The 279,814-nt window shown below is 49.8% G+C and overlaps 10 protein-coding genes across 27 annotated transcripts in view; 4 read left to right on the top strand and 6 right to left on the bottom strand.

Annotated features, from left to right (window-relative positions):
* FAM171A2 (family with sequence similarity 171 member A2) overlaps window positions 1–4,390 on the bottom strand; it is a 6,605-nt gene extending 2,215 nt beyond the window's left edge. For both annotated transcript variants that reach the window (XM_061343198.1, XM_061343199.1), the window contains exons 1-6: window positions 4,234–4,390; window positions 1,699–1,926; window positions 790–882; window positions 555–713; window positions 298–474; window positions 57–173 (exon numbers count right to left, since the gene is read on the bottom strand). In XM_061343198.1, the coding sequence (XP_061199182.1) occupies window positions 57–173; window positions 298–474; window positions 555–713; window positions 790–882; window positions 1,699–1,926; window positions 4,234–4,333 (874 nt within the window). In that variant the 5' untranslated portion in view covers window positions 4,334–4,390. The remainder of the gene's footprint in view (window positions 1–56; window positions 174–297; window positions 475–554; window positions 714–789; window positions 883–1,698; window positions 1,927–4,233) is intronic.
* Window positions 4,391–5,460: 1,070 nt separating this feature from the next.
* ITGA2B (integrin subunit alpha 2b) lies at window positions 5,461–12,780 on the bottom strand. Of its 2 annotated transcripts, none has more exons than XM_061343190.1 (30): window positions 12,590–12,780; window positions 12,383–12,513; window positions 12,210–12,307; window positions 11,971–12,136; window positions 11,847–11,896; window positions 11,579–11,624; window positions 11,304–11,432; window positions 11,179–11,226; window positions 11,017–11,060; window positions 10,662–10,721; window positions 10,345–10,397; window positions 10,009–10,217; window positions 9,694–9,876; window positions 9,572–9,617; window positions 9,374–9,478; window positions 9,217–9,272; window positions 8,982–9,133; window positions 8,612–8,725; window positions 8,062–8,132; window positions 7,836–7,983; window positions 7,560–7,652; window positions 7,382–7,461; window positions 7,160–7,240; window positions 6,989–7,091; window positions 6,768–6,920; window positions 6,560–6,670; window positions 6,348–6,461; window positions 6,052–6,159; window positions 5,854–5,976; window positions 5,461–5,645 (listed from the first exon to the last, which is right to left on the bottom strand). In XM_061343190.1, exons 1-30 carry the CDS (start codon window positions 12,754–12,756, stop codon window positions 5,553–5,555), a joined length of 3,135 nt encoding a protein of 1,044 aa, XP_061199174.1. In that variant the 5' UTR covers window positions 12,757–12,780; the 3' UTR covers window positions 5,461–5,552. The 2 variants fall into 2 exon arrangements, with proteins under 2 accessions (XP_061199174.1, XP_061199175.1); XM_061343191.1 differs by having other exon boundaries at window positions 6,052–6,126.
* Window positions 12,781–14,851: 2,071 nt separating this feature from the next.
* Window positions 14,852–64,354, bottom strand: GPATCH8 (G-patch domain containing 8). Of its 8 annotated transcripts, XM_061343187.1 has the most exons (11): window positions 64,213–64,273; window positions 50,169–50,243; window positions 49,149–49,183; window positions 44,581–44,598; window positions 42,388–42,460; window positions 34,416–34,460; window positions 32,303–32,370; window positions 31,767–31,853; window positions 29,623–29,766; window positions 20,504–20,634; window positions 14,852–19,961 (listed from the first exon to the last, which is right to left on the bottom strand). In XM_061343187.1, the coding sequence occupies exons 7-11, from the start codon at window positions 32,327–32,329 to the stop codon at window positions 16,103–16,105; spliced, it is 4,248 nt and encodes a 1,415-aa protein (XP_061199171.1). In that variant the 5' UTR covers window positions 32,330–32,370; window positions 34,416–34,460; window positions 42,388–42,460; window positions 44,581–44,598; window positions 49,149–49,183; window positions 50,169–50,243; window positions 64,213–64,273; the 3' UTR covers window positions 14,852–16,102. The 8 variants fall into 8 exon arrangements, with proteins under 8 accessions (XP_061199171.1, XP_061199167.1, XP_061199173.1 ...); XM_061343183.1 differs by lacking the exon at window positions 34,416–34,460; XM_061343189.1 differs by lacking the exon at window positions 44,581–44,598.
* A 7,416-nt stretch (window positions 64,355–71,770) lies between these two features.
* FZD2 (frizzled class receptor 2) lies at window positions 71,771–73,919 on the top strand. Its single transcript, XM_061343200.1, has one exon. It carries the CDS (start codon window positions 72,080–72,082, stop codon window positions 73,751–73,753), a length of 1,674 nt encoding a protein of 557 aa, XP_061199184.1. The 5' UTR covers window positions 71,771–72,079; the 3' UTR covers window positions 73,754–73,919.
* Window positions 73,920–80,088: 6,169 nt separating this feature from the next.
* PSMD11 (proteasome 26S subunit, non-ATPase 11) lies at window positions 80,089–98,028 on the top strand. The gene is made up of 14 exons (XM_061343204.1): window positions 80,089–80,246; window positions 82,181–82,282; window positions 86,719–86,843; window positions 88,946–89,017; window positions 89,486–89,543; window positions 90,571–90,765; window positions 91,260–91,404; window positions 91,617–91,677; window positions 93,310–93,372; window positions 93,968–94,093; window positions 94,592–94,627; window positions 95,727–95,778; window positions 96,464–96,606; window positions 96,685–98,028. The coding sequence occupies exons 1-13, from the start codon at window positions 80,156–80,158 to the stop codon at window positions 96,604–96,606; spliced, it is 1,269 nt and encodes a 422-aa protein (XP_061199188.1). The 5' UTR covers window positions 80,089–80,155; the 3' UTR covers window positions 96,685–98,028.
* Window positions 98,029–99,470: 1,442 nt separating this feature from the next.
* Window positions 99,471–101,744, top strand: CDK5R1 (cyclin dependent kinase 5 regulatory subunit 1). 2 transcript variants are annotated; one of them, XR_009723896.1, is made up of 3 exons: window positions 99,471–100,420; window positions 100,856–101,010; window positions 101,111–101,744. XR_009723896.1 is itself a non-coding variant. In XM_061343208.1 (2 exons), exons 1-2 carry the CDS (start codon window positions 99,531–99,533, stop codon window positions 100,917–100,919), a joined length of 954 nt encoding a protein of 317 aa, XP_061199192.1. In that variant the 5' UTR covers window positions 99,471–99,530; the 3' UTR covers window positions 100,920–101,744. The 2 variants fall into 2 exon arrangements, 1 of the variants encoding a protein (XP_061199192.1); XM_061343208.1 differs by having other exon boundaries at window positions 100,856–101,744.
* Window positions 101,745–102,827: 1,083 nt separating this feature from the next.
* MYO1D (myosin ID) lies at window positions 102,828–212,910 on the bottom strand. Of its 3 annotated transcripts, XM_061343195.1 has the most exons (22): window positions 212,782–212,910; window positions 185,988–186,196; window positions 185,037–185,130; window positions 184,161–184,326; window positions 182,575–182,628; window positions 181,531–181,626; window positions 181,071–181,187; window positions 179,698–179,901; window positions 178,472–178,617; window positions 178,275–178,389; window positions 177,412–177,582; window positions 174,330–174,400; window positions 173,586–173,660; window positions 171,948–172,080; window positions 166,224–166,390; window positions 162,627–162,834; window positions 153,441–153,664; window positions 152,169–152,313; window positions 151,343–151,447; window positions 145,562–145,675; window positions 140,530–140,684; window positions 102,828–104,653 (listed from the first exon to the last, which is right to left on the bottom strand). In XM_061343195.1, the coding sequence occupies exons 1-22, from the start codon at window positions 212,874–212,876 to the stop codon at window positions 104,497–104,499; spliced, it is 3,021 nt and encodes a 1,006-aa protein (XP_061199179.1). In that variant the 5' UTR covers window positions 212,877–212,910; the 3' UTR covers window positions 102,828–104,496. The 3 variants fall into 3 exon arrangements, with proteins under 3 accessions (XP_061199179.1, XP_061199180.1, XP_061199181.1); XM_061343196.1 differs by lacking the exon at window positions 182,575–182,628; XM_061343197.1 differs by lacking the exons at window positions 152,169–152,313; window positions 153,441–153,664.
* Window positions 212,911–233,601: 20,691 nt separating this feature from the next.
* Window positions 233,602–250,116, top strand: MAP3K14 (mitogen-activated protein kinase kinase kinase 14). Of its 3 annotated transcripts, none has more exons than XM_061343156.1 (15): window positions 233,602–234,707; window positions 235,270–235,339; window positions 236,217–236,427; window positions 236,555–237,166; window positions 238,203–238,340; window positions 240,301–240,430; window positions 241,163–241,294; window positions 241,698–241,802; window positions 242,477–242,640; window positions 243,021–243,171; window positions 243,786–244,127; window positions 245,276–245,382; window positions 246,733–246,877; window positions 247,370–247,470; window positions 248,311–250,116. In XM_061343156.1, exons 1-15 carry the CDS (start codon window positions 234,455–234,457, stop codon window positions 248,473–248,475), a joined length of 2,826 nt encoding a protein of 941 aa, XP_061199140.1. In that variant the 5' UTR covers window positions 233,602–234,454; the 3' UTR covers window positions 248,476–250,116. The 3 variants fall into 3 exon arrangements, with proteins under 3 accessions (XP_061199140.1, XP_061199139.1, XP_061199141.1); XM_061343155.1 differs by having other exon boundaries at window positions 234,062–234,707; window positions 236,214–236,427; XM_061343157.1 differs by lacking the exon at window positions 233,602–234,707 and having other exon boundaries at window positions 236,182–236,427.
* Window positions 250,117–252,961: 2,845 nt separating this feature from the next.
* FMNL1 (formin like 1) lies at window positions 252,962–269,744 on the bottom strand. Of its 3 annotated transcripts, XM_061343153.1 has the most exons (28): window positions 269,516–269,744; window positions 263,724–263,807; window positions 263,416–263,499; window positions 263,262–263,335; window positions 262,642–262,725; window positions 262,291–262,431; window positions 261,385–261,510; window positions 261,050–261,158; window positions 260,769–260,845; window positions 260,590–260,683; window positions 260,246–260,320; window positions 259,437–259,547; window positions 259,181–259,330; window positions 258,986–259,087; window positions 258,661–258,883; window positions 258,126–258,449; window positions 257,893–258,014; window positions 257,241–257,443; window positions 256,770–257,004; window positions 256,606–256,674; window positions 256,384–256,464; window positions 255,751–255,880; window positions 255,495–255,658; window positions 255,178–255,279; window positions 254,905–254,997; window positions 254,590–254,713; window positions 254,248–254,339; window positions 252,962–253,869 (listed from the first exon to the last, which is right to left on the bottom strand). In XM_061343153.1, the coding sequence occupies exons 1-27, from the start codon at window positions 269,669–269,671 to the stop codon at window positions 254,248–254,250; spliced, it is 3,429 nt and encodes a 1,142-aa protein (XP_061199137.1). In that variant the 5' UTR covers window positions 269,672–269,744; the 3' UTR covers window positions 252,962–253,869. The 3 variants fall into 3 exon arrangements, with proteins under 3 accessions (XP_061199137.1, XP_061199135.1, XP_061199138.1); XM_061343151.1 differs by lacking the exon at window positions 254,248–254,339; XM_061343154.1 differs by lacking the exons at window positions 254,248–254,339; window positions 261,385–261,510.
* A 4,265-nt stretch (window positions 269,745–274,009) lies between these two features.
* LOC133206827 (myosin light chain kinase, smooth muscle-like) lies at window positions 274,010–279,346 on the bottom strand. Of its 2 annotated transcripts, XM_061343085.1 has the most exons (9): window positions 278,686–279,346; window positions 276,692–277,778; window positions 276,366–276,569; window positions 275,945–276,162; window positions 275,435–275,558; window positions 275,204–275,356; window positions 274,926–275,046; window positions 274,756–274,846; window positions 274,010–274,401 (listed from the first exon to the last, which is right to left on the bottom strand). In XM_061343085.1, the coding sequence occupies exons 2-9, from the start codon at window positions 276,820–276,822 to the stop codon at window positions 274,235–274,237; spliced, it is 1,209 nt and encodes a 402-aa protein (XP_061199069.1). In that variant the 5' UTR covers window positions 276,823–277,778; window positions 278,686–279,346; the 3' UTR covers window positions 274,010–274,234. The 2 variants fall into 2 exon arrangements, with proteins under 2 accessions (XP_061199069.1, XP_061199070.1); XM_061343086.1 differs by lacking the exon at window positions 278,686–279,346 and having other exon boundaries at window positions 274,303–274,383; window positions 274,741–274,846; window positions 276,692–278,098.
* Window positions 279,347–279,814: the final 468 nt, after the last annotated feature.

Raw genomic sequence — 279,814 nt, 5'->3', positions numbered from 1 at the left:
CACGGACAGCCCATCCCCAGCACCACAGCTGGGGGCACCCATGGGTGCCACCCTACCTGTGCTGGGAGAGGGCAGAGCTGCTGCCCAGTATCCTAACTGGGAGGAGACGAAAGTCCAGTAGAGCTGCCGGCCTTCCTTACGGATCAGCCCCGTCCCATTCCGGACCCACAGCCCTGCAGGGACACCCCCCCCCACAGCGGGCTGAGACACCCAAACTTATCACAGCCCCCCCATCCCCATCCCCATCCCCATCCAGCGCCGGGTCACCCCCTGCCACCCCCTTCAAGCAGCACTCACCGCTCTTGGGGTCGAACCTCCAGGCTGGCACGCTGGTGGCCACCGCGGGGGCAGCGTCGGCAGCCAAGGGGACACAGAGCTCTATGGGGCCGGCCAGCGGCACCTCGGTCCCGTTGCCAGTGTAGAGGTGCACGCTGAGGGCCACCACGGGCGCCAGCTCCAGCCAGGTGGCATTGGCTGAGGGGATGAAGGATGCTCACACGGGTGGACCTCAAGGTCCTGCCCCCCCCCAACCCCCTGGTGCCCCCCCCCCGTACCGGTGCTGTCCTGCTCGGCCCCCAGGAAGGCCGGGAAGGCGCGGGCCAGGCCGGGGCCAGAGGCTGCGGTGAGGGACGCGCCGAGCTGGCTGTAGGTGGAGCTGCGGGGCAGGCGCGCTGCCCGGCGGGGGAACTGCGCCCACGGCTGCCCACGGCCACCTTGGGGACACACAAGGTGGTGGCAGCACCCAGGGGTGAGGGGTGACATCCCCGTCCCTCCAGCGCCAGCGCTCACCTGGGGAGCCCAGGAGGATCTGCACCAGGTCCTCGTACAGGATGAGGGTGGCCGGGCGCTCCGGGAGCAGGTAGAGGCTGATGGAGGCATAGACTGCAAGCAGGAGGGTGATGGGGACCCCAAAATCATCCCGCATATACCCCCATCCCTGTACCTCCATCCCTGTACCTTCATCCTTGTGCACCCCCATCCCTGTGCACCCCGTCACTGCACCCCACATCCCTGCACCCCAGTTCCTGTGCACCCCCATCCCTGTGCACCCCGTCACTGCACCCCCCCTCCCTGCACCCCCCATCCTTGCACCCCATCCCTCTAACTCCATCTCTGTACAGCACCACCCCAGCTCCCCCATGAGCGCTCCCACGTGTCCCCCCCCCCAGCAAGGTGACCCCATCGATGTCATCCCGCGCTTCCCCCCGCCTCACTGGCCCTGGGGACAAGGGCTGGAGCCCAGCCCAGCCTCAGCATGAGGATGCTCTGGGGGCACCAGGACACGGCCACCCTCTTCCAAAGGGGCCAGACCCCCCCCAACACCTTTCCATGAGGGACCCCTTATCCCAAAATCCCTTTGGGGTCCCCATTAAGGAACCAGGAAAGACTGAGATCCCACTAAGGAACTAGGGCTTCTCCATATAAGCCACCCAGTGAGGCATTGGGGTCCCCCAGTAAAGCATTGGGGTCCCCAAAGCGTGTCCAGAGCCTGCTCCAATACAGGCTGGTACCCCCTGACAAAGCCCCCAGTAAAGAGCTGGCCCCCAAAACCCACACCCCCAAACCCCCACACCCCCAAAAACGGTCCCCCATGAGTGTTCTCAGCCCCCCAGTAAAGAGCTGGGGTCCCCATGAATGTTCTCAGCCCCCCAGTAAAGAGCTGGGGTCCCCGTCACCCCCGAGGCCGTGGGCACTCACGTGGCAGCTTGTGGACGCGCCAGGGCACGGAGGCGGTGACGTGGCCGCGGCGGGCGGCGGTGACCAGCAGCCAGGAGCCCAGGCGGTAGGAGACGGGCAGCGCGGCGCAGCCCTCGTGGTCGGTGGCACCGGCTGCCAGCGAGCTGCGGTTGCTCAGCACCTCCAGCGCGGCCTGAGCCAGCGGCACCAGCGTCCCGCTCTCGTACACCTGCACCCGCAGCACCACCTCTGCGGACACAGGCACGTGTGGGCACGGGGCCCCCCCAGCACCCCTCCTGCTCCGCCACGGGCATCGTCCCAGCCCCTGGGAGGACCCATTCCCAGCGCAGGGGTGGGACCCATCCCCGTGGGCCATGGTCACCACCCTGGTTTGTGGGGTGGGCACCGCTCCAGCAGCAGGGTAGGGCTCAGAATGGTGGCACCCATCTTCATGGGGCATAGGCACCATCCCAGCAGGGGGTGGGACCTGTTCCCAGCAGAATGGTGGACTCATCCCAACAAGTCACAGCCACCACCTTTGCGGGTCATGGGCACCATCCTGGAAGGGAGCTGGGACCTATCTCCCCAGAGACGGGTCCCACTGTGCTGCTGCTATGGGTCCCACCACCCTCCTGGGGTGATGGCCGTGACCCAGCAGGGTGGCGGGACCCGTATCAGCGGAATGGTGGGATTCATCCTGGTGGGTCATGGCCACCATGCTGTTGTGGCCCGGGCTCTACGCCCCTGAGGTCACCGGTGCCACCCCAGCAGGCAGCAGGCCCCTTGCTGGCAGGTTTGTGTCACCATCCTTGTGGGCATCACCTCTGAGCCTCTCTCTGGGCCCACCCTGTGCCCCCCTCGAAGCGGGTGGACGGGGGTCACTGCTGTGCCCACAAGTGGGTGCACCCGGTCATGTCCCCCCCACCAGAGCCCACCCAGGCCCATTGACCCCCAACTCAGGGTGCAACTCACACGTCACAAGCTTGGGGGGGTCTCTACCCCCCTGGGCCCCAGGGCCAGGTCCCTCAGGGCAGTTCTGGGTGCAGGGCGGGGGGGGAACACTGCTGGGGGGGGGACCCCGCACCCCCCCGTGGCCCCGGCCCCCCCCCGTGCTGGCACCACCCTGCGCATGATTCCAGCACATCCCTGGCATCTGGCCCGGCTCCGGCGCCATCACCCTGGCAACGACCTCCTTCATCCCATGGCCCCGGGCGCTTCCAGGACCCCGTGTGCCCCCCAGCAGCACCCTGCACCCCCAAACCCCTCCACATCGCTGGGCAACCCCATCCCTATCCTGCCCCCCTGCCCAGATGTTGCCCAGATGTGGTGGCGGGTGAGGGGTGGAATTTGCAGCAGCTGCTTTGGTGATGCGCTGGGGGGGGTGGACATGGGGGTGTCCCCACACAGCAGGGACAGCCGGGGGGCAGGAATGTCCCCATGACCACACGCGGCCACCCACAGCTGCCCAGGGACAGCCGGCACCAGCGGCCACCCCACTGATGCTCCCTAGAGCATGTGGGGCACGGGCACAGCCTCCCCCCTCCCTACTCTCTGTCCCCCCCATTGCCAGGGGGACCCCAGAGGGTGGCACAGCCACCACAGGGCACGCTGCCCCCCCCAGCACCTCCCAGTATGACCCCATGGTGCCATGATGGGGGGGAAGGGAGCCCTGCACCCTGTCACTGAGACCACCCCATAGGGACGGGTGACGCCACTGGAGAGCTGAGCCAGCACCGGCAGGATGGGGCCAGGGCCGTGCGGGTCACGGAGCTCCCGACCCCACTGACACCACCTCGCCCCCCAGCACAGCTCGAGGAGGGTCTGGGGTGCAGCCGGGGGTGAGGGGGAGCCACAGGGACCCCAAAGAGCGATGCTGCACCCCCGGCCCACCCTGCAATAGGGGAACACCCACACCCTGCCCCCCAGCCCTGCACCCCCAGCTGCTGCCGAGGATCCCCCCCCCTCCCATCATCCTGCACTCGCAAGCCCTGTCCACCCCCCCCATCATGCACCCCATCACCCGGACCCCCACCCAATCTCCTGCACCCCCAAGCTCTGCCCAGGGCTCCCACATGCACCACGTTACACCCCTGGCATTGCACAAGGACCCCCCCCACCCTCCTGCACCCCTAATCTCTACCCATGCCCCCCCAGCCACCATCATGCACCCCATGGCCTAAGACCCCCCCAAACCTCCTGCACCTCCAATCTCTGCCCACGACCCCCCCACCATCATGCACCCCATCACCAGGCCTCCCCCATGCACCCCATCACCAGCCCCCCCCCATGCACCCCATCACCAGGGCCCCCCCCACCCTCCTGCACCCCCAATCTCCATCCACGAGCCCCCCTCCCCATCTCTACGCCCGGCACTGCCCAACACCCCCCACCCATCCCCTCCTGCACCCCTGCTCCCCCCCAGCCCCCCCCATGCCGGTGCCGGAACCGGGCGGACGGGGGGGGCAGACAGAGGGACGGAGAGCGGGGCCCGGGGGGGCGGGCGGGGATGGGGATGGGGCCGGGGCCGGGGCCGCCGCACACAAAGGCCGCTCTCACCGTGCGCTCCCGGCTCCGCCGCGCCCCGCGCCCGCCGCCCGCCCGCGGCCAGCAGCAGCAGCAGCACCGGCAGCGGCGGCAGGAGGCGGCGGGGCCGCATGGTCGCTCCGCGCCGTTACCCCGCCATGCCCGGCCCGCCCGGCCCGGCCCGGTCCGCCCGCCGCCGCCGCCGCCGCGGGGACCGGGCTCCACCTGCCGGAGCCGCCGGGCACGGCCGCAGCCCCGGTACCGGCACCGCCCCCGGCACCGCCCCGGACCCCCGCAACGCCCCCGCGACCGGCCCGAGGCATCGGCACCGCGGCACTGACCCCGGTACCGGCACCGAGGCACTGACCTCGGTACTGGCACAGCGGGACTGACCCCGGTACCGGCACCGAGGCACTGACCTCGGTACTGGCACAGCGGGACTGACCCCGGTACAGGCACTGCGGCACTGACCCCGGTACCGGCACAGCGGGACTGACCCCGGTATCGGCACCGGGGCACTGACCCCGGTACCGGCACAGCGGGACTGACCCCGGTACCGGCACTGCGGGACTGACCCCGGTACCGGCACAGCGGCACTGACCCCGGGAGAGGCACTTCGGGACTGACCCCGGTACCGGCACTGCGGGACTGACCCCGGTACCGGCACTGCGGGACTGACCCCGGTACCGGCACTGCGGGACTGACCCCGGTACCGGCACAGCGGGACTGACCCCGGTATCGGCACAGCGGCACTGACCCCGGTACCGGCACAGCGGCACTGACCCCGGTACCGGCACTGCGGGACTGACCCCGGGAGAGGCACTGGCACTGCGGGACTGACCCCGGTACCGGCACTGCGGGACTGACCCCGGAAGAGGCACCGGCACCGCGGCACTGACGCCGGCACCAGCACAGCGGGACTGACCCCGGTACCGGCATCGCAGGACTGACCTCAGTACCGGCACCAGCATCTCGAGACTGTCCCCGGTACTGGCACCGGCACAGCGGCACTGACCCCGGTGCCAGCACCAGCACCATGGGACTGACCCGGGCACCGTCCTGCACCCCGGGATCGGGACTCGGTACCGCCATGGCCCCACCGAGGTTGTCCCCACCACCGGCCCTCACCCCCCAACTTCCCCTCCACCCCAGCCCCAGCAGCCCCCCGGTACCAGCCCCTCGCACCCCATCGCACCCCCCGCCAGGGCTGTGCAGGCTCCCAGGAGCACCCCACGGGAAGCCCCACGGTGCCAAGCAGAGATTTATTGTCCGGGGGCAGTGGGGGGGTGCTGGGCCCTAGGGGCACCTCGGGGTGAGGGGAGAGGGAGGAAAGGGGGTCCCGGGGTACTCCATTAGTCCTGGGCACCCCCTGGCTCCTCAGCCTTGCCGGGCGCCAGCTCCTGCGTGTCCTCGGCAGGCGGCCGTGTCCTCTTGAAGAAACCCATCTGGAAGAGGGGCACGGTGCCAGGCACGGTGCCACCCCAGGGACCCCAGTGTCACCCCCGGGGAGCCCCACATCATCACCTCAGGGGGCACCCAGGGTCACCCTCGGGGACCCCAGCCTCACACCCAGGATCCCTCCAGCGCCATTGGGACCCCACCACCACGGGGGGGGTGTCACCAGTGTTGGCAGCATCCCCGCTGCCCACTCACCTTCCACATGAGGAGGATGAGGAGGGTGAGGAGCAGGAGCCCGGCGAGCACCCCCAGCACCACCCATGACACCGGCACCGTCCCCTCGCCACCGGGGCTGGTGCGCATCACCTTGGTGACAGCCTGCAGAGGGACGGGGGTGACACCGCTGCCACCCCCGCCTGGCCCTGTGTCCCCCTGTGCCTGTGCCAGCCCTACCATGGCCTCCCCGGCGGGCAGGGCGCGGGGCTGGACTCGGTAGGGCATGGCCGAGGTGTTGAACCAAGCCTGTGACTGGATGAGGAACTGCTTCAGGAGGTGCTCCCGCTGCGGACAGACACGGAACACATGGGGACACACGGGGACACAGCACAGGGGTGATGGCACCCAACAACCCTGCACCCGACATCCCCAGGGCTGCTCTCTGCAGGTCCCCGGGGACCACGGTGCAGAAGGGGACATGGTGGGAGCACCCCAGGGGCACAGTGCCCCCCGTCCCCTGCTGGGGACAATACCTGCTGCAGGGTGTCCATCCAGAGCAGCGCATGGACGCTCACCAGCGCCCGCTGGTCTTTGGCCAGGCCGGGCACCCGGCAGGTGATGTCCACACACGTGGCGTTGCCGCAGTCCTATGGGACACGGCGGGTGTCACCCTGACCCCCACCCCAGCGCCACCCCCCCAGCACCCATCCGGGCCGCAGCCCCCGGCCCGGCAGCGCCCGCTCACCACCAGGATGGGCTTCTCCAGCCCCGCTCCCGGCGGCTGCTCCAGGTCCCGGCGCTCCCTCCGGTGTGAGCCATCCCGGGCCGCTGCACCCGTGGGATGCGGGATCTCCAGCTGGGAGGAGATAGAGGGGACACAGACACCCCCCCACACCTTCACACCCAGCCAGCCCCCAGTGGGAGACACTGCTCCTTACCCCGGGCCATCCTACCTGCTTGGCATTGAGGCCGGGGGGGCTGGTGCAGTTCATGCCCCCCTCAGTGCCCAGCTCCAGCAGGTACAGCAGGATGCGGCCCCCCAGCCGGATGGGGATGGCGAGGTGCAGGGTGACCCCACTGACGGTGCTGGGACCCTTGTTGTGGAGCTGTGGGGGACCGTGAGGTGGCAGCGGGGAGGGGGCAAGCCCCAGGGGCCCATGGGTGCAGCACCTACCTGGTAGACGTGCTCCACCTTGATGCCGTGGTCCTCGAGCCGCCGGCTGCCCTCGGCCCGGTGCCAGCTCGCGGGCAGCACCGTGGTGGCCGGTAGGGAGTTGCTGGCAGGGGAAGGGGGTCAGTGTCCTTCAGTGTGACCCCCAGCCTCCTGTGCCCCCCCAGCCCTCACCCTCTCAGCTCCATCTCTGCCTGCGCCTCCACGGGCACCGTCACTGTCACCGATGTGTTGGTGGTGCTGGGGCTGTTCTTGCTGCAGGGATACAGTGGGGTGAGGGACGGAGCTGAGCTTGGGGATGCACTGAGGCCACCAAGTCCTGGGCGGCCAGGTCCCAGCAGTGGGCAGGGGAGAGGAGGACAAGGGGACGGGGACGGGGCACCCTCCCAGTGTCACCTCCGCAGCTGCAGCTGGAAGGTGATGGCATCCCCCATGTCCTCCAGCCCAGACACGCTCAACTCCATGTCCACAGTGATCTGCAGGCAGCGGGTGGTGGGTTGGTGACCCAGCACCACCGGCTGTGCCCAGCCCCGATGAGGGATGGTCCTGGGGGGGTGACCCCACAGCCCCTTACCCGGGCACCCGCTTTCATGGGGTTGCCCAACTCGCAGAGCACCACATGGGTCCCATTCTCCTTCCTGGGGTTGCAGCTCAGCTTCTCCTGCCCCTGTGGGGTGGGCACATGGAGAGGTGACACTCACGGACCCCCTGCCATGCACCAACCAGGCTGGGGAGATGCACGGCCCAGGCTGCCCACCCTCGGTACCCATCACCACCAGCACCCCCGTGAAGGGTGGTGGCCACCCCCGGCAGGGTGTGAGCCCCATCCCGGGCCCCTCCTGGCACCCACCGGGATGCTGCTCCTGGCAGCCTGGTAGTGGGTGCCGGGGGGCAGCAGCACCCGCAGCTCGGCCTCAAAGGCGCCTTCGCCCCTGTTGCTGGCATTGGCACGAAGCAGCAGCATGGCCTCGGCCCCGATGAGCAGGCGCCGGCTGGGCCTGGGGGGGGACACAGATGGGGACAGGGCTGCACAGCCCGGGGGGGTGCTGCCCCCTCCCACCCGCCCCAGCGCTCACGTCTCGGCGGCCAGGAGGAGGTCAGGGATGCAGAGGTTGTCCTCACCGCAGTCCTCCAGGATGATGTGGGTCTGGGGGGGGGGCAGGGGGGCAAGTGGGGAGTTGCGGGATGGGGACTGAGGAGGGGGCATCCCAGGGAACTGGGACTGTGCTGGGGATGGCAGAGGGTGCTGGGGGACACCCCAAGGAACGGGCAGGGACGGGAGGGATTGGGAATGGTGGAGGGTAGGGAGGGGACAACCTGGGGGGAATGTGTGTGACTGGGGATAGTGGGGAGTGCAAAGGGGACATCCTGAGAGGGCCTGGGGACAGGGGAGGACACTGGGTGATGCCCCAAGGAGGGAGCAGGGGCGGAGGGGACATCCCAGGGAGGGCCTGGGGGCAGCAGGGTGAGCACAGAGGACTGTGTCCCAGGGAGTGGGGGGGGCATGGGGACAGCCCATGGGAGCACTGGGGACAGTGGGGAGGTGAGGGGCTGTGTCCCAGCGAGGGGTTGGGGACAGGCTGGGGGCTGGAGCATGGGGACGCAGCTCAGCTGTGTCCCCCCTACCTGCGCCTGCACCAGGGTGTCCCCATAGAGCACCAGCCCCGGGGCCCCCTCGGGCAGTGCCAGGCTGAGGCTCAGCGCCACTGGGCTCAGCTTGTCCTTGAAGTCGGCCTCATCCTGAGGGCACCCATGGGCACCCCAATGAGCACCCAACACAGCGGGCCCCGGGACCCCCACCTGGTCAGGCTGGGGACACCACTGCCCACATCCCTGTTCCAACCCTGTCCCACCCCTGTCCGCATCCTGCCTGGGGATGCTCCTGTTTCCATCCCTGCCCCAGTCTCAGCTGGGGCCGCCACTGTCCCCATCCCTGACCCTTGTCCTGGAGATGTCCCCATCGCTCCCCCCCCGCCAGCCCGCGCCGTCCCCGTACCCGCAGGTACGCGGTGAGGTTGCGGCACACGGGGGGTGCCCCCGTGTCCAGCTCCAGCTCCTCCTGCCAGGACGCCTGGTGACCCCGCAGCAGCAGCACCCTCCGGGACAGCCGCGGCTTCAGCCGGTCCAGCTGCAGCTCGGCCTCGAGGTCTGGCACAGCGGGCAGGGGGGACCATGGCACCGGTGACACCCGAGCTGTGCCCCTCGCCCCCCCCGCTGGCGGCGGCACTCACGGATGCGCTGCGGGATGCTCTGGCCGCTGACGCTGACACAGAGCACCACGGGGAAGCTGCGAGCGGACAGCACCCAGGGGTGCTCAGGGACCTGCCCCGGGGCAACGTCCCCACAGCGGCCGCGTCCCCACCGCGGTGTCCCCAGGGCTCGGCTCACCAGCTCACACGGGTGCCGAAGCCGGGCAGGGCGCAGGCCAGGAGCTCGGGGTTCAGCCCATCAGGGACACTCAGCTGGGTCCGGGCCACCACCACCGGCTGTCCCCTGGGACACGGGGACAGAGCTGAGGTGCTGGGGACCGGGGCAGCGTCCCCCGTGGGCTGTGGCAGCACCGGAGCCGGCGCCGCGGGCACTCACCGGTACACGGCCACTTGGGCTGCGCCGTAAGCGCCCACCAGCAGATCTGTGGGGACGAGCGGGGGTCGGTGAGGGGGCAGGCGGCAGCGGGGGGCAGCGGGGGCACGGCGCTGGGCACGCACCCGAGTAGCCGTTGCCATCGAGGTCGGTGGCGCCGCGCAGGGCGAAGCCGAAGGCGGCCGGGCCGGGGAAGGGGCTGTCGAGGCGCTGGGTGGGCAGCGGCTCCAGCCCCTCGCTCTGCCCGCGGAAGATGAAGACCTGCCCGCTGCCACCGTCACCGCCGAAGGGGGCACCCACGGCCACGTCTGCGGACACAGGGGCCGTGAAAGCCCGCGGCTGCCCCAGCTCCTGCCGCTGCTCCCCCGCTGCTTTAGAGCGGGCACCGCGGGGGGGCCCTCGCAGCGCCTCCATCCCAGCCCCGTGCCGGGTGCCGGTACCCCCGAAGCCGTCCTTGTCCTGGTCCCCGAGGCTGGCGATGGCGGCGGCGAAGCGGCCGTAGGGGTGGGTGCCCGTCAGGGTCTGGGGGGGCCGGGCGAGGGGCCGCTGCAGCCCCCCCAGGTACAGGTAGAGGCGTCCCAGCTCGCTGCGCTGCCCGTCGGGGCGCCGGGCCATGAAGAGGGGGGCACCCACCAGCACATCGTCCTGCCTGCACCCAGTGCAAGGGTCAGGGGAGGGGGCCCAGGTTTGGGGTCTGGTGGCACTCGGGGGGGTGCCAGGCAGGGGCAGCACCCATGGGTGCCCCTATGGAAGGGGGGGACAGTCCCAGCTCTCACCCATCCCCATTGACGTCGGCCACGGCCACTGCGTGCCCAAAGTACGATGCCACCTAGAAAGGGTCTGGGTGAGGGGAGGCACGGGGCGGGGGGCAGGGGGGGGTTGTGCCATAGGCACCGCGGGGTGTGCTGGGTGATGGGAGGGGGGGATTCGGGTGCTGAGGGTACTGGGGTACCACGGGGTGCCTGGGCAGGGTGGCAGTGGGCAGCAGGGAGCCATGGGGTGCTGGTAGGGAGCAGTGGTGCCAGACTGGGGATCATGGGGACAGGGTGCTGGGGGTGTCTGGGCAGTGGGGTGGGTGCAGGGTGTTGGGTACCTGCTCGCTGGTGATGCCCCGCAGCTGGCGCAGGGTCACTCCCACACTGAAGATCTCCACCTGCCCAGAGCAGTGTCAGGCCCTGGCCCCATTACAGGGGGGCACGTGGGGTGCATGGAACCATAGATGCACAGAGTGGGTTGGGTTGGGTTGGGTTGGGTTGGAAGGGACCTTAAAGCTCCTCCAGTTCCACCCCCTGCCACGGGCAGGGACCCCTTCCACTGGAGCAGCTTGCTCCAAGGCCCTGTGTCCAACCTGGCCTTGAACACTGCCAGGGATGGGGCATTTACCAGTTCCTTGGGCATGGCCTTGGTGGTGTCCCCCTCATTGGGCACCCACACCTGGCCCTACTCACCTCACCCCTCGTGTTGCTCTTGTTGGGGACCCCCACCACGTACTCTGCAGGGACAAGAGCTCTGAGTGCCCCATGGCACTGGGGTGGGCACAGGGACATCCCTGGCACTGGGGTGAGCTCAGAGATTGCCCAGGGCCCATTTGTCCACCCCCCAAGCACTACCTTTGGTTTTGGGATTGCCATCGAACTCGCCCACAGCCACAGAGTACCCTGCAGGGAGATGGGCACCAGTGACCCCCTGTGCCCCAGCTCTGGGGCTGTGGGGCTGCCCCAGGCTCACTGCTCACCCCGGTACCCATCCTCGTAGTCAAAGGACACCGGCTCCTCTGTGGGGCGTCCTGGTTGCTCCGGCCACAGCAGGGACTTGCCGTGGAAGCGGGTGAGGATGGTGTCAATTCCCACTGAGTACAGGAGCCCTGCGGGACATAGGGTGGAACCAGCGCTGATGTGGCACCTGCTGGCACTGGCCCTGGGCTCCCAGTGCTGCTGTGGATGGCACCTATTGGGGTGCCCCATCCTGGGTGCCCTGATCTTGCTGTGCCCACCCAAAGGCAGGACTCACCCATGAAGTAGTACCCGCCGGGGGCACCCAGAACCAGTGTCCCGTCCTACAAGAGGAGCTGCTGTCAGCAGCCACACTGGGGTACCCCACTGCATCACCTCCTGCAGCATCCTTCCCCCCACCCAGCATCCCCAACCCAACATTCCCATCCCAGCATCCCCAGCCCAGCACCCCGACCCAGGTACCATCCCGGCCTCACCCCCTGCATCCTCCTGAGTATCCCTTGATCATCCCCAGGGTTACCCCGAGACCCTCACACCCATCTCACCCGGGTGACGGCCGCGCTGAAGCCGATCTCGCAGTACCGCTTGTCATAGACTGCGGGCACGGGGCAGGGTCAGAGCGGCCATGGGCGGGGGGCGCGCACCGCCCGCACCCGCGGCCCCACGCACCGTAGTTGCTGTCCCGGTAGGCGCCGGCCATGAGGTGGTCGCGGCAGGGCGAGTACCAGGCGACGCGCAGCGGGTCGGGAGCACCCACGAAGCAGGCGCCGGTCGGGGTGCGGAACGCCTCGTGCTGCCCGTCCAGCGCGTTCCAGTGCTGCAGCGGGGCGCAGGCCTGGCCCAGGGACGGGATGCGCTGGGTGCCCGCCCCGCCCCGCCGCCGCCCGCCGCCCGCCGCCGGTACCCACCACGAGCCTGCCCCGCCAGCTGGTGACGGACGCGCCCAGCCACTGGTGCGATTTGTAGGTGCGCAGCTCCAGGCTGCCCCGCGCCTCGCGCTCGTCTCCTGCGGGAGCCGGGAGGGGAGCGGGGGGGTGCTGGTGCCCCCCCCAGGCGCCGTCACCCCGCGGCCCCCACTCACCGGTGGTGTCGATGGGGACCGGGTCGCAGGGGGCCCCGCTGGGGGGCCAGGGGCAGAGGAAGACGGCTCCGGGCTGCTCCACGCCGGGCTGGGAGGTGTTGGCGCGGGGGGCCCCCACCACAACGCTGGGACTGCGGGGGGCAGGAGGCGGGGGTCGGGGGGGGTCGGGAGCTGTGCCCGGCCCCAGCACCCCGGGCTCCCCCCTACCTGCCCCGGGCCGTGTGGAAATCCAGGGAGAAGCCGAAGTAGCTGCCGGGGGGCCCCTTGTACGTGGCGGGGGGGTCCCGCAGGAGGCTGAGGGCAGGGCCCGAGCGCAGCGCCCCGAGCAGCAGCAGGGCCCGCAGGAGCGCGGCAGCACCCGCAGCAGCGGCCATCGCCTCCCCAAGTGCAGCCCCAGCCCCAGCCCCGGCGCGGCGCAGCCCGGCCCGGCCCGGCCCTGCCTTATCGGGGGAACGCAGCCGGGGCCGGGACAGGAAGGGAGCCCCCGCACACGGAACCACACGGGGAGGGGTGGGGGCGCACGGCCACGGTGGCAGCAGCACAAACCCGCACCCAGCACCCGCTGAGCCCCCCGCCCCGCCCGCGCGGCGGGACCCGTATCCCGGGGTGCAGGCCCGGCCGGAGGAAATGCGGTGGGGGGGGGGGGGGTACGGGGCGCAGGGGCCCCATCCGCTGTCCCCAAGGTCCCCTCCAGAGCAGAGGGAGCAGGGAGGGGCTCCCCCCTGCAGCAGCACCAGCACCAGCACTGGGCATCGCCACCAAACTGCCCGGGCAGAGGCACCCCAAAAGGGGAAGAAGAGCGGGGCCGAGCAGCGCAGGGGCTCTGGGAAAAGAGCGGGTGAGAGGATGAGTTCCAGGGCTGGGACAGCCACAGCCAGGCCTGCAGGAGGGCTCCTTGTCCTGCATGCAGGGAAAGGTGCCCAGAGACCAAGTGAGGCCTGGGCAGCACTGGAGCGATGCCAGAGCAGGGCACAGAGCTGCTGCGAGGGCTGGAGCAGCTCTGCCCTGGAGCCAGGCTGAGAGAGCTGGGCTGGGGCAGCCTGGAGAAGAGAAGGCTCCTGAAGGGGAGACCTGAGAGCAGCTCCAGTGCCTAAAGGGGCTGCAGGGAACCTGGAGAGGGGCTTGGGACAAGGGCCTGTAGGGCCAGGCCAAGGGGAATGGCTTGAACCTGCCCGAGGGGAGCCTGAGCTGAGCTCTTAGGCAGAAGCTCTTCCCTGTGAGGGTGCTGAGGCGCTGGCACAGGGTGCCCAGAGAAGCTGTGGCTGCCCCATCCCTGGCAGTGCTCAAGGCCAGGTTGGACACAGGGGCTTGGAGCAAGCTGCTCCAGTGGAAGGGGTCCCTGCCTGTGGCAGGGGTTGGAACTGGAGGTGCTTTAAGATCCCTTCAACCCAAACCAGGCTGGGATTCCTGTGCCCCTTGCCTGGTTCCATTCTGGTTCCAGGCTCACCAGGCAGGGTGGTTTTGCCACTCGCTGTGCTGAGGGCTCCTTGCTCAAACACAACCCTTTAACACCCCCTGAATGACACAAACTAAAAGTACATTTTCTCTGCGGCTGCGGAGCACAGTCCCAGTTCAGAGCTGTTTTAGTTGATGAACCAAGCATCCAATGCTGTTATTTTAGGAAGAAGCCCTGGGCTCTATCCCCATCAGCTGCAGCAGCTCCCATTCACGTCATGCAACAACCACACACATTTTTCCACAAATCATTGGTTTATTAGAAACCTTTTTTCCCCCTCATTTTACAGCATATATATATATATATATATATATAATCTTATGTGACAAAGTTAAATACAGTCTGTTTATGCCTGGTAAGTAATGACAGGTTAATTATTTTTAGCACTATTCTGGAAGTCAAACCCCCCCTCCGGGCTGCAGCGTGAAGAGTGCCAGAACGTGGATGTGGGATCTAGAAGCTAAGGAAGCCCAGCACTGAGACATTAATACTGAATCTCTTCATTATTTACAGAGAAATCGAGTCCCTTTTAGTGAGTGCTGGGGTTCAGACCTGCCCACACTCAACATCTCTCATTCAAGAGTGAGGAAGCTCCAGAGGTTTTGATCCTTTCAGTCTGTGCCTGCCCAGGAGGATGGGGAAGGGGATCCCCCGCTGCCAGCTCCCAAACCGGGCTGAGCCAAGGACCTGAATCCCAAAATCCCAGTGCCATGGGAGAGCTCGTGGCTGGAAGCGCCTCCCCGCGGTATCAGCTGGAAGAACGGAGCAATCCCTTAGGGAACACCAGGGTTAGGCCTAAACCACCTCTCCTGGCGGAGGATGGGCTGGGCTCTAAGGCTCTTCCCTCACCAGAAGGCTGCTGGCACCTGCAGTCACCCGCTGGAGCCCAGGGGGAAGAAGCAGAGACAAAGCCGGGTGTTTTACACTCTGCCCCTCCCAAGGCTGCCTCCAGGGTCCAATTCCTAGCGCAGGGACACGGAGCCGCCCCTGCTCCCTGCCTTCGTGGTATGCTGTAAAACGCTAAATGAAGATTCAATTGTCTTTTTATTTATTTTGGGTTGTTTTTTTTTTACATTTTATGGTACATAAAAACTTCAAAAATATGTGAGCTCAATAAACTATACATGCTGAAGTCGTCCTGCAGCTAGCTGCAACTCCAAAGTGGAACCTCTCCAAGTGTCTTATTTCACCTACAGCAAACCTATTTACACAAAAGCCACCAGAACAAAGTACCACTAAAAGAACTGGCTGTAAAAAATATTATTGCAATATACTACAAATGTAACCTTTTTATAGGAGCTACAAAAAGCAGCATCTTTGTTTACAGAGTTCAGTGCAATTCTTTACATTGAAAAGAAAAATCCTATAAATTAATAAGGAAACCATCAGTATTACAGAGGAAAGAGGAATTCACTTCACACACCCCGGCCACTCTCCCCAAGCCTCAGTATTGCTTTAATTCCCAAAGGGACTTTCTCCTCTCTCCCAACACCACAGGAGCTGGAAGTCAGGGAGATGTTTTCCCTCCTCTCAGGAGAAGAGTGGTCAAACCCAGACTGGAATCACTACCCCCGAGCCTCTCTGCAGCCCAGGACATGGGGCTCTGGGTCCTCGTGTAGCTCCTCTCTTCCTCTTTACAGTAAGATCTTAATTCCACCTTTGCTGCCCACCCCGAGGACAACCCCCCCAAAATCGGCAGCCAGGAACCTCCTGTGATGCCTGAAGGCTGGTGCTGGCCCAGCCAAAACCAGCGTGGCCCTGTCCTTCCCTTCACCTCCTCACCAGCATCCACAGCCGCCAGTTCCTCAGTCTTTTCTCACCCATTCCAAGCTGGATTCAATCATGCTCTTTCAATTCGATGACCTCATTAAAAGGGTTTTTAGAGATCTGTAAGCATGTATGGGATCTCCTTCATCATGTACAAGGTGGCAGAAGGGAGATGGTCAAGTGTGAGAATTAGGGAAAAGAAAACAAATACAGCCTTTCCAAGCATCCTGCTGGTCTACACGTGAAATGATTCTCCTAAGAGTGCTGCCACGTGCGCAGAGGTGTTGGGGATGTGACACGGTCCCTGGTAGTGGATATACACAAGGCTTACGGCTGACCCACCGCCTGCTGCTCCCCAGCCCTCGAGCCTCTGGCTTCTTTGGCTGCTAACGAGTGAAAAGAAATTCTCAGGCTTCACCTCCCAGCTGGATCAACTCCAAACCCCGTCCCAAAATGCACAAGATTCTCCTTCCTCCGAGGTTACTTCATTTTGTCCTTCATGTGCCGTGACTGGGTGGATGCTGCAAGTCCTGTCCTGAGAAGATGGGGTGCAGCAGAGGGTGAAGGTGTAAGGCTGTGGCAGCTGCAGCTGCAGCGGGTCTCGGGGCAAGAAGGGTTGGATAAAGAGCATGAGGAACAGGATGGAAAGTGAAGGGGCCGGGATGAATGGCTGACGCCGGAATGATGTGGATGGGGTGGCTGGCTAGAAATGTAGCAGGGTGCCCTGGAATAATGGAGTGGGTCAAGTGGGATAAGGAAATCGGTGTCAAGTGGGGCTGGGGTATGTGGTGAACCTGAGCGAGGGGCTGGGGATGGGGGTGTGGGTGGATGCCGATGGCGGCGGCGGCAGCAGCAGCGTGGTGCTGCAGGATGGCATGCTGCACCGTGGTGATGGACGTGGCTGAGGCCGCTGGCGGCTGCTGGATGTGGATGGGCTGCAGGGCAGGCGCTGCCGGAGCCAGGGCTGCTGAGGCTGGGAAGGCCTTGACCTGCTTTGCCATGAGCTGCTGCTGGATGTGCTGCTGCGCAGCTTGCTGCAGCTTACTGTACTTCTCCATCTCCTCAGGTGTAAAAGTGATGGGCTGGCTCTCGAGTGGTGCTAGAGAGGAATCTTCTCCTTCCCGGTCCCCTTCGATGCTTGGCTCGCCACCCTGAGGCACGTAGCCAGGAAAGTGCTCGACATCTGGAACTAAGGGCATCATACTGGTTTCCACTGGGACTGGCTGGTTGCCCCCATCCATAGGTTCTAGCCCATCACCATCGCCCGGCTCCGAGAGGAAGCTGTGTGGCATAACCAGATCTCCAGACCTGAAGCACTCGGGGAGCGCCGGTGCCTCGAGGGGAATGGACCGCATTTCCATAGCAGATTCGTCCCGTTTCTGCTCATCCAGAGGCTTGTCCTGAATCACCATCACCACTTCTTCCAGGAGAGACTGGCCACCCAGCTGAGCCTCCTCAATGCCCTGGGAAACCTCCTCAACATCCGACAGCTCTTGCTCCTCGCCCCTCTCCAGCCCAGACTCCTCGTACCGTTTGGTGTTTGGCTTCCGAACGGTTGGCAGTTTCCCAATTAAGGGGAGAACTGGTTTGCTGCCCAAGGAAGGAGGAAGTTTGGGGCCAAAGTAGCCCTGGGGAGGATCCTTGAGCTTTATTCCCACCTTGTTTGCCCCTGGGAGCATCTCATCAGGGATGCAGGGCTTCTTCTCAACCTTCTTGGACTGAATCTTTTCCAGGAGCAGCTTTGCAGTGACAGAGTTTCTCTCCTCATGGCTGCCATCCCCTTCCGAGGCCCTGCCTGTGCCAGAGCCGCTGCTGGTTTGGGAGAGTGAGCCAGACCCTTTCAGATCCTCTCCTTTGCCATCCTCTTTCTTCAGCGAGCATCCTTCACCTCGGCCTGTACGGAAATAGTGTGGAGACTGTGAGCGGTAGATTTTGGACCTGATGAAGTCTCTCCTCCCAGGTCTCCTCTCCTCGGGACTCTCATGGCCTCGAGAGCCCTTCCGTGACAGGGACCTCTGGGAGTGGCTCCTGGCGCTGCGGCTGCGGTCCCTGCTGTAGCTGCGGCTCCGTTTCCAGCTGCGCTCCGTTGCACTGCGGCTCCTCCTCTTGCTCCGGCTGCGGCTGCAGCTGCTGCTGCGTGTCCTGCCCCGGCTCCTCGTGCGTGACCTGCCTCGAGGGTGCGTTGTGCTCCTGCTCCGGCTCCTCGACCTGCTCCGGCTGGAGCTGTAGTCGTCGTCTGAGGAGGAGTACTTGTGCCGCTTGGATCTGTGACTCGAGCTGTTGTAGTCAGAGTCATCCTCCGAGTCATTGGACCGCTCTGAGTGGCACCTTGACCGCTCGCTGTAATCGCTGTAGCTGTCCTCTGAGTAGCTCCGCCGCCGGCTGTGGCGGCTGTAGCGGCTGTGGTCTGAGGAGCCCTCGGAGCTGGAGGAGTAGGACCCGCGGGAGGAGCGCCTGCGCTCGGAGCGGGAGCGGCTCCGGGACCGCTCGCTGCCGGAGTCATCCTCATCGCTGTAGTGCGAGGGGGACTCCTGCCGGCAGCGCTTCCCGGGGGAGCCCTCCTCGCTGTCGTAGTCCCCGCTGCTCTGCCGGCTCCTGCGGGCGGCCCTGCCCGGAGCAGGGCCTGAACAGCGCTGTCTTGGAGCGGGGAACTGCTGCGGGCCAGCCCTGTGCCTCCTGCTGCAGTGCTCCGGACAGGAGTTACCTCCATCCTCTTTCTTACCGCTGCTTCCCTCTTCCGCAGACAGAGACTTCCTCTGGGACTCCTGGGAGCACCGCTTTCTCCTCGGGCAGTGCCCACACTCCTCGGCCAGTTCCGTTTTCAGGGCCCGCTCCGATTCAGTTGAAAGACAGGACTTGCCTTTTTTGTGCCGGTGTCTTCTCCGTTTCTTGGGTTTCTCTTCCCCCAGGTCAGTTTTCCGGCCCTTCTCATCAGCCTCCTCCTTGTGTTTCCGTCTGTGTTTGCTGGACTTTTTGTGCTTCTTTTTCTTTTTGTGTTTATGGGACCTGCCAGATTTGCTCTTCCCCATTATGCTTTTACCACCCTCTTCTCCCTGTCCCTTACTAACACTCACCAAGCTGCACTCCTGCTTGTTCTGGGAGCCACAGTGGGACAGAGAGTTGGTTTCCATTCTCAGAGCAGAACTGTTGGCTACGCTTTCTGCCTCCTTGGCTTTGCTCATCTCACCAGGTTCTGTGCTCTGACCACTTTCCTTACAAAGTCCCCCTGGCTCCTTGGGTTTCTCTGCCCCTTTGCCTTTACCATCTTTATTGCGAGAGAGCTTGAAATCAAAATACAGGGGGTTACAACTGTACGAAACCGACGGTTCTGCTTTGGTAAATATGAGAAGCTCTGAAGGCCACTGGAGGGTCGTACTCTCATCTTTACTCAGAACAGGGAAAAAAGGTCCTGTGGGATGCTTTGGTCCTTCAGAGACATTCTTACAGCCCGAGGCAGGCTGTGGGGCTTCTTTAGCAGCGTCTGGCTCAGGGGGGTCGCTCTCTGGCAGATGTTTGCTCTCCTGCACACTCGCATTTTCCAGGACTTCTTTTAGCTCAGTTTTGCTCTGCTGAGCTGTGCTTTCAGTAGTGCTCTGCTCCTTCTGCTGCCCCGTGCTCTCAGCAGCCTTCTCCAAGTGCTTGCTGGGTTTGGGCTTTGGAGAACCACCCTTTTTCACTTCATGGGTGTCTTTTTTGTTCACATTTTCAGCTTCCATTTGCTCAGTAGACTTCATGAAAAGCAGGAATTGAAAGTTAGGCTTCACTTTACAATGGGCTGGGGGAATATAGTGGTAGTATTCTGGTTCAATTGCCATTGGTCCATCTTCTCGTCTCATCTTTTTTAGTTTTGACAAAGTAGTGGCTAGAGACCCACTGTCTTTGTCATGTTGGTCATCTTCCTCTGCCTTGCCATCAGAGTTATTTGTGCTTTCACCCTCACCAGATTTCTGCAGGCTCCCTGCCTCTGAGGACCCTTTCTCATCAGCTTTTCCTCCATCTGCAGCATTCGATTCTTCCACATGGTCCTTGAAAACAGAAGCTATGGTCTCAAGCTTTACTGGAGTCTTCTTTGCAAAGGAAAAAGACACACCTATCTTCTGCAGGGGAGTTCCCGAAGTACTCTTGATGCCAAAGCTGATTGCTTGTGCTCCCTGGATGGGCATCTGGCTTGGTGTAACAGTGCCAGCAACTTGTCCAGTGTTTAAGAAACCTCTGTCCATACTCATCTCTGTAGCTTGGCCAGAAGTTGACTGGATGAAAGAGCTGCTGTTGGCTGCAGAATCATCACCATCATCTCCACCTTCCTCATCCACAGCCACCGTGGTGGTTCTGAACATGGGGCCACTTCCAGGAGCACTGTATGAACAAGTTAAAACAGAGGAAACAGCTGACTGCCACCTGTATATCCCTGCAGATGGATCCACGCCTCATTTTAAAAGTCTTCTACACAGAGCTGTGGCTGCCCCATCCCTGGCAGTGTTCAAGGCCACGTTGGACAGAGGGGCTTGGAGCAACCTGCTCTATAGAAGGTGTCCCTGCCTGTGGCAGGGGCTGGAACTGGAAAAGCTTTAAGATCCCTTCAACCCAAACCAGTCTGGGATTCTAGGATTTCAAGTACTCTGGTATCCAAAAATACACATTAAAATAGCATCACACAGCCATTTGTTAATAAAAATAACTAACTGAAGAAAACATACTGCTGGATAAAGGCATTTGGGGACGCTCTGGACTATGGCTTCAGGGAACTCACTCCCACCAAAACCACAGCATGGGGTGTGGCTTGCCCTCCAAACCTGTGTGCTATTACAGGAGCCAGAATGGCAGCACAGCCCAGGCTGCAGCCCCAGGCAGGGCTCACACACAGGAGCCCTGAGGGTGCTCAGGATCACCCCACTCACCACTCAGGCTGCCTCCTCTGCTCAGCCAGCTCGTGGAGGCGCCGCAGGGCCTTCTCCTGCTTCCTTTCATCTTTACGTGACCTTGAAGAGACGTTGCGAGCGAACTCCCTCTGCTTGAGATCCTTCAACCTCTGAGGCAAAAGAAAGCAGGAACGGATTAGGTCAAAGTGGGCTTGTGGTAAAGTGTCCAAAAGCAGCTCTGCTGTCGCACTGGAAGTGCACTGTCAAGCCCCTCCCCAGGAACATTTATTGAGCTAGGATGGAGCAACAGCATCATAGCTCAACAAACCACATGGAGCACATTGCCATCCTCCCAGTAGCTAAATGAAAAGACAACTGTTGATCACTTTCCCTTATTTCAAGTCTGTGTATCTGCAAATCCAATCAACACCACTGGTTTTCTTTAGCATGTACAATAAAGCTGATTTCAAAGCAACAAGCAAATTCTGGAAGGAAAAGGGGAAAAATAAAGGAATGGTTCTGCTGCTCTTGCAGGGTGCAGATGTACTTGACAAAGAGCACACGACAGACGTCTGAGTAGCATGGACAGAGAGGGATTAGCTGGTGCAAGAGTTATCCAAGTATTACATCTTCCAAAAGCAATGTACAAATTACATTGGAGAAGGTGCCCAAAATCCCATGCAGATGACTCCAGCAAGCAAAGAAACAATACAACATACACCACAAACAGTTACTTGCTTTCCTGACAGTAGTTCTGAGATGGGCTCTCAAGAAACAAAACACTCTAAAATGCTCTTTTGGGTTTGGATACTTGAGAGAGCAGAACCACCAGATGCCCAGGAATCCTGGCACAGGAGGAAGTCAACCAAGCCCAAGGGATTCCAAATGTCATAATGTCAGAGGAAATCTAGAGCTCCAGGTCTAATAGGAATGGAACATCCAAGACTATAGGAAATGTTTGAAAGCCTTTGTCTCAAAGCACTAGGAAAGAGGCTGCTCTTTCTCCTCTGCATACATGGCAAAATTCATGAGGCTTTTTTAGAGCACTGTGCAGAAGTTCAAGTGACAGAAAGCAGCAAGGAAAGACTTTCCCACCCAAACAGATTTTTCTTTTTTGGTGCACTATGTGAAACCCTTCCAAAAGGCCCAATTCCAGGAAGGATCATGGAGCCAGCTTCTGAGGAAGTTTCACGTTTTCAGGCACTTCATGGAAGGCCTGAAACACTAAAGGGATCAAAGCAGTAGTCACTTGAGAAAGCTTCTTGTACAAGTTGGACAAATCATCGGTGATTTGTAAATACACCTGTGGCTGCTGACTGCCTCTTGGATGGAGCAAAGTCAGCACAGAATGGTTTGTGTTGGAAGGAACCTTAAAGCTCACCCAGTTCCAACCCCCTGCCCAGGCAGGGACACCTTCCACTAGACCAGATTGCTCCCAGCCCCATCCAAGTCAGGCTGGACCACAGACAAACAGTGGATCTGAAAACTAACCCAAAACTCAAATGAGAGGCATTAAGTTGTCCCAATGTAAAGAGAACATTGCTTTGTGAAAAAGGGGAAAGATTTGACAAGACAGGATTTTCTTACCTAATGGTATTTACTAAATATGGTTGAGTGCTGCCAAATTCAGAGGGGAAGACACACAGAAAAAGCTACAGCTATAGACACTTGCAGAAAGAAACTCACTCTTGTGATCTGGCCTCCAAAATTAGAAGGGTTTGCTTTCAATACATCGGCTGAAAACGTCCCATCACAAAGAAGAAAAGAAAGTAAAAATGTAACAAGAGTGGAAGAGAGGAAAAAATACAACAAGCAAGGGTTAGGGCCCAGGCTGCTGCTGGGGTGTGAGCTACTCTACCGAGCAGGAATGAGCCAGTGAAGCTACAGGACGGAGCTCAGGGAGTCTGGAGCAGGAGCGGGGACACATACACACATACACGCTCAGACACAGCAATGATCCCACCTGGAACAACAGAGCTACTTTCACCAGGACAAGTAAAGGGCTCCAGGGTTTTGTGGTGTATGTTCAGTGCTGAGGAGTGATTTTTTTTCCGAGAAGGAGGAAAAAAAAAAAAGACAAAAAAGAAGTGGGCTAAGCAATGCCATCAGCTTCTTCATGCTGATTCAAAGAGCAGCTCTAAATGCTTCAGGAAGTTAAAGTTACCAACAGCTGACAGAACTACTGCACTGGGGTTTGATGCCAAGTCTCTCAACCACTCATCCCTTTGCAAAGCACATGGCCTGGCTATTTACCACAGAACGAACTGTGACCTTTTCCTTTGGAGAGGAAGGTACAGTAGTGCACTGGGAAACCCAACCCCAGCCATGGCTGTAAATATCTCCCAGGAAAGCAAACAGGCTCCAAGCCTGTTGGTAATGCTGTAGCTGCTCATGATGCCTTCATTACAACAGACAGCTTTAATGGAAACAGAATTAAATGCCCATTTCCTTCGATGCTGATCTTTGTGCGTCTCTGCTCCCCAGACCTCCCACTCTCTGCATGTATCAACTAGAGGTGATGCAGCAAATCACTGTCCTGGTGCCCTGTGACTCCAGCACAGGCCATACAGCAACACCCAGCCACACCAGTACCAGAGCCCTTCTAGGTGACACACCATCAACCCTGCTTTCAAGGCTGCCAAGAGTTTACTACTCCCCAAACGAGGGAGAAGTTGGTCTGATTTTGGGAAGCTGACTTTGCAAAGGACTAAGATCTCAAGGCCGAGTTTCTTTTTGTTGCACACCAGAAGGAAGAAGGGTCTTGCTGGCGATAGAAAAGCTCCACAACTGCACTGGGCCATTCCCCTGGGAATGTAAAATCATAGAATCCCAGAATGGTTTGGGTTGAAGGGACTTAAAGCTCATCCAGTTCCAACCCCCTGCCACAGACCAACACTGAACTTACAAAATAGCCAGAACTTTTCAAGATACCCTGTCAATGACTGTCACCTCACTCACTGTGCATCACTGAGTCCAGTCATTTACCCATGCAGAGAACGGTGGATAACCAGGTAAGCACAGCTATGCCCACCCTACACCCCAAACCTAACTGGGGTGAAGCAATTAAAAGCCTCAAGTACAGTTTCACAGCAGTAAAAGCGACGTGTGGAAGCACTGAAATGCTTTTTGCTCTACTCCAGGGCTCAGCCTTCCCACAAAGCTGTTGCAAGAGAATCGATATTTAAGCTTGGCTTACACTAAAGAAACTTCCATCTAATCCTTAGGCAAAGGTTCATGATTTTAATCCTCCAAAATCTCTAAATTACTTTCTGGACCACACCACATGTGTGGGTGCTCCTCCTCCCCCCCCCCCCCAGCAAAGACATTTAGTCAAGGATTTCATGTAGCCGCTGTATCGTCCTCAGAGGGCTTCTCACTAACTCAGGAACAGGAGCCCTGGGAGCCCATCTCCAGGTGAAAGCAGCCTCTTCAGGTCTTTGCACAGTGCTCAGCAAAGCTATCATTCCTGCAAGAGGATTAAAGCCACCAGCCTGCATTACATCAAACACACAGCCCTGGTGTTACTAGAGGACTTCCACATTAGCAAGCTTTTTTTCTTCATCGGCAGTGTGTTTTCTGAGGAAGCAGCAACCCACTTCCACACTGTACGATGAGAGTGACCATGAAGCCAAGAAATCCTATTCTGCTGGGTTGTTATTTCAGCTCGAAGGGCCACATCAGTGCCCACAAACAAGGACACAGATCACCAGCACTTCAATAGGCTGCCCAAATTCCTGCCTGCTAGCAGCAGCACTTCAGTGCCTCAAGCCTTTCTTCAGCTTGGAATTGTGTTTCCAATTAATAGCTGCCACCCACCTCAGCTGTGTAACAAAGCATAGCATTTTAAGTTTTCAGCCTTGTTTCTAACAAAATTACTCAGAAGTCTCCAAACGTCCATGGGAATGCAAACTGAGCTTCTCAAGAACAGGTTTTCTGTAAGATCTGCTGCTACCTCAGTGCTCCAGCACAAAGGGGTCCTCGACCATCTCCCAGTGACCGCATAGCTCAGCAGTGGCCAAACTGGCAAACACCACCATCACCTTATGGTTCCCTTCAAGCTGGCCTCAATGAGCTGCACTCGGGCATCAGTGAAAAGCTCCAGAGAGAGCCCATCAAGGACACGTGAAAGGGGTGAAAGGAAAAGGGAACAATGAGGATCCAGGAGCTGTTGTAACAGCGAACCCCTCAGCACATGCTGTGGCGACCATGCCAGAGGTTTTGCTGGTGGGATGGTGTGGAGGGAAGACCTGTCCGGTACCCAGCTGGAGGGTATGGCTTTCCAGGTTCTGATAAAGGGATTTCCCATGTTTTAAGTTGACAAAGCCACGCAGTTTCACTGAACTGAGGCCCATTCAAGAGGCATTCTTTGCCTAAAACTGCAGAACAGAAAGTGTTATTCTCAGAATAAAGCCCTCTGCTACACTGCTTTGCTAGACCTGCAGATCCTAGCCTTCCATGAGAAGCCTTCATTCAAGAGAGCAGGACAGACTTTATGGGAACCATGCACCATGAGATTTCAGAGTTGGTTTGAGACAGGAGACAGCTTGTGGAACAGCACACAAGGGTGGCAGAGCCTGATCCTCCCCTGCTATTGCTGCCAAGTCTCTCTGCCAATCCCTATTAAAGGATAATGCACTTTCCATTGCATGCCAGCACATCGCTGCCTTCCTGAACTTTTGACATGTGCTTGATTCTCTGCCACAAAAGCTTATAGGAGCAAACTACACCATTAGCTAAGTAAGAGCTCAAAGGATGGCAACCTTTACAGTTTCACAGGAGTGAGAACACAAGCCCTGCTTATTTCTGGTAATCAACATTCTCTGCATGCTCAGAAATGAAGTGGAAAGAGCAGAGGGGAAATGGCACAAAACTGCAGCTTCATTTCATCTTAATTTCTTCCCCGACACCTTGGTTTCAACTTAGGAAAACATATCCTGTGTTAATGGCACACGGATACCCCAACGCCAGTGGTCAGTGCCCAGGCCCCACACAGTCATAGAACGGTTTGAGTTGGAAGGGACCTTAAAGATCATCCAGTTCCAACCTGGAAACCAGCTTCCCAGAGAAGCATCTGGAGGTCTTGGTGGACAGCAAACCACCATGAGCCCTTGCAGCAAAGAAGGCCACCAGTTCTACCACCAGAGCACTGCCAGCAGGTCAAGAGAGGTAACCTTTCCTTTACTCACTGCTGGTGAGGGGTATTGGTGCTGAATACTGATTTTATGGAGCATTCTCCCTGCAGCAGGGCTCTTCTCCAAATCCATTTACCATCAGCAAGCAAGCAGCTCGACAACTAAAACTGGGCTGAGAAAAACACTACGAGGTTTTCTGAGGGTAGAAAAGCCTCCCATGTAGCACCCACTGCCTTGGAGATTCTCTCTCCAGTTTCCTACATCCAAGCTGTGCTTGAAGATATTTAGTACTGGAAAGCACAAGTGCAAATCTCCCCAGATCAGGGAGTTCAGGGTTTGGATTTAGACGACTCATCAGCCACAGCAGGGACTGCGCGGGTAATTTTATTGTGCTTTAATAGATTTCTCCAAATAAATGAGGGCATGAAGAGAACTGCAGAGCTATAGTCTCAGTTCTTGGGTTCCATCCTTTTTCCCAAAGAACTTCTTTATGGAAATACATTCCCTTTGTCCTTTTATAAAGAGAATCTATGGAGAATTCAGCTACATAAAAGCCTGCATTTCAGTCCTGGTCAGAGCTCTCACAGTGCACATGGCAGAGGCTTATAAAGGACCACATTTGGTGTTCACAGGGAGTGTGGAAGGAGAATGTTTTTATTCTGTTGGGTCAGTGACTGAGGGAACAGCTCAACCCTTCACTGGGATGTGAGCAGGGAAGAGGTGAAGCTCTGTGAGACTGTATATAAATTCTTGATGAAGTAAACTAAGAGTAAGAGCTGGCTGCAAACACCACATTACTTACATGTGAGGTGATTCCAACTCTAAGGATTTCTGCAACATCCCAGGCAGGGGTCCTTCATAACCTACCAGTCCTTCTACTTGGCAGGGACCCCTTCCACTGGAGCAGCTTGCTCCAAGCCCCTGTGTCCAACCTGGCCTTGGGCACTGCAAGGGATGAGGCAGCCACAGCTTCTCTGGGCACCCTGTGCCAGCGCCTCAGCACCCTCACAGGGAAGAGGTGAGTTCATTTTCTCTCTTGCAGGGACACCTCCATGAACTCAAGTCACTTTAATTCCCCTGGCCTCCCCGAGGAAGGACTGACCATTTGGTGACTAGAGAGGGTCACTGCTCTTTCAACCATCTGTACTTCTCATTCCAAGAAATAACCTCATTTAAGAAAATCTAGGGCACAACGCTGCACGCCTCCAGCAGGACATTTCCAATGACTTCAACAGCCAATGATTTGTGATGAGAAACTGAACATGATTTTCCCTGTTAAAACAATCAAGAAATACTGCCTTTTGGACAGAAAGGTGTTGAGGTCGATTCAAATAAACCCAAATGCTACATGAAACCAATGTAGTCAGGAAATGATAATAATAAAACCTCCCCTTTAATTGTTTGGTGTTAACAAGTTGGTCCAGAATTTATCCGGTAGGGATCAAGCCACTTACCTATCATCCCTGTTTCGCAATAATCAGGAGTTCCTTCCTGGAATACAAGACAGTGTCTTTATAACTGGAGAGTGGAAAGGGATCTGAGGACGGAACAGCTATTTCCAGGGACAGCCTAATGCTCACTGAGCCGCAGAAGGAACAGGCAAACACTTCCATGGCATGTTGATGCATAGTTCAAAATACTTAAAAGCAAAAATGATCCTGTGGAAATCTTTCCAACAAGCTTAGGAAAAGGCAAAAGGAAGCACTGATGCCTCAAGAATTACCACTGAGAAGACGAAACACTGCAGATAATATACACCAAGCTGGTTTCCTGCGGTCAGCTAGTGCAACATCTTTCTAAGAGCCCCCTCATCAGCCCACTTTGAAGAGAAGTTGATGGTTTTCCTCAAAACATTTATGGAACATTGCCTTCTTCTCTAAAGAGGCAAAAATCTGAAACTTCATGTGCCACATCTTATTAAAAAGAATTTTTTCTTTAAACTACCTTAGCATTTAGAGTAGACTGTAGGAAATGAGCCTTCCTTGAGCAGCAGCGGTCAGCAGCAGAGGGCTGGTGTTACTGACTGAATTCACCTTCACCATTTCAGGTAAGTTTCGAGCCCACTCACTGAACACTGACCCAAGAGGGTGACACACATTTCATGGCATAAAGCTGGACCAGCAGTTTTTTTCCCTAAGCAAAGAATGACTGCTGCTTTGTATAAATCCCTGTGTGTCTAGAAATTAACGCTGGGTGACAGAGTGAGTTTGAGGGTTCATTTTCTCCAAAGCCTGCTTGAAGTTACTGCAATGGATCAATATTATCCAAGAACATCAGTTCCTTTAAAATAACTACCACCCTGTGTGTTCCCATTACATTTTCTTGCAGGTCACTCTTCTTGTGCTCCTGCTGATGACTCCTTTCATACCAATGACGGCTGGTTGTCTTTCACAGGTTTATTGTTTCTCCCTCCACAGCATCTCTAGATGCTAGAAAAACTCTGGACCTTGCCAACCTTATGAAATCCCAGCCTGGTTTGGTTTGGAAGGGACCTTAAAGCTCATCCAGTTCCAACCCCTGCCACAGGCAGGGACCCCTTCCACTGGAGCAGCTTGCTCCAAGCCCCTGTGTCCAACCTGGCCTTGAGCACTGCCAGGGATGGGGCAGCCACAGCTTCTCTGGGCACCCTGTGCCAGCGCCTCAGCACCCTCACAGGGAAGAGCTTCTGCCTAAGAGCTCAGCTCAGGCTCCCCTCGGGCAGGTTCAAGCCATTCCCCTTGGCCTGTCCCTCCATCCCTTGTCCAAAGCCCCTCTCCAGGCTTCCTGCAGCCTCTTTAGGCACTGGAGCTGCTCTAAGGTCTTCCCTTAAGAAGCCTTCTCTTCTCCAGGCTGAACCAGCCTCACACCAGTCCCCCTATTAATCACCCAAGGGATTTAAACAGGAGCTAACACAGTCGTACTGCATCACCACCTGGTAAGAATGTGACACAAACAAGTCCTTCAGCCTCCTAAATAGATGCATGTCACTGCACTCAAGTTTCAATCCAGTTGATGGAAAGCTGCAGGTGAAGTTCACTGCTATCGGGTAGCACAACTGTGCCCCCAGCTCTGCCAAAGCAGCCCCCTTTCACAGCACAAAGTAAAGGACTGACTTTCTGCTCTTAATTCTAACAAACCACAGTTCATCACAGTACTCAAACAGGAACTGCCCAGCCAGGAGCATTCCTGTTAACACTCTGAGTTATCACATTCTATACTAAATAAATGGGGGGAAAAAAACCCAACTCATACTCTGTAATGCCATAATCTTAGTCTTAATCTGTTGCTTCACTGCTATTTCGCAAGATCTAGTACTCGACAGCACATCCTCCTGAAGTTATCAGCATATGAATGATTGTATCCTTGGAATTTATCAGTAGCAACATTCAAAAACCTCCTCTTGAGTTTTCATCCCGAGAGGAGCACAACACTGCTACCTGCTGTATAGCTGCCTCAAACAGTTAGATGAGGCTAACACATGAACTTGCAGTGTTTACTGTGCAGTCTGAAGTACCATGTAGATACCATGGTACATCCCTACCTTGGGAGCAAAGTCAGTTCCACAGGGATTCTGAATCATCCTTCTCCCAAAGGTTAAAGAATTTGGGAAGTGCTCCTTTTTTACAGTTCCTTTGCCACAGCCCATGATTTCCCAGTCTGCTTCCAGCAGCTTGACAGAACACAGACTGAAGTAATGAACAGGTACATGTGGCACATAAGCAGCAGCTGCCAAAGCTGCACTACGTTAAAAGCTGATGCAAACTGGAAGCCCTCCCTCCCCACAGGTCCGCTCCCCAGTTTAACAGCAGCCAATTTGCTGGGTCATTCAAGATCAGGCTCCTCCATGCCAACCATGGGCTGGCTTTTGTGTTTGCTGGGTTTTTAAATACACGATGGCATAAGAATCTGAACCAGTGACATAAACCACCTATTTCTGGGGCTGTAAGGAAAACAAATACACTGGGGAAATTCAAAGTGTTAACCACAAACAAGACCACTGCAGTGAATATCAAACTGATGAACTGTGCTATCAACGCTTGTTTTTACCTGCTTGTGAGCGTGATCATAAGAGTTGATGTGGTTGTCAAACTCTTGATGCTTTTGGTACTGCTTGTCACAGAGTTCACAGTAGAAGTTTGCTCTGAGGTCTTCCAGTGCCTTGGCAATTGCCTTTTCTTTATCAACATAATCCTGCAAAATTCAGACACACAAACAAAGCTTCTGTTAAACTTCCTGGAGAACAAATGGGAAGATGATCTTCTCCTGAGATACCAGCACGTGTGGTGCTGATGGCAGTTTTGTGGCTGCAGGAGGAGAGCTGCTCAATTGTCAGAGATGAAAAGTGAGGTTCAAAGCCTCAAGCTCCCACACAAACAAACTGGCAGCTGCCGGCTCACAGAAGATGTGCAAAATACTCATCAAACCAAGCAAGAGCGTGGCTTTTGGTACAAAATCTTTGAATTTCAATGCTGATACCTCCTCCATTTTGAGTGCTAACAGATGTCTGCTTCATCTCAGTTTGTCTGCAGTTCAACAGGGAGGAACAGGGAGCTGGGGCTGGCAAAGCATGGCACAGAAACCGTGGAGATTAACTCACTCCAGCGTAGTTTTACAGTCAGAGCAATCCTCCCAGGAGCAATGCTGTCCATTAAGCTGAGCTCCAACACAGTGGTTACACTGGGAGGAGGTACAGGGAGTTGCCAGTTAGTAAAAGAGGGGGAGACCACCTTAGAGGTTGCTGACAGTACTTTGTTTCCTTGTATAATTCACCATTAGGTGCAAACCGAAGCTCCAAGCACAGGAGGTCTCAGCTGGCAGTGGTCACATCCTCCCTTCTTCAATTACAGTCCCATCAGCAAAGTTAATATAACACCACCCAAACCCCAAGCCAGGGCAGGTTTATCTGAGGCACACAAAACCAAAGCTACAAATGCTGCATTAAAGTGTGCTGTGCTACCATCAGCATAGCCCATATGGCCAGTTAGAAAAGGGACTTCAGCTGGGATAGGGAGAAATTCTAGAATTCAAAATAGCCTAAGATGTGAGAAAAAGCACTGAAGAGTTTAAGAGATCCCATCTTCAACACAAACTTCTTATGAGGAGTTTCCTCACGTGAGCAAGAGCCGGTAGCAAATATTTAAGAATGAACTACTATGAAAGCTCTTGTCCTTTCCAAGATCTTGTTCAAGGCAGCATGATTGCTGCCTCAGCAAAGTGACATTCAAGTACTGCCGAGCATGTTTTCTATCATGCAAAACTCATGTAAAAAGTTTCAACGGGGGAAAAGATCTGAAAAATTCTAGTGCTAAAAAGCTGTTCACCTTCTAACTAATAAAACCTATTTCAGGTTCCTGCCTCTATCTATCGCCAGAGCCCCTTGTTGAGACATCATCAACGCAGCTTCACAGAGGCTTGAGCCTGAGGCTGGTCCCTAGGAAGACAAGGGAAACAGAGCAGCGTGAGCTCCCCAGAACAATGACATGTAAAGTCCCTCCGAAACGCTGACCAAGCTTCCTGCGCCATGTGCCGGGGTTTTGTCAGGAAGCATCCTGTGGCTCAACAATGCAAACACAGCCAGCTGAAAGCTCAGGAGCACTACAAAAGGAGGGAATTAAAGAGCATTTCTTGCTTGCTTCTTGGTTGTAGAGTTCTCTGAGTTTCCTTTGAGACTCACTGAATGGCTCATCAGGATGCGGCCGCAGTTGGCAGTTGCATAATGGACTCCTGCAGAGCAGTGGAAAAATGAGGCTGGCAGAGATTTTCCGCAGATGAAACCAGACAGGCAAGAGCCTGAAGTTAAAGCCCACTGATGATACACAGCAGAGCTGGGAGAGGCTGCCACCAAGCTCCTGAGGGGAAAAAAGCCTGGGCTGAATAGCAGCAGGGAGACAAAACAGTCTTGGAGAGCAACATACCTTCAAGTGCGTTAGAAAGACAACTGCAAAACTCAGGGACTTCCCCATAAATCACACTGCAGACCCGAGCTAAAGCATCGTGCTATGCAGCTCACACACCAACCAACCACTCTGAAACCAAGGAATGCTTCCCACCTTACAGCTGCTGCGTGACGGGAGCAGGGGGGTGCTGCAGGAGGGAAGCAGGCTTTGGGCCACTTGCTGATGAGAAGGGTCCAAACCTTCCCTCTGCAGCCTGCCCATGGGAACTCCAACATTAATGCCCTGGGTCAGTACCTTGTATTTCTGCCTCAGCTCCTCAGTGTCCTCCTTCTCCACCTCAAGCACTCGCCTCCGCTCGGTGGCGTCTTCGGCGTAATCAAGCTAAAAAACAAATGAGAAGCTGTGATTTGTCCCAGGAGCACTCTGCAGAGCTGACACTGCCTGGGTGGGCAATTTCAACATGATGAGGTTTGAAACAGGATCCTTGCCTGTGCTGCTTCACTTTCCCTGTCGTGTCATCCCACAGTGGAACCTGCATGGGAAGCAGTTCATCCACCTGTGGGGTGGATGCTCCTGGCAGCCCATGCACTGCCAGAAGCAGCCTCAGCTTTACAGAGGGGAATTCCAAAGCACAGGAGTGCCAGACACAGAACCTGGATACCCACAAGTAAACACAGGATGCGTTTTAGGAGAAGGGTTTGCTACTGTGTTGATTTAAGAGTGAGTTTTGCTTTACCGGTGATGCACAAATCCTCACTTTTAGATTTCTCCCCTATCCCTGAGAGCCAGGCAAGGAAGCTGGGTGACATGGCAGGAGCTGGGTGACTTACCTCCATTTCCATCCGCCCCATGCCCATGACATCATACTTGACAACGATAGGGATGGGATCCGTCCTCCCTGGAAAAGGAACACACAGAGAGGTGGTCAGTGGCTGCTCTGTCACTGCAGCTTGCTTTAGACATTGGGTTTGGGTGGTTAGAGATCTTGCCTTGGAGTGCAGAGACCAGAAAGCTACAGTGAACCAAACACAAGCCATTCTCACAGCTTACAGCCAAACTGCTTCTTAGCTCCAAACCAGTTAGAGTGAGATGCACCCCGAGTACTGATCAATGGTATTTTTTGAACATTAACTGCTCATATAAATTACTGGTGTGGTCAATGTTCAGCTGTGACAAGTCCTAGGGCAGGACTTGAGAAATGCACCTTCCCCTCAATGCTCCCACACCAGGCAATGAGTACTCATCTGCCGATATGAGCAAAACAAGCTATTAAACACCTTTCCCTGCTCTCCCACATTCATAACTGACCAGGACTTTCCCGTCCAGGATGTGGAAGCCTCTCTCCCTCCCCACAAGCCAGGGAAGCTGACTTGAGAAGCGTGGCTCGGAAGCCAAACTTCCTCCAGCCCCAAGGCCCACCAGCCATGTAGGCCAGGCTCTGCTTGCCCTGCTCTGCAGAGCTGCTCCCATGCCCACTGCTCCCTTGTAAGCTGTGAAAAGGACGAGTTGCGAAGAAAATTGACTTTGAACTAATCAAACTATGCTGGAGATTTCTTTTTGGTTTTTTAAATAAAACATATCTTTAATCCACTCATAACCAGCCAAACAAAGCAAAATGGGGCAGACAAGCACTTTACTACCACAGCTTTAGGGGTCTGTTTTGGTTTCAATTCTTATTCTCTTTCTTTTTACATCACAACTGGCGCTGGGTTGTGATGTAAGCCCACAGAACAAGTACTTACCTTCTCCGGAGCATACCTTGAGTGAGAAAACAGAACGTTTACTGCCCTTATCATTGCTCTTGGTTTGGTGTAAACAACTGGTTTGTTATACACACATACACAGATATTATACCTTTGGGCTAAAAAGATTAACAGGTTTTAATTGTGCCAAAAATAGTCCCTAGAGCCACATGCACAGCAGGTTCAAGTCTTTGAGACTGCTCTGAGAAGCCAGAGAGGCATCAAACATCAACTTCCCTCTTCTCCAATATATCTCTAGCTCCAGTATGGCTCTGGCTCCTCCAAAGAGTAAAGACCCCAGAGGGAACCTGCTCAGATTTGGGTCTTTTGAACTCTTCAAGTCCAGAGACTTGTGGTTTTCTATCAGAAACAAGTCAATTTAATCAACTGCTTTAAGCTTTTGTTGGTACAACCAGGAATGTGACTGGCAGAGCCACCAGGGCCACAACCTGATCCAAGATGAGAGTCTGACTGGAGCTTTCGCTCAGCTCTTTGCCATGTTTTCGGATTCAGGAGGTTTCTCTTCTGCCCAATGGTATAATAAATCAAGCAGTGACTGCAATTTTTAGCAAAAGGACCAAATTAAAGACAGGTTATAAAAATGACTTCCTAAGTGCAATATCACTTTCATAACGTCTCAGCCAGGGATTTACTGGGAAGTGGGAACCCAAATGGAAGGGCTGGCGCAAGCACCAGCAACACAGTCAGGTTCTTATCCAAGATTTTGTCTTTTTGGTTTGGGTCTTTTTTTTGGTTGTTTCTCCAGCAACTGAGACATTTGGAAGCAGCCTCATTGCCCTGGTAAACCCCTGTGCACAAGCAATGCATCAGTACTTTTGCCTTCTAAGGCAGTCAAAGTTTTCTTTTTGGGTTGTTTTGGTTTGATTTTACAAATCTCGTTGGAAATTGCAGTAGCAAGTGCTAGTGCCCATCATGGTTGGGGGGGGGGGCAAATCACGTTTGGACAGTATTAGAAATTTATGTTTAAACTGATTTTGGCAGTTCTAACACAAACAGAAACATCCCTTCTTAGCAATACCCTTTTAATGAACAAGGATCAGACAAGTGTGCATAAAGAAAGGAAAGGAAAGGAAAATGAAAGACCAAGCAGAAGGATGATGGCTACAACAGAGAAAGTAAGCCTAACATATTGGTGCACTGATGACAAAAGGAGTAATTCAGTCTGAAAATAAAAAATTACCACTGCTAAGTTTACCATCACCACAACAAGTCCAGGATCATAACGCTGTAAAAAAGAAACACCATTTGTTAGGCAGAAACCATCAGGGGCAGAAACAGGCCGTTTGCAGGTAGGATGGGTTAAAAAGATAATCAATAACAACACAAGGCTTCTTCCTCACCCTCCACCCCATCACCGTGCTTCGCCCTGTGGAACCAGGGAGCGATTTTGAGCCATGGTGACTTGATTCCAGAGCTGCAACCTGGAAGCTTTGGGTGTTGGAGGAGGTTGAGCTGCTGGCGACGGCTCGATTTCAGGGGCACATTTAAGCAGGCAGTTTAAAAAGGAGACAAAACAGAATCTTAAGGCAATTACAAACACTTTGGGTCAAAAGGAGCTGTGTTTTGAGGCAGGAGGAGAATATTCAACGGAAAAAGCAATGGGTTTTTTCAACTTAACCATCATTCTGTTACGAATGAACCACCTCAGAGCACGGAACATGGCTCCCAGCAGCAGCACTGGTCCCACCACCAAAACCAACTCCCTCCATGTCCCAGGAAAGCCACTGCAGGAAGGGAATGGGCTCTGTGCTGCCCCACTGGCTGCCAGGGAGATGGACAACAACCAAAGGGGAAAAGAGGATTTTTCAAGTTAAGCTTTTTACGTGCTCAGTTAAAGGACCTCCCCAGATTTACTCCAGAGCTACTGCGTGGGACAGGGGGATCTTCACCAGCATGGAAACACGGGGCTCGGGTGCTGGGGGACTCCCAGCTCTAGGGCTCTGCTGACTTTTTCAGGTACACCACCATGCTCTGAAGGGAAGAAGAGCTTCCAAGGCAAGGCAAGAATTCCTGTATCTCACACCGCTGCGCAGGGATGCAAGTGCTGCCCCATAGACAATTTTACCCCACGGTAAAGCACACAGACCACATAAAGCTGTGTCCGTCACCCCATGCCCCACACAACTTCTTTTAGAGCAAAAAAGCAGGTTACAGCTCTTGTTCAGAGACCCACAGAGGCTACAAACCCCAGAACAGAAAGGGCTGTTGTATAAAGACAGTTCTACACAAGGGGAAAAACCTCTGTGGAGAGGACAAAGCACAAACCTCCAATGGTTGGGTTGTTGGAAAACCAACAGCTTACACAGGAGTCACAGCTTAGAAAATCCAGTATCTTCAAGTAAATTCAGTTTAACTTAATTCAGACATGGAATGAGAGTTCAAAACTGAGCAGTTATCTTTTGTTGCTTTCCTCTTCCCAAAGAGTTGGGGAAACTTGTTCCCAGCTTGTGAAAAAGCACTTATCCCCAAAATATGCCCCAACAGCCACCCCATTCCTAGAGCCCATTCCAGAGGGCAGCTGGGCAGGGAGGAAGCTTCTCCACTCCTTTCTACCTGCAAAAAGTGAAAGGATCTGAGCAAATCCTTTGCCAAAGGTGCTATAAATTAATAGATATTGGGAAAAGAGTTAATTCCAATGCTTCGGGGTGTCAGTCCCAGCCCCTGGGGCGTGCTGTGCAGGAGCATTATCACTGTTCAGCTGCAGGATGCGTGCTCCTGCTCTGGACACAGGGATGCTGCTGCTCTGCTCTTCCAAAGGGAATGAAGCACCAGATGGAGCTGCCATCTGAGCCCCTCCAGGAACACTGGTGCTCTCAGCACGAGAGCAGAGGTTTTGTTTTAAACAGTCAAAGCAGAAAACAGTTCTCATGGCAATGTGCAGATTGAGAAGAGCTGCTCCCTCCCTCAATATTAGGTACAAGCTGCTTTTGAAGGGCTGGCTAATGACAAAGAACAGGATGCTCCCACTGAAGGAAGATGTACCCCCAATATGAGTTAATGTAATTCAATTAACTATATTTCAGTGTTATCATTCAGGTACAGCATGTGAGCGCCAGAGAGGGGAAAGAACAGCCCAAGTCCTGCTAGGCTGACATCTTCATAGAAATTCCGCTCAGGTACAAGCTTTGTGGGATATAATCCTTTAGGATGACTGATACGACACTCTTCATTGGAGGAGAACTGAGAGTCTTGGGACACAATCACACTGAGCTCTGAGGATTTTTACTCACTATCTTTCTGCTACAACCAAGAACAAAACCACAAGAGGAAACAGCCTCACGTTGTGCCAGCGGAGGTTTAGGGTTGTCAAGCATTGGAATAAGCTGCCCAGGGACATGGTGGAGTCACCGCTCCTGAAGGCGTTTAGAAGATGTGGAGATGTGCTTGGGAACATGGGTTAGTGGTGGCCTTGGCAGTGCCAGGTTGGACTTCATGAGCTTAAGGTTTTTTTCGCCCTTGTTGATTCTATGACAGCCCAAGAGGCATCACAGTGAAAACTCAAACTCCTCATTCAGCACAGCAAAAGGCAGGAGATGAGGAAATCACTGATTTTCACTGGTGACAAGCCCTGGCACGCTCTGTGGTGCTCCTTGCTGTCTAAATCCCACACTACGTTTTGAGCTCATTCCGACTGCTGCAAGCAGCAAACAAACAAGGGCAACCTTTTATCCCGGTCTCCTTTAGGAATGAGACTTGTGAGCTCATCCTGTCCATGTCAGGCTTCTGGAAGGGGTCACAAACAATCAGGAGATTCAAAGGAAGCCTGAAGTGTCTGTCGCCCGCAGCAGTGAACAAAGCCCCAGTGAGCAGAAGCTCTTTTTCAAGTACACAAGGGACTTCAGCCTTACTAAGCAGGAGAGAAAAGACAACTGAGCAACAAACTGCAAACACCCCAATCACATGGAAAACTCCGGAGAGGAGCTCGAAGCTTCCTGGACAGACAAGCCCAGGGTGAGAGTATTCGCTCTCTGGGTAAGTGGAGGGCTGAAGAGCCCTGTCTGACCTAGGGCCCCGCTGCAAGGGTGCGGACAGGCTGTGCATGGCCGGGACTAACTCACCTCTCACACACTCAGCCTTCAGTTTAACAAGGCTACTTTAACACCATGTGAACACACAGGGCAATAAAGCCCAGTACTCTGTCACAGAGAGAATAATGATTTCACTGGCTACATGCACTCAAGTAACCCACAGCATAACACCCACAGTGAAAGGAAGGTTCTTGCACACTGAAAAGCAAATCTTCCTCTATGTCTGTGGTCTTGACACGGCAGTGAAGATTCGGGTGATGATAGCAGGCTTTCAAAGCCACATTACCCCACCTTCTCAAAGCTAGCTTCACATGAAAATACTGGGCTTAAAACTATTGCAATGACTTATGTTGCAAACAAGTGTGGATAAGTTAAGAACTCAGGTTCCCATGAGGACATGTTAAGATACAAGATTACATTTATGTGATCTATGGCCTGCGTAAGGCTGGCAAATCATCTACATGTAATGAATAAAGGCGTTGTTACACATTTTTATCTTTCTCTTCCATATTTTCTTGTATTTATCACAAAGCTTCGAAGCCCAGAAAGCACTGTGACATTCCTCATCTCCTTCTGGTGTTTCTCTCAGATGCTCATTGTTCATGTTCTCAAGGCCTGACAAACATCTACTCTGTCTGCTTTTGTGAGATCAGAGTGTTCAACAGATGGAAAAATATATTAATATATTAGTTATGAACCATTTGGTGAACTGGTGACAGAGCCAGGATTCCAGCCCTCTGCAATTCAAGCCCTGAGCTTATTACTCTGAGCCGCAGCTGCCAAGTGATCACATTTGTGCCTGTCTCAGTTGCTGGAGTGCTCAAAGCTCAGCCTATGGCTCCCCACCCATGCAACAAACCCAGCATCCAGGAAACACAGCCTGGACAGCCACAGCCCCTGACACAGCCTTGGAGCAGGGACTCCCGCTGCACTGGAGCTCCCACAGAGGCCGCCAGGGAAGGGCTGGTTCCTGCCTTCACCACAGGCTCTCTCTGCACATCCTCCAGTGCTTCCTTCAGACAGATCTGTCCTTTCCCCCTCCTCATCCTTTGTGTGTCAGGAAAGCAAGAGCTTGTCTGAACAGATTTAGTGAAGAAGGTGCCAAGTGAGAACCGTGCTGTGGTGTAACCGAGGGGGGCAGTGGTAACTCCATTTACCACCACAGCATTTGCAAGGCAGAGCAGAACCCACTTGTGTTTTTTTTTTAACTAAAGCCACACAATAAAAACTACAGTTAGATAGAGGAAGTGAATCCAAGCATTTTCTATCAGATTTGACAGACCTTACCTGCTATACCTTGCTAGATCATTTCAGTGCTTCTGAAAGGATAAAATAACCCCAAGGTTCTGTTCCACTGCTGTTCTGTGTCACCAGTACCACTTACATCATGAGCCTGCCACACACCTTGGTCAATAGGAACAACAGCCTTAGTCCCCTACAGGCAGCCGAGGAGCAACTTTACACATGAAGTTCCAAGGCTCAGTTCCAGTTCTACACTAAACCCTGTTATTACCTAAACTACTTGGTTCAACAACATAAATACTTAAGAGTAGCTATGATGTGACAAAACCATGTCATCTGTTGCCACAGCAAAATACTACATTTTGATTCACCTCTCAGGGCTACCACAAAAGACCAGGATAATCCCAGCCTTGGGAATACTGTAGGAACATGAATTAAATCAATGCTTTTAAACCCATCTGCTTAATCACACAATACACACAGTTTGTGGTATAGGGAAACCCAACACAACTGCTTTCTGGGTGGGGTTGGAACAATGTTTCGAGCTTCAAGGTTGCAGTCAGGCACATTTCCTTAAGAGAATGTTAAAAAGGCAAATCTAGAAGAGAGTGGGTTTAACCACTCCTTTTGCTGGGTTGTTTTGTTGGTTTGTTTTTCAGTAGACCACAGAATCCTGGATTCCCACTTCGAGGTGCTCCCCCCTACAACCACCCTCTTCTCATTTGGCAGAGCACAACCATCACTCAGTTTCTATTGAGAAGCAGATTATAAGAGATCCCTGTCAACTGGCCACCCCCTCTCCTGCTCCTTCATGCTCACTGGCTGTGAGCAAGCTGAAGCATCAGCTCCAAATATAACACACGTTGTTTGTGGGAAAAAATGTGAAAACCATCAGAAGAGATGAGCAGACGAAGGACTCTGCTGAATTCATGGTGAGCTGCTCTGACCCCCTATTCTAGCCCTTGCATGGTCAGACAACAGCACTATCCCTGTCTGATCCTCTGCTCAATACACAGCAGAACCAAAACAGAAGATGCCCCTGTGTTAAGAGTACAGCTGTGTCATTACAGACATGGATTATGGGCTTCCTGCTCCAACTGGCTCAGCTCTTCCACCAGCTCGATGGCCTAATCAGGAGTTACAGCACAAGGCAGCTTCCAAATGACTCTGCTGCTGTGGTTCTGCAAAGAAGGAGCCAGCCTGTGGTAAATCTGCACCACAATTGCAGATTTTTACCACCAGGGATTAGGAAGTGTGAATTTGAGGCTATTCCAGCTCCAGAGAAACAGTTCAGCATTCTCACCACTGGTTTACACCCACAGTGGGCAGTTAACATGAAGAAAGCCACAAGTTCTTCTTGAACAACATAATGGCCTTCCTAGAAGAAATAAGCATTTCTGACCAGCAAGGGTAATGTAAAGTAACTCTGAGATTCACCAAAACTGAATAGGGAGCCCCAGTTCAGATGAACATCTAGAATGAAAAGCTACAGCACAGAACAAGCACACTGAACTCATCAACTTCCTTTGATATTAAAGCCAACTGCATGGAACAAAGATGACTGCAGTATCAATTCCACACATGTAACCCAAAATCTAGTTTAAGGGCCTCCTGCAGGAGGTCAGATTCCATATCCAAAGACTACCTGAAGTGATTCTACTTCATGTAGAAGCTGCACATCTAAACCGGAACCTCCTGAACATCTTAGGCTCAAGCACAGCACGAAGCAAGTTAAAAACTGAGACACTCCTCATCTGCTCTTCTTACAGCTCTTTAGGAAGCTCTCCTTGTCCTTCCTGAGCAAGAAGAGGGCATGGAAGAGGGGAAGAAACTTTGCTTTGCTCTTCCATTCTCGGAGCACATCAAGTGACTTGAACTCTTCAAACTCCTAGGATAAGAAGAAAATTGGATGCAAACATTTCCTTCCTGGCAGTTTGTATTGAGATTTTGGGATGATCCAAAAGTCATCTAAAAGGTCACTGGATAATGAATTAAAAATTCCCAACATGATCATCATTGGTGCCACAAGCTCTAAATGCTCATAACTAACTTGACAGCTTTATGTGGAGCAGAACTCCACATCCTCTGCCAGAGAGGCTGGTTGTCTGTCTGTTGGATGGGTTAAACTAGACAGGTTATTTTGACTCCTGCACTTCCACTGTGGTGCAGGAGGTGCAGAAAAACCCTCACAGCCCATACCCACGATTTGCCTGGAGCTTCCAGGCAGTTCAAATCACCAGAGTGTCAATAATACAGAAGAGATATGGTACAAAAATGCACAGTGGGAAGATCTAAATCTGGACAAGTACCAAATCCAAATGCCTGACTAAGCCCATGGGCAGCCCTGGCTCTCATCCCCATGACACAGTGATGCCACCCCAAGTTCCAGACTGCACAGTAATGGGCTGTTTGCTTCATCACATTGTGCCTGCCACACCACACAGCACAGGGCCCCATGGGGCTGTGCTTTTGAGTCCATCTGGGGCTGGGAGAAGGCTTGAGCTTCTTTCAAACTCTCCGTGTTTCCACATTGGTGATGTACAGTGCAATACGGGGCACCCAAAAGAGAAAGCAGACCAAGTTACACATCTAGTGAATGCCATGCCAAAGCAGAAGCCCAAGAGATGACAGCTACAACCACATCCTGAGCTTTGGCACCAGCATGGGACACAAGAAGACTGCAAGAGTGCCATGCATTCACCAGAGGATTTCACATGAAACCGTGTTAGAGGAAGCAGGAAGCATTAACCACCAAGGCAGTCCTGTCTGAGGAGTTAGAGTGCCGTAGTCCAAGGGATTAATCAGCATTCCCAGAGTCCAGAGGACTCGTTACCTCCCGACAGGCCTCCAGAGCACAGAAATACTTATCTCTAATGGCTCACTGTAGGGGCATGGAAGTCCAATTACGAGCTCCCAGGTCTTCAGACTAAGGGTATGGGAACATGAGTAAGTTACTCTGAGGAACTCAGGGTGCTCTTGAGTTTCAACCACTGTAAGAGGTTTCTACTGAAACCACCTGGGCAGACCCTTGTGCCAGTGTAAGTGCTGAGCACCTTACAGCAGAACAGGCTCTATACACTGGCAGTTCTGAAGGAGCAACTGACAGGAAGCACTACCATCAGTTTTTCCTCAACACAACATGGTTGCATGCTTCCATCCTGGCTAGGACCACTGCAGAGCAGGAGCCACTGGCCAGGGGAACAGCTGGAGCCACCCACAGGAGCTGTGAGCAGCACTGGCTCAAATTAATTCCTGGGATTTGTGGCATGGGAAGACTTGAGGCTCAAGACAGGAGAACTCGGTGCAATGGCTCAACCAGCACTGCAGCGCCTCAAGGAGATCTGCTAAATCCCCAACAGAAATAAATCAAACCATGAAAGCCTCTGGAGAAGAAGCTAGGAATGAGCCTCTCCCATCCAGGAAAGCTCTGCCACCACCTTCAGTCTTCTGTGGCCCTTTCACTCACCTTCCAATGGCTTCTGACACCGCGGTGAAACATGCAGAGAGGCCACTGTAACTAGATTGTATTCTTAATTCTTTTAATATCAAAGCATCCAGCCAGCAGAGCATCATTACAGTTTTAGAAGCTGCACCACTACCTGTTAGTGAGCAGGCAGTTAATCCAGCTCCCCCCAGAAAGGCCAAACACAGTGATTCTCACACGTACAAAACACACACATCATGTCTAACCTGTGCCAGTAAGTGAGGCAGCAGCTTCCACTTGCACACTGCTAAATACGAGACTCAACAGTGCACTTGTTTGGATATATTAATAATGGAGGGGGGGGAGGGGGGAATCTAATGTAGGAACAAAAAGCAGAAATCATTTTGTTAAAGACTGGAGCTGGTGTTGAACGTTTCAGACACAAGCGACTGACTTACCCTGCAGCGACTTCCCCAATCCCTGGCCCAGCTTCCAGCCATGTTTCTGGAGCAAGCGGTGTCCAATATTATCCTGACAGACAGAACAGAGAAAACAAACCAAAAATATTCCAATAATAAATTCTTCCCTTCCCACTGACATTTAAACATGTAATGAGCAAGAGATTTTTCTACATATATATGCATGCAAAAAAATGCTACTGAAAAGGTGCTAAATGCCCAAGAAAAGGGAAAGACAAATGTCAAAAACTGCTGGCTAGAATTGTTCCAGGGGCTGGGGTTGGGAGGGTCACTTTCTGATGGTGTGCTGGGCAACTTTTGTGCATCACGTTTAACATAAAGGGGAAAATCAACTGAAATAAAAAAGCAATGTGGGAGGAAATCAAGTGTACCAATAAAAATTGACAGGAAAAGGCAGAAAATCCAGCTATTTATACAATCAGCTCCATCACCTAGACAGCACCACTTAAAGATTTGTTTTCTTTTGTAAAGAAAATCTACAATGTGTTTAGTCATTTTGTTTGTGTCAGGCTTTGAGAATACTGAGTAAGTTGTAAGTGCAAGACTGCCCCACCACTAGAAACCAAAACACAATCAGAGCAAAATCCAGGCTAGACTTGATTGGGTTTTTATATATGTGTATATATATATATATATATATATATAAACTAGCATGCAGCCAATATTAAACTGAAAAAACAGTGAGGTTAGTAAAACAAAAAAAGAAAAGAAAATCCATCAAATAAAATGAGCTCAAGCACAGACTGGGTGATGCATTTCACATGTAAACTAACAAAAATACTAAGATGTTAGAATGAAACAGGCCTAGCAATAAGTTAACAGCAAGGAACCATTAGTGCATGTAGGGGAAACAATAAGCATAATGTCTCATCTTCCTAAAAAAAAAAAAAAAAAAAGGAAAAAAAAAGGAAAAGGACTATATTTGGACGCAGCAATTCAGTGTCAGCTTTGGAACCGGGGCTGAGCAGGGGTCTGAGGGGAACTGGTGTGTGATAGGGCAATGTTTCCTCCCTCAAAGAGGCCACCAGTGCTATCAGCATGCTTGTTACCATCCACAGCTGATGTCCTCAGCCATCAGTTTAGCAGCAGTGACCAACTGCCAGCTCCAAAAGAAGGACTCTGGGTTGGGACCGTGTCCAACTTCTCATGATAAGAATCAGATATGGATTTGTTGGTTCTTAAGTGTTCAAAGGAACCACAACTCAAGATATCCCTGGTTTAGAGCGAGGTGTCCCTGTCCATGGCAGGGGGGTTGGAACTTGATGATCTTAAGGTCCTTTCCCACCCTAACTATTCTATGATTCTATATCCTGAGTTCTAGTGTGCTGCAAGTCCATCACATTGAGTGGGACATGGGATCTTAAATCAAAATGAATTAATAGATTAGATGTTGCAGGTTTCTTTAACTAAATAATCAAGTTTTCCACAGCAATGGAACAGCACTGGAGTTTGCACTCCCTCCACATGGAAGAAATTTGGTCCATCAGCTTGACAGACACAGTCTTCCCAAAGATATTGGCTGTATGGACATGTTTTGCCTCAGAAAGATTGGATCAAGTATAAGTTTCATTTTGTTTAATGCTATGCCAGAAAAGTAAGCCATTGTGTCTCACTGTTTGTCAAGTATACATCTCTCCCACACTACCAGTCCTCCCCCAGGACAGAGTTAGGGCTACATGGAAAGAAAAATTAAAAGAGAAGTAAGGAAATGTCTGGGTCTAAAAGTTTAAATCAGTATATTCAAAAAAGGGAAAATGAGCAAATATGGATTCTAACCACAAACACCATGGAGCTCTTTGGAAGTGGAGGAAAACTTACCTGGGAGCAGATGTGCTGCAGACTGTCCCCACCAGCCACAGCGGCTGCAGGGTCAGGCAAAAGGGCTGAGGATGAAGGGGTTGTGGGTGACACTGCTTGTGCTACCATTACTCAGCTCTGCCTGACACAGGTTATTGGCTCCGGTTTGGAAAGCTGGTGCTGACAAAAATGGCTGCGCTTTCCCCAAGGAAAACCAAAAACTAGGCCAAGGAGGACTTTGCAATCTTTTGCTAAGTGGAGATGAGACATTGTGCTGACTGTGTTGTGTTATGAATGCACTAAAATAAAGACAGATGAAGCAGTATGCTATTTCCAAAAGCAGTGCAAGTGGAGTGAAAGCATTTCCATACGAACCTGGCTTTAAAAACTGGGCTGTCAAAAGAACAGTTAAATGTAACACAAAGTAAGAAACTGTCCAATCACTAATGGTAGGTTTTTTTCTTTTGCTTTGTTTTCAATTCACTGCTTGCAAGTAATGTATTTATTAAAGAAGAGTGAAAAGCATAAAAGAAACTCAACAAGTCAAGACCAGCTGGGAGATTCAAGAGCGGCGTGTTGTGACTGACACAGTGACGGGGAAAACAAATGTTAAAAGGGAAAAAAAAAGGAAAATTTAGAAGGGTTATACACATTAGCACCACTTTTACAAACCCACTCAAGAGGATGGCCGCAAGTTGCTTGACAGGAATTGGAATTGCACCTGATGATCCTGGCTCAGTTCCCAGAAGGGTTTTTTTTCCCCTGCCTCCCCAGTTGATTCCATTTGTTTGTCTAAGCAGTGACTTTTCCTAAATTCAGGAAACTTCCTAATTTGAAATAGGACTGGACTGAAATGGAGCATCTTCTGGTTCACTGAATAATGAGAACAGCCCCAAAAGTTTAATGTCAACACGCGAGTTGAGACCTAGTCATTACCCCGCTCATTTCTAGTGGTGCTCAACCTTCTTCCTCCACTCCAAACGCCTAGCACAGACCTTGCAGCCAGGCAGAGCCTCAGGACTGCTCTGCAGTGTAAATGCTGCCCTAAAAAAGGAGTGATGGAAGGCCAGGCTTGCTGGGCTCCCACATGAGAGCCACTCCACAAGCCATGGGGCAGCAAGTATTGCTTTAGTAAGTGAACTTTCTGTAAAAGTGTGGCCTCTTTCACATAGGAAAGGTCTTTTTTCTGCACCAACTTTCCCGTCCATGTCAAGAATGGTCACTGTTTTTGACTAAACTATCCCCACTTCATACCAGTCTGCTTATGGGCAGAGTTGTAGCTATCTACAAAGATGCCAACAGCCCCACAAGGAAATCCTTTGTTTCACAGACTGGTGCCAGGCTCCTTGCTTCCTTACACTGTTTTGGAGCTCCTGGCGCTACAGCCATCATCAGACTTACTGAGGCAGCCAAAATAAGTCCTCCAGTAGGTGGAGTGAGCAGGTGAGCTAACATTTACCATCCAAAGTACTCAATCTGGCCTTGAACACTGCCAGGGATGGGGCCGCCACAGCTTCCCTGGGCACCCTGTGCCAGCGCCTCAGCACCCTCACAGGGAAGAGCTTCTGCCTAAGAGCTCAGCTCAGTCTTCCCTCGGGCAGGTTAAAGCCATTCCCCTTGGCCTGTCCCTACAGGCCCTTGTCCCAAGCCCCTCTCCAGGTTTCCTGGAGCCCCTTTAGGCACTGGAACCGCTCTAAGCTATTCCCTTCAGGAGCCTTCTCTTCTCCAGGCTGAACCTGCCCAGTGCTCTGACAAAGAAAAAAACTGCCTACAATGAAAAGATGTGTGCAAGAACTGGAAGGTTCTGATGATGTTGCAGAGTGGGACAGAACCCCCAGTCAATGGACGGAGCTGTGTTACAGATAAACCAAAACACCAGTTTTGCCTGATCCATGTTTTCCGTGGGATTCCCATGTCACCCACATGTTGTGTTCACACTGTTCATCTCAACACTGCAGGGCCATGCATCTCTTGAGTGGATTGTAAGCTGTGCTGACTGTGTATTGAGGAATCTATAAGCAAGGATCAGATGCTACTGGGTGAACCCATGCAAACAAGAGGTTGAAAAGATTCCCAAAACAAAACCTATAGCTCACTACAGATGACACAATGAAGACTAGAGAGAAAAGCCAAATAGTAATGCTACACCATTCAGCTTCAAGAAGCACATTATTTATAGCGCTGTCCACATATGGCTACTGCTAACTGTCAAATCAGCAGCCTCATCAAATGACACTTTGGAACTAGTGGAGTCCACAGATCTGTACAGATATACAGTGCAACAAACCCAGCTTCAGCTCATACAGTCATCTACAACAGCCTGTGAGCATCAAACTAACACAGCCTGAAACCTCAAGCAGCTCAAGCTCCTCCCTGTGTAACTGAGCAGGATGGGGGGAGGTTGGTTGTTAGTTATGACAAGAACAAACTAACAAGCTCCAGAGTAAGTGGGTGATTCGCAATCTGGCCTCCAACCTGCACTGGTGACAGCTTGGGTCGCCCCCTGCCACTGCACACTGCCTGCATGGGGATGGGGCTGCTCTAAGGGAGAGCTGTTCTCTCCTGCTTGAACTGTACTGGTGGGCAGAGAGAACCAGGAACTCACAGCAACAAGGTTCAATAACAAGTATAAATCAGGAATTAACATGAAGAAAATCTGGTTTCCCTTAAAGCTGCAATAGTTTGTGACTTCCCACTCAGGCTCAGTGCACTTCAAATACTTTAAAACAGATGCATGAAGCTTCTTGAATTGAAAAAGGGTTCAGTGCGCTGATGTGCCCAGGCCACCTGTGGCTCCGCTGATGTGAAAAGCCAGTGGGAGCGCAGCATCTTCAAGCCAGAACAAAAAACAGTTATTGGGAGTGGGGGGAAGATCAGTATTTGCAGCTGTGAAGAGCCCATTGTTAGGAAATGTTCTTCAATTTAGTACTGGCAAATAGCTTCCACTACCTCCTGTCAGCTCTGTTTTCCGTAAGTGTACTTTGGTTCTATCACATGTTTCAGTCCAGCCATCTTTGGCCTAAACAAGCTGTCCAAAGCAGGATTTCCACAGGAACACCACCACTAGAACACTAACTGAGGACATCTTTCAACATTGTAATGATCTGTAGACTCCCAAAACTATTTTTCCAGCCACCTTTGAGTTGCATGCTGTAGCAGTACAGTCAGCACCTCTCAATAGATAATGCTGCAGAGATGGATCTCACTTCAGTGGTGATTGTCAAGTGTAGGCTCCGAGTGACATCCTCTGCCCCCGAGATTCCCAGATGCAAGCTACCTTTAGTCTTGAAAGCATTTCCATGTGACTAAGATGTGAGAAGCTGCAAGAAGCACATTTAGAATATGCTTAATCCACTCTCAGCCTGCAGGATAACCAAACTTTAAACTTTTAACTGGGAAGCACTTTCATCTGCCATTGTTATAAACACCCTTCCTCACACAAAGACATCTGTCATCCAAACTATTTCCATAATGTGAAGCACAGGCTCTTACTCATTCCTCTGAGTAGATTCCTTTTTAAAGGTCAGCTGAATTGCTAACAGAGAACTGGGTAAGGATTATAAAACAATTTGTTAATATTGCAAATATTTAGATGTGTGGTATTTGCAAATTACAGACTTGCCCTTACTCCTTCCCTCTCTTTGCAGAACAAGGATGTCACCCACTTGGGGGGGAGCAAACAGCAAAAAATACAAAGCAGAAAAAGCAGCATGAACACTGTTTTCCTGGTGCAAAAACTTGCAGGAGGGGTGCACCCCTGAGCTCTGACAGGAAACCCCTTCTGCTAACGTGTGCCATTTGTCCATTCTAAAAGCATGTCAGTCATGAACAGTGTGGAAGCAAAATCGTTTTCTCAGTGTTAGGAAACGTGACAAAGTAATTTGTGCTTCCAGCTACAGAAACAAAAGTCTATTTAGTGAAGACCACATGAAGATTAAACTTCGAAGTGATCAGGTTGTGTCTGCCTGCAGTTTGACACTGGGCTGTTCATGAGACCAAAAACCTCGTTGTGCAGCAGTCACAGCTTTTCAGTTGTGGGACTAGCACACAAAGCCAGCACAAGTGTGCTCCAACATGGAGCACAGCTGCTGTGATAAGGCAGAACATACATTTACTCAGTTCTGCAGCTCTTTCCTAGAGCTTCATGTCCCAGGCTGGGGGCTTCCCCCTGAAACACTTGCTTCAGACATAAGAAGAGTGGAAAAAAAACGGATTTACAGTAAGACCAATTTAAGGCTTTAACTCTTTCTCCTGGCAAGCCTTTTCATTTGCTTGTCCTCCGCACCCAACCATTCTCACACAGAACCCTTAAGCTGAACTATACATGTTAAACCTACCAAAAACTTGTAAAGATTAATAATATCCTGACAGTTGAATGGTGATATATATATTAATAAAATAATAAAGCCTTCATTTAATTTAATTTTTGAGCTGCAGTTCAACATTAATCAAGCTGCAACCAGTGCCAAACCTGCAGATTCTGTGTGGGTAATGTTTTACATACAGTTGTGGGCATCTTGCTCTTCACATCACCAGAGGGATGGAACCTAGGACATCTTCTACTCCTCTGAGAAAACACTGTTAGAAATCATTCAGTCTGGACATTTTTGAATGACTTTGAAATGCTCATTCCAGGGAGTGGGCTCCAAACAAGTGTTTCCCATTATCTTTACGCAAGGAAACAAGCTTGGCATTTTAATGAAAATCCCCATATCACAAGGTAAGATTGAAGTATTCAGGAGAACACTGAATACAAATTCCCATCTCTGCAGCATTATCTCATGCGTCATCAATTACTGCCATGCCTAGATCTAGCATCATGCCAGCACATTTAGACAGTAGGTACTATATGCAGTGTTCACTGGACCAGAAGAACAGAAATAAGAAGGGGGGAAAGGAAACCCTAGAGAAGAAATTAAAAAGGCAGACCGTGCAATACAAACCAGATCATGGCTGCTTAGCTAATATGGGCCAACTGCTGCGGAAGAAAAACGTCGAACACCCCAAGTTGTGTAAGTTTTTTTTTTGGTAAACATCTAACACGCACACAAACACACACAACACCAACCTACACACGAATGAAAAGCATCTATCCACCTTTAGCTAAGGCTAAGTTTCTTCTAAGTGCGGGCTAATGTGAAGAAACTTAAACAGAGAACTTCAATTATTAACAGGGAAAAGAAACACTTCATACTTTCTTAACATAAATCAAGTCTTAAGCAGGACACCACTAAGCGACCCTCGAGTATTCACTGTGAGTTCTCTTGCTCTCATATTGAAACTGCAACTGAAATTTGGCTTGAGCTAAGTGCCAAACTTGGGTCCAGTTTAGGCTGAACAAGCTACTGTGCCTAAGACTGCAGAGGGTGCTTTGCAAGGAGAGAAATTAAAAAGCTTTAAAAGGTAAAACTAAAGAGAACTTTGCTTTTCCCCATCTTATGGCTGTGCTCTCCACACCTCCAAGTGGTACTTTACAGAAACTCTGGAGCAGTTTCAGACTCATGGGGAAGGACCACTACAGCTCCACTGCTGTGCACCCGTGCTTCCATCCTGCAGGTGACATTCTAACACTTGAACACACCAGTTTCCCAAACATAGAAACTAAAAGGGGATCAAACTACATCTTGCTACACTGCTCTACCAGGTTCACTTACGAACTGAAATGATCCTTCAAAGCAAAGTATAAAAACTTAAAAGAAATCTCTATGAATGAATGTGTCATTTTAAATAACTTCCAAAATACTGTGTTGAACTAAAATTTAGTCACCTATAGTTTTATGAGAACTACTTAAAGATTAAATCCCAGGCCCACTGCAGCTCTGCATGCAATTTACCACACACAGTTAGCCCTGTACTGCCAGACAGATGCCCATGCCTATCCCATTTCACTGCATTCACATCAAGTACCATCCGATCACGGCCTAACTGCTGGTGGTTGCTGATGCTGTAAGTCTGTGTCTTACCGATTCGATCGGCTTGTCCAGGGATGCCTGCTCTATCTCCAGGTGCCCTTCTTCATACTGGTCAAAGTGGTTGCCCTGAAACAGAACAGGAGGGTTAGTTCTACGGTAGAGAACACACTTCCAACAGTCTTGTGTCAAGATTCATGTTTGCGTACAGTCAGATTTATATAACACTATATACATATCATTTTGCTAATGACTGAACATGTTAAATACAGCCCAATCCAGCATACAGGCTATAAGAAAAAGAAATATTCTAAAAACTAAGCCAATTTGATGATAATCATAACATGGAAATCAGCAAAATATCAAGTACTTACAATGACAATCCTTTTTGGCTTTTTTAGTCTAAGTCGTCTATGCAAACACTGACCATAAGCACCAGTGCCAACCTTAAAAGCACACAGGACAAGAAGCAGAAGGAATTGACCCCACCACCACTACAAAGAAGTTTCTTGTTGTCTTTTCTCCTCTAAAGAGGACCAAGGCTATTCTTGCAGCCTCAAATGCAAACTGCTTGAGGCATACCTGTAATTTCACATACCTTAAACCAACAAAACCCTATAGTGGTACCTAACAAAACCTCTGCCAATGCCCACAGCACTTGTTTATGGTCTGGAACAGCCCCTTCCTTGATTCTAGAAAGCAAACCATTTCTGGAATTGCAATGGTGGTGAACCATTTCTGGCCATTTGGTAGGTCTGTGATGCAGCTCTAACATCCACCACAGACCTGGAAAGCTGTGAACTCAAGAGCAAGCAGGGGAGCTGCTGCAGCTCCACAAGCCCTTTCAAGGGGTGACCTCGTGGGCTCTCCTGTGTCCCGTGGGCACTGCTCAGTGTCACAGCCCTACAGAACCCTGGGAAGTGCCATGGCCTTGCCTGCTGTCCCCCATTCCTTTCCTTCTGGCTGCTTCATATGCACCAAGCACCTGGCAGGTTTCCTTTGCATCCCGGCTCCGCAAGCACTTAGAGCAGGAACATACAGCACTACTGCCAACAGAAACATGTTGTCACCCTCCTCACTTCTACCAACACCAACTCCTTCTACAAGAATTTTAATGAAAGCCAGCATGTGAAAGAGCAAATTCCAGCTGTGAGGCACTGCCTGTTGGAACTCTACAGGCCAGGCACCAGCGTCCAAAAATCTTCTGGAACGAGTGTTTGTATCCAATGATGCGAATCTGCAAGAGCCCATCCTGACAAAAACCTGTTACCAAGAGAACGTGCTTCACTGCTGCTGCCCCAGCACCAGCCTGTCCATCACCCACAGCAGTAAATCCACCCAGGCCACGCTCTTCTCCCAGAGGTGTCTTTCCCACGGCCTTTTCAGAGCAAGCTTGGGGCTTAATCCGCAGGCAGCAATCCACTCCCATCCGTTGTTTTTGGACAGCCTTCAAGGAGCAAGCTGAAGGCAAACTCGCCATGCACATGCAACTGAGCTGCTCAAAAAAAGGCAGCGATTCTTGGAGCCAGGGAGAGTGCTGATGGACAGGCTGGACATGTGTGTGCTGGACGTCAGGGAGCACAGCAGGGAGAAGACAAGGGAAAACCTGCCCCAAAGGCAGGAGGACACTGCCCAGCCTCCCAAAATGCAGTGCTCAAGAGAACAAAAGCAGTCAAGAGCACACATGCTGCTGAATGCAGGTGAAGACATCTCAATAAAACTTCATATATATTAAAAAATGATAAATAAACCCACATGAAACCTTCCAGTTCCTAAAGGGACCAACAAGAAAGCTGGAGAGGGACTCTTCGTCAGGGCCTGTAGGGACAGGCCAAGGGGAATGGCTTTAACCTGCCAGAGGGGAGACTGAGCTGAGCTCTTAGGCAGAAGCTCTTCCCTGTGAGGGTGCTGAGGCGCTGGCACAGGGTGCCCAGGGAAGCTGTGGCTGCCCCATCCCTGGCAGTGCTCAAGGCTATATTGGATGGAGCTTGGAGCAACCTGCTCTAATGGAAGGTGTCCCTGCTCATGGCAGGAGGCTGGAACTGGATGAGCTTTAAGGTCCCTTCCAACCCAAACCAGTCTGTGGTTCTATGATAACATTTAGTTAACACACACTGGAAACACTCTCAGCAAAACTAAAGCTATACTTCCTCCCCCCCCCCCAGTTTCACAACACGATTTGCTGCCTGCAGATAGCTCCGAATATGCCAACTGAGTTACCTGGAACTGGCAAAATACTTCTGCCTCCTCACTGTCTCCTCCAGCACACTGCCTGCCAAGGCATTTGAAACTGTTTTTACAAAAGCCAGGGTCAGTTCCAGTTTGAAAGCTGGAATTTGCTTTGCTTTGCTTAGCTGAGGCTTTACAGCTCCATTTTGCTGTGCTTAAAACCAACTCCCCCTCCCAGAAATTACAAAGGGATTCTGAGCACTCACTGTGCCAGAGTCAGGAAGTGAATCAAGCCACCTACCCGGGTTCCAGTGATCCCACTGTTATCCACCTTACATATTCTGGGGGTTACTTTATATATGGATATATTTTGGGGGTTATTATCTACTTTATATCTACTTTGGGGGTTTGCTGTTGGTAAGGGGAGTGGGGATGGGTTACTGGTTTTTACAAACAGCAGCAATACTAGAGGTTTTAGGAGAGGCAGAGTGCTCCCCATTACCCTGAACCCCAGGATACACCAAAGCAGTGGGATGTCCATGAGCTCACTCACTGTACAGGGACTGACTGTTCCAGGCTTGGTCATTTCAGGCAGAATAACAAAGTGTAAACGGAACTGAAATCAATACTCACCACCCAGACTGCTCTTCAGTTATCAATACTTAAATGCTAAAGGAAAAAGTGCCCTTCCACCATCAAGGAGCTGCCATGGAAAGGAGCCAGAGGACTGTTCAGCAGCACGCTGAGGTCAGGTTTATGAGCCTGTTCAGCATGATGGCACCTAAAGCAGGGGAAAATGGTTCTCACTTCTAGGGCCATGGCAAACAGCTTAAGATGATGCTGCCTGTAACCACAGGGCTCCCAGAAGTGGGACTTAAGGCAGCCCAGCCTGTCCCTTTGCTTCCTCACCCCTGGAGCTTGCCAAGGAGTGAGTTGGGGGGAATTTCATCTGGCTTCCTTCTTTTCCAGTCCTTCAACCTGGCCCATCAAAGGGATCCATTTCTGTTTTGCTGAATCTTAAGCCAATGGATCAGAGGAAGACAAAGTACTGAATGTAACATTTAAATGTAACAATTCATTAAATCCTAGATGTTGAATCTGTTGAGAATAAATTACACTTCTGGGGAACTCGAGCCATAAGCACAGACCACATTTTAATGGGATTTTAATCTGCATCTTCTGCAGACTCCGAGTGATGCTTTGCTCTTCAGAGGAACCTCTGGGTAAAAAAAAAGAACTCAATCCCTACAAAATGGATACCAAGCCATAAAATAACAGCTACATTAAACCCAGCACTAACAAAAACCTATTTCAAAACCTTCTTCCCCATGACTATTACAGAGACACAGTAAAACCCTGGCCCTGCTAGCTAATGACAGAGTTTCCTCCTACTGCCATGGGCAGGATTTCAGGATTGAACAAAGCACCTTTCTCCCAGCCATCCTCTGCCCCTCCATTTCCAAGCTGCCTGCATCAGGCTCACTTCCGCTTTGTAAAACAAGAAGTGTTGCACTACCTGTATCACTTTCTTACAGATGTCACCTCCATCCTAGAATAATAAAACAAATAAGATGAGAGGCTTCCTTCCACTTGAGCATCATGTACTGCCATCATTCAGTGCGACAGCAAGTGCTCCAGCGCTGGGTGCTTCATGACAAAGGTCAATATATTTTACTACTCAGATGAGAAGGACAAGCCTTCACCGTCCAAACACTCCCTATGCACCGTTTCCTTGCTGCATTCACCACCAGGAGCCAACTGTCTGCATCCTGTAATTGTTTTTATGTAAAATCAGCTGAGCTTTGGCTGGGTACCCATTCTGGTTACTCACAGTCACATGCCCTCTCCTCCACTTTCCCAGTGCTTGATCTCTGCATGAAGCTCTTTGCCAAACCTTAAGTCTTGGAGCCCTCACACGTTTAACCGGGGAGTTCTAAACACAGCATGTGAAAACTAACAAAAGCTGCGTCCATGCAGGGCTTCAGACCTTGTTCTCCCTCACTTGGGTTGTAAATGCTTCAGAGCTCTGGCCCAACGAATGCCATTTGGTCCAAGATTAAAACATTGTGGAATCACTGCATTTTCTGAAGTAATTCATATTAAATAGGCAAGGGGGAAGGGAACTGCTGCTGCTGTCTTACTTGCAAGGTCCCAAACACTGCAGCAGTGAGACCCAGTCAGTATAATTTAATATAAAAAGAACTTCATCATTATTTCATCCCAAAATCTTTAGTGGAAAGACCTGTTGCCAATAAATGACTCCCTGCAACTAAAATGAATTGTTAATTTCAGCCCATTTATCATCAGAGTAAGTTTATTACCACAAAATTAATCCTCTCCTCTACAGGAGGCACCTTTTCATGAAGGTGAGCAAAGACAAAGCATCTAATGACACAGATATTACAGGGGGGTGGGAGGAAATAACACCCCTTAAAAGCACCTTCACATCCCTGGCAGTGTTCAAGGCCAGGCTGGACCGGGCTTGGAACAACCTGCTCTAGCAGAAGGTGTCCCTGCCCATGGCAGTGGTTTGGAACTGGATGGCCTCTAAGGTCCACTCCAACCAAAACCAGTCATGGTTCTACAATGATTCTATAAACTGCAAGGCAGAAGGAAAATGTGCCCTCTCCTTCCCTTCCGCTCCCCAGAAGGGTGCATCCAAACCCAGGCCTGAGCAGTGCAGTTTCTAAGTCACCTACAGCATCATCAACACAAGGAGGGAAGAACCATGAGCCTCTTCAACTGCTTCAAGGCCATTAGACCTCCCTGGGTATTAATTACCAGACTGCTCTTTGCAGTCTCTCCAAGCACAGAGCATATTAAGATGTCAGCATGCAGAATACATGACATATAGTGCACATTCCTGATGGGAATTAGTGGTTTCTTTTATGAACAGCCCAAAGATATGAGTGTATTGTTTCACAAGAACAGTCAGGCTGCATTTCAGGAGCCAGACCAAACCCTGAAACACAGCTCTCATGTGGAGATGGGAGAAAACTACAACAAAGCAGTAGCATAATGGAGATGTGAAAGCAACGGTTTCCTTTCAGAATGCCTTCATTCAGCTGTCCTTTCAGCTACTGCTCAACAAGAGAGCTCAGTTACACCAACAGGATTATTAATATGAAAGAAGATGATGTTAAGTTACAAAACCCAACAGAAGGCAGATGTGAAGAGCCAGAATGAGGATACATGCGGAAATGCTGCCTGCTCCACAAGTCACAGGGATGGACGACACTTTCACTGGTGTGAATGAAGTAAAATAGACAAAGCCTCTGGCATAAACCCCTGTGCCTCACAGCACAAACACCAGTGATGACTGGGAAGGATCATGCAGAATGCAGCTGGTGAGATACCAAAGCAGAAACAATCTGGTTATGTCCACAATGAGGTTCAGGCCCAGCTTAGGAAGGTGCACAGCAACACTGGCTCCTGTGGCCACACAGAAAGTCATTCTGTAGAACAGCCTCACTGTGCTCCCCAATTCCTTAACTGCATTGGAAAAGAGCGCAGCGTGCTCATGACTGCTTAACTGCACTTGAGAAGAACATTGCATGCTCCCTAGATATTAAAAAAATTAGTTTTACACTGACAGAAGATCAGGAAGACTCAAAGAAAAAAATAATCATATTGCATTTACTTTAGAAAACGGAATTTTAAACCCCTAAAGCAAATCAGCACTCTTGTGCATCTTCTATTTATCCATCAATGCAATCAATAAATCTTAAACTCCCCAAAAGATTAAGTCAAGCCATAAAATCTGGGGTTGTTACCCACAAGTGCCACTTTAAAACGTTTAACCAAACCCACTCCCAGCCCGGAAGGCTCTGAAGGCATTTGGCTGCACACCAGCAGCTGAGACACTCGCAACATCTACAAAGAGGAATGAGCACCCACCAGAAAGGCCATTTTCTGGTGCAGATGAAGCCAGGGAAGATGCGTTGGCTACAATGCACGGCCTGTTTCCCAGTGTCTGCTCTGACATTCCCTGCAGCTAGCCCAGGATGGATGAGCAGATCCAAGGTCTCACCAGTCCAGCATAGGAAACCAAAGCAGCACCTGAACCCAAGTGAGCAGATGCTCCTCTCCAAACTCCTCATGCCTGCACACATATGGCAGGATCAAGGGAAAAAACCCTCAGTGATTCCAGAAATAAATATCACACTAAATGTGACATTTTCTTTTCTAAAGGAGACTGTGCAGTTGCAAGACCTCTGGGAGGACCAGGCACATCAGCATCCATCAGCTTTTTCTGAACATGGCTCCTAGGACAACTCCGCAAGTGCCCTGCACCCAGGAACCTGTGCGAGTGCTGCTAGGCCAGCACCAGTGCAGTGGCCCAGGCAGACAGACACAGGAATCCACAAGGATCTGACAGAGCACCAGGCTCTTGCCTAACCCAGAGGTTAGGAATTTCAACAAACCACAATCAGTATTCATCTCATGTTGCATTTTGCACCTAGATCTTTTTAAAAACTTCCTGGCTCAGTCAGCAATTACCAGAGCTGCCAGTTTTGCACAGCCCTAAGCTTGACTGCTGCAGGCCCCCATGCACCACCCGACGGTGATACAGGCCACCAAGCGCAGCTATAGTTACACATGGGTCAGAGGCAGGAGAAGAAAAGCCTCACCAGGCAAAGATCAAGTATGAAAGGTCTAAGTGATGAGGTCTGATAGAACTTACTTTATTTGTGGGGCTCAATCAATGACATCCTCACTAACACCACCTCTAAACTCCAGCCAGAGATGGGATAGGGAAGGGGTTAACCCCAAATGCAGCTCACCATCACTAATCAACTGTTTGTTACACACAATCAAAACATAAGGGGTTTATCATTTCTCTGCAGGATCCACACTGTGCTGTGTGCGCTGACTGCAAATCTCCAGCAGTAATTTTATGCTGCCCTTTTCAGCTAAGCAGGACCTGATGACTCCATAGGATGGAAGATCTCCAAAGCGTAACTGATGCAGCCAACCATGCTGATGGTTAGAAATCCATCCAGAGAATTCAAAAACAACTCCAGGAGAGTGTAGCTTGGGAGTGTTTCCCAAATATTCATTATGCACCCAGAAGAAAACACATTTTTAAGACCAAGCTGTACTTTAAAATGCCTCCATCCAACCCTGCTCAAACTGGAAGCACTCTTGGGTCAGTTTAAAGGATGTGTGGTTTCTCAAAACTATAAAAAGCAGCTTTGTACTAGTACCTGAAAGCCTTTGTTAATGCTTCCCAGAATAAAGTCATCCCTTTTCCTGTTGTTCCCTGTAGTGACTATAAAGATGAAACAAAAACCCCAGTTATCCTTTCCTAGGAATGCAGAGGTAAAGCACTCAAACCAGGGGGAGCTCACAGCCTGCCGTCTGCTCTAAATCCCCATCCCAGCGCCTTCTCATAAATAAGCCATGCAGGTGGAGGAGCAGGGACACTGCACTTCTGCACCCCCTCCAAAACAGCTTCATGTTTACAGTCAACACCTCAGGAAAGCTGCCACAAAACCTCATTGCAGGCTAACACACAGTAATTATTCTGAGAACACTTAACCTGGAAATCCTCTCCAGTCAACACAACAGAAGCAATCACTCACCTTTGAGTCTGAATTTAACCTGGCACTTTTGAAAGCAGCACCTTGTAATTACCCCTTGAGAAGTTGATGGCATCTTTGGTTTACCAAACTGAAAGTTAATTTTGATGGCAAAATTCTACTGTCAAGCCCAAAAACACTGAAAAACACTATGCCAGACCCCATGCAAAACTACTCGTCAGGAGCTTGAAACTAGGAAAATGTGCACAGAAATACCCAGAGCTGTCCAACTAAAACCATGTTCTCCAGTTGAGAGATAAACAGCTCGTACAAAGCAGTGGAAGCCAGAGGCAGGGCCCTCCTTCGCTGTGCTTTGCATACTTTGGCACCAAATGAGAACAATTTAAATGTCTTTCAGATTCCTTCTGCTGTTACCAGCGCCAGCAAGAAACTGTTCCAGCACACAAGGGACTGCTCAGTTCTCCAGCACTTCCAGCAGCCCCACTGAAGAGCACCAGCATCGCTCTCACGCTCCCAGTTTTCTCTCAGCCATTTCTTAACATACCTATAAGGAGGAAATTCTCCTGTTAGGGTGGTGAGGCACTGCAATGGGTTGCCCAGGGAGGTTGTGAATACTCCACCCCTGGCAGTGTTCAAGGCCAGGCTGGATGAAGCCTTGGGCATGATGGTTTAGTGTGAGGTGTCCGTTCCCATGGCAGGGGGGTTGGAACTAGATGATCTTAGTCCTTTCCAACCCTAACTATTCTATGATTCTGTAATTCTATACCTCACTAGGGAAGATGCTGCAGCTTCCCGCACATGTATCCTCATGACTAACAAGGACTTTCAACCTCAGAATCACAGACTGGGCACAGTCCTTCTCCTCAGGGCTGCTCCATCAGTCTCCACCAGCCTGTGTTTGTCCCGGGGACTGCCACGACCCAAGCGCAGGCCCTTGCATTTGGCCTTGTTAAACCCCATGAGTTTCACATGGTCCCACCTCTCCAGCCTGTCCAGGCCCCTCTAGATCCCACCCCTTCCCTCCAGTGCATCAACCACACACAGGAGATACAGAGAAAACAACCTGCTGGGACATCAATCATTTTATATCCTTGATATTATTTACATACCACCACAAACTTCCAAGCTTTCATTGTCCAGTCTTCCTTTTTTTTTTTTTCTTTAATCTGGCATTTACTTGATAAAGGACTGTTTCTAAGCCAAAATGTCACAGAAAACCTCCCTCAGGAGCACACTGACTGATCCAAACTAACTCATTTCACCAGCCTTGGTACCACTCAACATTTTTGTCAATGACCAGAAGGGAAATAGAGCAACTGCTGACTCTGCAGATCATGAAGCCCAACAAACAGTAAGCAACAACGTGGGCAATGTGTTTGTACAGAGCAACCTGACCCTGCCAGGTAGCCTGAACTCACTAGTACAGTCTGTTTTCCTCTCAGAGCCCATACAAACAGCCCAGCAGCACAGACTGCACCCAAGCAAGCAGGAGGAATCCCAGTTAAAAGCTCTTCCAGCAATACAGTAGCAAAAAGGATAAAAACCAGCAGTCCAAGGGCATCTAACGAAGGAAGAGCAAGTAAGAATAAAGCAGTAAAACAGATCTTTATCTCTGTACATTATACAGGCTATTCCAGACTCCTCTATGCAAGTCTTCCAGTCACAAATATCATTTGAAATGACCCTATGCAGTCTCTGGCAGCACAGAGGAAAGCCACCAACTTCCTTTGCTGCATACCCCATGAGCAGGCCCAGCCTGCTAAAGGATATAAAAATCAAACACATATGCTTTAGGCAGCACCTAAGAAACAAAGTGAAGCTGAAGCCACCAACAATACACACCACTGAAAAAACAGATGTGGAAGCTCCAGATGCCCGGTATGCTAAGCTGCTTGGGAACAAACCTGAGCCCTGCCATTCTGCCAGTTAAAAGCATCAAATCTCCATGCCAGCAGCAGTAAGCTCAACCTGCTGGCAGCAGCTGGCCTGTGCTGGAAGCATAGACCAGCCAGGACCAGCAACCTGGTCGCTGTGCTCTTCAAATTCTTTGGGGAGTTAAGAAACAATCACCTATCTTCTTGGCATAAGCAAAACCCCCAAAAACTGAGTGGTTTTTCAACCCAGTTTAGAAACCCCAGCATTGCGCTTGATGGAAGTGTTCTTGTATTATAGAGACTATACAACAAACTAGAAAACCAAGAGAAAAGTTTGTGTTACGTATGGCTAATGATGCAATGAAGCACATTCATGTAGGAGGAGGAAACTATTGTGCACATATGGCTGGTAATATTTCTGCTTCAGCAATGAAAAGGAGAAAGCTAGAGCAAGAAAACATGCTCTTAACATCTGCGAGTAGCTGGGAGCTCCACTGGATTTCTGTGCGATGGAGACACCCACAGTGTTCATTCTTGGAGTTCAGTACAGTTAATCTAGAGACTAAAATCACTGCAATTACAAAAATAACACTAAAAAGTAGTATTACTTATTGCAGCAGTCTCATGTATTCACACAGCTTTCAGTAACGCTTCTAAAACACTGTGAACACAGTCGACAGCTTTCGTTCATCCCTACTGGATGTTACAGTGGTTCCCAAGTCTGTACCATGGGGAAGCCAGTCAGTCAATCACGGAGACAGCAGAAGCACCCAGTGACAGACACCCGTGACAGTAAGCACTACACTCCTGTAACTGAAGGATGAAGCTTGTCAGCAGCCCACTCCAAGATAACCCCTCTTTGCAATGGAAAATGGAAGAAGATTGGGATATATCTGGTAAGGCATCCAGCAGACTTAATTTGCCATTTCAGAGCCTACAGAGACGAAAAAAAAGGAAGGTCACCAATACCTTCCTCCTTTGGTAACTCATCTCAGTGCCTGAAGCCTCCCAGGTAAACTGCTGTGCTACCTGGGTCAGGGAAGATAAAGTATTAATGGACAGAGCAAAGCAAAACACTGAAAACACTGAACGTGCCCTCAAGTTCAGCACATGCAAAATGCAGTCAAAACCAGGGGCTTGCCCTTGAGTTCCTCTAAGATTTGAGAGCATGCAGCGAAAAGAGGATCTTCAACCTCTGTGCAGCTTCTAAAGCTACACAGCAAGAACAAGACACTCCTATAAAAAACCCCAAAAGCTGCTTGACCACCTCATTGCAGTGATATCCTCCAATGCCATTTCCTGCTCCTCTAGCACTTCCAACTTTCAAACCATCCGTAGCTCTGAGGCTCCTTCCACCCTACCAGAGAGGACTTGGAATCATTTCAGAGTACATAATCCTCCTCTCCCTCCACAGCATGATCTTTAAATCCTCCAGATAAATGATCTTCTTACCCTTGCACTAGCTGCTCTTTTCCATAGGGTTACTTGCAACCCCCTGAGCGTGTCTCCATTCCCTCTGCTGCTTTCATTACACCCAGAACATCACTTTGGCTGCAGCCCAAGGTCCCCCACTCCCCCTTATTCCACCAATCCTCAGCTGATCCCTCTGCTCAACAACCTTTCTCCCCCATCGCCATTTTATGCACTTCAGACCATTCACACCTCCTTTTTTCTTGGCTGGTTTAGGTCCCTTCCTTCCTTCCCTCCAGTGCTGTACAGTTTCCACTCCTGCCTTCACCAATCACCCCGAGCTTCCTTTAGTCCATCATAGGGGAGGAGAGAAAAGCCCTCAGCAGCTCTCTTGCCTTTAACCCCTTTCTCTCCAGCATTTCAGAAGCTCAGAAACCTGACTATCACCTCTGCTAACCCTGCCCTGCTAACCTCACCTCTGCCCTGCCCACACCAACGCTCCACTCACGCTTCTGCCAAACTAATCCTCCCAAACACAGAATCTTTCCCATTTCTTTCCAAAAAGAAGGCTGACAACAATACAGAGCACTCTAAACCACTGTATTTTCATCCAGTGACTCTTCCATTAAACACATCACCAATCCCCAGGCATCTGCCTTTCTTCCAAACAGCTAAAAGGTTCCTGACCTTTTGTTTCTCTTCCTCTCACACATTCTTTTATTCCATCAAGAAGATCACAAGGAGGAAAGAATCCAAGAAGGAAATCTGAGGGATCTCTGCAGCCTCCCTCACCACATCCATCCCTGCTTTGAGCAGTGTAATTTCAAATCTCCCTTTTGCCATGCCTACCTGGGGCTCATCAGACCAGCAGCAGCACAGGAGCATGTTCAGTCATACTCTGTCAAAGGATGGAAATTTCACCTGCTGAAGCTTACATTTCAACTGTTAGGAACTGCATGAGGAAAGTGCCTTAACACCAACAGAAACACTCCCACAAAGGGAGCCTGCATTTAAATTTGTGACTTCACACTAACACAGTGTCTTATTTTTGCTGTAATTTTGAGGGCAGGATTTCAGAGGGATGAGCAAAAGCTGCATGCTGAAGGCATATTTTTACCTACACTTAGCAACTGTCAGAGCACAGCTTTTACAGCGGACCTGCACGCACTGGCCATATCCAACCAGTTCCTTTACTCCACACCAGTGTTCTATCTCAAGTGACCTCCACCTCAGTATAGAGAAAAAAAAAAAGGGCAAAAATCCTCTCTGAAAGTGACTTTGATGAAGAGGGAAAGAAAAGGTTGAAAAAGCCTTCCTCCAGCAACATACTTCAGAAAAAACTGCCAGCCTAACCAATTGCCAGGGATACGTGCACAGGCTCTTGAGCTCCCACCAGTTCACTGCAACCTTGGCCAAGACACCTGGGCCCAGTCTCCCTTTAATTGGTTCTTTCCTAACTCATGATTTGACATTCAGTCCTCTGCAACCCTTAAGCAACTCCAAGCTGTTCTTCCCAGAGGACAGGTTCCATTTGTCCTTCAAACAAAGCTTTAACATACAAAATAAAAGGCCTTCAGGGAGGAGAGAAAGGAGAAGTTACCCTGCTGCAAAAACAAACCCTACCTTTTCCTTTCGTACTCTACTCTGTGGGAAAGCCAATGAAACCCTGGTATGGGGCACAAAGTCCCAATTAAAAACAGTGCCCTTTCTTAGAGTCAAGGGAAAACAGGGTTGGGACAGGGTTGTTGTTTTAGAGCATGCTCGACAGCTTTTAAGATTGGAGCCCTGTTTCCTCTCTGACATCACTACACATTCTCCCTGCATGACCAATGCAGTGACACAGTAACAGGTTTTGCTGCTACAATCATTTATTTTCTTGCAAAGAGATTGCCCCACAAAGGGAGAAGGACAAGGAGCAAAAGGGGAAGGAGCTGTGCAATGCACAGAGCTCACTGGTTGTTTGGCTATACCCTGCAGTACCTGACCTGGTTTGGGTTCTTCATTCTCTCGCCTCCTCTCTCAAAGCAAAGTATTACGAGCAACATACTTTCAAACCCAGGACCTGGCTCCACTTCCTGAAACAGGAACTTCGAAAGCAAATCAGACCAGTTCCATAGTAATTACGACTCATTTCTTCATTTAAGAAAAAGCACAATGCAAACCAGCCCCAGTGGTTAGGGCTGCTTTAGGAAGCTGTGCCTAGATAAGGTAATGCAAACAGGGCAGCCAACCACAGATACCTGTGTCCTCATTCTAACACAGTTGAATGACGACTTACGAAGCTTACACTCCCAGACATCCACAAAGAACAACGTAAGTGAAGACTACTGGATGTCCTGGCTGCTTACGAGATCACAACTTAATGCCACATTAAGTATAATTACGCAAGCGCTGCAACTATTAGGAACTCTCCCGTATCTCTGGATGGAAAAACAGAGTTGGAGTGCAAAGCACTGTTCCAACTTCGGGCTCCTGAAACAAGGACGACACAGAAAAGCTCATCAATAGCTCTTCTCGAGCTGCGGCTGTTCTTTTGTTTTTCTTTCTGACCTCGAGACTCTCTCGGCTGAAGTCGGAAAACAAAATGTCATTGTTCAGCCTTAATGAGACAACGTTCACTTTCCCGTTGTTTATTTAAATCCCCTGTAAAACACCACAGCGGCGCTAATTACGGCGAAACACTAGTGTTTTCTTCCGGGGGGGGGGCGGAGAAGGGTTTAGAAGGAAACCGCGTTTCCCATTACGAAGCAGCCGCTGGCACCAGCGGGGACAGCCCTGGTGGGGCGCGGGCTCAGCGAACTCCGCCGTTCCCGCACAGCCCCCGGCCTAAGGCACCGCAAAGCCCCCAGACTCGCGATCCCGCGGTGAGGGTCACCTCGGCGGGGACACCTCCCGCGGGTCACCTTGACAGCCGGTACCAGCCCCCTCGCTCGCCCCTTTGTGCCGCTACCCGCTGCGGCGGAGCGCCGGGCCCGCGCACAAAGCCCCGGAGAGGGGAACGGGGGGGCCGTGTGCGTGGATGGAACCGGCGCGCTCCGGCCTGAAGGCACCGCAGCCAAGGCGGGAGGCGCGGGGTCCCACCCGCCGCGGCGCGGCCGTTACCTGGAAGTCCCTGTCCTCGTTGAAGCGGGAGAACCTGTCCGCCATTTTGCGCCGCCGCCTCGCCTCAGCCCGGGCCGGCCCCGCGCCTCCGGCCGCCTCCCCTCAGCACCGCCCCCGCCGCGCCGGGCGGCCGCACGCATGCGCCGGGCTGCAGAGGAGCCTGGCGGAGAGGGGGCTGGCTGGTCGGGGCTCGGCGGGGCGGCCGCCGGGGGAGCGGAGGCGGAGCAGGACGGCCCGGGCCACACCGGACCGGATCAGCTCACGCACCGCCGTCCGCACCGTTAAACCTCCGCCACGACCCCCGCTGCGGTTCGGTGCACGCCAAGCACTGCGCAGGCGTTAACCCCCCTTGCCTGCGCGCGCATCGTGGCTGCGCATGAGCAGAGGCACCAAGCGGTGAGGGAGGGGAAGCTCGACCCGGGGGACGGGAGGGTGCGAACCCCGCTTCAGTCTTCCCGCCCTCCCCGCACGAACCAATAGGATTGCCCGGCTTCTTGAGTGATGGCGATACCAACCAATAGGAGCACGGGCGGAGCTGGTGCCGATTGACGGCTGGACTGGAGCCAGCGTGTGCGCGGGCAGTCGGGCGTTCAGCCGCGTCTTGGTGCCAGCACCAGTGCGGCAGCAGAGGCAGGGCAGTGACTGTGCCCCTGGTGACTCCCGTGCTCAGCTCTAGGCCCCTCGCTACAAGAGAGACATTGAGGGGCTGGAGCAGGGCCAGAGAAAGGAATGGGGCTGGTGCAGGGCCTGGAGCACAACTGTGATAGGGAAGGGCTGAGGGACCTGGGGGGCTCAGTCTGGAGAAGAGAAGGCTCAGGGGGGACCTGATCGCTCCCTACAACTGCCTGACAGGAGGATGGAGCCGGGAGAGGCTGGGCTCTGCTCCCAAGGAACAAGGGATGGGACCAGAGGAACCGGCCTCAAGCTGCACCAGGGCAGGTTTAGATGGAGCTGAGGAACAATTCCTGCCCCAGAGGGTGCTCAGGCATTGGAACAGGCTGCCCAGGGCAGGGCTGCAGTCGCCATCCCTGCAAGTGCTCACACACCGGAGACAAGGCCTTTGTGCCATGGGTTAGTGGTGGCCTTGGCAGTGCTGGGGAATGGTTGGACTTGATGAGCTTAAAAGTGTTTCCCAACCTGGTTGCCTGCATGGTTCTCTGGCCCTTGACCCTGCGCAGGAGCCGTGTGCCCGCTGGCACAGGCATGGCCATGTCCCAGTGCGTGGAGCAGAGGAGCAGCAGGCAGCATCTCACAGCAGCCCTTCGAGCACAGGGGCTGGGCAGGCGAGCTCTTTCCCACCCACCGCCGCAGCTGTCACCACCTGTCTCGGAGCCTGCCGGTCTCTATTCCCGTCTCCCCGCATCCCTGACAGCAGGAAAGCCGGCTTCCATCTGCCGCTCCATTCATTCCTTCGCTTTCCCCTGCCGGGAGCCTCACTGCCCGGATCCCTCTTGCGTGCTGCCCTCTGCCGCCTCACCGAGGCAGGATGAGGAGAAAGATGCTGGCGACGGGCCTGTCTGAAGCGTCTTCGCAGATCGAGCTCCGTGTCCCCATAAACCTGTCCCTAGGACAGCGAGCGCTGCGCTGCGGGTCGGTGCAGGGGGAGCGAAGCCGTGGCTGTGCTCTGCGGCCCGCAGCAGAGCTCACTCGATGTATCCCTGCAGTGTTCCAGGCTGGGCTGCACCTCTGGAACTCCTTCACGGACCTCCTTTGAGCACCGTCTAACTTGCTGGGACGGATGCTGCTTCCATCCTTCCCCCCCTCACCTCAGCATCCCTGTGAAATCCCCCTAATCCTGGCTCTGTCCCAGGACCAGTCAGCCCTGTGTACTGAGGAGGACCTCATGGTTGAAAGCTGGGACCTGCATCACACGGTGGCTCTGAGAGCTTTTACTGGGTGGAAGAATGCTCGAATTTGCTCCTCATTGCCCTAAGAAAACCCTCAAGTGCCTGCCTGTGCTCTGCTCTGCTCCCCACAAAAACCTCAGCACTGGGGTCACCCACCTTGTCCTGCATCAGGTCTGTGGATCAACCGGGTGAGGAGCAGCTGCCACAACCTCTCCCCTTTATGGGTTGTGGTCTCTCTCCTGCTGCCATCCCTGTGGCTCCTCATACCTTAAGCACTTGGCCCCATGGGCGGTTGAGGAGCTGAGACGCTGAGGGAGCAGCCTTCCTGCTCCTGGGAGTTACCTCTGTGCTGTCCGAGGGGACTGTCCGCTCCCAAAGCACCCAGGCAGGTCCGGGCGGGGCAGGTTGGAGCCGGGATCCCTGCCCAGGGCACCCAGCACACGGGAGCAGCAGTCGAGGGGACGCCCCAGTCCTGCAGCCCCCAGACGTGGGGTGTCAGCGCCGGGGCTGTGCCCACGAGAGGGAGCTCCTGCTCCACCGGGTGGGCAGTGGGACCTCCAACCACCCACGGGCCCCCGCCCTCCATGGGGCAGCCCGCAGGGAGCCGGAGCCCTTCTGAGCTGGGTGGGGTGAGCGGCGCCTGTACCCCCCTGCTCCTCTGAAGCAGTTTTGTGAGGGGGCTGCGGGAGGGAGCTGGGGGGGCTCAGAATGAATGTGCCCCCCTCGGCTTCTCCTCATGCTGAGGGCTGGTCCCAGTGGGGACGCGTGGCTGCCAGGGACAAACCTGCCCCACTCTGCCCCCTCCGTGCCCCCTACCCTGGAGGGACTGGGCACGGGGACAGCTCAGTGTCCTTGCTGGGCACAGCTTCCTGCCACCATCAGGTACAGTGACAGATCAATGCCACCCTTGGGCACGGGGCTCAGTCCAGTCCTCTGCTGGGCTTGGGGACAGCTCAGTGTCCCCATCGGGCACAGTTCTGTGCCCTCCCTGGGCACAGGGGTGGCTCAGTGTCCCCACTGGATGTGGGGACAGCTCAGTGTCCCCATCAGGCACGGCTCAGTGTCCCTGCTGGGCACAGGGACAGCTCAGTGTCCTTGCTGGGCACAACTTCATGCACTGTCAGGGACAAGCACAGTTCAGTGACACCCCCAAGGGTGGCACAGGGATCAGTCCACGCCTGTGATGGACACGGGGACAGTTTGAGGTCCCCATCAGGCACAGCTCTGTGTCCCCACTGGGCACAGGGGTGTCACAGTGTCCCCGGTGGGCTGGGGACATCTGAAGTGGTTGTGAGACACCGTGGAGGCTGGAACAAGCCTCATGGCCCCACTGCAGCCCCGCTACAGGGGCAGCTGGGTGATGCTGGGGGACAGGCGGGGGACCCTGAGGCCCACTCTGGCTCCATGGCATGGGCTCACCCGTGCCCCCTCACTCAGCCCTGACAGGGGCCGGGTATAAATAGCAGCCAGCTCTGTCACCTCCTGTCACATGCCCGGTGCTGGCAGGGCCCCCCCACCCGTGGGGACACAGCTGTTCCCAGGACAGGGAGGGGTGGCCATGGGGGCACCCCCACCGTGGGGACCCCCTCCCCAGACACGGGGAGCAGTGCTGGGGGGCACGGAGCAACCAGGCTGCTCACACAGGGCATCACTGCCACTCAGGAATGCAGAGCCCAGCCAGGGGTGCTGGCACAGACCCCCAGCACCCATTGCCAGGAACAGGGGCGTTTCCAACCCCAAACCAGAGGAGAAAGGGGGAGCCTCGCCCCTCCCGCCTCCCCCATGGGCACAAACTGCCCCCGCTCGACCTGCAGCTCTAAAAATACCCCAAGCTCCTGACAGCGACAGCTGGGTGCGGGGGGACCCGTGGGGGGACGGGGACACCGGTGCAGCCAGCCCCGGGTGCCCTGGCCCTGCACCCAGCCCCTCTGAGCCCAGAACTCCATAAGGGGACTCCCTGCACCCCTCAGCTGGGCCTGCCCCCTTCTGCCAGTGGGGTGCAGCACGATGGTAGAATCCCAGCCTGGTTTGGGTTGGAAGGGACCTTAAAGCTCCTCCAGCTCCAACCCCTGCCACGGGCAGGGACCCCTTCCATTGGAGCAGCTTGCTCCAAGCCCCTGTGTCCAACCTGGGCTTGAGCACTGCCAGGGGTGGGGCAGCCACAGCTTCTCTGGGCACCCTGTGCCAGCGCCTCAGCACCCTCACAGGGAAGAGCTTCTGCCTACGATCTAACCTGAACTTCCCCTGTTTCGGTGTGAACCCATCACCCCTTGTGCTATCGCTGCAGTCCAGATGAAGAGCCCCTCTCCGCATCCCATCCCGGCAGCCACCACCGTGCCCGGCCTTGCCCCCTGTGGCCAAGCAGCTACCGGCACGGAGCCTGCCCTGCTTGCCGCGGCGGCTGCGCCTCTCGCTTGTCCCCGGCCCTCCCCGCAGCCCCTAATCCATCTCTCGCAGCAGGAGATGCCTAAGCTGCCTTTTCATGCCGGCTCCTCCGCGCGCGAGCTGCCGCGCTCTCAATGCCGGCCCTGGCAGGAGATGTGTCGGACAAGCTGAGGGGCTCCGTCCCCCGCCAGCAAGGTCAAGGTGTGCTTAAGCCAACTTCCCCCTCCCTGCACCCGCCCGGCCCAGCGAGGGGTTTGTCCGGGCCGCGCCATGGCACCGGGTGTCACCGCGCCGGGGCCCCGCAGCCGGACCCACACCTCAGTGGGGCTCGTACCCAGGGCTCAGCTCACCTGACTGGGGCAGCCTACGCACCCGTCCGCCCGCCCGCCCCCCAGGCGCGCTGCAGACCATCAGCCCGGTTTAGACCAGTACAAACCAGTCCTGAGGACAGCAGGCACTGGTCCCTGCCCTCCCCAGCCCATAGGACAGTGGGTGTGCAGCAGGAGCACCCCGACCCGCTCCCATGTCACACTGCTGCAGGCTCTGTGTGTGCATGCACACGTATGTGCATGTGCACACGTGTGCCCACTCACAGACGGGGGGGTACCCATCCCTCTCTGTTCCCGTGGTGACAGCCCCCGTCCTCCACTGGCACCTTGAGCCAGCGCTTTTGTGGCTGGTTTTAATTAGAGGACCTTAAGTGTGAAACAAAGGCAGGGGCTGGGGCTGGGGGGGCCTGGGGCCTTCCCCTGAGCTCCTGGGGGACGTCCGGGGGTCCCCATCCTGCCTGGCATTGCCAGGCACAACCGCTCTGTCCCGATTCAGCCTCCTGCCCAGCCCCAAGGGATGGGGTGTCAGGAGCTGGTGCTGTCAGGAGCCCCCCTCAAAATATTGCCCTCCGGGTGGTGCTGGCTCCCAGCCCAGGAGTGGGGCCATGAGTGGGGCTGGTGCCAGCGGCTGTGCCAGCCCCAGTCTCACCCCGGGGGTGCATCGGGGCTCCTGGCCCCAGAGAGGGGGCTCAGAGAGAGGCCAGGCCTGCGCTTTGTGACCATGGCTGGGCTGGGGGTGCTGGGCCAGGACCTGGGGGGTTCCAGAGGTGCCCCCATCCCTGGTCCTCCCATGGACCCCACAGCACTGGAGGAGTCCTGGGGACTGGGACCATGTCCTGCTCCACCAAGAACATGGAAGCCAGCAACCTCTCTGGAGGTGGTGGCACCCACGGGCCACCTGGGGACCCCAGGGTGCTGCGGGCAGGAGACTGGCAGCATCGGGTGCCCACCAGTGTTCCCCAGTGCTGTCCTGGGATGCAGAGACAGTGGAGCAGAGGGGGATCAGGACTCCTGCGTGTCTCTCCCACTGTGCAGCTCCTGGGGGGGGGGCTGCAAGGGGGAGCTGGGCTGGTCCCATACTCCCAGTCATGCCCAGCCTGGCCTGCGGGGAACACCCACCCTCTCTTCCTGGGAGCCAGGATGGGTCCTTGTCCTTTGCCCAGGCCCCTGCAGGGAAGCCTTTGGAGAGGGGGCAGGACCCTGCACTCCTGGATGATGGGACCAAAGGGATTCCCCGGCCATTCTGCATGTCCCTGCAAGGTGACACCCTTGGGCAGCACCCCCAGCCCACCCTGGGGTCCCTCCTGGGGCTCGCTGACACCTCTGCTGCCATTTCCCCCTCCCCCAGAAGCCCCAGCACCTGCTCCGGATGGGACCATGTCCCTGTGTGTCCCTGGTGCCCAGAGGTCCTGGGCACCCCTTGTCCACCAGCACCCCACAGCACCCAGGAGGATGGATGAGGAGTGTGGAGCCAGCCCCTGCCACCCCCTCTGGAGGTGACATCCCCCCTCCCCGGGAAGAAGCCAAAACCAAAAGCTTTTAGGAAGCCAAGATCCACGTGGCTGCACAGACACCCCCGGTCCCCCTCCATCCCCAGGATGGGATGAAAGCCACTGAGGTTGGGGACACCGGGGGGGGGGGGTGAGGGGGCGAGGGGTGTGTGTCACAAGAGCCAGACCGTGCACCCATGGGCCGGAGGGGAGCTGGGGTTGGTGCCCGTGGGATGGGTGGCACCCATCCCACCCCGCTTCACCCACAGCCCCCCCATTCCTGCCTCATCCAGGGCCATGGGGACCCCCCCATTCCATCCCGGCCCCCCATGTCCTGCCAAGCGCTGCGGTGACGGGAGGGGGGGGGAGCGGGGGGTGATGGGGGCCGGGAGTGGGTGCGCATCGTGTGTCCCGTCCTCCCCCCCCCCGGCTTTGATTCCTGAGCCCCCCCTGCCCTTCCCCCTCGGCCCGGAGCCGCGCAATGGTTTCAATTACGCTCTGAAAGGCGGTGGGGCCTCTTTTCACGGCAGCCCGGGCTTCTCCCGCTCACAACAAAAGCTTAAGTTACAGGAAAGGCAGAGAAAGGGAGGGCGGGCGGGGGGCAGGGAGGCAGCACAAGGGCCCCAGCCACCCCCCCGGACCGAGCGGGCCCCGCCGGGCCGCCCCCCAAGGCCCCTTCCCTGGGATGGTGCTCGGGGAAGGGGTGGGCCCCCCCCCCCCCCCGACCGCTGCCAAAGCTGCCCCAACGTGGGTGAGTGCCCGCGGGTGCTTCCCCAGATGGGGGTCTCTGGGTGTCCCAGTTACCCCCAGTGTGTCCCAGTCCCCCCCCCCAGTGTATCCTGATTCCCCCCAGTGTGTCCCACATCTTCCCCGTCTGTCCCAGTACCCCCTCCGCTGTGTCGATCACTCCCCGTGTGTCCCAGTTCCCCCTCCTCGGTGTGTATTGGCCCACGCCCGTGTGCCCCGGCTCCCCCCAAATGTGCCCCAGATCCCTCCAGTGTGTCCCAGTCCCTCCAGTACATTTTGGCCTCAGCCCCCTTGTGTCCCCCCTCCGGCAGCACCCCGGGGTGGCCTCGGGAACCCTATGGGGCCAGGGCCTGGGAGGGGGGAACGACCGGACCTGAGTGGGTGCCGGGGCGCCCTCGGGGGCGAATCCCCCCCGGTGCACCCTAAAGCAGGGTCGAGGGGGGTCAGCCCGGGGGGTTCCGGCCTGGCCCCGTCCCGACCCCGCGCCGCGGGGGAAGTTTTCACGGCAAGGAAAAAGTTGTTGGGGGGGGTCCGATGGCGGGGGGGGGCAGAGGGGGGGCAGCTGAGGGCGGGGCCTGGGGCTGCGGGGGGGCGGGGCTGCCTAGCCGTTTGAATGTGATTGGCGGAGCCGGGGGGGCGGGGCGCGGGGGGGCGGCTGCGCCCGGTGGGGACGCGGCGCTGCCCCGCACAAAGGCGGCGGGAGTGTCCGGTGCGGCCGCTGCGCTGCCCCGGCATCCCGCACCCCCCGGACCCCCCCTCCGTACCCCCCCCGCCCACACCGCCCGCACGGGTCTCCGCCACCGGGCACCGCAGCGGGGCAGCGGGACACCGGGACCGCCACGTCCGAGCACCGGGAGCCGTCCCGCCGCGCACGGTAGAGGGACACCGGGAGCCATCCAGGCGGGACCGGAGCGTATCCAGTCACCGGGAACCGTCCAGGCAGCAGGGGACCAGCAGCTCCGGACCCGAGGAGCCGTCGAGGCAGCACCGGGCACGGCAGAGCCGGGCAGGAGGAGCAGCCGGCTGGGCACCGGGCACGGTAAACCCGGGCGCAGCAGCTCGGGGCACCATGGGCCGCCCCAGCGCGCTGCCTGCCCTGGCCTGGCTGCTGGTGGGGCTGAGCGTGCCGGCGCCGTGCTGCAGCCAGCTGCACGGTGAGAAGGGCATCTCCATCCCCGACCATGGCTTCTGCCAACCCATCTCCATCCCACTCTGCACCGACATCGCATACAACCAGACCATCATGCCCAACCTGCTGGGTCACACCAACCAGGAGGACGCGGGGCTGGAGGTCCACCAGTTCTACCCCTTGGTGAAGGTGCAGTGCTCGTTGGAGCTCAAGTTCTTCCTGTGCTCCATGTATGCGCCGGTGTGCACGGTGCTGGAGCAGGCCATTCCGCCGTGCCGCTCCATCTGCGAGCGCGCGCGCCAGGGCTGCGAGGCCCTCATGAATAAATTTGGGTTCCAATGGCCGGAGCGGTTACGCTGTGAGAACTTTCCCCGGCACGGCGCCGAGCAGATCTGCGTGGGGCAGAACCATTCTGAGGATGGCGGCTCGCCGGCGCTGCTCACCAGTGCCACCCCCTTGGCCGGCCAGGGCACTCCGGGAGCCCCTCGTTACGCCACCCTCGACCACCCCTTCCACTGCCCGCGAGCGCTGAAGGTGCCCAGCTACCTCAACTATAAGTTCTTGGGTGAGAAGGACTGTGCGGCGCCCTGCGAGCCCACCCGTCCCGATGGCCACATGTTCTTCAATGAGGATGAGATCCGTTTTGCCCGTATCTGGATCCTCATCTGGTCCGTCTTGTGTTGTGCCTCCACCTTCTTCACTGTCACCACCTATCTGGTGGACATGCAACGTTTCCGCTACCCCGAGCGACCCATCATCTTCCTCTCAGGGTGTTACACCATGGTGTCGGTGGCCTACATTGCTGGCTTTGTGCTGGAGGAAAGGGTGGTCTGCAATGAGCGTTTCCAGGAGGATGGCTACCGCACGGTGGTACAGGGGACCAAGAAGGAAGGTTGCACCATCCTCTTCATGATGCTCTACTTCTTCAGCATGGCCAGCTCGATCTGGTGGGTCATCCTGTCTCTCACCTGGTTCCTGGCTGCTGGCATGAAGTGGGGCCACGAGGCCATCGAGGCCAACTCCCAGTACTTCCACTTGGCCGCCTGGGCCGTGCCGGCTGTCAAGACCATCACCATCCTGGCCATGGGGCAGATCGATGGGGACTTGCTGAGCGGCGTCTGCTTCGTGGGCCTCAACAACATCGATCCTCTCCGGGGCTTCGTGTTGGCCCCACTCTTTGTCTACCTCTTCATCGGTACCTCCTTCCTCCTGGCCGGCTTTGTCTCCCTCTTCCGCATCCGCACCATCATGAAACATGGAGGGACTAAAACAGAGAAGTTGGAGCGGTTGATGGTTCGCATCGGGGTCTTCAGCGTCCTCTACACGGTCCCGGCCACCATCGTCATTGCATGTTACTTCTACGAGCAGGCTTTCCGTGAGCACTGGGAGCGCAGCTGGATCAGCCAGAACTGCAAGAGCTTGGCCATCCCCTGCCCGCTCCACTTCACCCCCCGCATGACCCCTGACTTCACCGTCTACATGATCAAGTATCTCATGACTCTCATCGTGGGCATCACCTCCGGCTTTTGGATATGGTCGGGTAAAACCCTGCACTCGTGGAGGAAGTTCTACACGCGGCTCACCAACAGCAAGCAGGGCGAGACCACGGTGTGACCCCCCCGTGCCGGCCACCTCCGCTGCCCTTCGGTTTCCATTGGGGTTTTGGGGGGGGTTATTATATATTTTTTATTTTTAGATTATTAACTCTGAGGGGTGTCTCTTTCTCTTTGATTTTTTTTTTTTTTGTAATTAAACCTGTAAATAGCATTTGTAAAATTAATTATATATTTCTATTTAAAACATGGTAAAATAGGAGGGGAAAAAAAAGGAGAAAAACGAGGGGGAAAGAGAAAAGCAAAGGGGGGAAGAGTGAAAGGCGAGGAAAAAGAAAAATGAGAGAAAAAAGGAAGAAGAAAATGAGACCAAAAATTTGATAAAACGAGGGAAAGTATAAAAGGGAGAGAAAAAAGGAGACGAAAAGAAGAAAAAGGAGAGGGGAAGGGGAGAAAAAAAAAAGCAAAGAGGAAAAGGAGAGGAAAAGGGGAGAAAAGGTGAAAATATAAAAAAATAGGAAAAAAAACAGGGAGAGGCAAAAAAGAGAGGAAAAAGAGAAAAAGGAGAGGAAAAAGAGAAAAGGGAGAGAAAAACTGAAGGGGAGGAAAGGGAGGGAGAAAGGAAGAGAAAAAAAGCAAGGGAAAGGGAAAAAATTCCCTTCCGAGCCTGAGCAAGGGTCCTGCCTTCGTCTCCCCTCTCGGTGCTGTCGGGTTCCCCCTCCCCGCGGTGCCGCGATGGCCGAGGAATGGGAAAGGCAACGGGATCGGGAATGGCTCCTGCCCACTGCGGCCCTTCCCTGCCCTGCCAGCCCCCGAAAAAGGGGGAAAAAGACAAAACACCAATGAAATTCCCATTTTTCTTCTTTCGCTTGGAAACTCCCCAAGGAAAGTTGATTTCCACACTCACCCCCGCGCCCGTTTGCTGGCTCCCCCAGGACGGGGCTGTGTTTGTGTGTGTGTCCCTGGCTGGGCTCCCCGCCTGTCCCCTGCTCGGCCACAGACTTCTCCCAGATCCCTTTTGAAGCCGTCCTGCAAATACAAATGAGTAAAACCAACCGGTAACTTCTTCCCGGGGCTGCTTTATTTCCCCCCCAAAAAGTAAGAAATTAAACTGGGGGGGTCCCATGGGCACTGCTGGGCCCCCACTTCCATCGCACTGCGGGGATGAGCCAGCAGCTGGAACAAAGCGCTTTGCAGTGGGAAAAGGATCTCTTTAACCCCAAAGTAAGGAACTTTGGGGTTGTAGAGGAAGGGGGGACCCCTCCTGTGCCCCCCCCCGCCTCCCCCGGAGGAAACAGCTGGCATTTCCTACAGGATCAGGGGATTTGGGCTGTGCGTGGTCCCCTGATCCCGAGTCTCTGGAGGGAAGTGGGTCCCAGCTTCAGCTGGGCTTGTTGGGATCTGGGCGATGCTGGGGCTGGGCTATGGGACGTTTGGAGCTGGAGGGAGCTGAGCGGGGCTCCGGGAAGGGAAGGATGGATTTAATCAGCTGCATTGCATTGAAATCAACCAAAAATACTCTTCCCAAAATGGAGAGGGAGACCCGGGAAGCGTGGACCCAGGACCGCCCCCGGGAAGCCTCAGCTCCTGTCGCCAGCATTTCAGAGTGTTGGATCCTTTGGCAACAAAGGGGCATTGGGGGGGGCGGGGGGTTGAGCCATTCCCTTTTCCCCCGCAAAACCAAGGGATAATTCCAAAACCCAGTTAAAAATCCCAGTTCTCCAGCGAAGGGAAGCAGGAGCCGAAGGGGTTAAGGCAGCGCCTCTCCAGCACATTTTGGAAAGGAAAAACTCTTTGGATCCGGTTTAATTTTCCAGTGATGACTTGGAAAGGGGGAGAGGAGGGGGGAGAACCATATCCAGGGTTTTTCCCCCTTCCCATGGTTTGGAGAAGCCGTTTGAGGGCCGGGACAGGCCCCCCTGGCCCCCAACCCGCCTTCACCTTCCAAACTGGGAATGAAAAGAGGAAAATGGGGGTGATTTTCTCGCTGATGATGTTTTTGCTCCTTCCCGGGGGGAAAACCGCGTTGGTGGGGACATTGGCAGGAAGATGGAGCCAAGGGGACAGGGATCACCCCCCTCGCAGCCCTCAACTCTCTGCACCCAAAGGTGCCATCACATGGGGGGTGTACCCTTGCCATGGGGATTGCTCTGCCCTTGGGCTGGTTCGCGTTATGCGGGTGGAGGATCCCACTCCCCATCAGGCAGATCCCACCCAAGGCTGCTTTGTTTTCCAGAGGCGAAGCGCAGATCGCCGGGGGACGAGGGGGAATGTAAACTCTCCACCCAGGAATGCAGGAGCTGGGAAATGGATTTGCTTTTCAAGGCTTATGTGTCCCAGTTTATGGAAAACAGCTGGGATTACAGCAGCTGAGGCTGGGCGCTGGGAGTGCTGAGCACCCCATGGGTGCTGCTGGCACCCACCTAGGGGGCTGTGTCCATGTCACCCCTTACTGGCCTCATGGACTCCTGTGATGTTCGGCTTTAGAACTGGAGAGTTGGGGGGATCCTGCCCCAGCAGCATCCATGTGGCTCAGCCCAGGGCCTCTTAGAGGTGGTTTTGGTGCGAGTTGGAGGGTTTTGGAGGGTTTTGGCTCTTGGAGTTATTTGCAGCCCAAGTGGGGAAAGAGCTGGAGGGTGTCTGTGAGACACGGTCATTGTGTGTCCTCTCTGTCCCCTGGGCTGTCACCTCAGCCGTGGGTCACCCTGCACCAGGTTAACCCCAGGGACAGGCCACCGCAAAGATGGAGCTCCCTGGGGGACCTCGTGGCTGCACACCAGCCCTCCCAGGCTGCTGGCTCCCATCCTCCTCTTCCTCTCTTAAGCCAAGCAAAGAGGGAGCAAACGCCGGTGGCGGGTCCTGCCGTGTTCCCTGTGCGGCCGTGCTGGGGGTCCTTTGATGTCCCCTGATGAGCACCGCTCTGTTTTCACAGCTGCCCGAGGCAGCAGAACTCAACTGAAGTGCAGACCGGCCCCAGAGCACACGCAACTCATCACACCAGTGCCTGGAAGCTCACAGGGCTTGTCCTGGTGGGGATGGGGACAGGGGGGTCCCCAGGTGGAGCTGTCGTGGGGTGATGGGGCTGGGCTCCACTCCAGCAGGGACACAGCCCCAGGGGTGAAACCAGTGCAAGAAGTGGGTGCTGGAGAGGGGGACTGGTCTCACTGAGGGAAGGATGGGTCATGGGATGCCCCCAGAATTGGCTGTCTCAGTGCCTCTGTCCCTAGGCTGGGATCACTCCTGTCCCCTGGCTGTTCTATCCCCCAAACCATAGGCTCCTGTCCCCACATCCATGGGTTCTCCTGTCCCCCTGGGGGCCCATCCCTTTGGCTGTCCTGTCCCCATGGCCCTCAGGCTCCCCTGTCCCCTGATTTGATCCATCCCTTGTCTCCTGGGGTCCCCCCTCTGTCCATGGGGACTGCCCCACCAGCTCAGCACCGGGTGACAATGCCCTCGGGGCACTGGGGTCCCTCTCCCTTCTTGTCCTGTGTTCCCAGCAGTGATGTGGAGGGATGGCAGCAGGAGGTGACAAGGAGCAGGGATATGACGAGGGACAGCTCACTGCTATTACCCATTAACGGTGTGACACCCCCCAGGGTCCCAGTGAGGACACCGCTGCCTGCGCACTGCTCGGTGCGCCTCAGCCTCCAGGAGGACGAAGCCAGCAGGACTCGAGGCCACGGGGACGGACCCCCCCGGTCCGAGAGCCCCTTGGGGCGCTGCCGGCGAGCCCCGGCCTCGCTGTAACCCCCCCGCTGGGGCGGGATCTGGCCGGGGCCGGCAGCGCCTGGCCCGGCTCCAGCGGGGACAGGCGGCGGCGGCGCTAACTCGGGCTCCCGGCGGCGCCGCTCTTAAAGGAGCCGGAGCGGCCCGAGCGCAGGCCCTGTCCCCCGGCAGCCGGGAGGGCTCCGGCCAGGGGTGAGCTGCCCGCTGCAGAGGGAAGGATCCCGCCTCCCTTCCGACGTCCTGCCCTGGCCATGCCTATGTGGGACCGCATCTCCGTGCCGGGGTCATGCCTGAAGGGGGTGGAGGATGTGGGGCCACTGCCCCATCCCAGCGGCCCCCTGGAGAGCTTGGGACGAAGAGATGAGATGTGCTTTGCCCTTCGTGGAAAACACGGGACACACGGATGTGTTCCCCATATCCATCCCAGCATCCCTCTTGGAGGATGGATGGAGGTGGGATGGGTGGGCATGGGACCCCTCTCCATCTTGGTGTACCTCCTGAAGGACATAGGAAGGATGGACACGGTTCCTCACCTCTGTCCAGCACCCACTCCAGAGAAACGGATGGACAAGGGATCCGTCCCTGTCCTGCTGCACCTCCTGGAGAACAGCCATCTCCCAACATCCCTCCTGAGGATGGTGGATGGATGTAAGGTGGATGGGGTGGGCATGGGACCCCATCTCCTTCCCGGAGAACATGGGACAGATGGACACTGTTCCCCACCTCCCTCCAACAGCTCACCCAGAGGATGGGATGGGGCGGGATGGGGATGGGGATGGGGATGGGGATGGGACGTGCCCGGTCGGGGGCGGCTCCGGAGGCGGTGCCGCCGCTGGATGCGGGAATGTTTTTGCAGCTGGAGCCGATCAGAGGCGGGAGGGGCCCGGCGGGGGGAGGGGAGCGAGGGGGGAGGTGCAAAGGGGAGTGCGCCGCTGTGTGTGGGGGAACGTGTGTAAGGGGGGGGTGCAAGGGAACGGGGCTGTGCGTGCACAAGGGGTGTGCAAGGGGCGGTGTGGAGGAGAAGGGTGCGTGTCACAAGGGAGCTTGTCCTCGAGCAGGGACACTCGGGTCTGTGCACACGTGTGCAAGGAGGGGACACACGGGTGCAAGGAGGGGACACACGGGTGCAAGGAGGGGACACACGTGTGCGAAGAGGGGACACACGTGTTCCCCATGATGGAGCATCCCCCAAAACTCAGGATTCCCCATTGCGGGGATGCTCCGTGCACGCTCACAGCAACATGCCATGGTGCATACATGCACATGGACTGCACGTTCCCCAGCCATGCATGTGCACCCCACACGTATGCACATCTCCCCATGTTGGCGGCACCCCACATACACATGCTCAAACCCCAGGCCCATGCGCAACTTTCCCGTGTGTACGCACACGCGGTGCACAGACCATGGACGGACGGACGGGGGGATGGAGGGATGGGGTGAGGAATGGCTCTCAGGCAACGCCGCAGGGCCGTGCCTTTGCTTGCATCACCCTCTGCTGCCCGCTGTGGTACCCGCCGGCGCCCGCAGGGTTCGGAGGCGAACGGGGATTGTTGGTTTTATCTTCTGCAAACCGTGGTTCAAAACCCATTTAATGCTCTTTGGTCTTGGGGGGTGGGGGTGGGGTGTGGGGGGTGGGTGTGTGTGGATTCATTAAATCCGGTGTCTGGTCTAAGAACCCAAAATGTGTCGTCCCTCCAGTTTTGAGGTGTTTCTTTAGCCGCAGTTGTGGGGACACGGTTCTGGATCCATACCGGTGCTGCGGGATCGGGCTGCCATCGGTGTGATTAGCTGTGCGGTGAGTCCGGTATCAGCATCAGCCCCATGGTTGAGGTGCAACGCCTTGCTCATCGCAGGGATAAGTCCCTGCATCTGTTGCCATCTCCCCACACCGAACACTGCCTGTTCTCGAGCTGTCACCCCCAGGTGGGCGCAGTGGCATGGGGTGGAGGGGGGCTCCCTGAATCCTGGGGGGTTGCTGCTGCTCCCTGTTTGAGGTCAAACTGAACTTCCACGGTGTTAAATCGGCTTTAGCAGTGGTGGGCAGGCGCTGATCCGCGGGGGCACTCACTTCAGCTCGTCTGGGGCAGGGGCAGGGGCAGGGACGGGGGTGGTCACGAGTGGGTTTCGAGGGGAGATTTTTGGGTCTTTCTGGCGAATCGCGGGAATTCCCGCAGCTCCGCTCCCTGCTCCCGCTGTGGGAAGGGGAGGTGCGAACGGCGGGGGTGGGGGAAACGCACCAAGGCCTCTGCCACCGAGTGCCGCTCACCAGGAGCGGTGTCGGGATGGGGGCGCACCCTGCCCCGCCGCGCCGCTGCACTCGAGGGTCCCCGCCTCCATTCCCGGGTTCCCGCAGCGGCGGGGGGGAAGCATTCACTGCAGCCCCTCCGGCGCCGCGTGGGGGAGTTCGGACCCGGGTGCCGGTGTCCTGGTGGGACCCCCCGGCCCCGCGGCTCAGCGGGGCCCCGGTGCCCGGGATCTGCACAAACCCCGCGCAGAGGAACCCGCCCGCCACCAGGGGCTCCCCGGCCACGCCCCCAGCACAGACCACGCCCCCATAACAGATCACGCCCATTCATCGCATGGCTCCGCCCCCAGGGCCTCTCTCCCTGCCTCTCAAGCTCTCCACCGCCGGGACTACGACTCCCGTCATGCCTCGGAACCCTCCCCCGGAAGTGGCTTCCTCTCTCCGTATGCTTCCGGTGTGGCGCCGAGGAGGGAGTGAGGGAGCGGTAAGATGGCGGCAGCGGCGGTGCTGGAGTTCCAGCGCGCCCAGTCCCTGCTCTCCACCGACCGCGAGGCTTCCATCGGCATCCTGCACTCCATAGGTGAGCGCCGCCGCTGCTGCCCCGCCGCCCGCCGCCACCGCCCGCCCGCCGCCGCCTGCTGCCCACCGCCACCGGCGGCTGCTGACTCACCGTGCGAGCCGGACGGGAGCGAGGCCTGGGCCCGGCTCCACCGGCACCGGCCTGGCCCAGCGCGCTCCGCCGACGCGGGGCTACACCCGCACCACGGGGCCGGGCCGCTGCCCGCCGCCGGTGGGGCCCCGCGGGCCGGGAGCTGCCGGGTGAAGCGGGCGGCCAAGCCCGTTGCCTGTCAGCGGAGCCCCGCGGCTCGGGCCGGCTTCTGCTCCCCGTTCAGCGCGGTGTGTCCCCGGCGCAGCGGTGTGTGAGCTTGTGTGCCCTGAGACCGGGGAGCGGCGTGTACCGGGCCTGCGGCGGAGCGGTGCTGGCAAGAGACCGCGGGTGCCGGCTCTTTGCTTCTCGGGTTGCGGTGTTCCAGCGTCTGGGGTTTGCGGCGGGCCCTCAGCGTGCTGGAAGAGGAGGAAGCTCTGCTGGGAGCGATATTCGCTGTGGTAACGCTAAAATCCACCCGGTATTTAAATTACCTTCTCGGCGACCTGCAGGAAGTTTTGGGGAGTTTCTTTTGGGCTGTGTCCGGAGTTTTAACATGTGCTTGTTTCAAGACCGATGCTGTTGGCATCAGTCACCTTGTTGGGCTGTCTCGGACGTTCAGTGGTGCCAAGGTGTTGGTGCTGTCGAGTGGTTTGTAGGCATGGTGTGGACATTATCAGTGTGTACAGGGCAGGGAGAGGGGCTGTGTTCGAAACTGATGTTTGAAAGAGTAATTCTTGCTTCTCCTGACATGTGGTGACTTTGGTGTAAGGGTGCTGTGACCTGCGGACACCCCGCTGCGGCGGACAAATGTGTGTTTCCTAATGTCTCTGCTACGCCTTGTATGGTCCGTGCAAGTTGCTCACCTCTCTCGGTGTTTGGCTGGTTAATTAGTAGCTGGTGTTCTTGAGCCTGTCAACACACCTACAACCGGTCAGGCTCAGGAGTGAATCAGCTTGTGCTGCCGGATGATGTGAGCTGGAGCAGGCCTGAGAACCCCCCAGTGCTGGGGTGCTCCTCTTGAGAGCAAAATTATTTTGCTGTTGACATCTCATGTGTTTGGTTACGGGGGCTGCAAGCTGCAGCCTGCACTGAGGGGCTGCTCAGAGGATCCCAGCGCCCTTTGTAGAGAAGGGCAGTGCAGTTGGGCATTGTTTGTGTCCAGGTTGGATGGTCGAGATGAATTTTTCCATGGTAGTAGGTGGCAGGGAAGGAAGTGGTGTTTTGTGGCTGACTTAGATGAAAATCCTGTTGTGTAAACACAGGTTTGGTGCTGCTGTGTGTCATTTGGGCCTTCTGTGTACTTCAGAGGCAGTTAAGTTGGTTCACTGATCATGCTGATCAGATCGTTGGAGTTCAGTGTGGGAAGGAGTGCTGCCTCCCGCCGCACTTGTAACACGCGATCCGCTCCTGCTCACAGAGCTGATGTTGTTCTTGTGCTGCATTTGCACCACGGGATCACAACTTGGTACACAAAGCAGCAACATCAGGAATGGCCAAACCAGCGCACCCAGCCCTGGAAACCTCAATCTTCCACTGGGTTTTGTGCCTTCAGCAGGGAGGATCTGCTGCGTGGTGATGCTTTTAAAATGAAACTTGAATAGCTGGACAAGCTTAATGAGAATACTTCAAAACCTAAGATTCAAGTTGGAGCTTGCAGCTATATCTGTCAGCTGGATTAAAGCCTTTGTGCATTACAGATGAAGCACTTGGAGTTCCACCTTTAAACTTTCCACATAACGTGCTTTCCAGATCTCACTCTAGCTTGTTGTAAGTTACTTTTGCTGGTGCCTTTCCAGGAGCTGAGGAGTAATGATTGTCCTCTAACTGAAACAGCATTAAAGGTAGCTTCTCAACTCTTTTCCTAGTGAAACGTGACGTCCAGGAGAATGATGAAGAAGCGGTGCAAGTCAAGGAGCAGAGCATCCTGGAGCTGGGCTCTCTTCTGGCCAAGACTGGGCAGGCAGAAGGTGAGCATGAAATAAGTAACTGAGGTAATGGGTGAGAGACACATACATTCAGGTTAATGTAGTCTCCTTATTTGATGAGATGGAAATTAAAGCAGGTTTTGGCAGGGAATGTTCCCTTGGAGACAGGACTAGATAAACAACATAAAATACTAATTGCATGTTACTTTTCCTGGTATTCCAAAAGATTGCTGATGCATTGGGCAGTTCTGATTCTTTGATGTGTGGCCATTTTAGTACAGGTGGATAAAGTTTTGTTAAGTTCTGTTTGAGGTGAGAAGTTTCTCAAGGCCTTGTTTCAGCTTGGAAGGCTTGTCCCAAAACGTCGTTACTCACCAGCAGCTTGCTTCTTGATTGCATTGATGTGAGACCCCCCTGCAGTCCTGATCCAGCTTTGGGGCAACAACACCAGAGGATGTGGAGCTGCTGGAGCAAGTCCAGAGGAGGCCATGGAGATGCTCTGAGGGCTGGAGCAGCTCTGCTCTGGAGCCAGGCTGAGAGAGCTGGGCTGGGTCAGCCTGGAGAAGAGAAGGCTCCTGAAGGGGAGACCTGAGAGCAGCTCCAGGAAACCTGGAGAGGGGCTTTGGACAAGTGCCTGTAGGGACAGGCCAAGGGGAATGGCTTTAATCTGCCAGAGGGGAGACTGAGCTGAGCTCTTAGGCAGAAGCTCTTCCCTGTGAGGGTGCTGAGGCGCTGGCACAGGGTGCCCAGAGAAGCTGTGGCTGCCCCGTCCCTGGCAGTGCTCAAGGCCAGGTTGGACATGGGGATTTGGAGCAAGCTGCTCCAGTGGAAGGGGTCCCTGCCTATGGCAGGGGGTTGTAACTGGAGGAGCTGTAAGGTCCTTTCCAACCCAGACAACTCTGTGATTCTGTGATTTATCTGCTGAAACATTACATCCTTGCCCCGCTGTTCACGGAGCAAGACTCCACAGTCCTGTTTGTGAATGTATGAAAGGACAGAAATGGAGTAGAGTTCCCTATTCCACATTTTTTTTAATTGGAATCTGTTCATGTCTCCTGTTTCCTGGAAGGCTCAGGGCAGTGTGTGTGTTCTCTTGTACTTCTCAGGTTGGTTTTGTTTCTTTTGCTGGGGAATGCTCTGGCCTTTTCTGCAGCACTTTTCACCTCTAGTGCTATAGCAGCTGATACACCACATCTGTACAAAGTGTGTCTGTCCATGGCAGGCAGTTTGCCATAGTATAGCCCTGATGTTTTCTAACCATGACAACAGTGATTCAGAATGTGCAGTGAAGCATGTATGCTTTTAACAGTCTGAAACTGGTTGAGGAAAACAGGTAGCAGAAGGTTAAATCAATCTGAAGTTTAGCTGAGAGATGAGAACTAATGTTGGAGTAGTTCACGGAGAGCAGTGTGAGGTCTCTGATACCCACTGATCAAGATGCTAGTTTTATCTTTCTTCTGAAATGCGCACTTGGTGTCCTGCTGCCTTTGTAAACACCTGTTTTGACTTGGCCATTCATCTGCCCATGTCTGCATATGTTTGAGCATTCTGGACACTGATCTCCTTGTGATTTGCAGTTGAACAGAGCCTGTGACAAAGTAGATTACTTGCACTTAGATTAGTGCTGGAAACAGTGGTGCTATTCATCTCACCTAACTATAGATGTCCACATTTGATTTCCTGCTGTGAGCTGCTTTTATAGTCAGTGGAGAAAAATAAGCCCTTCAAGCACACAGGTCATCTCTTTCTACAGTTAGAATTTGGAGCAAATGAAGCTTGCTGTACAAGTGCCAATTTCTCTAATTGAATATTAATTGACTTGAGGTCCTTTAACTCAGTAATAGGTGTCTGTGCTGTACAGGTGCTCTTTGCACTCTTATGTTTGCTTCTGTAGAGATAACTAAACTTGGCTTTACTCCTGCACCAGGGAAGATGAGTGTGTTTGGGCTGAAAAGGGGAAATCGACAGAAGTATCTCTTCAAGTAAATGTGTGGATGTGCTGCTGGTGTGGAGAAACCCCAGAGAAGAGTTGTTACTATTGCAGAACTTGAAATAGTTTTGAGATTAAGCCAAAGTCTTACATGAGTATAAAGACCTTCAGTGTATTCTCATGGCTAGCTAATAAATTATCTTTTTTTAAGGGAAAGGCTAAGTAATTGAAAATGTCAATGTTAATTCATCAAATCTAGGTTTATGAAGGAGAAAATGTGAAATGTGCTTGAAATCTATTAAAGAAAGCACTAAGCTGCAGATCAACAATATGCTGAAGAAAAGGGATTTGGCAATGCTAAGAAGCCAGTTACGTGTGTGTAGATTGGAGTGGGATGACCAGGTTGTGTTTTCTGGAGACACGTGGTGAGGATGTGGGATAAGAAAGAAGGTACCACAGCTCAGAGATGTGGGGAAGACTGTCTCCTTTCTGTGTGCTTTCTAGGATGAAGCAGGCTATAGGAGTGAGGAGCAGTCAGGGGTAGCAGCATCTTCAGCAGGTACAGCCCTTCCCAAAGATGCTAGCTCCAAACAGACACACAGAGCTCAGATCCAATGGGAGTGAATCCAACCCTGCTCAACCTCACAAGGAAATGACTGAGACTGAGCAGTTTCTGGCCCAAATGAATCAGGTCGCCTCATTGTAGCTCTTGCTGCATGTGGTTTAGTTTTAGTCAGTGGAATTTCTTTGTTGGATTGGAGGTGGTGCAGTGGCTGTTTTCAAGTGATAACTGCTCAGAGATGAAGGGATCTGGGAGAAAATCAGCTGCACTTTGGTGAGGTTTGAAAGTTAAAACTTACTGGCCAAGAGTGGGAAATGAATGTGTAGTTTTTAGAGGACTAACCTCTATTGATCTAGAGGCTTTATTTAACAACAACAGTAATACAATGGCCTCTTTATCATCTGCTTGGTAGAGATAAAGGGTTGAACTTGCAAATTAGTTATGTTTTTTAGGACAGTTCTAGATTTTGATAGCATTGCTTTAAACTATAGGATTGGAAAAACTTGGAGCAGGAATTCGAGTACATGGCTGTGGAAGCACTTTCTCTGAGAGTGAGCAGCAGAGCTGCTGCTCATCACTTCTCCAGAGCTGTCAATCACACCCCTTTACCAAGCAAGTAAAAGAATCCTAAAAATAGTTGACAGTTACATTGGTGGGAAAGAGAAATTTCTATGGGAACTTTGAGCTTGCATGGCTAAATGTGGAACTCGGAGCTTGCATGGCTAAATGTGTATTTTGCAAAATGTACAGATATATTCTAGCTTTTGACATCACATCTGTTTTCCAGTGAATTCTTGGGCAAATGTTGAGCAAGTCAACAGAAAGGGAAGTATTGCAGTATGGGCTTATCGTTTCCTAAAGTTCCTTTCCCGTATGGAAGCGTGTGTTTGGCACTAAAAACATGATGTGATTGATTCTGAGGAGCGGGTGTAGTGCAGCGATGTGCTGTAGGAAGAGTTTGTACTGCGCAGTAGTTGAGAGTTGGTAGATCTCATCGAGAGTCTCTCTGCCTTGATGTCAGACTGAGAACTGGCAAACTCTTAGTTACAGAGCTCAAAGCTATAGGGATATGGTGCTGTGACCTGATAAGAAGCCAACCTGTTACCTGTGCTAAGTGCAGTGTTTTCAAGTGTTTGTGTTACTTGCACCAGGGAAGAGCACAAGAACCGGCTTCTGGGCAACTCCAGCTTTAGGGCTGCTTCTCTTCCAAGCCCAATAAGACTGCAGAGGGGGGTCTCTCCAGAGCGCAGCAGAGGGGGACAGTCCCCTCCCTTGACCTGCTGGAGAAGGAGAAAACTTCTAATTTGTGCTGTGCGATTCCAAGAAGTAACTCCCTTCTGCTCCTGTGGATGTGGAGTCCTGAAACTGCCAAGGCGTTGGCTGCTGCGTCCCTCTGCTCTGTAGGAATGACACTTTAAGTGTATTTCTTCAGAAAGAAAAGCTTTTCCTTTGTGGGCTTGAGTCTAGCTTTGTAACTGTAAGCTACTAACAGGAGTAGGAGAAACAGCAGTCTAGTTAAGTAAGATCTAACAGGATGATGGGGGTAGTTGAAGTGTTAAGAACTATCATTTGCTCAGCAGCAGAGCGCGGGGTGTATCGGACTTTCTAGGGCTGGCTGGTATGGCAGAATGAAACATGCTGTGAGTCAGTAAAAACATACTTAAGCTATAAACTCCATTTTATAGAAAAATCTCAAAGCATTTAACAGATCCCTCCATTTTTAAAGCATGCCTGAGGCAAGTGTAGTTACAAATGGTGTTATAATTGGGTGAAATGAAGTAACGGGAAATGTGTGCTGTGCAGGTGAGACAGGAGCTCAGCACTCACCTCTCAGTTGCTCTTTTCCTGTAAATGTGTTGAGAGACTGCTTATAAACTGTTTGCTGTAATAATCAAACAGTTTAATAAATACTGCTGTGTATAGACATGTCAAGTGGAACTTTTGTCTGTGTGGTTGTGTTTCATGATTTTATTTTGCTGTATGCAGAGCTGGGAGGACTCCTGAAGTATGTTCGACCCTTCTTGAACTCCATCAGCAAAGCAAAGGCTGCCCGCTTAGTCCGATCCCTGCTTGATCTGTTCCTTGATATGGAGGCAGCGACGGGACAGGAGGTGAGATTTAAATTTCATCAGTAGTCTGTCCCTCAAAAGCCTCTAACACCATTATCTGACCCAGTTTGCTCCAACTGAAGAATTATTCATGTCAGGAAACACACATTTAATGCATTTGGATAGATTCTATTAATAAAACATTAGATAATTTAATTCACTCATAATCATGTTTGTCTGCGAGCCTTATCCTGCTGCAGGTTAGGAGTAACTCTTGCCCTGGGCAGTTTGATTTGTGTTGCTTGCTGTTAGGTACACAGCATCAGTAGTAGTTTGTAGTGTGACATTACCATAAATGGTGACAGAATCTTTTGTCCCTCTTTTTTAATGGAAGAGGTTAAGGGAGGTGGGGTAGGATGTGCAGGTGAGAAGGGAACCACTGAAGACATCGGGAGAAAATGACTTCACACTTCTTCTGAAGGTAACTTTATAAAAATTATGGTATTTGGATGCAGTCCCAAAAGGTGGCTTTTTATGGTGGGAGAAGAACTTGGAGTAACAGCGATGGAAATGGGGCCAAGTTAGTAAAATTGTTTGCTTTCAAGCATATTCTGAAGCCAACCCCAAAACCTCAAGTAATTGTGACACCTAACCTGTGAGATTCTTGATGAAGCAGTCCTCAGTAGTTTCCATGCCTGTTCAGAGTGATATTTGCTTCCTCAGTGAGATGTATGTTAAGACAACTCCCAAGAGTCCAGTAAAGCAATAAAATTAGAGTTTTCTCCAGCTCCTAATGCTCCAGCTATCACTGTGCAATAAATTGAGACTTCAATGGCTTTTCATAAAGTGTCCCCATTTAATAAGCTGTGTTGAGCAGCTGACAAGCCTGCAGTGTGGTGCAGCTACAGAGCTGTTCCAGAAAGAGCTGTGATCCAGAGATTTGGGAAAAGGCATTCCTGAGCCTAGCACCTCAGGATGGCTTACTGTATATTACTGGCCAGTACTAAATTGACACCCTCTTCTAATGGAGTGAGAACATGACTGCTTTATTCATCAGGGGAATCACAACAGTCTTAAAAGCATGAGAAGCCACTGGGTGCCTTCACTCTGCTTTGAAGCAGTGGATGAAACATCCAGTGTCACTTGCTGACTGGCTCCTAGCTCCCGACTCTGCTGCAAACAGTGGAGCCCAGCACCTCTGTTGCTTAGTACTGCTAAAGGACACACATGATCTGGCATATTTAAGCCCTAAAACGCATGCACTTTATTTTCTTTTATTTGTAGAGCTATTGAAAATACCATTTTCTCTACAGCTGAGTGAAATGGAGCAACATATGTTGGAAGAGACCTCAAAATCTTCCCGTCCATCCCTTGCTCTAAGGCAGAATCAGTTCTCATGTACCCAGATGGTTTTATTTCCAACAAAAACACAGCTGCCTCAGAAATGCTATTAGGATTTCAGCAGTGATTTTTTACTGGTGAAACTTTGGAAGCCAAATCTTTATTTTCATATTCCAGTGTGGGAGGGTTGTCCCTGGTGGCCAGAAAAAGTTATTGGAAGCCAGATGCATTAGAAGAGGAATTGAAGAAGCTGGTCTGTTGGGTTTTGTGACTGCTAAAGCTTAAATTCAACCTTAGTTTGCTTTCTGAACTTTACTTCCTCTTGCAATATATAAGTGGTATCATACTGTGAATGTTGCTACAAAGTGCAGGAAGTTAATCTAGCAAATGGAATATGAAAATCCATAGCACAATTTAGCTGGTCTGTGTCATTCTGCACAACATTTCTATGAGTTTAAACTCTGGTTTCAGTGTGATGCAGCCTGAGGCTGCAGTGTTCCATGTGTGGTTACCAGTGAGTCTTTGGTGAGAAGCCTGTTAACCTTGCACTGGTGAATTGCAGTTCTCATCAGTGATGAGCTATAAAACCACACTGACCCTGCTGTATTGAAAGAGGTGTTTTGGGTAGGCACAAATGCTGAAGGCTGCCAGCTCGGGCTAGTGCAGTATTTGAGCAAGGAATGTTTTTGCTTCCTTAAACTACATTGTGGAGATTCAGGCTTTGTTGTATATCTGTTGCTTTGTAGGAAATAATTGATGCATACTGCTGTTTTAAAGAGGGGCAGCAGAAGGCTTTACACATTTTTTTTTCTGTTCCCTTTAAGGTTGACCTGTGTTTAGAGTGTATTGAATGGGCCAAATCAGAGAAGAGGACATTCCTTCGTCAGGCTCTGGAGGTATGTTACATGGTGGATCCCAAACCTCTGTAATAGGGTCTTCCCTTTACCACATTTAATACCTGTAAAACTTGTAGTGTGTTGTTCAGGTCTTTGTACATGTAATGGATGGGTTATAAGGCCAGGCTGGATGGGGCCTTGAGCAACCTGTCCAGGGTGAGGTGTCCCTGCCCATGGCAGGGGGTTGGAACTGGTAGATCTTAAGGTCCCTTTGAACCCAAACCATTCTGTTCTATGATAAATGTTAAAGTTAGTGACTCTCCTTGAAGAGGCAGGATTTTACCCATTGTCTTTAGACTGGCTGATCTTGCAAATGGTAGATCCTGCAGAACTGGACTATATAATTTAATGAACACAAACGAAGTTAGTGAAGTCTGTGAGATAAGAATATGAAGTTTCATTTTACAAAATAAATCTGTGCTACCTCTCTTTGGCTTCCCTCACAGCAGTTCCTTTTCTGTTCTCCAGGCGAGGCTGGTCTCTTTGTACTTCGATACCAAGAGGTACCAAGAAGCACTGCAACTAGGTGAGTCTTCCACTAGGTGGTGGTAGTAGATCCTGGCTTTGGGGTTAGTCTTGAGGCTGACAATGGAAATAATGCGTCGTGCCTCTTAAGCTTTGTAGGACTTGGGCATTGATTTTTCAGAACTGTACCTGTTCTGCCATGCTTTGCTATAGCTTGATGATAACAGCTTTTAGACATCTTTTTATTCTCAGCATTTGTTCATTTCCAGTAATTTTGGAAGCAGAGATGAGCTGTATCCTGTTAAAGGCAATCAGGTTTGGCTCCTGCTGGAACATACCATAGTACAATGCTGTGGTCAGAGAGTTTTGCCCAAATACACAGTAAAAGCAGTAGTAATGCCAGGAAATGGCAAACCTTTAAGGATGTAATTAGACAAGCTCTTGTGCAGTAGTGTAAAGGCTTCAAGAATTTGCTTCTGCACCACCTGAGGTGGGGTAATTAACCCTCCTGTTCTGTTGCAGGGCAGAGTGAAGCAGGTCAGCTCTATGTCCCAGCTCCCTTCGGTGTTGTTTAGACGCTCATTTTGCACACGATAGTGGTATTGTAAGATGAGGTTTAAGCTGGCTTGTACAGACTGCTCTGCCAGCTCAGTACATGGGTGAGTGCACTGACATGGACAGAAGTGTTCACCCATCTCACCAGGGACCTGTAACTTCTTAAACACTGTGGTGACAAGAGTGTGTTGTGTCCAGAGGCCTGTGGGTGACTTGGATCTGATCTGAATATCAAGTTATGTGAAGTGCACAGAATTAACTATCAAGTTAGAATTGGTTTGCGTACAGATGTGTCATGAACTCAGGTTTAAACTGATCAGACTCCACTCTCCAAAGCTGTGCTTCAGTAAATTAATCACTTGGATGATGGGAGTACAGCGTAGGGAGCTGTGAAGGCCTGCCATAGGACAGCATCCCTTCCTGAAAGCCTGCCCTGCTGTGGGGGAAGAAGGGTGTCATCTGGAAAGACTTAGTTGTGTAGTTGTTGATACAGAGCAGATTACAAAGGTAATCTTGTTCTTTCCCACTGCTAGGCTCTCAGCTTCTTCGGGAATTGAAAAAGATGGATGACAAGGCATTGCTGGTGGAAGTGCAGCTGTTAGAAAGTAAGACTTACCATGCCCTGAGCAATCTGCCAAAAGCAAGAGCAGCCTTAACCTCTGCACGAACCACAGCCAACGCAATCTACTGTCCACCCAAGCTGCAAGCAGCGTTAGACATGCAGTCAGGTAAAGCCCTTCAGGACGAGGGGAAGTTCTGGGCCTTGTCTGATGCATTGGTTGACTGATACTTGTTCTTTCCTGAGTGAATCATAGAAAATGATGCTAGGTGGGACCTGAATATCCACAAGTCTGCCCAACTGCCTCTGGGCAGGATCAGCTGTAATTACGTTCTTCCTGACAAATGTTTTTTCAGCCTGTTCTTGAAGGAGTCCAGTGACAGAGGGTCCATAATCTCCCTGAGCATTCACAGTACACTGTGTTAGTACAACTGTAACGTTGTTTCTGACCTAATTTGCAGGCACTTACCTGCAGTGCTCTCAACTGTCCCCTTAAGAGAGGGCATAGATGTTCTCCTGGTAGGGATAAGGTAGAGGGAAGCACAGAAGGAAAGATTCCCTCTACTGAAGTACCAGATAAAGCACTGGGCATCCAAATTGTTCTGTCTTTTTCCTCACATTCAGAATTAATTCTGATGCCTGCCTTTTTGTTCTTCTCTACAGGTATTATCCATGCAGCGGAAGAGAAAGACTGGAAAACAGCTTATTCATATTTTTATGAGGCGTTTGAGGGATATGATTCAATTGACAACCCAAAAGCCATCACTGCACTCAAATACATGTTGCTGTGCAAAATCATGCTGAACATGTACGTGGCAAATGGTTCTGTGAAGAATACTTCTTACATTTAAATGGGAAAGGCTTTTTGCTTATGACTCTAATTGTCTTTATGACTTAACCAGTGCTTCTGATACAGTGTTACTTGAATTGTAGTAATTTGCTGTCAGTCGGGAATTCTGGGGACACCCTTAGCTTAAAGCTGTGTTGTTGAATAGGTGCTCTCTTCCCTCCCCTCTCTAGCCCAGAAGATGTGCAAGCATTAGTGAGTGGGAAGCTGGCTCTGCGGTATGCGGGAAGACAGGTATAGAAACTTCATCTCTCTATCTTCCTATTATCTCTGAGAATATGATGTCATGCTGTTTGCCAAAAACATTGGTCTTTTCATACCAGAATACCCTTTGCTTCTGAGTGTCCTGAATGAGATCCAGAACTGATTGAATTACCAGGAGTAATTACCATAAGTCAGTTGCCTTCAAAGGGAATACCGTGATTCTTGCAACCTGGCCTGCTCACTTAGTTTTCTGTTTTTCTCCTCCCTGCTTTCTTCATGAACTACTAAATGCCTAATGCCCTGAGGTACTTGTGTCTCAACCCTCGCCAGCTCTGCAGCCACGGAGCTGATGGATTTAAACCCAAGTTACTCATTGTTTTTACTTGTGTTGTAGCAAGTCCTGAAAACCCATTCATAGCAGCATAGTTGAGCAGCTTGAGACCTAGATGACTTCAAGGTGGAAGCCAAGCAGCTGGGGAGCTGTTAAATCAAATGTTTATTCTAACATGTTAGCTTGCCAGTCTGTGAAGCTGTCTCCTTATTAAATCCAGGGATACTTACGTAAGTACAGGGCCAAAAGTCAAGCGTGCCAGGGTCTGAGCCAGGCTTACCCACTGATGCCCTCAGTGGCTTTGGCCAGCCAGTTATTTACTTGACGCAGGAGCTGATACTCATCTACTTCACAGAGGACCAGGGAAGCTCTTTAGTAGAGGAGGTTGGTGAGCACATGTGCTGGAAAAGAGTCAGGAGTGGGGATATCCCTGCATTTATCCCTGCTAGATCATGTAGGGCAGCTCTGGTCCTGCTTCACCTGCTTCCCTCAGGTGGCAGCTGGGTTGGAGGCATCTTTTCAGAGCACGAGGGCAGTGCTGTACAGGAAATCTCAGCTGGTCCCTGCCCTGGCCTCCTAATTCAGCACTGACAGCAAGTTCCTGCAGCAGCTGTGGAAATGGAGCTGGGGGATCAGGGGCAAAGTGGGCAGCCCTGGGGCAGCTTGCTGGGAGAGGTGGCAGCAGAAGCCTGGGCCTGGTGCACCACAGCCACTGGGCTGGTCCTGCTTGTCTTGTGAGCTTGTGCCTCTCACCACTTGAACACTGTTCTTCCAGAGGTGCTACTGTTCCTTTCAGTATAAATATGGCAGTTTGATTGTGGCTGAGTTTTGCTTTGTTTCAGCAGTTGAGGGGTAGACAAGAAACACTCTGATGCTGTCCATAATAGGGTGTCCAGAGGACTTCTGCCATGCTTCTGCTTCTCAGCGGGGGAAGTGGGACATGCTGAAGGAGACACACAGCCTATGAGTTGAAAACAGCCATGTTCATTAAGCAAGTGCCAAATGTTCACTTTCCTGCAGAACTGGATCAAACTTGCTCCCAACCTGCAACCGGATAGGAACTGCAGCTGGTGTTCCCAAACCTTGCACAGCTTGAGGTCTTTGTTTCTGTGGAGCTGATTTCATGCTGTGTCCTGCAGCTGCTCTGCATGTTCTCCTTACGAGCAGCTGTTCTTACTCAGCCTGTGTGGAAGTCACACTGACATGGCTTTGTAGCAAGAGGAACATTCCCATTTTGCTGCTTAAGCACGTTTCCAGTATACTGCACAGTTGGCATAATAACACTGAGAGGAGAACCCAGGAAAATAACCTCTCATTTTCTTTCTCTGCAGACAGAAGCACTAAAATGTGTGGCACAGGCCAGCAAGAACCGATCGCTGGCTGATTTTGAAAAGGTGAGTCAGGAGACAGAGAGTGGGACCTGCCTGGAAATGCCAGGTTCGGAGAGGGGTAGGAGCCATTACATTCCACAGCAGGAAACCATAAAGGCATTCAAAGAAAGCAACAGTGCATCAACACATGCCCCACCGTAGGTAACTGGGTTGTTTTTTTGCAGCGTGGGGAGTAATAGCTGGCTGTAAACTAGGGGGTTTTCCCCTTTATTTTTTATTAAAAAAAAAAACAAAACAGTTTTTGGTGCTGTTCACTGGGATGTGCATTTTCCTACTTTTTTTTCTTTTTTTTTTTTTCCTGGCTTCAGCAAGAATACCACAGAGATAAGGGAGAGGATTCCCATGCCAGGAAACAATCCTGTCTCCTGAGTAGAAACCAGAGATTCTCTTGCTAAGCTTCAGCAGTGTAAAGATGAAAGATGCTTGAAAGGCTGCCAAGCTGTTGTGACCTCCTGGCCTTTTAGCTAGGTTTTGGGATTGGATTAACCACTGATACTTTGCTGGGCAGGGAGAGAAGACTGTTTTCAGACTTAGAGGAGCTTAGGGACAGGAGACCTGTTGCTATGTCAGTTATTTGATCCCATTGTGTTTTCTGCAGGCTCTGACAGACTATAAGGTGGAGCTCAGGGACGACCCCATCATTAACACTCACTTGGCTAAGCTCTACGATAACTTATTGGAACAGAACCTGATCAGAGTCATCGAACCCTTCTCCAGAGTACAGGTAAATGTTCCAGCAAGCACAGCAACACACTGGCACCTCTGTCCCTTGGTGCTGGTGGGTGAGGGACTTGTTCCCATACAGAACACTTCTTACTTGGGAGTGACTTGGGAGTTCCAGAGCCCCGGGTTCATCATGTTCAGCTTAAAAATGATAAGGAGAGAGCTGAGGGGAGCTTTGGAAACCCACATTTTTGAGTCATTGCCCTTTCTGCCTGTTTCACTTAGTGTCCACCCTCCATGCTGAAGGTGGACAGAGTTTGGCTTTTCAGGGTTCTCACATGGCGTGGGTAAAGCTGCAGTAATCTTGGAGAAAACCTGTTATTTCACGTTTCAGAGTGAAACGGGTTTAAGTGTCGAGTCCATCGTCAGTTAAATTTGGATGTGAAAGCCGAAGAACATTAAGCTGCAAAGCCATTGGAGATGGAAGAACCCCATAGTTGATATTGTGTGTCAAAAATGCAGCTAAAGATTTACTTAACTCTGTTGGTCTCTCTTATAGATTGAACACATATCCAGCCTCATCAAGCTGTCAAAGGTAAGAACATCACTAGAAATCGGTGGCACATCTTAAGAGGGCAGAGGAATTGAGGTCAGATGGCAGTTGCCATAGGGAAATAAATGTGGGCTACTAAGTCTGACAGACCAGCTCCAAAGCATTCACAGGCAAATACCACTCTTGGAAACTGAACTTTAACATAGACAGTCCCCAGCAGGCATCAGACTGGCTTCCTCCACAGTGGACTTGTTGCTAGCTATAACCTGACCTTCCTTCATGTGGGTTTTACTCCTGGTATTAGCACTTGCTTTTTACTGGAGGCAGACTTTCCTCTTCTGTAGTAACAGCTCCTGTTGTGGTCAGCTCAGTTTTCCCTGCTGACCTGCATTTAGTCCTGATGACTGCACCCAGAGGAATCTTTCTTAGACCCCTAAAACACAGGATCCAGCTAATCCCTCTGCAGTTTCATTAGGGACGCCTGTGTCACACTGACTATTGCAATAACTGCTTTACAGATAGTCCCAACCAGATTAAGTTTTAGGAAAAGCCACTGTAGTCCCAGCCAGTTGTATCCCAAAATGCTGTTGTCCCATGTTGGCGTTAAGGCCAAGGTGTGGAAGTATGCCAAGCTTTGCCCTTATGGTTACGTCATCTGTCTTCCTTCTCTCTCTGCAGTCTTTCCCTAGGCTTGCCCTTGGTGTCTAACACAGCTTGAGTAAAAGCTGGACAGCAGTTCACCTGCAGAACCAGCAACCCCTCCTGCAGTGAGGCCTGGGCAGGGGGTCACCCTGCTACTGAGTGGCATAAATGAAGCTTGACCAACACTTGATGCTCCACATCCCCTAGTGAGTGCCTGGATGAGATGGCAGATGCACCCTCTTCTGTGCATCAGGGGGCAAGACATCCTGGTCCTCTTGTGGCTAAAAGCTGCTGCTTAATTTCCTCTGTCATCTAAAGCATATGGTAGTATCAAAGCAATGTGCAAAGAGAGACCTGTCTTGACACCATGTTCAGGGATAAAATAGCTGGTGTTAGGTAGTGCTTATATGCCACCATGGCTGTTGAGTGTGGCGTAGTGAAATTCACATTTATTTTATATAGTTCTGGGAGACTTTTAATGTTTCTGCTTCAATTTCAGGCTGAGGTAGAAAGGAAACTGTCACAAATGATCTTGGACAAGAAGTTTCATGGTGAGTCTCTGCATCCTTCAGTCCTGACTGAAGGCCTCACTGCCCACAGCCAGGCTGTGTGTAAGCCAGCTGAGGTTAGACTCCTCATTATTACTGCACTTCTGAGGCCCATGTGTCCTCCTCAGACAGCTCTGCTCTGCTTCAGATGGGGGACGTGCAAGTTAACAGTGTGGGAAGAGTACTGAGTGGTGGGTTTATCTGTTACTCTGTTATCATGGAGGCTGCTCCTATCACTGTATGGATTTGTTGAGCTCAAGACTTATTAGAAATGCCTCTGCTCATATTTGCACTGTCCCTAGGGTCAGTTTAGTAACCCCTCTGGCTCTGGCTGAGTAAGACCTGTGGCTGAAAGAAGCACATTGGTTAGCAAGCAGCTTGGGAATTGTGGAATGCAGCCGTGGGGCCCATCTGGCACCTGGAAATAGTGTAATTATCAAAGGGTTTTGTCTGAGCCAACCCCAGGGCACAGGTACGGTGGCTATTGGGGAATGTGCAGGCACAAGGCACAGGCAGCTCCTGGGTCTCTTGTCAGGCTCATCTCTGGGATGATTTCATTTCTCTGGGGGAGCTGCAGCTAATGCAGTGCAGCCAAAACCCATCCAGGGCTATTGGCTGGGCAGATCTCTGTGTTCCTGCTGTGTGGAAACTGTGATGCGTTGGGATAACCGCAGCGTTGTGCCCGCAGGCATCCTTGACCAAGGCGAGGGAGTCCTCATCATCTTCGACGAGCCCCCTGTAGACAAAACGTACGAAGCTGCCCTCGAGACTATTCAGAACATGAGTAAAGTAGTGGATTCGCTCTACAACAAAGCCAAGAAGCTAACATAGGTGAGTGGGAGCAGAGCTGCGTCCTCGAGCCTCGCTGCGTGTCCTCTGCATTGACGTGGCTCTGTTTTCTCTTTGCAGAGCTGAATTTGCTGTCATGTGGAGCGTGTGTGTGACAGGAGAGTGAAACCTTTGGGAAATGTTAGGAGACTTGATTTATTTTTTTTCCTTTTTTCTTTTTTTTTTTTTTTTCTTTTTCTCTTTGTTCTACTTTTCGCTCGGAAAGTTTTTAAACTTCCTCATCCAGTGCATCCTGTATCCATACGATGCGTGTTCCAGTTCCCATGTAATCTTTACTGGCCGAACTTTGTATCTGGGGGGGAATATTGTTTAAACAAAGAGGGTATTCTAAATAAAAGGAAAAAGGCTTACACTACCTAAGCATGTGCTTTCCACTTCCTGAGGGATGGCAGAGAGTTAAGCAGGGACAAAGTTTTGTTACCAGTAGGTGCCCAAAACAAGTTTGTTTCATCTCTCCCTCTGCTCTCAAAGTTGAGACTTGCAGTGTGTAACAGCCAAGTTGATTCTATTTGTCCTGAACCAAAAAAGACCCAAAATGTACAGACTGGTGGTTTGTTTTTGAATCCTGAAGGCCTCCGATCCCCTCAAAAGCAGCTCTGCAGGGATGTGCCCCACGGCTTCTGTGCCCAAGGACCGTGCTGCGGTTGCTGCGCCAGCCCCGGCCGTCTCCAGCCGCCAAGGCTGGGTTGTGCTGCAGGAGCCAGCGCTCCTCCCCGAGGCCTGGTTTGCATGCTCCTGTTTAGACTAGACTAGAGTGTCCGTGTTTATCCTTCACCCCACCCGCACTGGTAGGAAGAGCAGGAGCGTAGCCTTCCCAAGGCTTCACCTGCCTCCAGGAGCCAGACCCTGGTACCCATCAGCCTCCCATTGACCTCTGCTGCTGCTGGGGTTCTTTTATGTTCCCAACAGCCGATGGGAGACAGGTTGGAATGTCTCAGAGCAGCACCCATGAGGAGCCAGGGTCGGTAGGTGGGGTGGAGCAGGGCGTGCTGCAGCGTGTGTCACTGTCCAGTGAGGTTCGAGCTGGGTTCAATGCCATTTGGGCAGTGTAAGCTTCCACGGCTCTGTCCTGCTCATCTCCATCTCCCTCCCTCTGTCTCTCTTTCCCTTTCCACGTTTTTCTTACAAGCCCCCTATTTTGTACAAGGGTTCTGTTCTGGCAGGAGCTATTTTGCCTTCACTCTTTTAGACTGGCTGATTCTTTTTATGCTTTTCTGTTCACATTTTAACCTCTCTGCCACCTCATTTTATGATTTTATTCTTTGTTTCATTTCCATCTCATCCTGTCGGTTGCTGTTTGGGTTTTTGGCACCATCAATATCAAATGTACAAACGGTTCTTGCTAACCAGCACCAGGTATATCTGATGTTCAGATGAGTTCCAATAAAATACGTTTTTTTTCAAGTTTCTGTCTCCTGTCTTCAGCGGAGGCAGGAAAAGGGCCCCTTGTGTGCATCCCTCTGCATGTAGGGAAGGGCACGGGAACCAGGCTGGAGCTCACTGGAACAGCGTTTGGGGATGGTGTTTGAGACGTGGAATGTGAGGGACCGTGTTTTAAGCAGCACATTCACGGCTGGGACCTGTGCCTGGCACAGCAAGTAGAGTTATAGGATGAAGGTGTACTATTATAAATGAAGTTATGAATTATTATAGCTTTGTGGTATGGTTGACACAGTGGAGGCAAGGGTGGGATGCAGAGGGACCCAGACAGGCTGGAGTGGTGGGACCGTGTGAACCTCATGGGGTTCAACAAGGCCAAGTGCAAGGTCTGAATTTGGGATGGGAGGAAAAGATGCATTAGGGACTCTCCTGCTTGTCACTGCATGGCTCTGAGTGCCTGGCCTGGCTCAGCTCAGCACCAGCCCTGGTAGAAGCAGCAGCTTCTGCAGAGCTTGTGCCCAAATTGAGGTTTTCTTTACTAAACCCTAAGTCCATGGTGGGCTGGGCCCATCGGTGCCTCTGGGGACACCCCTTACCCCGGGGGGCTGCGGTTGTGGCTGGAGGAAATGGGAGATTTGGGGGTTTTGAAGCCTTTGCTCCGTGGGGAGGAGACCGGCAGCCCTGCGCTTGTGGCGTCAGTGGCTTCCGTGCAGGGAGGGGCACAGACGGGCCCTGTTTCGGCCGAACCCCGATCAGGCGGGGTCCGGGTGAGGTTTTGCCCCGTTCCGTTGCCGTTGCAGCATCATTGACCCTGCTCCTCCCGCCGTGGCGGCTGCACTGCGCCGGGGCCGGAGCTGCCTCGGGGGGTCGCTGCGGGGGCTCCGGTGCTGCCGAGCGGGAGCGGGGCTGAGCTGCGGCCGTCGGGGCCCGGCCTTTGAAAGGCCGCAGCGGAGGCGGCGGTGCGGGCGCTGGGCCCCGGCCCGGGCTGGGGCGGGCACGGGCGGTGCCGCGCGGGGGTTTCAGGTTTTATTTCCGGTTTTATCTGAATTCTTCGTTGTTTTTTCATCGTTTCCCCCGGGCCGGGTCCGCACGGGCGGCACCGGGAGGGCTCCTCCCGGCTGGGACCCGGCACCGGGACAGCGGGGACGCCGGGGGGGGCGTGGCCTGAGTTTCGTGGGTGGGGCCGTTGCCATTTAGGGATGCGCTTGGGGCGTGGTCTGGGCAATAGGGGGCGTGGCCTGGGTGTGTGACTGCAGCCGTTCAGTGCGGCGAGCAGGGAGGGGCGTGGCCTGCGGGGCGTGTGGACGGGACCTGCCCGCCCCTTTCCCGCCGGCGCGGCGGGCGCACGTGGCGGCGCGGGGCGGGACGGCGGGGGCGCGCACTGCGCCGGCGGGAGCGCGCGCGGCGGGGCGGGGCGAGGAGCTGAGCGGCGGCGGCGGAGCGGGCAGCGCGCGCGAGGCCGCGACGGGGCCGGGGCCGGGGCCGGGGCCGGGGCGGGCGGCGGGGCCCGCCGGGCGGCCGGCGCCATGGGCACGGTGCTGTCGCTGTCGCCGAGCTACCGGAAAGCCCCGCTGTTCGAGGAGGGGGCGGCCACGGTGGGGCACTACACGGCGGTGCAGAACAGCAAGAACGCGAAGGAGAAGGGCCTGAAGCGGCATTCGCTGATCTCGGTGCTGCCGTGGAAGCGCATCGCCGCCGTCTCCGCCAAGAAGAAGAGCTCCAAGAAGGTGCAGCCCAACGGCGGCTACCAGAGCAACGTGACCCACCTCAACAACGAGAACCTGAAGAAGTCGCTCTCCTGCGCCAACCTCGCCACCTTCGCCCCCCCGCCGCCCCCCGCCGCCGCCGCCGCCGCCCTCGCCTCGGCGCAAAAGGCTCCGCCAACCGCGCCCGCCGCCGCCGCCGCCACCCCGCGCCGGGTCGTGGTGCAGGCGTCCACCAGCGAGCTGCTGCGCTGCCTCGGGGAGTTCCTCTGCCGCCGCTGCTACCGGCTGAAGCATCTCTCGCCCACCGACCCCGTGCTCTGGCTGCGCTCCGTGGACCGCTCGCTGCTGCTGCAGGGATGGCAGGACCAGGGCTTCATCACGCCGGCCAACGTGGTCTTCCTCTACATGCTCTGCCGGGATGTCATCTCTGCCGAGGTGGGCAGCGACCACGAACTGCAGGCGGTGCTGCTCACCTGCCTGTACCTGTCCTACTCCTACATGGGCAACGAGATCTCCTACCCGCTGAAGCCCTTCCTGGTGGAGAGCTGTAAGGAGGCCTTCTGGGACCGCTGCCTCTCCATCATCGACCTCATGAGCCCCAAGATGCTGCAGGTCAACGCCGACCCGCACTTCTTCACCCAGGTCTTCGCCGACCTCAAGAAGGAGAGCGGCTCCGAGGAGAAGGGCCGGCTCCTCATCGGCCTCGACCGGTGAGCGCCCGCCCGGGCCCCGGCCCCGCTCCCCGGGGCTTGTCCCGGCGGGATGGAGGGGGGGGGCGGGAACTGCCGCCGCTTTATGGGCCCGACCCTGGGTTGGGGGGAGCGGGAGACTCCGCAGCCCCCGCCAAGTGGCGTCCCCTTCTCCATCCCGCTGATTGAGGGGGGAACCCCCCACCGACACCCCCACTTTCCCCCCGGGGCTGGCGGAGCGGAGCGGGGCTCCGGCGGCCGCATCCCCAAGACAAAGACCCGGGAGGGGGAAACGAGGGAAAAAAAGGAGAAAAAAGGAAAACAAAAATAATAATAATAATAAATAAAGAAATTGCTCTAAAGGCTCCGCCGGAGGCTGACGGGGCCGAGCGGGACTCCCGGGAACGGGACAGCGGCGAGCCCGGCCCCCCCTCCCCCTATTTATTTTCTTTGAAGAGACTCGAAATTCCCGAGCAGGGCCGGGGGGAATCACCGCAACTGTTCCGTGAGCTCAATGTGAACCGTCTCGTCCCCATCGTGCACTGATCATGAGTATTGTGCTAAGGATCTACTTGAGTGTGCAAGGAGAGAGCCACATGCTGCTACCCGAGGTACTTTCACAACAAAAAAACCCAACAAACTACTAACCTGCGGGGGGGGACACATGAAAAAACACCCCCCTTCTTTATTCTTTCATTGTTGCTTTGCCAGTGGTCTTGCGCATGCGAACAGGAGCATTTTGTGTCTTCAAAAAAAAAAAAAAAGAAAAAAAACACAAAAAGGAAAAAAAACTACATTAAAAATAATAATAATAATCAGAAGAAAAGCCCTTCCTGAGCGATGGCTGTAACCAACCCCATGCACAAAGCACGGCCCCGTGCTGCTGCTCCCCGATGGGGACTGACAGCTCCTTCTTTTGGGTTTGATTTTCCTTTTCTTCTCCATCTGCACTGGTCTGTTTCCGTTCTGCTCCATGGGGCGCTGCAGTGGCAAGCGAGCAGGAGCAGCACCGTGCCATCTCTGACTCCTCACTCGAAGCTCTCCATCGCTGTACAGTGGGACCCCGCTAATGATACATGTGTACGTCCAGGTTGTTTTTTTATTTTAGTGCAATCTCTTCTGTAGCTCTTTGTTGACCAAATTGGTGGGTTCTTGTTACTTAATTTATATTTGTCTCATTTCGTATGTGTGTGTGTAGTGCGTTTGTACGTATGTGTGGTTTATAACCTGACCGCCTGTGTCATGGGGCTCAGTGTGCCTGTAATTTAATCCCCTCCCCTTATTTTTATTTATTTTTGTACTGTGCTGATTAAATAAAAATGCACTGACCATCCATTACCCGGCAGCGCGTCGTGGCCGAGTCATTCCTTCAGGGCTCAGCTCCAGCGCGCCGCTGCCGGCAGCAGGAATGGGATTTGTGGTGATGGAAGCGGGCTTTAAGGCAGGTTTTAACACGGGTTTTACCGTGCTCTTGGTGCTGGGGTCGCCCCTTGGCTGGGAGCTGCCGGAGGTGCAGGTGAGGAGGCGCCTCCAGCGCACCAGAGGGGAACAGTCAGGTTATGAGGACGCCAAAACTCTACTTGCCATTGTGCAGCCCAGCTGCCGCGACAGCAGCAGCACCAGAGCCGGACGCAGCTCATGGGGCTGCTTTATTTATTACAGTGAATGATGTAAACAGAGCCTCAGGTCCATGAGATTTGGGCTTTTTGTTTGTTTTTGTTTTCTCTTTTACACATTAAAACATCAGCAATTAAAAAAAAGGGTTCATTGCATGATCACCCCCGGCTGCAAATCAAAATTCAATTTAGACATAGTTAATTTATGCAAAACCCCAGGAATATATATATTTTATATATATTTTATATATATTTTTATATATATATAAAACCAGAGCAGGAACAGATACTGTATTTTATAAAGACACATTTCATCACATACAATATTGCCATCTCATAGTCTTAGGAATCTCCTAACCCTGCGATTTCTTGCTATCCATCATGATTCGATGCAACCATTTCTTTAGCAACTAAAAGTGCTGATTAAAACTCCTGCCCCTTCCTTGCCTCGGGTTAGAGTTGCTGGGGGGGGACACGGGGACTGGTAGATGTAAAAAGCAAGAAGTGCAAATAGAAAGGCACAGCAATGGTGAGGGTTTTCCTTCAGATGCTTCTCCAGGGGGATGCAAACAGGAGCTGTGGTGGCCAGATGGGAGCTGGAGTGGCCAAACTGGAGCTGGGGTCACCTGTGGCTTCAGTGTTGGCATTGCTGCTCCTGAAGGGCTGATGGGGTTACACGAGGAGGTGGAGGGACCTCGATGGTGCTTCGTGCTTGTGTGCACAGCGAGGTCTGAGGCTGCCGCATGGGTTTGTTGTCAGCTCCAGGTTCCCGATGGCCCCGCTGGTGGGGGGTGAGCTGTGTTTGCAGCATTTCTCAAGGGCTTTGGGCAGACCCAGTGCGCAGAGCCCTCTGGAGCAGGAGCCATCCCAGAGCTGGGTACTGGTGCCTGGGATGCGGTGCTGGGATACTGTTGGGGGCCTGGTCTAAGGCCAGGGATCCTGTCAACCACAGGGCTCCAGCGTGGGGCCTCCCTGGTGAAGAGCACTGGGAGGCTTTAAGCTTGTCCCACATAAATCCAGAGCTGGAGCATCTCTGCGCTCGAGGTACCCCTTAACCTTGGGTCTGGGTGGTTGTGCTGTGGTACAAATGCTGCAGCGACCTGTCCCTGCACCCCATGTCCATGGCATGGCTTTGGGAAGCCGTCATTAACAGGTCTTTGGGTGAAAAGCCTCTTTCAGCCTCTTTGCAGCTCCCTGTTTGCCTGCTGGGTCACAACGCAGACCCCCTGTGTCCAATGGGCTGGAAATCCTGACCTGACCAGCAGTGCCAGGACTCTGTCCAATCCCAACAGCCCCTCAATGGCACAAGGCCACCTCTGCTCCAAAGCCCCAGAGCAGCAGCAGCCTGAGACGTGGTGGGAATCAAAAGCCCGTCAGAACACACACAAACACCAGGCTCAGGGTTATCTGAGCCAGGCAGACGCGGGCACCATGAGGCAGGGAAATGTGATGCCACCAGACAAGCCAAGGTGATGCACGGACTCCCCAGCATCAACCCCTAAGCTGGGAACACCCAGGGAAACACTTGGAAGGGTCCAGCCTGGGTATCTGTAGCTGGGGTTGTGCTGCTGCCCCTCGCCTGGTGCGGACGGATGTGCCGGAGTTAGTGTTCAGTAGTGCAAAGGAAGGGAGCTGCGGCTTCAGCCCCCCGAGCTCCACGTGTTCCCAGACTAACCCACCTGCAGTGGGTACTTTCAGCCCTCCTTGAACCTCAGCGCTGGGACTAACACGAAGCCACGTGGAGCATCCCAAATTCAGCAAGGCCACTTTGTTCCTAATGGGAATTCACTGGATTTTAGGTCCCTGGAGAGGGCAATTAAGGCAAAATAATGCAGTATTAAAATAAATCAAACCTCTGCACTGTGAATCCCACTCTCCTTTCTGCTGGTGCACCTTGAGCCAAGGGTTAGTGAACTCCAGGCAGGAAAGCAGCAAGCCAAGCAGTGCGTCTCCATGTACTATCCCAACTCCATGCGTGTGGCAGGGCTGGAAGAGTGTGGAGCATCTCCTTGGCATGGGAAGCCAGCCCTCCTTTAAAACCTGGCTCCGGTTCCACTGGGATTTGGTCTCACAGAACCAGACTCCCTGAGCCGGTTTATCTTTGGTTCCTGCAGTGAAAGCTGCATAATATTGCAAAACAGGACACACAAAAGAGAACACAGAAGGGAATATTGGAAGGAAATCAGTGTGGGAAAGGGTGTAAGTACCTATAAATGCTTTTTTTTGGAGTAATTCAGAAGCACTTTCCTGACATTCTGCCCTGTTTTACAAGATGGATAACAGGTCACTGGCTATTTTAAGCCTTTGTTGCATGTGGTAATAAAACCCTCTCCTGACTTTGGGTTTGCAGCTTTAGAGCTCAAGCCACAGCTGAGCATCTCTACGTGAGTCCCCTTGAAAAGCCCAAGGCCAGGGAAGGGCGCTGGAAGCCCCAGCCTGTGTCCCCTGCTCCCGGCTCGCTGCGCCAGGCGGAGGCGGATGCTAATTCCCTGGCACGCAGAGGATGAAGCCGGAACGATGCTTGGTGAAATCCGGTTGGGATTGGTTGATCTTGGTTTCCACAGAGACGGTGCATTTCCGCCCGTGCAGGCTGCACTGCACCGGGTTGGTGACGCTGACTTGCAGAGCGCGCTTCTCACTGCAACGCAAGAGGAGACCGAAGTCAGGGAGGGATGGAGGGGATGTGCCCCGATCCCAGAAGGGAGGGGATGTGCCCAGAGCAAGGCAGGGAGGGGGGTTTTGTGTCAGGGATGCATCCTGCAGCAAGTTGAGAGCGCTGTCTTTAGCCAAGGCTCAGCTCTAAGCCCAGCTTTTGGGCTTGGTTGAGCAGGGGGAAGACTCCCAGGCAGGGAAACGAGCCCCCAGGGCCTTTGCCATCGGGATGGGGCTGATGGGGAATATCACTTCCTGGGAAGAGTAAAGGCCGGGTTGCAAAAGGCCCAGAGTCTGCTGCCAGCTCGGCCACCCACAGTGGAATGACCTAGTGAGCAGTCACTCCTACCTCTCTAGTGACAATAATGACAATGTCATCCCTTGATCTGAGCTGAGAGAATAGAAACACATCATGAAACAGCTGAAAGAATCACAGGAAGGGTTAGTTTGGGTTTTAATTCCCCTCCAGACAGAAGCCTCGTGGGGTCAGAGCAGCATTGAACAGCAGCACTGGGACAAAACTGTGTCACCAGGAGCCATTCCCCATGTTTTTAACCCTTTAACCCAGCTTCAGTAGTACAAATTATTCCCTTTGCAAAATCCCTCCTCACCTGCACTGCCAGTTCCTGGATTTCCAGCATTCCTTAGTAGAATAATGAGTGGTATTTTCACTGCTGAAGCACAAGCCCCTCGTGCAGCTCAGGTTTAGTTTCTATTTCATTAACAGTGTTCAAGACGTGCTGCCTTCCATAAGCCACAGATTTATGCAACTTCAAAGTAATTAAGAAGATGTTCATTGCTTCCATAAAAATGAATGGTTGGCTGGAAGGGTGCTGGCAGGGCATAGCACACAAAGCCCTCGCGTTGTCTCAGGTATTTAAGGCTTATTTACTCTTGCCTCTGTGAGTTGAGGCTCCAATCCCTGCTTAGTTTGCTATTTTTACCTTGTCTTAGCAAGAACGAGCTGCATACGTGGAGGAGCTTCTCTGAGGCTCCTGACAACCTATGCTTGGAGAGCAGGTTTAGCATCAAGTGTCTATAACAAGGATGTGCCAATGGCTTGGCTCCTCCTCTCCCACAGCCCTCACCAAACAACAGGTAAGAAGGTGGAGGATCAGTAGTTAATAGTCAGACTCTGTTGACCCTTTTGCTCAGTGATAAGCAGCCCAAGCCAAGAGAGTGGAACATCATTAACCTGGATTTTGACCACAGGCTGGTGTGGGAAGCAGAAGGTCCTTGATGCATTTTGAGCCCTGTGGCTGTGGGACCTTCAGCAAGAAGCTGAATCTTTCCCAGCTCCTGCTGAGAGAGGAGCCTCAAGCTAACGCTGCCCTGGGATGGTGGCCTCTGGAGAAGATGCTCTGATCTTCGCCCCCTGTAACATTTTCATTCATTAAGGGCTTCACTTCCCCCACTGTTTTCCAGGTCTCAACACAACAGTTCTCATTCACTCCAGGTCATGGGTTGCTTTACTTCATATGAAAAGAGGTTTCAGCCTCAAAACCTTTTGCTGGGGGAGAAGCCCTTGAATGGCATCCAAAGAGCAATCCGTGCAGGGATTTGCACATCCACATGGGGATTACAAATCCCACCCTTGGTCTTCCCTGTGAGGCAATGCAACACTCAGCCCTGCCACCAGCCCCGTGAGTAGCCTGAACTGCTGGGACCATGAGCCTCCTGGGTGCTGCTCCTCTGCTTGGTCAGTCTCCAGCCAGGAAGAGGTTGGAGGAAAGGGTAGCTTGGTTTCCAGTCCACCAATCACATCAGCATCACACCTGATGGTGCAGCAGCAAAAAGGGGAGGTGACAGCTGCTGGCTGCCCTAGAGTGAGATGGTTTATTTATCGACTGAAAGGGAGAAAACAGCTGCCAACGTCAGCCAGTAAAACAGACCAAGAGACATTCCAAATCTCACTGCTACAGGGAGGCTCTGCCAGGGAAGAAACACCAACGCCCAGCATCCAGGAGTGAAATGTGAAGGGAAAAGAGAGCTTTCGTGAGAAGTCAGGATCTACCCCAGCACTGCTCCAGTCCTGCCAGGGAACCACAGGATAATTTCTGCATATAATAAACCACATGATAATTTCTGTGTATAATGAACACCAAGGTGTTGGTGTTTGCTGAAAACACAGTTTTTTTATACAACTTTAAACAATTGGGGTTTTTTTGGTGGAAACAAGAAAACCCATCTCCTTCCATCCCAGCAGTACAGGCACAGCCACTGGGCTCAGCTGCTCCTGTGGGCTGGGGCTGCTCTGTGCTCTTTCAGATTTCGTGGCTCAGTGAACTCTGCAGGATGAGGTGACTTCTCTTCCTTCATCTGCTCCAAGCCATCATAGCATGAAACTGCCTTTACCAGCTCGTATTGCTCATCTAGTGTGTCTAGAGGAGTTAATGGCAAATAGTGGAGGTGATGGCTCCACGTGTGAGCACCTGTGTGTGCAAAGCACCATGAGCATTGTGTGAACAGTGCCTGTGTGCGAGAACCACATCCTGGAGCGAGAGCATCGTTAGATGTGGCTCGAGCTGAGGAGATACCCGGGTAAACGCTGGCAAAAGGGAAACCAGCAGAGAAGAGATGACTCCAAGTGGAAGCTGACTACTGGCCCATGAAATATTACAGTTTTGACTGAGCATTTAATCTAGGACCTCAGGGAAAACACAAGCCAAGTAGCGCATAAATGGCCACAGACAGCCGTCAGCGCTGTTGATAATACAAAAGCATCTATGTCGCCAGTAAGTGGTGGGAAGCAAAATAAGGAAGAGTGGAGAAAGATCAGTAGAAAGCTACATAAATGCGTTGCTAAATGAATGTTAAAACATATGAGATGCTTAAGAGCCACCACTGGTGACCTGGAATGCTTTGCAAGGAGCTGTCATAGGCACGAAAATACACTTGTCGATGAGATATTCCTCATCTGTAGCTGTGAGCTCCACCAGGAAGCACAGCAGGCTGCGGGGAGCCAGGAACATGTGGTGCCTAGGCACAGCAGTACCCAACCGAAGCCCAGCCTGCTCTGGAGATGCAGCCCCATCACTCGCAGGGATGGAGCTTATTCAGATTTTCCAGGGTCTTTAAATGAGGTACTGCCTGCCTATGGATGCAGCTAACGAAGCCAGGGAGCAGGGAATCAGTTGTTTTCAGGAAGCAAAATTTGGGTAGAAGCAAAGCTGAGTACAGGAAGTGCCTGATTTTCATGACAACAAACCAGAGGGATTTAAATGAGGCAGCCTGCCAGGCGGTGTGAAAGGAGGGCTCAGAATGGGATGTATCCCAGAGGGGATTTTCCTAAATGATCAAATCTGTCTAGAGTTTAGATCATAGAATCATAGAACAGTTAGGGTTGGAAAGGACCTTAAGATCATCCAGTTCCAACCCCCCTGCCATGGGCAGGGACACCCCGCTCTAAACCATATTACCCAAGGCCTCGTCCAACCTAGCCTTGAACACTGCCAGGGATGGAGCATTCACAACCTCCCTGGACAACCTATTCCAGGATTCTTTCTGGAAAGGCAGGCATTGCTGTGGACTACTTGGTTAAGACTTCAAGAAAGCATGCAGCTGCAAACAAGATGTTTGGAAGCATTAGGAGCAGGATGGAGAATACAGAGAAAATTATAGCACCTTATGTCTCATCTGGATACCGGCTGCAGCCTCTCGGGGGGTTCAGTGATGGAAAAATAATAGTAAAGTGCCTCAGAGATGAAGGGAGGCTGAAAAAAGAAACCCCCAAATCAGCAGCTATGTTCTGCATGAAGAAAATGCGTAAGAAGCCAGAGAGAACCTAGAGAGGCCTAAGAAAAGGCAGCTCTCAAGGCTCAGCTTCCTAACAACAGCAAAGAGACCAACAGTCACACAGAATCTCCAGGCAGGTTATAATAGCTGCCAGGCAACCCACTGCTGAGGGCCACCCCATGCTGTGGCGCTCAGTGCTGAGTGGCACAGGGGTGAACAAAAATGAACAGGAGCTAAACAGCCATTGGATATAACAGGGGTGATTAACATTTACATATCTGAGTTACAACAGTGTCATTTTTGGAGATGATAAGTGTCTTCTGCATGAGTGTTTCAAGCACACTGGCTGTGCAGGCTGTGTGCTTGGCAAGAGAGGGATGGGGGAGATATATCTTGCCTGACCACTTGTGGTTTTCTGCTACTTGCAGAACAATGATACTGGGGATATTTGGGCTCAAAGGAAAAAGTGAAGAGTTCTCACTGTGAAAATTAACCTCACACTAGCTTAAATGGAGGCAAAAATGGGAATATCTGGTTTCTCAACATATGCAAAACCTTCACTGAAAACCTCGTGTGCATTTTGTGTCACCTTTGCTCCAAATGAGGAGTAAAGTACTGCCGGGCTGTGCAGAGAAGCATCCCCTGCTGTGGGGAGCTGGGGCCAGTGCTGTCCCTGGGGAGCCGTGACATGAAAGGTATCACATGTCAGTAATCCTGGTGGATGGTTCATTCCAGGGAGAGGGATGTCCTGCTGCAAGCACTCAGAGCCACGGCTGCTGCTGCTCCACCTCACCTTCTCAGTGCTCTGGCTGCATGTCGGGGGGGCAGTAACATCTGAAGTGTGAACAGCTTCAAAGCACCGGGTCCCACTTCCAGAAGAGATTTACACCCTTGGAGCGTAAATTTCCCTAAGTAAGATGCAGCTGATTCCGACAGCATCACCCCTGTGACTACTTGATGCACTTGATCCTTCTCTGCTCCGCTGTCAGAGAGAGAAAACACTTTTTCCCATCAGCTCTTATTAAAACACTGTGGCACATGTAGCTACAGGAGGTTAAAAGCGATGATTTACCATCCTGTGTATCCAAGAAAGTAATTTAACGTCCTCTTTGCCTCTTTACACTAGCTACTGGAGTGTATTAGTCCCACCAAAGGAAATCCCCCTCCTTCTAGTGGTCCCTTTTTAGTGCTGCCCTGGAGCTGCAGCTGGCAGCACTCTTCATCCCATGGGTTTGGTTACAAGCACTGAGAAGCCCGGGGTGAGGAGATTAATCAGGATCCCTTTTCGGTGCAGATCATTCCTCCCTGCTCATAACTGTGGAGCAGCTGGGTGAGCAGGAGATTAGCACACATGGCAGGTAGCGTGTGCCTTATTCAGCATGTGCTGCATTACTTAGACGTGCACCAAAGGAACACGACAACATCCTAAACCACAACGGGTTTTCAGAATCTGCCTTGTGAAACCCTCTCTGAGCAGAAGCAAGAGACAAACAGGATGTTTTCCCAAACTGTTACTTGCTTTTTAGAGACATAGCATTGTTGGCGTTGTAGAGCTCTTCAGTATCAGGTGGCCTTGCCAGAGATTAGACATTAAGATGGATCAAAGCTATGGAAAAGAGACACTACAAAGAAGGCAGACGAAGGAAGGAGATCTCAAGCCAGGATCAAAAGGCAAATTTTCATAGTGGAAGGTCAGAACAAGTCCTCCAGGCATGTTAATGCCAGGAAAGGTCAGTTAAACATGGCACTGGCAGGTCCTTTCTCACTGTGTGATTTCATGATCTGCAGTCAAGTGACACTTCAGACTGTGAATTTTTTTCAGCCCTCAAACCCAGGAAATATTTGCAGCTTATTTCTAACACAGTTTTGTACCTTGTGGTCTATGTTCAGGCAAATCACCTCAGCAACTGGGAGAAGTGGCTTTTCAAAAGCAATTTCTTAATCTGCAAGAGAAGGACCAGGCTACAAATTGCAATCCTGCATCGTTCCACCGAAAACTCAACCACTCCACTTAAGAAGTGGCTTTCAATCTTCTCTGGCTCAGACTTGCCCATGTGCCATTTCTCTCTGCAGCTCACACTGACATCTATTTACCAGCACAAACCACAGAGCCGCTTGCCTTTGGTTTGGGAACCACACAGTGCCACGAATTACAACATCGTGCTTGCGACTTGCGTCAGCAGCTCTATTTTTGCCCTTGTAATGAGAAACAAGATTTGTTAATATCTGTATATTCCCAGTGCAAACCATTACACATGTCCAATGGCATATAGCAAGGCAAGAGCAAAGTCAGCTATTAATACCCTGGTCTGCCGCGTCTGGCCAGTGCAACGAGTCGGCTCCTTTTCTTCACATAAAAGCCACTTTCTTGTGACAGAGCTGCCACAACACTGATGTGTTTTTTTCAGGACATGCCTGTGGTAGAACCAACACATCCCTTCCCCTCTCGCTGAGGTGTAAAGCCAGCCCATTAAACGTTTGGCTCTCTCACTCTTAAAATGCATATATTCCAACTTGAAAGCAGGGTCAGATGGTCCCAGAGCAGCGCCGGTGAGCAGCGCTTCCTTATTCTTCTGTTTAGTAACTGAGGCATTTGTGATCCATCCTCAGCAGCCAGAGAGCGCTTTCCGGAACGCCAGCGAGCTGTAAAATATTCCTGTCTCTTCCAGCAAAACTGTTTGGTTCATGTGCTTCAGGGCAAAGGAGGAACCCCAGGGTGATGGGGCAGGGGCTGCTCCTCCCCTGCCCTCTCCAGGGCTGTTTCCCTTCATCGGGAGCTTGGGATAGGAGCCAGATTTCAATAAAATACCCAAGCAGCTAAAAAGCAGGCTTATGCAAAACGTGTAAGTAACATGCTGGGTTGCATCAAAAGGAGCATGGCCAGCACATGGAGGGAGGGGATTGTCCCTGTCTGCTGTGCTCTGGGGAGACCTCCCTGCAGTCTTGATCCAGCTCTGGGGCAACCATTCTGTGATTCTATTATTCTATGATTTACAAACTGGTGATATGCAACAGTGTTATGGAGGAAAGGAAAAGGATGGGGAGAGCCAGGCACAAGAGACGTGGCATCAAATACCAGACGTGGGTATTTGTGGTACCTGCTGCTGAGGTTGCACAGTGGCAGAAGAAAGGTGCCCACATCACTTCCATCCTCTCAAACACCCATGCGGTTTCAGCAATAACCCGAGAAGAAGAACCCTGCAGGGCTAACCCAGCACTTCTGCTTCTGTATAGAGCAAAACAAGCTCGGGAGCCAAAGTATGAAACAAGTAGTCTCACTGGGCTAAGAAATGTTTTCTATGGCTGCGTAACATCCTCACCACCATGGTCTGTCCTGCCCACACGCAGTTCCTGTGTGCTTTGCGGCTCACTTTGCATCTTGCTTATTTTTGGATAAACAGAATTGATGATTCTATGATTTAGTTTATGAGGATGACGGTTACACACATCCAGTGACACATGCCACTTGCCTTCACTCACTGCAACCAACCCAGTTCTCAACAGCTTTCCCGGGGTGCAGTACCAGCACATAAACCAGAGCCCCTGACATCTCCAATCAGTTGTATTTTCTCAGCTATTGAGTCCTGGCAAAGCTTTTGAGAGCCAGCTCTCATCTGGATTCTGCTTTACTGGGAGCAGTTTTGGCCACAAGACACTGGAGTATTCCATATTTTATAAAAAACACTATGCCAAAAATATGATTCAAAGTCCTTGGCTGGAGACGCAGTAAAAGCAGAACATCAGCTCATTCACAGGGTTATGCCAAGAATCCTGCATTAGAAATGTACCAGCACATAAATAAAATAAGACCACTTAGGAAGATGAGAGTGGACTTGCCTCCCATACAGAACATCTCAGACCCTGATTCCTGCTCAGGCTGAGCAGCAAAAGTCCTTCCTTTGTATTTTCTTTTTGGCCCTCAGCATCTCCCAGTCACTGGACTGAATTCACAGGACCCTGGCTGCTGGGCCGTACACAGCCCAATGTTCCTACTGAGAAGATCACAGAATCAAGGAATCATAGAATAGTTTGGGTTAGAAGGGACCTTCAAAGCTTATCTAGTCCAACCCCTCCCTGCAATGGGCAGGGACATCTTCAGCTGGATGCTCTCGGCCTGCTTAGTAGATGCTACTAAAATTCCTGAAGTTTAAGGAAGGAGAAAATAAAAAAGAAAACCTACTTCAAAGGGAACCAGCACCTTTCAGTCACCTGGGATGTATTTATTCAGCTCCTGCAAGAATGTGAGGCACTGGGAGCCAAGCCGGAGGACAATAAATCCGGGATTACTCAACTCTTTACCACTCCAATTTACACGAGGCAAAAATTTTCCAGCATCAGACAGTGGCTGAACCAGCTGATGGGTGCGTTATGTTAGAAAACAATGGCACAGCAAAGTGCTGCTGTCGCTCTATCATCTCCCTTTGATACAGACATAACCCAGCATCATCCTGATGGATAAGCAGCTCTGCTTTTTCCACTGCGCTGTTTAATATTTTTAGAGTCTGGCAGAGGTCTGAAGCCACAAAACAGGGGAAGCTGCCATGGAACTTCAGAGAGATCCCCTAAATTATTATAAAGAAACCAAAAGTGTGCACACTTTGGGGGTTCTTCTCCTCTTGTATTTTTCCCTATTATTCTTTGGAATCGACCTCTGCCAGGAAGCCAGCTTGGAGAAGTGGGAGGGCAACTTACTAAGGTGAAGCCACAAGCCTGGCTTCTGCCTGCACTGGTGGCTGTGATGCTGCTGGAGCTATGGGAAATGAGTGGATCCAGGGGCTGGCAGCCATGAGGAAAACGGCACCAGGGCTCTCCCCAGGCAGAAGGGCTGGGAAGCTGGGCTGTGCCATTGAACCTCACCCGCAGCTCCAACAGCTTTGGTTGGACAATGCCTCCAAGGGGTGGCCGTGCCCAGGACCTGGCTGTCGTTATCCCCAGCTGCCCTGGCTGTGCTCCTGCCCTGCAGCCCGTGATACACAAACAGCTCAACTCCATTATACTGTGCGCACAGTGCTGCTGACCTCATGAAAGCTGGAGCCAGGGATTGAACAGGAGGGCTCTGACATCCTGGGGACATCCACTGGGCACCGCACTGCAGGGGCACAATGCACCCACCTCCCTTGGAGCAGTGTGTGCCAGCTCGTGCATGCATGCAGCGGGGATGGAGGAGGTGATGGAGACCCACTGCTTCCAGCACTACAGCTCTTGGTCACTATAGCAACCTGGATATTCATCATCCCATCTGATGCTTCATTTCTGCCAGCCAACCAGGGCTGATGCAGAGCAACAAGAGATGGGTTCGTTCACTGCCTGCTCTGATTGCTGCACCGTGCACCCTGGGTAACCCCTCTAGAAGCTCATTTTGCATGAATTCCCCTTGCTGAGGGGTTTATAAGTTTACTGGGGATGGTGCTGCTCACACCACTGCAGTAGCAGAAGCACTGGTGCAGAGGACTTTCAGGCAGGGTGTCACCATGACCTACTTAGTGCAGGAAGAGGTGACATCATGTGAAATTGCTGGTGGCTTCCCAGTTCTCTGGACCACTCTGTCGAGTGGCAGTGATGAACTCATCTGACCCCTCAGGCAGGCTCTTGACACTGAGGCACATACCTCTGGCTGTCAGGATAACCTTGCTCTATCAGCACGAGATGTCTCCCCTCCTCAGCATCTCTGACCTGGAACAGCTGTGCTTAATCCTGCCTCTGTTTCCAGATCTGGTCTGAAAACCTAGATTTGTCTCCTTTTCCAATGGAAAAGAGAGCAGTTAGCTAAAGCTTGAGGGGATAGAAAAATGCCATTAAAAAAAGAGGTGTTACTGGGCTGCATTCTCCTGCTGCTTTTGTCTCAGAGAGAAGCAATGCTCCTGTTCACCCTTCCCTGTGTGAAGTAAGATTTTTATCATGTCATGCCTGATAAAAGGTCACATTTTCACCCACAACCAGAGACACACACGAGCCTTTTCCCCACAGATTTAGGCAGTGTCAGAGCCCTCCAGCCCACATTCTCCAGCTCATTCCTGAAAGCTAACCTGTGCAGTTTTATCCAAGGGGAATGCAGAGGGGTGGGGTGTGTGCAGGTTATCACAGTGTTGTGCCAGCCAGGAGGGCTCCTGCTCTCCCAGCATCCACACCACCTGGGCTGAGGAAGCTGAATCATCCTTCAGCTCATGACAGGCTTTTAACCTGATGTTGAGGAGTCTCAGGGGGACAAGAACACCTCTTCCCATGGTGAAAAGAAGAATCACTTGAACACAGTCATTTCTGCCCCCACCCCTGGGGCCATTGATGGGGCAAGACCTGATCTTCCCTGCAAACCCATCGCCCTGCCAGGTGCCTCACACCAAAGGCAGGTTAAAACACAGTACAGGACCCTGAGGAACAAGGCAGGCAAGAATCATGAGGCAAAGGGTGACAGAAGGGAAGGGGAAGAGGAAGCAACAAGTCAGGGTGAGTCAGGGCACAGACCTCTTGGTTGCTCCATCATCACATTCAGGTTTTAGCTAACTAACCAACTACTTCCCTCTTATTTTCTGGGACAAAAAAGCACATCCAGAGTCTTTGGAGGAGCCTGAAGAGGTGGAGTGTGCAGGGCTTAAAAAGTGGGTTTAAATACAAGAGAAAGTCAGAAGAAAGCTGAGGAGCAGGCTGTACCACAGTTGATGCTACTGAAAAAAACAGAGAAAAAGATGAGGACTCAGGAGAAGATCCCAGATCACGGAGCAACTTGGTGCATTTGGTTTTGGCTGCCAACATCCCTATGGGCTACTGAGATTCCCAGAGGTAGATGGCGTTTTAGGGATAATCCTTGCACAGGTTTACAACCAAAATTCCCCAACAAGGTTACTTGGTTTTTAAAGCCTTGAGGAAATTTGGCCTCTGTTTACTGGCACACCATGGCCAGAAGATGGGACTTGTTGGGCATTAAGGAGAATTTGGATTACAGAAATGAGAAGACAAGAAATAACTGCAGCAGGCAATCATGAGGTGGACAAATTAAGGAGGAAGTAAGGGATTTTGGAAACAGAAGGAAGGAAGAGGATGGTTGGATTGTGATGGGTTGTGAGCAGCCTCTGTTCCCATAACAAAGGAAAAAGTTGCTTCTAGTGCCTCAAAAACTCCATTCAGGTGGGCTTTCCCAGGTAGAACCAGCACTGAGATCACCTCTGTATCAGCATTACAGCATCCCAGTGACACATTCTGAGTCTAACCAAATTTCAGGCACGATGAAAGTCATTATGTTCTGTTTGAAAGCACCGGGGTGAATCAGGGCTGAGGACAGGAAGCCTGGCGAGAGCAAGCAACGAGGCAGATGCTGTGAGAAAGATTTTCCTTCCATTACCAAACTTTCAAGCCATGACACAAAGTCCTTCCAGTAGCACACAGCACCACAGAGGTATTTAAAAAGAGGAATTTCATTCTGGACTCCTAATGTCCTCCCCAAGGACCAAGAGCAGTCAGATTAGCCTAAACCAATGTGACAGTGACCTGCCAGGAGCTTGGAATCAGCCACAGGCACTCCCCTAACAAAGAACCAAGCTGAAAAATATAAGCCTATGACTAATGATTAAAGGCAGCCTATTTCTCTGTTTCAATCCAGATGATTCCTAAGAGTACCAAACTTCCACCATGTTTCCTTAATATTACAGATTCATGATGCCCTGCAAGGCATCAGGGACCTGTCGTCTCAAAACTAGGACTTGGGCTATATAGCAGGAAATCAATTGTGTATGTGATTGCAAATGACGGGCAGGATTTTAAGTGGATCTTGTGTATTCAGAGAGGTTGGGCAGCTGATTGGGTGTTTATTATTTCAGGAGCATTTGCTGAGCTGTTCCAGAGTGGTCTCAGTATCACTTCTGCAAAGTAAAGGGCTCTGAAGCTGCAATCCCAGAATAAAAATGCTGGCACTTCTGCTTCCCTTTGTTCTCTTGTCTTTATTCACTGACACATTAGCACGATTCACATAGGCAGGAAAAAAGGCAACTTGCTGTGAAGAGACACAACCAGCTGTTATTGAAATACCTGACCTATTTCTGCTTTTCCTTTGCCTAACTTGCTCAACAAGAAGTTTGGATTTGTGGAACTAGCTGAAATAGCTGCGCTGGATCATGTGGAAAATGCTTATAGAAATGAAAAGTCTGGAAGGGAAATGCACATGCTGATTCCCACTATATTCATCACATTTTCAATGCAATAACATATCATTTTCATGTCAGAGTATTACATGACTGCTGCAGGACACCACCTATGCAAACACAATGTGGACACGTAAATCAAACCTCTCTCATCAGCTACCCAACCTGAAAACACAGCAAATCCCTCCTGCTTGAAATTCAGGCTCTTGCTCGCCAGCAAGGGCGATCCCACGCTGGATCTCACAGTATCCATATCCCTGCCCTCTTAGGTAGGGGTTTAACAGCTCTCATCACACAGCTTTCAGAAAGGTGAGACCCAGGGAAAGTGCAAGCATGGAACCACTGCTCGTGACCAGCCAGCACGGCCATCAGTGCCTCCATCCCTCTGGAATAAAAACGGGTCTGTTCCCGAGCAGGCTTAGGAAGCAAGCTTTAGAGCACAGACACGTTACTAGGCACAGTTCGTATTCTCAGCTGCAGAAGAATCAATCCTTCTTCCTATCTTCCCTTGCAGTGGAGGGTACAGTTTTTACTTAAATGCTATTTCTGTTGATGAGTCTCTTCCCTGCCCACCCCCGACCTGCTGCTTCACGTAGACTGGAACCAGCCAGAGGCTAAAATTCCTAGCAGTCATGGGCAGCACCACTTAGGGGACCGCAACCATGCTGCCATTATAGCCAACAACCCAGGACCCTCTGTGCCTGTGGGTTCATCCCTCTCCTTTGCAAACACCCCATGCCATGATGCACTGCCATGGCTGCAGGAAAATGGAGCTGGTGACCCATAGGGTTTTATGCCCCTTTATAATTTTCTCCAAATACAGGCAAGTTTGGCAAAACAGAGTTGTTATTTCAGTACCTAAAGGGGCTGCAGGAAACCTGGAGAGGGCCTTGGGACAAGGGCCTGTAGGGACAGGCCAAGGGGAATGGCTTTAACCTGCCAGAAGGGAGACTGAGCTGAGCTCTTAGGCAGAAGCTCTTCCCTGTGAGGGTGCTGAGGCGCTGGCACAGGGTGCCCAGAGAAGCTGTGGCTGCCCCATCCCTGGCAGTGCTCAAGGCCAGGTTGGACACAGGGACTTGGAGCAAGCTGCTCCAGTGGAAGGGGTCCCTGCCCGTGGTAGGGGTTGGAACTGGAGGAGCTTTAAGGATCCTCCCAACCAGTCTTGGATTCTAAGAATAAGACACGGCATGATATATCCCCAACTTTCCAGTCTAAAAGGGATACGAATGGCTTCACAGGGCTGTGGTAAGGACGAATAACTACAATCCCCGAGCCATGTCAAATACTATTTGGAGGTACCAAATGGTGGCAGGCTCACCATTATCTCATCCATCTTTTCTTTGGCAGAATTATCAATATTTTATGCTTCTCTATTTCAGAGTCTGTGCTAGGAGAGCTCAGCAGATTTACACTGAGAAATTTGCTACATCAACCAAACGCATGCAAAGGCAGAGCCATTAACAAATCAAATATCTACAGCTCGAGCACTCGCTAGTAATTTATTTTGCTGCAGTCATTCCAGCTGAGCAAAATCTCTCTCCCCCTCCCCAATTTCTAATCAGCTTCCATCCTCCTCTGGGCTTACCAGAGTTAAATCTTTCCCACTGCTCTCTGTGCCAAATCGAAAAATTGAGCTGCAAATGGGGGAAAATGAGTTGCAAAGCAAATGCTTCCACTAGTAACAGATTAACTCTTTGTTCTGAGGCCATCACAGCATTTCGAGAGGTTTTCTGTACATATTCTGAAGAGCCATTGCAGTGATGAGATGATACCACCACTGTGAAATAATCTCTGGGAAAAGAACCATTCCTCTGGTCTCCAAGGGTATGCCAGCCTAGGAGCCAGCTGTAGAGCTCAGTGTAGCACTACCAAAATAGCAAATTAATCCCTCATCCCTTAGAACTTGCACAAGGACTGTCTGCTGCTCATCCTCACGCTTCCAAGTATTTTCCACTAACATCCCAAACCAGGAATACTCTTCAACCTCATTTAAAAACTGAATTTTAGGATCTTGGGTTTTTTGCATGATAAATTTCTGCTTGTGAGTGACAGAGGGAGCTGATGGGTGTGTGTATGTGTGTCAGTAAGTTAAGATAAAACCAATCTTTTTGCAAAAGTCCTCAGTCTCATGACTCTCCCTTCCTTTCTGCAGCAGAACTGCCCTTCTTCCCCTTCACAGTGCCACAGCTTTTTTCTAGCTCCAACAGCTTTATAGACAGAACATCCTAATGGAAAAAGAGCTGACAAGATCCAGGGCACCCGTTAATGCAAGAGCTAGAAAAAGGGCCATGAGGATGACTAAAGGATGACATGGGAGTCAGATCTAATGATACACAAGGTCACTGGACCATAGAGTGTGGAAATGTGTTGTACACAAGACTAAAAACCCAATGTAAAAAGGCAGAGGGTCAAAAGGAGTGAGTGTAGGTGCAACCCTCAGCAGGAAAGTGCTAATGCTTCATCTGCCTTGGCACAGATCCTGCTTTTGTTGAGGTGATGTGCTGAACGATGCCTGTATGATGCCAAGAGTTTGGTATTAAGTGATCTTCGCTAGTGCTGGGTGAGCTCCCACAGCTTGTGCAGTGACAGCGATTAGGCTGGATGATTAGGAAGAGTCTGCCTGACCTTGGCATCAATGAAAGCGCTCCTTAAGTCATGCACGTTTCTCCAGGGCTAAAACCCTGCCGCGGACAGGGAGAGCCAACAGGCTTATGCAGATCACTGAGAGACAGAGGTCACAGCAAACCTCCTGCTGCCAAATGCGTCGCAGCACTGCATGACAGCCAGCATGAGCTGCTTAGTGAGCCCAGCTGCATAAAAACCTACCTGAAAATGACCCAGCAGCTTATAGATCTCCTTTGGTGCCTTCACAAGGCACTGGAACCCTCCTACACAGTGAGGTCAGCTCACGGTGTGTTAGCATGCCCTGGTCCTGATGCTGAAAGGAGGTAGCCTCTTTTTGGACCAGCATTTCCCAAAGGTGATGACACTCACTTGGCTCTCTTCTGGGTGTAGGCATCTTCACATGACACATTCAAGGGAAGAGCTACTTTTAAATTGCTACACACAATTATCTGGAATTCCTGCAGCACAAGAGGGAAACAGCTGGAATTACTGGCTCCACATGTAAACACTTGTGACCAGGAGAAAGCAAGCTGCTGACAGGTAATGAAGTACTCCTCAGCTAGTGTAAACACTTAGGTCACTAATTGGAGATGCTTCTTACTCTTTTGCTCTCTGTGCCACTCCCACAAGGAACTGAGCTGTTGCCAGCAAAACGTCAGCAGAAGGAAGGCTATAAATCTGCAGTTCTATACTCAGAAATAAACCCTGTGCAGTGATTTTTCCTATCCTGTGTCACCTCTGAGCTCACTGAAGCTGTGGCCCATGTGTGCTGTTGCAAGGATGGGAGGTGAGGTTAGTTCTTGGAGAAGATGTGGTGATACAGGAGCAGAAGCAAAGCCTCAGAGAGCATCACCTGGGAATGTTTTGGGTCCTGACAAGTGAGGCTGCAGGCAGCACTTACCAGCCTGCACATACTGCTACACCTTTCAAAGCTGTGGGTTTTAATGTTCCCAAGTTCTGATTTTAACTTTATAGAGGTGGTCTTCACTGTGCACACAGGCAAAACCTCCATGGACTGACAAAAATACAGCACAATCCAGTGCCCTCACTTTTCTGGAGGTACTTCTATCCCCAGGCCGGGGCTGTATCAACTCTCCCAATCAGCACAATGCCCCGTGCCATCAACACAATCCAACTGTAACAAGTACTTCAATATTCTAGTGCCAAGCATACAAGTCATACATCCAAACACAGTTATTAGGATTAAGTGATTGAGAATGGAGGTGTGAAGTGAGAGAATGAAAAGTTTTACCCTGTGGATTCTGCTCTGCTCCTGGGGTGAACCCTGGCTAATTATCACCTTTTCCTTTACACGGGCAAACTGTAGGACTGAACCACTCTAGATCTGCTCCAGAGATAACTTCTACTGGAGATAATGGAGCAAGTGGTAACAGGAGATGATTAACAGCCTAACATGGAAAGTTAACAGACAACAGGCTGCTCCAAGAGTTAGACTACTCTCCGGAGAATGCCACAGTAGGAGCCCAGGAGCCCGGTGCTGGTTACAACAGCTGTTAACAGCAGCGTGAGGAAGTACATTTAAAAGGTGTATTAAATTTCAAAGGCATTCTGGATGAAATTGGCCCAGGCTCCTGTTTCCATCTCTGCCCAAGTCTCCTTCTGCAGTCTCCTCAGAAGCAAGCACACTAGCGCTTGCCTGTGTGAGAGAAGATGTAAGACAGTCAAAGAAATAATCAGAGGAAAGAAGTTAACTTCCGGGTGAACTCAGAGCCTTTCTGCTCCCCAGAGACAAGTCTGATAGCCAGGCACAGCGCTTTCTCCCAGCCCTCCCTAAAAATACCAACAGAAGGCACGACTGGAAAACATAACTTACTCAAAGCCATGAACAAAAAACATCTCTTTGCATACAATGTCAATTTAAGAGCAGGCAGTTGCTTTTTGGAACTGAAAAAGTCCTGAAGCAGACAGGATATTAGAATGAATCCCAGAATCCCAGACTGGTTTGTGTTGGATGGGAACCTGAGGCTCATCCAGTTCCAACCCCTGCCATGAGCAGGGACCCCTTCCACTGGAGCAGCTTGCTCCAAGCCCCTGTGTCCAACCTGGCCTTGAACACTGCCAGGGATGGGGCAGCCACAGCTTCTCTGGGCACCCTGTGCCAGCGCCTCAGCACCAATTTTGGGACCAGGCATAACCAAATCCTGTTACAGCTGATGGCTTGTGAAGGCTGCTCAGGGCCAGCACCTCTGAAGTGCCATGGCCAGCCCTGGCTGAAGGCAGCCACCATGGTGCTCTCCAGAGACAGGGATGTGCCAGTGCTTATTCCTGATGTCCTGAGCATCTCCTGAGCCAAGAATGACACCAAAGGAGGCAGGGGCAGGGTACAGCTATGTACCCCAAAGAGGAACACCCAACTGGTTTTAAACCTGTAGGCAGAACTGAAGGCTCCAAAGGGGGACCAGAGGAAGAGGGATTGCTGGTATGTCCCCTGTGAAACTCCAGCCTCGGGGCTGATCAGAGACTCCTTCCTCTACTTGGTGCCTTTATCTGTTCTCTTCATCTGCAGAATCCAAAGGAGATGAAACACAAAGAGCTGGCTGCTGCCTGCTTGCACGACGACACAGACAAAAGGGAGAAGAGGGTGCTGTGCTATTTAAAGCTGCCTCCTCCTCAATTCCTAGGGGTGGAATTTTACCTCTTGAGTGTTGATTGCTTTGTAGGAAGGATTTAAAGACTACTCATACAAAAATTATCATTAAAACCTAAATTAAACCTAGGCCTAGTCAATACTTTCCATTACAATTGTTCTCATAACCCAGAATAACATATCTGATTTGCTACAGAGATTTACTGCCATTTTCTGCCATTTTACGAAAACAAAATCAAAGTGCTGGTTTTAAACATTGTGTGTTGAAAGCCCCTTTGACAATACGCTTCCAGCAGGATTCCTTAACTGCAGCATCTAAAGTGACTTCAAATTAAAAGAATTTGGAAGTACTGTGATTAGTTTGATTACTAAATCAACAACTTGATTTATTAAAATCACTGGCAGCTCATAAAGTATCAGCAAGAACAATTAACAAGTGGTGGTGGGGTATGAGTTGTACTTACAAACTGAACTGAGGCTGGAATAAATACAGCTGAAGTCCCCACTTCTCTCATCTTTTTAACCTGTCTGGTTTTACTTCAGCAAGCTAGCGAATGGCACAGAATGAGGGGCATATACTCCACAGGTTAATGCTAAGTACCTGTGCCAAAATGCCTTCGATAAATCAAGAGTCAGAAAAGCATTTTCCAACAAGCTTGTATTTTTTTATGTCCAAGATGGCTTCTAACCCCCCCAATAGACTATTCCAGCCCATGTGTCCTTGTGCTATGAGACAGGAGAAATAAAATTATCACTTGGATGCCTAGATTAGAAAACTGGGGGCATCAGCCACAGCAGGGAAACAGCACACTGGGAACAAAGACGCCTTCAAAAAAGCACGTGCTGGTTCAGCACTTGCTCTGGTTAGTTTTAATGAGTTACTGGGTTTTGATCACGTTAAGGCAATACAGTGTGAGCCTCCTTCTATAATATTAAGTGTGAACAGATTTCATGAATATGCATTTTCAAGTCATAAATGGGTTTCTTGTTAATAAAACGTGAAGTGCTAAGTTGCTGTAGCCATGGTGATTGATGGCCAATGCCACCTCTGGAGCAAGAGGATACTGGAGAGAGGGAACCATTTCCTTGACATGCTGTCCTAATGCTGTGGGACTACAGAAAAGGACTCTGCTTTCCCGTCTTTCTGTTTGATGCTGACAATTCATGTTTATCAGATTCAATGCAGAGAACCTCTACGCCACGTTACGCTTCCATTTAAACAACCAGCTCAAATACCAAAAGACAAGGTTGTTCTATCAGTGTCAACCACATTGCCTGCAGCTCCCTTTGGGATTACCCTGAGGACATTAGTGGTCCTCCATGTGAGTTTACATTTCACAAGGGAAGAGGGAAAGAAAACATGATCCATGCCACGTGGCAGAGCTGACACTGCCGAAGCCAACCGGCTGGGGGGATCCTGCACACACTTCTGTGTGCCCATGAAGCATTGGTTTTCTCTTCAGCAGAAATTTAAAAACAACAATATGAACGAATCTCAGTCTTTTCTTCCCGGAGCACTACTTGCTCTGAGCACTTCACTTCCCCAGCTCCTACACAGAACCTGAATGGGTTGGAAAAGACCTTTAAGATCATCGAGCCCAACCTAATGCCAGGTATAAGGATTTTTAGAAGCCTCCAGGTATTCTGGGGAAGGCAGGAGTATGAACAAACTTCCTTTGGGAAGTTCAGGATTCTGTTTTGACCTCCTGTTTGCATCAACAAATAGGCATTCAATCACTTTCACTTATTCATGCAAGACACTGCTAAGCAAATGCCTAAATAACCAAGATAAATAATCTACTGCGTGTTCATAAGTTCTACTCTACTTAAATCAGACCCTAGCAGGCAACCAAATGGAGTTTGACAACTGAACTTTTAATTTTGGGGTTTACTCAAACGTGTTGATGGGAGGAGGCAAACCCCAGAGCCATGTGAGGGAGGATGCTCCAAACAGCTGGAGCAACAGGTACAATCCTACCAAAATCCTTTCTGGAAAAGAAATACAAAATAGAAACTAGGCAAAGCTGGGCCCAGCACTAACAGAGAGATCACTGTGCTGGGCATAACTTCAGCACTGCCTCACAGAGAAGAATAAAGCTAAAGAGAACTTGGCATAACCTCAGTCATCATAGGAAACTTGGCTGGGGAAGCACCTTCCACTCAGAGATGTTCCCTGGCACTGGCCTATCCAAAAGGCTACTGTGGCTATTCATTCAGGCAGCCCAGTCCAACCAGCACTACCTGTACTGTGTGTTACCATCCCAGCATGTGATGTGCTCTGACTTGCATCTGCGAGTGTTTCAGAGAGGAAGGATGATGCATCTGAAGCCATCGCTTCTCTTCTGCCAAACCCGCCACCTGCTTTCATCCCAGCATAGTTTTACTCACAGGTCAAATCAAATGCACTGAGTTAATTGCAGGGACAGGAAAAATCACCAGGGGAAAACACATGATTTCACCAGGCCTGGAAAGCACAGGGGTATCTGTCATCAGATGTGAAAATAATGCAGACAGACATGGTAATGTGAACAGGAGAGAAGAAAAATGACAGGACAATAAAAATGTAGTATGGACTGTATAAAAATAGATTTCAGTTTAAATCTGAGCAGCAGTTTCCCCTTGCCAGATATGTCAGCTGAATGCAAAAGTGGTCGCAAAGCTAAGGTTTGTTTTTTGAGTGAGACCTTCAATGAAGACAGGCTCATAGAATCCCAGCCTGGTTTGGGTCGGAAGGGACCTTAAAGCTCACCCAGTTTCAACCCCTGCCATGGTCAGGGACACCTTCCATAGAGCAGGCTGCTGCAAGCCCCTGTGTCCTACCTAGCCTTGGACACTGCCAGGGATGGGGCAGCCACAGCTTCTCTGGGCACCCTGGCCCAGGTGTACTACGAGGGGAGGCAGAGGATACCCTGCATTTCCACCCCATACAGTTTCTATGAATATCCCACAGAATTCAACCCAAGAGAAGAAGGTTTACAGGAAGTAAAACATTTCCAACTTGAAGCAAAAAAGAGAAATACTCCTGTACTGTAACCTGCTGGTCGCACTGCTACGAGATGCTGCAGCTGTGCCTGATGGCAGGCAGGGCTGGCAAAGACCTCCCCATGGGGACATGCTCCCAGAGCTCCCCGGCATTCAAGAAGCTGCACTTACAATCACACAGAAGGGAAAATTTTGTGCTCTTTACTCTTAGGTCCGAGACTGAATTCTGAAATGAAATAAGTCAATTAAATAGACTTCAAAGTATTTATTCTGTCTTCGCCTAAACCACTGTTCTAATAATAGGTTTGCATGCCAAGAGTTTAATAGCTTCAGCAAAAATATCTAAAATGTACAAGATGCTATAAGCTCTTGTAGGAGCCCTGCACAATCCAACCACGTTCTAATAATAAACTGGTTCAGGCTTTCATTTTCTAAATTGTCTGTGTACTTTGGAGAGAGGGTTTCTTGAACCTGCCACGCAATGAAAGACTTCAATAAATCCTGTCAGACCAGACAAACAGACCAAATTTTCATTTTACTTTTAAATTGCAGCTGCCTGCTCCAGCAGATGTATTTTTTCTGCCATTGCCCCTGAAGTAAGGAGGAGGAGTTGGCTTATTTTGAACAAGACAGTGGCATTGTCTCCATGTGTTATCTCTGAAAAATGAACCTCTATAGATGCAGAACTGGATTTGTCTCCCCTGCTCGAGCTGTGGTCAGTAAGGGAGAGGGAATATTACAGGAGGAGATGGGCGAAAAGTTTTATAATAATTGCAAAGGACACTTTAGCCCCATAGTAAGGCTCAGCATGGAAAACCACTCTACATATTGCATCATGGTTCTTCACAGCCTTACAGCGCAGATAAAGCTTGGCTGTAGTTTAGGAAACAAGATGACTTCTGGTGTTAAATCACACACTGAAAAAGAAACAACCCAGTTCATGATACTTGTGAGAAACAGGCTCATTGGTGCTGTCTCTCCATTTCTGTACAGTCTGAAGAGCCGCCATCAGCTCAACACAGCTGCATCTGATGAGGGGGAGTCTGCAAAGCACTGAGTAATTTCCATGCTAAGGGTTTCTATCCAGCACTGTGCTAAAAATAAGAGAAAATGCCCTCTCTTGCAGCCCACGGGGAAGCAGAAAGGCACCTTTCTCCTCCCCATCACTGCTCGAGCGTGGCTGCCATGTGGAGAAAGGGGCAGCAGTGACCCCACAGCCACAACCCAGGGGCATTATGAGCCCCACCTCTGCCACTGAGCCATCTTCATATTTGTATTGCTCTTATTATTTGTGAGGATTTGCTAATGAACCCATTAAACCACCAGAGCGGTGTGACAGCGAGTGCCTGTGATGCTGCTGCTGTTGCTATGGCAACTGTCCCCTGCTTGGGGACCTCGCTGGCTCCAAAATCACCATCACCCCAGAGCAGCGTGGGCAGCTTGTCCAGTGGTCAGTGTACAAAGGATGATTGTGTTGCCCTCCTCTTCAACCATGGAGCCCCCCTCCACCTCTGTATTCAAAGCCCAGGCTTCCCCCCATCCCCCTTCCCATCCCTCCCCGCTGGCTCTGCTCCAGCTGGTTCCTAGAAAGGCTGAAACAGAAGATGCTCTGCTTGTGTGGCAAGATCCCTGCAAGGCATCGCTCTGCCTAGGCCTCTCTGTGGTGCGGCTGATGCTGGGGGGTTGCTCCCCTCATGGGGTGGGCAGCAGCCGTCGGACCCACCAGGCTACCCAGAGGAAATATTCCTTTCAGAGGTGTACGTGACATGGGCTGAACTCCTGTGCTCACAGAGTTAATAAAGCCAATGGAAATATTCTACAATATTGAGGGCTTAAAAATCCCCAACAGATCCATGGCTTGAATTTGTCTTTACAATTAAAAGTACCTTAATTTCCACCCATCTAAATTAAACTGAGCACATGGAGAAATGCAGTGGAATGTGTTGAACATACCAATACATCCCTGCAGACAGGTACAAAAGGAATGCTTATGCTAAAGAGGAGACTGCAGGTAGGACGGGCAGACTGCAGGCAGGGCAGCAGCTCCTTACCAAGCCCCTGCACAGCCCAGCCTCTCTCTCCATCCTAAGCTGAGTCAAGGCTGCAGAGGATAATTCAATCCAAAATATTAAAAGCCAATTCTGTATGTAAGATCTGACAACTGGCCCATGACAAACATGAGATGTAAGTAATATCATGCCACTTTACAGATAAAGATCCTCCCCAGTTAAGGTTATTAATAGCACTGAAGTAGCCAGCATCTTGTTGATTAGATCAGAAGTTTCTGGTAGTACCACCCCTGGAGCTGGGATCAGTTCAGTTCTGCTGCCATATGAGGAGGAAGTGAAACATTTGCAGAAACTAAAAATTTTCTCCTTTAACATGCAGGGATCTGAAAGTGCAGCACGCCCCCACCGCCACCTTCCTCACTACAGAACATCCTCTCTCTGCTGCATCATTTCTATTTGTGCTCTCCAGCACCGAGCCTGAGTCACGGCAGAACAGAACAGCCTTGCTTTGCAGAAATACATTTTCCTATCACTTGCAGTTCCAGGATGTGCTCCACTCCACAAGCCCCCTGAATATTTTTCATGGTGCTATAAAAGAACAATTAAGCCAGGAGTTACAATTAAGATGCCCTCAAGTGTAATTCTTACTTGCAGTCAGACCTTGACCTCTAATTCCTGCACTCTGGAGCTCAGCTGAGAACATGCAGCAAGACCCAGCTCAGGCTGTGGCCGCTGTGGGCAGCTCCAAGGGAAGCCACCCCATCAGGAGCTCATCAGACATCTCTCTTTAGAAGCCAGTGTTACAGCTTGACATGGCACAGCTTTAACGTGTTGCCTGCCATGGGTTGGTGAAAGCCCTCTCCAAGACAGCCACGGGAGCTGAAAGCCTGTCAGTAAGGGTGGCGTGTCTCATGCTGACAAACAGCCTCAGCTACCCTGGCTTTTCCTGCAGCAGCATTCTTGGCACTCCTTCACTGAACACTCCCAGGGCCAACCTTGCAGCAAAATGTTGTTCACAGCCTGAGCAGCAATTCTGCAGGGCCACTTGCTGGATGCTGCTGCTGCTGCCCTGAACCTCCTGGATCTCTCAGTGCCTCTCTCCCAGTTCCTGGTAGAGGACGCTCTTCAAATGAACATTTAAACAACTTGAAAGGAAATCACTGATTCTTGGGTCAGGTTTGGACTATCACATATGTTATTCCAGCAACAGATGGAGGGAGCGCCCCTTTTCTGTTCCAAAGGCCTATGCCATCATCCACACCATGCAATAGCAGCAGTGCAGAGCTCTTTCCTACCCCTATTTGTTCAGGGCTCTGATGCCACTTCCCTGTTCCGGCTCTTCCAGACAAAAGCAGCAGCTTGTGTGAGCCCCACTGCAGGATCTGGCTCAGCAGCGTGGAAGCTGAAGCCATCAGCTACAATTACCTCTGATGGAGCTGTCCCTGAGCTGCTGCTCCTCTCACAGACCGTGCTGCTGACTCTCTTCCAAGCCTGCTGAAGTACCCGAGGATTTTAGGATGTTACAGCCTCCCCCCACATCCTCAGACAAAAGGTTTTCCACTCATTTTTGGTCTCCTCCCTCACCCAGCTCATCCAGTTTCTAGCTTCATCTGCGGACCATGTTATACAAAAGAGAAAAGACTAAATTTAGCTTGTAAGGTTGCCATGATTTTTCTGTGTTTATCACTGCTGTATTTAATTGCCTGCATCACCGGGATCAAAGACGGATCAAGTGACAAACAAACACCGATATAATTTGATGGGTGACTTTCTGTTCACTGCTTTATGCTCATTCCTTTGAACTCCAGCAGGAGATGCAGTAACATATCTCCCAGGGATGCCAAAAGGGATGAGTCCCAGCTGAGTTGGAAAGAGATGAATTGATGATGGTGGAATCTCCCAGCCTACATGCAGGCAAGTGAGGGAGAACTTGAGGAGTGCTGACTCTCCTCTGCAGAGAGGCCACTGACACAGGGAACCACGCATGGACCCTGAGTCCTGGGCACATTCCTTTGCATCTCCTCCTCTTTCCTTAGAAAAGAGCTTGGGAGTCTGATGAACAGATTTACTGTTGTTCTGCATCATCACCTACAACATAGGGTAAGATCAACAACTTCAGAAATATTTTCTGTATGATTTAAGAAGCGGCCCTACTGCACTGAACCTCAGAGCAATCTCTGCAAGCCACTGCCAGGCACAACACACCCTAATTCTGCGTACAATTCCTCCCTAGAACGTTGTCCTTGTGCCAACGTATAAATCTGGTATGAATTGGGTAACACAGATGAACAGGAACCCAAGCTGATGATAAAACTGTCCTGCGTCTTAAGAACACAAATGGAATCAGAGATTGGTCTTCCAGTCCACAACCAGAAACATTGCTTGGGGTGACTTCTACTGATGAGGAGGATGTGAGCTCAGCAGGATGAGAGCTGGTTGTGGCTCACTCCATCTGATAAATGGCCACAGTGTCAGAGGTGCCAGTGTGATGGGGGAACGCAGGGAGAATGTGGCTGGATAAAGCCTTTTGCTTTCCACCTACTCTGCAGTAAAAACCCTCTTTATTTCCCTTTTTGAAATTCATGACTTGGAAAAACCAGCAGACACAGACTTGTAGCCTAAAAACAACCCCATCTCTTCCTCGTCCCTGCTACCCTACCCAGTGACAACACCCACTGCCACTGGCCAGCAGGTGTTTCAGCTGACAAAGCCAAAGCCATCAAACTCGTTAGCAGTGAGGGTGCCTCTCAGAAGCTGGAGGAAGGGCAGAGCTACACATCAGGGATCTCATTTGCTTCTTTCCTCACCTTCATTTCATCACCTTCACCTCTTCCTTGGTTTGTTACCTTTGTTTAAAAATTTATACAGCTCCTGCTTAACCATTCTCGTGTGCTCTGCTTACGGGAATCTGGGAAGACGTGACCTGGGACTTTATGCATATTTAGGGATATTCCAGCTGAGCAAGTACCTTGAAAAAGCAGCTCTGAGTCTGTTGGAAATGAAACAAGGAGATGACAGAGCTTCAGATAAAACAACAAACCAAAGCCCATTAGCCCTCTTTCAACAGCACCTGGTAAAGCAATGGCACACCTCAAATGAGACGGGGCGAGCGCGTCATCCCCACAGCCACAGCTCAAGATCCTTCACCAAGTGGATACTTAGAGGTATAAAAACCCACCTCCATTCACAACCTGTCTAGACACAAAGGAACTCCATTTTAATTAAACTTCCTTAGCTAATCCAGTGCAAACCCTGTGGAGGCATTCACTTCAGTAAGGCTTAGACTAAATGCAAACCTGCCCAGGAATAGCTGTCAGCAAGGGGTGGGAAGATGCACAAAGAGACTGACATGCTGCTGAAAAATACTTTTTATATAGACACAGCTGTACTGGCACAGCTCTTTGGCATGGGGGAGTGAAATGTGCTGTTCAAGACAGTTGTCCTCATAGACAAAGGGAACAAAGCATTCAGAGAGATAGATGTTGTTCCCTTCACAGCAAGTCTCATCCACTCCAGAGAGCTTCAACCTTTCATCTTCCCTGACATTTATACCTGCAAAGTCATTTGAAATCCAGCCTGGATGCCCACGTCTGGTCAGATCACTGCTCTGAGAAATAAAGATAAGCAGGCTGAGACTGATGATGTATTTGAGGGACAGAGAAAATTATACAGCAACTCAGGAGATGGCTCTGGGAAGACCTCAGAGCAGCTCCCAGTGCCTAAAGGGGACTACAGGAAACCTGGAGAGAGGCTTTGGACAACGGCCTGTAGGGACAGGCCAAGGGGAATGGCTTTAACCTGCCAGAGGGGAAACTGAGCTGAGCTCTTAGGCAGAAGCTCTTCCCTGTGTGGGTGCTGAGGCGCTGGCACAGGGTGCCCAGAGAAGCTGTGGCTGCCCCATCTCTGGTGGTGTTAAAGGCCAGGTTGGACACAGGGGCTTGGAACAACTTCCAGGGATGCACCATAAAACTATACAAACCTGTACATCAATAAAACATCTTATGCTGGCAAAGCAATCCATGCAAACACAAATATAACCTATTTCTGTGAGAAGGAAGAGACTCCTGAGGCCTGAGTGTGCAGCAGTGATTTCTGGAGCAGAGCTCATTGGGTGAGCAGGGCATGTGGGGATGGAGGCAGCTCTGTAAATGTGGCCTTAGCCTGCCTCGTGGGACTGCTTAGCAGATACCCTGCCAGGGCAATGGAGAAGGAAGAACACTTTCACCTTCTCCAATGTCAGCTCATCTTCTGAGCTCATACAAGGAAAAGCAAGAAGGGGCAAAAAAATAAAAATCTCTTGTGCATTTAATTCAGAATCTAATTACTTTGTGTAAATTAGTGAGCTGGCTTCCACCTGAGATTGAACATGTAATAGCCCATGAATCACATCTCTGTTACAGGATATATTATGCCATTTATACGTAAAAAAGCTTTATGCAGGGCACACTGTAGACTAGGGATATTAATTTATACCATGGGCTCTGGAAGATTAAGTGAAATCAAAGAGATAAGGAGATAAGACACAAGTGCTGATCAATGCTTCTTAACAAGGAACATGCTCTATGTGCATTTTAAGGTGACATCAGCTATCAGAATCTACACAGCCATAAGGTTATAGGAAGATGGTACATTAAAACCCCACTGGTTGTAACAAAGAGTCTCTGGTCAACAACACTGGAGCCATTTCCTTCCCCCTGCTTTGCCAGCTGCTGGCTCTGTATGCTTTTAAATACACCATTTAATCTGCCTGGAATAACTCCCATGGACACAGGCCCAGGCAGATTATTCCTCATTGGAATCTTGATTTTCTCCCTTCCAGCAAGCCACGGTTTGTGGCAAAAACTTTTCTGGCAGCTCTTCCAGTCAATCCCTACTTGTCTCCTGCCAGTGTGCGAGTGCCACAGGGAAGCTGGATGAGGACTATCATGCCATGCTCCTTGTGCCTGAAAACAGGAACATGCACCCCAACTTTGCTAATGAGGAAACCTGGTGCAGGGGGGAGCAATGTGGAACATCTTATCCTTCCTCTAAAGGAATCTGTAAAGAATAAAACTAGGAAGAAATTGGAGAGGTACAACATGCACAATGCTGACGATTTTCTGCAAACTCAGTTACAATAACCCTACATAAATATACCAGAGTAGGTATAAAAAGTCTGCTAAATAATCATCTCTGTGGGATCATTTTCACCAGAAAAAAGAAGGATGCTCAGCGGAGGCCCCTGACAGCACAGCTCAGCCTCCCTGGGACAGAGCTGGAAGCCCAATTTTCCTAAAGAAAAAAGAATAAAAAATCCAAAGATGAAGGCATCCTGTGATTTAACAGCAGCCCTTCAAAGAGCAGCTCTGCTGCAATCGGAACCCAACAGCTTCTGAGCAAGGACGGCGAAGAGCAGGAAGATCCATCATGGTGGGGGGGGGGGGGGAGAAGGAAAGTCTTAATGATGCAATAAGAAAAATAAACCACATCTTGTCAGAAAGGGCTGCTAAACAAACGAGGGGCCACAGTCTGCATTCATTAGCATTCTGCTACAATTCCTTGGAGACTGCGAGCCAGACAGCACTTCAGCACACACACTAACTGAGGGTGAGGAAAGAGGATTTTAAGTAGGTCACCAGTAAGTATTACTGGGATGGGGTTTATTTCTTGTTGTTTTTTTCCCTGTCAGTCACTGGAATCCTTATTCGAGAGAAACGTCGGGAAAAAAAGAATTCACACAATTCCCCACCAGTGAGGGCAGCATCTCCAGAGGAAAATGTACGCTACCTTTCTGAATCCAGCCTTATACCTCACCATGTGCCCAGCATCATGACCAGCAGTATGGAACTGGGCATGGAAAGGAATATGAGGAAATGCAGATTTTGATTTTATGCCAAGGGATTTAATGGAATTGGAACATTATACTCTTTCCTTTCTGGTTTCTTTTCCCATCTTTCAGGTTTCTTGTGCTGAACAAATGAACTTCAAAACCTTCCCGCCCCAGTCCCCACCTGCCCAGCTCCACAGCAAGATTTGAGGGAAAAAAATCAAGCTAGAAAGAGAGAAGTGGGAAGAAACCCGAAGTGTTTCAGGAGCTCTGGGGAGCACTGTGTGCTTGCAGAAAGATGGGAAACAGAGGAAAAGGAGGAGGATGCCCATGCAGTAGCTGCCTCTTTTCTGACAACACTCTGTGCTATGAAGGGAAGCCAAGGCCAGGAAGGTGAACAGAGGAACAAGCTGGGGCCAGAAGAAGAGCTTCACCATGTGGATAGAGACCCAAACTGCAGTGGCCACTCAAAGCCCAGAAGGAAGACAACTCACCAAGCCAAGAGGCAGCATCTGCCGTTTTCTGACTCGTCACTGCAGGGCAGTCTGCAGTGCTCTCACAGACATCCAAGTGCAGGACACTGGATCCGAAATACTGCTGTGTCTGGCACAGGATCCCACTGGCTTCAAAGCAAGACCACCACCAAAAGTTGCTCAGCCCCTGTGTTGTGGCTGCTTCCCCTCCAGCATATGAATACCACGCTCTGCCAGCCTGCATGGGCTGACTGGGATGTCAGATGAATGGACATGGTTGATGGATCGAGTCCAGAGGAGGCCATGGAGCTGCTGCGAGGGCTCTGCTCTGGAGCCAGGCTGAGAGAGCTGGGCTGGGGCAGCCTGGAGAAGAGAAGGCTCCTGAAGGGGAGACCTCAGAGCAGCTCCAGTGCCTAAAGGGGCTGCAGGAAACCTGGAGAGGGGCTTGGGACAAGGGCCTGTAGGGACAGGACAAATTCATCTGCATTTACCACACAGCACTACAGCTCCCAAATGAGACCCTTGAGAGAAACTACCTGTAGTGAAAGGGATGCCCTCGCTGCCCCATCACAGCCAGGCTGCAGGGGCAGAAAGGCTCTGCAGACAAACCCTCTTCCCTGGCCTGCACGGTACCAAACCCCACACATGAAGCACTTTCTGTTGGCTGTTGATCAAAGCAGCGAGTGTTGCAGGAAGAAAATGGGTCGTTGTTTTCCTCTGGGCGCAGCCGCGGGCTCAGCACCACAGCAATGCCGCTGGTACTTCTAATTGCAGGAACTCCCATGTGAGCTCCCAAGAAAAGCCAGGTCGTGCCCAAGGGAACCTGTGGAGCTGCCCCAGGGCTGCTGGAATGCTGCCTAGAGCACAATTAGGCTCCAGCTTGGTGGCAAGATAAGTGCTGGAGTCACCAACTGAAGCATTAAAGGACTGTTATAGCAGATCTCCTCGCAACAATTCACACACCACTGTTGAGGTTTGAGCTCATTTAGTCCCTCCAAAGCAAAGCAGCAGTTGTGCTGTGAGTCGTCTGCCACCTCTCCCCACACACACATCCCTGAGTACTTGATGTTCTGCCTCAAAAAACCTGGGTTTTAAGGCAAAGCAGCATGTCACTTTGATCACTTCCAGGCTTTACAGCTCTAAGCATGACCTGCCCCATTAGCCTGTAACCAGCAGCACTTTTTCAGGCCAGGTTGTTTAAGGTGACTATTTCTAATGTGGAATAGTTGTTGTTTTTTTAAGGCATCTTGAATTGATAACACAGCTCATAGCACAGCATGGTGCAGAAATGGGGAACAACACAGTTCCTGTCAGCATTACCCTTTGGAGGGTATACACAAAGGCATAATCCATCCATCACATCTGGCAAGGAGAGCAGTCTGAACTTCAGCTGGCTCCAGGAAGCTCTCTCCAAACAGCTCTTTCTAAAACTGAAGGTGTGTAGTTACAGGGAAAAGCTGTTCATGAGCCTGAATCTGGTGCACAAAGCTGATAGCAGCCAGCAAGAGCCTTAATCAGAACTAATGAGAATCAAGGTAGGAAACCCAGCCTGCAAGTGACTCACTACAGACAAATGGAAACTGCATCAGCTTCTGCTAATGTTTAAGCATCACCTGTGAGACATTTGTAACCTCCAAAGGTTTGTAATCAGTTACACACAGAGGTCTCCTCGGTGCTGAGAACCCCAAGCAGTGCCACTGTCAGCAGCATCCCAAAGTACAGGGAAGGAAACAGGTTATGGCTGAGCTCCAGTGGTCAGTGGGAGAGCAGGCACCAAACACACAAGGATTTGCACAAGTTTGAAGGTGTGTGTTGACAACCAAAAGTGCATCCCTTTTGAGTCCAAATCTCAGGTTTTTAAAAGAAGTTCAGGAAACCATGCTGGTGTAAATATGTCAGACCACAGGCTACAATGGAAACATGAAAGATTTCTTCTCTTGTCACTTGTTTTCTAACAGCATCCCTTCAGTTAAGCACAGGAGGGAGATGGCATGAATTACAACCCCCTCCCCAAATAAAGCCCAAATGTAAAAGTTTGATATGCCTGAGATGTGCAAAGCAGGGAGGTTCCCAGCACACACACTGCTGCATGCCAGGACAGCTGCCTGGGGCAGATGGGTCCTTTGACAGCTTGATAATTCTGACTTGCTGATGAAACTAAACCTGGGTATGGCCAGCCAATGTGGGGCCATCTGTTCACTGGAGAGGAAGGGCTCCTGGAACAGCAGACAGCCAATGCTTTGGTTGAGAACTAAACCAACAGCAAGATCATCACTATCTACAGCTTTGTGCAACCACATACGTGTGGCTGGCAGCGGGATGCTGCCATGTCAGCCAGCTCCTGTGGTGCTATGCTCAGGTTCAAGATGTGGCTTGGGATTTTTGTACTTTGGCTTGTACCACTGAAGGGTCTTCAGCAGACACTTTCTGCTTATGTCAGTTTGTTAACAGTGGGCAAGGTGGTGGCTCATGTCGAACTTTAAGTCTTGCTGGATGAGCTTTAAGGTCCCTTCCACCCCAAACCATTCTAATTCTGTGACGATTCTACGACAACTTCTCATTCCTACCACGATCTCCATCCCAGGAGGACCCTAAACATTTGGATGGAGCTTTAGCCTCTAGCTGCTGCTAACAGATAGAAAGCACAGAAGTTACATGGAGAGATTGGTATAAAGTGACTTGAACGTGTTTCTGCCAAAGCAGAATCCTCCTTTCAGTGGATTTCAGACAGAATTTGTGCTGACAATGGTAGTAGGACATGGGCAGTCCAGGGAAGAAAAACTGACAATAAAACCTCTTCACACTCAAAGGCATAAAAGACAGAAAGTTGCTACTATTCAGGTTATCAGACAAAAGAATTGACTTTTTGACGTAGAGGGCAAGTACCCAAATAAAGAGTTCAAAATTTGCTGCAAAAATTAAACTCAGTTTCTTGAAAGCTCAAGCCCCTCTCTCGAGCTCATTTTGTTCTCAGTATCACAAATCCAGGACTGTAGGAGACAAAGGGGTTTTTCCATGCCAGGAACATATTAAGAAGTGTAACAAAAAGCTACACGAGCTGGGGAAGGGAACCCCGGCCAGGGAGCTCAGGACCCATTTCAGAGACAGCGAATGAGCTCTGCTGCAGCAGCAGCATCACAAAGATGGAGCTTAAGGAAATGACCTTCTACCAGGATCCTTTATGGGTTCCCCTCTAGCAGGCCAAGTGTTTGGAAAGCTCAGCTGTATCGAGAGCTGAAGAAAGGTTTTCCAAAGCAGAAAAGAATTAAAAAGAGAGTGGGTTTCATCAGGGGGCTCTAATTCCACCCCTTAGTACCCAGGAGTCACTGAAAGCAACAAATCTTTACACAACGTATTTTCCAAGGAAAACTCATTTCTTAACCCAAGTTACAACTGAGAGTGACAAAGCTACACAGAAATTACCAGATTCTGAAGACCATAAATTAGACAGAGGCAAATCTCAATGAAATCCTAGGAAGCTTTTCAGGTCACTGAGACAAGCTGAGAGAAGCCAATTTTTCTAGTTTCTGTACTGCAAACAGTTTATTCTGTATAAGGAACCTCTTTTTCCTGTTGCCACTCCCACAGTGTAACTGGTGTGTAAAAGCCAGCAGCTACCTGCAGGTTAGGGCTCCCCCCCAAAACCACCCTGAATTTTACTACAAATCCATTATGAATAGAAATTTGTATAAAACCAGAACTCAAGCACTGAAAGTAATGTTAGGGAAGAGCCTGATATGAATAAAGTCTGGTCCTTTGTCAGCTCCAGCCGCTGCTAACAATGGTGTCAGCCACTGGCACGGCTGAATCAGAGCTAAACACGGGTTAGTTGGCAGCAGTGACAAAGGACAGATCCTATTAAATAGCAGTTTAGAAGCAGTTTCTGCCCAGCCCGCTTTTATGAAGCAGCTCTCAACTCCTTCTGATCCCATTTAGCCTACAAGAACCCACCAGCATCAACAGAAACTTCCAGTTAAGGAGTGCTCATCACTGGCGCTGCTGACACCCACTGTCAGGCCCTGGATAATTTTCCTAACGTTCCCAAAGCTGAAGTGACAGATTAATTTGATAGCAGCGGTGGTAACACCCTCCCTTTGTGCAGAGGCTTCTGCCTGAGGAGATGGTGATTTCCTTGGAGTAGGGTTGCTCTGTGCACAGCACACCACCACACCGGTGTTCTCAAAGATCAGTTTGGGCTCCTCTTTCTTTCTTTGTCCCCAGAGCCCAAGAATATGAATCCCCCACCATCTCCTCCAGATTTCACTGACTACAGACAAGATGCTTTTGTTTTAACTCACATGTAAATCTATTCATGTCAGCAGTTAATCAAGGTTTCTGCAAGAGAAAGGCAAACAGCTTTAAAGGAAAGGAACGATTTTAAACTGATGAAAATCAGCACAGTTTGGATATCAAAGAGCATCTTTATGACAAAGTGAAGGGTTTTAACCTCTTGCATGATACCTGGTTCGTTTCTTTTTATCAGTGGAAGAAATTCAAACACAAAATACTGAATTGATTTTAATCAAACTGGACTCTCCTTTTTAATGATTTGTGCTCCCCTGTGCTCAGCACTGAGCTGAAGAGTTTCTCCTAAACCAGCAAAATCAAAGCAGGTTGAATCTCCTTTGTCATTTTTTTATGGACAGCATAAAAAATATATAAAATCCTTGTCCTCACTGTTCCCAGTGGATTGAAAATGTGTATTTACAGAGCGTTCCTTCCCATCTGGCTGACAAACATCTCTGTGTTCATACTATTAACAAAAATCACCCCGTAGGCAGCGCTCTTGGAGCTCAACCTTAAACACCACTATTTAGATAATGGCAAATTTAACAATCTTTCACTTAAACATGTTTGCAGGAAGCTTTGTTTGCCAGAGCACGAGCTGTTGCAAAGAGCAAAAACCCAGAAAAAGCATTTGAGTTCTTCTCTCTGTACCAAATACGTTTAGTCTCCCCAAATTGCCTGCAATTCTGGTACAGTTTTATTCTGACACCTGATTTATGGAGTTCAGGGGGATTAAGGGAATACTGCACTCATCTGAAGTTTTAAGAAACTCTAGTGAAAACAGTGTTTATGGCTGAAGATGTGAATACCAGGGAAGTAGTCAAAGTGCACTTTTCCCTTCCAAACTAAGGCTTTTCAGGATGCCCCAAAGCAGTCTCCCCTAGGCTGTGTATAACCCCACCTCAAGCTCAGCTTTGGTCTCTCCTAAGTCCAGACCCTGCAGCCTCTGCTCCCTCAGTGCAATGCAGACCCACTGCTCCCCCCCTCCCTCCCGACTCTGAAGTCTTTGGACCAGGATCTGCTTGTTTATAGCATTCAGCATAACAAAGCTTTAAACCCATATAGATCCCCTGTGTGCATCCCCATACACTGCTGAAGGCAGGTAAAGAAAGGTGCTGAGAGTTGTAAGGCTGCACTTCCCTATGCAAATCTTCCTTAGGTACCTTACACCAATCACTAATCAGAGTCATAGAAAGATGTGGGTTGGAAAGGACATAAGATCACGCAATTCCAGCCCCCCTGACATGGGAAGGGACATCTCATGTTACCCAAGGCCCTGTCCAGCCTGGCCTTGAACACTGCCAGGGATGGAGCATTCTTCTATTTCAGTTTGTTTTGGAACTTTTTCTACAATGTGTAAACTGTGTCTTGCTGAAAATGTCCAAATTCCCAATGCAAGATGTGTCAGCACTGAGTTCAAAGAGTCTGGGAAAATAATAGATTCTGGAAACAAACCATCTAAGTGAGAAGCTTTAGGTGCCCTCAGCATAGATGACACCACCAGCCTCTCCCTCATCTTTCCTACTCACTAATACAGAACACCACAGCATTCTATATTGTGTATTCCACAAATAGCTGAAGTATCATTACCTACTATGCTGCACATAACCAAGAGGAGCTGTGCAGCCTTACCCTTGCTAAAACCCCATAATAGGGGCTTCAGGACTGGGATTGAGGTGGCTCGAAATTGCTTTGTATGTTCGGAGGAGCCCTAGTGTAACCCAAGGAAGCAGCTCCCCGTGTCTCTGCGGGAGCAGAGCTCTGAAGTCCCATTACAGGGTCACACAGATTGAACTTTGGGCTCAAGATTTTACTGCTGAATCCATTTTCTTTTCACAGCAACAACTTTCTTACAGGCAGGACAGAGAAACCTGACACTTGCCATGAGGCACACGGTGACTTTCAGCTAATCCCGTTTCATGAGGAATTCCCAAAGTGCCTCTCAAGCAAGGGGTCAGCTAATCCCATTCACTGACAGGAGATTTTACTCTTTGAAAATGGAAAGTGGTTGAAAACCAATAATATTTCCTTTTATTTTGATTTCTAGATACTGCTTTGAAGAGGGGATATTTGATAAACTAATGTGAGCTGTTCCTGTATATTACCATTAAACCAGTAATCTTTATTAGATGTTGGAGAAATATGTCCTTTTAGACCAGCTCTCCTGTTGAATGAGTTGTGCTGAGACTTGTCACTCAAAGCACTAAAAAAATGCTAATATATATATTAATATTCCAACCCTAATTTTCTATGATTCTGATTGTTTAAAGTGAAGATTAAACAGCATACAAGTGTATTTCTTCTTCATTCTTCTACAAATGGTGATTAGATAAAAAATAATTAGTCTTAAAGAGAAAAATGTCCTTGTTAACATCAGTGTAAGAAATTAAAGATCAATAGTTTACATCCTTATAGAAAAGGTGCAATATTTTAGACTGATGGCCACACAACACAGCTCCTTAAAATGAAGAACATGTGCATTCCACTGGGACTAAAAAGATAAGTGCTTTGTAGGAACATCTGACCAAAAGGCACAGAAAATCAGGGCAGTCTGAACACTGAACATACAGGGTCTGGAGTGTTATCAAGGGTTTCACAGCTCTTCCCAACATTACAGATGTGTTATAAAGCACTGAGGAGCTTCAGCTGCCTCAAGATGATGTCACCTGGAATGAAAGACCTCCAGCTACTTCACCGGGTTCCCCAAGAGAAGTGTGTTGCTTTACAATACCCATCATCTCCTGAGCATTCAGTAGCAGCTACCTTTGAAAAATTCAACTACATTTAGGTAAAAGCAAAAGCAAAGAATGTTTTCTGTGGCTTTTCAGTACTGAATTGCCCAAAACAAATACTGGCAATGCAGAGAATTAATTTCTAATGAACTTAGCACCTATCTCCAGTGGGACAGACAGCAGTGAGAAGTGGCTAAACCAGCATGCCCTTGCTTTCATATTGAGAATTACCCAGGGACCTAATATAACCTAAATTCATTCTCTTTGTCCTGCCACTTGTAGCTCAGCGTATTTACCTGTAAAGACTCCTCTTTATGGGTCATAAATGGAACATGACATTGTGAATGGCAAAAGCCGAGGCTGCAGGTGATGCTGATCAACACCAGATCTCATGAGGATCTGTTCTAGGAAGTTTCTGATTTGACATGTTTTACGTGTTTGAGTTTTCAATAAAATCTAATACCAACACTGACCTCTTGAAGTGACTGGCCAGGACTCCCACCAGCTCCCCAATCCTGCTGTCATTAGAGGGCTCTTTACTGAAGAGACAGACAATGAGATCCTTGTTGTCTTTCGTGTGGAAGACCACGAGCTGGTCCTTCCCATTGGAGACACTCAATCCTATCAACTGTGAAGAAAAAGCAAGAACAATGTTATATACATTGATAGATCTTTGATACTAACCAGGTGTTTTTTCCTCTCCAAGACGCCCCCACTCGCTCTCAGCTTCTACTTCCATCCCAGAGCTCAGGGGGCAGCAGCAGGCAGGTCACAGAATCACAGAATCCCAAGGGTTGGAAGGGACCTCAAGAGATCATCTGGTCCAACCCCCCTGCAAGAGCAGGGTAACCTAGAGTACATCGCACAGGAACTTGTCCAGGTGGGCCTTGAATATCTCCAACGTGGGAGACTCCACAACCCCCCTGGGCAACCTGTTCCAGTGCTCTGTCACTCTCACAGTAAAGAAGTTCTTCCTCAGTACTGCTTCCACAGGCTGGTCAAGGTGAAATTGCACCCTACGAAAAAGATGTGTACAGTCTGGAGAGGGTTCAGCTTGCTCTCCCAAGGGAAAACCAACAATAACCATGTATTTGGCCAACAACCACTTTTCACTGCAGCACTGGGAATGCAGTGACATGCAGATAATAGAAGAATGAGATTTACTGAAAGCCCAGACATCTTCAGGAACAACGTCAGCTGCAAACTACACAAAGCTGCGAGGATTCCAGTATTTTGGCATGGACTAAGCTCCTGGTGTTTGGACAAACTAAAAAAGAGTGGGATTTAGGTTTGGGGTTTTTTTTGTGTTTGTTGGTAACTGCTCTTTGGCACATTAAAAGCTTTGTCTTCATCATTTCCCAAAGCCAATGCAGGGAATTTTGAGGACTGGCAATCCAGGTAAACAGGCTACCCACATTCTCCTAAAAGTGAGACACACCAATACACCATTCTGTGGGAATCAAAGTCTTATTATTCCCTTCTTTATGAAAGAAACCTTCTATGTGACCCCGCTGCCTGCACTGGAAAGGATATTAGCACAAATGAAGCTGGAGACTACTCACTACTTTCAGAGGCATGAATCATACTCAAACACAGCCTGGATCCCTGTGTTAGCTTTAGCAGTCACAGCGTATTATGTCCAAGAAACCTGTTCCAGCTCTGGATGTGTAATACACACCAAACAGCAGCATCCTCCCAGAGAAGCACAATAAAACAGTACAGAGCAGTGCAGTGGATGAAACACTACCCAAGAATCACAGAATCCCAGACACGTTTGGGCTAGAAAGGATCTTAAAGCTCAACCAGTTCCAACCCCTGCCAGGGATGGGGCAGCCACAGCTTCTCTGGGCACCCTGTGCCAGTGCCTCAGCACCCTCACAGGGAAGAGCTTCTGCCTAAGACCTCAGCTCAGTCTCCCCTCGGGCAGGTTCAAGCCATTCCCCTTGTCCTGTTGCTGCAGTCCCTGATGAAGAGTCCCTCTCCAGCATCCTTGTAGCCCTTCAGACACTGGAAGCTGCTCTGAGATCTCCACGAAGCTTCTCTTCTCCAGGCTGAGCAGCCCTAATGTTCTCAGCCTGTCTTCATATGGAAGGTGCTCCAGTCCCTGAGTATGCTCATCCTTATCATGTTGGTTTATTATCACAGCACAACAGCCTGTCTGAACTACTGTAACTGCTGGTATCTGCCCTAACTGCAGAGAACTCCTGATACCAGTCGCATGATATCTCCAACACAGGTGGAGTTTATTCTCTACTCTTCATGCTATTTTGAGGTTAGGAAATACTTCAAAACCAAGCTACACTTCATGCTCATATATTAACAGCTCCCTGGGTTTATAGTGTCCCTTAAAATTAATTTGCATGCTTAAATACCATCCTGTGAGCACAATAGCACCACAGGGACTACTGCCATTGACGTTTTAAATGTGCACCAAGTGTGAAAGATGAACAAGTTGAAATGGCTGGAGTTGAAAAGCCTATTTAAACATTAATTATTCAGCAGAACTGTGTGAGGAGCCCAAGAGCCCTTGAAAATATTCCTATTTCACCCCTCATCATCAGACTCTCCGAACAAATAAACAGAACACAAAGGAAATCATTTCAGAGAAGGGGCTTATCTCAGTATTTACAAACACTCTTATTAACTCTGCTTGAAGATCAGGAGAAAACACACAGCAGCCACAGAACGTCCTTTATTGTGCTCAGACCAAGGGAGCTGCAAGATCCTTTCTGCTGCTCAGTCTCCTTTTAATTCCTTTCTGCCATTTTCCATTTTCTCTCCAGGTAAGAACAAAAGTCTGTTGGTACTTCTGAGGCAACTGCCAGAACACTTACACACAGCAAACACCCCAAAGTAGCATTGTGATACAGTGAAATAGGGCTGAGAGGAAACCTATTGCTTTGTCATCATTTGCACAGAATTCCAGATGCCTCAGACAGGACACAAAGCACCACAAGGCAGAGCCAGGGACATGAGCAGCATTCCAGCCTGTGCTTAAACCACGTACATGCCCCCACGGTTAAAGGAGATGGGCACTGTAGTGTGGTTTCTCCAGATGAAAACAAGTTTATGGTCGTAACATACATCAGCTGACTGTCTCCAATGAGATTTCCATGGAAACAACATCCCTAAGGATGCTGCCGTGCTGAGAGGGTGCTTACGGAATGCTGACAGTGAGCAGCACAGTGAACAGGCAGATGAATTTCAGCTGGGTTCACCTTTACATATCGGAAGGGTGATCCATCTTTCTCAGGGAGCACACATCTTTCTAGCAGGACATATTGGACACACTGATAACCATCACAACTGGAGTAATTATAACCCTCTGCTTCTCAAAACTCTTCCTATAAGTTCTAATAATTGTTCTTGCCCTGAAAATGAGGAATCTCCATAACACTAATTGGCTGTCACAGGTCCCTGTACCCTGCAAAAAGACTGCCATGGGGGAAGGGATCAGGCATGCAGGAATATGGGAGTGTACAAGGCAGCTCATGAGGTGAAAGACAAAGTGTATTAAAATCAGTAAGTAACAAAATATAAAAGGTAACTACGAAAAGGAATGAAAAACTGCATAACTTGCTCTAGTTGAAGGTGTCCCTGCCCATGGCAGGGCATTGGAGCTGGAGGAACTTTAAGGTCCATTCCAACCCAAACCAGTCTGGGATTCTATGAAATTTCCACTCTGGAATGTTATTCTAACACCTGTATGAGTCAATGAAAGGTCTTTTGAACCCATCCCTCCCCTGCAAAGAAAGTACTCCAGGACCCCTTCACATTTGCTCATGTGAAGGAAACTGTTCAGTCAAGAAGCCTTGTGGTAGGTTGCTGAAAGGAATAACTGCACATGTACAAATAAAGCTGATTTACACCTATGAAAATGCAAGTGTTCTAAAAGCAAGAAACCTTTCTGTACAGCCCACCAACAGATTTGGTGCCAGAGGAAATGCAAAGCAGACAGCACCATACAGTCTGTGCTACAGCACTCTATATGAACGGATATTCTATATTATATGTATGTGTTTTGAGAAAAACCAACAATTACTAACATTTCTATGCAACAGATATTTTATAGGTAACCTAAAATTGTATCTGACTTACTCATTTCCTTTTACGTTTGAGGCCTTAAGAATTTCAGAGCAATCTGGGCTCATGCTGTCAGGGAAATGTACTCCAAAAATGCTTCCCCTTTAAACCCATCAGACACACAGGTAAAGCTGCGATACATACAGATGTCTCTATAATTACTAATGTAGGAAGTGAATTGCAGTGGCCTGGCCATTTTGGGTAAGAGTGAAGAAACTTAATAGACAGAAATTGCGGTGGACAAAATTCCTCCTTGTCCACCCCAGTTCACTTTGACACTTCATAAACCCCACCCAGTCAGGGAAAGCACTCTGCCCAGAGCCTCTGGAGTCGAAGAAGTCGTTTTGCACAAGTGAGAATCAGCCATTTAGCAGCAGAACCTGCTGACGCTTCCATTTTGCACAATTAAGAGACAATGTCAGTGGAACAGAACATCAAGTGAGGAGGACGACCTGCAGCTGCTGCCTGCCTGGCAGCAATGTCTGTTCAAAACAAGAGATGCTGCCAGGGAGAGAGACGTCGCTTTGCTGCAGGCAGTACTCTTGCTGGGGACCAGCGCGTCACTTCAGCGCGCTGCAGTGGGTGATGGGTGCGTGGCCACCAAGGAGAGGACCTATAAAATCAACACTATGCATGCAGTCAGAGCAAATCCTTCACTCCACATTTCCAGACTGGATTTTAGCATTACCCTAATCCCATCTCTGCTCTTTTAGGAATAGGGGGATGTCACTTTTGTTATTTTTCCAAATGCAAATATCCAAATCTGTGCGCGTTTCCAAGCAACTCGGCCAGGTTCTGCAGGTTTTAGATAACAGTGGCAGTGTTACCTCAGGCTGAGGAAAACAAACAAGGAGTTGAATCCCCACTCCAGGATGCTGAAGAGCTAAGATGGGGTTTTCCCCCATCCCCCTTCCTCCCAGTGACAATCTGATGCGTTGTCACTGGCAGCTAAACTCTGCTACCCCAAAGGGCACATACCTCACTGTAATTCCAAATTTAGCTTTGACAAGATTTACATTAAACATGAACAAATACATTAAAAAAATCCAAACATGCCAGGAAGGATCAAACAAACCCCGAGAGACACAGAAACTGTGTCATGAGCTGCTGTGAAATGCTACCCCCCTTATGGGGTCAGGATCTTGCAGCACACAGCAAATAAAAACCAACAGAAGAATGAGCAGAAAACAGAGTAATAAATAGTTTGGGTTTTAGCTTTTATTTTATGCACTGAATTTAAAAGCTAATATGATGCATTGGTGTTGCAGCTAATTGTACCGTAACCATTCTAAAGACATTAAATATATTAAAAAAAAACAAGGTCTTTTTCTGTTTTATGGGTATGAAAATGGAGCTAAGAAGTAGATGCACCCTCATGACTAAGAGAGCCCAAGGATGAGGTTCCCCACTCCTTGTACTTACATTATAGAGGGGGATGGTCTTCATCACTTTGTACTGCTTCATAGGGTCCATTTTATACAGGTGTCGGTCCGTAATGAAGATTGCTCTGTCCTCCACCTTATTAAAGCGATTGACCTGCAAAGCAGCACATCTTCAGTCCCATTAATCACTGCAGGAACATGCAGAGTAGAGCTCTACAGCAGTAAATATACCAAACTCACACAGCAAATGCACAAAACTCCCAGAGTTCTTCAACACGTTTTCTCCAACCAGTGAAAAGGGAAGAGGGATCCCGTAATTCCATTTTACAACTAGAGAAATACAGTCCTGGAGAAGCAGCATTCCCAGGGTTACCCAGCAGAGCTGTTGGCAACCTGGGAACACCCATGCCTTCAATCAACTGAAGGACATGCTTTTCCCTAGCAGTGTTGAAACTGCATCCCTGTTCACCAGCAGACACCAAGCCCAGGCAGATGGCTGTTGCTCCTACAGTGTGTATGCGCCTTCATAACCCTAAAAGCACAATGCTAATAAACCACTATTCCCACTTTATGGAATTAGTGTGGTTGATTACAAAAACAGAACTGGGAGGAGCATGTTATGGCAGGAAACATGTGGCAGTTTCATACCCTGGGGTCATGCCTTTGCTCATACCTCTTTTCTAACCACTGATCATTCCAATTGCCCCCTTCCCATCTCAACTCATCCCAAATACTCTCTTAGGCTGCTGGTACCACTTGGCTCCAGCAAGTGGGACTCTCACAGAGGAACACCCATCTCACTAACATCCCAATTCATTTGTCCAGGAAATACTACACTGAAGGAGAACTTTTGATGCCATCTAGACTTTGAGCTGCCCTAAGATGTCGGGTACCGAATAGGCACAAGGCAAGATGCAAAGCTGTAACTAGTGAGAAAGTAGGACACAAAGTAGAAATTGTTTTCCACTTCAGGCAAAACTGGAGTAATCGGTTTATCACATTCACAGAGAGTTATTAATCAACTGAGAAAGGTAGACAAGGGTGAGACATGATGAGGTGAGGAACATAAATAGGATTTTCCTAGGTGAAGGCAGGAGACAACTGGAAAACTTAAATATTCTCAGGCAATAGGCAGCAGAGTGACAAAGTTCAGAACTGATAAATGCAAAAAATGCAAACTGAAGAGTTCTATGACAGCTTTAAATTAGCAGCCCAGGAAAGCTAACTGCAGATGATTTTAGACAGCTCTGGATAGATCTTGGCACAAACATGTGAGGCAGCTGAAAACAAGCAAGGCATCAGCATGTGAAATAATGTCCTGGGTGAGATGGTCTCCCTGGGAATAGTGTGTGAAGCACCAGGATGGTGAACATGGAGGAGACTAATGGCTCAGAGAAGGTGAAGAACATGACTGAGGGCCTGGAAAAGCTCACAGTAAGAGATGCTGAATAACTGGAGTTATTTTAGGAAGCTGATGAATGGGAGAAAAAAAAAAAAGAAAGGCTACGGAACACTGAATGGCCCAGAGGAAGAAGGTGAGGAGTGTCTGGTGCCACACATTGAGCTGTTTGAGCAGAGTAGCGCAGGCTCCTCACACTGTAATTGGGGTGAGCAGCTTCCAACACACCATGTTGTGTGTCTTGGGAGTTTAAGAAGAGGCTCCTCCAGTGTGTGGGGCTGTGACCTCAGAGCTGATGCTGTGACCTCAGAGCTGATGCTGTGACCCCAGAGCTGATGCTGTGACCTCAGAGCTGATGCTGTGACCCCAGAGCTGATGCTGTAACCCCAGAGCTGATGCTGTGACCTCAGAGCTGATGCTGTCCCACCATGCTTCCCACACGTGGCTTTTTTTGATTTATTCTGAATATTTAAAGAGCCTGACAACACAACCTGCTCACTGCCGCGATCCTGTTTGTTGCTCCTATCTCCATCACAACATCCTGCCTGTTGTCTCATGTCCAGCACAGATCCCCTGGTGACAGACAGTTGAGATCATGCAACCAGAGCCCCTCCCCAGCACAGGAAGACTCATCCTGGGGCCAGGAAGCGCACACAGCCTTCATAAGACTATGTAATGTTGTAGTAGTTCTATAAGCTTGTTTTAAATTCCACTTCTTGTGGTTATCCATCGTTTTTAGTGTTCACACTCAGCAACAAATTCAGCTGAACAGCTACAGAGAGGTACCAAAGGGGAAGGCCAGCAGCTTACCTCACCTGAGAAGCAAATTCTCACTGCTCTACAACTCATGTCCTTTCCAGCTCTTTCCAAACCATTGCTTCTGGTGCCTCATGCACCTATGGTGTATTTACATACGTTGTGGGTTTAGAAGGAAATTGCCATGTTGGGAAGTGGCACGGAAGAGATTTGGACAAATGCCATCACCATTGCAAATGCCACTACTCCTGATTTCGTAGGAGTGGAGACAGGCCCTATGTCCTCAGATACAGCTTCCACCCTTGTGGAAACCAGCCTGACTGGCACTGTGTGCTCTGCACCTTCTGGGCATTTTTTATTTATATCTTTGTTGATCCAAATGGGAATCAGCCTTATTTTAGCTTCTTAACTAGATGATGGGGGAAAATGAAGCAGAAAAACTTTCAAATGAGCTTCTCAGGTCCCTGCCTGGGTCCTCGAGACACTGCAGGGGACTGGCTTTGGAAGAGATGGTAATCTCAAGGGAGCTGGGTGCCACGAATGACAAGGGAGAAAGCAGGAAGAAAATCTCCCTCCCCTCCAAAAAGAGAAACTGTTGTTTCCCTGGTAATCCAACAAAATCCGGTGCTACACACGAAATACGCATTTGGTTTCCCAAGGCAAAACCCATGAAAATTTCCTTTGAAAACAATGAGGAGCACCACAATGTTCAGGAAAGATGGATTTTTCCACAGGCAGAGATGACCTGCTTCTACTATACCTACCACAAGAAAGCAAGAACACACACCTCCCATCAGTGAGACTTTCAAGTCTCTTCACAGCCCTTCTGCAAGAGCTATATAAGCTTCAGTCCAAACACATTCACCCGTTATTATTCAGCTCAAGCTGTTGAAATGAAGACCCTGTGCTCTCGAGCTAAAGAAAGTCTCACCAGCAGTTCCCAGTACTTCAAGAGTAGCTCCCTGGCTGGCAGGAGGTGGTGTCACCTCCTTGACCTAGAACAATGTCAATCATCAGCTACAAAAAACCTGTCTCAAAAAACTTAATGGTTAACAAATATCTTAGAGGTCATAAGGTATGTTCTAGACATAAACAAGTTTAAATACATGAACTCCAGGCCTAGCTTGTGTCTATCCCAACTGCCCAGTGCTTATCCTTTTAATGCCTTTTCAAAGGAAGAGGTATATTAGACTGCAATTATCTGAAAGATGGAAGATGGAGACTCCCTTTGCACACAATCACATAGAAAAGACAAGGGGTGATGGGCACAAGTTCCTCCTGGGGAGATTCCAACTGGAAACAAGAGGAAAATTGTTCACAATGAGAATGATCAGCCATTGGAATAATCTCCCCAGCAAAGTGGTGGACTTCCCAGTGCTGGACACTGTTGTGATTCCGCTGGACAGGTTGCTGGGCCTTCTACTCTAGGTCATGCTTTGCCTAGGAACGTTGGACCAGATGATCCCTGAGGTCCCTCCCAAACTCCCCAAAAGGGAAGAATTTAGCAATTGGAAGAAAATTCCCCTGTAGCACAGCACCAAAGGCCAGCCCTCAGACTGCTGTTACTTTTGGGGTAAAAGACAGAATACCTTAGGCTTGTATTTTTGACTAGAGAAACACCTTTGCTTCAAAAAGGCAGCTCAAGACAGAAATTGTTTTATGTGAAGAGCAAAAGAAGGTTAACACTGTTCTCAGGGTAAAGACTGTGCTCTTGTAGTCAGAGCACGGAGTCATGCATAGGCTTTGCAACAGTTTTCACTGTTGCTTAGTCTGCAAATCCCATGTTCAAATTTAAGGCATAATAGAATACCTAAAGCATTGGTTGGAAAGTGAAATGCTAATTCCTGAAATGCCAAATCTTTGTCTTGTTAACTTTCAAAGTTCAGGATTGTTTGTCTTCTACCCTTTGCTCACTTCAGGCTTGCCTGGATATTTCTTGTCCATACAAGAAGAAAGGCAAATGGTTCACTCAAACAGATATTATATCCAAGCATGGATTTGAAAGGGATCATTTGCTTTTGAGTTTAAACATGTAAATGGACTGAAATTGCCAGGCTTACACACACTGTTAAAGATCCTATAAAGTTGCAGACTTGTCCTCAACAGCAACGCTGAAATGATTCTATTTGCTGGTGGAGAGGTGCTCCTATTTATTCTTTAAGGCCATCGTTTTCCTAAAGGGGATGTTGTATTTTCCCTAAATGTAGCTCTATTTTTTGGTCCAGAAAACACAGATCATTAAGACCAAAGACTAAGAAAAGTATTAACGACTTGAAAGACTTGGGCACAATCGGGTTGCAGACGAGCAGCAGTTCTCAAGACCAGCTTGGATGGTGCCTGGAGCAAGCTGCTCTAATGAAAGGTGTCCCTGCCCGTGGCAAGGGGTTGGAACTGGATGAGCTTTAAGGTCCCTTCAACCTATAGCAATCTGGGATTCCACTTCCCCCCATACTAACTGACCCATTACCCACCTTTGCTGATGATCTCCAAGGTATCCCTAACTAAGCAGGCAATGGGAGGATTAAGCCTGACCTCTGACAGAAGAAAGTGACCAACAATTTAACTTTTAAAAAGATCAAAAAAGAGACTATAAACTGCACCAGACTGCAAGTCCAGAACCTCAGTCTCTGCAGCATTTTCTGATTTCAGCTGAGCTACACTTTTTAAGCACAATGGGAAGCTGAAGCTTTCTTCCCTGCTGAATGCACTGAAAATACCTCTCAGGCTCAGGAAGAAATCTCATTTATGGTAGGTAACATCTGTTCCATCTCCAAGCCACTTTTATTATGGAAGTGCTTGGACACCAATGCAACAAGTCCCAGCAGAGAATGGATTTTTCCAGCAAAGTAACACAGTACCAGGACAGACAGAACAAGGCCTGTTTGTGTGCTCAAGTATCTTCATATATCACAAGCAATAAAACCCCACTCAGACACTTGCCTAAAGGCAGGAGCTCTGTGCTTGCAGTTACTGACCAGGACAAAGTATGGATCTGTACTTCTGAAACCTGCCTTCCCCTACGCTTGCACAGGAGACGATCCTTCAGAGCTGATTCAGAACCAAGCGAGAGAAATAGACTTAAAAGCATCAAACGTGCATAACAATAAAAATGAAACTCTCACACCAGGTACATGTATATCATACACACAGAGCCTGAGAAATTCCCTTCCCTGGCATTCCAAACCCATGCAAATCAACAACTCCTAGGACGGCATCTTTAGGAAGTGAATACTGTATTTTTCCAATTACTCCAATTTATCTAGAGACAGCAACAACCTGGACCCAGTTCATTCAATGCATTAGAAGAGGAATTATTTTGTTTTCAGCCTGAAGTGAAAAAAGGCAAAAATTTCTCCTGTATCTCCTTGTCCCTAATGGAACAGTAAGAGATTTCTAATTTTATATGCACAAGTGCATTATTCATGCCTCTGACCTGGAGAGGCCACAGAAGCAACCTGAAGCAAGCACCCTTTGGTGCAATAGGTTCCAGGGTACATATCCATCATAAAATCACTGACACTGCTCCTTGATTCTGCTTTGAACTGCTGCCTGTTAAAGCATCTCCAGGATTCCTCCCTCAACCTGGGCTTCCCAAGGTTTCACCTCCATCACAAGAAGCTTCCCCAGGCAGCCCATGTGCCTACAGACCACACACATGCCCGTTACCTTGCGGACGTGACAGGAGAAGAGAACGTTCATGTACTTGTCCTTCCGTTTCAGCTCGTTGGCAACAGGGATGAAAGAGCCCGTGGTCTGAGGGTTGTCTGGTTTCTGGAAGAGCAAAGACAGGCACGTAACTCTTCTTGCTCACCACAGGTAATTGTGTTACACCCCTGCTGGCCCAAGGACTGCAGCTGCACTAGCTTGTCCAAAGGCTTCCTTCAGTCTCTGCCTCATCAAAGAGCTGCAGAGCATCTATTTGCTTTCTGAAAGAAAACCCTGAACAAAACAAACTGCTTAGAGGAAGGATGGAGTAAAAGGAAGCAATGCAACTTGCCTAGAGAGAACTTCTTTGTTCCTTTTCATTTTATGTTATCTCTTAACATTCCATTATATCTTATCCCTTATTATATCTTCACTTTACACTGATTTCTTCCCTAGCTTTAGCCACTGAAAGGCCAGCTGATGGCATTACTCGTTATCTTTTCAGGCTGCTTGCAATGCTTGAGCTAGGCTCAGCATTCAGAAAACCCACTCATAGTGCAGAAGAAGTCAAAGATTCTGAAACTATATAAACCTATTTACAGAGGAAATTTCAAAGTACTTCTCCCCCTTCAAGAAATCAGTAGTCACTTTTCCAAGTGGCAGCCGTGCAGTAGTAGTGGCAAGAATAGAATCCCAGACTGGTTTGGGTTGGAAGTGTCCTTCAAGCTCATCCAGTCCAACACCCTGCCATGAGCAGGGACACCTTCCACTAGAGCAGGTTGCTCATTTCCACCCTTTTAGCATCCTAAGCCCCAGCCACTGCATTGATCACTTCATTTGTACTCACCAGGGCAATGTAGTTCCCCTCCCATGCTCTTTGTAAGCCAATATCAGCTCTGTGACCCTTCAGCACTTCCATGGCAGCAACCTTGGCCCTCAGTTGAGGTAGGACTTCTGGTGGGACGCTCTGGATGAGTTCACCCGCTCTCCACCTGCCACAGAACACCTGAATCAGTTCCACACTGTGCCACACGCTATGGGGACCTCTCCCAGCTCAGTGCAAGAACAGCCCCAGCCTACCTATGTCAGGGGTAAATGAAGTCCCTCCATCACATTCATAAAGGTGAGAAGGACAGTTACCATTTTAAAGTCACATAATATCATCTCTGACTCCTAACAGATTTGGCTGGCACAATCCCCATCCCATAGCCAGAAGCCAACTACTGGCACATCTGTTTGCAATAAAGCTCCTGAAAGCCGATTTTGGGGGCTCATATACAACATCACTCTCCTTTAATAGCTGAATGTGGACCTACAATTGAAACCTAACCAGCTGTAACAGGGAACAGGGCAGGGCAGCCCATCCATTACCCCATACCACACTCCAGCCTTCAGCAGCAACACCAGGTCTCCAGGATTAATGCTATGGAAAGTCTTTTAGCAACACAAATGTTCTAGTTATGGTAACTGAGCTTATTCTGGAAGCAGACAGGCCGTGGATGGCTTTCAAGAGACAGCTGAGTAAAAAAAACAAGTCTGACTTGATCTAGTACTGGTGATAATTCCCCTTCACGCAGATGGCTGGACTGGAGATTTCTAGAGGCCCCATCCAGCCAACATTTTTCCTGTTCAATGAATTCCAGAAGTTGTCATTTTTCAAATTGGAATTGTAACTCCTTTGCCTGCAACTTACCAGAGACAAAGTCACCAGCTTTCAGATATTAGGTTGCAATAAAGGCATAAAATACTTTTATTTTATAGAATGGAATATAGTTGAACAGGGGAATATTGCTTATTCAACTGCAGAAAAACACTGGCTTAATATAAGAATTCTCCAGGAAGTCAAGTTCCTTTTCTGCTTCCCCTCATTTAACAGCATCACCTCCTTTCTTTTAAAACCAACCAGAAAGGGGCCAAGGAAGGAAATACAATGCCCATCCTGACTAAATCTTTGAAACAGAGTAATTACTTGTGTGCTCAAGGGTACCAAAAGCCACTGACATCTTCATCTGTGACATGCAGTTAATGTTCTTCTGTCATTTTTCCAACTTTCCTGGAACTAGCAGTAGCTGTTCTCTCCTCTACGTTAGACTGAAAAGACAAGAGATTCCCTTTGTACCTATGGTAAATGGTCTGAAGTGCCTCTTCAAACCGGTGCAGCACCTTGGGTGGGGTGGGCCATGGCACGTGCTTCCCATAGTCCTTCATCTGCCTCACACTGTGGAAGCGCCGCGCAACCTCCCGGATGTAGGACTTCACTTTGTAGCGGCGGTAATACTTGAGGATGGTGAGGGCAGCCTTTGTCCTCTTGTAGCGAAGGCGAGCCAAAGTGCCCCTCCAAACCTGGGAGAAGGGAGAAACACCTTTAGCAATGAAAGGCAGGGTAAATTTTCCTTTCTGTACTCCTATTCTGCTGAAATCCATCAATATATTAGTTTTATTGTCAAGAAAATGACCTCTCTGGGTCAATCAAATGCAGTTAAAACGTCACTGACAAAACACTGCCATGTATCCAGAAACAATTTTAACTCTGGCTAAAAAAAAAAAAGAAAAAATTGCTTTGAAAATATTTTGGGGAATATCTATTCTGGCCGTGCACTGAAAAGCAGGTAAACAGGCAAATGATACTACAGTGACATCCTCCCAGCTTGCTGCATGCAGAGTTGTTGCGAGTCATCCTTGTGCCTGGAAAGCACCACAGGCAGAGAGCACCCATGTTACAAGAGCCTATAGGGAGAGGACAAGAAGAATGGCTTTAACCTGCCAGGGGGGGAGATTGAGATGAGCTCCAAAACCCCTCTCCAGCTTTCTTGTCGGCCCTTTTAGGTATTGGAAGGTGTGGACTGGTACTAAAAATCTCAACACTACATGCATATAAAATAATATGTAACATTTCCTTATTTATTATTCAGAATCATTGAACAGTTTGAGGGAAAGCAGCATCCTCTGCATCACACATGCTGTTCTTAGTAGTCACTTTTAGCACACTCAATTGTAACTGTAGTTTAGTTCTATATAAGCTCCATATCATAAAGAGACACAAGAACTTTGTCATACAAAGGGCATCAGAGCTCCTGAGAAGCTCAGGGCTTCCTGAAGCCACAAGCTAAAACCAACTTGTACAGGGCAAAGATTTCACCCGAAGTGCGTGAGGCCGATTAAAATCTAAGCACTTCCAGGTCTGAGGGCAGATATATAAACTGTATGAATGAGACTGAATCAGCAACTAGGATAAAATAACTGAACACCTAAAGAACACCAAAGTAATTTGTGCCCTTTTAAAAAAAAGGGGGGAGATGACGTGGATTGCTTGAGACATTTGAACAGACTCAAGAGTCACTGTACCTCAAGGGAGGTGTGCTCAGTAAACAAGAAAACTGGGTAAAAACCTACTGCCAGCTTCTCATGTTTTCATTTATTAAGAATAGAAATGAGGAACAAAGGGTTCCAGTGGTAGCTGAGCCGTATTCTGAACGTTACAAAGGAGCTCAAGACAAAAACTGGCATGGTAAATTTGTGTAAGCTGTTGAAGGCTTTGTAGAGCTTCACTTCCATCAGTTCTCCTCCAAAACATTTTGAATCGTTTTATAGATACAGAACAAGGTCTTGATTTTGCTTCCTTGTGCTGGAAGCAGGCATGCTCTTGAGGAAAGGCTCTTGCTGGGGTTATTCTTTACACCAGTCAGACCCCTGGAGAGCAAAGGCACGGTAACAGATCACCCCGATGTTGTATCAGCTGCATCACTGCAGAACTTGGCTTCCCAGCAGGAAGTGTCACAATTGCTCCAAACACCAGCCTTCCAAATCCAATTATCCAGCCGAGGCATGCCCCTTGGCTGCATGCAAGCACTGCATTGTTCACAAAAAGCCTGCCCTCAAATCAAGTTGTCATAACTGGATAACCTCACTCCGAGTAAGGCCCTTGCCAACAGCCACAATAGCAGCGCCTCCCAAAGAAAGCCAAAGAGAACAAACTTTTCCCAAAGAATTGGGTACAAATATCTTTAAAATTGATTGTTTTCCTGCCTTGGTGATTTCCTTTGTAAGCCCAGGCTCATCTGTGCCCTCACCAGCTCACATGCTTGCCATGCCCCCTCCAGAGAAAATTTCCCCCTGAAAACAATATAAGAGAGAATGGAAAACAAGCACATGGGCCCTGCAGAGCACAGGGAAAACCAGCAGGCCAGCCTGGAATGCCGAGATCACCTCGCTGTACTTCTTCCATGGCAAAAGGGATAATCTACATTTGACCTAAATGCTGCAATCTCTGCATGGGGGGAAGAAAACCCACCCAGCATACAAGTGAAACATATGAGGGAGCAAACAAATGCCCATCATGCAGCAAACAAACCCAGCTCATCTAAATTAAATACCAGGGTTACCTTTTTTGAGCAGTTCTGCAACTAACTAAACCTTGGAAAACTATTTCATGCTCGCTGGAACACAGCACACCTCCTCCCACTGGGCCTCCTTCACACTAGCCTGAGCTGCTGCGTGATCAATATTTCATGCTGCCCTAGCACAAGCTGCCCTCTAGGCATCCAAACTGCAAAGAATAAACCAAAACCCAGCTAGAAATTCACACAGGCGTGAACCTTCCCACACAGCTTTAAAGGAGCTCAAACAGGAAAGGTTATGAAATATTTAAGTTAATAGTGCAGCACAGAAGCTGCACTAGGGCTGCCCCAGGCTCCTTGGAGGCACTGCACTCTAACTGCTCAAAGCTGAAGCAGGCTTTAATCAGACTATTTATGATTGCCTTTTGAAAGGGGTCACCCACCTCCTTGCAGAGCACGATAGGATGGAGCAGCAGATGTTCACCCGCAGCACCCACCACCCTGTCCACCCATGACTTGTGATCTGTGTTTTCCCAGTTCAAACCAGTTCACATTCCAGCAAAGGTCTGAGGCAAATTGGTTTAAATCAAAGCCTCCCCATTCTCACAGATCACATTACAGAGCATGTAAACGGCGAGTGGGAAGAGCTGCTTCATTTACTAAAAGCTATTTTCTCTTTTCACATGACTCAGCTGAAAAACATTCTATAGCTCTGTTTAAGAGAAACAATATTCTGTAAGCCAGGAAAGTGAGAAGGGTCCTACCGGAGATTGGACTGACAGGACGTGCCCAGTAACACACAAAGGAGGTGTTGTGAGCAAGTGGCACATGCGAGCCCCGTGCACGCTCCTGCCCTGCTGCTGCAGAGCCACTGGGCTTTCTGCTACAGCACCTTCTACTGCTCCACAGCGGCTGCAGCCAATGTGCTGCTGCTCCCACCCTCCTGGAGGCCAAATCTGAGCTGCTGCTGCTGCAGCTCAGCCTGAAAGCCTCCAGACAACCCTTCACCACCCCACTCATGTGAGTTTTCAGGTCCATTTGGTGCCCCTAGCAGTGCCCTGTTGGCAGTGCCGCACTGTCCTGACAAAGGGCACTCACCCCCCCATGGCTCCATCATGGTGGCACTCTACAGAATATCTTGCGTCTGACAATGAACAGGGAAGGAAGATGCTGGGAGAAAGGAGGCAGCTTTAGATGAACAGATGGAGAGAACTACCAAAGGGAAGTAAACGTGATGACCAGAACAACACTGATGCTATTAGAAGGCAGGAACCTTCTCTCACCCCATGAAAACTCCAGGTACAGTTTTTCATTTCACCATCTTCAGTGTTTACTGCTGGTAAAGACCACAAGGACAATCAGAAGCAAAGAACAAACTCCAAACATGGAGCAGTTAAGTAAGCTAGGACGCTTCTTCTGCATGGGAAGGGAGGACTTGAGAGGGGATGGGGCAGACGCCCATGAAGCCCTGCATGAGGGGAGGCAAGCAGCATGGGAGAAGCAGTCCATCAGTCTGCTGAGAGATCAGCTTGGTCATAAAGCAACTGGCACTGTCAACACAGGGGATACATCCAGCTCTCCATTTTACTTGGTCCTTCACAACACCCACTGCTCCCCTGGAAGGAGCAACTTCTCCCTGCTAAAACCTCTCAAGATCACAGCCTCAGTTCACACTACAAATCCACATGGAATTATATACCTATTTCCACTTATATTCAGAACTTCACAATTCCCTCATGATGGTCAATGCCCGAGTCTGGATGGCAAACACATTGCATCACCTTTTATTTGGGTCACTGAACGAAACCCACATCAGATTGCTACTACCCATTCATAATTAGACATGGAAACGCCTTCTTTGTCAGAGCAAAAGCTTCCCTTTGTGGTCAGTGCTTCTTCCCGCACTGTGCTTCAAGGACTCATAGGGCTGAGAAGAAAGGGCAGGGGAAACATTACATGATGACAAGTCAGCCATGGCGCTCTCTCTGCTCTTCCCTGCTGCGGCTGGAGAATGTTGCCATGGAAATTGCAGCTGCGAGTGACAGCTCTTAGGATTGAAGCTGCTGCAGACCCTGCATGGGGATGGGATGGAGATAGCACGCGGCCACGGTGGGACAACCATGGCGTGTGGCTCTGTCTGGCTGCACCACACAGACCCCCAGGGCTGGGAGGGCTTCTGGGAGCTCTGGCAGGGACAAGTGCTGCTTCCTCTGCATTAGGCAGCAGAGATTTAGTGAAGCGATTACCATCCGCAGCTGTAGTGCTCTGATAAAATTACACTGAAATAGTGCACTAAATTATATTGACAAGATGCATCATCTTTGCATTCTGCACGTGCTGGCTGGGCTCTTTTCCTTGAACAAAGCACTGTTCTGCAAAGCTAATGAATCTGTGGGAAAGTTTCCAAGGGCAGAAAAAAGCAAAGGAGGTTTATGGCAGCTTTATTTGATTTTATTTTCATCATTAACATTAGAGCTGCTCCATTTGCATTCATGAAGGTGATCATAGAGATGGCAAGACCATAAGTATAGTAAATAAACTCAAATGCAGAACACAAAATGCAGGGATGTTCTCAGCTGGTGCTCCTAAAACAACCACTCGATTTGACTCCAGCAGTGCCGTCTTCACTGCCATATGGGTTTGCTAATACTGGACACAGCTCTCACTTGGTAAATTCTCCTGGAGCCAGCAAGTTGCCACAGTTAAATCACATCTGCTTACTGACTGGCTTTGATCTGAACTAAAATGACAGCCTAGAATCTCACTAACATTTGATCACAGAAAAAAAAGGAGCGTTGAAGATAAATCTAAAGGAGGAGCCATTTAGGAGATGTGGAACAAAGGAAAGTAAAATTATCTCCTTCCACTGGAAGTCAGTTTTAATTCAATTTAACCAAACTCATAAGCAGCCAGCTCTTATCATCATTAAACAAAGGAACCAGCATCATGTTAAGGGTTAAGGGTTACTCACGTGATGAAGCTCTTCAGATAATTACTGAATCTCTCTTTGAAAGGCTTGTGATTTGTATGACAGCAATAAAGCCCTTAATATATGTAATTAGAAATGAAGACGTTTAACGAAATGTAGACATTTAAAGCTACCAAGAAACAGAACTGCTAAATGCAGATTCTTCTTCCATTTAAAATCATTCCTGTGCAGACAAACGTTCCTGGAGCTCAGCCTGTGATCAGCTGCTTTGAAGGCTACGCCTTACATCTTCCCTCAGTTTTTATCACACAAGTGCCTATTGTAACAACACCACATTTTATCTCCAGTTGTCTTTTCCTTTTCCTAAATTCAAATGCAACAGAAGGCTCAATTATTTTTTTAAAAGATCAATTTAAACTCTTTCCTTTGAGATGGAATCACAGTTTTACTCACTCAGCCTCTGTTGCTATAGGCAAAACTGAAGGGAAAAGGAGCAAGAATTAAATTTCCATGTGTGTTTTCAATGAACAATTGCAAGCAAGTAGTGAGCAGAAATGAAGATATAGGCAAAACTGCCCGGGGGTTTGCAGAGCACAGAGAAGGCCTCTTCACATCCTTACCCTGATTTGATCTTGTACTGTGTTGATTGTTCCTTTTGCAGCACTGCCAGTCTCCAACTGCCCCATCTACTGGCAGCAGAACGTGGCGGGTGCATGAGCACAGGAGTGAGCTGACACTGCTGAGGATGAGATCTAACAGTAAATCCAGAAGAGCACAGAAAGTGGAAAGAAAATGGAAGCATTTTCCAGATTTAACACTGTACAAGGTCTCTAACTACATACTTACAGACATAACCCAATGCCTGCTCCTTGGCTGATGAGCTGTTTGGTGAGCATTTCCTCATTCACGAGTGTTTATTGGCTTTAGTTGCAAGCTCCAGGACTCTGAAGAGCTCCTCTCTATCACTCTGCAAACACCGCAGAGCCTGGCTGAAGAATGCTCAGTATGAACAGAGACAGGTGAACCACAGCGGGCTTCAGCTCCAGAAAAGGAGCTCTGCACACTCCGCTTTCTTCAAAGTCTTCAGTATCTTGAGCACTTCCCTTTTCCCCACAGATCTTTTATCAGGCAAATTAGAACTTCTCAGAGAAAGAGGAAAAAAAGATGGTGCTACCTGTCCTGTATCAATCGTTTTGGCAGAAGAGGAAGATGCCTCCATGCAGAGTTGTATTAGTCTCTGCACTCCAGGGAGAGGAGAACACAGGGCAAGGAGGTGTGGAAGCAACAGGACAACAGGCACCAGCAATTAAATTTTCATCACTTTTGTTGATTGTGGAACAAGAGAAACCCCAAAAGCACTATAGTTATTCTACCTACAACCCAGCGTGTCCGATGTCAGACAAAACCACTGCAGCAAAGTTCCTCACAGAGCCATTATTCCTACCCAGGTACTTATACAGGCAAAAAGCCCTGCTCTCCTCCAAGGTTGCTGAGCCCAGATCACAGCCCAGACCATGCAGTTCTGAAGCTGCCATCTAAAGAAGAGGCCATCAGACTCACAGAAACTGGCGTGTTGCTGTTACATTGTGCCTCACACTGTTTGGTGGCTTTTAGCTGAAGGAGGAGCTCAGTGCTCATCTTGCAGTGAGCTGTCATCCATTTCACAGCACAGCCAGGCTGCGCCTTCCAAATCATTCTTCAGTAACTGCACCTTTCACTTGCAGCAAAGGTCACCTCTCAATTCCTCAGGCATTTAATATGAAAACCAGGGTCACCTGGGAGCAAGGTGTCCCCCCTGCAGCTTTATTCAAGCAGGAACTCATTAGCTTGCTCATACCAGCACTGGAAAAAAGAGAGACTCCAGATTAATGGCATGACCCAGTGAACTTGCTGAATGAGGTAAATGAGACCAACCTGCTCAGAAAAGTGGCTGCAGACGGGGCACTCCTCCTGAGAAACCAGAGTGAGTGTGGTGGAACTGCAGCTAACAATCCAGAAGAACCTACCAGAGGTGTTTGAGAGGGGTCACGCAGAGCAGACCCATTGCTCTCCAAACAAATAAGACAGAATAAGCTTTTGGAAAAGCATGCTGCCATTTCCAGGGAAGAGACCTGGAATTCAGTCTTCCAGTACCTAAAGGGGCTACAAGAAACCTGGAGAGGGGCTTTGGACCAGGATCTGTAGGGACAGGCCAAGGGGAATGGCTTTAACCTGCCAGAAGGGAGACTGAGCTGAGCTCTTAGGCAGAAGCTCTTCCCTGTGAGGGTGCTGAGGCGCTGGCACAGGGTGCCCAGGGAAGCTGTGGCTGCCCCATCCCTGGCAGTGCTCAAGGCCAGGTTGGACACAGGGGCTTGGAGCAAGCTGCTCCAGTGGAAGGGGTCCCTGCCCATGACAGGGGGTTGGAGCTGAAGGAGATTTAAGGTCCCTTCCGACCCAAACCAGTCTGGGATTCCATGAAAAGGAATCAGACCAAATACCTGGTAAACATAAGAAATGTGTTTCACAAAACTATTAAAGCTTTCAGCAGGCAAATTCTGCTTCAGGGTCTCTTCACCAAAAGTGATTCAGGTTGAGGAAGTTTGTGCAAGTTTACATTAACCGCACAGATTTAGAGTACACTTTTTATCTGTGAACTTTTTATACCCATCTGTCAACAGTTTCTATTTCTGGTGGGCAAAAGGGGTTTCAGAAGTCTTTTTGTTTCCTGACTTCCAAGATTGACAAAGAAAAATGCCATTTTAAGAAACATGTTTCTAAAAATCTTTCACTACTCAACAGTCCCTGCTAATGACAGAGTCAGTTCAACCATTTCCATGGCTCTGAAAGTCAGAAGCTGTTGCTGTTTACCAGACAGGTCACATTCATACAAAACGCAGTTTTCAGCAAGTACTAAAAGCAGCTCTCGTACTTTTATCCCTCTGGTGTATGTTGGCTTTGAGGTTACAAAACCAGCTTCTGTCTGTTGTGGCCCCAAAAAGCATCTCCATGATTTCAGAGCTGGCCAAGTCACAACAAACTCCTGTGGCTCAGAAGTCCCTTCTAAGCAAAGACTCAGAATGTGTTTGCCCTGAAGTCACAGAACGTAAAACTGCTTAAGGGTAAAACCAGGAAGATCTTGAGCTCAAATCCCATGGTCAGAGGGGAAAGCCAATCACACAGGTCCTGATGTGCATTGCCTGAGGCGTCTTACCCTTTGTAATGCTAAGGGGCTTCTATTTTCTGTCACCCTTTCACCCAAGCTGCTGAGGCAGGTTTTCCAGAGCCTGTGCAACAGTGTTTTCACTTGTTCCTGTGCTGTAACTCCTCAACTCACACCTGCAACCTCCACTACTGCATGTTACAGTTTCTTACAGAATGTGATTGCCGGTAGCCTGCAAACCATCCCTTCTTTCTGTATGCCTCAGCTGTATATTTTGGTTTACATTAGGGGACTCCATAATATGGATGCTCCAAACTTAATAAAGCCAGATGCACGTGCATCTGGCCCCAGTGTTTGTATATTCCTGTCAGCACTAACTGTGTCATAAGAAACAGCAACAGGGATTTCACACAGGCCCTGAAAAAAACCTCAGTAATTATGAAGGCAATAGTATGACAAGGGAGACCACATGCTGTACCAGGAAGGACACCAGCGAGGATGCTCATCTGGGAATCCTGTCCCTTCTCTTCCTCAATGGCCTCTGGGGAAAGTTTTCCCTGTCTCTTTTCTCACTCTGTCTTCCCCATCCATTCCTTTCCCTGCACCCTGAAGACTTTTACCGTCAGAACTGATGCTTGCCATCAGCTACAGATCCACTACTAAGCTTTTACACAGCTTTTAAGCCTGTCTCAACATCCACTGTGCCTCCCTCTTACATATTCATCCATACAAGCTCCTGCAAGTTTCCAGGAGCTGCTTTCACTCAGTAAAGAGGAAGTTTTTCAAGCAGTAACTGACAAACTGATAGGCCCTACAGCCCACAGCACATCACACCACATCCAGAGACAGGCACTTTAAGGCACTTGAACTGAAGATTTAATGCAGTAAGTGGAGCTTTACCTTCTGTAGGAAGAGGACAATCCTCACAAGCATCTTGGCATGCAGTTCCTCCAAGGTGAACAGAGTTCGAGGCGTGCGGATGAAGATCTTGGTCTTGCCATAAGCCACATCGTGCTGAAATCCATGGCACTCTATGAGCTTCTTCACAGCATCTGTGTCCGAAGGGAGGTCATGGTTTGGCCAAGTGAATTCCGAGATCATCTTGTACCTGGAATTACAAGGTATGATTTACAGATATAAACCTGTCATCGAGGTTCTCAAGGCCAACCTTCAACAGGTTTTAGAAATAATTATGATCTAAATCCTAATAAAACTGATTATAGATAGAAGAAACTCAAGACATCCTCTGCAGGAAGTTGTGATCCTCAAAATCCAAGGAAAATGAACACAAAAGGCATGATTTTGTGGAGAGTTTACTTCATCAACACCAAACTGATGCAACATGACAAACCTCACCACTGTCTGTCTTCCTGCAGGTTTGGCAGTTCCTTTATTCACACTCTCAGCATTCCATTTCAATGTTATTTATTTCTGGTGAGAAGAGCAGCTTTGGTGTGCTCATACTGTGCAGGAGCAGCCAACTGCAATCAACTGCCTTGTCAGAAAGCCTACATTTAACAATCCTGCAAAGAATTTCTCTTGTTCATCACTTTGGTATTTCACATTTCTAACATCTTTCTCTGGTTCACCACATTTCTAACAACATCTGTTATTTACCAAGGTAGCAGGTAGCTGACTGCCACAGTCGTGAACACCACAACTGACTGTAATTGTTATGTCCCATCCTTACTCTCCAAGCTCCTCTTGACACTGGGAGAGGGAATATAGATTGGAACTAAGACAACTACAAATCAACCATGAGAGTAACTAGATCCCACTTAGCTCTGTATGATTTACCAGCCTGGCAAGCGCTGATCAGGTGAACACACACTGGCACAAAGCAACAATGAATTTTCTATGTAAGATTTATGGACATAATAAAAACTGTTATAGACATTTTCACTGTAATAGTACCCACATTCCTGTTCTAAATAAAATAAGCATGCAGCAATCTGAAGCACTCCTCTATTTAAAAGACCACAATCCAAGTCAAACATCAATCTCAAATGTTTCAGACATGCAGAATTTTCAGCTCCTATTAAATGGGTGCAGAAATAAACCATTTTACTGGGGAGAGGGTGCACTGCAATGAGTTACTAAATGGACTAAAATCAGCCTGAATGGAAATAACATCACCCTGCTGTTTTCATTCATCAAATTAGCCTTCTGGAATAAGCTGTTGAAGGGGGTGGGGAAAAAGGAGGTGCCTATGCAGGGAACACCATCTAAAGTGTTATAGTTACACCACGTAGACAAGGGATCTTACTGGTTACTAGAACAGGAGTACTTAAAAAACATCTTCAGACTCACAAAAGAGGATTTTGTGTTTATACCTGGTTAGCAGAAGCATTCCTTCATTCAAATACAGGCACACACAGGGCATAAATATTTTCCACTTGTTTCTCTTTCCTATTCTCACCAGGAATGATGTTCCTGCAATAATTAATTCACTGGGAAAATCCTCCACCTTAAGACAGTTACACTGGGGAAAAAAAGACAAGCAGAGCAGCAGCACAAGCCCACAGGGGCCAGAAAAAGATGAGGAAGATGTTACAGACCTGACAACCTGCCCAAAAGAGATAGGAAATTCTCTTCCTCCTTCACAGGTCACAGATAGCTGGTGTCTTTTATGTGCTATGTTCAACACAGCCTGGAAACAGGCATGTGGATGCTGTGGGGGTGTTGGATTACACTCGCCTGTGGCCATGGCTGCAGATGCCTCACAGGCGCCATCCTTCCCCCTGCCCCATACACAGACCCCTTCCTGATACCCAATCAGTTTCTTTTTGATAGTAAGCTATATATTATGCATATATATATACACCCATAAAATGCAGCACATCTATTTAAGACACATGGCCCTGATGTGCATTCCACCCAATTGGAAGATGTAGTTACCAAGTGAACACACAACATCTCCTGGTCTAACAAAAATATATGTGGGCTTTACTTCCTACAAACTGGCCAGGGCAGAGTGGTGCACACAGAGCTCAAACGAAATTTGAAAAGGACATTTAGTATGGTCTTAGCTGGGCTTTGCTTCATTTCCTACTGACAGATGTAAAATCACCTCTTACTGAGTGACTGTGGATCTGTCTTAAGATGTGCCACTGATGCAATGCAGGAGTCCAGAGCTGAAGGGCCTGGAGCCTCCTCCACTTTCCCAGTCTCCCAGTGAGCATGTTAAATATAAAGGAACAGAGATCCCCTGTGATCTCAGTTCACAAACCACTCAAACTGTACAGCTTGTCCCACAGATCATCTCCCCAGCCCCTGTAAGAGGGTTTCTCATCCAAAGACAAGGAACAAAGAATTCTGGTGAAAATAAACCCAATATCCAGGCCAAGAGACTGTTATTTATTGGGTTTTAGCTTAGAAAAGGCAATACCATGATATGCAAATACAGTGTCTGATCCCTCACACTGGAGATGATTAATCCCACTACAGGGTCCAGTAGAACAAATGCTACAATAGCCTGAAAGCTGAACCAGTTGCCATGGGCTAATTTGGTTTACAGGCTGTAAACATGACTTCTGGTCTTTGGCTTACAGGAGCTCATCAAACCTTCATTAAAAACAAAGCAGCTGTTTATATTAATAGTAATTACACAAATCTGAAGAGTAAGTTGTAATGAATTCCACATGTGAGGGTGAAAGCATGCTCTAACCACTGCATGATGTTGAAGAAAGCTGATACACAGCCGTGCAGGCTGTATTTACTGAGCCAGACCCTTTCGTTCCACTTCAGGTATCATGAATATCCAGGCAAATCTCCACTGTGAACAACAAAAGATCTTTCAGCTGCACTTTGTTTCTAATGCATGACATCCCACCTGCTCAAAGAGTTTAATGTTTTTCTACACTCACAGCCTTTTTCTCACCTGATTCCACAACAGAAGCGAAAACTCAATTCACTATTCCATCAGCACAAGGTGGAATTCTCACTACCCAGGCTAATTCACTGAAGCCACAAGACAAATTTCAATCTAAAACATCTGTCACAAGTCTGGTAGGAATTAAGAGGGCAAGAAGTATTAAAGCCATGTTTTACTGGGGTCATGTTGCTATCCCTCTTCAGAATTTCACTTCTAAAGTCCAGAGGTTTTCTCCTGCACTCGTCACTGTGCATCATCAAGCACCTCCCAAGACACATAGTGTCTGTCTGTCTCTCTGCAACAATTAGACAATGTTAATCAGTTCTGGTTTGAGGGTTATGCTCCGGGAAAGAACTTCAGTACCCTTTCCTGCTGCAGAGAGTAATATAGCAAATGGAGTTTAGCAGAAGTGAAGCCTCTACATGCCTCTACACACATCTGCTGCCACAAAAGGAGAGCAGAGTCCCTGTCAGACCCATGTTACCACACTCAGTCACACAAGTTGAGAGCCCAAAGGACTCGAGACTTACTCTTCACTCGAGGGGAGACAGTCAAATCCCACACCTCACTCCAACACATGAGCTTGAGTCCTACTAAGAGCTGGATGGAGTCACCCCTCCTACCTGTGCAGAAACTTCTCGTAGGTCTGGCGGTAGGCGAAGCCGGCGCGCCGCACCCGCACGTTCTCCAGGAGGCCGAGGTACTCAACCTGGTGCCTGCACCGCTCCTCGTCAAACACCTGCGGTGACTTCTTGTCGTTGGGCTTGATGCAACGGACGTAATAGGGCTCCTGAGGGGCACATCAAAGAAGGTTCCGTCAGAAAGAGAAGAGTGCCTGCAGGCACAGCTGCTGCTCATGGAAACACTGAGGTGTCAGTGCACCCAGCACCCGAGGGAGGTTTGGCCACTGAACAGGAATTACAAGGTTAGAACAGAAATGAGACAAGTGGCACATAAAATGTTCCTCCCCTTCACACACTGCAGTGCATCTGTTGCGGATCCACGTGTTACACTGTTGAGTTTGACCGACCTTGGCTATGTATCAGAACCAGTTCCACATCCTCCTCCTCTGTAGACAAATGATAACAAGAAGCTTCATGAAAGACAGAAAGCCCAATGTAATTCATTGTCCTGATTGTCAGATACGGCTTTCCCAGTATCAACATCTAAAAGCAGCATGGATTACTCCATAGCTTTTAAACTATGCTGACTGAAATCTTCTACAGACTGTACCACCAGGCTTGAATGGTGGAATTCTCTGAACACTACCATGTATGGGGCAAAATCCATTTTACTTCCAGACCACACCTTCCACAGGACAAGCACAAGCCATCATCAGCATGCGAGTTCCTCTTTCTGCAACCCTTGAACTTGCAGGCAGCAAAGAACATTGAACAGGGACTAGTGGCTTTATGCCACAATTGAGAATGAAATTTCAGCAATTTTCCCCTGGACCAGATGAAATGTGGTTGTGAAACCATCTGTAACAGTGCTCTAAGCAAACAGAGGCTCCTTCTCAAAAGGGAAACCCCTGGGTTCTCCAGTGCCTCTTCTGGTCTAGGACTGCCTGATGTTTTCAACAGTGATTCCAATGAAGCAGAACAATGTGGGTGCCAAATCTTGAGACAATACACAGCTTGAGAGTGCAAGAACCCACAGCATTAACAAATGGGAGAAGTGGTTTGGAAAAAAAAAAAAGGAAAAAAGCTTAATTTGGTGAGGACAAATGTAAAGCTCACATTTAGGCAGAAATACTTCTGCAATAAAAAGAAGGAAAACCTGATTTACACTCATGCTAAAGAGAGAACTACAAGCTCTAGCTCAGCGTGAGCCAAGTTCATATTTTTCTAAAGAAGGGGCACAGGAAGAGGAAAACTGGAAGACAAAAAACCCAGCAAGTTTCTACGTGTGGGCACATCACCTTTGGTTTGGGACACTGCAGCTCCAGCGGGGTGCGAACGGTGGTGAGTCAGTTGAGGGAAGAACAGGCAAGATCAAAACCCCAGAAAATGTGACTCAAGAGGAAATACAGTTTGAGTCTTGAGGGACTGAGAAGCAACAGAAGCATCCTGATGTTAGATGTGATGTGTTTGAAGGGTAGATATGAAGAAAAAGCAAACATTCAGGTTTAGGACAAAGAAGCTTTTCCTACAGTATAAAATTCAACCAATGCATTGGGTAAAGAAGGAATGGGAGTGAGATGCATGTGGAAAGGGAGGAAACCTCCTGCGCTAGAGAGGAACAACCTGAACAACCTCTTGCAAAGAGAAGATAAGTGGCAGAGCTGTCCTCAAATAGGATATGAATTAGGTGCATTCCCAAAGTCCCTTTCAGCCCTATTTTCTATGATTTGTCTGATTTAGCCCTATTTTCTATTATTTTAGGTCACTTAATCTCAGGATAATATGAATGGCCCCAAATTGCTATTTTGCCTTTAGCAGTATTGATGAAACAGGACCATCCTTGACTCTCCTGGCTAATCCTGGGTAACCAGCCCTAACAACAGGCCCACAGAGCTGCTGCTCACTAAGAAGTGTGAATAGGCTGAATGTGGGTACGGAACAGGCTAAGATACAGAGGCCTTGGAAAAGCAAACTCGTATCCTAGAAATCGATATGAGCCACTGGATCTTCTGGGGAAGGTATTGGACTGGAACATTTCCCTGCTTTTTTAAGCATGCAATCAGTAGCATCAGGCTGTGCTTTGCTCCTGGAGGGCTGTCCTTAGGGCAGGAATATATGGCACCAAGGAGAGTGGGTAAAATCTAAGCCAACCACCCCTTCAAGTGCTGGCAGCATCCCTGTCTTGCAACCCAGGAGTGTGTAAGTAGATATGGGAAGCATGTGGGCAGACAGAAGTACGTGTGGACAATGTATGTTCTCACATCATATCCCTTCTCCCCCAGCGACTTCATCTCTCCCCACAAAGTGCATCAGGGGTAGCTCTGTCACGGTCTTGTCTGGCTCCTTTCCTTACAGGGAGACTGAGGCAAAGCTGGATGCAGTGCAGAAAACTGCCCTGCTCCCAGAGAACCAGCTGAGCCTGTGGGCAGTGTGTCAGTGCTCTCTTCATCCTGCTCTGCCTTTCAGATCCTCAGAGAGTGGTGGGCTCAGGAAAGGAAGGAGCACTGAGGACAAGGCTTCCCCAGGGCACAGGCAGCAATGTCAGCTCTGGTCTGTGTGAGGTTTGCTACCTCACAGACAGAATGGAAAGGAAAGAATGGTGAAAAATAACATGCTGGTTCAATTAAAAGAGTTTTAAGATAAGATTTACATAGTAACTTTTTTGTCTTCCTCCTGATAATTCTCTCTGCTCTGAAGATAAGAAAGTTCACACAGGTCTTTATTCACTCGACAGTCTCCTACCAGCTCCCAGAACGTGCCATCTGTGTGGGTGATGATTTTCCTTTCAGCTGCAGAGCTGGGCTGTGCCATGGGAACATGCTGTCATCACTGCTTTTCACGCTCTCAGACACTGGGTGTCAAGCTATGAAGGCAGAAGCAGCCCTTTCAGAACTTCACATCAGCGTTGAAGTGGTTTTGATGTGGCCATGGCAGCTATAACTGATGAAGAGTAGGAGTTTACTGGACCTGATGCCTGCAATTTATAAGCTCTGTATTTTAATCTCTCAGTTGTATGGCAAAAAGTGAAGGCCAGGTTGTTCATCTGCTAGAACAAGTCTCTTATGTGATGGGGAATAAGCTATTTAGGGAAAATGCAGGATATACAGAGAACTCCCTGAATTACAACTCAACTCAGAAGATGTGAAAGAGGCTGCAGCAGTGGAGGTGAATGGTCTGCAGTTCTGCCCATCCCCTCTTGCTAATATTCAGCTAATATTCACCCACACATTAGTCACCCTTAAGGACAAACCTATCCCAGTGTTAGCAACAGGGTAACATCAGAATGATGGCAGACCATGCCAGATCTGCCCACAGTACCACTGTGTTGTATCTGTTTCTAAGATGAAAATAATTCCTTTGATGAGAAGGATATCACAAATAATCCATATTCAATCTGCAGAACTGCAACATCTTAGATGGCTGCCCCATTCCTGGCAATGTTTAAGGTCAGGTTGGATGAGGCTTGGAGCAACCTGCTCTAGTGGAAGGTGTCTCAGCCTGTGGCAGGGGGTTGGAACTGGAGGAGCTTTAAGGTCCTTTCCAACACAAACTATTTGATTATTCTATGATCTTGAGAACAGATGAAACAAATTAAAGAAATCATGAGGAACATGAAGTCAAGAAAGTGCATCCCACCCCTCTGTCTCAAAGGGAAATGGCATCCCCTGTTCATTACTGACATTACAGCCTCTGCTTCCCAGCTCTTCATTCCTGCTAACAAACTCCCTCCACCACTGCAAAGCTGCCTGCTCAGGTTGTTACTCATGTCTTTGCCATTCAGAAACACAACAAACTTCAGTGCAAAAGATCTGTGACTTCCAGCTCAGCACAAAGAGGAGTCCTGTGTCAAGATGCTGCTTTCGTTTGGAAAACAGAAATCGGAAGTTCCTGCACAGACAGGAGATCATCTGTAAGAGCAATTACAGTGTAATTAAAGCCTCTCAGCAATGACAGCTACCAGGGTAAATTCTAAAGCAGATTATTCCATGCTTACAATCCCACCAGCCTCAGCTCTTCAGGGGGATAATTATGCAGCTCCCATTATTGCACCATGAGGCTGTCAAGCCTGGGAATGGCATTTTATAGATGGAAGAACTGAAATGCAGAGACATAAAGGCCCCAGCTCTGAAAGCCAGTTGGATGCCTGATGGCACCTCAGGTTTTGGTGGTTTCTTTGGTTTTTAAATCCAGCAGTTTAAAGCCATTGCTCTCTAAACAAACTCCTCCTTCAGAGGTGTCTTCTCCATAGTTTACAGCTCTTTAGATGAGAGCAGGGATAGGACACATGACTGACAAATCTGTGTTGGATATATTCAGTCACAGTGCTGACATTATAACTTTCTAGAGATGAAGCCTGTCAAGCTGAATAAGAAGAGAGCTATGGAAGGAAGAAGAGCCAAACAAAGGGGGTTACAGAGAAGGAAAGGGGAGGTGTAAGATACGTAGGTGAGAGAGTGCTCCTGGAGAAGCTCATCATTCACAGCCATGCCAGGCAAAGGGCTTCCCAGTCAGTATTTAAGAGTAGCCACTCAAAGTACCTTCTAACCCAACCCATTTCATGATTTTATGAAACCATCAGCTTGAAATGCAACAAAATTCAGGCCTATCCTCATGTTGTTTTTTCAGAAACAGCTGAGAAAAACATAAGGTGCTGTTATGTCTCCCTCTGGACCCACAGACCACAGCAGCTCACACCACTGGTGCAATGTGGTTTGCAGAGAGCTGTTTTCATCAGCTGTTACTGCAGGCTTCCCACAAACAGACCTGCAGGGTCTAAGCCACAGTCAGACACTAGGTGTTGTTAGGTTCCCAGAAATGCAACTCTGGTCCCAGGTTAAGCACAGGAAGAATGAGCAACATGCCCCAAGGGAAGAATCTCAGTACTGGTAACTGCAGTGAGCGATGTCCCCAAAGGAGACTGTTTTCACCAGCCCAGGAACAGTGACTGTCACCCACTGCCCAGCCCCAGCAGAACCTGGGACACGTATCCAAACTGGCAATGACTCGGAGGCAGAGCATCCCAGTTATTTGTGCATAACCAGTGTCTAGCAGAGCATGGCTTCAATACCCCATTATTAGCTTGCTAATAACATGCACATAGTATTAACTGTCCCAAGAGTCACCTCAAAGAGATTCTGGTGACAGAATGGCCAAGCAGAAGCAATCTCTCTGCACTGTTTTACCATCTGAAGTACACAAAGCTTGTGGTCAGGACCCTTATCTATGCAACCTCTCTTTTCTAGGACACACCAAAGTTTAGTCCCTTTAAGCTTGACTTCAGGACAGGTCTCACCAAATTTGGGAAGTTCTGAAGATGTAGAACAGCAAGATCTCCACTAAAAATAGCTACAGCTCAATCACATAAGTTAGTTTGCAAACTTCAGGACCCACAAACACTGTTCTGCAAGGAGCATTAGCCATGGAAACTTTTAAACAGCAGACTCCAAAGTGCAAACTTCACCCCCTTCATTCCAGCTCTCCAAAAGTTGGCCATAAACATCTCCTTTGTTACCACAACTCCTGAGAAGATAGTCAGAACACTTTGCCCTTTACCGCTTAATTATTCTAAATGTTAACATATCCCACTCGTCTGGGCTCACTGTTCAAGTCTCATGGACCACATACCCCTTCCACAACAGCACCAAGATGCCAGGAGTGCAGCAAGGGCACCCAGTCTCTCCACAAATCAGAAGCTGGAGGTGATTCTCCAACAGGAATATTTACCTTTGATGCCAGGTTGTCCACTAGTGCAATCATGGAGTTCTTAAAAAGAGCAGCAGCTGTCAAAGGTCTCTTGGTTACCTCAGTGATGCTCAGTTTACCTTCAGGCCACATCATCTTCAACACGGGGTTAGAGCTGGAAGGAAGTCTCTTTAATTGCATAGTCTAACAGTACTAAATTCAGAATTCAAGACTGCTTTTGCCCAGATCTACTGGTGTTTTCAGCTCAAAATATATCAGCCAAGCCAGAATGACATTCCTGGGCAAAATATCTCTTGCTCTTGAGCAATATATGGCTCAAGCTGAATCCACTTGAAAAATGACAAGCGCATTCTCCTCTTCAGATAAAGATGTGTAGTAATGGGATAGTGAAACTCCTGCAGAAGTGATCTATCAAAAGCAGAGTCAGCCTTTCTGACACAAACATAAAGAATTTAATCAAAATAGTAAAGAGTAACACCATAGCCCACAGCGTCCTCCCTTGGAATGTGCTATCTGATTTCAAGCTGTATTTCCATTCTTGCTATATAAAATAATTTATACATTTTAGCCTTTATTTCCTTGAAGGGTTGAAGGTGAGGTAGAATGGCCATGATGGATGGCAAGAGCTCTGCAAGAGACAAAAGCTGAAAGCAGCTACAGCTATCTAATAGCCAATCTATCACATGCTGTAATATGCTGCAAGTGGTCTTTGGGAGCAGCCTTTTACCAGGGACTTAATGGAAAACAGAGGTTGCATTTGATGAAACCTCAGGACAGTAAATATTTTGCAGGTTTTGGTTAATGTGAAGCATTGAAAACACGAACAGCAAAAGTGTTCGAGGGAGGACCCAGAGTAAACATAGCTGTCAACTGAGCTCACAGTTGCGCCAGGTTGTAAGGGAACTAAAGCAGTGCTGTCCACGCAACTGCAGGTTATTTTATGCTGACTTCTACCCCTGAGCAAAGTCTTGGAAAGGTTGAGAGAGGCCACAGTTACAAAGCATGAGACCCCAGTCAGTGCCAGCTGCCAGGGAAAACAGCTTTCTGGGACACTGATACATCCACACACATTCTGAGAGGACTTCTCATTTGCTCCAAAGGCAACTCTGACCTCAGTATTATTTCTAAGACATGACTACATAGTTTAAATTCTTCATGTCACTACACATATGAAAATGATTCAAATCTATTTGCCTGGTTTTCCCCCTCACCCCTATACCTTCTCCTAAAACAGGGACTTGTAGCTGGGGCCAATGATGTCTGTTGCTGACTATTTAGTATCTTTAGCATTGATTAAAGAGAGCTCAGCAAAGATACATTTGCAACTGCTCCAAAAAGCTGGTTAATGACAAATGAAGCAGCACAGGTAACCTCTGCACAGCTATCTTGATCGCACAATGAGTTGTTTTCAAACCAACACTTTAAATTTAGTTCAATTAAAGGTTAGATCAGAACAAACCCATCAGACTAAGGACTTTATCCTGAAAAATCAAATTCTACAAAGCTCAGATCCCAAAGCAGAGTGTTTATTCACATGCATTGCACACCCAGCAAGGGCAGCGTCAGTGCGAACGTCAGTCTCTTCCAGCATCCATGCTCTAAAAAAATGATTCTGACAGCTCAGGTTTAAATTCACCTCATTAATATTTTTATTCCTACCTGTTGTACATGAGGCGCTTGAAGTCTTGAAATAAAGTGTCCTTGTTTTTGTCAATAAATCCAGTGACTGAGTAACTAAAATAAAGGAAAAGAGAGTTAACTGCAAAGAAGCAAAGTCTGTCTCTGAGCTGCTGCATCAGTGTGGCAGCAGCATCCCTGCGCTCCTACAGACACAGCAGCTGCTAATCAGGAACCCAGCTCTGTTTCCCAACCTACCACTAATTTGCTGCATGAGCACTGTTTGAGACTGAGCTCTCAGCTCAGCTTCCAACCTCCAGCACAGAATACCCCCAGCAAGGTTCAGGAAGCGACCTGAACTCTGCAGCACCGTGACCCAGACACCCACTAGCACCTGAACAACTCAAGTTACACTCATGGCTTCTGCCTGCAGAAGCCAGAGCTTTATATAATCATACCAATGTCTAGACACAATTTTATTAGCTCAGTGCAGCTTTTTTTCATGAACAGTGCTGGCTTTCTTTTCCTCCTTTTCCTGGAAGCACTGCTCTCCCCTCACCCCTCTTCCCATCTTCTTTTGTTTCCACTTCAAATACTAAATCCCATCCTGTGTAGCAAGTAACCAGCAGAAGATTGAATTGATAAGCAACTGCTGCGCTCTGTAATTCTGTATGACAGGTTTTCTGCTTCTACCAGCAGCAGCACTAAATTAGAATGTTGTACCACTTCCAAGCTGGCTACAAGACAAAAATAGAAAGTGCAACTTTCTTTTGGAAGAAACCTTACATCACATCTCCAGCATAGTGCTTGATCCGAAAGTCTCTGTCAAACTCCAGCGTCTTGTCAGTGGCACAAAGCTGAAATCAATTCACATTCGTTAAAACATCACCCCTGGCCTTTCATGGAAGAGCAACATGCATTGGAAACAGAAATGGGAACTATAGCTATTCCACTTTATAGGTGCAAGTGTAGATGTGAAATCCAGTTAGAACTCTGCTGTATAGGATTTTTTCATGGATGCATTAGAAGAATGTCTATTTGTACAGAATCAAGTTGCAAAAGGCTATAGTGGTAAATGCTCCATCCCTGGCAGTGTTCAAGGCCAGGCTGGACACCGACTTGGGCAACATGGTCTAGCATGAGGTGGCACTGCCCATGGCAGAGGATTAGAACTAGATGGTCCAACCCAAACCAGTCTATGATTCCAGGATCTTCTTATTTTTCCCATTACACCATCACTCCTCAGCAAAGAAATGAAGCAATCAAAAAATGACAGAAATGCAGCATAAATACAGTAACACACAACGAGATGATGGAAAATGATGTTTTTTAAGACAGCACGCCATGTTTTGCTGCTCAAGAACTAGGAGGCAAGAGGTGTAACGTAAAAGGGAAGAGTAAGGAAAAGGGGAAGAAAGGAGCTCTTCACGTGAGCAGTGAAGCTGTGGAATTCTGTCAATTCAAAAATAAAGAACAAACCCCTTTAAGGACACCAGCTCTGATTCAGGAGGCTCCTGAACTGCAGGTCACTGGAGACTGGGAGCATAACACATCATCATCATGTCTGTCTGATATCCTCTTCTCACTTTGACATTCACTGTCACCTACTACCTCAGAAGATACAGCAGATGGACTAGAACAGACCTCCTGATACCCTTGCCCTTCACAATGAGCTTGAGATTGAAACCTTCAAGAACCTGAAGATTCAGCAATTCACAGCCTGTCTACCACTGCACTTGATCCTTCAAGAGTATAAGATCAATTAAAAAGCTCAGAACTTAAGGAGGCTGAGAAAATGAACCTGTGATATTGAGAAGTACTATCAGAACAGTTTGCACACCTACAGATCTAGATCACCATTAGCCAAGTCAGAGGAGGACAACCCTCTTCTTGGAACATGAATTTTGCTTCTATTTTTCCTGGTTTACTTGGTTTTCACCAGGACAACCAAGCAGACAGCAGCAGACCAGACATACAGAACATAAACTAGGACACTACTATTTAGGGCACAGCAGCCCATCAGAGCTTATCCACATGGAGCCAGTGTGCAACATGCTCTACAGGGGAGCAGCGAAGCATTAACTCAGGCAGAAAGATGGGAGCTATTCCCATAACACATCAGCACACACTTTAACTCTTTAGGAACAGCTTTGATCTATGCTGAGCTTTATAGTAGCCAGACAGTCTACAAAAGCAAATGATGAAATGAAATCAAGTCCTTCAGTTTAATTCAAGCTAGAAGAGGCTGGCTTGGAAAGCTCAGGTTTCCTACAGTAGCTCTGGATGGGATGGAAGAAGACCCCTTAGATACAGTAAAGGACATCTGCAAAGACACAAGAGGGGGGAAAATAATTATGATGCAGAGAGTTTTATGGACCAGTTTTTCAGGGCTATATTGATCTGAACTAGAAATTAGCAAGCCAGGAAGATACATCATACCCTCCCTCACCATTATTTATAGCAGTATTCCTTGTTCCCCTGTCAGGCTGTGCAAACAGTTTTCTGACAATGCCATCTCCTGCTGAGGAACTCTGCAACTGGCAATATTTTCTTTTAATGGTTCCTATACTGCACAAAACTGCTGAAGGTAAGGACTCAAACAGATTCATTAGGAATTTTCAGTTTATAGCATCCCATATACCCTCTGAAATTCAGCCCTCTTCCCCCACTGCATCAAAGGACTTCCTGCCCTCTCCATGGTGGAACCACTTCACCTTTGCAGCCACAGGACCAAGGACAGATCAGAAACTGAACTCCTTTCTCCACCACCTTACATCTGTTGACTAAACAGCTCCAGAAGCTGGACCACTTCCCACACGACCCCACTGTGGAGGATTTAGGACTCCATCCCCCCAGGGCTCATTGTCTTGAATTCACAACACGCTGTGCCTAACTTATCTCCTGCTTAAGCCAGTAAAACCTAAGCTAATCCCAAGCAAGGTGCCCATTTGCCAATGGCAGGTGAGATGGCAGGTGAGCTGCAGCTAAAGGGCACTTCAGGAAAGCCATGGCTGGGAGGGAACAGTGGTTATTCTATTCCCATCCCAGCCTTTACCCAAACAAGCCACATCCAGACCTATTGTTTATACTGAGCCTCCCTGGAGCAGCCTTTAGCACAGATCTTACACAACCATGCTAATTTTGTATTTCTGACCTACATAAAACATTGTGCTGGGGTGGAAGGAAGAAGGGGGGGATCAGCATTCCCAACGGTGCATTTTAAATGTTTCTGAGCTGAGAGACATCAATAAACTAAGGGTCTTTATTTGATTCTGTGATTAATCAGGCTGGTGACCATGATTTCAGTATGCTGCCAAGCCAGGAATAAATAAAGCCTTTTCATCTGTACATTCTACCAAAGCTAAAGCAAGGCTGGGAGCCTGAATGCTCATAGCAGCAAGAGGAGACAAGTGTGTTGTGCAGCCAATGGTGCTGAACACCAACTCCTCAGTGATCCTGCAGAAGTGTGAATAATTTCACTGTCACTATGTATTAGAGCAGCCTGGGCAGAGCACCATGTGTGCTCAAGCTGCACATCCATTGGCCACAGATGACATCATGATATGTCAAGACACAAGCTCACACTGCTTTTATGCTTGGAATAAAACTGATCTCACATTGAACATGCTGGAGCTCCCTCTGCCGGGAATGGGGCTTCAAGAGGTGACCTAAACCCAGACCAGCTCCATGGTCTGGGGCTGCTGCAGCTCTCAGACACTGCGTTTCATACTTGATGTCATGATTCCAGCCTCAGCCACCCTTCAAGTGGCTTTTCCTTTAAACCATTTTTACTTATTCCATTATACCTTCAAACTAGAAAATGTACCACACAGGAAAGGAAGGCTTGATGGTACAGAGAGTGAGTTACCTTTCTGCTGGAGAAGTGAGCATGCTTCCCTAGCTTGTTGTTAAGAGCCTCGAGGAACATCTCATCTGTAACTTTTCCAACATTCATGCAGGCATCATCCAGAATGGAGATGATCCCTTTGTGCTGCTGCTCTACCAGGTCAACAATGACCTGATTGTTGAAGTAATCAATCTGTAACAAACAAGGAATGGGTAAATTTGTGATTTGGGTAGCAAACAAGGAGCACAGCAGTCCTAGCCTCTGAAGGAAAGGTATCATGTGTCTGACTGACAGCACAGGGCTCACCGTTCAGAGGGGAAGGAAGCAACTTTCAGTATGCCAATCACTAATTCAGAATCAAGCCAGCCACTCTTTAACACCACAGAGCAGAGAAGGAGATTTTTCAAACACCTCACATAAATCTCAAGACCTTTGCTAAAAATCAACTGTGACAGAATGCACTTTGAGGTGTCTTTTGAAATTCAGATGTGCACAGTCACCCCAGTGAAAACTGACATTGTGAAAGGCACTTGAACAGGAGAAATGAAGATTTTTACACTTTAACATCTACAAGCAGACAACATACATAAACACTCAGAGGAGAAGCACCCAGTGACGTGTGTGGCATCACAGAGATGCCACAAATATGCTTTAAATCAGACCTGGAGTCATTCATTTTCTCACACCACAGGAAAAAAGAAGTGTGATGAGATAATTGTGAGCTTCTGCAGCCTGGTTTCCAGATAGCAAGTCTGACAGTGCAGCTGGCACACATGGCCTGTTGACTTCAACAGAAGCCTACATGTAGAGCAACTGTAGATCCGGGCCTTACGCTGGTACACTGCCCTCAGACCGACCTCTCTCTCCCCTGCCAAATCACTCACATGCTTCCAGGGAATTCCCTCTCGCTGGTACTCTTCCTGCTCCTGCTTTAGAACCAGCTGAATAAAGAGCTGCTGTAGCTTTTCATTGCAGTAATTAATGCAAAATTGCTCAAAGCTGCAAAAAACAGAAGGATAAAAAACGGATGAGTGTTGTGGGAATGGGGAAGGCACCTAACTGTGCCTCAGCAACAGCTCACCTGTTATTGTCAAAGATTTCAAAGCCATAGATATCCAGGACTCCAATGACTGTGTTTTTCCCATGTACTGCAGTGTCATAGTTCTTCACTTCAATCACATCATTGATGTGTGTCACGATCCAAGCAAAGAGGCGCTCGTAGATTGCCTGCCAGGGAACAGACACTGAGGAGTTCTGCTACATCTGTTGTAGCTCTTTCTGGTAAACGCAACACGTGGTACTACAAAGCCTAATTCAAGGTGCTGCCCCAACCACACAACAGCTCCAGATAACATTCTGCTCAAAGTGAACAGTACCAACATAAAGAAAGTGTTTCTTGTCTTTCTTCTCAAACTCATTTAGTTGCAGTCTCAGCCTCAGCGAGGTCGGTAGGTACAGCAGCTCCCCTCAGTTGATTCCAGTCTGCTTTTCAGCTGCCTAATAACTTCCATTCTGAGAATTACTTAACAATATTGAAGAGCAAGTGAGAGGTCAGTTACAACAGTAACAACTGAACACAATGGAAGGAAAATACTCCTGTTCAACTCTGAAAATGTTCTGTAGGCACAGGTATCTTTGAAGTCTCCATGTTCAAAATGTACTGGGAAGATGTACAAACAGACAACCTTCAGAGAACAAGTTAATAACCAAGGATCTTCATCACTTCATCTAATCTTCCCTTTATTTCTTAGCAAAGGAAGGACAACTGTCACTCCTTCTCTCATCAGTATCCTCTGCAAAACCAGAAAGCACTTAGGGCTTCCAACCTGAGCTCAAGGTGTTCCACTCTCTGCTCTCTGAATTCAACTGCTAAATGAACTCCAGAATCACACTGCACAAAACATTCAGTTCAATGGGTTCCTGTTGCCGGGACCAGCAAGCCAGGCTGGCAGCTCCCTTCCCTCTGCTGGCTGGGCTCAGGATGTCTCAGAGCCAGGGAAGGTGCTGCTCTGCAACCCTCCTATAGAACACAGAAGCACATATATTCAGGAATAAATCCACACGAAGCACAGGCTTCCCGTGTCTCAGAAAGCACTGTACTCACTGGATCACCCAGGAGTCCTACTGGGACCTGAGCACTGAAAAATGTTCAATTCCACAGACAATTCAATGCTGAACACCCTCCTCAGGCATCACCATTCTTTGCTGTACCAAGTACAACTCAATCAAAAGGCAAAAGCAGAAGAAATGCATCTGAGTTACTATCACATACAAAACTGGATGCAGAGAAAGGAGATTTAAACTCACTTTTGCAAAGGCATCTCTGCCATAGGTGGCTTCTTGTTCAGTATGTTGCTTGTCAATGACATCCCGACCTGTAGCTACAGTTCTGAACAACAAAGCCTTCTCCACCATGTCAGATTTTGTTGAGAGCAAGTCTGCAATGATGGATACAACCTTGCTGTTCTCGATCACAGGCACGTCACCATCCACAGAAAACTTCAGGTTCCCCTGCAAGAAGCACCAGGAGACTCAGTTTCTCAATCTTGCCTTTTATTAACACAACCCAGTGCAGACCTAGTTCACCAGTATTCCAGCTGCTATTCAAGCCAGGAAATCGCCTAATACATCAGAAGGGTTGGCCATGAAGAGCCACACAGAGCTCCACCATCAGTGGAAGCAGCAAAGCCTGACTCACAGCAAAGCATTCCTGCTCAGGGTTTGGGAAAAACTTATATCAAACACTGCCTCAACAATCAGAGTCCAGCCATGGGAATTACATGAAGTATCAAGCACTGGATGGAATGTTTCCTTTGCACTGCAGCTCATCACAGAAGCATGAGGCTGCAATTGTTATTGCAGTGCTACTGCTCACCAAAGCAACACGAATATTCCAGGGAAGCTGATCAATGAACAGACTGGAATGATGGCAGCTGCCACAGCAGAGCTGATACTGCATACCTGCAAGTGCCAGGAATAAGTAGCAACACCACTGGGTGCTCTCACCCCCTGCCTGCATGCTCTGCCTCTACTCCTCCCCGAGCACTGGTGCACAACTGCCCCAAGGAGAAGGAAGAATTGGGAATTCCCTCATCCTGCCTACGTGCAGTGCCTCTCTCCTCAAGGAAGCACAAGAGCTGAGCTACAGGGACACTGCACAGAGTGGGAGGCTCTGTGGGTCCCAGGAGAATGCAAGTGAAGGAAGGATTTCCTCAGCATCAGAACACAGAGGATTAAAAGGCCTCCTGTATCTGGCTGTGCTCAAATCTCCACCACAGGTGAAGCACCCTCTCTCCAGCAAAACCATAGTGGTGATGGTAGGCATGAGGGCAAAAGGGGACAGAAGGACTGTGAGGTGAGATCTCCCTACCCCCTCACTGCCAAACCCACACAAGTCCTTTTCAGAACATTTAGCAGCTTCCAGTACTTAACGGTATGCTGGTTTGGGATCTGGAATATGCAGGAATAAATGTCAACTTCCATCATTACTGCACTGCCTATTTCATCCAGGAGCTTCACTCACCACTGGAACAGTTCAGCTGTAAACTGTATACACTTTTCCAGTCAACACATCTTCCAACTGCTTCTGAAGCAAGGGAACTGGAGCTGCTGGAAGCAAAAGTGCCCTGACCCCTACTGAAGAACAGCCTACTCCTACCTGCAGAAGGCAGAGTGCTCACCAGGTGAAGGATGACAGCCACAATTTTGTAGACAGTCTCAATCTCCTCTTGCTTGAAGCCTATCACTTTCATGGCATCAGCTACTGCTTTGAACTCTGCACCATCATTGATGGAACACTGAGGGGAAAGAGAGGTTTGGGACATGAGTAACTTAATGGAAGTCAGCTGAGAGAAAGCAAAGATTTTTTACAAGCCCATGGGAAATATGTACAAAGGCGATGTCTCTCCTACTAAATTTTCCTGCTTTTTATAAGCAGACACAAATGCAGTATGTACATGTACACACACTGTCTCTGAGGCCCAGAAACTCCATTGCGAATAGCACACTGATGTCACTTTTCCATATTCATCTTGCAAATACTGGTCTCAGCTTCTGCCCGCTCAGCAGTACTTTGAGTATCCCAAGAAGCATTTACAATTTTAAGCCAGGTTACCCCTGACTCATTAACAACACCCTCACCTTTATCTGTGCTCCAGGACAGATGTATTTGTATGCAGACGCAACCTTTTGTAGATGCAGAGAACGTAACATCTGGTCAGACCCCCCTTGGAGCAGCTGCACAAAGAGCAGTTTAAGAAAAGGTGAATGAAAGAAATAAAATCCTTCCTTTTTCTCTTTCTTATTCATCTGCTTAGAAAGAAAAATCCTGAAATCATCAACTTCGTGCTGTAGAAGCAGCATCCGGAGTGACAGCACAGAGTGACAGTGGGCGCAAAATACACAGTCTGCATTGTTGCAGGGCTCTGACCATCAGCAAGTGGTTTCCCAAATGACTGTCCTTTTGGGTGACAAAACTGTTTAGAAACCCAGCCTGAACCTCTTTACAGAGCAGACACTTTTCCATCTGTGACATGCCACAGTTGTATCTTGGCAAGCACTACTGCTATTTCACAGGGGCTTGCCAACACGGAAAAGGCACATGAATGACAAAGGTGCTAACATGCATCCTGGAGTAAAGAGTAAGGGGGAAAATAAACAAACCGGTGTTTGCCTTACTGCAAAACTGAGAATAAAGGTTATACCAATAGGTTATAGTAATAGGCCAACCGCTTCCCCCAAAGGACACACAAGGGAACCACTATACAATACGAAAGACATTAAAAAGACACACACACACACACACACACACACACAAAAGAAGAAAGCCACCTCAGTGTCATAAAATTACTTCCATATGGCCTAAAAGCCTCAAGAGAAAATAGAGGGATTAGAGTTATTACAAATAAAACATTGAGTCAAAGTCCAGTATTCTACCAGATTTGTTTAGTTAGCCACCTTTTAAGTTTACAAATGTGTTAATATGGGACTGGAGAATAGAAGAAAATAAATCTTCTCATGCTCCTTCCCCAGACCAGGCCTTGCCAAAGAGCTCAAGAACCTCAGCTCACCCAAGATGCAACAACAAAGGAACCCTTCACAAAGGGAGTGAAGGCTTTAAATATTTTGTGTGTCATGTGTGGGAAAGGTGAGGAAAGTCGCTTGTGTCAGCAAACCAATACAGACCTGGTAAAAAGAGTGAAAGCTTCTCTCTCCCGCCTGCTGCACAATCACACGAGACTGCAGGGAAACAGAACACAGAGGTGGATATTCCTGGACATGGGCACCCTGCCTCCCAGCCACCTCTCCTCAGCCACCAATGCATGGCTTCACCACTGCCAGGACACCCCCAAACTAACCTTACTTCTTGGGAAGTCTGTAACAGGCACCATTAGCTACGTGTGACCATAGAGATGGAAGTCTATGACCAGAAAGACCAGCTGCAATGTCTTACTTCCAGTCACATGGGGCAACTTGAATTGGAATTTCACTCTTCCATGAATTGCTTTCATGGAAGAGTCAAATAAAATGTCATTTTAGCTCAAGAGTTATTTAATTTCTGGGAATGAAAATAAAAGGACTGCAATTAAAAGTCCCGTGGGACATAGTTAGGGTAACCACTTCTACAGCCCCAAGACAGGTTGGGCAGCGGCACCCAGCCACTGTACGAGCAAATGCTCTCTCTACCAAAGGGTCCTGTTTTAGGGAGGAGGCGATAGGTCCATCTTCAGAGCACTCATTCCAAGTCAGTGTAAAACAGCATAAACAAGCAGCAGAAATTCAGTCAAGCAACATTACCTTATTTCATGCTAGAAGTTTGAACTAGGGAGAATTACACTGCATGTGTTCCTGGAGAGTGCAAAAAGTCACTGCCTGGTAACTGCTGCTGCTTGGACCAGAACCTCAACTGCTTTCAAAATGGAAACAAATTTAACTTGGTAGAAGTCAAGAAGATGAAATAAAGGATAAGGATTGAAGTTACTGCAGCTGCAGCCCTATCCCTTTTTTGCATTAGAGTATCACACGTTAAATGTTTGGGTTTGTTGTTTTGTTTCTTAACATAAAGTGTTTATTCTGAATACAGACTTCAGGGAAATAAAGGCAAAAGTAAAAAAAAAACAACCAACCACAAACAAAAAAGCATGTTGTGAGCAGATGCAGTCAAAGGGATAAATCGAAGCCAGACGTGTGTCTCTCACATAAGCAGAGCTGTGAATAGATCATGCCCAGCTTCTCTGGGGAGTTTTACATATTCCAATGTTTTCAGACACCACTGAATGACAAGAAAAACCCAATTATGCTCAGGATCACTGGAACAGATAGAACCAAAGTTCCCAAAAGATCACACAAGGTTATTCCAGAAGAACACTCCTCACCCTACCCTCACTACTTACAGCCCCACGTATTGGCTGCTTCTATTCATCACTGAGATTTCAGTGGGTGGAACTTACAAAGGAGTTTCACAGACCTTAAGTTAATCTCAGCTTTTGTTCTGGAAACAAAGCACATAGACTTATGTGCCCATAGGCTTTTGAGGAACACCAGTCCCTTAGAAGGTCAGCTCTAACAATGGGGGTGGTAAAATAAGGGGGCATTGCCAGTGCTTCAACAGCATTTCAGTTACTCTTGAGGCAAAATAAAGCCTTAGACTGAAAGAGCTTCTCTGCCCTCATTCACCTGCTGACACACCATGTTTGGAAGGCCTTTCTACTGGCAAAACACACATTACAAAGATTACTATACAAAAGCCTCTAGAAGTGAGGGTGGTTTACCTTTTCTAGTAAGTAATTATTGATATGCCCCCCTATTGGGTCTCCTTTGAAATCAAAGTTGATATCCATGTATTTCCCAAACCTGCTGGAATTGTCATTCCGGTTTGTTTTGGCATTGCCGAAGGCCTCTAACACACAGTTGGATTTCAGCAGAATATTCTTCACTCTGAAGCATAGATGGATGGAAAAGAGAACAGGATAAGTCCAGACTTACATATCCAAATCATGGCAATCCTTTTTTGAGGCATTTCTCCAGCAGAGATGGGCTTTGATGGCAAAGTTCAAACTTTCAAAATAAACTTTTCCATGTGATTTTAGCAATCAATACTGTAAAATTCCCAGTTAAAAGGGATTTGAAAAAGTCAGGCAAATGCCATGAAAATCAGCAACTAATTAGTACAAGAGACCATCTAATAACATGGTGCTCACCGTCATAGAATCCCAGACTGGTTTGGGTGGGGAGGGACCTTAAAGCTCATCAGGCAGGGACCCCTTCCACTGGAGCAGCTTGCTCCAAGCCCCTGTGTCCAACCTGGCCTTGAGCACTGCCAGGGATGGGGCAGCCACAGCTTCTCTGGGCACCCTGTGCCAGCGCCTCAGCACCCTCACAGGGAAGAGCTTCTGCCTAAGAGCTCAGCTCAGTCTCCCCTCTGGCAGGTTCAAGCCATTCCCTTGGCCTGTCCCTACAGGCCCTTGTCCCAAGCCCCTCTCCAGGTTTCCTGCAGCCCCTTTAGGCACTGGAGCTGCTCTAAAGTCTCCGCTTAAGGAGTGTTCTCTTCTCCAGGGTGAACTGGCCCAGCTCTGTCAGCCACAGGAAGTCCACAGAAAGACACTCACAAACAGAACAATTTCATTATTCCTGTGCAAAGTCCTTACCTTTCCACCTCAGCCCTCTGCCCTGGGTTGGTAATGGCTGCTATGTAATGCATAATATATTTACTGGCCTCAGTTTTCCCAGCCCCGCTTTCACCTGAGGGCATAAACAGAAAAGGTGACACAGCAAATGAAAAATAGCAAAGCAAATGAACAGCATCTCTTAATTCTACTCCAGAGTATTTGGGGGTTTTGTATTGCTTGGATTTTTTAAAGCAATTTTATTTGTGTGCACTTTTTATACAAAAAAAATACTTCTCACAATACTTCTCTAAATACAGCCATCACCTGCCTGGTTGTTGCTGCTTTGCTGACTTAGAAGCAGTTAAGATGTAAGGGTGGTAAAAGGCCTGTGGACACAAAGGATCAAAAGGAATATTGTTAGAGGAGAAGGACGGGCATGCAGAGGCTTGGCCAGCAGCACTCCGGGAGCTGCAGCACAAGAGGCTACTGTTGAGCACAGCAGCTCTGGTCGCTCGCTTTTCAGAGCTGCTGGAGCACAGGAACACCAAGGAAATGAAGTACCAGGATCCAGATAGTGACCGTTCATGGTACAAGCCCTGCTCCCACTGTTTGGGCCACGAGGAGTCACCAGTCTGGCCATCGAAACAGAGAACAAAACCTCAGCTTGTCATCTAAGGGACAAAAATCAGCAGTTCTCTAAAGAGGCAGGAGCCGTGCTCACACTGACCTCCATTCACCCGAGCAGGGTAAGCAGAGAATGTGCAAGTTATCGCTCTGCATGCACAGGTTAAGCTCATGACTGACACCAGCTCTTGAATTAGACTAGAAATAATAGTTCAGGTCTCCACAGACAGATTCAGATGCAAATAAGCAGTTTTAAAATTCATGAAGTTTTCTTTTATGAAACACTGCCATTAGCCAAATCATTCTTCTGCTGCTGCCTAGAATTTCACAAAGTGCTCATCCTCATGCAAAGCTCTTTCAGCTCACCTGATATCACAATGCAGGTGTCTTTGGATCGCCTCTTCATCGCCTTGTAAGCAGCATCAGCAATGGCGAAGAGGTGAGGAGGCCTCTCGTACAGCTCCCTTCCTCTGTACTGCTCAATCGTATCCCGCCCATAGATGTTCAAGTTTTTGTAAGGATTCATGGAAACAACCACCTCCCCAATAAATGTGTAAATCCGGCCTTTTTCAAACCTACCCAGGAAGAGACAGAAGGGGAAAAGGGAATCAGACACAGAAATCACAATATGGCTTCCAAGCAGCTGCCATCACCATCATTTCATCAGGTGAGCTCTTGAATCCACCACCCCACTGAAACTTCACAATAGAGCATTTACTATGGATATGAGCTGACCCATGTGGCCGAGAGGGCACGTTAATGTACTAAACAGAGCTCTGATGTTACAAGCACTAAGAACTCGCACTCTCTTCGAATCTTCAGGGTCTAACCACATTTGGAAGATAGCAAACCAAGATACAAGCCAAAAAGGAAAGTGTGGCCGTACAGCTCTTGCCATTACCTTCTACTCCACCCTCTGCACAAGAAAGCACTTTGATATCACCACTGCTGCTAAAGCAGAAGAGAAACTGTTGTGAGAACATGTGGAAACAACCCAAAACTACCCTTTTCCTAAGCCCTACCTGGTCTTTTGTGTTCTTTCTGCAAACAAGGCAGACAATAACTTGACATTTGTTTTTAAAAAGGTGCTAAAAGCTGATTCTAAAGGAATTCCCATTTCAATGAGCTATCTAGCAAGAGAGCACAGAGGGAATTTCAGATTAATGGCTGAAGGATTTGTACAGCATTTGCTTCTCAGGAGGAGAAAGGATGACAGCAGATTTAGATCTCAACAGGCAAACTGTGTCATTTCTACCAATACCTGCCTGCGCCCTGTATTTAAATCTTACAACATTAGATGGCACCACACCACCTCTATCGAGTGCAGGGGCCTTTCTAAGCCTTAAGGGAATCCGCAATTTCTAGCGTTCCTTTACAGAATTTATTACCACCCCGAGTGGTGACAGTCTTGACATTTCCTATTGTTCACTGGAGAATTTCCTGCAGCATCTTGGCAGTGTTGGCTTTTAGCAGGTGTAATGAAACTCCAGAAATCCAATCTAGCAGCCAGTATTCCACTTCCTAAAAGTGATTTTGCTTCTAATACCAGCTTTCTCCAGAAAGACTTCAGCAAGAGACACAGCAATTGCAAAATGTCTTTCAGTTTTACCTGCAGTTAGTCCTGATACACATGTGCCAAGACATCAGTGAGCTTCAAATACAAAGAGATTTTCTATTTTAGCCATATATGCTGTTTGAAAGCTATAAAAACTATTTTAGAAGTGCTAAAGCCATTATAATTACCAATACCGACTGCAGCTCAGCAACTGTCGTAACAAAAAAACGAAGGGTAGTGCACTGCACAACATGAAGCAACCAGCACAGAAGCCTGGTGTGAAATACAGAATCACAGCCCAACTCTTAAGGCAGGCTCAGGTCTCACACACTCAGTCCTTGTCATCTGCCACCCCTAGTTTGAATTCTTTGAAGCACAAAGCAACTGGGAATGGTGGTAGCTGAAAGACTCCAAACAGGCAGAAGACACACATGGTGCAGACATCGGATACCAGGCTCCTCATCTCTTGACCTCTCTGGAGCACATGAGGAACTCTACATGGACATAGGAGAGCTCAAGAAAAACCAAACACACACAACCCCATTTCTATTAAGGAGATCAAATCACACTGGGCCATACATATGTAATAGAAACTGTTACAAGGACATCAAAGCCAGCAGAATCCTGCCCATCTTTTTGGAGACAGGATGTCCAAAAAGGGCTGCTTGCCCAATGGAGAACATAGACTGCTCTCCAAAAGTCGTTGCACAGCAAGCACATAACCATGATAAAGGGCACTATTAGTGATGGTAATAAAGTTACAGCAGAGGTTTTAAGCCCCACCACACTGCCAGACACATGGCTGAAGGCTCATGGTCAGCACAGGGAGGTTGAGGGGGGAGTGTTTTAGCTGCTGAGAAGAAAAAAATAGTAAGACCTCCCTACTGAAGTGTTGTGCCAAGTCACCATCGCAGTACCCAATACTTTGACCTCTTCCTTAAGCAATGAATTATGTAAACTTCCAGCAGCAGAGCACAGTTTAAGTTTCCTCCCTTGGCAGTTCAGTGGCCCCAAATGCCTCGTAAGCAGGACCTCCAGATTTGCCTCTGCTCCACAGCCGGATCCTCCAAAGAGCCCCAAGCAGGGACTCTCAGCTTTGGGAGGGTCACTGCTGCAACACCAACACGTGCAGTGGTTTGACATACTGCTTGCTTTCTTTCCTGACAGCTCTCTGACAACAGAGCTCACATTTGGCCTCAAAGTCAAATTTTAGAAGGTTTTACTAGACTGACAAATTGTGGCTTCAATCTGTGGCAAAACGCAGATGGAGATGAGGGATAAGGAGAGGGATGCACTTCTGGGCTTGACAAATAGGCAACCCTCAAGCTTGGTTTTAAGGATACCGAGTTTATGAACAACGGACACCCACATTTACCTCTCTATTCATTTTTCTTTACTGCTTAGCGTCAGAGTGAAGATCCCAGAGCTGTGCTTAGATGATCCTAAAAGGAGCTGTTGCTCGTCTCCCCTCCTTGCTGATAAAGCCTCTTTTCATCAGACAGCACAGCTCAGCACAGCAACAGGCCAAGAACAGCAGAGGCTGTTTTCCTGGCTGCATTGCTCGGGTGTGAGACTCCTGCCCTTCCCTGCCCAAGAAGAACTCGTGAAAACTTAAGAAAACAAGTGACAGCAGCAGTCTGAGCTGGGAGGTACAAGCTGTGTTAGATTTTCTGTTCTGCATGGCAGGGTCACAAAGCCAGATGACAAAGCCACCCAGGGATTTTGGGAAAGGGTCATCCATTGGGCATCGCACTCCATCAAGGGAAAGCTCATAAAGAAAAGTGTAATCCTTCATATAGAACTGGTTTTCTGTCATTAAAAGCAATATACAGCACACCTGATAAAAGGAACCCCTGTACCTACTCCTGAGGGTCAGTGCCCCCATGACCAAACCTTGCTCTGTACCTATGAGGAAAATCACATCATCTTGTGCTGTGACACTGAAAAGACTTCCCTGCAATGGTTCTATTTGAGTAACTTGTATTAGCATCTTCTGAATCTTCCACCAGCTCAGCAGCCAAAAGCAAAGTCACTGTGTTTAATCCTTGTGTGTTCTTTTGAGGAGGAGCATCAGCTCTTTCATGAGAAGTTCTGAATACCAGTTTTTATTACCTTGTTCAACCATCAATTGATAATGAGAAACTACAAACCAGTAAGTCACAGAAATTATCTAAAGGGATAGAAATTGTTGCCTAAGAAGGACGACTGCCAAGGCAAGAATAAAGGCTCTTACTTTGTTTTCCAGTTGTTATTTTTAGGGAAGGGAGTTGATAAAAAAGAATGTATCCCAAAATCCAGACATCCCATGTTCACATCCAACTGCCATTGGAAAATACTGCAGAAATCAGCAAAGTGAAGCAGAGATCTTCACCACCAGAGAGCACTCACATTTAGGATTTCTCCCACCTGACAAACACTCCAGTCAAAAATAAAACTGCTCTTACCGAGGAAATGATGCAACTTCAAATGCACTCAGTACAAATAAAGAGCTAGCTGGCACCACTTGGAACCCATAATGCAAACCAACATCTGCAGCATGCAGTCTGTTACACAGAGGCACCAACCGTGCAATCGCCACTCAACTGCCGCAGTTCAAACCAGACAGGGAATTTCTGATTAATCATTTACATCCTAACTCCTCAGTACCGAAAGATAAACAGAAACTTATGGGGCTCACAGCAGCTCTACAGGACTATTGCTGTGCCCAGAACTGAGCTCACGCTGAGATAACCTGTGCCAGCTTCCAGGGAATCTGTCTGCAGCGAGATCCCAGGCTGGGGCATGCCACTGCGCCTTAGGAACACATTTACCATCTCTCCTTCCATCTGTGTAATGTCTGAGGAGCAGAGCAACTGCTGGAAAAATCATGTCAGGTCACCAGCTGTCTCATTTGCTGTTACTTGAAGAGAGCTTAAGTGTAGCTGTTGGCGTTGTGGAGCACTTTCTCCTGGGAAAAGACCCTCTCTCAGCTGGAACTACCCCTTTTACCACTGCTCCCAGGCTGACATCCCATTCTGCTTTACCTACACACAGACACACGAGAGCTTTCCAGCAGCAGCAGCAGGTGCTCAGTAAAGCTCCTTCCTCTCACCCCTCCCTGCTCCCAGTGCTACACAGATGCTCCAGAAACAGAACATCTGCAAAAGTCAGCCACGAGCTGAAGACAGCCTTTATTTCACTGTACAGCAGGGGCTTACACGAAAGGAACTGTTAACAAGAAAAGCATAATTCCAGTAATTCAGGACAGATACAGGAGCGTTACAGAGGCACCAGCCTGCACTGACAGTCAACAGCAAACCCAGTAACCCTCAAAGTTAACACAATAAAAGCTGATGGTTACAAAGTATTAGCTGTTGCCAACTTACCCAGTAACTCCAAAGCACAAGCTGAGACATTTCCTATGAGCATACTGCTTTTCTTCCTCCCTCCTTTGTGCACGGGAAGAAGGATCCAGCAGCTGCACACCTCTGGTGTGTGAAGAGGCACAATTCATTTTCCGGTTGCAAACACTCTGTGTGGTTTGGGTTATTCCCCCAAAGGGATGCATAGATCTTAAGTTATTTTTTACCCCCAAATATATATATATTTAAACCCATTTCTGCAGGCTTTGTCTCTGTTCTTATTGCAAACAGGCACAAAGACATCTGATTAAAACTCACGTTCATGGATAGTCAACAATGGGCCTTTAGGATGTGTTAACTAAGAAAGGGAATTTAAGTAGACTTCTGGCAGTGAAACTGTATTTACCTGGGTTTAAATGTAAGACTGCATGGCCAGCTCTGCTGACACAAAGAAACAACTATTCCTCTACTTTGTGAAGTGAGATGACTTTGCTTTAAGCACACCCTGCGAGTGTCAGACAACTGTGTCTTTTATATGCCATGCCAGGTCTCTCTGCTAAGATTTCAGGGCAATGTAAAGACTTGATTCTAGGTAAACTGCAATAAACTCAACTGTCAGCAGAAAAGAATGACTTTTAAGTCTTTCAGTAAGTTGCTCATGAACTGTATTACAGCGAACCATCCTCAGCACAAGAGAACTCAGATAAACAGGATTTGTGTTGGCAGAACTAGAGCTAAAATATTCTGCACTTGGAAAAACAGCAGAAAACTGTCCAGTCAGTGTTACCTCCCAGCGCTGAGAACAATCCAAGTCTATCACAGCCCAGAATATGCATGTCTACAATGCTTTGATCCATCCTGAGGGACAGAAAAATAGGAATTGAAGTTCATTTAGTGCGCAGGTGAAGATTTTCTTTGCAGTTACGCTGCATGGATCCAGCTTTCAGATGCTGCCAGTTGAACAAAATAGGAAATGCCATTCAGTGCGTTCTGCACCACTCCTTTCCTGTGTGGAGGGAGCAGAAAGGGCAGGGGGAGAAATACTTCATTCAGCTGCAATTTGCAGTCAGCTTTGGAAAGAAGGTTAAAAGAGTCCTTTGCAATGTTGTCATGGGGTTTTTTGCTTTTTGTTTTGTTTTTTTTAAAGAAAACAGTAAACTCTGAGTGACGAGTGCCACATCTCCTCAGCAAACCGCCATGTGAGCACACTATAATTTGACAAGGCTGATTCAGCTCCAGCACAGCTGACCCTCAAGTTGTCCACAGAGCTTCGCAAACCCACTCTGTAAGGTGGGGGAAAGGAAAAGGAAGATGGATGCTAAGCTAGCTCTAATGAGTGCTGAGTAACAGCTAAAGCTGTGAGATGTAGCTAGTTAGAAATGGGACTAATATACAGATCCCCCTCCTGAAATGTGAAGTTAAACCTTGCACTGAAAAAATGCCAAACCACTAAACATGGGAGTCACTGAACTCTCATTGCTATTTGCGTCAGACAGACCAAGCTGCCTCTCATCCAGCAGGGAAGAAGCTCCATGTCCTCTTTTTACATGTCTACAAGCAGAGCAGAAGGCACAAGCAGCCTTGTAACAGATAATGAGACAAAATGCAGTTCTTTGGAAAGCTTCCAGAGACGCACCATGTAATGCTGTGTGGTTTTATTCCCCTCCACACGAGAAAGTTGCTACTGAGCCCAGGTGGAGGGAAGCAGCTCACTCATGATTTCTGTGTCAAGCAGTAAAACTCACACTTTCCACGTGAACACTGTAAAATCCTGGTGCAGTAAATGATATTGCTCTGCTCTGAGCAGGAGGTTGCCCTGAATGACCTCCGGAGAGTGAATTATCCAGTGATCCTATATCTGACCAGGAAAGAGTAGAACAGGCTTGGGAGAGCAGCTAAGCGACTGCCATGTACCCATAACCTCTAACTTTGTAATCTGTCAAATAAAAGCACATGATCTCTAGGACGGTAAAAAGAAAGCTCAAAAGTCAGGTACGTGTGTGCTGGATTCAGCAGTCGCAGCCATTCTTCTCCTTCTTAGTAGCCGGTGCAGTGCTGTTTGGGCTTCGATCTGAGAAAAACGCTAACACTGATATTTTTAGTTGTTGTAAGTAACCTTTACTCCGATCAAGGACTTTCCAGTCTCATGCTCTGACACTGAGGAGGGGCACAGGAAGCCAAGAGGAAGCAGAGACAGGACACCTGACCCCAAACTAGCCAAAAGGGTATTCCATCCCACAGCACATCATGCCCAGGATAGAAACTGAGGGGAGTTACCCAGACAGGCAAGAGCATTCCTCACGTAGGGCTGGGTATCAGTTGGTGGATGCTGAGCACTTGTGCATCACTCATGTTTACTGATTTATTTTCCTTTTCCCCTTTTAGTTTTATGTTCTCTCCCCTTGTTATTCCCCTTATCATTATTATTACTGGTGGAAGCAGCAGTGGTTTGTGTTATACCTTAGCTACTAGACTGTTCTTATCTCAACCTGTGGGATTTGCATTATTTCGATTCTCCTTCCTTCCTGTCCCCCGGGGAGCAAGTGGGGGAGGGAAGAAAAGAGGGAGTGAGCCAGCAGCTGCCTGGTTCTAAGGGAATGTCTTGAACCTGCCCAAGGGGAGACTGAGCTGAGCTCTTAGGCAGAAGCTCTTCCCTGGGAGGGTGCTGAGGCGCTGGCACAGGGTGCCCAGAGAAGCTGTGGCTGTCCCATCCCTGGCAGTGCTCAAGGCCAGGTTGGACACAGGGGCTTGGAGCAAGCTGCTCCAGTGGAAGGGGTCCCTGCCCGTGGTAGGCGTTGGGACTGGAGGAGCTTTAAGGTCCCTTCCAACACAAATCAGGCTGGGATTCTATGATTTTGGTGGTTGCCACAAATACTCATTACCTAACAAATGATACTTTACAGAAGTAGGAGCCTGCCTGGATTCTTGGGCTAATACGTTGTCCAAAAAGATCCTGTTTAAAATCATTTCACAGAACTCTGAGTTCCACTGGCCTAGAATTAAAAATAGGACAGTGTGGTCACAGTCATCTCGGCTGTGGAAGATGAGCTGTAGATATTTTACAGGTTATCTGCATAGGAATTCTGAGTGGTTACTTGTGCTGTCTCACAGTCGTATTTGAGTTGTCTCTCAGCTGCTGAGTGGGAGCTGTCTCAACAGAACACCCATGTAAAATCAAAAGGAAGTAAATGAACAAAACCTTTCCAGTGAGAATTTAAAAGGAGAAAAAAAAACCAATTATGCACATCAAGTGATCTGTTTCAATAATCAAACCATGTAAGTCCTTCTCTACATTGCTAATGTTCCCCTTGCATTATCAGGGTTTAACAGCTCATACTGTTGGCATTTAGAAATTCCCTCCTTTTGCAATGGATGATGAATGCATAAATAACAACACTCCTACTGCTCAGATGGTTTTCCACTCCAAGAATGTAAAGTGAAGTACTTAAGACTGTTGTGCAAATACATTAGCTTATCGTTCCTACTGTACCCTGCATTTCATAGAACCATAGAATAATTAGGGTTGGAAAGGACCTTAAGATGATCAAGTTCCAACCCCCCTGCCATGGGCAGGAACACCTCACACTAAACCATGTCACCCAAGGTTCTGTCTAACCTGGCCTTGAACACTGCCAGGGATGGAGCATTCACAGCTTCCTTGGGCAACCCATTCCAGTGCCTCATCACCCTCATGGTAAAGAACTTCTTCCCTATATCTAATCTGAACTTCCCCCGTTTAAGCTTTAACCCGTTACCCCTTGTCCTATCACTGCAGTCCCTAATGAAGAGTCCTTCCCCAGCATCCTTATAGGCATCCATATCCACAAGGATGTTTGAAGAGTACCCTGTATTGTTCCTTTTCTTCACCCCTTTTTGAAGTTGTCCTTTCAGTGGAAGGCAAAAAGATCCTGATGCTGAATCTGCCAGATCAGTCGCACTCATCACTTCAACTTAGAGCATTACACTTTGTTGTAGTGAAAAACTCCCCTTTGTTTCTAAACCAAGCTTTGTGTAAAATATTTGTGGCTCTTTAATTGAAAGTGCAAATCTTGGGTGCCTGCTAGGCCTGTTCAGCACACAGGCCTGAGATTTGCAAACTTAATTTTCCCCTCTGTTGGTTATGGCTTGCTTCTCACATCAGCTGCCCAAAGTTGGGGGTGTCTGTCCTGCAGGGAATGGTGTCAGTGACAATCATGGCTGTCTAGCCATGTCCATTCAGCAGGCAGGGCAGAAGGGGATCCTTGGCAGAGGAGCTGACAGGGCAGCTGGAGGTGGAATATCTTCATCTGCTGCTCTGCAACTCAGCAGCCTGTCTGCTGAAGCCCTTAGCTGGTGATCAGGTGCTGCTGGGACAGTCAGAAGCCAAATCCACAGGAGCTGTGTTAAATCACAATGTGCTGTAAAACACAGAAATGCCTAAAGAAATCTGCCTGGCTTCATGGCCAGAATACAGACAGCCCTGCTTAGGGACTAACTACTCACTATTTGTATTTAGATGAGATGGTGCAGCTCACTGTAACTACTCTACATAACTACCCTAGTTATGCAGAAACATAACCAATACTTGTGCATTATTTGCATGATTTGTGTTGCCTGCATTGGTCTAAATAAGGCATTTAATTTTCTTTGAGCTCTAATATTACCACAGGGCTAAGCAAGCCTTTGGGAGTGCTTGCAGATGCTGTGCTATATCTTAACACTGCAAGATGATTCTTGGGGTTTTGGAGGCCTGTATCAAAACAATGCTGTATTCAGGATACTCCAGCAGCATTCACAGCTCAGAACGGCACAAGCTTAACAGATGCAGAACAATGAAGCATGTGAACATCAGCATCTCAGGGCAGCTGACTGCAGATGGAGTCTCCAAGCATCTGCAAAGGAAACCTGTGAAATATCATGGTTGTACCTTGGCACCATGGCTTGTGGGACAGATCAAGGTGTAGTTAGCCATGAGTACAGAGTTCTATTAATTGTGCATTGTATGCAGAAAACTGGGAAGGTGCTATAGGATATCATGGATGTGTGAGAAGGGGGTGGTGTAGAAAATAAGGCTGAAAGTCATCACCATGCAGTTGCTGATGAGGCGTCGGGTTATGTTTGTTTATACAGGACATGCTGTGTCAGAGTCAGCAGCAGTGATGGGAACAGGTTTTGGTTCATAGAATCCCAGGCTGCTTTGGGTTGGAAAGGACCTTGAAGCTCATCCAGCTCCAACCCCTGCCACGGGCAGGGACCCCTTCCACTGGAGCAGCTTGCTCCAAGCCCCTGTGTCCAACCTGGCCTTGAGCACTGCCAGGGATGGGGCAGCCACAGCTTCTCTGGGCACCCTGTGCCAGCGCCTCAGCACCCTCCCAGGGAAGAGCTTCTGCCTAAGAGCTCAGCTCAGTCTCCCCTCGGGCAGGTTCAAGCCATTTCCTCTTCTCAAAATACTTTGTGATTTGGAAAGCGCTGGCAATCCATGTTTAGGTGTCTACTAGTGATCCACAGCAGAATACAACTGTCACCCATGACACTCCATGAGTTCAGCTCTGTAAAACCCATGTACAATGAATGCTTATCCAGTGAGAAGCAGCAACTCTGTCAACACCCTCACCCTAAAGTGTCCTTTTGTTAGCTAAAGAAATCCTGTGCAGGTCTGGCTCAAGAGTCACACCATTTACCACAGCTGTCTATGACACACTTTAAACCCTCAACATACACAACCCTTAGTACCTGAATTTTAAATACTTAATAGATTGCAATGCAACAGTCACTACTATATGACTCTGAGTGTACACATCTAAATCGACACTGAGTACAGTATTTCCACTTTAGATATATATATAGGCATAAAACTAACTTTATTTACACAAGGCTCCTCCTAGCAAATGCAGCACAGGCTCTTCTGGCTTGCTCTTCTAACTGAAACTGATGAATAAAGTGATCACTTGTACAGTCCTGTAGGAAAATGCATCTATAGCTTTGGGATACAACTAAATGGTTTGATAGACTTGCAGATAAGGACAGGGCTCAAGTGTTTCACTCACAGCACTTTTATGCAGTGCCAACAAAATTACTACAAATTCTGGTTTTGTCCAAAGGAGAGTGGAATGTATTTGCAAAATTACTCTTTTCCTCCTAAATACATTCAAGAGAGACTTACAGGAAAAGAAATAAAATTTAGGTATATCCTGTTTTCATCTCTGGCCTTTGAGAACAAAGGAATCTGGGACTGCATATCAATGCTGCTCTTGAGCACCCATTCTTGGGCCTTTTAACTGGAGAAGGCTGGCATTAACAGGTAAGGAAATGGCCCTACATATAGAAAACCCAGCCAAGCAAAGAACAGGAAGTAAGGACGGATATTAAGACCCTATCTTCAGTTCTCTCAAAGTCCCAGGTCAGAGTAGATAAAACCAAGCTAATTATTTTTTTCATTTCTCTTGCGCAAGCAAGCTTTGACTTCTGAAGCTACTTGCTTGTGTAGTGAAATGTGTGCCTCAGTCCTAAAAGAATTACAGTTCAGCAGTGAAAATGCCAACGGTTCCAGGAAACGGGCCATGCAAAACTCTTCTAAACTGTGCAGTAACCTGAGACAAGAAAAATTCTTTCCTCAGTCCAGATTTGTTGATGTAACCTTAAGGAAGACAGACCAGGGATCCAAACCAGTTTAACACCATTTGAAGAGGCAGTTCACCTGAAAATACCTCCTCTAGGCTATGGCTCATCCAATTCTGGAGAACAATAGGTACCCACCAGACAAAGAGGTGTGCCAGGAGGAAGGAGTCCTGCGTGGCCTCTGCAGACTCTATGGGGAAGCTCTGAACCCAGGATCAGTATGTTAAAACAAACCAACCTGTACAACCAGGCAGCAACAATAACTCATCATTTCCCCTCAGCCACGCAGTGTTGCTTTATCAGTGTTATTCCTCCAATTCTTCCACCTTTTGTTGGTGGGGGTAAAATGGTAGTGAGGAGAAGCGGGGACAGAAGGGAGGCTGGAGGGAGAAGAGGTAACAGACAGTGTAATTCCATCCTCTCAGGTCTGGGGGGTTCATTTGCACCTTTAGTTTAAACAAGCCAGATTTTGTTAACTGTCCTTTCACAAACCAGTAGTCACTCTTCATCAATGACCACCTCTGGGCAACCTGTGCCAGCACCTCACCACCCTCACAGGGAAAAGCTTCTTCCACAGCACGTATGATACCATCGACTTCACAATATACTGACCAAATGTTAATGCACAAGCTGCAGACACACACCCTACATCATGTTCCAAACCATGCCCCAGAAAGTGGGACTGGTTATTTAAACACAGGCTCTTGCTCCACAGCACCAGTTGCTTTTGACAGTGAGTAATTATAAGGCAAGGGCTAAGAAGATGGGCAGAGGTGATGCTTTCATCACATGCTGCTCAGATCTAAGCAGTATATAACAAAACAAAGCTATCAAGGAAGACATGGTTTAGTGTGAAGTGTCCCTGCCCATGGCAGCGGGGTTGGAAGTAGATGATCTTCAGGTCCTTTCCAATCCTAACTATTCTATGATTCTATATTAAAAGCTTCTAAACTCCACCAGCACACTGGCCAAGCAGTGGTACCATTTTCAAATTACAGCTTGTTGGATGCCAGTTGCTAAGACACCATTACAATTGCTGAGGCTGTGAACTTCAGTTTGCTGAGGAGCAGCAACGTGCTGTGCAGCCAAGGCTTATTTGTCAGGTTTTGCAACTAGTAAAATGACCCAGAGAAATAATCACAAATTCACAAGGGATTGATTCCTCATGTTCATACTGAAAGGACTGTCAAAATATCTAACCAGATTAAAGAACCGTTACTAAATCAATGGTATCAGCCAGTAACCTACATTAGCAGATTGCAAGCCTTTACAAGCCATTGCTCATTTATAATAGCAGCTTTATTGCTGCTTCATGAACCCAGGAATTGGTTCAGGGCCCCCTCATGGTCCTGTTTCCCCTCACATTGGGGAACTAACCCACGGTGGCCAGCACGTACTGTACTGTGCTGGAAAGGGCAACCCAGGACCAAAGTGGGCAACAGCATGAGCAAAGGCAATTTCTTAGCTGTGATCATGGAACCATGACAGACAAGCAAGTGGGATTTCTGGCAGCACCACTCTGCTGCAAGCTCCTGGATCAAAGTATTATTTCAGCTACTGACAGATTATTCAGTGAAGCATCCAAACAAAAGTCAGTTTTGAATTAAAAAACCTGACATTACTGGCCTCATGGTGCCAGACAGCCCTGGGCAGAGCTGCTGCTACAGGTACTGCCTCCTTCACAGCTGACACTCGCCATCTATGAGCACAATAAAAAGCAGGACATGAAAAGGCACAAGCATCCTGTAGAGATTCAAAGTAAACAAATACAATAAAATAGCTGTAAACTAGTTCCAGTGACCTGTGGGTCACAGAACTCTCCAGCAGGAAGACCTGGACCTTCCTCCATAGCAAAATAAACTCTGTGTAGAGTCGAGAAGCTGCGTGAAACTTTTGACATAGGTACCAAACCAGAGTGCAGGACTGCTTTTACTGCTCAGGGCAGAGGGATCTTTGTGGCAGAGCGCTCCCCACAACTGCTCCTGGGCAGGGAGGAAAGGCACACAGATTGAGCAGGAGGGCTCAGGTGACATGAACTCAGCTACTGAGTCCCAGGACCACCTTCAGTCCCTGTTCGCTGCTATGGGCATGAACACTGGAGAACACAGAGGAAACCAAAGTTTATATTCATCACAGTCATGAAACATCAGCTGAACAGTTCATACAAATTATAAAATGACTTAAGGGGAGGAAAAGGAAATAAGTTTCTGAAACAGGATTAGACACTAAAGTGAAACTCCAAGATGCATTCACTGCTCCTGATACAATCTAGTTCTCATCAAGCTTTGCTTTCCCAGAATTTGAATGTGTGAAGAGGTCAAGAATAACCTAATGAGGAGCTGCTCTCCAGAGCCTTCCCTAGTGCTGCTCTAAGGCACAGTTTCTCCAAAACTTAAAATACATCCAGGATCTTGAGAAATTCTGTGCCTCCAGCATACTTCAGGGAACATGGAACATTCTCAGTGCCAGACCTTTTCTCTCCTGCTGCAGCTGAGCAGGACATAAGCACAGCACTAGCCCTTAGCAGTCACCTGCCACTGTGCTGGGTGCAAACCCCTCTGCCTCAGGACCTCCTCACCCCAAGAGCTGTTTCTGCCGCCCTCCTGCTATCACCTCTCTGGAAGCAGTCCAGTTTATAGTATTTTCTGGGTGAAGTTTTGAAGACACACAAGAATGTTTGTTTCACTTTCAGAAGACAAACTTTCAATATTTTTATTCTATCTGGTGTCCCCCCCCTACTAATACCGAACAGTTTAAGGATTCCCTAAATGGAAATGCAACTAACACAAGGCTTAAAGGTCATCTCAAAGGAAAACTGTATGCAACAAAAACCAGGCCTGTCGATTCCACACACATTATTCCAGACTGCCCTGACTCCAGTCAGGGCAAAGATTAAAAAAAAAACCCAAAAGAAAATGCAGTAGCTGCTTAAAGGGAACTTAAGGAGGTTCTTAATTATTTTTAATACCAGGAAAAAAAAATTAAAACCACCTCAGCTGAGCCAGCATTATGAGACCTCTTGATCCCTGCACAATCCTCTGGTGGCAGGCTTGCTTCCACCTCAGGCTGGGTAAAGCCACACAAAATGTCCCAGCTGGGAGCCACCTCCTGGGCTATTCCACGTGAAGACAGCAATGATGTTGCAAGCAGCAGCCTCAAAGCACTTTGGATAACATGAAACTAAAGGTTTCCCTGATGTTGTGCTTCCAGTTGTGTGTTCAAGTTCATCACACCAGTACCTGACAGCTGCCATGCGAGACCAACTGCAGACACTGCTGTTGGTGATGAACATTCTGGCAGGAAGATCTTGCTCTGGGGAAGGCATCAGGAACTTTCACCTTCCTTCTGGACGGTTCAGATGATGATGCTCTCAGAAGAGATCACAACACTAGTAACTTTGGTGCTACTTTCTGTACCTGATCAGGTCAGTTTGTGCTCTCTGGGCAGCCCTCATAGCACAGTTTCCAGATTGTTTTCCCCCCAGTGCCCCATCCCATCAGCTCAGAGATCTGCACAGCCCCCAAGAAATGCAATTCCATGGCAGTTCAACAACACAAAACCAGGTCTTTCCTGCAGGCGTAGTTTTGCAACAGTGAAACCATCTTTGCAATGGAGATTACCCAGGGACTATCTAGGAAGTGAGAAAATGGGCCAGGTGTGGCTCACACTAACCACCAACATCCATGCTGCAAGCAGGAGGCTGAGGTCTACAGAAACCAGCCAGGAGGTAGAGGCAATGGCAGTAATGACACATTATTGCTTTCTGAAAGATCACCTTGGGCAACTTCCACTCCCAGTTATAAAACCAAGGCAGGTGGGAGGGCAGGACAGCTGCAAAAACATTAATGGAAACACACTCAAGCTTCAGCTGGGGTTTTGTTTGTCTTTAGATGGACAAATGGGGGAAGGAAAAGCAAGCTCACAGATAAAGACTACCAGTTAAAGTTCAGTTTACTGCATAAAATAGTAAGCAGCCTAAATAATACACATTGTAATGACATGTCCTATTTTTGCTGTATGTAGATCTGGCAAATATGAGTCATCTTTGGAGGAAATCCCAAACTGCTCTCCTAGCAGTCATATCTGCCCATAGAAAAGAAGGAACAAAGTCCATAATAAAAAAAGCCACCTTCACGTTAACACTGGTGTTGGCCAGATTTGCCAGGGAATTGCAGCTGGACAATGATGAAGCAAATGTTGATTAGGATCACAGGTTGGTCATATTTGGAATAAGAGGAACAATCTCATGTACTATCTTCACAAGTATGATCTAATAAGTAAGTTTTTGTGAGATCCCAAAACACACTTGGTGAGAAAGCAAGTCAAACCAAGACAAATAGATGCTCTCTACATAGGAAAGTAATATCACTATATTGACTTGTTCTCTATAATGTAATTCCAGGCAAATCATAGAATCATAGAATAGTTAGGGTTGGAAAGGACCTTAAGATCATCAAGTTCCAACCCCCTTGCCATGGGCAGGGACACCTTGCTCTAAACCACAGAAAACTCTGTGGTAGGACAAATCAATACAATACTGGACAATCCAAGGGGTTATCAACAGTGACAGCACCACTGAGCAGGGAGATAAACACAGGCAAGACTACAGACAAACAATATTCACCACTGGCACTTGTGAGTTATTCCCTGTGTCTCACAACAACTATTGTCTTAAATACATGCTCCTAGAGTAGAATGAATAGAACCATCTTCACCCTTATTAAAAGAGGATTTTAGCTTTCATCACTGTAAAGAAAAGTTTGAACCACAGCATTAAGCCCAAAGGCTTAAATGTCAGAAAGGAGAAAACAAAAGCAGTGAATGGTTGAATTTGTCAGTGCTGCTCACTCATCACTTCCATGCAGTGAGTGTCCTGATGGTTTGTACATGATATGGAGTAGCATGGTTTTTTATGTTATTTCCTCCCCATATTAAAAAAAAAAAAAAAAAAAGAAAAAGAGGACAGTTTGGCACCACAGCACAAACAAAACCCACGTCAAAACTAGAGAAAGTGCTGTCTTCAGTGAGCAGTTTTTAGTTTGCAAAACATCCACTGCACTCTAACTCAGAGAAGATAAACTGAGGGTATGGAAGGCTCCCCATCCCTGTGAACACCCAGAGATGACCAGAGGAGTGGGCACAATTGTGCCATTTTCCTACATGCAGCTACACAGCAAATCCCTTGGGATCTGGCCATGGGTGCTATCAGCTTCCACATCAAATGTCTCATTAAGATAAACAGAGACTGCTCATTTATCTTAAATTGTTCTGGGCTAAGACAAGCCCATAACATCTCCATATGAAAGGTTAAAGGGTTGGGGCTTTTCCTCCCTCCCAAAAGCTTTCCCAGATTGGTTATGAGGCTTCCCACAGTTTTGGCACTTGAGGTATAAAATCCTTTGGCACTGCACAAGCGATGTGGAAGTGGTGTAGGAATTACTACCAGCACAAGATTTCAGCCACATAACTGACAGGTATGGAGCAGCCTTTGGAAAGGCAGCCAGTGTCTTGATACAACTAACCCACAATGCTGCCCCTGACTACCTGAATATTTGAGCTCTCCAAACCCACATCCATAGTGCAGCATAAACCAGACCTACAGACCAAGCCAGGCTTTCTGTAAGAACCTGTTTGTTTGTTCCATCCTGCAATGTATTTTGGTTTAATAGTGTACATTAGTCAATGTAACCCTAGCAAGCTTTTCCTTTTAGTCAAGGTGCTACAAAAAAAATTCACTAAGTTACTGTATTTAACTGTTGGGGTTTTTTTTCTAGACACAAGGACATTACAGGAAAGGCAGAAGGTTAAAATCTTGTATTAGATGGAGTTGAAAATATTATGACCCTATTCAACAGCTTCCGTGATTCAAGTATAGTGTTTGCTACACATTTTTACTGTTCCCAAGCTAATCTGTACAACAAAACAAGCAAAATGCCTCTGATCTGTCTACCTGTACAGGGTCTACTCACCAACAAAGCAGCTGAACTGCCAGTTACAGATCAACTATGGGAAAGGCTCCTGGCAGAAGACCAAAATCGACTAAAAGAGTTTTCTTCCCAAATTCGGTAGCAACAAATCAGAGCTGGCTCTGAAGGTAATCACAACCAAAGCCCCAAAACAACCTCATCACCTTGGAGAAGTCATGGAAGTCCTGCCTTTTGTACTTTATCTACGAGCCTAGCACTGCTCTGCTCCTGGGAGCAGGAACACTCATCATCCAAACCCCACAACACCCAGTGCTCCAGGCTGACTGACTGTACTGGTCACCCTTCACTACCCACAGAACTGGGGTGACAGCACCTAAAAAGAAAGAAGGCAGCTGAAATACTTTAGCTAAAAGCAAGACTCATTTTGACAATAAGCAGCTCTCCCCGCCTTTAAGTTTCCAAAACTGTAAGCCCTTAACGGAAAACAAGTTTTCTATCAACTGATTGGAAAAATTAAGCAAAATATGCCCAATTATTTCAAAATTCTTCAACTTGCCTTTGATTTCCCATCAAGTCCAGCTTGGCAGTTTTACACCAGGTTTGAAAGGTTTCCACGTGTCTCCTTTTTCTTGGCATCTCCTCAGAGGGCTTTAAGCTCAGGACAACTAATACAGATTTAGGGAATGAGCTGCCAGAGACTGGAGATGTCTAGCTTAGGAATGTCTGCATCCTTGGAAGCCAGGATGCAGCACAGCCCAAAATCCAAGTTAAGAACAAACAAAGAGAAGATTTCTATTGTTTGCTTTGCTAGAGCTGCAAATGCTACATTTAATAGGAAAGAAAGGGAGATGCACATCCTCCTTGTTCTATACTGATGCCTCCATAGTGCTCTCTTCACCTGAAGGACGTCAGGATAGAAACCACATAGAGCAAAGTTTCTTTCTTACTGCGACACAGGCAAAACTCAAAAAGGAAACACTTTATTATGAAGCAGCATTGTCCAGAGTTACACATCTACCCCTCATTCTTATTTTAGAAAGTCTCCCTGGTAATTTGCTTTTGAAAAGCAAGTAATGTGTTTTGAATTATAAGAGGTTACAGGGACATTTTTGTGGTAAATTTGGACTTTCATTTGCAAAAAAAAAAACTCAGTGCTACAGAAATCCTTTCGGAAATAACGTTTTTTTATCATTGCTAAGCACTTTTCAACAAAGTTTAACAGCTACTGCTCCAAGGAGCTGCTTACATCCATCTTTAAAAGAATACTGGGGTCCTTGTGCCCCTGCAAGCAAGAGGAAAAGCAGCACGGCATCTTTCCCACATTTTAGGAAGCAAAGGAGAGTATATTCTCTGCAGTATGCAGGGACAAAATTTTTCTAAGCACGTTCACTTAGAGACTCCCAGTGCTCAGGGTCTGGGATTCTGGCATTTTCCTGGAGGCCTAAATTGTACTTACAGCTCTTTCATTCGTTCCCCTGGTCTTTAAAGTCAGGATCAAGAAGGCACAAAACTCGTATTAGGAAGTGGAAGGCACTACGTCCAACCTTGGAAGTTTATAAACCCCATGTCCAGTTGCTTTATAGACAGTGCAGGGGAAGAAAGGCCTCAAACAACAGTACCTGGACTTTTCCTTTGAAGGTGAAACTTTAGCATTCATTCTTGTAAACAAAATAACCTATTTAGTGGAAGCAGAGCAACCTGAATAAAAGCAGAAGTTTAGCTGTAAGCATCTACAAGACGTCTAACCCCATGCAAGCCTCATTGTCCTCCTGATAACCATGACGGAAAGGCCTTTACCAGAGGTTTTGCAGGCTGGCACACCAGATTTTACCACCTCAATATACCATAGAAGAGCTCTCCCTAAACAAAGCCGTGTTGTTCCTACAGTGGGAAAACAGAACTTTTTGACTGAGTTTGTTTTTCTTTGCTATTCAGAGTGAGACAGCCTTTGCTGCCATCCAGTAAGCTGTTAAAATATGGGTTCTCATTACTCCTTGGCTGTTCTGCTTCCTGGGAAGAATGATTCAGTAAATTGCTCGAGCTCCCTTCAGTTTCCCTACTGCAGGTTCATTCTAGGCACCATAAATAAAGTCCAGGACAATGCCCAGTCTGATGCTTCTAATGGAAGCCAGATATTAACCTTTTCAGAAAGTTCAGCTGGTTCCCCAAAGTGTAATTCATTTGAGGAGCTTAACATTAACAATTGTTTTATTCATGTGGTCTTTACATGCTACCCCCTTCCTCCCCACTCAGATTCTCATATCTGAGCTCTGAGAGCATGCTACGTGTTGCCCATGTACACTGCTGCCCACACACAGAACTGGTCCCCATGCAGTGTCAATGGGCTCCACACAGACCAACTGAGAACAAATCTGGCTGTAATAAACCCCAGGAATGAGGAAAATCTCATTCCAAGCAAGAGATAGAGGCCATCTGAGGAACAGTTTAAGATTTAGATTGGAAAAAAAAAAGTCTTTTCAACAGGTAGATTTATCTAATGCCCCTTTTCCTCTGAAAGACAGGACAGCCTCATGCTCAAACTGTCCTTTTAGCATTTGAAAGCACCACAATGAAAACTTACCTCCGTTTAACAGACAGAAAGAAACATCAGTACACAACAGCAAATCTAACAAAAAAGCCTTGAAAGGATCAGGAATCTTTTAGAAACTATATTCTAGAAGAACACAGTTTCTAAGATCTGGAAATAAGCGTTTGCTACTCCCTCACTGAGCACTCACAGGCAAACCTGTGCTCAGACACCTGTCATCTTCTCCCCCACCTCAGAATTTCTTCATTCCATAAAAGATTCAACCATGACCCAGGAACTGATGATGTAACAGTCAAATATCCACCCAGATCTGCATCTCCAAAAGGAATTTAAGTAAATATGACCAAAGGGGAAATGTTCAGGTAGTGTAAAAGCTTGCTCAGCCTGAAAGAAATGCAAGGGGTAGGTGAAGCAGTAGAGCAGTAAAACCACCTAAAGACACAGATTTTTGAACCCAAGTCAATACAAAGGGCTCTTGACTAAAGGAGACCACAAGACTCATTGGAAATATTAGCTAATATTTACTGTAAGACTCTGTCAAGCATCCTTTAGTTATTGAAATTCAGAAGGTGATGATAAATTACTTCAGTTAGGAGGATGCAGGTAATACAAGCCACCTCAAACGGACAGTAGTCAAACACAAGAGCAGGATTCTACTACACAGCATCACAAATCACTGCCCACTCTGAGGATCTTCAGGACTCATATTACCTCATGAGAATCTACAAAAGAATTGCAGAGAAGAGGCAAGGATGAAAGCAAAAAGGTTGCTGAGGAATTCCTAAATGACCAGCTGACTTTGTGTAGATATACTCTATGCAAACAGCATAAAAAAAATGATGCGGTGAGGAGCACCTGCTACTGAGCTAATTCACACTAGTGCTGGTTACAAAACTGATTCTGGGGGGCTTTTTCCTCACACCTGATGCCATGGAACATGAATGTCCCTTCCCAGCTTGCTGCTAGCTCACTACCTACAATTGCATTCTATTATCTATGCTCTGACAAGTACTATAAATGCAGCTCAGTGTCAGCTGGCAAGCCAGGACATCAGGCAGGTCTGGGGCACAGCATTCCCAGTATGAGGATTTAGAGCTGTAAGGTACCCTGAAAGACTAAACTCATTCATAAATCTGACCTAGTATATTATTCAACACCCATGTCTTAAAATGTACTAAACACTACCTGACCCACACTGCTATAAAAAGACTACTGTAAAATTTCTCTCTGAGAACACCAAGTATTCATAAGGCAGAGGAGGACAGATGCAAAAAAGAAGAGTCAGTGAAACTATATAAATTCAGCACACATGGAGGCAAAACAAATCCCATGCCAGGATCATCTCATTCAGTGCTTTGTGTCAGGGAATGCTGAGCCCACCTGTAGCAGCCATCGGCTCCACAAGCTGAATGTCCAGTCCCTGCAGGATCCAAACGCTGGCCTTGAACCTCCCTTTGCTACTGCTTTGGTTGGGATTTGTTTCTAAAGTGAGATCTATGGCCTTTTCCATTTACGAAGATCAAGCTGGCCCCCATCCAAGCTCATAACTCTAATTTTGATGGACTAAGGGGAATTTTCATTCCATTCATTCCTAATTCTGACACAAGACAGTTCTCTGCAAGCTGAGCAGTTCAGAAGAAGCCAAGGAGAGCTTCAGAGACTTAACTGCTGACCATCTGAGCAGTGAGGAAAGTCCTGCAACATCTGTGGTGCAGGCACTTCTCTCCAGAAGCAAGCAGACTCCTCCCAGCCCCTTTTCAATTCACTACCACATGAACAATTCAAATATTCATATCTATTTAAAATGAGGAAATTAAAATGGCTTAAAGGCATGAAAAGAATGTTTATTAAGCATGAATATTTCATTACCAAAAGCACGAATGAAACCAAGCATTCACATATTTCCTCTGCTGGGATTAAAGACACTTCACTACCTAGTGTGAAGCCAGATCTCTCCTACCACAACTTCAATCAGAAATCTGAATGTTTCAGATGGTACTTGAAAGGTAAGAAAGCTGGTGCAAAATCATTACTACAACACAGACAGCCCCCCTTTGCTCCAACACTTTAAGGAAGATTAAGTCAACATAAGAGCAGAAAGGTTCTGTACAGGTGAAGAATCTAATGCTATCAATGATCTATGTCCCTGCTGAGAAAGAATTGTTTCTAATATTTTTATGGGCCCTTGATCCTCTGAAGATGAAGATGAGAGCAAATTAAATTTCATTAAATTTCATTTCATTTTCATGCACTTTTTGCCAGGCCTCTGGAGGACAGATGAAAGGAAAATAGTCCAGTTTTCAGATCTAGAGGTGACTGAACTGAACAACAAGAGTTTGGTCTTTCAGAACTGAAAGAGTGAACATCTATCTCTTTACACAAAAAAATGCCCTATGATGTCACCTATTAAAAGGGGCTGCTAACAACTGCATTAGAGCTTCTTCTCAGCTGCTTTTGCAAGCAATTATGAAGTCTGTACATTTTCAGCACCATCTTCAGCCCTTTGTGTCCAAATCTGCCTCCAGAGGAGCATGCTGTAAACCCAAGACACTAACAGCTATTCACACCAGCCATACAAAACACAAACCAAGTCATTTCTAGGACTGAGAGGTACTACAGACAGCCCACCACATTACCTGAAAGAAAAAGATGTCTTCGAGAGCTCTAAAAGGTATAGCCAACACACAACTGTCTTAAGAAAATCCCTTCAAGATCTCTCACAACAGCATTTGAACCCAATTCCCTGTTTCAGTTTGCCACAACCTTTTTACAGAACTGCAGCCTACAACTCACCCTGCATGCACAGCAAACACTTGCCTCAGCAGCAAACCCAGAGAATTCTCAGAGAACCATATCTTCTTTATAGATTCTTAATACCCAAAATACTATTAATCATACCAATTGCTATCTTTCAAAAGTATCTGAAATAAATACAAATTTAGAACTATTACCTTAATTTAGGATAGCTTTGAAAATGCTGGGGTTTGCATTGCAAGAAATAGTTGAGAAACAGTAGAAAAAACACTTTTGCATATTTTAAACTGAATGCAGAACTGTTGTTTTATTAAGTGTTGCTTTAAGAGCTCAGAAATCACTATGTGTGCAGGGAGACAACTACAAGGACTACTACACTGTAGTTCTTCACACCCCATCCTCAGGCTCAGGTGGGCTGGCATGACTGGGACACTATCTTAGCAGCAAGAACTGGCTTCCACATGAGCTTTCATGCTGGAACTAGTTAAAAAAAAGAGCAAAACAACCCAATATTTATTTTATGATCATTACACGTTACTGGGTGGTGTCATCATCTTCCTTTCATAAATCCTTGAATTCTTTAATAACTGCAACAATGATCTATTATGTTCCCAGGAGGGGATTTGCATAATGCTTATGAAAAATGAGCAACACGCTAGAAATCAGGGAAAGATGAGTCAAGCAACACCTGCTCACAAATTAGATGGGAGAACAGAAAGACCCTGAGCATACAGCTCAGAAAGGACTGCCCTGAACACTACCCTGCTGCTGCCATACATCGTTGTCTCTTTTATTCCTGCATTTCAGTGTGGCTTTCCACTCAGAGCTCTTGCTACTGGGTTTGTCCAGCCAGGTCCCCACAACACCCCACCACCCAGCACAGAGGGGATCGTGTCTTACTCTCCTGTAAAGCATTCAAGACCTTGCAAGGAGAAGCTAGGCTGAAGTGATTCCCTTTCCACAAGCACCTATTCGCTCCACCTACTGTGGAATACTAACAGTCAGGTTAAGTCAAAACCACCCACTGAAATGAAAGTGTTTTAACAAGTCCTGAGCAGGATGTTCTCCCTTAGAACAGGCAAGTAACACTCAGAGTACAGCCAAATACTAACCCTTGATTGCCAGGAGGGACCCGAGGGCTGTCTGACTTTAAAAAGATTCCCTGTTTTAAGGAGTCTTTCAGCTAATCTTAGGTCCTCTGATAGGAACTGAAATGCCAACTGCTACTGAGGTAATTAACCTGCCCACAAAGCTCAGCAGGGCTCTGATTAAACAGAAGGCCAGACTGTGCCAAGGTGCAAACTGCTCAGATGCAGCTGCTTATAATAATTCATCCTTATGAGCACTTAGGGAACAATTCTCTGTTAAAGCTTTGGGGTGCTCTATAAAGAATGAAGCTCCTGAGTCCACACCAACTGTTCCAATAGTCCTGACTCTTTCTTTTCTTTTAATTATTTTTATGACTAAGAATCACAACCAGTCACTGGTACAAGGCCCACTCAGAACTAAGGAATCAAGGAGCAGGTGACTTTAATTTACAATTAACACATAACATGCAGTGACTGCCTGAGTGTCCACATGAAACAGCCAGTTTGTTAAGTAGTTGTAAGGCATGGCTATAAAAAAATACATACTAACACTGTGATATCCTTGCTGAATCACTACATAAACCTACAAACAACAGGGCATGAAGCATAGGGACTGGAAATTAAGGTAGTAAATGCACACTGCATCCATCCACCTACCTAGGGAGGTACTCGCACCAACAAACCAGCCACACTGATCCAGCCCAGGTCAACACCACTACATTAAATATTACAGTAATGAAAAGTGCAACTTCACCATTTCTTTTTCCTACTAAAGACATCCTCGGGGAAATACCCTTGCATGCACCAAAGCTGGTATGATTTCAATTCCACCCACATCTAGGCTCACTTGGGAACTAAATCCAGCACAACCCATCTTGGGTCAAGCAGTGACCCTGAACAAAAATAGCTCTGGCAGAAAGCTGGATTTATGGAATAGGGTGGAGCCCATCCAAACCTGCCACTTGGAGTTAATGACGGAGAAGCAACAATTTCTTCATTCTGTTTGGCACATGGCGAGCACAAAGGCAACTCGTGCCATCTACACAACATGACAAAACACAACGTGAGATAACTAACCCTTGAACAGGTCAGAGCCTCAGCTGTAATTTGTGTCTGTGTCAGCAGCAAGTTAATTACCACCTCCAAAGCAGTAAAAACAAGAGGAGCAAATGTTGCTGGAGCACTGTGCTAACCCCAGAGCAAAGCTGGGTCAGCAGGCCAGGGCCTTAGTGCTACTGGCAGTGTCAAACAGGGCTGAGCAGGGTTCAGCAAATTTACAGAAAAGCCACACTTTTAACAAATTCAGCTGAGTTCTCCCAAACGTCCCACTGCAGACAAGGCCAGGGATGGGAGCACTAGGGCTAGAAAAATGAACAGGATTAATTTTCTTTAACACAAGATCATTCTGCTCACAGCACAGAAACAAGACAACCTTGAAGGGCAGAACTCTCTCTGTGAGCTGCAGGTTACAGCCGAAGCAGCACAGATGTCTGGTACAAAAGAAAGTGGAGTTCAAATTGGTATCACAAGGAAAAGCCTGGGTTTGGTACCAGTGTCCACGGTATTGGAGTCAAAGGTGTGCTAGATGCAGCAGGAACATCCAGACATCCTCAGGCACGACCAGCATGCAATGAGATGAGAAAGAAGAAATTAATCAAACAACATAACAGTTGTTAAGGATCCAGAATTGCTGCTTTTCATCCTCTGTTTTTTAAGGATCTACAATTGATGTTCTACTGATCAGCAAAGTCTACCAGTGCAATTATATTCCTAAATACAACCAACACGCCACCTTGATTTTTAAGGTATCTAATAATGCTTTTCCAAAGCTTTAGGTTTCTAGTACACATTAACCAAAGAATAAAACTCCAAGAACAAACTACTACATGCAGGCTTCCTCCCAATTACACTGACTTTGTTTGTGATCCTTCTGTAATACAATGAGAGTGTCACGGTGTGCATAAAAAAAACACCTTTAAGCTTTCAGAGGCACTGCAAGATTTGCTTAAATTTACTTAATTTACTTCCTCATGTTCAAAGCTCAACAGTTCACGTTATGTTTTCCTCTGTATTTAAACACAAATGCCCTCCCTACCCACAGATAAATCCAAACCATGGAAGAAAAATAGTATTAAACACACTGGTTACTGTTATAACGCTTGCTGCAGGATCCCAGCCCTGACCTTGCAGCACCACAGAACACGGGTACACTCCAATAGCCACTTCTGTAGCACAGAACTTCCCGAGCACTCAGTGGCCGATACAGCCAAACCCTCAAAATCTACAGATTTCATCCAGGGGAGACGTCGTAATTACCTGAAAAAGCTCAGTTTTCCCTGTCCTCAATAGCTTCCTACCAGCTGAGGAAGCTTATCCCACTGCTGCTCCCTTGGCTATGGCCAGAGGTGCGTCCAACAACTGCACAGCTCTGACAAGTTACTGATTTCAACCATCTCCGCAACAGAAGCTGCAGGAGAGGAACAGTCAGCAAAGCCTACGCAAAGCTGGGGACACACACACAGGACACAGCCAACACGTCGCGTTTCGATCCCGGAGGCTTCCTCTTGGTGATTATCAAATCCTTGCACAGGCAGGGGCATAAGAGTTTATCGGGAAGAGCTCCCATGAATCTTTTATAACGGAAAGTGAAAGGCAGCCGCAGAGTGAGGGTCCCCACCGGCTGTGCTCCCATCAGTGCTGCTCAGGATTTAGTTGTACTTCACAGAGGATGAGAGCGCGGATCCTCCCGCAGCCCACCGCTGGGAGGGAAATCAAACCATAAAGATCACAGACGTTAACGCAGCGCCCGGGCACGGCGGCCACGCTCCTGCGGGCTGCAGCAGCCTTGGACCTGGGCACTTTTACTGCCCTTCTCTCCTGCCTTCACCTCGCCCGCGCGGCAGCACAGCAGGCATCTGCCAGAGGTGTGCGAGAGGGAGCCGGAGCAGGGCCGAGGAGCGGGAGAACAGGCGGGTTTTCCGCGGGGGTGACAGGAGGCCGGCACAGAGCGCAGGGCAGGGCTGTGCGCTCCCCACCGCTCCCGCACACCCACCTGTCCCTCCGAGTTGGCTCAGTTTGGCGGAAGACCCCTGGTCTGTGCCAGGCTGGCTCCTCTGTGCTGCTCCCTCACCTCACAGCCCGGCCGCCTCAGGTCGCTAAACCGGCACCCCGCGCCCCCCAGCCGGCGACCAAAGGCGTGTGGAGAACGGGGTAGACGAGACCCCCCAAGCCCTCACCCCCCTGAGGCGGCAAAAGGAACGGGGGAAGGAGGGACGGGGCGGGGGTTCCACCGCCCTCTCCGCCTCTGGCACCGACCCGTCCCCGCCGCACCCCGCGCCCCGAGCACGCACCGCAGGCGGAGGTTCGCCATGAACTCGGGCATGGTGACGGCATCCATGAGGACGAAGTCGGCTTTGCCGAACTCCAGGCTCTCCTGCTCCGCCATGGCGACGGTGCCGCTCGAGATCGCGCCCTCGAGGAGTGGAGCGGGGGGGGGGGGCCTCGAGCCCGCCGGCCCCGCCTTAACTCAGGTGAGGCGGGGCCGGCGGGCACTGAGCGGGCACCGGGGGCGCCCCCTGGCGGCCTGCCGAGAACGCACAGGTCGCCCTGCCCCGCCCCTCGCCGAGCGCGAAGGGAGGGAGCGAGAGAGCCACCTGCTGGAGAGAGGCTCACACTGCGCCCGTCAGTACTGGGGGGTCACAGCAGGGTGCTGCGCCAAAGGGGACCCCCCCCACCCCATGTCTGCATCCAGGCACCCCCACAGAAACACCCTGAGAATGGGCCTGAACCCCGAGACTCTCCACTGTAGGGCGGCAGGTCCTGCACCGGGGGGACCCCCCCAGCCACCACAGGACCCCACCATGCAGTGTCAGATCCTGCACCCAGCACCCTTGGGTGCCCTCCCAGACCCTGCTCATTCTGTCTCTTAAACAATCCCCAGAAACCCTCAAATCAATGCGGAATAAAAACAGGCAAAAAACCCTGTAGGTGCCCTGAGCCCTGGTTCCCTCACCTTGGTCTAATCAGATTAATTAGGGCAAGGAAGGCTGGCGGCTCTGGGAGCAGGTCCAGCCTCACCAGCAAGAAGCTCTGTGGGGAAGAATGGCTGGTTGGGAGCAGGAGCTAGGGGTGTGGGTGTGAGATGGCGGAACCATCCCCTTCCTTGTCCCAGTCTCCATCCCTACAGCTGGGGGGATCCCGAGGGGCTGCAGCCCACAGGTGGAAGCACTGAACCCCCCTGGATATAGGCAGTGGTTCCCAGCTCTCTACCTGCTCCTGAGAAACACGGGGCTGGGGCAGGTTTTGGAGGTGAGCTGGGAGGAAAAATATTCCCCCCAAGTACTCTGAGTCTCCCTATTTGTGCTTTACTTTCTCTGTTGCGGGGTTGTGTTCTGGTCTTGCTTCATACAACGTGCTGAATATTAATTTGTGTTAGTGCAAGTGCCTCATTTGCATGATGCTCATTAAATGCACTGGGAAATCCAGGCCGAGGTGGAGGTGCTCGAGGTGAAGGCAGTGCTCTGCTCTCCTCTTCCTCAGCAGGGCCACAGTGAGTGTGGGCAGCAGCGATGGAGCCTCAGCTCCTTGTCTTCCCGAGGAAGAAGGCAGCAGTTGGGTGTGCCTGGCAAATCCTCCTCTGCCTCCATCCCCGCAGGCAGAAGAAGAAGATTGCTTATTCCACCTATACCTACAAGCTCCTAAATCAGGTCCATTCTCATTGGGCTTGGGTGCAACCGCTGCTTTCCAAGCCTGGATGCCTGTGTGTTAGCTGAGTCTGGAACGTTTTGACTGAACAGTTGTGGTGGACGGGGCTGGGGGAGCCCTGCCTGGCCCCTGCCTGCAGCCACGCTGCCAGTGCCCGGCTGCGCTGATGCTCTCTGGTTGCTCTCCCCACAGACACGGTCCCCCGGAGCCTCCTGCCTGGCGGCTGCTGCCCTCGCCAGCCCGGGGCGCTGGAGGCCGCCCGCTTGTCCCGCTGCGGCAGGAGGCGTCACCTCAGCCACGGAGAGGCTCTGCTGGCCATGGAGCTGGTTCTGCTGCGGGAGCTCTGCAAGCTTCCTGCAGGATCCTCGAGCTGTGAGCTGCTGCTGAGGGAGGGGACGGTCTTGAGAGAGTATTTTAATGTGGTTTTGATAAATAAAGTATTTATTAGCATTGTTTAATGAAGACTCTCACCTGGGCTGGCAGCTGCTGGGCTGGGACCACCATGGAGCTGGTCCATGTGTGCCCCAGGAAGGGGACAGGAGGGAAGGTGCTCACACATGTGCCTTGATGAGTGTTTGCAGAGCAGCCTGCAAGTGGCTGAATGGTCCCTGGAGATCTGCAGGATGCTGCCTGGCCAGAGGAACCTCTTTTCTCTGCCAGCCCAGGCTGCCCAGGGCCTGCCGGGCACCGCTGTGCACCAGATTTCGCTAAGAAAGGGGAGAGGAGGAAAGATGGTCCTTACTCCAAATCCTGCAAAAACGTCAAGCTTGGAGAGCAGCAGCATCCTCTGGTGATGCTGTGTTAGGTTGTGGCACTGAGTGATTTGAGTCCAGGCCATGGAACCTCTTCACTGCAGCACTGCTGTCTAACTTCTTTAATGCCCCTAGTAATTGTGTAGATGATCTCTCCAGCCTAGAAGTAAAACTGAGCCTAGATCAATGGCCAGCTCTCTAAAGGAAAGCAGCTGGAGCAGAGGAATCACCAGGGAGGTTCCTGGAGAGCAGGCGCAGGGCAAGTCAGGAAAGCAGATGTTATCAGTGCTGCTTTCTCTTATCTGAAAACCTATAGTCATTCACACTGATGCAGCTGTGTTGACCCCCGATGCAGACTCAGCTACAAGGTGCTGACGCCAATGCAGCCTCAGTCCCACCTGAGTGGACCCTCAGCTCTCTAGGATCCGTGCCTCAGTCCCTTTATTTTGTTCTTTTTTCCCCTTTGTTTTGGCCTTGCAGTCCCCTGGGTTTAGAATCGAGAGTTCTTGTGTTAGAAATAGGGACCCGAAGCACAGGGAGAATTAAGTGACTTTCCAGAAACCTGTCCTGGGTGGTCTGGTTTGGGAGAAGAGGGAAATGTGTGACGCTGACCCTGTGGCAGCAGCAATTCCTCATGCATGGGCAGCTCCTGACACAGGTTCACCCCCAGACTGGGCATGATCCCCCTGCACCAGACCCCAGCAGCCACACAGAAAAGTCCCTACTGTTGGTGGTTCTGCTCTTGCACTCCGTTCTCAAGTGCAACCTCCTCCTCCAATGGGAAAGCAGCTGGATGTACAGCCTTGATTCAAAAACTGAAAGCAATGAAGTGCCCTGTTGAGGCTGCACTCGCCATGTGGACACCTTCTGAAAGTCCTCTCCTCTGTTGTCCCAAACAGCAGCTTTGGCAGAAGCAGGAAGATGAACCCCAAGTAACTGGGCCTGAAAGGGCTTTTCAGGATGGGCTTTTTAAGTTATGCTGCTGACAGAAGCCAGACAGACTGAAGAATTTAAGGGGTTAAACATGAGGTGCCTTTTTCAGTCTGCAGATGCAAAATTAGCAGCACAAGACTGCTCTCCTTCAAGAGTTCTGAGACCTCAGTTTTCTCAGTTTGCTACTCTAAAGAAAGGGCTTGTGCCATTTGAGTTGCCTTTGCTCAGGATCAAAATTGCCTTTCCAAAACCAAGATCTGAAACCAGCCCACGTCTCATCTGCAAAACACAGCTGTGGGTTTTACAGCTCTGGCTGGACTCTTACAAGTAGATGATCCTAAATTAGGCAGCAAACAGCTTTTGATAAACTAGCAGTGGGGCTGCTTCACACTCGAGCGTAGTGCGGTGGTAAGGATAGGCAAAAGCCATTACAAGTTGGTGTTTCTTGTCCCATGTGTCAGGAGCATGATCCCTGCCACTGGCTGCTGCAAGCTGAGAAACTGCAAATGGGCTTTGAAGCCTGTGCCTGGGCAGGAAACCTGTCAGAGAGCCAAAGCTTTTAGATGTTTGGCTGTGTTCAGCCTAACCACAGAAATGAAGTGGGACAGGACTGGGGCTCCAAGAGCTGGAGTGAGCTGTGTGAGACGTGTCAGCCATGTGCCTGCTCCAGGTACTGGCAAAGAGCTGTGTCATGGCCAGCTGGTAGCTGGGGACAGCAGAAGGGATGTGGCTGCATGCCACTCTGCCCATGCCACAGAGCATTCAAGTGCCGCCAGGACGTTGGCCTTACAGTCCACCCAGGTGGGTCTGGACACACTAAAATCACATCTCTGGAGCACACCAGAGACTAGGCACAGGCTGCCCTGAGAGCTGGCTTCTCCATGAGATGGAAGGGTGGAATTGAGAACAAAACAGATAGATACAGACATTGCTCATAAGGATGTTCTCTGATGCCTTAACTAATCATCTGCCTTTAAAGCACAAGTTTTCTTTTTGGTAAATTATATTGATACTTCATTTCTTCTTTTTTAGCTTCCTCTGATAGTTCTTCTATTTTATTCCTCAAGTCACTTTCCCCCTTTCTACAATTTCACTGCTGGTAAAGGGCCCCCACGGGCCTCTGCAGCATCAACCATTTGTGAATGGACGCTGTTCCCTCTTCTCTATTTTTCCAGAAAGGGAAGTAGGAAAAAGCCCTCCACATCCCATCAAAATTTCCAATCTATCCCATGCACAGCAGTGTTATGGTCTCTAGCCAGCAAGGAGGATGGGAAGCTGTAAACAAAACTAAATATTGAGTTCCCAGCCTTTGTGTAATTATACAAAGTGGATGCTGTGTATATGGAGTTTTCCAGGAAACATTATAAAGACAGAAATGAGACTTCCCAAGCCTCTAATGTGACTGATGCACAAATAACTAGCCTTTTGTACTGGGAGAACATCACTGAGATCCCTTGCAGGACATCCTATAGAACAAAGCAGATAAAGGAGCCTTTGCTTCTATTAAGGTCAAATCTTTCCCAAACGTCTTCCTGAGAATACTCTTGAGGATGTTTTTCTTTCCGGGAGGAGATGGTGGAAGAGTCGGAGGACTCAGAGGCAGCATGTTATGGGACTGCCTTGTCTCTCAGCAGCGCCCAACATGTTTTCTCCTTCCTGGAGAGGAAGGAACCTGCCCTGGGGCAAAAGCCTCACTATGAGCCACTTTGTACCTACATATATGCTTGTGATTCCCCAAGCTGACAAGAGATGGGAATCCAGCCCAAACCACCACACTCATGCAAAGAGAAGAGAAACCTCTTGAGGTGTCCACCAGTTCTAACTGCAGCTGATTTTCCAGCAGCCTGGATGCAAACATCATCCCTCCTTACCTGGAGATGCAGTGTGAGCCTGAACAACCAGCCCCTACAAGCACAAAAGTGATGGAAATCCAGGCTGACGACTGAAATCCCAACCTCACACAGTGTTGGGAGGGTCAGTTGTGCTGTTACCCCGTTGTATGACATCCAAATAGTTTTCATTAAAACAAGTAGAGAAGCAGAGGAAACAGGACTGGAGGTGTGCCCCATGCCTTAATGGATTGTCTCATCACCCTGTCCCAACACAGGACAAGTGTGACCTGTGATGGATGTTTGTCTCATCTGTTTTTTCTTCCTCCTGAAACTTTCACTAATGGAGACTTCCCATCAGACAATCTGGTCTGGCGCATTGCTGTATTTACATGTAGCCAGTTCCCAAATATCTAACTAAAGCTCTCTTACCGCAGCTTCACCCCATGATTTCTCATCCTTTCCAGGCAGACACAGAGGAGAGTTGATTCACTTCTTCTTATGGCAGCCTTTTATTTATTGGAGGGTGGTTATCACAGCAGTGCAGGAAGCGCAGCTGCTGAAGGAGAGTCTGGAGGTCAGTTAATTCACAGCTGGCTTGTCTTCCCCCAGGCTCTGCTCCTCTGCACTTAACACATCAATTCGGTCGTTCTTCCCTCATAGATCACAGTTCCTACATTTCCACTAATCCCTGCTGCTAACAGAAAAGTAAGGTTTTTCAAGACCAGTCATAGAAAGGAAGGAACAAGCCCCCACTCCTTAAAGGTGAGGAGACCCTATAGGGTGATCTGCCAAGGGACTGCAAACTGCATGGCATCAACATGACTGAGGGTGTCAATCACCCATTCACCATCAAATGCTCTAGCAAAAGGGCTCCTGAGAGCATGAACCTCCCCAGTCAGTCCCTACAAAACGTGTTGCAACTCCCAACTGCTGCAAGCCCAGCAGCCACCAGCCTGCAGCCACCCTGGCTGTGAGAGAATGGTCCCAGACATGAGTCAGACAGGAGCAAGGCCAGCAGAGCCTGTCAGCAGTGACCTCTCATCCCCCCGTGCTCCAGTTCCTGGGAAAGCTATGAATGGCCGTGGGGAAGAACCCCACCCAAAATCAAGGGCTAGAGCTGGGTGTAGCTTAGCAGAGATCCACAAGAATTACAGCAGCCAAGGAGAGCTCCTGGATGCCACCTCAGCGGTGTCCAGCTCTGTTGGCATGGAAGAGTTTTCCCTGGGCCTTGGAGCGCAGGACTTGTCTGGCTCAACTTCAGTGAACCTGTGCTGAGCTCAGGGAAGAGTTCTGTGGGTTTAAACAAGTGAAATGATCGAGTGCATGCTGTTAGTCTGGGTGAGAGCGAGCCCCTTTCACACGAGAGCTGGGCTCAGGTGCTCCAGGCCCACCAGCCATTTCCTTCATGTCTCTGTGCACACAAGGCAGCCAGAGCTTCGTGTCAAGGACATAAAGGGTGTAATGAAAAGGATGCAAGGATGCTGTTTGATCTAGTCAAGAACCCAAAGGCCAAATGGAAAGCAAAAGAGAAAAGAGATGTTGAACTGCACTCAGTTCATTTCATGCCAGCACATTTCTCCAGGTCCCTCTGGATGGCAGCACGACCCTCTGGTGAATGAGCTACATGACTGATTTTGTGTGGTTGGTAAACACTGTGCCCCATCATCCAGAACATTAATGAAGGGTGTTTGTTTTTCCCTGCAGGAAGCTCTAGGGAACAGCAGGAGCTCCTGTTTATGTGAGTAGGAGTCAAGAAGAGGGTACATGTTTGCCATGCTCCAAAACCAGCCACAACCACCTGAGTGCCACTGAATGAGTCCTACCAATTCCTCAGCCAGTGACTCCTACAGTCTAACACTGCTCTTGTTCCTGCTACAGGCATCTGCTTCCCAGTGTCCCCATCCCTCTGGATTGTCTTCTACTCAGGGACCTGGCACTATGCAGATGTTGTCTTTACACTGCCCACCATGTGGAACTGTGTTCAACCACAGTAAATGGGAAAGTATTTATCCTTCCTTGGTAAGAAAAGTGGGAAAAACAAAACATACCTGATGTTTTGGGGATGCTGCACTCCCCCTGCCTGGGGTGTTCCTAGTTAACAGCTTCTTTGTGAGCACGACCATCAGAACTGGCAAGCAGCGAGGGGAACTGCAGCTCCAGCTCCAACACCCTGTGCCGGTGCCAAGAGCCTGCACCTTGCCAAGTGTTTACAGTAACCCTTGGCAGGTACCCAAGGGCTTCAACAAAGACATCTGCTAACCCACAGAAATGAGCTTTCAGGGAAGAGAAGCTGGAAGGTTTCAGGAAAGCCTCTGCGCGCTGCAAACTTGCCTATCCCAGCCAGGGAAGCACACCTGAGGCTCTCAACGCTGGGATTTGTCTCAGACAAGAGTTCCCAGTAGGTTTCCTCACTTGGATCAGTTATTCTGCAACACCTGTGGCTTCTGTCCTTGTTTCTGCAGCCTCCTCGCTGTGCCGGGATCAGAGGTGATCCTCGTGAGTTGTCCACGTGGGACAGCAATTGAGCCCGGCCTCAACGCATGAGCAGAGCTGCTTCCCCCTGGCACGTCTGTCCCCTCCATCACAAGGCTGCAGGAACATGGGGCAAGGAATGTTGGTACTGGCAAGAACCCGGCTGCAGAGAAGAGCCTCGTCCTGCTGCTGTGGGCCTCAGTGGCACTATTTGACCCATAGATATGCTCTGAGGTATATGAGGTTTAGCAGGCTGAGGTGTATGAATTTTAGCAAGCTGAGGTGTCCTTGCATCCCTATGCCTCAACACACTAAACCAGGAAGGTGCATCCGCTCTGCTGCCATCCAAACTGTCTCTTTGGAAACGTAAATCAATACTTTTTATGGCTCCAAGAGAAATAAGCTGATTTCCCAGGAAATGTGCTCAAAATCTCAAGACAGAACAAGTTGAAGTGTTTCCCCTCTCAAAGCCTGCAGCCTGTCTTCCTGCACAGGGCTTTAGAGGTCCCATCTCCTGTGGCAGGGATCCTGCTTGAACACAGCCTCCTTGGAGAGCAGATAAAGCCTTTCCTTCTGAACCCCGGCTGGCTTTTGCACAGCATCTCTCCCTCTCCTGGAGAGGGGCTCCTTTCAGTTTCAGGGCTGGGAAATCACATGCTTGATGGCTTCAACCTGCTGTAATAGTTTTGGGAAGAGACCTGAGCGCTGGTTGGGTTTGCTTGTTTTCCAGCACAAGCAGAGGCAGGAGAGGGGCAGGTGGTGGGGCTGTGACCAGCCTGGGCTCCCCTCCTGCACCCCAGCACAGCCAGGGATCTTTGGAGTTTCCAAAGCAGCCTGTGCAGCCCACTGGTGACCCAGGCAGGGGAGCACTGCTTTCTGCTTGAAGGATGGGGAAGAACTGGTGTAGCTCCGGGAGACGCAGCCCTGGCCTGGCTGGCAGCACAAGCTCCTTTATCGAAGAATGAGTGTCCTGTGGCTAGGAGGGGACAAAAGATGCTTTATATTCACCTCAGACCTGATTTTCTTAAGGAAGACATTGGTGACTTTTAAAGTTGTGCATTTGCATTACAAAAGAACCACCTATTTCTTATCTTCATGGGGTAGAAGCTGCTTTCTAATACAGCACTTGCTGCTCTTATCTGTAATAATTCTTTGATCAGTAAGACATGTCTGAGCCTGCACACCTGGAGAACAGAATCAGGCTCCCATCCAAAATTGGCAACGTAACAGCTTTTCTCCGTGATGTCTGTTGCAAAAGCATCTTGGGATCCCATCGATGAATAAGTCTCTTTCCACATCTGGTGTTACAAGACCTGAAACAGTTTGTCTCTGAGTCAAACCATGTACAGCATAATAGGACACAAGGCAAGGATAGGATATTACAGTTTTACCTTTTGCTGCAATTCCATATTGTGACAAGAGCCATTGATTTTAATGTAGGAATTACAGGAGATGGTCAAGCCTGCAGCTTGTACACATCCCAAAATCAGAGACTGCTTTTAATAATCTTGGCTTTATCTTTCCAGTGCTCATTTCCTCTTTTCATACACTACCTCCGGTGCCTCTGCAGAAGAATACAACAAAGATTCAGCTTCACAAAGTCATTTGGTGAAGTGCTGAAATCCTCAGCTGACCCCCCCAGCAGAGGCAAATAGCAGTGGTTACCTGCTACTCCTACCCATAAATGAGCAACAGCCTGGCTCCCTGCACTCCGGCATTCGTGGAGCTCCCTCCCAGCAGCACACATGGCTGTTCAGCTGCTGACATGTGTTTCCTGATGATAGACCGGAGCCAAAAGCAAACCTTGTTCAGAAAGACAAGCAATTGGATCATATCTTGGCAAAGATAAAGAGGAAGCTATACAGAAGCGTATTCCCTGCAGAGGCCAAACTCCGATTCATTGGAACTGCTCCTTATTCAAAGAGCTGATGAAAAGCTTCTGAACACCATTGAGGTTGGTTCTTATTTTTTACTGGCACAAGCCAGGAAGACACCAGTCAGTTGAAAGGAATTTCATCAACATTGTGTAACCGGGAGCAGAATCCCAACCATTCTACAAAGGCCTAAGTTTGTTCTCATGTCTCCCACCCCAGTGAGGTAACAAGCCCTCAAACCCAGCCTGTTTCCAGCATAAGGACTCATTTCTGTGGAGCTCTTCTGCATAGTCTCTTAGCACCAGAGAAACAACCATGTGCCAACATTATACAAATAAGGGCTTTTCACAGCCTGGGTTGGGTTCGAAGGGACCTTAAAGCTCCTCCAGCTCCAACCCCTGCCACGGGCAGGGACCCCTTCCACTGGAGCAGCTTGCTCCAAGCCCCTGTGTCCAACCTGGCCTTGAACACTGCCAGGGATGGGGCAGCCACAGCTTCTCTGGGCAAATCTGGGGCTTCCCTCCTTACAGAGGTAGGGCTGCAGCACTGCTTTGCTAACCTTGATCAAGTTCAAGTCTGGCTGTGGTAAAGGTTGTGCTTAAGGTTAGCTTATGAAAGAAGATAGGATAAGGTGATCCATTAATTTTTAAATCTACCCATCTAGGTGTCTTCATCTCTTTCTCAATAAGAAAGGGATATTATAAACCTATTGCCATTGAGCTCTATACTGATGTATTTGTAAAGAATATTTATGAAATATCAGCACCTAAGCACTTCTGCCAGTGACCCTAGAAAGACAGATCCCTGTTTCTGGTGTATTCATATACACAACATCTAAAGAATGAGAGAAAAGCAGTATCATCTGGTTTACATGGGACTGAAACCAAGGAGCTAAGAAATTTGTCAAGGATCATAAATCAGTAGCAGAATTGAAAATTAAAGCAAACTACCTTAAGCACTTCTTTTGGCTTGCGCAGGAAAATGTTCTGAGATCTGTTGATAAGGCCCATACAAAACACTGTTATTCCTAAGGCAACATCTTTATCTATGTGATACCCACAAGAGCTTGAAGAAGGGAGCTTTTCCATACTAAGTGCAATCATTCTGGGTGCAGTTCTACTCCTGTTTAGAGCAATTCACACCAACTCACAGGCTGCAGCACGAGTCTGTCCCATAGAAGTTCCTTGCCTTGTGTTTAATCAAAGACAGCTCAAGGGTTAAGGCCCAGAGCACACAAGTTACAAAGCATGCTGTGTCTCATGTGTGGGAGTAAATGTCATATCCCGCTGCACAGGGTATTTATAGAACAGCACTATTTGGGAAGTGAAACTTTTTAATGGTGAAATTTTCAACCAGTTGCTTCAGGTTTAAGTTCTGAAGAATGAAACAGCAGACAACCCTGTGCTACGCTTTCTGGCTCTAGTTGGCTCTGAACCTTACAAGGAAACAAGCAGCATCTGAGCCTAGTTACCTCAGGTTTAAAAGCTCCGGAGTCCACGCTCAGGGAGTGTTTCTGCAGCTGACACATCAGTTCTGTGCCCCCATCAGACGACAGGCACTGCTTTGTCACTGTTACCCACACTACCTGCTGGGGGAGCCATTCCCGTGCATGAGGCACACCACGGTCCCCAAAGGGTCACCCTCTGGCAGGCGTGCAGCTCCCAGCAATCTGGCTGGCTGAGCACCCCCAAACCACTGCACACAGATTCTCCAGTGCTGCTGTCCACGGCCAGACACTAAACTTCATCACAAACTGAAGGTGACCCTCTTTTCGTGGGGAGACCTTGACCTTCTTCCCTGTGAGGGTGCTGAGGCGCTGGCACAGGGTGCCCAGGAAAGCTGTGGCTGCCCCATCCGTGGCAGTGCTCAAGGCCAGGTTGGACACAGGGGCTTGGAGCAAGCTGCTCCAGTGGAGGGGGTCCCTGCCCATGGTATGGGGTTGGAACTGAAGGAGCTTTAAGGTCCCTTCCAACCCAAAGCAGTCTATGATTCTGTGACCCAAGAGCAGCAGCTCTGGGAAAGCCAGCAGTGACACAAGGCACCAGTGGCTCCCACGCCTCCCATGCTGCAGCTCAGCAGGGCACACGAGGCTGCATCTAGGTTTCTAGAAGAGGGATTTAGATGTAAGAGCACAGACTGGAGCTGCACAAAACCAGGGGTGGAAGGCGGAGGTAAAGTGGTCCAAATTCTCCTTTATTAAAACAGCATCATACCATCACAGGGGCTGAAGCTGAGTTGGTGGGATGAGGCTGAAGATCAGCCAGGGTGCTACAAGCCATTCCCATCTCAAAGTCCAACATAAAGCTCACACTGCCAAGAGTCCACCTGGTTTAAGTTCTTATAAAACTCCCTACTTGTAACACTCTGCTCTTGGTTCACACACACAGAGCGAGGACCAAACATGGAATAACAGATGGGAAACACCAAGTTAAAAGCTTGTCTTGATCAGTGGTCCCAGAGCAGATCACTGGGATCAAGATAGGCAGGAATAAAAGGTCTTTTGTGAAACTGTGCTCTCTGAGCTGCAACCATAATCACAGCACATATGCCAAGAAGTAGGTCCTGACGTTACTGCGTCACACAAAGGCAGGGCTATGCATATTTTGCACCAATTATTAATACAGCTATTTGTGTTAACTCTCCAAATTGAGTAACTGAGACACCCTGTGCAACTGACATAAATAGGAACACAGTTATATTTGCATTCACTCTGTTTGTACTCACATCGATAACTACTTGTGGGTTTTCTTGCCACCAACAGAAACCATAGCTCGGCTGTACCTGCCCCTGTGACCACAGAGAAGGGGCAGAGCGGAGTCTGGGCAGCCCAGGCCTGTCCCCCAGCAGTGCCTTCCCTAGGCAGGGTGCTTCTGCTCTGCCAGGTCTGACAACATGCTCTCACCTCTCAACACGCTGTTTCTGCTGCAGAGGTATCAGAAGCACTCTGACAGATCAGTACATGCTTGTATTGTTCCCAACAAATGGACTCTTTGCATCTCTGAGCTATTACTGTACCCCAGGAACACTGCTTGCTTGCTGGAGCGCTCATCATTACATTATTTACACTTTCTGTGTGCTTTTAAGACATTCTTTGCAGCTTCAAGAGTGGCAAGCCTCTCTACTAGTAAGCTGAGTGACACCATTGATTCATTTCACATAACCAGAGAAGGAAAGCGGTATTCTGGATTTTAGTATCAGACTTGGGCTTGTTACAAGTTCCATGTGTGCTTCTCAAACTCAGTCCTGCACACCCCCTATCCACCCTCTTCAGACAACAGTTACAGACCACAACTTCAGTGCAAAGTGTGGCTTGTTCCAAACTCACAGAACGAGTATTAAGGTCCACTATATTTTGTCAAAAGCTCCATTTGATCTTCTTTCCACTGTGATAAAAATGTCCAGGTCACAAATACCTCTAAATGCAAAATTACAAGTGCTTCGACTACTCTGGCAGAAATAACCTAAAAAAGACTTACTCAGATTTTTAAAGGCAGAAGTGGTGTAAAATTATTTCAGCTTCTGAAGAGCACTGCCTTGTAAAGATCTCTCCAATTGTTCTTTGTCTCTACCAGCAGACACACCACACTCCTTAAGCGAGCATAAAATAGCAAGAAATGTTGAAGAAGACATGACCAGTCGTGACCACAACTCCTTCCTCACTTGAGGCTTTCCTACTGCTTGAATGCAAGGATGATGCTTTACTCAGGGGACATTAGGGATAAGGTAGATCCCAAGTTCTGTGACCTTAACACACACTGCCAAAGCTTAGGAGCACCCAGAAACACAAATCCACCCCTGAAGCTCAGCACACCCGCTCAGAGTTGACCACAGCTCAGTTCCTCCTGGAAGGACTGAAAGCTACCTGTTCATTACCAGCTACTTCCCCACAAGAGCTGACCTGATTATAGCCATCCCATTCCCAGCATTTGCTATTTCCACTTCAATCATTACCAAGCTGGTGTAACCTGCAGCACAACCTATTGGCCAGAACACACCATGTTCGACAGTGATAGATAGGGGCAAGTTCATTTAACTCTGTTTTGTACTGTAAATGGGCAACAGTGGATTATTCAGCAACACAATCCCCGTCTCTTAGGAAAAAGCTATCAGGACTGAAAAGTTCTTTCCAAACTCGTGTTGTGACTGGGGATAAAGGCTCATCCAATCTCTCACATGGACTTGGCGCACCCGAGATCAGACACAGAAATCCCTTCTTGCAGCCCTTCCCTTGGCGTTTGACTGGTAAAAGCCAGGAGGGGAAGAAAAAATAAAGCAGCCAATAGCCTCAGCTGTGTCCATCTATGAAGGGGCAGCTTACAGACAGAATGCTGCTGCAGCAGCCCCGGTCTCCTCACCCGGAGCTCCTCCAGTACCGGGACAGGCAAACCCCACCGAGTTTCCTTGGGAAAACTTGCACATCCGCTGCAGCTTCGCGCCGTGCCAACAGCCCACCAAGGCTGCCGGCAGCCCCGCCTCCCTTCCTGAAGAGACAGGGACCCGACGGCCCAGCACCGAGCGCGACTGAGGGGACAGAGAACGCCGGGGCGACCGCCAGCCGCTTAACGCACACCCGCTCGTACGCACCCCTCCGCCTTTCCTCCTCCCTCCGCACCGGTCCCAGGCGCATGCGCAGCGGAGCCCGGGGAGAAGCGGAGGGGGAGGGTGGGCGGGGCCGCTTGGCAGGAAGCCCCGCCCACTTCTGGGAAGCCCGCCCCGCCCCCTGCCCTTCCGGCCCCTCTGGGCGGTGCTTGAGCTTGCGTGAGCGGCTGGGCGTGGCGAGGCCTGGCGGGGGAGGCGGTGATTGGCTCCCGCGGCGCCTCGGGGGCGGGGCGGGCTCCGGCCACCGCCTGTCAGTGAGCGGGGGACCGCGGAGGAGGCTCGAGGCGTTGTGTGCAGCGCGTTGCGTTCGCCGGGACGTACCGGTAGGTGCGGCCGCTCGGGGGGCGGGATCCGGGGACGGGGTCCGGTGCGGGAGCCCTGGAGGACGTGTCCGGTGTGGCCAGCGCCGGGAGGAGGGTGTGAGGGAGCGCGCTGGCCGGCCCCAGCTGGTGCCTCCGCGGGAAGGGCTTTGGGTAGACCGGCCAGATTGGAGCGGCTCCTCCCGCTGGCCTGAGTCCGCGCTCCCCGTGTGCTGTGTAACAGCCCCGATGTCCCTTCTCCGCCCCGCAGCTCCGCTCCTCGGCACACAGCTCCCCGGTTCCCGGCCCCGGAGCGCTGCCGGAGCGAGAGGTGATGCCGGAGCCTTTGCCACTTCCTGCGCGGGAGAACGGGTGGGTGATCCCAGGCTGGGACCAGCTAATCACAACATACAACTAAGACGTGAGGCTCGGTGGCCGCTCGCCTCTCGCATGCAGCTGAGGCGCTCCTCTTTGACGCGATTCTGCATTCTTTTATCTGGCAAAAGGTTAAACCGCTTCTTTAGTGATTAATAAGTTGCTGCTGTGGTTGATCTCAGTTGCTTCCTGTCTCTTTTAATTGGTTGCATTAGGAACATGTGTTTGGCGCTCTGCGCATGTAAGAAGCAGCACTCTTGAAACCAGCATCCATAAACAACGGCTACATTTCTTTTTCAGCTGGCTCTCTGAACTCTTTGATGGGTAATAACTTGCGCCTTCTTTGCTGTAACATTAGTGATAAGACTAATCGAATCGGGCTTTGAAATCCATGTCTGTGGTGTGCTGCTTTATTGCATTTTAACTGAGTTAAAATTTCGTATTGGCACAGCCACCAGATTCCTTTGGAATGAGTCATTTGCTATTAACTATTAAGTTTTAACTGTGTAAGAGAGGGAATCTTTGTACAGAGTCTGTGAAGAAGGAGCAGAACAAACAAACGTGTAACAGCAAAAAACCTTAATGATTTCTGGGACCTAATTTGACATCATTGGAGTTAATGAACTTTGCTGCTGTCCTGAATCTTATTTCAGTGTTAAATTGCGAAGGTCGAGCTGAGCTTTAGTGGTAGCAGAGATGTGGTCCCTGCTGCTAAGAGGATGGAGGCATACATGACAGTTGCCTCCTTGACTTTTGAAGTTTGCTGGGAAGTGTCAGTCAAATCTGTTGGTAGAGACAGAGGGACAATGATCTGGAAGACACAAAGATTTCCAAGTTCCAGGAAGAGAGGCTGTCAGAGAGTAAATGAGTCTGGAATTGATGAACGATCTTGAGATGCTGGAGGTCAGGAGCGTGCGTGGGGGGACCAGGAGAAGGCCTGTGAGGACTAGACACGTCAGACTTCAGCCTGTGGGAAACTGGGCTTTGCTGCTCATTCCTTAGGGGCATTAGGGCCCTGATGAGTATGGCCCTTGTCTCATCTAAAAGGCAGTTCTCTTCTGCAGTTAATATGGAAGTTTGTCTTGTGGAAGTCTGCTCAGGATGGACAGTTAGAAACTACTCCAGTCAGTTCATATTTCTATAGTATAAAATCATTGCATTTGAATTCACAGGACCAACTGTAAATTAAGATTACATAGAAATACTTGTGTCTCTACTAAATTGAACTAAACTTTTGGTTTTGCCTAGTATTGCAGCCTTACTGCTTGTTGGTATTTTATAAATGTGATTGAATATTTAAAGCTGCAGAGCAGTTTGTAGCAATAACTGCTGAAAATTCAGTCATGCCAGCTTGAGCAAAATTGATTTGAATGTGTGTTTGTGATTATTGCTGGAATTTGTCTATCTAGATGCTTTATTATATATGTTTTTCTTATAATTTCATAGAACCACAGCCTGCTTTGGGTCAGAAGGGACCTTAAAGGTCCTTAAATTCCAACTCCATGCCATGAGCAGGGACCCCTTCCCCTAGAGCAGGTTTCTCCAAGCTCCTGTGTCCAATCCGGCCTTCAACACTGCCAGGGATGGGGCAGCCACAGCTTCTCTGGGCACCCTGTGCCAGCGCCTCAGCACCCTCACAAGGAAGAGTTTCTGCCTAAGAGCTCAGCTCAGTCTCCCCTCGGGCAGGTTCAAGCCATTCCCCTTGGCCTGTCCCTACAGGCCCTTGTCCCAAGCTCCTCTCCAGGTTTCCTGTAGCCCCTTTAGGCACTGGAGCTGCTCTAAGGTCTCCCCTTAAGGAGCGTTCTCTTCCCGAGGCTGAAGAAGCCCAGCTCTCTCAACCTGGCTCCATAGGGCAGGCTCATATTTAGGAAACAGCTTCATTCCACAAGTAGGTCTCAAAACTTAGGATGTCCTGAAATCTGTGTATGATCATCTAAGCCAGGCTGGAGAGCAGAGCCTCATCCAGGTGAAGTCTGTTCTGATGCTTTTTCTGTTATCCTTGTTTACAAAGCAGTTAGGAAAAATTAGCCACTTCTTTTCATGAACATGGTTTCATTGGTGTTTATGAACTCTGCGCAAATAGTATTATTCCCATCTTTGTTCAACAACATGGAGAGAGTTGTTCCAGGGCGAGTTGTTCTCCAGTTCCTACTTGAAGACATGGAGAAGTGTGTTTAGGTACTTTCAGAAATTCTGCTGATGGTTAAACCCAGTGAAATATTTTCTTCCATAGTTTGAAACTAAACCCTGCAATATACTGATGTCTGGCAGCTAAAGAGACAGTTTAAGCTCATTATCCTGGTGCTTACAGTAAGCAGTACAAATGGGGGAAACAGGATTTTGAAGTATTTACTATCAAACCACTTTAAAGACTGTGTTTACATACTTGCTATTTCTTGTAACATAACTCATGAACAGAAGGCTGATAGTGAAATTCTCCAAGCAGGCAGTTCCGTGGTGGGTGGTGGTTTAGGTAGAAGGTTTTGCTTAACCTGGTGATCTTCAGGTAAACCTCTGTGCAGCCACACTTGACAGCACACCAGGGACTGAGAGGATCCCACCAGGACTATACAGGGGCCTCTTGCATAGACAAGTGGCTAAAACTGGTTAAAGAAGAGGAGGTGAAGGCTGTGAGCATCCTGGAATAGCAACTGGTGGTCTGACTCACCAGTATTTTAATCAGTCAGGCATTCTATTTATTTTTACTTTGGAACTCATAGATACTCAAGGGAAGTCTTTTTTTTTTTTTTTTTTTTCCTCTCTTAAGCATGTTAAATTCAAATGGCATTCAGTGGTTTAAGGTAAAGGGGTGTGTTGAGTGCTACAACTGGTTTTTATTAGTCCCTTCTGACACAAACTGAAAGTTCTCCTTGCTAACAGCACCCAGCATGTTCAAATAACCACCCCAGGCCCATGCTCAATAATGTGCCTTAAACAGACATGGCTGAAAACAGAACCAGCTTCATTCCAGTTCCATCTGAAATGTGGGCAGACAGGAGAGCTCATCGATAGCATGGAGCAGAGCAGGACAGCAGCGAAGAGGCAGGGACAAGGAGAAGTGGTCTCTGGGGGCTGAAGGGGGTCTACACATACATCTGCTCCTTGGACCCCAAACCAGGTCTTTAGTTCATTTTTTAGCAAGTGTCTTTTTGTGGTGAAAGGTGTGTTTTGCCAAGCTGGGATGTCTTTGTGTGGTGGTTTTGTAGCTCATACTCCAGATAGGTTCTTTTGACTGCAGACCAGGCACTTTCTGGAATCCTTCCTGACAGTTGTTAGCACTGGGTGGTCCCCAAAAGGTGAATGTTCTTCTTGTCAGCTGACATTCCCTGTTCAGTGATGCATAAATTCCTGGCTCTTCCCAGCTGTTGCTTTGTTGTAGTGCTCCAGCAAAGCAGCATTGCTGAAATGCTACTTGTGTTGTTTTAATAAAGCAGGTAGCAGCTGCAGAAGAGAAGGCTGCCTAAGTTAATGCATTGTTCATCAAACTCTGCTCAGTAAGGAAGTGGGAAACCTCACTGAGACAACATGACTTTTTTTTGTCTTCAAACTAAATGTCAGTGTGAAACTGCTGCTGAACACTCACACTCAGACCAGGAGAAGAACTTGGCGTGCTTCATTAGCTGACTTTGGAAGTCTTATTTATATTTTAAAGCTCTTTCCCAAGTCTTTTTTAACCAAATTTATGGGCTACTCCATGCAACATTGACTGAAATTTTCCAAAAAGCCATTGGCAAAGGAGATCTGAGCCATGCAGACCAGGCAGGACGCTATATGAAAGTGTACTGCAGGGTGGTTTAGTGCTGAAGAGGTATTTGCATTCCCTTTTTCCAGCTACGAGTCTTTCTATATGCATAGTAACTTCATGAAACAAAAGAAATGATCTTTTAAGGTCCCTGCTACGCAAATAGCTTCCAGTTGAGATGGAAGAGCTCAAGAGGGTGAAGAGGGATTTGTTTAGAGAAGGGAGGGAGGAAGAGGCTTTAAAGGAGTAGAAAGCACGTGGTTATCTCTTCATTAACCAGATTTGAGTGTTTTCTGAATTCTGACTCCCTACAAGTCTCAGATAATTTTATCTAGTAGGTTAGCTTCTCACAGGCCTTGTTTGAGGGAAGAGTTGCCCCTGCCTCCACAGACAACTAAGAAGGTGCTTGGCTTTCATTCTGTAAAAACTCACTTTCTTTTTTACAACAGTGAGGACTGACATCAGTTAACCAGAGGTGAGTGTCAAACCTTTGTGAAGATAAGGAGCAAGTAGTCTTTGCTGCTGCTAGCAAAGACCCATTGTGGGTTGGGTGTGTAGTATTCACTTTTATCCACTGCGTCATTACCCATCTTCCCCTTTTCTCCTTGAAAATAATTAGCCCATACACACATCTACAGAAGGAAGAAAGTCAGGGATATTGAAATCAAGAATTACAGTTGGATCTAAGAGATGTGGATGAGGAAGAGGTTTTGAAAACCAGAGAAGCAGTTTGGGGTATGAAACATCCCCCCTCCAGCTCAAGAACTTGAAGCTATGTTGCACATACATAACTTGTGTCTGTACAGGAAGCTATGCTCGTCCTGGAGTGGTGGCAAGTAAATAGGCAGCTGAAACCGCAGCTCCAACGTGTCTTATGTCAGTAAATCCTGTTCTTAGTGGTCTTGCTGTGGAACATCAGGTACCCATTCACTGCTCCTAAGGCTCCCTTTCATCTAGAGCTTCCCTGAGGACGGCTGAACACAGAGCCTGGGCCTGAGAGACCAAGTGCCTGCATCCAGATTAATGGGGCTTACGAACACTTTGTGCCACCCCTCCAAGTGTATTGCACTGAGTCTGCCCTCGTCAGTTCTGAATACATAGCTTCAAGGGAAGTGAGGCTTCCAAACTGATCACAAGGTCCTGATCATTGCTTTTAATCTGCCAATTATACTTTGTTGTGTGTGCCATAAAAATAGCTGGGGTTTTGATTCTTCTAAGGACCTGAAAATTGTGCAGCAACAGTTAAACTGGGCTGGGCATACAGCTTCTGCGCCTACACAGCCTTGTATACCTGAGTCACACATTAAACTGTCTGAGTGCTGGTGCCTGCTCTGTTAGAGGACGTTGCTTACAATAGCTACCTCTTTTTTTTATTTCAGTCAGCAAGTGAGGTATGTGCTTTGTTGACTTTAATCTCAGTAAAGTTTCCTTGTTACTCTTCCATTTCAGAGGGTGACCAAGGACACACAGTTTTGCTTCTTCCCTTCTCCCTCTGTTGTCTTTTAACTAAGCTGAGGAGTGACTGTTAGAATTATGTGTTCTTTGGCGATGGGGATGGGTTTGTGCTGCAGACCTTGAAGGTCCTTGAAGGGGAAGGGAGGGCAAGGAGAGACAGAGTTAATGCAAATCAGGAGAGAGTGAGTATAAAAATAGCTCCCAACTTGTCAGTTTGGTCACTGGTGGCTTGGGTTAGTCATCTGGCAGGCTTTCTTTCTGCTGCTCCAAGGGATTATTTTACAGCACTGAGATTTGACATAATTTCTGTAGAGGAGAGGGAGTGGGATGGGTGTAATGAGTGGGATACTGTCATCAGCACTTCTTTTGCACAGCAGCTGTTCTCTGGAGAATGAATGTGGTCATTGTTGACTTTCGTTGTCTACCTGCCAGGTTGTTAGGTGACTCATTTATCCATCACACCAAGGTTCAGGCACTTGTCTCTCAAACAGCTCCCTTCCCATTTTCTTGGGGGTCCTTTATGGAGCACCCACTGGTTTAGTCGTTTTCCTGCCTGATCTATGTTGCCAGGAGCCTGTTGGAGTCAGTATCCTGTTGCCCCAGGCAGCTGTTCAAAGCAGAGGGGAAAAAAGGAAGAGGAAAATCCCTGGTGCAGATTTAAACTGATGAGCCTCAAAGATGTGCTCCTGTAATAGATCTGAGATCTTGGCTTTGCTGGCCTCAGTTCAAATGTCCCTGCTCCTTGCCTTACACTGTGCTTGTGGTGCTTAACACCTGTGCGTGTTTACTGAGCTTGCTGAGTTTTTGTGGGTGTTTAATGGTGGAAAAGTTCATTGTGAGATCTTGCACCTGAGCTGTGGGAGCACTGGCTCAGGGAAGTGACCTCTGCAGGTAAAGGCCAACAGAGCATATTCTGGTTTAAAAGAAAACAACGGATTTAACTTGTCTAGAGTCAGAGGTGAGGAGCTCAGGGGCTAAACCAAAGTCATACGTCCTGTGGGCTCATGTTTAGTGTGGCTGTAGGGAACTGAACTCTCCATGTTCCTGCATTTCACCCACAATATCCCACAGTATCTTACTTCCATGCTTCTTTATGCTTTTCTTTTTCCATTTCTGGCTCCCTTCCACCTTCCTCTGTGGTGCCAGTTGGCCAAGATTTGGCATGTGCAGGGACTTGTTTGGAGGTACATCTCTGCTCAATGCTCAGCAGCCCGTGCTGACTGACTCGCCAGCTGCTGCCAGGAGGAGCGATCCTCTGTTCCAGCACCAGCCCTGTCCTCCAGCCAGCACCAACTTGCATTAATCCTGTGCACTATAAGAGCTCTGCTTTTGTTGGGCTTGACCAAGGATTTCAAAAGCTATTGGCGATTAAGGGGAAGGAAGCAAAGGGAGGGAGGAGCTATGTACGGGCAGGCTGCTTGTCTAGCCTGGTTTCATTGGAAGGAGAACTGAGAAAAGGATTTGAGGGTGACTAAGTACAAGGAAGAAAGCAATGAACAGGATTTGATGGCCATTTTGTGTGATGTGAGAGCACAATGTAATTTCTCCTGGGTGCACTCTGGGAGAAAATCTTTCATGTCCTTTTTTTTCTTTATTTTTGGTGGGAATATTCTTCCTGTTCTGTGACACAGGGGTTCCCTCTTTCCTGTGGTTTCACTGTTTGTATTTAACTGAGAGAATATACCAAGAAATAAATTTTCCTTTGAAACCTGTGTGGTCTCATTTTTAGTGCTGAGAATAATGTTGATTATTCAGCTCTCCAGTGATGCAGTTGGGGATGGGCAGCTGGCAGTCTTGGGTTCTTTCTCAGCGCCATGCTCAGAGGTTGGGTAGGTTCTTGATTTGGTTTAACTTACTTAGTGATCTGATACCTTCAGCAGCCTCCTGCTTCTTGTGAACTTGAAGCTGCTTCTGCCCGTGAAGTGTCTTTGACAAGTGTTTTTCTCTGCTTTTTCTGTTCTGCTTCAGTGACTCTGAACCTAGGAAATGGCAGTGATGGGAATTACGTGCCAGGGAGCTCCTGATCCAGCCATCAAGCACAAGAAGGAGCTCATGGCTACCAAGGGGCTGAATGAGACAGTGAGTGAAAAGCAGAGCAGTGTTTGCAAAGTAGAAGAGTCAAAGAAGGTCATCTTCCACAGTCAGTGGAAAATCCTGAATGATGTAATCACCAAAGGAACAGCAAAAGAAGAAACAGGAGGAGGATGTGCATCAATTTCTATTATTGCCCAAGCAGAATGTAAGTAGGAGGGCAGTCTGCTCTTCATTGAGGAAAAGGAATGTGTAATGCAATATGAGATTTCACTCACTTTGCACTCTTGGAGAGCTGAGATGAAGTCTATTTGTAATCCCAAGTAGGGTGGAGTAGGTGACACATCCCAGTCTCTATTTAGGAAGCTCATGAAATCTCCTAATAATGTGATAGCGTCCACTTAATAAAACATAAATAACAGAGTAGTGTGAGGCCACTGCACCAAGCTACTTTGAGTATACGTCAGTGTCCTGCTGGGTCATCTGTCCTTGGCTGACTTCTGAGAGGTGTTTTAAAAAAGGGGGGGGGGAAAAGAAGAAAAACAAAACTGTCAGGTGGGAAAGAGTTGAAGGATCAGGAGATCACACTGCTGGGAAGCTAAACAGTGCTGGGGGAGGAAGGATGTAGTGTTGATGGTGTGGCATGACTCTGTGGTGATTTGTCTGGAGCACTGATTTAGCAAGTTGGTAGGATTGTTTCTTAGTGCAGTTGTTACTAGGAGACTTTGCCTGGCATTGAAGACACAATGATCCTGTTTTCTTTCACACAGGTGAAAACAGTCAGGAGTTCAGCCCCACTTTATCAGAGAGATCCTTTATTGCTCATAGTAAGCGTTACAGGTGAGAGACCTCTTAACATGAATACCCAGTTTTACTGCTGTGTTCGCTGACTGGTTTCAAATCATGCCAGCAATGTGTGCTTACAGTATGTCTTTCCAAAAGCACTTTGTTTGAATGAGCTTTTCTCTCTGAGGCTCAGGAAGAGGGTATCTTTCCTAAACACCTTCCTCAAAACCTTTTTGTGGTAGGAGAAAGCATAAGTTTAAGCACAAGCTTTGCAGTGTCTTATTGTCAATGCTTGCTGGTTTACTGGCCCTTGTAGTCTTCTACCTCTATTTCTGGGTGGTCAGATGTGTTTTGAAGTGACTGAGTGATTTTTTTTTTTTGAGGTTCATGGGCTTGAAATTGAAGGACCCAAGGGAAAATTCTCAGTCTTTAACTGAACTGTCCCGGTGCTTTTGGAACCAGGTTACACCATTGTCTTTGAGAGCTGTGGGAAACTTGGGCTGCTGCCAGAAGTAGTCCTGAGAAAAAGGAACTGCTTCTGGGGAGGGTAAATAAAAGGGGCTGAGAAAAGAACCTTTGTTTAATGACAGCATCAGAAATAGAGTTGTGAAGAGAAGCTAGAAGTGGTAAAGGGGGAGTAAAAGTTGTGATGGAAAAATGGTGGCCTGGAACTTGCATTTGTGGGAGCGAGCCACTTCTTCAGGGAGAGCTTGTGCTGTTGGGGCACATACTGGAGCTTTCTTAAGATGCTCCAGCACTCTTGAGTGGCTGACTGGGATATTAGAAGGCAAAATGTGATGTTCTAGCTCTCTATTCTTTAAATCTCAGAAGGCAGAATTGCTAATTCTTGTTCTGTGGGTCAGAGTTATTAACTGGAGGTGTACTTTCACCATCAGATCTAAGAGCCTTCATGCCTTTTGGTTTCCAGTAGCCGCTCAGACAGTCTTGATCAAATCCCTAACAATGTGGCCCATGCAAGGGAAGGAAAGATGGCACCTACCTGCTGGAGGGGGAGGCAGCGTGGGAAGACGAGAAGGAAACGTCACAAGAAAAGATCCAAGCTGAAAATACAAACAGTGGCTGCTGGCAAGCGAGGTCCCAGGACTCCAGAGCAAGAGAGCTGCACTCCAATTCCTGTCCAGGTGAGAATCCTTAAGCCTTCCTTTTGTACTGTTGAGACCCCTGCAAGTTCCTAGCAGGTCTTAGTTGAATTTTGGGTGGCTGTATTGAGGTTCCTGCTCAGCTCTGTTGTTTGGTTTTATTTTCTAGGAGGATGAATCACACCAAAATCTTCTTTACAGAAACAGTTTTTGGGTTTCAGAATTTAACAAGGACTCTATGCGCTATGATCCGTTGTCTTTTGAGAAACCTGAGAAAGTTCTGTCTACAGGCAAACTCCACGCTGCAAGGAGCCAGTACAAAGCAGAACTGCACAAGTTGATTAGCCCTATTCAGTGTCTTAATCATGTTTGGAAACGGCACTATCAGAGGGACAGTGTTCCACAGCCTGAAACACTTCATCCTTTTCCCTACAACCTAATACCCCCTCACTTCCCACATCTGGACAGTTCTCTCCATGCCATGAAATATAATGCTCTGGAGACATACTTTCATGGTGATCTCAACTATCAAGACGGTGAGCATCAACTATCTGGCCTAAACTTAGAATATAGTTTCTCCAAATGCATCAACCAGTCCATGAAAACCAGCTCAGACAAGATTTCTGTGGAGGAATACTTGGTGGATGCCTTGAAGGGGAGCGTGAGTCTTGGTGAACCACAGAATTTAGCCAGCCTAGCCAAGACGTGGAGAGGAGGTGGTCTGGACCTGAAGGAACAACTTCATGAAGCAGATGAAAATGAAGGCGTGCTACTTACTGAGGTGATCTGACCCTACACACTAGTGTGGTGGAAGGCAGAGCTTCTCCTGGGTTTCAGAAGGGAGAGAGTCTGCATCCATGTGCTAGCTTCTGTAACAATACTGAGTTTTCTGAATGGTTCTTGAGATGGTGGAGAACTGCCAGTTAAAGATGTGCTTCTGGTTTTTGAAGGATATAAAGCCCTGTCTTAGACTGGTGGCCCTAATTTGTTTGCTCATTCACAAAATATTCATGCTTGTCTATGGAAGTGTTTCTGTGCTTAGTCTTCAGAGAGGTCTTCTCTGTTTCTCTGTGAAAGAACCTGATCTATTCAGGTGAACAGGCTGCAATATTTCATTGACTATAGGTAACCTGGACTGTCACACAGACAGAAACCGGGGACATGGAGATTGTAAAGGTGTAAAAAGCATGTCTGTTGACTGTGGCAGGAAGCCAGCAACTCACCTGCTGTCCCTTTCCAAGCGCAGGGCTTGTGCCTATCACATGCATGTAAATCTTAGAGGCATTATTTATTTCTTCTGAATTCAGTTCTGTCTTGGCACCTTCAACTCCTCTTAGAGGTCTCTTTGCAATCAGTGACACCCTGTCAGTATTGTCAGTGAAGTTCAGGGTGTCACTCACACTGAGACCTAAGGCATGATCTCAGTCTACTGGCTATAAAAAAGGTTTAGCTCACACACAGATGTGTACGTTTAGTCAATCTTGTTTTGCTCATTGGATTTAGCTTTGTAGTTATGTCCTGCATGTGAAGGGAATAGTTTGGCCCTTCAAAGCTGTCCAGATACTGGTGGGCTTTCTTTACATTAATGGTGTGGACTCATTTAAATCAGACAGCCCACAGAAATCAAATAGTTTCTCCTATCTCATCTCAAGCCCGTGACAGAAGTAATTTTGACAGGGATTTTTTAAGAGGTGCAGTTGTATCTTCTCCTGAGAATGTTGGTCTTTGTGGACCATCAGGATTGAACTGTTCCTTTCCTTGCTTCATCTTGTTTTCTGATTTTCAGAAACTAAATCATCTTGATTTCTGATTTCCAGAGACTAAAGCCAGTGGATTATGAGTACCGAGAAGAGGTTCATTGGACCAAATGTCATGGTTCTTTGGGCATTGGCTCTTTTGGAGAAGTGTATAAAATAGAGGACAAACAGACAGGCTTTCAGTGTGCTGCCAAAAAGGTAATTATGCGTGAGAAAGCAGGGGGGGTCCTGACACAAGAAGGCTTGTGGAGAAAACATCTTCTCCTTCCAGCTGGCATAGACTGAAGGTAGTTTATTATACAGTCACTGTGAAATGCTGCTGTGGTTCTGTCCAAGTTAAAACTGATGGTGTGGAGAGAAGCAGCAGTTGGAGAGCTTGTATGTGCACAGGGTGGGGGTCAAGCTTGGCAGCCAGAAATGGTTCATTTGGCCTTCAGAGTGTGCTGCAGGAGATATGGGGTTGTGTGCTGAGACATGCCAAGAGAGTCCAGCTTTCAGAAAAATTGGAAGTGTGTTCCTAGTGACTGGGGGGGAGAATCAGCTGTGGGAGCTGTTTGCTTATCTAGCTGTTCCCATCTAAAAACATGTCTAGTGTAAATGGTGACATGGCAGGTACTTTTTTGTTGAAAAAGGGATAAAGTAGGACAAAATAAGGCAGTTGGTAGGCACTTAAATTTGAGAGAGCTTTCATCTGTTCACTAAGTGTCATATGCAATACTGCATATTATAATGAGGTGATTCTGTTCTAGATGCAGCAGAAGATGTGTATTTTTCCAAAAGTTGGTATAATAAATCTATTGTGCACCAAGATATGCAATTGTCCTACCATGTGCGAAGCATATGGAACATAACTGTAGTCAGGGTATTGGTTTGTAGGCATCCATGGAGTGCCTCAGAGGTGAAGGCAGAGTGATAATGCAAGTAGATGATGAGAAAGTAAACTACTCGGTTTGAACTTAACACTTGAATAGTTTCACCACTTCTGTGACCTGATGGTTCTCACATTACTCCAGTAGAAAACTTCAAGAGGTGTTGGAAGTGTTTGTCTCTAGTACGAAAATGTTAAATGCAAAAAGAATCGGAACTTGAGTTTTTCAGTTTAAAATGTTTGCTTTTTCTTGCTTGCATCTGGGCTCAGCTTGCTGCATTGCATGTGGAAAGGTAGAAGTGGCAAGACGAAGCCAGCTTTTCCAGTATTTTAACCATTTCATTTGCCAACTGTATAGAAGCAAACACATTTAAAGCATACCTATTTATTTCATATTCTGCATCCTCGTGTTTTAGATGTGGGGTTTTGTGGCAACATGACCAGCTTGTTTTCTGACAGGATGTAACTACTTATATTTCTTATCTATTTTTCCAAATACATTCTTAGGAGAAATACCTGTGTTTTCAGTAATGAGGAGTGGTTTTATTTTAATGGAGCAGCTATCTTCAGTTCCTACTATGAGCCTCTTTTAGAAGGGGACTACCTGACCTTCTTTCACCATTCTTGGTGTTATAAGCACCTGCTCTCCAGATTAAAGAAAACTAGCTAGAGCTGGATTGCTGACAGGAAATGTGATCCATCCTTTCCCCAACAGAATTATAGTTCCGTTGGGAACAGGCTCATGTTTTCCTTCTGGGTTTTAGCAAATTTTTGATTTATTTTGTTTTGGTAAACTTAGCGACTAGAGTTTTTCTTTAACCATTTTTCTGTGCAGGCTGAAAAGGTGATAGTGTGGATCACTGCTTGTGGCCATATTTCAGACTCCCTCCTGGTTTGGGGGAGGTTTATATTTGCCAAGTATTGCACTATCCTTAATATTTTTTCCTCTTTCATGAAAGCAGAGTGCTGCAGTTGTCAGTATTGTCTTTTGAACTGAGACAGAAATTACCTTCTGAAGTTACCAGCTACAAGCTGAAGGTATTGTAACCTGGCATCTTTTCTGACAAATCTTCACTCAGATGCTGAGGATTTAGGGACTTGCATTGTCCTTGTTCAGAATCATTCTGAGTGTTCCCACATATTGTTGTAGCCACTGATTTCCGTTAATGAAGGTCATCCTTCTGCCTCTGTTCTTGGACAGTGCAGGACACTCTGACTCGAGCATCTGAGGGACAGCTCAGTTGGGATTCAACACAGAATCTGTTCAGTGCTGCTTCTTTGTTTTTGTAGGTACAAGTTGAACACTTCCGTGCAGAGGAGCTAACAACATGTGCTGCAGTAACAAGTCCTAAAGTTGTCCCCTTGTATGGAGCTGTGAAGGAAGGACCATGGGTGACCATCTTCATGAAGCTGATGGAGGGTAAGAAAGGAGCAACCACAGTGGAAGTCCCATTGTAACCACTGAATGCAGCAGACATTGTTCTCCCCTTCTTTCTGCCCCAGTTTTAAATCTGTTAATTCTTTGATGTACCCAGAGTATCCCTAGTGTTCATTCCTGAATAAAATTGGGATAGGTATAGTGTAATCCTTGCTGGTATGTGGCATTGGTCTTTCTGGAGGGAGAAAAATTCCCAGTCCTGCCTCACTGCAGTACAAGATGTGCATCCCTTGACCAGCAGCTGCAAGTTCTCACTGAAACACATCGCAGGTGCTGGTTCTTGCGTTCATGTTTGTTTGCATGGCACCATGTAAAGCACATTGTACTGGAAAAGGGGATTCTGTATAAGCAAACCTCAGTGCTGCTGTTGCCTGATCCTCTTTTTCTAACAAGGACCATGGAAAATAGAGCCTGTGAAGAACTGGCTGGTGATCAGAGGCACCTAGAAATGTCTGATCTGCTCACAGAGTAGTTGCTTTCGATACAAAGCAACACCATTAAACTGACGCTAAGCAAAAGGCTCCATGGAAGAGGCCAGTTTCTGTGGGCAGTAAGAACTCTGGGAATAACTAAAAGGAGCAGGCCCAAGTGTAGAAGATAGGGGCTGTCAGACCTGACAGTTCTTCTTTCTTCATCAGAAACCATGAGGAGTGCTGATGATGCTGGGAAGAATTTAAAGATAAGCTAACATGGACTCTCTGGATTCCTTTCTAGGTGGCTCACTAGGTCAGCTAATTAAACAGAGTGGCTGTCTGCCAGAGGACAGAGCCCTCAGTTATTTGGGCCAGGCATTAGAAGGCTTGGAGTATCTTCATGCTCAAAACATTCTCCATGGAGATGTAAAAGGTAGGCTGGTACTTAAGGTACCCTGTTCTTCCCTATTTCTTGTTAGAGGCAAACTGCTTAGAGGTTAGATTTCTGTGTGGCTAAAGGTTATTTACCAGTTTTTCAGCTCTACATTTGAGGCCAGAGCTTAACTTGGTTCTAAACAGCTGAACATACCATATTTGTCACCTCTTTCTATCATCCAGTGGGTCTGACAGGCTGTTTGCCCAGGCTGCCCACCACTGGGTAGGATTTCCAGGGCAGATAATTATAGCTGTGTACTTGCTTAAGACAGTGGTGCTTCCTAGGAGTAACAGACTTTGGTTAAGGCTAAAAACCCTGTACTTCTGTGGGCTTTTGTGCTTTTTTTCCCATCTCAGTGACCATAATACAAAGGAGACTAATTCAAAGCTTCTCTTGCCAGCGGAAAATGTGCTCTTGTCTGATGATGGAAGCAGGGCTCTTCTGTGCGACTTTGGCCACTCCGCTCACCTCCATCCAGATGGCCTGGGAAAGTGCTTGGTCACAGGTAAGGATTTTCTGCTGTGATTGTAAAGAATTGCTCTGCTGACTCATTCTTTCTTCTTTGAACATTTACATTTGCAAGCAGCTGTATTTTCCAGACTTAGTTTTGCTCATGGTGTCACATTCCTTGATCTTACTGCAATGTATCCCACTGACAGCTAAAATGAACTTCAGGGTTGGAAGATGGTCCTTATCTGCCAGTCTAGAAATCTGTTGTGGGGTTTTGTCAGCATACTGTGTGCTGTGTTCTGTCGCTTCAAGAGGCCACACTGAAACTTAAAAATCTAACTCTGACTTGTGATGTAACCTCACTGAACAGCTGGGGAAGGATCCTAAAGCAAAATTCCTTGCTGATTTTTGGGCAGTTAAGCTTTACAGTGCTGCTTAATGCAGCCCTTGAAAGAGAAGGATGTTTTCTTACACCAGTAAAGCATCATGTTTCCCCTCCCAGATTGGCTTGGAAGGGGAAATTAATACCTATTCTGTGTGTAAGGGATAGGACTGATACGGAAATGTAGCCTATAAGCTTATAAGAGCACACAGCACTTCTTTTAGGGTTAAGATGACTTATTTCTCATTTTAACTGGAAAGACAAGGAGGCTGCCTTAGGCTTCCCAGCAGTTGCATTAGACCAATTCTCTAGTTTCCATGCAGTGAGTTTCATTTGAATTGTTTTAGGGAACTATGTGCCTGGCACAGAGACTCATATGGCTCCGGAGGTGGTCATGGGAAAGCGGTGTGATTCCAAAGTGGATGTCTGGAGCAGTTGCTGTATGATGCTGCATATGCTTAATGGGTGCCACCCTTGGACCCAGTATTACAATCACCCACTCTGTCTAAAGGTAAGTGACCCAAGTTATCTTCAGTAACAGGTACATATGCTTGCAGATTCTCATGATATGTAGGTAGAGAGCTGTTGTTTCAGGAAGGCTGGCTGAGAGCCAGCTGGGCATCTAAACGATGCCAACCTTGCTTTGAAAGCTGATAATTTCTAACGCTTCTTCAACTGTTGGGTATTACACATGCTAGGGCTGTTTCTTTCATATCCTGCTCATGACTTGGGTTGACTTTTTAGCCATTCACCTATAATAAACTTACTGCTCAGATCTCTTGTTTAATGCTGTCATTTCAGTTGGAAATGCTTTCAGGGTGGGAAGAACCTTTCTGAAATCAAACAAAGCTTCTCTGGTCTAACCTCTTTCACTTCCTGTTTGTTACACAGATAGCTAAAGAGCCACCTCCTCTGAGGGAAATTCCGCCTTCCTGCAACCCTCTCACTGCTGAGATTATTAAAATGGGCCTGGAGAAAGAGCCTGTTCAGAGAGCATCTGCATCTGAACTGAAAACAAAAACCAGTATCGCACTTGAAGAAGGTAGAAATGTCCTGTATCTAAAGCTTCTTATCCACACTGGTACAGTAGCCAGTTGCTAGTTATGTCAGAGTGGCCCTATGGAAAATGTCAGTGTGTTTTACTGTTCAGGATATCATTTGCACAGGCTTCAGCATTGATGGATATTTTGGGGTTCATGGCTTTTGCCCACAGCCAGGTGTTTCTCACCCAAAATTCCCTGTGTGCTGTCACCTGCTCTTGCTTCTCTGCTTGAAGCAGCCAATATTCTGCTCCATGTGGGTTTATTAAGGTGTGTGCTGTGGCTGGGCTCATGTTCAGCTGAAGTATCACCCACTGAGCTGGAGCCTGGTATGAAGCAAAACTGAAAGCAGGGGTTTATTGCATCCTGAACTGTAACTCCTACTTGTGCTCTGGTCTTGCCTCTAAGACTATCCATCGTTTATTTCAAGTTAATCCTGCTGTAAGGTTCTGTAATACAGCAAGAATTTGTAGAGGTGGTTTGGTTTTGTCTTTTGAAGACACTGCATATTTTACAGCACGATGCAGTTCAGAAACTCTTCATGTAAAGGAAAACGTTTACCTCTTTTGTTTTGTCTTTAGTTTATAATGTTTGTGTGCTTTTTTGCTTTTTGCAGTGGGAGGTGTGACAAGCCCCTGGAGAGGTGAATACAGGGAGCCTAGGCATTTATCTCTGAACAAAGAAAACACTCCCCAGACATCCCTGTCCCCTACAGTGAGCTCGGTTTCTGAGACTGGTTCTGACCCAAGATTGGCAGTCAAAGTTTCTTGTGTCCTACCACCACCATCTCTGGAGCAAACGGAGGAGGTTGAGGGAACACCTTGGAATGTGTGCATAGGAACACCTGAGGCCTGGGATCCTCTGCCTCTTGCCTCAGCTCCTCTCCCCCTGAAGAGCTGCAGCCATGTGGAGAGAGCAACAACCATTTCAGAGCAAGAGCTTCAGCAGCTAGAAATAGGTAAGCAATGGGCTAGGGAGGGAGTTCAGCTTTTTTAGCATGATCAAAATACAGCTGCTTTTTATTGGCCTCTTGACAGTTATTTCTGGGGTTTGAGCTTGAATGTCATTTTTGGTCATAATTCCTCTCTCATTACACAGGTTGCTCAGCCTTCCGTTGAAGCACCCAAAGTTAGTAGTTCTTAACCAGTTAAATATGCCACAAAGGTAGTGATCAGGATTTCCTTCTACTCTCTGAACAGTGAGGGGAACTTCTGTGAGAGGTGCAAGAACCTCAGAAAACCACCAGTGTCAGACTTGTGCTTTTGTGCACCATCTAAGTGGGGTCTGCATTCCAACTCCATCTGAAATTTTAGGTTTCCAAACATTATTCTTTTGATAAAAGGATAAACCTATTGGATGGGAGATGTCAAATGAAGTAGTATAGTTAAAATCAGTCTGCAACTGTTTTGTTGCACTGGAAAACTTAGAGCCACCAGCCAATGAATTTGATTACCAGCAGCAAACCAGAACTGGAAAACCTGCAGTTTGGAAATGAGGGAAGGAACATTCCGGTTCCATTGCGCCAGTGTGACTCAACCTTTTCATTTTTTTAATTCCATGTTTTCTAGTCTTTGGAAATTAATTGAAAACTTCAAGATAGGAAAAAAGTGTCTTGAAATGTAACTTGTCATGGACCTGAGGAATGGCATTCTAGGGGATTGCCGAGGATTGGCTTTTGTCTCAAATGGCTTTGGATCTTCAGTAGCCTTGTAAGGTCTGGATATTATCTGTGCAAGTTATCACAGGAGTTGAATACAGAAGTTTGACCTTTCTTTGGGTATAATGTGGATGAATCTAGAGTGAAGATTCATAAGTAACATAATAGGCAAGAAATAGGAAATCCTTGGCACTAGTGCTGCCTCTGTTTCGTTTTGCAAGTCGTTGGCACAATTCATTTTTCCTTTCTGGCTCAGTTTCCACAGTGGTGGCCATAGCCTCTGCTTAGCAGAGGAATTGTGTGCCATGTATTTTGTGAACACCAGTATCAACATTCATTAAATAATGCTGAAGAAGCTTTGGGTAGTAATTGCAGTAATTTTAATTAGAGGAGGGAGGCAGGAAAGGAAACAATAGAAATGTCTTCTTCCTCTTTCCTTTTGCTTGCAGAACTGTTTTTGGACAGCCTTTCACAACCTTACTCTCTGGAAGAGCAAGAACAAATGCTTTCATGTCTCAGCATTGACAGCCCGTTTGTGTCAGATGCCAGTGAGAAGGTGTGTGTAGGTGGATGCTAAGGGGGCTGGGGTGGCAGGGTAACCATCTCTGGTTTACGGGGAGCTCTGACCAGTACACATCTGAGTTTCTCATGTTTGTTGCTGCTTTTTGACACCGAATTTGCTGTAGAGTGCCTTGGGAAGAAACCTTTGTCCTTGGACAATTGGGTGTTTAGGATTGTGGTTGTTCCACTGGTTTACTGTTCAGCATGGATCCCTTTCCTCCAGTTGTTCTCCTGTGCTGTTCCTTCAACAGGAAGTGTTGAGTGTGTGGATATGGAAAGATCTCAGGAGCTTTGACCCTCTCTATGCAGAAATAGGGAACTGAAGAAGCAGTGATGAACTTGGACCAGATAGCTGTGCAGTCCAGGGTCCAAGGATGTTTAGGGGGTAAGACCAGAAGAATAGGGCAGATGAACAGGGACCCTGATCCTGGGTATTCATTTCCAGCCTAGGGATCTGTTCTGTTCTTCATAAACTTCTTTTAACCCATTCATACTGGTGACTTACATAATCAAAGTTACTTAAATACTAAGTGTAATTGCTTTTGTTTGCTCTATCTCTGGTGTTCATAAGGTAGGGAATACCAGAGGAACACTGAATAAGGTCCAGGGAAGGACCTAAGCCCTTCAGTCATTGTTTTCAAAGGCAGAGTCCACAGTTGTGTAGCCTGCCATCTACAGGAGTCATTTCTGCCTGTGACCATATCTGTCTCCTATTTCTGTTCCTCTTCTCAGCTTTCTAATGCTTTTTGAGGAGGATTGAGCAGAGTCATGTCCAGTAGTTCAGCTTTGACACAGCATGCTGTGTGCAGCTGGGATGTGACTCTGGCTTGCTTTGATTCTGTGTTTGGTTTTATTTTCCCCCAAATACCCAACCCCAATATTTAATTCGACTTTTTTCTGGTACTCACACTCTGCTGATGATGTCAGATTGACCTCTGGTGACTTGAGGGTAATACAGACTTTTCCAAGTTGTCTAGCAGTGTAGGATCCAGAGTTGTTTATGTACAGTTCACTATTCTTCCTGTGTGTTACTTGGCACTTACTGACATTAGAAATCTATCTCACACTTCATTCTGTCATTCAGTGAGCTAAACCCCTGTTTTCTCATCCAACTCTTCCACTGGTTATTGATTTGCCTATCGAGTATATCTTAGTATGTCTGCAAAATGTTTCATTGCTCTTCATGTCCTTTTCCACATGGCACGTAAATGTTGACTAACTCAAGGCCTGGCCTTAGATCCCTGTGGATTCCTACTTTTTTTCTTCCTGAGGTGATTTTAACGTTTATCTCATACAAACTCATTTTCTTTAGGAGCCTTTGCCAAACTTATGCTTACTTCTGCAGAACTCCATAAAGGCCTGTCACAGCTTGAGGGACACTATGAGCTCTGGGATTCATTCCTGGAACAGCCAGGCAGATGGACAGAGCTTCAGCTGGAATAACCTGTGGAGCCGCAGTCGGCACACAGACACTCCCAGCTATTTCAATGGTGAGTCTCAAGTGCTACGTTTTGATCAGGGAGAACTTCCTCAGTGTCTAGAGGGTCTGGGGTCTTGGAGCGCTTCTTATCCTTCAGTTGGAGGCCAGCTCTGCCCCAGTGATGAATGGGTGGAAGGCACTTGAGTCTGTATAGTCTAAGAAAAGCCAGAAAAGTTCCTGTCTCAGCTTTGTATGCCCTGCCTTGTGCAGCTGCCATGTGCAAGAATGTGTTTTATAACCATAAATGTCTAGAAAGTACTTTTGAGGGCATGTTGTGTGAATCAATACATCTCTTCAGCTGCTTTCTTGCTAAATCCAGCCCTGCCCTGTGAGTCACTGCTGTCTTCAGCAAGACTCCATGCTCAGCAGAAGACCTACCTAAATTAAACGCTTAAAGACAAAACTGAGTTTTGATATGTGTGCCTTGCTAGTCAAGTTTTCTGTGTTGGACTGAGAAGTCATTATGCCTACAGAAGTTAATGACTTCTCTTGCACGTTTCAGGAGTGAAAATCCAGATCCAGTTGCTAAGTGGAGAAAATTTACACATCAGGGATTTCCACAGGACAAAGGTGGGAGACATTGCCACTGGGATAAGCAGCCAGGTGAGACCCAACGCAGATTCATAATGCCTTTAAACAGTGACCCTGAAGTCCATTTGAGGACCCTAATGACACATTTAGTAGTGTAATTTCAGTGCTGCTGTTAGGAATGTGATTCCCAAAGGTGTTTTCTGAATCACAAACAGTTGCTAATTGTCAGAGGGACCACAGTGATCTCCATCTCAGAAGGTACCTGTGCTGCAGCTTATAGTCCTCGACTGTAAAGATAAATTCTTTCCCCTCTCCCTGTAGAAGAATCACTATATGACTTTTTCATCAAGAGCAATAATATCAGCTAAGGGAGATGGGCTGTGTTTGGCTGTGATGCTTCTAACTTGTTAGGTAGGAGGAGATATTGGCAGACTACAGTGAACCTCACTGTTGGCCTCTTTGGCAGTCCCTGAAAGAACCTCTAAGTGTTTGTGGGACTGTGACTTATCTGAGTGCAAAATGTGGTGAACGTCTCTAAACAAAGAGGTTGCAGAAGTCCAGAAAATGTTTCAGTGGTGCTGATTGTCTTTGGCATACATTGTTCTCTTGGACATCACAGAGCCTGCAGAGGAATTCACCGTGCCCGAGCATAGGCAGTTCAGGAACCACCAGCACTGGTCAGAAACTTATGTGAGACAATTTGGTGTGGGGTGAATGAATGCTACCTAGTCCAGTTTCTGAGATACTTTCTTAGGAGAGAACGTTTGGATGTTCCTGCCAAGAACAGGCCTTTCTCCAGGAAGTTTTGGGGTTTTTTTTGATTGGGAAGTTCTTTGCTGTGTTTGGTAGAGGGATATCATGTTCTGAAAGAGACTTGAAATACCACTCAAATCTGTCTGTTCTGTTTCACAGATACCAGTCCCTGCTTTCAGTCTGGTTACTAAAGAAGGCCAGCCAGTTCACTACAATATGGAGGTCCCCGACTCTGGTATTGAGCTGCAGTGCACCCTTGCACCTGACTGCAGTGTCAGCTGGACATGGCGAGTCAAGCATGGTCAACTGGAGAACAGGCCATGAGCTGTTCCTGTTTTGGAGGTTTTTACCTTGTTGAAAGAAGGAATTGCAAAAGGTTCCGACCACCACCCCTGCCGTGGAGCACCAAGTGCAGTTGCTGGTGTTTTGTGCTGAAGTAGAATAGCGGCTCAGCAGCTCACTGCTCTCGAGCCTCACTTCTATTGTCTGTTCTGACCCAGTTCCAAGACATGTCCTGAACTTAGGTGTTCCCCAGAACAGCGGGAATTACTTGTTTTGGGTGTGTTAGGTTGAGCTTGAGAATGGTGGGTGGAAATTCCTGCTTTTCAGAGGAATTCGATTGTGCTTTTCAGGAGTAGAGGGGGATTGGATGAGAACTCCTGTTGCTCAGCCTCCGAGGTGAAGCCAGTAGCTGCTGGGCTTGCCCAAAGGAGGAGGTTGGGTGTCTTCAGTGTAGTTGATCGTGCCAGGGGGAGCTGGCTATCTTCACTCTAGCTGGAGGAAAAACTCAGTGTTTCTGTTGGCTTTGGGTAGCATCATCTCTACCTCAAGCCTTTTGCATGAGGAAAATCAACAGCAGTAACTGGCTGGGTTCTTGGTTTCACCTCCCATCCTTTCCCACAGACACTTCCTTCTTGAATCAGAAAAGAACTATCTTCCTAGAAAGAGCTCTGCTTGCAGCTCTCACCTTCAGGCTTCCTCCCTGGCTTAGGAGCTGGTGCCCTCTGTGTTGCTTCCAACTCTGGCAGGTAGGGCAGGAGGAAGGTGTGGTATTCCTTGGTGGGAAGGGTGGAGGGGTTGTATTCCTCCATCCTCTTTCCACCACTGACTTGGGACTCATCGTGGACTGTCCCATGCAGGCAGCTCCCCCTGGAAGGGGAAAGGGATGGCAGGCCCCCCAGCCCAGACAAGGGCTGACTTTGTCTACAGCATTTATAAAAACCTCACTCCCAGCTATCACCCCATCCATCCACTCAGCCCCAGGATGGGAGGTCAGTGTCCCACATGTGCATGGTGTGAGCTCAGCCTGCCCTCACCAGCACTCAGGGACTGGCACGAGTCCTCCTATCACTGCCATTATTGCAAGACTTGCTCATGGAGTGGGGTGGGCAGCTGGGCCCAGGATGCCTTAAGCTTTCAACTGTTTTTTTCCTGATGTGTCAATTGTTATGAGTGTACTGAAGCAGCATGGGTCCCATTCTGACGGGCTGGTGATGCTAAGCCTCCTGTAAGCCAGAACAAAGGCAGAGGGAGGTGTAAGCTAGGGTATATTTATTCAGGACTGCTCAAAGCCCTTACACACCTGGAAATCACTTGACAGGGTGCTGTTGCTCTTCCAGAGTGTTGTAACTGCAGTGGCCTCTGAGCAGGGGCTATCTACATCCAGGCTGAGCAGAGAAACTGCTCACAGAAAGCAAGGTAGGCTCTGACAGATCCATGCTGGCTCTGGGGGTACAACAGGACAGGAATGTTGGCAGTTTCCTCAAGTGAAGTTCACTTAGGAAATAGCTGGGAAAGTTACACCCTGGACGTCCCTTTCTGAGGAGCAATGCTCCTTTAGGAACTGATACTCGTTTCCTTTGGTCTCCCAGGGCATGGGCTGGTTTCGATAAACTTGGTAGTCACATCCCTCATCAAAAACTAAAGTTGTGATCTAATAAAAAAGTGGAACTCTTGAGGAAAAATGGAACCTGTCACCACTCTGGGTACAGTTTTTATAGCACTTTTTGTTCTTAGCACTTAATACATTGGCCAGAATAGGCATCTGATTATATCTGTAATGCCACATGAAGAGTCTTTTTAGTAAACAACACACTATGCACATGTCTTCCAGGAAGGAGTAGGGGGGGAGGGGGTAGGTTGGCTTCATTGCTGTTTCTCAGATGCCATAAGCTACTAAGCAGGAGGATCAAAATGCCCCTCCAGGTCTCCCAGGAGCTCCCAAGCACATACTCAGTGCAGTGATCAAACTCCCCACACCTGGCACCCTTCCTGGGCTTCCTGTGAGGCAGGGAGGAGAAAAACCTGTTGGTTGTTTCTAAGAGTCGTTGGTGATGTGTCAATCTGAAACATGAAAGCAGGGTCTGTCCCCTTCCCAAAGGCTGCATCTCATGGCTTTCACTGTAAAGTGCTTCGATGTACAGTTGTTTCGTACATGGGTGTGAGACTCAAGTTCTGCCAAGCTGTAGGGCAGGATGCAGCAGCCCTCTGTTCCCAGGAATTCTGAGTTTCACACTTCATCTATAGCATTAACATTAATATCAGGCCACCTACACGAATGCAGGAAGGGCAGTGAACTCTCGTGAACCCACAGTGCCTTCATTGAGTAGATGGAGACGTCTGTGTTCTGTACCCTCACATCAGTATTAGCCAGTATCTCCATCCTGTTTGTTTTGTCCAAAACCTCCAGTCCTGTGTTGCTGCCACCTCAGGCAAGAAAGTGAGGCTGCAGACTTCCACCTCGCCCATCTTGTACAAGACTAGCTGTGGCATCAGCAGGCACTGCCAGGTGGGAAAGACTCTGGCTAATACCACAAACCACTGGTGCTTTCTTACTGTCCTGAATGTGGCTCTCTCGGGAGGAGCTCCATGGTTTGCATGGTTTTACTGCCAGCTTGAGATCTCAACATTCTGCTGCTGCCAGGACAGTTCCCTCTTCATTTGACTGGTCATTTTTGCTGTGACAGGCATAAAAGGTCCAGCTTCCAGATGAAGGCTGGCTGTGCAATGCTGACAGGAGACAATCAGGGAAGCCTTTGGTTATCCACATTAAAACTTGTCTGAAAGTGTATATAATAACAAGTTGTCTTTGGGACAGAACCCCAGGTCAGGGTACAGAGGACAAGTAACAGTAGAAGTCACAGAAGCAGGTGGCTTTTGTTGTGTTGCTCCTTCCAAAGGTCTGGAAAAATCACTGTTGGAAAGCAGTATGGAGCTGATCACCTCTTTGGGATGGGCAGTACTGGTGAGGGTGATGGAATAATGAGCTTGTGGTGAACGAACGACACTTTATAAAACTGTGATTTCTTGAACATTTGTGACGTGTATTTTCACAGGGAAAAAGAAATAAAGCTGGACAAAAATATTCTTCATTCTCATTGCTTATGGTTGAAACCTTGTCCCAGAGAGCTCCTGAGTAATACATGTGTTAAGAAGGGAAGCCTGGTCTGATTGAACTCTGCTGTGTATTACCTTTGGGTTTAGAAGTCATTTCTGGGTGGGGAGAGTCAGCAATAACTTTGATGAATCTAAGCACCAGATTTCATAGAATTGTGGAATCCTAGATTGGTTTGGGCTGGCAGGGACCTTAAAGCTCATCCAGTTAGAACCCCTGCCACGGGCAGGGACCCCTTCCACTGGAGCAGCTTGCTCCAAGCCCCTGTGTCCAACCCGGCCTTGAGCACTGCCAGGGATGGGGCAGCCACAGCTTCTCTGGGCACCCTGTGCCAGCGCCTCAGCACCCTCACAGGGAAGAGCTTCTGCCTAAGAGCTCAGCTCAGTCTCCCCTTTGGCAGGTTAAAGCTGTTCTCTGCTGCTGTGGAGGGCGGAAGCTGTGACCTTCCTGCCCAGGATGCCCAGCAGAGAGGGTATGTGTCTGTGCAGGTGCCTGGGGTACAGTAGCCTTCTTAGGGACACTTGAGTGGTAAGAAGTGGGACTGCCCCTTGGCAGAGCCACAGATACTGGCTTTTCCCTTCTGTTTTCCTGTAGCACTCTTATTCTGCATGTTTTAACCCATTCAACCCCACCTGCCCAGAGGTGGCCAGTACTGGAAGAAGCTGCAGGGCTGAGCAGAGCCTTGAAGTTCTCCTACCTCTATCTGAGTCACGGGCAGGTTAGAACCATCTTCCACTTAAAATTACTTAGAGGAGCACTGGTCACTGCTTCTGGCAGTAGCTCCTTACACAGGAGATGGCGCCTTGTTAGTGGAGCAGCAAGCAGCTGCTCCTGCATCCCTCTCTCCATCTCCTCCTCCATCTTAGCATCCCCTCCATGTAAAACTTCACCTCTTCTCACAGACAAGTGCTTTATCCTCAGAGTCATTTTATTACCAGTTTTGCTTTAGATTAAATGGGCCTTCAGTATATAAAAATAATGTATACAAATGAGCAGTTAACGTTTTACATTCCTGGCTTAAAGTCATTTATAAGTTACACATTCATTTCCCTTCCCTCCCCTCCCCTTCAAGCTTGCGGGTGGTACCAAGCCAGCGCTTAGCATCTTACTTACAGCAGGAAACAGCCACTGCTTGAGCTCTGCAGCGGGGCCTTACCCTCCTCTAAGAGCTGGGGCAAGCGAGGCCATTTAACAAAGTAAATGCATTAAAGGTTAATTGTGAAGTGCATGGTTTGGAGTTACTCAGCAGCAGCAGGACAGGGGAGGAATTGAGTCCAGTGCGGTATGGGAGGCTCGTGCAGCTCCTGCACCACTGCAGCAGTGACCTTGCAGTGATTTAGGGTCGTGGTGGTTGCTCAAGGGCTGGAGGCTGCCTGCTGCCTGCTGCTGGCTGCTCCCCGAGGGACCATGGATGCTCCAGCCCCAACAGCAGAGGTGTGTGGCAATGGGCAGAGCTGAAGCCACCTCACAGAGACTTGAGGACAGTAAATCCTTGTCTCTGCTGCTGATTGTTGTAGGTACAGAGCCTGCCCTGCGGCGAGGAGCAGCCCAGTGCTGCCCACCACAGCCTTCAGATCCCAGTGAGACCTTGTACATGGGTATTCCAGCCTCTGCTCCACAGCACAGAGAAATTTAAAGGAAGACGTATAAAATCACTGTAAAATAGCACCCCTGCCAGCCCCTGGGGGACGGGATGTGCCCAGGGTGGGATCTTTGCAGCAGGCTCCTCACTGGATTGGAGGTCTGCAGTGGAGGAGAGCTTGGGTCTCAAAGGGCTCTGCAAGGCCGGGGGGAGATGGAGATGTGCAGGGATCGCTGCATCCCTGGCTCCCAACCCTTGTCCCCTCCTGCAGCAGCAAATCAAAGGCACCAGCAAGCTGAAGAGCAGAGCACACCAGTACAGTGCTGAGCCTGAGACAGGCGTGGAGCAGCTCTGGGGTAGAGATGGGCAGCCCCTCTTTTCCTTCCAGGACAATTTGAGCTCCGTTCTGTGCTCCCCTCTCCATGCCCATAGCCAGGAGGGTCCCCAGCCCTGCCTGCCTGGAGGAGAGGAGCTCAGGTATCACTAAGCAAGCGCCGGGGGATCCCTGCGCCAGACCCAGGGTCATGCGGTGGGAGCTGGCACGCGAAGCTGAAGCAGCCAGGAGCAGGAGCTGTCCCGGTGCCCTGCGGTGTTCCATGGTCGTACCCCGGTCCTGGCCGCTGCAGCGCCGGCACCGCTCACAGCGGGATGTCCGGCGTCGCCTGCAGGCTCTGCCCTGCAGCCCGTTTCTTGGAGCTGCCGCGGCCCTTGTCTGCGCGCCGGTAGGGGTTGTTCCTCAGATCTGCACCGGGAGGAGCACGGAGACCGGCTGAGCTCCGCCTGCCCGCCCCGGACACGTCACCCATCACTGCCCGGAAGGCACTCGTCTGGGGATGAGGATGCTCAAGAGAAGCCAAACCAGCAGCACAAAGACGGGAGGAGCAGCAGCTACAACCAACCAGCCCCTGGAGCCCTTTCTCTTCGCTCTCTGGTGCCCAGCACTATATCAAGGGGCTGAGGCTGGTGCCGCAGTGCCCCCGGGCTGGCTCCCGGTGTGGGGCAGAGTCCAGCTGATGTGTCACACACCCGGAGGTGACAATGGGATAAGGAGCCCGGGGAAGTGACCAAGCCTGGCAGCCCCCCGCGTGCCCCTGCGCCGAGCCCCGCTGCCCCGCATTACCTACAGAGGACTTTCCTCATTGAAGCTCACATCGCAGAAAAGCCGGGACGAGCGCTTGCCCGTCCGGGCTGTGAAAGGAACAGTTTTCAGAGCTGAGCAGAGACATCCAGAGAGGAGGAGGAGAGAGGAGGAAGAAGCAGAAGAGGAGGAAAAGCTGTGAGACAGGGCAGGGAGCACTTGCACCGCATGCAATGAGAAGGTGCTACAGGTAGGTTTGTTTCCACAGTGGTGCTTTGTTGCCCGCAGCTCCTGGCTGTGACAGGCTCCTGCAGCCCCCCATCACCACGGGCGTCCCTGCTGCAGGGGGTAGATGTCTAGCCACTACCTGAAATAATATCTCACCTGAAATAATATCCTCAATGGCCCCATCTTTTCCCTCATAGATAAGTGGCTCCTTCACCATCTGCTTCTTCTTCAGCTCGGCGATCATGTCCACCTGCTGCCGCTTGGCTTTCTGGATGGGCAGCTGCAGTGGGGACAGTGTGGGGTGAACAGCATGGCCCTCACTGCCACCCAAAGGGGACGGGGTGCCTTCACCTTCCCTCCCTCTCCTCCCCTCCCTCCCCAGGACCTCCTTTCCAACCCCCCTTCCCCACAGCCTGCACGGGGCTGGAGCCCGGTACCCCACCAGGACAGAGACACTTGGGGCACCATCACCTCAGGGTGGTCCTCACTGCCAGGAGAGCCAGATTCTGCCTCTTTGGCTGCGGCCTCTTGTTTCTTCCACATCTCAATGTCCTGCTCTGCTTTCTTGGGAGAGACACGGGGAAGGTGTGCTGAGATGGGGAGTCCTGCTGCGGATCTGCAGCACTCCCAGTCCCAACCAAGCTCCAGCATCTCCAACTCTCCCAAATGGCATCAGTGAACGCCACCAACTAGTGTCAGACCCCTCTCAAGCCAAGAAACGGGGCAAACCCCATTGCCTCCTACCTTGTAGGCTTTGATGAATCGCATGAACATGGGGAAGAAGGTGGTGGGAGGACTGGTCTTGGGGTTCTCCCCGAAATACTCCACAGCTGACTCATATGCCTCCTGTGGGCAGAGACACCTTGATCTGGGGGGCTGGGCAGTGGTGCCGCATTGCCCACCTCTTCCTCCCAGCATCTCCCACCTCGCCATCCCTTTCTGCATCCCCCCCAGCTCCTGCTTCTCCTACTGGGGCAGAGGTGGGAGAACCCTGGATGTCCCCGTGTAGAAATGAGGGGCCCAATCCTGCCCCACAACCCTGCATTACCCCCAGTACCCACCTTGGCGGTTTTGCTGTCAGCCTGCAGTTTCTCCATCACCTCCGAGTTGACCTTGAGGAAGTCCTTGAGTACGGGGCTGTCATCCTGCCTCATGAACTCCTTGCGGGTGAGCTCCATGCCCTGCTGCAGGCCCCGCACATCCTGCAGCACGCTGTCCAGGGACACTGCAGGGAGGGCAGCAGTGCCGGGGTCAGGGCAGGCTCGGGGATGCCCCGTGCTCATGCTACAACCCCGGCCTGGTACCCACAGGTGCTACCTGTGCCTGCCTTGTCGAGGAAGTGCAGCTCGGTGTGGAATCCGGTCAGCCCAGGGTACTTCTCCGTGATCACCCGCACCAGGTAATGCAGCAGCGTCTGCTTGCGGTCAGTCGACTTCATCTCCAGGAGCTGGAAGAGCAGCATCAGCCCTGGTCTGCATCCACCACCCCACCTCACCCCTGTTCAAGGCAGGCTCTGGTGGCCCTTCATGCCCATGGCTGGTTCTGCATCCCTTCATCTCCATGGCTGCTCAGCATCCTTCCATTCCCATGGCTGGTTCTGCATCCTTCAATCTCTCCATATGTGGTCTCTGCATCCTTAAAACCCCACAGCTAGGTCCTGTGTATCTCCATCTTTTTATCTTTTCCCCCTCCCTCTCCAACCATATAGATGGTCTTTTCATCATTCCATTCCCACAGATTCCTATGTTACTCCATCCCCACAGCTGATCCCTGCATCCACAGAGCTGCTCCCCATGCCTCTCCAAACCCTATAGCTGGTCCCTGCATCCCTCCATCCCCAGAGCTGAATCCTGTGTGCTTCCACACCTATAGCTGGGTCCTTGCATCCTTCCATCCCCACACCAGTTTCCCATGTCCCTCCCTCCCCAGGTTTCCTTGTGCAGACCCTACCGCATCGAGGCTCTGCAGTCGGAAGCCATAGGCTGCCCCACGCTTGCTGCTGTTCATGTAGTTCCCAAAGGCCAGGACAATCTGTGGAGACACAACAACTCAGGGACACAACCCAGCACGGATGGGCACATCGGGGGGATCACAGTGCCTACAGCCACCCTGCATGCACCCATCCCACCCCAATGCCCCCCCATCAAGGCCACCGCACCCCAAACTCCTCACCTCTAGGATGTTGCGTAGTTTGCTGGAGGACTTGAGGGACATGGATGCAGCAATGATGGCGTTGAGTTGCTGTGCGTGGAAGGAGAAGCGTGTGAGCGAGCCCCGCTGCAGGGTGTCAGCCCCTCCCAGCACCCACAGCTCCCCTGTCCCTCCCCAGCACCCACAGGCATGAGCAGCTGGGCTGTGTCACTGAAGTTGCCCAGGAAGATCATGACGTTCATGCGCTCGGCCAGGCGCGGGATCTTGCTGAAGCGGATCATGAACTGGTCTTCATCTGAGAGCTCCTCCAGTGGCTGCTGCTCCTGCTCGAACTTCCCAATGAGAGTCCGCTCATACTCGGTGGGCAGGAAGCGCAGCAGCAACTCCAGGAAGTCGAGGCTCAGGGCTTGCTGGTCATACCTGCGGGTGATGGGAAGCCCCCAGTGCAGTCAGACCCTCAATCCCCCTATCACCCATGTCTGGTTCCCATCTTCCCTCCATCCCTATGGCTGGTCACTGCATCCCTCTATCTCTCTGTATCTGGTGCCATCATGCCTCCAACCTCAGCACACCCCGCATCACCCTGACCCTTTAGTATAGCTGAGCTTGCACCCAACCTACCTCCTGACCTTCTCCCATCAAAGAGGGACACTCACGTCTCAATAGCTGTGCAGATGTCCTGGATGCTGCAGCCACCCTTGCGGAGGGTGATGGCCAGGTTCTTGGCTCGGTTGGACTCCATGAGAGTGACCTTGTTCGGAGCCTTCTGTGTGGCCTTCACCTTGAGGGCACTGATGTCCAAGCCAGGGCCCTGCGCCTTGGTCTTGAACTGCTCTTCAAAGTCACTCATGTCCAGCTCCTGTGGGGAGACAGGGCTGAGGGCTCAGCAGGAGATGACACAGAACACCTGGGATGAGGATGGGGGCAGAGGACCAGGGCAAGGGGGAAAGGAGTGAGAGAATGAAGGTGGGGCAAAGGGGTGAGGTCAGGCTGAAGGGGTGAGGATGGAGCAAGGAAACAAGGACAGAAACGAGATAAGGGGTTGAAGAGGGGATGAGGGGACCAGAGGATGAAGATGCAAAAGAAGTCATGGACAGGATGTGAGGATGAGGATAGAGCAAGGGGTGACAGGAGGATGGCAGATCCCAAGCTGGCCCTCTCCATGGTGTCAAGGAGCTGCTCCAGCTTCCAGCAGCCACATCGCACCATGCATGCGTGCAAGGGCGGCACATGAGCAGCCTCAGCATGGATGCAGCATGTACTTGGACATCGGCCTGTGCCTGGACCCCTGAGCCCCCATGTCCTCACCTGCAGCACCTTCTCGTCATTGAGCTCATTGAAGACAGTGCCATCGATCTGGCTTGGCTTCAGCGCCACCCAGTTGAAGACGGGCATGCGGAACTTGGTCTGAATTGGCTTCTTCACCTTCACTGCACAGTGACGGGGAGGGGGATGCATCACAGGGTGGGGGTTCCCAAACCCACCCCAGGGTGCTCCCAGCCCTCTCCTGGTGACCCCCCCCCCCACTAGGTCACACTCACCTGAACCGCTGCCAGCACCGGGGGCACCCAGCCCTGCTGGGAGGGCCCCCCCCCCGAGGGGGAGCAGTGGTGGAGGGGGGGGGACGTCCTTCTCCAGGGCTCCCGGGAGTGGTGGCGGGGGAGGGGGCACTTGGGTACCTGGGAGCGGAGGGGCCGGGGTGGGGCCGGTGCCTGTGGGCAGGGGGGGTGCAGGGGGCACCGGGGGGCTGCGATCAGCCCCCGGCAGCGGGGGGGGCGGTGGAGGTGGGGGGGGAGGCGAGGGGGCGGCGGGTGCTGAAGGAGGAGGTGCGGCTGGAGCTGGGGCTGGATCCAGAGCTGGAGCATCTGTAATGGGAAGAAGAGGTGGATGCGATGGTGGCAGTGCAGGACACGGTGCCACCACCACACTCCCTCTGCCACTGAGAGACTCCTCATCCCTGGCCACATCCCCACACTCCTGCCTCACTTTCCCTGCACAGAGGTACGCTGCCACCCTTCCTCTGTCTACTGGGAAGGGACATCCTGGGCTGCCACTACGTCCCCGCATCGGCGGTACCTGTGCCGGTGGTAGTGGTGGCCTCTTGGGTAACCACGGGGGCCGCTGTTGTTTCTATGACAACGGGGACAATTTGGATGGCAACGTCTCCGTCGGGCCCACGCAGGATCTGCACCAAGCCCTTCTCCTCCAGCTCCACCAGCCGCCGCTCCAGCGCCAGCCGGTAGCACTCCTGGGGCTGTGGGGCTGGCGGGCTGGATGGCTGCGGTGGGCTCAGCTGCTCCTGCAGTGGTGACAAGCCCCGGCTCATCACTGGTGTCCTGCTACACCCCTCAAACCCCAGTCCTCTGGGCACCCGTCCCTTCCTCCAGCACTGTGTGCTCACCCGCAGCGCCTCCAGCTCCCGCCGCGCCTGGCTCAGCTGCTTCTCCAGCTCCGCTATCTTGGCCATGGAGTCGTTCTCTGCATCCTGCAGCTTCTCTGTCAACTGCAGGGAGATGAGGCGATGTCGCTCAGCACCAGCCCCAGCCCTCCCTCGGGATTTGCGTCAGCAGCTCCTGCCCACATGCCCACATCCCACCTGGTTGACGTGCTCCTGCAGCTCTTCCATGTGCTCCAGCACAGACGTCTTGGTCTCCGAGTCCTCCAGCATGGCCCCCACGTCAAAGACATTGTCCAGGTAGGCTTGGATCTGCACCTGCAGCTTGTCGCTCTCAGTGAGACGGAGGCTCTGCCATGGGACAGCCGGTGGCACTGTCACTGCTGGTGGTACCCTCCCAGCACCCACCCACCTCTGGCATCAGTGCTCAGCACTGGCATGGTGCAGGATCACCCACCTCCAAGTACTGGTCCAGCCCCAGGTGGGTGAACTCGTACTGCAGGAACACACGGAAGTTCATGTTCTCCACCGAGTGCACCACGATGTTGATGAACTGCATGCAGGCCACCTGAAGGACAGGCACCACTCAGCACGGCAGTCACAGAATCATAGAATGGGCTGGGTTGGAAGAGACCTTAAAGTTCCAATCCCCTGCCATGGGCAGGGACCCCTTCCACTGGAGCAGCTTGCTCCAAGCCCCTGTGTCCAACCTGGCCTTGAGCACTGCCAGGGATGTGGCAGCCACAGCTTCTCTGGGCACCCTGTGCCAGCGCCTCAGCACCCTCACAGGGAAGAGCTTCCTTATATCTGACCTAAACTTCCCCTGTTTCAGTGTGAACCCATCGCCTTGTGTCCTAGCACTACAGCTCCTGACGGAGAGCCCCTCTCCAGCATCCTTGTAGCCCCCTTCAGACACTGGAAGCTGCTCTGAGGTCTCCATGCAGCTTCTCTTCTGCAAGCTGAACAGCTCCAGTGTTCTCAGCTTGTCTTTGGGGACATAGTGCCTGGGGACTGCACAGTGGGTCGGTGGCCCATGGGAACACAGTGCCCCTGGGAAATGCATGGTGGTTTTGCTGCCCTGGGACCATGGGGACCCGGGGAAGGACCAGTGGCTCAGCAGCCCTTGGGGACACAATGCCCTGGGGACAGCACAACAGCTTGGCAGCCCTTGGGACATGGCACCCACATGACAGCACAGTGGGTTGGTCACCCCTGGGTACACAGTGCCCTGGGGACAGCGGAGCACCAGCCCCACCAGGCACTCACCATGAAGTCAATGTTGGTGTCCTCATTTCGGAAATACTCCATCAGCTTCTCGAAGCGGTTCTTCTCCCCACAGACCTGGGGGGGGAGCAGAGGGCTGAGGACCCAGAGAGACACTGCCAAGGGGAGCACCCGAGGGGGTGGCAGGGCAGAATGCTGCCTGGCACCCAGTCCATCTGGGATGTGGCCCTGGGAACACACACTTGGCATCGGGATACCAAGCCCAAAGGCTGGAGCATCAAGATAGTCATTTTCAGGGCTCTGCCACACATAGGGAAACTGAGGCACAAACCCAGCCGGAGCGCAGGTGCCAGTGTGGGGACTGTGTGTCCCTGCTGGGGACTCACCTCCTTGAAGTTGTCAAAGGCTGCCAGGATGATGTCATGGCCACCTCGGACCAAGCAGACAGCAGCCAGCAGCTCCAGCACCAGCGCTTTGGTCCTGTGGAGACATGGGGTGTGAGAGGGTGGGGGCTTTGGGGTGGACAACGGGCAAGGGGGAACAGGGGACAGGGGACAGATCCTACCTGGCATTCTTGTTGTTGAGGCTCAGGGTGATCTCATTGACACAGGCTGGGTGGTTCATCACCAGGCTGAAGCCAGACTTGGGGGAAAAGGATCATTACTGGGGTTGTGCATCCTGTCCCTGCCTCAGGGATGCTCTGGATCCTGGGACATCCCCATTCCACATCCCCACTAGACATGAGGACATCTCAGAGCAAGGGGATGAAGAATGGGTCCCTTCCCAAACCATGACCCTGAAGATGGACCTGCAGTGGCTGGAGACTTTTGGGGAGCCCTTTCCCACCTGGTAGTTCATGATGGCGCGGAGACACATGATGCAGACGTGGACATCGTCCTTCTGGCTGACCAGGCGGGAGTTCCTCAGCGCCTTCCTGCTGTGTGAGGGGTTCAGCCTGGGAGGCAAGGGGGCAGCTGAGCGTGGCCAAGGTTGGGGGGGCACAGTGCAAAGCAGGGTGGGGACAGAGCATGGATGGGTGGCAGCAGGGATGGGGGAACACCAGGGAACCCAGGAGGTTGCATCCCCACAGGAGAGATCCCCATATCCCTGCCCGTCTCCAAGCCCTTGGGCTGGTGTGGTGATGGGGGTGGGATGGAGGCTGGGTGGTCTCGGAGGCTCACCGGAGCGGATAGGAGCTGCCAGGTGACCTGGGGCTACTGTCCCCATCACCGCCCGGGGCACTGCAGGGAACGCTGGGGTGGATGTGGCGGAGGAGGGTGTGGATGTGCTGGCTCGAGAGGCAGCAGCTGGAGGCGCATTAGAGCCTGCAGGACAGGAGGAAGAGACAGGGCTCCCGTGTCGCCCCCCCCCGGCTTGGGGACACAGGCTGGGGACAAGGGCTGTGACCCGCTGCGGGTGCCACGTCACTCCTGACCTGTCCATGGGGCCGGGGGAGACACCCCAGCTCCCCTGGAGCTGCTGGCAGGCTGCAAGGGACCCCCATGGTCCCCATGGTGCCGTGTTAATGGCTCCCAATGTGACTGTGGTGGGGTGTCCTCTGCCCCCCACCCGCTGGTGACCAGCATCGGGGGCCCACTGGGGTGTCCCCGTCCCACCAGTACACCCTGGCCCTGTCACCTACCGTCAGTGCATCCCCAGGCAGCGTGCAAGAGAAGAGCAGGTTAAAGGGGGCTGCAGGGCGAGAGGTGCCAAGTGAAAGCCAGCAGCCACCAGGACCAGCTATGGGGGCACAGGCCTGTTCCTCTGTGCTGGTTTTAAATCAGGAGGGTGCAATTTGCCCCCCAAAATCTCAATTTTTTTTTTGCTTCTTCCTAGGTTTTTCCCAGAACATGCCACAATGGTTCCACTGGGGGATTGATCCAGCCCAGCTCTCAGCAGGGTTTATCCTGGGTATGTGCCTTTGTCCCCTCCAAACTAGCCCTGGGGACCCATTGTTAGGATCAAGCCTGCGTCCCCCTGCCAAGCCCCTCTCCGAGCACAGCGCAGCTGGGTGCAGCGAAGCAGAGAGCAGGGAGGGATACGGCGCAAGGACTGGGGGGGCAGCTGAGGACGGGACCACGCGTTACCTTACAGTGAGGTGTCGCGCTTTGGAGGAGCTCTGCGTGGGGGGTGAGGAGCTGCTTTTGTTCAGGTCCTCCAGTGACCGCTCCAGGACCTTGCCCTTGTCAGAGCCTGGGCTGCCGTTCTCGGAGCTCTCCATGTCATACCTGGTGGCCCATGGGGACACAGGGACCAGTGAGATGTGGCATCCCAATAGGGGTCCCCAGGGCTGGAGATCTTGGGAATGCTCTGCTCAACCCCAGCCATAGGTCCATCACTCCAGTGATGAAGGAGAGCACCTCAGGTCCCCACTCTGTGTCCTGGGGGAGTCTGATCCCACCCTTGGGAAGGGGCAGCTGGTGGGCAGCCAGACATACGCAACAGAGCACTGGGCGAAGGCAAGATATTCCAGCAGTACGTCCAGCCCCTTGTTCTCCTCGTTGAGGAACTCCTGGACCCAGCTGTGGGATGCAGAGGATTAGTTGGCTCCACCAGCCCTTCTCATCCTCCCTTTTTACTGCTCCAGAACCTCAGCAGAGCCACCCCCTGGTCAGAGATCCCCAGCAAGGGTGGGACACACTGGGGACATGAGGTGGTGCCTCTTGGAGGCAGGTGGGTGCCACACAGACACCCATTCCTGCTGCACAGGGGTGCAGACCAAGGGCTCTGCTGCCACCAAGATGGGACGGCCTGACCGTAGGTGGTGAGACCATGGGCACCCCTGGCTCAGCACCCACCACACAACAAGGGGTCAGGGCACAAACACTGGGGCCCAAGGTCCATTCTAACAGCCAGGGAGTACCAGAAAGCCAAGATGAGGTTGAGACCCTACAGCACCCACGGCACAGCTAGCTGCTTCAGCACCCCTATCAGAGTCACTCCAGACAGGTGGGATGAGGTAACATACTCACATGCAGAAGGGGATGCCTGTCGCTGTCCCATTGATGCTGGGGACAGCAGCAGTGGCTGGTGACAACAACAACACTTCCATTCTTACCCGATGTAGTTGGTCCTCAAGGAAATCTCCAGCTCCCGGAGCACCTGCGTTGACTCCTGCACTCGCCTCTTGAACTGTAGGACACGGAGAGCTGTTGGCACTGTCCCTGCACCCAACCCGGGTGGCAACAAGCGATGCAAGGAAGAGCACTCACCTTCCTGCTTACACCACCAGTGTCCAAGTAGCTCTTCAGCTTCTGGATGTAGGCAGACGGTGGGTTCTTCACCTGGAAACGCTCCTACGAGCCCCGCAGAGAAGCTGAAACCACCCATCTGTGGCACAGGAATGTGCCACCATCCCACAGCAGCCACTGTGTCCCTGTCCCCACCCTACACTGGCCAGTGTTTAATCACGTTAGTGAGGCACCAAATCACTAATGGAGATGTATGTTGGTGCTTGGCACTACAAGTGGCACTGGGGGACAGGGATGGCACAGAGGATGCTGTGACATCCAGACCTCACCTGGTCACAGATGAGCTCCCACTTCTTCTCATTGTCATACTGGTTGAGCAGTTTCATCTTGTCCGGAGGCAGGTTCATGGACTTCTGTGGGGTGATGGGTGTCAGGGTTGGGGGTACCCCCAAAAGCACCCCCCCCCCCGGTCTGTAGCACCCGCTGCTTGCCCAGCACTGGGGGTCCTTGCTCAGCAGTGGGATAATAGGGACATCAGTGGAAGGATGGGGACACCACTGGGATGATGGGGATGCTGGTGAGGACGCTGGTGGGATGATAGGGACACTAGCAGGAACACCAGCGCGATGATGACACCCGTGCCTCAGGGCACTGGCATCAGGGGATGGGATTACCACCATTCTCAGGATGTTAGCATGTCACTAGACATGGACCCACCAGCAACATCCCCATCTGGGGTCCCCAAGGGGGAGGACAGAGGGTGTTAGTGGGGGACGGGAGAAAAAACTGGACCTATCCATCTGCCATGATGCTCAATGCTCCCAGCCTCAGCAGCCCAGTCCTGGCAGAGCTGCTCGGGGTGAGGGATGGGGACACAGGCTGGTGACACACTGAAAAACCCCGGAGTTAAGCCCTGCTCGAGGGCGATGGCTACCTCTTAACACCACCACCCCTCTCCCCCCCTCCCCCAAACTGGCACATGATGAGCCCAGCTGGTAAAATCAGTGCTCCTTTAGAGACCTGGTGTCAGGGCAGGGTCCAGAGCATCACCAAGTCCCTCTGCGCCACCGTGGCACAGCCCTGGCCCCCACTGCCCCCGGGGCCCTGCCGGCAGGATGCGCCGTGGTTTCCGCTCTCCAAACGGCAGGAGGCGGCTGCCAAACCTGCTCCACAGCACAGCGAGGCCCCGGGGCAGCTCCTGATACAGCGGATCGCTGGGAGACACCATGGGGAGAGCAGCAAAGCCTTTAATGGGGCACCCACCATGGCCTGGGCCATGTCAGGAGCTCAGCTCAGGTCATGGGTGATTGAATTTCCCAAAAGACCCATTTCTTGGCGACCCAGCCCCTATAGAAAAGCAGGAGTTGAGGCTTGCCTTGGGCAAGCTGGCACGAGGGCAGGTGGAGGCAATGTGCAGCCTTTAACAACCTTAATGTTGCCCTTAACCACCAGTTTTGGGATGCCCTGATGAGGTGGTTGAGGATGGGGCTGGGGACACCCATGTCCTTGGGGGAAAAAGGCATCTCATGGGGGTTTGGTTGCCCACAGAGGAGCAGGTCCAAAGGAGAGGTGTCACACTGGTGGACAGGAACCCTGCCGCCTACCTCCACCAGGGACCTGTCAAGCTGCTTTTGCAGGAAGCCAAATCCGTGAGATGTGGGTGGAGAGGAGCCTGGGGGGATGGATTGCACAGGGAGGGTGAAATTAGGCTGCGAGGTCAGAAGTAGCCTCGTTGCAAAGCCACTGGGGCTGGACTTAAGATGGTGGGTGGGTCCCAGGCTGAATGAGGTGTCAGCAGCACCCAACAACCTCTTTGCGGGGGAGCCCCATCCCTGTGGTCCCCTTGGGGTGGGTAAGACCTTCCAGGAGGGTCAGACCAAGACACAGGGCTGTGCCAAGAGGGACCATGCACCCAAACAGCCAGGGCTCTGGCAGGACTCGTGGCACCTTCAGTGGGGCACTACTGAGTGTCCTTAGCAGAGTGGATGGTGGCACTTGCCACATGGACCATCTCTTCTAGTGTCCATGTGTGAGACCTGGAAAACCCAGGACCAAGCGCCAGCTGTTAGACAGGACTTCTGGTGGGTTCCCTACCACAAGGACGCAGGCAGGACAAGGGGATGCTGGGGATGTCCCTACGGAGGTGGCTCTGCCACCAAGCCTTGTGGTCCCTTCCTTGCCAGGGGGACTGGCTGGGCTGGGTGCAGGATGTGGCGTGGTTTGGGTACAAACTGGGTGGTGGCTGCATCCAGCCAGGGCCTGGGCACAGTCACGTGGTGCTGGGGGAGGAAGTGGCTCCTCTGTGGTCCCCAGCAGCACAAAGAAACCAGTTCTCATTTCCTGCTGCGGGGGGTGGGGGGAACCGGTGCTATGGGAGGTGTGGGGCAGGGCAGGTGATGTGGGGCAGGGCTGGGTGGGAGGCATGGGATAGGGCAGCAGCAGAGCACCCTGGAGGTGTCATTGGAAAGACTTAGTCCTCCTCTGGGGACAAAGATGATGGGGCCATGGGGACTTGCCGCCAGCAACCATGTCCCACCTCCAGTCATCCAGCACCTTCCATCTGGCACCAGCACTCTCATCCCACCCTGGTGTGGGGCTTCCCCAGCCTGGCAGCAGCGTCGTTGAACAGATGCCACCAAATGTATCCCACCAACTCTTATGGGGCACACAGAGTGCCATGGAGCCCACAGTGCCATCCCATCCATGCCCAGCACCAGAATGCTGCTAGCTGGGACCTTCTACCTCAGCCAACACTGTCTGCAGAGCAGAGCTGGGCTATACCCTACACCATAAAATTAAACTGGGAGGAGGCAAACCAGCACATTCATTATTTTCTGGTACGAGAAGTCCTTTCTGTGTCACAGCACCCGCACTGGGCAGCCGCCGGGGTGGGGATGGAGCTATTTTCGGTGTCAGACACCTTCCTTTGTTCCACACATGAGCGGGTAGAGCTGAGCTGGGCTCTACACCGAGCCCCAATGCAAAAACAGCTCAAAGCATCCTTCACAGAAGTGTTTGCTCAGTAAAACACCAACGGGCTGGAGTGAAAACCAGGCTGAGGCCAGGGAGCAGCGTTTCTGGGGCATGTGGAAGATGTGCATCCATAGGGGTGGAAAGCCTTGATGGCACGTGGCATGCAAGAGAATCCCAGTCCAGACACTGGGTAACAACCAGCTCACCATGGGGAAGGAGCTGGAGCACCCTGAGATGGTGGTTTAGGGGTTGTAGAGGATCAATGTCACCAGGTGGCCACTGAAGCACACAACTCCAGGATACCCCCTCCACCCCTCATGGCCACAGAGCACAATGTTTTCATCCAAGGGGGTTTGGGACATGCTCAGGCCAACAACAACAACCATACCATGGTGTCGCCTTCAGTGACCTCAACTGCCATCACACCCATCTTCCTGCCTCTTACCAAGACACAGCACTGGGCATGCAGCAGGATGAGGCTCATCAAGGGCTCTTCTGGCCCCCAGCATGATGCTTGCAGGACCAGCTCATCCTGCCAGGGACTCCCTATATCCATCCAGCTTCAAACCTGTTAAGTGCCAGGCAGGGACAAGCCAGTGGAGGAGCAGAGGATGGCCGGAACCTGCTGCGAGGGTGGTGAAGAGCAGGATGGGGGGGGGGGGGGGGGGGCCTGGGGCTGCTGCTGCTCCCAGCTCTATTTTAAGAACAAGCAGAAGCTGCTCCCAGCACACTGGAGAGATGAGCCTGATCCAGCCACCTTGCCCACATTCCCACTGGCTGCCTACCCACCCACCCTGTGCAGGGATGCCCTCTGGAGATAGCCTGATCCAGCACCATGGAGGTGATCCCTGCACCAGGACACCCTCCTCCATCAACCAGGCCCCGATCCAGCCACGTACAACAGCTCCCTTCCTATCCAGGGCCCACATCCCCCATGGGGACTCCCCACAGCACCCAGCTGGACTTGGCCACCATGCTGGGACCGGGCTGGGGAGGGATCCAGAGGAATGCTGAGCATCAGTCAGCTGAGACCGACACTGCGCCAGGGTTCACTGGTGACCAGTCCCACCGCTGGGGCCAACAGCACATCTGCAAACATCTGCGAACATCTGCAGTGGTGACGTCTGCCATGTTCTCCCCCAGGTCCTGGGAGAAGAGGCAGCAAAGCCCCCACCAGCAAACCCTCCTGGCCAGAGGCTGTCCCCAACCCCATTAGCTGCCAGCCCCAACGCTCCACCTGAACCCTCCGAGATGTTTTCAGCCTCACCTCCACCACCCCCCTTGACTCACAGTTTGATTTGTATATTCCCAATTGCTACCTCTTGACATGCAAAAGGGGGGGAAATCCTGACTGCTCCAAGCAGGAGCATCTCCATCCCAGCAGCAAAGATGCTCTCTTTCCTCCACTCCATCCCAAAATGCCACCTTGGCACATCCCAAACCACCTGGCACAGAGACAGCCCTCCTGTTGCTCTGCCAAAGAGGCATCTGCCACAGTGCCTTAGCTGGGAAGAAGTCAGTTTGGGGGGAATAAAACTGAATTCCCCATTTCTTGGCATGTGGTGGGTTTATCCATCCCCTTCCTGGTGGCGGTTTGGATGCCCCTGGGCTCCAATGTTGACTATTCTGCCAGCTCTCCCAGTTTGGGATGTCCAGCCCAAAACTGGTTTACACCAGTGTGCTCTCACAGCAACACTGTAACCGGGGCAATGTGCTCGATCTGGATCAAGCTCCACTGAGGGATTCCCAGCCCATCACGTCCTGCTCCATCATTGATCTCACAAGCTCAGGAGGTGGAAAGATGTAATCCTGAGTTAAGGAAGTGGTCGGGGTGAGTGGAGGGATCCCCCAGCCCCCGTCCCCTGGGAGTTCTGCTGCCTCCCCCACCAGCAAGAAGGAGGAAGGGAACCTTCTGAGGGAGGAAGCGAGATTGGGACAGCGATTTCACAAGAGACCCAGCTCCCATCTGGCCAGCCCCCAGCCCCATGGGTGTCCCCAGTTTTCCCTTGGGAAGGAGGCAGGGCAGGTGGTGCTGAGGTCCTGGGGCAGATCGTCCCCCTTTTCCAACCTGCTGCCATCCGGCCAGGCGGAAAGCGCCATTTTCTGAGGCCTCGCAGCAGCAGCGGAAGCACCCAAGGTCCTCACTGCCTGTCCCCTCCTGCCACTGCCGCCGCGGCACCCGGGAGCCACCACCAGTGCCACCACCCAGCTGAGCCACCCACCACCCTCCAGCGATGGGCGTCCCACAGCACATCCCTCTCCATGGGGATTCTGGGGTTCCCATGTGGATCCCCATCCTGCAAAGCCTTTCAGTATCATCCCCCAGAGCTGGAGCTGATGCTGCTGGGGACAGAGAAGCAGCAGCAGTTCCAGCTGCAATTCCCACCCCCAGATAATCCTCCTATAAACATCACAAGATAAAAGAGCTCCACAATAATTAGCAGCTGGGGCTGGGAAGATCCCACCGAGCAGATCCTGGCATACAGGTATCTGTGGAGCTTTTGCCCATGGATGCTCCTGGCACATCTGTCTCCCACCAGGGGATCAAGGGAGTAAAGCAGCATATTTTTTCCCTGCTCCCAGCCTGACCCTCCACTACGGAGCATCTTTGGGGAGGGCAGGGATGCGGGATGGAGCATGTCCCGGCTCCCATGGAGGGACTGCAGCCTGCTTGTTGCGAAGGTCACGGCCGGCTGCCCCGCTCAAGGACGGAGGAGAACAGGCAGGAGCTGATCCCCTGCAGCTCTGAGCTGCCATCCCATGGGAACGCGGCTTCGGCATCGCCCCTCGCTCATCCCGCAGCCGGAGCTGGGGAGGCTGGAAGCGATGCCGGTGGTTCTTCCAAGGGGATAACAGCATCAGCAATGAGGATGAGGCTTTTCCACCCGCAGCACCGGTTGCCTGCAGCACGCTGCCGGGCCCAGCCGCTGCCGGCTCCCGCCATGGAGACCTGGGATCACCCCAGATATTTCAGGCTGGATCCCCCCTCCATGAGCAGCAGCCCCGCTGTGGGGCAGGTCGAGCATCCCCAGGAGTGACAGAGGAACAATTATTATTACTCCTAAGGGTAATAATTAATGACCGAATCAAATGCTGGCTGTGACAACGGGACTGTCGCAGCTGTAAGGGTCCCCCCGTCCCCGCTCACCAGGACGCGGCCGAAGCGCTCCTCCAGCTCGGCTGCGGCGGGCATGGGCTGCCGGGCGGGCGGCGCGGCGGCGCTCGGGGGGGCGGCGGGGGGCCGAGGGTCGTGGGTCTCCCGCCTCGCCGGCCCCCCCTCCATGCCCCCGGCCGCATTGCCCATGGCCGGGCTGGGCTCGGGGGTGCTGCTGCTCCTCCCCCCGCTCCGAGGCTGCTCTCAGCCGTTTGCAACTTCGCCGGGGCGTTATCGCGCTGTTAACACCTCCCCCCCCCCCGCCCCCCCGCCCCGGCGGGCAGGGCTTCACCGGCCCGGCCCCGGCGCTCGGACCGCAGCGTGGGGCTGCACCGCTGCCCGCTGCCTCCTGCCCGGTCCCAGCTGATGTCAGCTTGTGCGACCTTAGCGTTTGATCTCATTTGTTAATTTAATATTTTAATGTTATTAAGTTTATTATTTTATTTCACTTTATTTCATTTTCTTATTTTATTTTTTAATCTTGTTTATTATTTTATTCTATTTTTAGATGTAAATTTCATTTTATATATTTTATTCTACATTTAGTTGGCTTTATTTTTAATTTATGCATTTATTTTATTTAATTTTTATTTTAGCTTATTTTATGTAATTTTTATTTCGTGTTATTTTATTTTTTATTTTATTCTTTTTTCCTTATCCTTTACCTTTTAGATCATATTACTTTAATTGAATTTCATTATTTTATTTACTTTTAAAACGTTTATTATTTATTTTGTTATTTTATTTCCTTATCCTGTTTTTTTTTCTTATTAATTTTATGCTATTATTTATTTTATTCCATTTACTTTCAAATTTTGTTCTATTATTTCATTTTCTAGGGTGACAGTTGGAGCGAAGGGTGCAGCCAGGAGGTGTCAGGCTCCCTCCTTCCCCACTTCAGCCTCCACAGGAGGGCGAGCTGAGGCCAAGCCGGCTCATTGCACCGCTGGGCAGCCCACCCTGGGCAGGGCCCCCCAGGTGCCGGGTTGGCACGGTGTGGGCAGATCCTGCAGCCTGGGATGCTCCTGTGCTGCTGCTGGGCCCTGACAAAGGTGGATGAGCAGAACCACCTCACCCAAGGGTGCCATGGGCAGGCAGCACACGGTGATGGCAATCCCTGGAGAGCTGCAGCACCCACCACCTTCAGCAGAGCACCCACCACACATGGTCGGGGCTGCAGCAGCTGGTGTCACCTCCTCCACATGCAATTCCTGCCGGCTGCCTGCCGGCACAGAGCAAGGCGTTTCTCCATGGCATCAATGCTGGGGCACGAAGTACATTATTCTACTAAGATTTGGTGAGATTTACTGAGATTTGGTGAAATTAAAGACTAGGGATGGGTAGAGGATGGATCCAGAAGGGCTGCTGGAACCCTTTGCGCAGCCCTGGGGCTGCATCCATCCAGCTCTCGTAGCATCTCCTGTTTGGCAGCACCGGCTAAGGTGCTGGGACAGGCGCTTGGCACTGCAGAGACCAGGGGAACGTGCCGAACCTGTTCTGTCAACCTCTGCAAACCCTAAATCCCAACCAGGGGATGCACAACCTGATCAGGAGCTGCCATGGATTCCTGAGCTCCCTCTGGCACTATGCTGCAACCTCTCTGTCATCTCTGGGGCTCTGGGAGGCCAGAGGGGAGCAGCAGGCAGCTCAGCAGCACCAAAATTGGGGTCACCCACATTTGTGTTCGTTCCACTTTTCCAAACAATTTTGCAGTTAAAATATCTTTTGTCTCATTAAATATTTCAGCATCTTGTTAAATATTTTGCAATTAATATGCTCATCCTGGTTTTCAAGGGACAGGGATGGTCACCCCGACAGTCCCAGGAGGGCAGATGTCACCAGGACCATGTATGAAGACCAAGTTTTTCACCCAGAGGTCCCACGCTGGGGACAGACCCTGCTGTGGGGCAGGGAGCCTGTGAGGACCCCAAGGGACACCTTCCCCTAGACCAGGTTTTTCAAAGCTCCATCAGAGTCCTCTCTTTTCACCACTTTTCTGGTGTTTGATTTGCAGTACATGAAGGCCTTTGTCTGACAACTCCAATGACATGGGAGCCGCTTGCTTACTGCTGTAATGATCCTTAAAAATACGCTAGAAAACATGTTCCAATAATCATCTTCAGTATGTGCCCAGGGCTAATTTATTAGTTTTTTACATTAAGGCTGACTTCAGACATAGGTTTGTTTCTTAATTAAGTTCAATTCATTGAGAAACCCTCAAGCTGGACATCAGACCCTTTGGTTTTCCCCCTGGATTTGCAGCTCCACAATATTATACTGTTTTCTTTATGTTAGAGATACCCAGGCAATATTTGCTCATCCAAAGAAGCATTCCTAGACCTACACTGTACAGTCCAGAATAAACCCAAGCTTAGCATGATAACTTGGCACTGAAGGATTAAGCTGCAGAAGCTTGACAGTATTTGGATAGCTGACCCCACCTCACATACCTTCAAGGAGCTGGACCTAGAGGTACCTGAACCAGGGAGGGAACTGTTCCTCAAGGCTGCCCGAGGGCATAGCTCTTCCTTTGTTCCTTGGTGAGGATTTCTGATGGTTTGAGGACTTGCTCTGAAGTTGTGTGGCTGAAGTGAAGGTCGACCCAAGGTTCTCTCTTGGTGGAAGTATCAAGATCTTAATTCCTTTACTTCTGAGGTGCTGAGCTTGGATTTCTGTTTTCCGTGCTGCTGAATTTCTTAGTGGCTGTAATGAGTTCCAGGTATAACTCCACTCTCCATTTAGCCCGTCTTCTCAAGTGCACATTTTAATGTGTTAAGCTATGAGAAGCAGTAGAAGGAGAAGAAAAGTGTCTCTTCTACTGGTAGATCAGCTTCTTCTGCAGGTTTTCACAGCATAGAATAGAGGAATTTAGGGGGAAAGCTCATGGCTGGAGTCCTGGGACATGGAAGTTTGGGGCTGCAAAGAGCTTGAAAAACAGATGAAGGTAAACATTGTTCCCAACCAGAAATATTTTGGTGTCACATCACAAATAGCTCATCTGAGCATTAATTATACATAACTTGGTGTTTGCTTATCAGCTGCAGCTTGAACACAGTTGGCTTGGCTCCCAAGGGATGTGTGTGAGTTCAGAATCTATGTAAGGAGGAAAACATGGAATAGATAATGAGCAAAAATTGTGATATGATGTGTGTGAGGAGTAAGGGAAGAGCAGTGGAGGAGAAAGGGGCTCCTCAGCCACTCTGTTGCTCTGGGAAGGGAAAATAAAAGCCATGGATAGAACACAGAATAATTTTTTTATTGGTTTCTAAGGAGTTTCTCTTCCATCTCAGAGCAGTGAATCCACTTCTGCTGAAAACATGGGAGGAACAGGAAGCAGGCGAGCTCTGTCTGGAGCCATCTCAGTCAGCTGTTGAAGAGCCATGGTTGGACCCTGGAGGAATCATGGAGCCATTTAGGTTGGAAAAGACCTTTAACATCATCACATCCAATCATTAACCTGGATCCAGGGATGGGACAGCTGCCACCTCTCTGGACAACCTGTGCCAGTGTTCTACCACCCTCATTGTGAAGAATCCTTTCCTCGCATTCAACCTGAATCTCCCTCTTTTTGCCTCAAACCATCACCCCTTGTCCTGTCACAACAGGCCCTGCTAAAAAAGTCTCTCCTCACCTTTCCTGTAAGCCCCTTTTAAGTGTTAAAAGGCCACAATAAGGTTTCCCTGGAGTCTTCTCCAGGCTGACCAATACCAACTCTCTCAGCCTTTCTTCGTAGGTGAAGTGCTCCAGTCCCTCCACCATCCTTCACTGAACTCCCTCCACTGTGTCCACGTCTCTCTTTTACTGGGGACGCAGAACACGACACAGTCCTCTAGGCACGGCCTCACCAGTGCTGAAAAACTGGAAGAGTCATCTCCCTCCACCTACTGGCAACGCGCTGTCAAAACGCAGCCCAGCGTTATTCACCAGCTCTGCAGTAAGGGCACGCTGCTGGTTCACAGTCAGCCTGGCGCTCACCAGCATCCCTAGACCAAGCTCCATTCTAGCTGGGTATTTCCCAGCACCCACCAGTGCCTGGGGTAGTTCTGCCCCAGGATCAAGGCTGTGAACTTCATGTAAAAGGAGAGGGGCTCCTAAACACCAATGTCTGCCCAAGCTGCGTCCTTAGGAGGGGGTTGGAGGTCACACAGCAGGGTCTGGGCCCCTTCCAGCCATGCTGGTCCCAAAGTTGCCCCAGAAATGTAGAGACTAGAGGCCCCAGGGCTCACCCTGGTTCCTGCTGCCTGTGTGCTCGGGACATGATGCCAGCCCTGCTTTGTGATGAGGAAAGACTCCTACAAACAAAGGATGACAAGGGCTGCTGCTAGAGCTGCCCCCAGGGCCAGCATCTCTCCTGGAGAAGACAAGGGTGATGACCCAAGTAGGGGGAGAACCCAGTGCCAGCTCCCAAAGAGTGAGCACAGCTCAGGCAGCTCTCCCCACCTTTCCCACTGATTTTGGGTGAAAAAAAAGGAGCACACAGGGAGTACAGAGATTCTGAGTGCTTTATTGTGACAGCTCGAGCCCAGGGGGCCATGCAGACAGGAGCACGAGTTCCTTGCTGAACAGGGACACCATGGGACCCCAGACCTCACCCATGGGAGAGGAGCCCTGGGCTCTGGGTCCACCCCAGGGCGGCCAGGTCATCGTGAGCTGCTGGAGAAGGTTTCATCCCCACTGGTCCCTTCTCTTCTCTCAGCAGCAGCTCTAGGTGGTCTAGGTCTGGGGTGGCATGGCCACACTGACACTGCTCTCTGCCTCCCCTGTGTCTGCAGTGCTCCTGTCTTCGTCTTCCTTTTTGTCTGGCAGCGACTCTGATATACTGGAACCTCGTTGGAGCTGAGATCCAGAGGTTTGGTCCTCCTCTGGGGTGCAGCCTAGGTCTGCGGGCAGATGGAGAGAGGGAATGGTGAGGAGTTGGCAGAGTTCAGCCTCCACCCTCTGCTAGACGAACATATATGGCACCTGTGGCGGTCAGCTCTGGATTCCAGAGACCTGATCACACACAGATCCCAGCCCTGCAAAGTTGGATGTGCCCATCCCAAGGCTGCATTAGAGATTGCCCCTCAGGGATGAGGATGGAGGGATTGAAGCTGGCCTGGAGCAGAAATGCCATAGCAGGGACACAGCTGGGTGTTTAGTGGCACTAGGAGAGGGAAGCAGCCCAGTTGGGGATGGCAAAGCAGAGAGAATAGGTTGATGGGGTGCACTGGGGATAACACTTCAAGGGCCATCACCTTCCTCATCCTGAGTCTCCAAGACTTTCCTCTCCAGGCTCTGGGACAGCAGGGTCAGCCTGTTGAGGGCCAGCAGGGCTTTACCTGTTTTCTGGAGAGAAGAGCAGGAGCAGTGAGCCCCAGCACCAGATCCATCCCCATCTCCACATCCTCACCAGCCCTCCAGGTACCTGCCACTTCCGATGGGTCAGGAACTGCTTGATCTTCTCCTTGGGCAGTGCCTTCATGCTGCAAAGCTGGGGCTGCTGCAGCCAGGGGTGCAGCAGGGCCCCCGTGCTGGAGAGCCGGCGCCTGGGGGCACAGGGGGCAGTCACAAGGGGACCTTCATCTGCTGGCATGGCCCCATGGAGTATCCCTTCCATTAACCACATTTGATGCTTTCCTCTGCCTGTCCCCTTGGCACCCCAAAACCCAACCAGCTCCAGCTCAGCATCCCCCCAGGTCCTACCGGGGGTCCTTCTGCAGCAGTTGGCTGATGAAGTCCTTGGCTAGCTGGGAGATGTCCGAGAAGGTCTCCTCCTCAAAGTCCCACTGGGCAGCTGTGATGTTGCTTAGTGTTTCCATGTCATTGTCCCCCTGGAAGGGGGACTCCCCACTCAGCCTGGAGAGGTGGCACAAAGACATCAGTGACAGCCCAGCCCTCTCCATCCCAACCTGCTGTTCCCAAGAGGCCACTCACAGGATGTAGCAAATGACACCAACACTCCACATGTCTGTAGAGAAGCCCACAGGCTCAAAGGCGACCACTTCTGGAGCCATGAACTCAGGGGTGCCATGTAACACTTTCACAGGGGTGCCTGGAGCTGCAGAGAAGATGCATGGGGCAGGTTTCTGGCTGGGATCTCCCAGCTGGGCAGCCCAGCTACACACCAACACATGCTGGGTGGATGCCACATTCCAGAACCCATTGCAGGTCTTGGTGCTTTCCTAGAGCATCTCTAGGTGCTGGGCACCTGCAGGCACAGGGGTCTTGGCGGTCTCCATATCAGAAGCGTGGCTGGGGACATGCAGGTTTCCCCAGAGCATCTTATGGTCACCAGGAAGAGCCCTGATCTAGTGCCATAGCGCTGCCTGTCCCAGAGGTGCAGGCAGGAGGCTGACAAGCTCCTTGCTGATGTGCCCAGCCAGATCAGGTCTTGTGATGGTGACAGTCCCTGCCCTGGTTCCCCAGACCACTCATTCTTCTCACCCAGCTTCCGCGCCAAGCCGAAGTCAATGATCTTGAGCCAGTGGCTGCTGGGGCTGACACACACGATGTTCTCGGGTTTAAGGTCGAGGTGGACGATGGCCTGACCGTGCATGAACTGCAGCCCCTCCAGGATCTGCCGCAGGTACTGGGTGCTGCTGGGCTCTGTGTGCTCGAAGTCATCGTCCACGACGCGCTCGAAGAGCTCCCCACCTGCCACACTGGGGGAGGACAAAGACCTGCTGGGGGCCACCAGCCCCAAGGAGAAGCCCCACTGCAGAGGATCTCACTAGCCTTATCTCCAGGGGCTGCAGGTTTCCTATCCATCCATGGTGCAGGGACCTTTTCCCACCTTCATGCTCTCCCTGACAAAGTCCAGCACTGCCCTCCCTACCCCCAAACTTAGCTCTGTGCCCCCACTCACTACTCCATCACCATCACCAGCTCGGCGGGGCCCTGGAAGGCAGCAAGGCACTGTACGAGGCGCGGGTGATGCAGCCCGTTCATGAGCTCCACCTCATCCCAAGCCGCCTGCTTCTCCTTCGCTGTCCGTGTCCGGAAATATTTCCCAGCCCGGATTTTGCCAGTGGCTTTTTCCTGCAGGCGGAACACCATCCCGAACTTCCCTCTGGGGCAGAGCAAGGATGAGGCATGGAGGAGCCATCCCCACCAATCTGCATCTCAGACAGAGCTGCACATGGACAGCCATGGACCATCCCTGAGTGGTGGGGATGTTGGACTTCCACTTACTCTCCCAGCTTCTCCAGCTGCGTGTACACATCTGAAACCTGCTCCTGGCTGTTGATGACCACATCACAGTATTCAAACTTCTCACCTCCTGGGAGGGATGGAGCAGAGTGGTCCATGTATGGATCTCTCATGCTTTGGGGACCAGCTGCCTGCACTCCTCCTCAGTGCTTCTTTCTGTACCCCCAACTCCATCCAGGTTCTACCACCCTCCCTATGGGAGGTGATGGGACCGGGGGGGGATGACATGGGGACAAGAGCTGCTACCATGATTGCTCCTCGAGCAGCCCAGATCACGGTTTGGGGGGGAAATGTGCTTTTAGGATCAAAAATTCAAGAAAAATGGGGCCATTAAACAGGATGGCATGGAGACTGGTGCTGACTGTGAGCATCACACCCGCACTGGGGTCCCAATGCAAAGCCTGAGCCTCCCCCAGGACAGACCAAGGGCTCAGCCGTACCTTCTGCCTGGGACATGGTGGCACCAACAGCTCCTCCCTGGGTGCTGGTGCTGTCAGGACGAGTGCTGGTTGTGGCCCTGAGGTTTCCGGCAGCCCTGTGCTGGGGTTGGGGTGCTGAGGCGATGCACACGTTTCTGCTCCGGCTGTGGGGACACTTTCTCCCTGCCATGGGAGACCTCCAGCATCTATCCACCCCTCCCCGCATTCCCCATCCTACACACCTCTGATGGCAGATTAAGACACTTTCAGTCTGTAAGAGCTGATGTCCTGAGGGACCCAAAGAGACCCAGCAAGGGGCCAAACATGCTAAAGCAAAGTCCCTTCTTAGGGACAACCTCTTTACAGTAGCACCTTAGCTCAAGGACACGGTTTTTCTCATGCCCAGTCTTGCATCAGCCAGGAAATCCCCAGGAAGTCTCATTTGTAGAGCAAAGGACATATACCCTTATACATGTCACCTCCTCACTCTGTCTATGCTAAGGTTAGGAGGACAGGATGATGACACCCAAGGGTGCAATGTAGCAGCACTCAAGCACCAACCCCACAGCACTGACCTGTCACTGTCCAGTCCTGTCCCAAGACACCAGCAGGTCCCTGATCCTTCTGTTCACCACAGAGCCACCACGGAGCTGGAGGGGGAATGAAGGGGTGATGTTGGGGGTCAAGGACCATTGGGCCTATGAATATGCGGATACACTGGGGCTCTCTCTGGGTACAGCCAGGAACATCCGTCCTGCTTCAGTACTGGAACAGCCCTGGCTCTCCCCTCCTTTTCCTTCCCAGTGAGTTTCCGGACTTGAGGGATAAACAACCAGCATCAGTATCACTGAGTCCTCCTGCAAACCATGCCCAGCACCACAGTCTCAAACCCCCTGACATCCCATTTGGCAGCATGGAGGGTCATAGGTCTGCAGTATGGGGGCTTGGGCAGGGAAATCCCAAAGGGAAGCTGCAGAGACCTTACATACCTCATTACACAGCAGAGAGCTCAGCTCTGTGCTGCCCTCAGGGCATGGATCCAGACTCACAGCCTCTTGAAAGCCACATGAAGCCCTGACCCAGCACCACCTCCACCTCCTCTCCCACCCATGGGTGGGTTCCTGCAGAACACCCCCAACTGCTGTCCCATCCCCAGCTCCACCTGCAGACAATATCCCACCAGAGCTGTCCCTCTCCCCAAACAGCATCTTGGGCTTCTAGCTTCCCTGGCTGAGCTCAGCCACAGGCTCGGGGTGTGGGGATGAAGTTGAATGGGGTGTTGCAAAACTCTTCCGGGCCTTTGAGCCCAGTGGTTTGGAGGAAAGATGGTTTTTTCCAGCCTTTATTCCCTGGAAGGAGGGCAGCACAGCCATTTGGTACTGCCATGCCTCAGTTCTCCTGCTTTAAATTGGGAATAACACCATGATTTCCTCCTGGAGCTGGCCCTAGGTTTGTGAATGGGGCAGCAGCACCGGGGGGGGCAAACACACCATCCTCTTCAGGGACCCCCATGTCACAGCATCACCCTGAGCAGAGGGGATGTCACCCTGGTGTTACCTGTGGTCCGAAGCCAGGTCTCACAGTGACCTGGGGCTCTGCCAGCTCCAGCAGACGTGGCACCGCCGCCACTTCCGCGCTCAGCACAAAGTCCACGGTTGCCGCAGGGCGTCAAGGACAAGTATCCCCAGGGGTGGCAGGGCCACCGTGACCTCACCGCTCACCCGTCACCATGACCTTGCCACCTGCAAGGATGGGGATGCCATGTCCAGGGGATCCCCACCAGCACCCCGGGGGTGAGGGATGCAGCGGATGCTCCGTGCTTGGTGATGCTGTCAGCGCGCTTGATTCGACCCTGCTCGGATATCGACTGCGTGGCCGGGCCTGCGCGTACAGGAGGAGGACATGGTGATGGCCGGCTGGGGACAGCAGTGGGGTGGTGGTGGAGTCCAGCTGCCTGCATCCTGCCTGCGTGACCACGGGTGATGGAGACCTGGCCGGGTACAACTGGCCACGGCTCCTGACCCTACTCTGGACCCCTCTCCACGGCAGGATGAGGCCATGCGGGTGATGCTAGGTTGCCCCCCGCACAGAGAGAGGCAGGATACGGCCGAGGCGTGCGAGGGATCCCAGTAGCCACTTGATGTCAGTGTTGGCCTGATGCTCACGCTGGGGATGGGCACCAAAAATAAGCAGGAACAGGCTAGGAGAGGGGAAAAGAGCAGTTTCAGAGTTAACATCACCAGCGGGAAAAGCCGGAGGATTTTAAGGAGCGAGGAGAAATGGGCTGGTCCAGGAATGGATAAGCAGATCCATCCATCCATCCATCCTGCCATATTTTCCAGCCTTCAAAATGAATCTCATTACTGACAGTTCTTCGTTTAACAGCCCTTTCTCACATCTTTGCTTTCTGGTTTGAGAAGGTGGCTGCTCCAGAATGTCCACTCACCATGGACATCCTCTTCTTGTGCTTTATACAATCAATTAATTCATAAAATTCATTAATTAATCGTTAGCACTCTCACCCAGGCATCCATGGCTTGTGTCATCAAGTTTTCCCTGTCTGCCCAGAGAAGCTCCTGGCAAAGCTGGGATGGGTTTTCCAGGTGATCCCCCGATTCCAAACCTGCTCATTTTCCCCATAGGGTGCACCCTGGGACACCCCCTCCCCCCCCAACACTCTCAGCCA

This window comes from Neopsephotus bourkii, unplaced genomic scaffold, assembly GCF_033783945.1.
Source record: "Neopsephotus bourkii isolate Nb327-2 ecotype Australia unplaced genomic scaffold, CSIRO-AGI_Nbou_v1 NB_1821, whole genome shotgun sequence".
Lineage (NCBI taxonomy): Eukaryota > Metazoa > Chordata > Aves > Psittaciformes > Psittacidae > Neopsephotus > Neopsephotus bourkii.
Note: the sequence above shows the minus strand (reverse complement) of the source record. Positions and strands in the feature narration are given on the sequence as shown.

Excerpts from the sequence above, each read along its gene's own strand:
- FZD2 (XM_061343200.1), top strand. The coding sequence starts at position 72,080 with ATGGGCCGCCCCAGCGCGCTGCCTGCCCTGGCCTGGCTGCTGGTGGGG.
- MYO1D (XM_061343195.1), bottom strand. The coding sequence starts at position 212,876 with ATGGCGGAGCAGGAGAGCCTGGAGTTCGGCAAAGCCGACTTCGTCCTC. Across the intron at positions 181,627-182,574 it reads GCTTTCACTCTTTTTACCAG|CTGCTCCAAGGGGGGTCTGA; the intron begins GTCTGTATTGGT and ends CTCTTTGTGCAG. Across the intron at positions 153,665-162,626 it reads TTGTCCTCTTCCTACAGAAG|GTTTGGAGGGGCACTTTGGC; the intron begins GTAAAGCTCCAC and ends CCCTTCTCCCAG.
- MAP3K14 (XM_061343155.1), top strand. The coding sequence starts at position 234,455 with ATGGCAGTGATGGGAATTACGTGCCAGGGAGCTCCTGATCCAGCCATC. Across the intron at positions 234,708-235,269 it reads TATTATTGCCCAAGCAGAAT|GTGAAAACAGTCAGGAGTTC; the intron begins GTAAGTAGGAGG and ends TCTTTCACACAG. Across the intron at positions 238,341-240,300 it reads TTCAGTGTGCTGCCAAAAAG|GTACAAGTTGAACACTTCCG; the intron begins GTAATTATGCGT and ends TTGTTTTTGTAG.
- PSMD11 (XM_061343204.1), top strand. The coding sequence starts at position 80,156 with ATGGCGGCAGCGGCGGTGCTGGAGTTCCAGCGCGCCCAGTCCCTGCTC. Across the intron at positions 80,247-82,180 it reads CGGCATCCTGCACTCCATAG|TGAAACGTGACGTCCAGGAG; the intron begins GTGAGCGCCGCC and ends CTCTTTTCCTAG. Across the intron at positions 86,844-88,945 it reads AGGCAGCGACGGGACAGGAG|GTTGACCTGTGTTTAGAGTG; the intron begins GTGAGATTTAAA and ends GTTCCCTTTAAG.
- LOC133206827 (XM_061343085.1), bottom strand. The coding sequence starts at position 276,822 with ATGAGAGATCCATACATGGACCACTCTGCTCCATCCCTCCCAGGAGGT. Across the intron at positions 276,163-276,365 it reads CTGGTGATGGTGATGGAGTA|TGTGGCAGGTGGGGAGCTCT; the intron begins GTGAGTGGGGGC and ends GTCCTCCCCCAG. Across the intron at positions 274,847-274,925 it reads TGACCCATCGGAAGTGGCAG|AAAACAGGTAAAGCCCTGCT; the intron begins GTACCTGGAGGG and ends TCTTCTCTCCAG.
- ITGA2B (XM_061343190.1), bottom strand. The coding sequence starts at position 12,756 with ATGGCCGCTGCTGCGGGTGCTGCCGCGCTCCTGCGGGCCCTGCTGCTG. Across the intron at positions 9,273-9,373 it reads TTCGGCACCCGTGTGAGCTG|CTTCCCCGTGGTGCTCTGTG; the intron begins GTGAGCCGAGCC and ends GTCCGCTCGCAG. Across the intron at positions 8,133-8,611 it reads ACACCCTGGTGCAGGCGCAG|ACCCACATCATCCTGGAGGA; the intron begins GTAGGGGGGACA and ends CCCCCCCCCCAG.
- CDK5R1 (XM_061343208.1), top strand. The coding sequence starts at position 99,531 with ATGGGCACGGTGCTGTCGCTGTCGCCGAGCTACCGGAAAGCCCCGCTG. Across the intron at positions 100,421-100,855 it reads CTCCTCATCGGCCTCGACCG|AGACTCGAAATTCCCGAGCA; the intron begins GTGAGCGCCCGC and ends TTTTCTTTGAAG.
- FMNL1 (XM_061343151.1), bottom strand. The coding sequence starts at position 269,671 with ATGGGCAATGCGGCCGGGGGCATGGAGGGGGGGCCGGCGAGGCGGGAG. Across the intron at positions 262,432-262,641 it reads TTCGCCCAGTGCTCTGTTGC|GTATGACATGGAGAGCTCCG; the intron begins GTATGTCTGGCT and ends ATGGGCCACCAG. Across the intron at positions 259,548-260,245 it reads ACACCAACATTGACTTCATG|GTGGCCTGCATGCAGTTCAT; the intron begins GTGAGTGCCTGG and ends CCTGTCCTTCAG.
- GPATCH8 (XM_061343181.1), bottom strand. The coding sequence starts at position 64,257 with ATGGCGGACAGGTTCTCCCGCTTCAACGAGGACAGGGACTTCCAG. Across the intron at positions 20,635-29,622 it reads ATGATCACGCTCACAAGCAG|AGGTTGAAGGATCTCAAGCA; the intron begins GTAAAAACAAGC and ends CTTTTGCCTCAG. Across the intron at positions 19,962-20,503 it reads CAGAGGAGGCAGCCTGAGTG|TGCTCCTGGAAGTGGCCCCA; the intron begins GTGAGTGGGGTG and ends TTGTTCATACAG.